The sequence below is a fragment of the Molothrus aeneus genome, chromosome 16, assembly GCF_037042795.1.
Source record: "Molothrus aeneus isolate 106 chromosome 16, BPBGC_Maene_1.0, whole genome shotgun sequence".
NCBI classification, from domain to species: domain Eukaryota; kingdom Metazoa; phylum Chordata; class Aves; order Passeriformes; family Icteridae; genus Molothrus; species Molothrus aeneus.
Window position 1 is genome coordinate 15,710,582 of NC_089661.1, and position 246,919 is coordinate 15,957,500.

Genomic DNA, 246,919 nt, shown 5'->3' on the forward strand with positions numbered 1-246,919 from the left:
TTTAATTAGAGCCGGACTTTTCCTCCACCTGTTTCCTGCGGCGGATTTGGGTCCCGAAGAAAAAAGAGATTAAAAAAAAAAAAAAAAAGAGAGGAATCTGTTCTCCAGCTTTTTGAACCCTCCAGAGGAGGCCGGTGCGGGCAGCAGGGCAGCAGCATCCCCCCATCAGCGCGGGCTGGAGGCTGCAGCGCCCGCAGGAGGGGACCGGGACTGCGGCTCCCGCACAGCCAGGGGCTCCTGCACAGCCAGGGGCTCCCTCCTGCACGTGTGCGGCAGAGCTTTCCCAGGAAATGGGGAAATTCCGCTTGGCTTTGGGGTTGTGTCCCTTTGCTGGCCCTTGGCGCTGTGTCCCTTTGCTGGCCCTTGGGGCTGGCTGTGGCTTTGGGATTGTCTCCCTTTGCTGGCCCTTGGGGCTGTGTCCCTTTGCTGGCCCTTGGGGTTTGTGTCCCTTTGCTGGCCCTTGGGGCTGGCTCTGGCGGGGCTGAGGCCGGGGGCTGGCGCTGTCCAGCACAGCCCATCCCCATCCCTTGCAGTCACCCGAGCCCCCGGGCCCCGTTGTTGGGGCTGCGGGATTGCCTGGCGCGGTTCGAGTCCCGGCCCCTGCCCCGACCCCGCAGCTCACGCCGGGCTCGCCGCTGCCACATTTCCCCGTGGCTGCTCCAGCTGCCCCTTGCCAGGGCAGCTCCTCGGCTGCCTGCGGGGAGGATGAGGAGGGGGAGGATGAGGTCCCTTCCTGAGGATGTGAATCACGCTCCAGGGGAGGCTGCCCTGCTCCCGCTGCCTCCTGTGCCCCGGCAGCCGGGGAGGGAGCCGAGCTCGGCTGTGGCAGCTCCATGGCGTGGCAGGCACTGAGACTCCTCTTCCCACTGCGCTGGGGCTTCGGTGCCTGCTCTGCAGCAGGAGCTGGTGGAGGGGAAAGCAGCGTTAGAACAGAGGCTTTCATGGGAACAGGAGAGAACTGGGCTGGTTTCCCCTCTGCTCCACCGCTGTGCTCCCCCGAGAGCGGCTGCTCGGGGTTGTTTGTGTGAGAGTCCCTCTGCACACCTGGGGACTGCCCTCGCTTTGATAAATAGAACAGCTTCCTCAGAGGAAGGAGCTGCTGGGATGTTCATCCCCACAGCATCAGAGTGCTGGGGGGATCTGGCCCTCAGCTTTTGTGAAAATTAGCATGGCCATGAAGATCCTGCCTTTAACGTGACGTGACTCAGAGCGCACTAAATAATGAAAAAAGTAAAATTAAGTAGAATTACGTAAACTAAGGAAAGAAGAAAGCAATCCCCTGAGAGCAAGAACTGTACCTGGCTTTTGTGCTTTTGTACCGCGGCCCAGCAGTGACAAAAGTTTGAGCATGATTATCATGATTATCAACACTTGTAGGGGGAAATGAAAGCCATATTCTCTGCATTCCACACGCAGCAGTTCTGGGGGCTGTCCTTGGAAATGGGAACATACAGTAAAAAACAACAAGGCAGAAGCAGGCAGAGCCCAGAGTTTACAGTTAAAACGAGCAGAACGCAGCCCGGAGTGGCTCCACGTGCAGCGCAGCAGCGCTGAGGGGAACACCCCTCTCCCCTCAAACAGTGCGGGGGGAAGGAGCCAAACCGCCCTGTAATTATTGCCATTATTGCTGGGTTCCTTCCCGTGCAGGAGGAGCTATTCCTGCTCCACAGCTCCCTGGGTGAGCCCGCAGCCAGCGGGGCTCCGGGGCAGGGGTCCCCTGGCGTGGCCGGCGCTGCTGGGCACACACAGCCCCACGTGTGGCCCCCACACACCCCGGGGACCTTCCCTCAGCCCTCCCAGCATGGCACAGCACCAGCAGGGACAGCTGCAATTCATTTCTCCTTCTTAGCAGGAAAATCAGGCGGTGCTGAGAGATGGAACCAGCCTGCTGCTCCTGCGAGGGTGACATCAGCAGGACAGGTCAGCCCCGTTTTATTACTGCAGCGAACCTTTTAAAGCAGCTGCATAATAACAGCCCTGGGCCTATTTCGGGAAAGCCTCCTGGGTGTTTAATTCCATGGAGTGAGTGGGGCTTTCTTCACAGAAAGAGCATGTAGGATGGAGGGCTGGATCACAGCGGAGCAGGGATGGTCCTGGACCTCAAAAGGGGAAGGATCACGTGGATGCAGATCCAGAATTAAATCCCAGAAATGAGAATTTGGAAAGACTTGTTTGTGGAAATATGGTTACGTTTCACTTGGAGTTGTCTCATGTTTTGATTCGAATTCTCATCTCCTCAGCACCCAGAGCAGGACAATGCAGCACCAGGCGGGCCCAGGGAGACCTGGATGTCAGAGGAGGAGGCTGATGGATCCAATTTTCCATGTCTGTGGGTGCTGTCAGGGAGTGAGAGAGATGAATGGTGGATGTGGTTGGAAAACTCCTCTGTGCCAGCCAGCTGAGATGCTTGCAGTGGGTTGGTAAAAGAAGATCATTATTCCAACTGCAAATTCAAATTCAAAACATCATTCCCAGAAGCCCACTGAGCTGGTGGTTTGTGCCCAGTGTCTGTGTGAGCCCTGTGTCAGTGTGAGCCCTGTGTGTGTGTGTGTGTGTGAGCCCTGTGTGTGTGTGTGTGATCCCCATGTCAGTGTGAGCCCTGTGTCAGTGTGAGCCCTGTGTGTGTGTGTGTGAGCCCTGTGTGTGTGTGTGTGAGCCCTGTGTCAGTGTGTGTGATCCCCGTGTCTGTGTGATCCCCATGTCAGAGTGAGCCCCATGTCTGTGTGATCCTGGTGTCTGTGTGATCCTGGTGTCTGTGTGATCCCCATGTCAGAGTGAGCCCCGTGTCTGTGTGATCCTGGTGTCTGTGTGAGCCCCGTGTCTGTGTGATCCTGGTGTCTGTGTGAGCCCCATGTCTGTGTGATCCCCATGTCAGTGTGAGCCCCGTGTCTGTGTGAGCCCAGTGCCCAGCCTGGCTCAGCTGCTGTGCCAGAGCTCCTGCCTGGATCCCCTCTGGACTTGACTCATGTTCTGCAGAAAAAAGCCATTCAACAGTGGGAAGTCTGGGACTCAGGAGGAGCCAGCAGTGTCACTGCCAGTCCTGCAGAGGGCATGGGGCAGTGCAGGTGTCCCCATGGCCGGCACGAAGACATCCACATCCACATCTACCTCCCACTGAGTCCTGCTCGTTCCCCACCTGCCGGCTGGGGCAGTGGGACAGGACAATGTCCCTGCCTTGGTGACCCTGCCCAGAGCCTCACGTGGGCTGATGGCCAGGGTCTGTCCCTGCCCGTGCTCCGTGTCCATCCCTGCCCCTGCTCAGTGTCCATCCCTGTCCGTTCCCAGTGTCCATCCCTGCTCATTGCCAGTGTCCATCCCTGTCCATTCCCGCTGTCCATCCCTGTCCATTCCCAGTGTCCATCCCTGCCCGTTCCCGCTGTCCATCCCTGTCCATTCCCGCTGTCCATCCCTGTCCATTCCCGCTGTCCATCCCTGTCCATTCCCGCTGTCCATCCCTGCCCATTCCCAGTGTCCATCCCTGTCCATTCCCAGCGTCCATCCCTGCCCATTCCCAGTGTCCATCCCTGTCCATTCCCACTGTCCATCCCTGTTTGCTCCCAGTGTCCATCCCTGTCCATTCCCAGTGTCCATCCCTGTCCATTCCCGCTGTCCATCCCTGCCCATTCCCAGCGTCCATCCCTGCCCATTCCCAGTGTCCATCCCTGTCCATTCCCACTGTCCATCCCTGTCTGCTCCCACTGTCCATCCCTGTCTGCTCCCAGTGTCCATCCCTGTCCATTCCCAGTGTCCATCCCTGTCCATTCCCGCTGTCCATCCCTGTCCATTCCCGCTGTCCATCCCTGCCCATTCCCAGTGTCCATCCCTGCCCATTCCCAGTGTCCATCCCTGCCCATTCCCGCTGTCCATCCCTGCCCATTCCCACTGTCCATCCCTGTCAGTGCCCGCTTCTCCCCGCGCATCCCCGCGGGATGCAGACGCTCTATGCAAATGAAGGGCGGGCCCGGGCCCCATGCAAATCAACATGCAAATCGAGCGGGGCGTGGCCGTGCGAGACGCTCGGCGGGCGGGGCTTGCGGTGCCGCGAGGTGCCGGGGGCGGGGCCGGCGATGCAGATGAGGGCGGGGCCGTGCCGTATGTAAATGAGGGGGCGTGGCGCGGCGGGCGGTGTCGGAGCCTCCCGCCAGCTGCGGGCAGCGGCCCCGAGCGCGGCCCCGGCAGCGCCGGCGGAGCAGCGGCAGCGGCGGCGGAGCAGCGGCAGCGGAGCGGGCCGGGCCGGGCCCGCAGCCCCCGCGCAGCATGGCCGAGCCGCCCGCGGCAGCGCCGGGCCCCGAGGGCGAGGAGGGCCCGGTGCGCTTCGCCCGCAAGGGCGCCCTGCGGCAGAAGAACGTGCACGAGGTGAAGAACCACAAGTTCACGGCGCGCTTCTTCAAGCAGCCCACCTTCTGCAGCCACTGCACCGACTTCATCTGGTGAGCCTTGCCCGCACCGCCGCGGCCGCTCCGGGACACCGGCTCGGCGGGACGCCCCTCCTCGGGCTCACCCTCGCCATCCTCCGGGCCCCCTCCGCTCCCGTCCCCGCTCCCCCCATCCCTCCCATCCCATCCCATCCCATCCCATCCCATCCCGGTGCCCCCGGTGCCCGTTCCCCCCCGGCCGGCGTCTCCGGCAGGGTCGCTGCGCCGCGGGGCCGGGGCCGGTGTCTCACTCCGCCTCTCTCTCCGCAGGGGCTTCGGCAAGCAGGGCTTCCAGTGTCAAGGTGAGTGTGGCGCTGCCGGGGGGCTGAGGGAGCCCGTGCTCCGCGTCCGTCCCCTGCGGGCGCCATCCCCGCGTCCCCGGCCCGAGCATCCCCGCGTCCCCTGCGCGCTCCATCCCCGCGGCCCCGCGAAGCAGCTTAGTCATTTTTTAATCAACCCAGCAACTAGTCGGTGCCTTTAAGCCGGTCGGGTCTCGTTAGCAGAGATAAGCTCCCGGGACTGGAGCTAAATCCCCCGAAAAAGGGCGAGGGGAGTTTGTTTTTAATGTACTTAACACCAAAACATGTGCTGGGTGGCGAACGGGCTGGGCGAGGGCTGCTCCGGCTGGAACTGCGCAGCCGGCGAGGGCTTGAACGGCTTGGTTGTGTTGCTGGGGAAAAAAATGAGGCTTTATAACCAAATATGTTGCAGTAGCCGGGTTACTATGACCGTAATTCTTTGTTCTGATGATGCCGGGATTCTGGAGAGGCTCTTCAGGGAAATTCGGGATGTCCCCCCGGGAAATTCGGCTGAATTACCCAGGCGTTCTCAGGTTGCTGCTGTAGCCAGCCCAGCTGGGGGCTGCTCCTGCTCGGGCTCCCCTGGCCCCTGGGTCCCACCTGCCTGGGGTTCAATCGGGGCTGCTCTCGCAGCTGCTGGCAGTGAAATTTTGCTTTTGTGAATATTTGGGACAGAGTTTTATTTTGGTGGGTGGCTGATTCCCAAGTTGAGGTATTTGGCATGAAAACGAACATGCTTTAGAGCTCTGAAAGGCTCCTCTTCGCAGCTGTCCTTGGGGTTTTGGAGTGGCACACGGTGTGAGGAGCTGGGCTGGGTCTGAAGCATCCCTGCAGCTGCCTGCACGAGCAGTGTGAGGCTAATCCAATTTAAATGATGCTGCTCCTCATCCGTAACACTTGCCACACGCATATAACCTTAAAATACCAAAGCCATCTCCCTGCCACCTCCCAAAGCCCAGCCTGAAGGCCTGGGCAGGTGTTGGCAGGCAGAGGAGAGTGGATATGAAGATTAAAATGTATCCTAGGGCTGCTTCTCAAGGTCACAGCTTCCCCTGGTACCTGAGATTTCACACATGGGCAGCTCAGTCACGTTACTGAGAGGAATTCTGTGCACCTCGGATCTCTGGTTTGGTGTTCCCAGGCTTTCCTGGCTGTGAATGAATTCCCTGACTTCCCTTACAGCGAGGTGTATTTGTGCAAACACCATGTCTGTGAAATGCAGAGCGTGTTGTGGAGAGGTGGGGACCACCCCAGCCCGGCAGGGTTTGCCTGCGTTATTTCCAGAGCCTGCTCAGTTCTACCTGAGCATCCAGGGTCGGGTACCTGGCGCCTTTCCAAGTCTCCTGCAGCTGTCAGGAGCTGTTATCCAGACCTGTAACGGTGCTCTTGCTCCAAGGTTTGCCCTCGGATGCTTTTGGGCAGTGTTGAAGCAGCCCTGGCCGCGAGGGCAGCAGGTGGAGCTGGGCTGGGGGTGGCCGAGCAGCGCAGCCCCGGCTCGGGGGCCAGGAGCCCTCGTGAGCTGCAGTGGCAGCAGCAGCACTGCCAGGGGGTCAGTGCCAGCCCCAGGGGTGTGGGACAGGTCTGTGACATCCCCCTCTGCCTTGAGACCCCCCTTGGCAGGTGACTCTGGCGTTACAGACGTGTGTGTGTGTGTGTCACAGGGAATACCGACTGTGCAGCAGGGAATCCTGCAGCTCCAGCTCTGCACACCAGCCCAGTCTCTGCTCTCCTGAAATCACCGATCTGTGGCCTTCCCCAGAGCCCAGCTGGGCCGTGCTGGGGTGCCCAGGGGAAGGTGCTCCCGTGGGGGAGGCAGCTGTGGGGTGATGCCCATCATGGTGAGGGTACCCCAGCAGTGCCCCGGGGTGCAGGACACGGTGTGTGTCTGTCTGCAGGGCACAGTGAGGGTGCAGGACACGGTGTGTGTCTGTCTGCAGGGCACAGTGAGGGTGCAGGGCACGCTGTTTGTCTGTCTGCAGGGCACAGTGAGGGTACCCCAGCAGTGCCCCGGGGTGCAGACACTGCTCTGTGTCCCTGCAGGGCACTCCCAGCTGGGGTGAGGACACCCCGTGTCTCCCTGCAGGGCATTTCCAGCTCGGGAACTCAACCCAGAGGTCTCTGCCCTGCTCACGGCTGCCCGGGGCTTGTCCTGCTGGGAGGCAGAGCTGGAGGTGCCAGGGCTGGCACTGCCCTGTCCAGCCGTGCCAGAGGAGCTGTGCCCATGCTGGACTGTGCAAGGACCACCAGCTCTGGGTCTGTGCCCCACAGGTTGTGCCACAGCTGCTGTTGAGCTTGGCAAATGTTGACACGGAGGCAGAAAATGCCAGGGCTGGCTCGTGTGTAGGGGTTCCTCAGCCCCACAGGGCTCCGGGGTGAGGGCTGCTCTCCCTTTGCTGAGCACAGCTTTAATTTAACTTTAACAACTTCCCCGAGTGTCTGATCCCGTTGTGCTGCGGGATGGCTGGGATGCAGCTGGGGCACGTGCCTGTCTGCTCTCAGCTCTTCCCGCTGCTGTGCCCGCTTTAAGTAGGTTTTCACCTGCGCCCTGATTTCTTTCTAGGGCATTTGCAATAATTAGATTGTTAATTAGCTCATTACTTGTGACTTTTGGCAGGAAGTTAGCAGAAACTGACTCTTTGTAGCTTGAAATACTAATGGGTACCACAAAATGCCACTTAATAGCCTGCTAATCTGCTGCTTATCCTCGCACACCATCTCCTCCTTATCCTTGTGCTCATCTGAACACTTCCTGGGCCAACGTCTCTCTGGTGAGCCAGAAAGTGTCTGGGTGTGGGCAGGGGAGGCTGAGCACAGCCCTCCAGGAGCAGGGCTGCTCCTGGCGGCTGAACAAGAAGAAATCAATACCTTGTGGGTGTTGGAGGCTGAGGGATGCGCCTGGAGCTGCCAGGAAGATGTGAACTCCTCCCGAGGGAGGCTCGCTGCCCCCTGGCTGCCTCTCAGCCCGTGGTACAGAGGGGTTCTCCCCTCTGGAAGGTGCAGAAGCTTGTCAGGAATAGAGAAAAGGAGAGTGTGTGCGTTCTGCCCTTCCCCAGCTGGGGTCCAGCCGGGCAGTGCCAGCGCCAAGGGTGCTTTGGGAGGGAGCAGCCCCTGGTGTCTGCAGCGTGGGGAAGCCAAGCTTTGGCTCTCCTCAAGTGCTGTAGGATGCTAAAGCAAAGGGAACTGCTCTGAAAGCTTCTGGGAGTGGAGTTCTGCTCTCCTCCTGGGGATGTGCTGCTCTGGGAGCTGTCAGCTTTCTCCTTCCTCCCTGCTGGTGTTTCCCCCGCCTTGGCACCCTCGGGGCTGTTTCTCCTGCTGTCCAGGCAGCTCCTGGCCCCTGTGGGGTCAGGGAGGGCATCCTGTGAGGGGCACGTGTCCCCTGGAGCTGGGTTTGCTCAGCCTGCAGTCGCTGTGGCTGGGCAGAGGTGAGGAGCAGGGGAACATGATTCACACTTGGGAGCAAAAAATAACCTGCATCTGTCGCTGCTTTCGTGTGTACCATGTAGAGAAGCTCTTGGAAAGGAGAATCTTGATTCTTCCTGAAGAGAAAGGGGGGAGAAAAAAGCATCATTTGGTAATGTGTGCTTGGATGTCATGCAGTAACTTTTCTTGGGAGAATGTTTACTTCTTGTCCCTGCTTGTGACTCAGTAAGCAAAGACACTCTTCAGATTAGATCTCCTTCCAAGGCTTGCACCACACAGGATTCCTCCCTGCAGGTTTGCCTCTCCCCGTCCTCCAAGGCCAGCGCTCCCGTTCTGTTTTGTGTTTCCACGAGTCAACATCTGAGACCAGAACATCTGAGAGCAGCTGGGAAATGTCACCCCGGCCTCCCCTCTCAAGCAAGTATTTCTCTCTTGCTCAGAGCCCTCTCAAGGCTCCCTTCCTCCCCCCAGAAGGAAGTGAAACCCATCACACTTTGCTCTCCCCTGCAGCCGCTCTGCGGGCTGCCTGCCGGCTCCCATTGCCTGCGCTGAACAAGTCAGAAACAAAAGCAAAACAAACCCCAATCATCCCGAGTCGCCTCAAACCCAGCAATTTCGTGTCAACATATTATGCACACTGGAGAAATGTTAGTGTTCAAATAGACTAATTAAAAATGTTACTGCAATTACTTTTTTGCAACACAAACGATGCTAATTATATAATGCTGCAGAAATTGGAAACGTGATTTCGGAGGGGTTTCGGTGCGGTGGCAACGCAGCTCTGGGTGCTGGAACTGTGTCTGTCCCCAGGCCAGAGGGGTGTGTGTCTGTCCCCAGTCTGTCCCCAGGCCAGAGGGGTGTGTGTCTGTCCCCAGTCTGTCCCCAGGCCAGAGGGGTGTGTGTCTCCAGGCTGGCAGGGTGTGTGTCTGTCCCCAGTCTGTCCCAGCCAGCAGTGTGTGTGTCCCCAGGCCAGTGGGGTGTGTGTCTGTCCCCAGTCTGTCCCAGCCAGCAGTGTGTGTGTCCCCAGGCCAGTGGGGTGTGTGTGTGTCCCCACAGGGGCTGGGGCAGCAGGGCAGCGCTGCAGAGCAGGGACAGCAGAAAAGGGAAGTGGGGCTGGCCCCGCTGGCTGCACGGATGGGCTGTGGTGCTGCACAGCCCGGTGCACACAGAGCTGACAGAGATGGGAGCCTGTGTCCCCAGCAGGGTCCCTGCCAGGCTGGCCCTGGAGCTGGGGACACTCACCTGGGCTGGCAGGGAGCTCTTTTGTCACGGGCTGGTTTGGGGTGGGTTTTGGCGCTGTGGGGCAGGGACAGATCTGTTTCTCTGCTGTCCTGTGCAGCACACAGGGGCTCGCCCATCTCTCTCTCTCTCTCGCAGTGGAAGTGGTTTCTCCTTCCCTCCCCCCGCAGCTGCAGGGTGGGTTTCTCTTTCTTATCTCTGGAGATAGCTGGCATCCTAAAACCATCTCGGGCCGGCTGATGAGGGGGCCTGGCTCCCTGCCGGGGTATCCCTTGCTGGCTGGTGCCAGCCCCAGGACGCTGCCTGCGGGCTCTGGAGCTGGGCACTGGGGTGCCTGGCAGGAGGGTGTGCAGCACCCTGTGCCTGTTGCCTCTGACACCGCTGCAGAGTTTGAACCACCCCGGTCCCGAGCCTCTGCCTTGATTATTCCCCAGCCATTGAGACTTCCTGGGGAATTCAATGCCTGGGCTGTCTCTAAGGAGACTCCTCAGCAAACAGTGCTGGCATTTCTGCACGCCTGCTCGCTCACACTCGTGTGATCCTGCAGATTCCTGCAGCCCTGGCAGGTGTGTGGGGCATCCTCCCCTGGCAGCGAGCTGGGGGTGGGCACCCGCTGCCTGAGCTGTGAAACAGAGCAAGACCTTGAGGGTTTGGTGTCTGCTGAGGAGCAGGAGGAGGGGCTGAACCGGCTCTCAGCACTTGCTGTGGATCCTGTTATCTGCTGGGCTCTCTGCAGGAGCTGCAGGGAGGGCACTTGTGCAAGCCCTTGCTGTGGGCTGCTGCCCTTCCTCCTTCCAGCCAGCACAGCTCCTCCTCCTCCTCCTCCTCCTCCTGCAGCTCCCCAGGCAAAGACCCGAGAACACCAGAGAGGCTCCTCAGTGGCCCTTTGGGTCTGCTGGCAGGATCCCAGTGCCTGGGGAATGGAATTGGCTCGGGGCTGTGCCTGTGATCAGCCAGGGCAGGAGTGCCCGAATCACCCGGTCACAGGCTGTGCTCAGAAGGGCCAGGTGGAGGTGCTTTCCCCCGAGCTGCAGGTGTGTGCTCACAGAGGGGGTGTCTGCAGTGCTGCCTGGCGTGGGATCGTGCCCAGGGAAGGGTCTGGGGGCTTTTCCTGCAGCAGCCCAGCTGTGGGAGGATTGGCTGCCCAGGGACACAGCTGGCAGCCCCCACCCTGGGCTGGTGGCCTCCGTGTGCCTGTGCTGCAGCTCAGCCCCAGGGGCAGCACAGAGTGTGCTGGTGGGGTGAATGCCACCAGTGAGGCTCTGTGAGTCACTGCTCTGCCAGCCCATCCACCAGAGCCACTCAGCATGGGTGAGTAAGGAGCAGCCCCAGGTGCTGGGCAGCGTGTTCCTGAGCTCTTGGAGGATGCAGGTTGTCAAAAAGGAGCTCTTTGGGAAAGGCAGCAGCACAAAACCAGGGGTCCTGGTGTGGGGGTCCTGCCTGCAGGCCTGGGTTGGCAGCCCCGTGCTCTGTGTGCTGCCCCACAGCCCTGGGTGAGGGAGGGGACACCGGGCACAGGGAGCTCCAGAGCCCCTCCAGCCCTGCCAGGTGCTGCTGCTGCAGGAAATGAAGCCTGGCCAAGGCCTTTTCCATTCCCTGCAGTGCCTCAGTCCTGTACTCTGGGGTTTAGCAGAACCCACAGGTGCTGGGCCCCTTGGATGGGACCCTGCAGGGGCTCCCTGGGTGACACAGTGCCCTCACCCCTGGTACCTGAACGGAGATCTGGGGCTCAGGGTGGCAGAGACCAGGGCTGTCCCTCAGGGAAAGGGCAGCTCTGAGCCCCTCCATCCACGCACCCAGCACTGGTCTGGGCTGCTGCTGGTGGCCTCTGTGCCATGGCCAGGAGTCCCTGGAGGCAGAAAGGTGCTGTGAACACCAGAGATGGGAAATGACACAGAAACTGCCTCGGTTTTGCCCCGATAGAGGAAGGTGCAAATCTCTCTGGGGCTCTTCAGCCCCAGCAGAGGTCAGGGGTGTCAGGGGCTGCTGCCCAGCAGGGAGGGACAGCCTGGCCCTGTCCTGCAGGCCCCTGCACCAGGCACTCAGCGTTTCCACAAGAGCCGCAGAGGGCACGGGGGAGACAGGAAGAAAGCTCTGGTGGTGGTTGGTGGCAGCTGAATTCTGTGTTAAGCAGAAGCAACTCCCAGAAGTGTCAGTGCTGGCTGTAGCTGTTCCTGGGAAGGGAAGGCACAGCTCCAAACCACAGAGCCCTGCAGGGACAGGCTGCCCTCACCCGGGAGCACAGGATCCCCATGGGACCCACGGAGGCTCTGGGGTCTCTCTGCTCCCTCCTCTGCCCCATCCCAAGGAGGGCTGTGGCAAGGAAGTTGCCCTGGCTGTGGGGAGGGGCTGCAGGGACAGAGCTGTGTGCTGGGAGCTGCTTCTCTCAGCACCCCAGAGGTGTCTCCCCTTTGGAGAGGGTGGCCAAGGCTGGGCTGGCCCAGCTGAGGGGATGGCTCTGGCCAAAGGGCTGCTCCTGTGTGCAGGTGGTTTGTGTGGCTTTGCTGTGCTCCCCTGGGCCCTAGGGATTGAGGGATTGACCCATCCTGGTTTGGACTGGCCTCTGTAGGGGAAATGAAACCAATGGAAATGTTGTGCTGTGAGAAGCACCTGAGCTCTGTCACTCAGAACCTGCCAGCAGCACTGGCTTTCCCCTGCTGAGGATGACTCCTGCTCATGGTGGGAGCTGGCTGAGCCCTCCCAGGGCCCCTCTGGAGCCCTGGCCGTGGCTCCTGACAGCCGAGGCTGCTCCCTGTGACGGGCAGTGCCTTTCATGAGAGGCGACAGCTCTGCTCCTGCAGCATCGTGGGGCAGATGGGGCCCTGCTCTGCTCTGCTGCTCCTCCCTGGCAGCTGCTGGGCCCTGCTGGCCCCTGGCCATGCCCTGGCCATGCCCTGGCCCATCCTGCCCCTGCAGCCACGTGTCCCACACGGGGACAGGGCTCTGGGTCACCTCTGCCAGCCAGGCCGTCCCTCCTGTGCCTCTGCTCAAGCTCTTTGCTTTTCAGGGGTTTTGGGCTGACTCCCTCTGCTGTTTATCGCCCTCTGCTCTTCCCATCGTGTGCAAAAACAAAATAAATCCCCGTGCAGCCTGGTACTGGGATTAGTGAGTGTTTGGGGTGGGTAACCTCGTGTGGCCCTTGCCTGAGAGCTGAACTCCCGTGGCCCAGAGCAGGAGCCTCCCTGCCCCAGCTGATGGGCACTGACTGTGAGTGCTTAGTGCTTGTGAGCTACATCTTGTCAATTTAAATAATTTGCTTCCATATTTGGTCTTGCTTTTGTGCCAGATTTATACATCTTGTTTAAATCTGACAAGCAGGATATACTTGCTGCTAATCCGAGCTGGACAAGGCAGTGCCTGCCAAAAAATCCAATATTAATAAGCTCCAGTACATGGAAGTTACTGGATTTGCAAACTTGAGGCTTGTTATGGCACAGCTCCCTGAAAACTGGCGTTTTTGCATCTACTTAAATCTGGGTTTTTCCAAGGAGCCAGTCTGTGAGCTTCCCTCTTTGGGTGGGAAGCTCAGTCTTTGGAACAAGGGAAGCTTTCCAGCTCTAAGCAGGAGATGAGTTGTGTATTTTTGGGGTGTGGTTGGGAAAATGGGGGATAGCTGCTGTCTGTGCAGGGGTGTCTGCAGCAGGAGCTGTGAGCTGTGGCTCTGCCTGTGCTGCCACTCAGGGCTTGTGCCTGGGGACCTGGGGCTGCTGGAGCCAGTCCAGAGGAATCCAGGGCTGGAGCCAGGCTGGCAGAGCTGGGGGTGCTCACCTGGAGAGGAGAAGGATCCATGGAGAGCTCAGAGCCCCTGCAGGGCCTGAAGGGGCTCCAGGAGAGCTGCAGAGGGACTGGGGACAAGGATGGAGGGACAGGAGCCAGGGAATGGCTCCCACTGCCAGAGGGCAGGGATGGATGGGATATTGGGAATTGGGAATCGTTCCCTGGCAGGGTGGGCAGCCCTGGCACAGGTGCCCAGAGCAGCTGGGGCTGCCCCTGGGTCCTGGCAGTGCCCAAGGCCAGGCTGGGCACTGGGGCTGGAGCCACCTGGGACAGTGGGAGGTGTCCCTGCCATGGCAAGGGTTGGAACAAGATGAGCCTTAAGGTCCCTTCCAACCCAAACCATTCCAGGGTTCTCTGATTCTATGTTTAAAATCTCCAGTCTCTTGTGGTTCTGCTCTCGTCTTCCTACATTTGATATTTAGTCAGCAGCAGGGAAGCTAAAAAAGATTCAGATGTCTAAATCCCAGCCTTCAGCTGTTCTTCCTCTTCCTCGTGCTGTGCTGCCAGCGTGCTCCAGCTGATCCTGCTGGTGGATTCCTCCCTGTCTTTTGTTGCCATGTGAAAGGATGCAACAGGAATAGCTTCACCTTTGGGGGGAGCGGTTAAATACCTTTATTCTGCTGGTCTGCACGGAGAGCACAAGCTCATTGAATAGCTGACACTCGGAGCACATGAACAAATGCATTTTCATGATTTCCAATTATAGCAGAAGAATGAGAGAGTGAGGTGGTGAAGAGGAGTGAAAGTCGTCCTGGCTCCCCTGAAGGCTTCCTGCAGCCGCGGTGACATCGCGATGAAGTCAGGATTGTTTTATAATATCATGAGGAGCCGGAGTGAGGGGGAAGTGGCCCATGAATTTCATTTGCATCACTGAGTGGATTAGCTCCTGACGCAGTGCAAAGTCATTATTTACTGTGGCTCCGGCTCCGGAGCCCTCCCAGCGCAGCGGCGCTGCTGGGGAGAGGCGCACCCAGAGGGGGAGCAGCTCCCGAGGGGGAGCAGCCCTGGCTGCAGGGACGGGGATGGAGCCTGTGCCATGAGGATGGAACCTGTGCCATGGGGATGATGGAGCCTGGCAGGGGACGGGGATGGAGCCTGTGCCATGGGGATGGAACCTGTGCCATGGGGATGATGGAGCCTGGCAGGGGACGGGGATGGAGCCTGTGCCATGGGGATGGAACCTGTGCCATGGGGATGATGGAGCCTGGCAGGGCTCTGGGATGATGGAGCCTGGCAGGGCTCTGGGGGCTGTGCCTGAGGACCAGGCTTTGGTTCTGCCCTTCCCTGGCATTCACTGCACTTCAGTGCTGAACTTGAGCTTGGCTTAGAGAAATCCCTGGCCATGCTCCAGACCTGGCCTTAACTGAGAGTGGCCAAGAGGGAGAGGCTGCCTAAAGGACAGAAGTGGTGCCTGGGGCAGATGCACTGTCCCTGTCATGCAGGAGCCGTGCCATGCCGTGCTGTGCCGTGCCAGCCCGTGCCAGGCTGTGCCAGGCTGGCAGGGACAGCTCTGGAGCCCCTCTGTTATCACTCAGGATAAGTCACTGCCCCCAGGAGATTCCTGCACAGCTGGAAATAATCCCCCAAGTGATTATTTCTAATTTCCATGCCTCAGCACCGTTTTTGCTGCGGAGGTGCCTTTGCTGGCACTGATGATGGAGATGGGCTTTGCTGGTGTGGCCTGCCCCAGGTTTTGTATGGGCTCCTTGGGCAAGCAGCCCTGGTGGGAGAGGGATCAACAGCTCCATGTTCTCTTGGTTTCTGGAGAGCTGGATGGAATAATTTGCTTTTGGGGGTCTGATCGGAGCCAAGTGCCCTTCCATGCAGCGCCTGTAATTGCCAGGGAGGATGGCAGAGCTGCCAAGAGGGCCATCCCTGTGTGCAAGGGCCACAAAGGCTGAGCAGGACCTGGGTGTGCCCCTCCTGCCCAGCCTGTCAGGGCAGATTTCTGCCCCAGGAATGGCTCTAAAACTGGACTAATTCACTGCTGTGTGATGGTGTGTCCGAGGACCATCTCCAATAGCTCAGTCCATTCGTTTCCAAATCCATCTTGCTCGCCTGTATGGATGCAGAGGAGCCTCAGGGCCTTGTCCAAAGGAGGGCTGTGGGTTGGCACCGGGGTAGCTCTGAACCATCCCTGTGAGGAGCAGCAGGGGAGGAGCAGGACCAGCCCCTGGTGCCCCTGCCTTGGCAGCAGGGCACGGCCACAGGGGCACAAGGGCACAGCTGCCGACCCAGTGTCTCCCAGGGCTCCTGAGGTGGAACCAGTCTCACTTACTGGGTCATTTAGAGACTGAATCTGGGCTTTTGGCAGGAGGAAAGGCTTTAATTAGCTGCTGCTCAGTGGGGCTGCTATTAGATCTTCAGAGCAAGATGCTGCCGGACTGGAAAAAATGCAGCAATAGCTCATTTGCTCAGGAAGCCATGATGGTGATTTGCATTTCGGTCGGGTGCTGAACCCTCGTAGAGAATTCTTCTAAAATAACTTCAAACTGCAGCCCAGACTCCTTCCCCCTCTGCAACTGGGTGGATGTTGTTCCCAAGCAGCTGGGGTGTGAATTCCTTTGTTTGCAGCGCTCAGCTCTGCGGGCAGGGAGGCAGGGCTGGGCTGTGGACATGTCCTGTCAGCAAATGCTGCAAATGGCTTTTGTCTCTCCACCTTGGAGCAGAATCCAATTCTACCTTATTATGTACCTAAAAGGAATTTTCTGCTCTGCCAGCAGCCCCTCTGCTGACCTGAATACCCAGGAGATGTGTAGCAGGGGAGGAAGCTTTGCAGTGCATCTCCTGAGCCTCAGCTCTGCTGCTGCTGGAGCACAAGGTGCTTTGAGATGTGTTCTCAACACTTTGAAATGTGTTTTGGACATTTTTTTTTGTTTCTCCTGTGCTGTCGGCCTGCTCAAGTGCAAAATGGGAGCAAACCCCACAACCTGGGGCTGGCTCCTGCTCCAGGCTCCGTCTCAGAGCTGCCCTGAGTGTCCCAGGCTGGGTGTTGGGGCTGCTGGCTCTGTCACCAGGGTCTGTGTTGGCCATGTCCCAGTGCTGGGCCATGGCAGGGCTGTCCTGGCCCTGCCTGGCTCCTGCTCCTCGTGGTGGGAGCGTTGCTGTGCTCTCACCTTTGGTTTGCTGGGAGTGTGGCTGTGCCCTCACCTTTGGTCTGATGGGAATGTGGCTGTGCCCTCACCTTTGGTGTGATGGGAATGTGGCTGTGCTCTCACCTTTGGTTTGATGGGAGTGTGGCTGTGCCCTCACCTTTGGTCTGATGGGAATGTGGCTGTGCCCTCACCTTTGGTCTGATGGGAATGTGGCTGTGCCCTCACCTTTGGTCTGATGGGAATGTGGCTGTGCTCTCACCTTTGGTTTGCTGGGAGTGTGGCTGTGCCCTCACCTTTGGTTTGCTGGGAATGTGGCTGTTCCTCTCCCAGCTGAGAGCTGGGAATTCCCAGCTGTCCTGGCCTCTGTGCCAGCCTTTGGAAGGTGCAGGCCCTCTGCTGTCACCTGGCTGCAGTTTTCCCAGCAGGTTACAAGGAAAGAGCTTGGTTTGTCTTTGAGGTCATGTTAGCCATTTCCCCAGCGTGGTGTGGGTGACAAAACACAGCACGTCCTGCCCTGGGGACAGGCCCTGCAGAGCAGGAAGGGTCTCTGCAGCCCGTGCTGCCTGCTGGGGTGGGGACAGGAGCCACAGCAGCAGATCCAGCGGTCCCTGCTGCTGGGGAGTTCCCTCCAAAACCACCTCCCCTCTTCTGGGCTCTGTACATTTGGAATAAACTTAATTCCTCTGCTGTTACTATTAACTGAGTCCGAGAGGATGGAAATAAATGCCTGTTGGGAAGGGCAGGCTGACTCACTTTCTCGTTCTCCTGTAAATTTCCATTTAAGTTTTAGTTTAAGCTCAGGTATGAGGGGAGTGAAAGCCGGTAATTTGTGACAAAAACTTCTATTTTAACTCGCAGTAGAAGAACTCCCTTTTTAATTGCAGAAATTATAAGGCTGGATTGCTGGGAGGGAATGCTGGCTGCAGTGGGTGCCTGCTGGCTGCTGTGGGGGCTTCACCCCACGTCTCCCTGTGGCTGCACCCCCACCAGGGCAGGGGGAGGCTCCCCTGGCCCACGCTCGGGTTTGCTCTCCCTTTCCTGATGGGGCTTGCTGGGGTTGGAGCAGCACCATTGTGGGATGGGCCTCGGTGCAGCCAGCCCTCCCTCCAGCCAGGAATCTGTGGCTTCACGGTGTCCCCATCATCTGTGGCTTCATAGTGTCCCCTTCATCTGTGGCTTCACGGTGTCCCCATCATCTGTGGCTTCACGGTGTCCCCATCATCTGTGGCTTCATAGTGTCCCCATCATCTGTGGCTTCATAGTGTCCCCTTCATCTGTGGCTTCACGGTGTCCCCATCATCTGTGGCTTCACGGTGTCCCCATCATCTGTGGCTTCACGGTGTCCCCATCATCTGTGGCTTCACGGTGTCCCCATCATCTGTGGCTTCACGGTGTCCCCTTCATCTGTGGCTTCATAGTGTCCCCATCATCTATGGCTTCACGGTGTCCCCTTCATCTGTGGCTTCACGGTGTCCCCCATCATCTGTGGCTTCATGGTGTCCCCTTCATCTGTGGCTTCACGGTGTCCCCCATCATCTGTGGCTTCACAGTGTCCCCCATCATCTGTGGCTTCACGGTGTCCCCTTCATCTGTGGCTTCACGGTGTCCCCTTCATCTGTGGCTTCATGGTGTCCCCATCATCTATGGCTTCACAGTGTCCCCATCATCTATGGCTTCATGGTGTCCCCATCATCTATGGCTTCACAGTGTCCCCCATCATCTGTGGCTTCATGGTGTCCCCATCATCTGTGGCTTCACAGTGTCCCCATCATCTGTGGCTTCATGGTGTCCCCCATCATCTGTGGCTTCATGGTGTCCCCATCATCTGTCCCACCCCAGGCTGGGCTTTGCAGCCTTCTCCACTCTCCACACAGAACCAACTCCCTATTTTGGTCCCCTTGCCCTCGGCTGGACCTCTTCCTGCTCTCTGGGGTTTGGGGGCAGCAAACCCTTCCTGCTGTGGGTGGAGGGGCTGCCCTGCACGCCCCAGGCCAGGGGGCCCCTTCCTTGCTGAGGGGCCTGGTCACTTATCTCACTCCTGGATGGGGTGCCTCGGGCTCTGCAGCCACTTCTTCCCTTATCACTCCTGCCTGGCTGGAAATTCACTTCCACTGTGTCAGAGCGAAACAAGGAAACTTCTTTAAAAAGCAAGAGGAAAGTCATGTGAGGGAGCAGTGTTGTGTCAGCACTCACAGAGGGTTCAGAATAACGTGGCCCATCTGCTGCCTGCCGAAAGGGGAAGCAAAGGGCTCCCAGCCACGGCTGGGGCAGCCAGGGGAGCTCTGTGGGACCAGCTCTGGGACCTCAGAGCCCACCCAGTGCCACCCCTGCCATGGCAGGGACACCTCCCGCTGTCCCAGGCACTCCAAGCCCTGTCCAGCCTGGCCTGGGATGCTCCCAGGGGCAGCCCCCTGGGATGCTCCCCTCTTGGGATGCTCCCCTCTTGGGATGCTCCCCTCTTGGGATGCTCCCCTCTTGGGATCCTCCCCTCTTGGGATGCTCCCCTCTTGGAACCCCTTTAGGGACGGGAAGGTGCTCCCAGTCCAACACCCCCGGGGGTGGAAGCAGCGTCCCCTCCCTGGCAGCCTGTGCCCTAAATTAGAGCAGCAAGATGCTGCAATGGGTCCATATGGAGACTCCTAAAATAATAGCTGCCAGCTCCCTGCTGACTTGCACGGGGTGCTAAAGCTTTTGGCTTTGGGAATGGGGATTTGGGGAACAGAAATGGGGGTGGGCTGGAGCCAGACCGGAGGTGCTGCTGGCCTGGCCCCACCTGGGTTGGGATGGGCACGCTCAGGACCTCATCTGCTGCTGATGGAGCACCCCAGAGGCTCTGGGCAGCTGCCACCACCCGTCCGTTCAGCACAGGGCCGGCAGGGGGGAGCACTTTGTGTCGGGCATGGAACCCGGGGCAGGTGTGAGTGTGGTGCGTGGCAGTGCTGGAGCCCTGGATCCCTGCTGCTCTGGCAGCACAGGATGGGCTCTGTGGATGCTGCTGCTCCCGTTCCAGTCCCGCCCTGCTGCCCTTTGGCTTTGATGTCCCTCCCTGTGAGGAGCTGGGCCGGTGCGTGTCTGATAACGAGCTCCTGTCTCATCCCCTGCGCTCCTCGGGGCCTGTTGGGCTCCTCTAATTGCTCTGCAGCGGCCGTGGGAGGCGGCTCCTGTCAGGACAGCTGTTCCTTTGATCGGCCTGTTGCACATTCAGCTCTTGTCCTGCTCGGGTTTGATTTGCTGTCCGGGCCCTGCCAGGCCATTACACTGAAACAGCGCCTTAATTGCGAGGGCTCAGCATCACCTTGGGGCTCAGCAGCCCCTGCTGGGAGCACTGGGGGAGCTGGGCTGGGAGCACTGGGGGAGCTGTGCTGGGAGCACTGGGGGAGCTGTGCTGGGAGCTGTACTGGGAGCACTGGGAGCTGTGCTGGGAGCTGTACTGGGAGCACTGGGAGCTGTACTGGGAGCACTGGGAGCTGTGCTGGGAGCACTGGGGGAGCTGGGCTGGGAGCACTGGGGGAGCTGTGCTGGGAGCACTGGGGGAGCTGGGCTGGGAGCACTGGGGGAGCTGTGCTGGGAGCACTGGGGGAGCTGTGCTGGGAGCACTGGGGGAGCTGGGCTGGGAGCACTGGGGGAGCTGTGCTGGGAGCTGTACTGGGAGCTGTGCTGGGAGCACTGGGAGCACTGGGAGCTGTACTGGGAGCACTGGGAGCTGTGCTGGGAGCACTGGGAGCTGTGCTGGGAGCACTGGGAGCTGTACTGGGAGCACTGGGGGAGCTGGGCTGGGAGCACTGGGAGCTGTACTGGGAGCACTGGGGGAGCTGGGCTGGGAGCACTGGGAGCTGTACTGGGAGCACTGGGAGCTGTGCTGGGAGTACTGGGAGCTGTGCTGGGAGTACTGGGAGCTGTACTGGGAGCACTGGGGGAGCTGTGCTGGGAGCACTGGGGGAGCTGTGCTGGGAGCACTGGGAGCTGTACTGGGAGCACTGGGAGCTGTGCTGGCACAGCCAGCTGGCAGTGCTGCTGTTGCTGCTCCAGGAGCATCACTGGTACCCCGGGGCACCGAGCAAGCCTGTGCTGGAACAGCTCTGAAAAGCGCTGGTTTGTCATGTCCTGTACAAAAATCTGAATTTGCTGCTGAAGCTGTTGGGTGGGAGTGAGCAGCCCCTGCCCCTGGCAGCGTGGGGAAGGGGCTGCTGCTGCTGCAGATGAGCTGCAGGGGGACTGAGCAGGGCAGCCCCTGGGGACAGGATGCAGCGGTGGATCTGAGGGAATGGGACACAGAAATCACGTTTGTACTCGGTGATGGCGAGCTGTGGCAGGAGCCTTTGGCCTCTGCATGGCCCAGCTGGAGCTGCCTGGCAGTGCCAGGGGCTGTGCCCTGCTGTGTGCCCTCCCAGCTGTGCTCTCAGGTAAGAGCCCAGCAGTGCCTGGGGGCTGTTCTGGGCCAGGACAATTGCCCTGCTGCTCCTCTCTGCACAGCCCCTGGCCCTGTGCTGCTGCCTTTGGGCACTGTCTGTCCTTGGCACCCAGCTCTGGTGTCCCCCAGCCCCGGGGAGCTGGGCAGGAGGAGGCAGCTCCTGGCAGGACAATCCTGGTGGCCTCGGTGCCTTCCTGGGGCGCGTTGTGGGGCTTTCTGTGCAAGAGCCAGGTTTTGTAAGCAGAGCTGTGCTGGAGTAACACAGAAACCATGCAGGAACTTCCTGTGAGTGACTCTCAGGGGCAGAGGAATGAAAATCACACAGCCTTTGAAAAGGCTCAGCTGGAGAATCTAAGGGTGCATTTCTGTGTGTAATGTGTGAGGAAAGGTCACTTTCTAAAGTTTATTTGCATCCACGGGGCAGGTGGGGGAGCCTGCTCTGCCAGGGCTTGGGGGAACTCAGCTGAGAGTCTGGGGGAGGTGTCACCACCTCCCCAGTGCCACCCGGCCTCCCCGGTGCCACCCAGCCTCCCCGGTGCCACCCAGCCTCCTTTGTGCCACCCAGCCTTCCCAGTGCCACCCGCCTCCTCAGTGCCACCCGGCCTCCTCGGTGTCACCCAGCCTCCTCAGTGTCACCCAGCCTCCTCAGTGCCAGCCGGCCTCCTCAGTGTCACCCAGCCTCCCCGGTGCCACCCAGCCTCCCCGGTGCCACCCAGCCTCCCCGGTGCCACCCAGCCTCCCCGGTGCCACCCGGCCTCCTTTGTGCCACCCAGCCTTCCCGGTGCCACCCAGCCTCCTCAGTGCCACCCAGCCTCCTCGGTGCCACCCAGCCTCCCCGGTGCCACCCAGCCTTCTTGGTGCCACTCAGCCTCCCCGGTGCCACCCGGCCTCCTTGGTGCCACTCAGCCTCCCCGGTGCCACCCGGCCTCCTCAGTGCCACCCGGCCTCCCCGGTGCCACCCAGCCTCCTTTGTGCCACCCAGCCTCCCCGGTGCCACCCGGCCTCCTTTGTGCCACCCAGCCTCCTCGGTGTCACCCGGCCTCCCCGGTGCCACCCAGCCTCCCCGGTGCCACCCACCTCCTTTGTGCCACCCAGCCTCCTCAGTGTCACCCAGCCTCCCCAGTGCCACCCAGCCTCCCCAGTGTCACCCTGCCTCCCCAGTGCCACCCAGCCTCCCCAGTGCCACCCAGCCTCCCCAGTGTCACCCTGCCTCCCCAGTGCCACCCAGCCTCCCCAGTGCCACCCAGCCTCCCCAGTGTCACCCTGCCTCCCCAGTGCCACCCGGCCTCCTTTGTGCCACCCAGCCTCCCCAGTGCCACCCGCCTCCCCGGTGCCACCCAGCCTCCTCAGTGCCACCCGGCCTCCCCGGTGCCACCCACCTCCTCAGTGTCACCCGGCCTCCCCGGTGCCACCCGGCCTCCTTGGTGCCACCCTACCCTGACAGGAACCTCTCCTGCGTGGTGCAGCTCGCTGTCCTGGGCTGCCCTGCCTTGCCCCAGCAGTGCTGCTGTGCCACCGGGTGTGAGCCTCAGCTGCCCGCACGTGGCACTGCAAGGTTCCTTCTGGCAGGGCCCAAGGCCAGGCTGGATGGAGCTCTGGGCAGCCTGGGGGACTGGAAGGTGTCCCTGCCCATGGCAGGGGGTGGCATGGGATGGTCTTACAGGCCCTTTCCAGCCCAAAGCCCTGTGTGATTGCTCGGGCTCAGCCCTCTCCTGTTGCCAGGGGCTGGAAGGGAGGTGTGGTGTGGCTGTGTGCAGGCTTTGGGGTGAGCCTGGGCCCCGTGGGGTTACAGCACCTGGGACAGGAGAGCCCAGGCACAGGATCCCCCTGGTGCTCAGCAGCTCTTTGGTGTGAGACAGGGCTCTGGAAAGGGGCTGGGAGCCAGCAAAGCCCAGGGATGTGGGGGAGGCAGAGGGGGGGTCCTGGAAGGCCCACGGGGTGCAGGCAGAGCCCCCCTCCCCTGCACAGGCAGCCTGTGTGTGCTGCACAGCAGTGCCATGCCCTGCAGATCATGGGGAACACCAGCCAGGGACCTTGGGGGGCTGCACAGCCCGGATTTCCTGCCAGAGCCCCCTGTGAGCAGGGGGAGCTGCCCCTGCGGTGTCACTGTGCCACCCCAGCTGCTGTGCAATGTCCCTGTCACTGTCCCACCCCAGCTGCCCCTGCGGTGTCACTGTGCCACCCCAGCTGCTGTGCAGTGTCCCTGTCACTGTGCCACCCCAGCTGCCCACGCAGTGTCCCCATGCAGTGTCCCTGTCACTGTCCCACCCCAGCTGCCCCTGTGGTGTCCCTGTCACTGTGCCACCCCAGCTGCCCACGCAGTGTCCCCATGCAGTGTCCCTGTCACTGTCCCACCCCAGCTGCCCCTGTGGTGTCCCTGTCACTGTGCCACCCCAGCTGCCCGTGCAGTGTCCCCATGCAGTGTCCCTGTCACTGTGCCACCCCAGCTGCCCCTGCAGTGTCCCTGTCACTGTGCCACCCCAGCTGCCCATGCAGTGTCCCTGTCACTGTGCCACCCCAGCTGCCCCTGTGGTGTCCCTGTCACTGTGCCACCCCAGCTGCTGTGCAGTGTCCCTGTCACTGTGCCACCCCAGCTGCCCACGCAGTGTCCCTGTCACTGTGCCACCCCAGCTGCCCCTGTGGTGTCCCCATGCAGTGTCCCTGTCACTGTCCCACCCCAGCTGCCCCTGTGGTGTCCCCATGCAGTGTCCCTGTCACTGTGCCACCCCAGCTGCCCCTGCGCTGTCACTGTGCCACCCCAGCTGCCCGTGCAGTGTCCCCATGCAGTGTCCCTGTCACTGTGCCACCCCAGCTGCCCATGCAGTGTCCCTGTCACTGTGCCAGCCCAGCTGCCCCTGTGGTGTCCCTGTCACTGTGCCACCCCAGCTGCCCACGCAGTGTCCCCATGCAGTGTCCCTGTCACTGTGCCACCCCAGCTGCCCCTGCGGTGTCACTGTCCCACCCCAGCTGCCCCTGCAGTGTCCCTGTCACTGTGCCACCCCAGCTGCCCATGCAGTGTCCCCATGCAGTGTCCCTGTCACTGTGCCACCCCAGCTCGCAGCCTTCCCCCACTGTGCCGTGTTTGCCATCAGCATCTGCCTCTGCTCTGCCTGACACCCGGTGATTTTTCTCTCTGTGAAGGTTTCTGAGCAGTCTAAATTGAGGAAGGGGAGGATCGCTTACAGACACAGCGCTGGCTTGGCTCTATTTTGGGGGAGTATTTTGAGGTTTGACTCAACTGTAGCAGCTCCTCTGCAGGGAGGGCTGGATTGATAGTCAGGAGTGCTAGCAGGTCAGGTGGGCTATTTTTGGCAGGGCTGTTTAATTGTCTGGTGTGATTCTTGCAGGGCTGGTGGCTGGATGGTTACTTATCTCCTGTCAGGGTTTGTTAGCATGAGGCAGCTCTGGTTACACGCAGATATTAAATCAGAAACCCACGAGAGGGGCTGGCATCTGCTCTGTCTCACTTGCTTGGGAGGGTGGCAGGGGATAAGGCACTCAGCATCTCAGTGCTTTAATGCCAGAGGCTGCTCCACAATTGCTGTCAGTCTGTCTTCTCCCCACCACAGTGGGGCTGCCCCTCCAGGGGCATCCCTGCCCACCTGGGACCTGCCCAGCCCGGCTCTGCTGCCCTCCCTGCCCACTGCACCCACTGGGTTTGGTTTCAGGCCCATTTTCCATCTCAGCTGCATGCAGGACACGCTCTCAGCAGCAGACAGGGTTTAACCAAGCGCTGTTGGCCGTGTGAGCCAGTGTTCAAGTGCTGCTGCTCTGCCTCCAGAGCAGGTTTGGGCTCTGAGGTGGGCCCAGAGGGCTTTTGCAGCCCCAGGGATTCTGTGTGCCTGGGCAGGGCTCTCCCTGCTGGATTTGCTGCTGGAGGGGGCCAAGCCGTGCTCCAGCTGTGCCCATGGATGCCCACAAACCCTGGCACCAGCCTCTCTCCTCCCGCTGCTCTCCAGGCCATCCCTGGGGGTGCCACCCTGCAAATGTGTCCCAGGATCTCCTGGTGGAGCATTTCCATAACTCCAGCAACAGCAGGCAGTGCCAGGGAAAGGTTTAGGTCCTGCCCAGCCCCTGGGAGTTGCTCAGGCCTGGTTAAGCATGGTGTTCCTGTTGCTTTTGGATCTGTGGAACACTGAGGGCTCAGAACCCTCTTTGACCTTGGGGTGTTTCAGTCTCGGTCAGGAAATCCCACTGTGACCCCTGGCAAAGAAAAGGGGAGGATGAGTACAGGATGAGGGCAGGGAGGGTTTGCCTGAGCTGCTCCTCCTGCGTGTCCTGGCTGTCCCAGCTCGTTTCTGGCCCTGGTTTCCCTGGCTTCCTCCAGCCACCACCGTGTCCAGCCTCCCCTCATGGGCTGCTGTGGCTTCAGCTGCTCCCCAGCTGCAGTGTGACCTCTGCAGGATGAAGAAAAGCTCCTCAAAGCCCCCTGTGCCTGGCGAGGAGCACAGCCCCTGCCTTCAGTGTGATGGAGGGACTCATTCCCTGAGCCATCTGCTGCAGGAGGTGGGAGCCAGGCCCTGGGATGGTGTTCCTGGTGTGGTGTTCCTGGCATGGTGTTCCTGGTGTGCTGTCCTGGGGTGCTGTCCTGGGACTGTGTCCTGCATCCCACCGATGCCCTGCCTCTGCCCGGGGTCCTGCCTGGGGGAACTCGTGGCCTGGGATGTGTTTTGACCAGTTTCATTCTTAGGCTGTCCTTGCTGTGCTGACTCACTCCCAGCTCCCTGGGAACCTCAGCACGGGGCTGATGTGGGGGCAGAGGGACAGAGCCCAGAGCAGAGCTGGCACTGCTGGGGCGTGGGGCTGTGCTGGTGCCGTGGGTTGGGGCAGCCAAAGGAAGTCTGAGGTCAGGCTGCGCTCAGAGCACCCCCAGGGGCCGGCTGGGTGCAGGAGGTGCAGCAGCATCACCCTCAGCAGGGTTTCTCCAGGTTTTCCTGCTGCACAGCTGCTCTGGGGGCTCTCTGCCAGTCCCGTGGGAGAGCAGGAAGGGGCAGCAGCAGGGCAGTGCCAGAGCTGTGCCCCAGAAGTCCCCGTGTGTGCCCCAGAGTGGTGTCTGTGGTATCACTTCCCCAGAGCTATTTCTGACACCGGCAGGTTCTCACTGCTTGGCCTGAGCTTGTCTTGTTTCGTGTCTGGGGAGCCTGAGCCCCAGTTCCTGCTGGGCAGGGCCCTGGTGAGCAGGGAGGGCCCTGGTGAGCAGGGTCTGGCTGCTCCTGGCTCTGGGCAGGTGTGGGACAGGAGCTGTGCCTGCTCTGGGGTCACACACTCGGTGCCCCCTGCACCCTCAGGAACCTTGGGCTGTCACCTCACCATGCCCAAAGGTCCAGGCCCTGCCAGGGGGGGCTGCCTGCAGGCTCTGGCAGTTTTGGGGGCTGGCTGCAGTTTTGGGAGGCTGGCTGCAGGCTCTGCTCTGGCAGTTTTGGGGGGCTGGCTGCAGGCTCTGCCCATGCTGGCAGGTTTGGGGGGCTGGCTGCAGGCTCTGCCCATGCTGGCAGGTTTGGGGGTCTGGCTGCAGGCTCAGCTCTGGCAGTTTTGGGGTCTGGCTGCAGGCTCTGCTCTGGCAGGTTTGGGGTCTGGCTGCAGGCTCTGCCCATGCTGGCAGGTTTGGGGGTCTGGCTGCAGGCTCAGCTCTGGCAGTTTTGGGGTCTGGCTGCAGGCTCTGCCCATGCTGGCAGGTTTGGGGGCTGGCTGCAGTTTTGGGGGGCTGGCTGCAGGCTCAGCTCTGGCAGTTTTGGGGGTCTGGCTGCAGGCTCTGCTCTGGCAGTTTTGGGGGTCTGGCTGCAGGCTCTGCTCTGGCAGTTTTGGGGGTCTGGCTGCAGGCTCTGCTCTGGCAGTTTTGGGATCTGGCTGCAGGCTCTGCTCTGGCAGGTTTGGGATCTGGCTGCAGGCTCGGCTCTGGCAGTTTTGGGATCTGGCTGCAGGCTCTGCTCTGGCAGGTTTGGGGTCTGGCTGCAGGCTCGGCTCTGGCAGTTTTGGGGGTTTGGCTGCAGGCTCTGCTCTGGCAGTTTTGGGGTCTGGCTGCAGGCTCTGCTCTGGCAGTTTTGGGATCTGGCTGCAGGCTCTGCTCTGGCAGGTTTGGGGGGCTGTCCCCAGCACTGCAGCACCGTGCAGGGGTGTGAGTGGGAAGGCTGGGAGGGGGAGCAGCTCCTTGCTGTTCCTCCTAATTGCTCTCCCACTTTGTGCTCGAGTGAGCAGGGAGCTGTCTTGAGCTGGGTCCCTGGGGACGCTGCCTGGTTCTGTCATCCCAGCGTGCACCGTCCCTGCAGAGGGCCCTTTCAAAGGAATCCTCCTCTGTTTTGACTCGGTCCATCTTCCCCCTGACGTGGGAATGATCCACCTGCCTCCTGCTGTGCTGCAGGATGCCAGGGCTGTGCTGGAGGCTCCTGAGTGGGGGCGAGAGCTCCTGGGATGGCTCCCATGGGCCTGCAGGAAGCTGTGGGAGCAGGGCTCCATCCCCAGCCTTTGCCTCCAGAATTCCTCGCTCCAGACTTGTTACTAGAAGCTGATAATAAAATTTGTAGGAGGTTTTTTTCTGATGGAAAGCGTGGGGGAGTGCAGGAGGAGCTCCCCTGGTGTGCTCAGCGTGGTCTGGGATTGTGTTTGGCACCAGCCCCGAGGCCGGCCAGGCTTTTTGGGGTGGGTGCCTGGATTTTGGGGAGATGGGGGTTCAGGGGTTCCTGCAGTGTGTGAGCCCAGGCAGGACCCCAGAGATGGCCCAGGTGAGGCAGGGCTGGCCCTCAGCTGCCCCAGGAGCTGCTCTGGGGCTGTGCCAAATTGCTGTGATGTCCCTGCAGGGCGGGTCAGTGCCTCCCAAAGCAGCAGCACCGACCTGCCTGGGGCTGGGAGTTGTGCTGCTCCTCCCCTGCTCCTGTCTGGGAGCCTGGGATGTGCCGAGGCTGCTCCTCACAGGCAGCTCCCAGTGCCCTGTGCCAGCTGCAGGTGGCTGCTGAGGTGTTGCTCTGCCCAGGCGCCTGGCAGAGCTCAGAGCTGTGTTCCTGTCTCTCTGGGCACAGTCACATGTGCCCAATGACAAAAACTTTGGATCTTTCTCAAGGAAAGAATGAAATTGCATCCATGACTGTGTGGAAAGTGTTCGCAGGGAGCAGGAGTGCTCGGGGGAGGAAAGCTGCCAGCTCATGGCATGGCTTGGGTTGGAAGGACCTTAAATCCCACCCAGTGCCACCCCTGCCATGGCAGGGACACCTCCCACTGCCCCAGGCTGCTCCAACCCTGTCCAGCCTGGCCTGGGGCACTGCCAGGGCTCCAGGGGCAGCCCCAGCTGCTCTGGGCACCCTGTGCCAGGGCTGCCCACCCTCCCAGGGAATAAATGAAAAGGAGCTTTTTCTGCTCCAGAATTACTCAGCAAATTTCTCCTGGAAGTTGACTTCAGGCTGATTCTGCTGAACATTGATTGTTGGGGATTTTTTGGTGGTTTTTTTCTGGTTGTTGTATTTGTAGAAATAATGATGTCTAAGCACTGTCTTACCAGCTGGTCAGGAATTCTCTGGGGAGTTGATAATTTCCAAAGGAAACATTCCTGCAGCAGTAACTCCCAATTCGAGTGTGCCCACCTGGAGGCTTTTTCCCTGGAGGCAATTTCTGTTCCAGTGGTGGTTAAACACCTTCTCCTCCCTGCAGCTGCCACTGGCCCTTCTGTTCTGAGCCATCAGAGCCCATCTTCACAAACCTGCTGCTTTGGGATTCCTGGGATGTGCTTTACGTGGGAGACTTCGGCATGGACACACAGCGTGGAGCAAGGGGGAGCAGCTTCATTCTGAGAGGGGAGGCTGAGGTTGGATGTTGGGAAGGAATCCTTCCTTGTGAGGGTGCCCAGAGCAGCTGGGGCTGCCCTGGATCCCTGGCAGGGCCCAGGCCAGGCTGGACGGGGCTTGGGGCACCTGGCACAGTGGGAGGTGTCCCTGCCATGGCAGGGGTGGCGCTGGGTGGGCTCTGGGGTCTCTCCCAGGCCAAGCCTGCTGTGATTTGGTGGTTCCTGTGCACCCCAGGTGCCATCCCAGCCCCATCCCACAGTTCCCAGCCAGCTCAGGGCTGCTGTTGCCACGGGAACGGGCGTTCTGGAGTGGGAAACCTCATTTGATTCCCTCTCCCTGCTAGTCGAGGCACTCAGATGGATTTGAAGTCACAAATACAATAGTTTTTGGGGCGGTGCAGGGAGTTCAAGGATCTTTCCCTGCTGAAGGAGCTGCCTGAACTCTCTCGGGGTTGAATGAGATTTTCCCCTCAATACCCACTCAAAGCCCACTTTGCCAGCTCCGTGTGTGTGGGGCTGCTCCCTCTGCCACCTGCGGGGATAATTAAGACCTTTCAGGTTGCCATAGAGAGTATTTTGCCTCCTAATATTGCATCAATTTATATTTGGGATATTTTTCTATGAAATTGCCAGTGCAGAGGCTGCTCTTTGTCAGGTGCACCACTGGCAGGTACAGAAGGGGAGGCCTTAACCAGCCTGTAACTGGCAGGACTGGGGAGATGCTCAGCGCTCCTGGTATTGCTTTACATTTGGTGTTTCTAACAAACAGCATCCAGAACGTTCCTTCCTCGCTGCTGGAGGAGTGATGGGATCTCATGTAGGCCAAGCCCTGGCCGTGGAGCAAGCAGCTCCAGAGGAATTGCTGTGCAGTCACATCAGCCCGGCTGAAATTCATCTTGGTGAACTTGGCCCTCTTGAACGGGCACTGTGGAGTCAGAACAGCACCCCCAGAAGCTGGGTCTGCAGCTCCAGCCCTTCCTGAGACCCCTGTGCTCCCCAGCACTCACCCCTGCTCCTCTGGGAAGCTGCAGCACTGGAAGGAGCAGCACAAAGGTTTGTGTGGGGTTAGAGCTTCATAGCACAGAGCTGCTCTGAAGGGAGATGTGAGTATTGCCCTTGGACCCCAGCATGGAAGCTGGGTCGGGAGCAGGAGCTGGGGCTGGCAGGGAGGAGAGGCTGTGGGTCTGCAAACACTCTGAGAAACACCCTTTTCAGAGAGAAAAGGGCTGTGGGGAACACAAACACTCACCCCAGAGAGAACAGGGCTGGGGCAGCACAAACACTCACCCCAGAGAGAACAGGGCTGGGGCAGCACAAACACTCACCCCAGAGAGAAAAGGGCTGGGGCAGCAGCCAAGCCCTGCCTGGTCACCCCCTGACCCCTCTGGCCATTCCTGGGTGTGGGGTGAGCCTGCAGCTCCCCACAGCTGCTGCCTGCATGCCAGGGACCTGCAGGGATGCTCTGGAGGGATCCTGGCATGGCAGGGCTTGCAGGGCAGGGTGAGAGCCCAGGGTGAGCTGGGCACGGGGGCAAGAGCTGCTCCTGAGCCAAGGCAAAGCCCTGGAGCCCGGGGCTGCTGTCCCTGCAGCTCCCAGAGAGGGGACAGGGACAGGAACAGGGCAGCTCCAGCATCCGGGGCTGCAGCTCTCACTCTCTCTCTCTCACTCTCGCTCGCTTCCTGCCCAGAAGGAGCTGTAATTCCATTAACGATCCGAATATGCTGGGGTCAGCCTTTGCCATCCCGAATAAGGCGGTAATGAAAGGGAATTAGGAGGTAATTGTTATGAATGGCCCCCAGCTGGCAGAGAGCTGACGCAGGTGGGTGGGTGCCGCACGGGGCCCGGCAGCGAGGCAGGTGAGGATGGGAGGGGAGGAAGGTCCTGGAGGGTGATGTAAGGCAGGAGAAAGTGCAGTCCAGGAGGAGGTTCGCCGTGTGAATGTGGTTTATTTGAGAAGCAGTTTGCTGTGAATTAGCATCCTGGCAGGGTGCGAAGCGTGAATTTTTGGGGAGGCACCTTTTGGAGGGTGTTTGATGTTCCAGAGGCCGAAGGGCAGAGAGGAGCTTCCCTCGGGGTGGCTGGCGGTGAGCTGGGGTCCTGGGCTGAACCTGCTTCCCCTCCTTCGGCTCCAGCCTCCATCACTCTCGGGACAGGCTCTCTGTGGTGCAGGCACTGATTTCCAGAGGGACCCGGCTGGTTCCAGCTCGGAGCTGCGGGGCCTCGGGAGCCTTTGGCAGCTTTGCCGGGCCGCTGGTGCTGGGGATGGCAGCACCGGGAGCCGCAGCGGGAAGGGAGGGTGAGCCCGAGGTTTTCCTGCTCCATGACAAGGGGAGGGCTGGCAGCGGCTGCCCAGGCACGGTGTGGGGCGTCCCTGCTTGGAGACACTCAAAAGGCAGCGGGGCATGGTCCGGGCAGGCTGCCCTGGGTGGGCACAGGGCTGGGACACGGTGACCTCCAGAAACCCCTCCAGCCTCAGCCGTTCTGTGGTTTTGTGCAAAGGGAGCTGGGAGAGCGGATGGAGCTGCGCTCCTGCAAAGCTTTGGGGGCCGGGAGGAGCGAGCCGGGAGCTCCCGGTGCGGTGCCGGGTGGGCGGGAGGGGACAGAGAGGGGAGAGCGGGGACAGAGCAGAGACAGTGGGGACAGAGAGGGGACAGAGCAGAGACAGTGGGGACAGAGAGGGGACAGAGCGGGGCCAGCGGGGAGAGAGGGGACAGCGGGGACAGAGCAGGGACAGCGGGGCCGGAGCAGCGCTCGGCAGCCGGAGCCGGCTCTTTCCCCAGCTCGGCGATGTGTTGTGACTGTTTATGTAAAAATAACAGATCTTTCCAAATATTTATCGCTGGATCATGTGCTGAGGAGCGGGTGCCGTGCGCTCGGAGATGGAAAGCCGCCCCCGAGCAGCTGCCAATCCGGGCTGGGGCTGGCGCGGCGGGCGGCTCCGGGGAAGGGCAGCAGCTGGGGACGGTCACTGGGGATGGGTGTGAGGGACAGCGCTGCCAACCGCGCTGACATCGCACCTGCTCGAACGGGCGCCTCTCCTGGGCTCTCTCACCCCAGACCCTTCCAGGTTTGTGTTGGCGAGAGCTTCAGAGTGGCTTTGGGGCAGCGTGGAGGGGGAGCCTCCCCCCGAGGAGTTGGGCACGTGTCTCCTTGTGCAAGCCCAGCAGCTCAGCTTAAGGTAAAGCAGCTGAAGGTTAAGGCAGCCTTGAACCTCCCAGGAGCGCTGCTCCTCCTGCAGGGCCCTGCAGGAGCAGGGCTGGGGCCCTCCCTCCATCATCCATCCCTCCCTCCCTCCCTCCATCCCTCCCTCCCTCCATCATCCATTCATCATCCCTCCCTCCCTCCATCATTCATCCCTCCCTCCCTCCCTCCCTCCCTCCCTCCATCATCCATTCATCATCCATCCCTCCCTCCATTCATCCATCCATCCCTCCCTCCATCATCCATCCATCCCTCCCTCCATCATCCATCCATCCCTCTATCATCCATCCATCCATCCCTCTATCATCCATCCATCCATCCCTCTATCATCCATCCCTCCATCATCCATCCATCCCTCCCTCCATCATCCATCCATCCCTCTATCATCCATCCATCCATCCCTCTATCATCCATCCATCCATCCATCCATCCATCCATCCATCCCTCCATCATCCATCCATCCATCCCTCTATCATCCATCCATCCATCCCTCCTTCCCTCCATCATCCCTCCCTCCATCCCTCCACTCATCATCCCTCCATCCTGCAGCGTCCCCTGCGCTCTGCAGCTGCTGCCAGGCACCAGGCTGGTGCTCTGGGGATGCTGCCCTTCCTTTTGGAAGGGGAAGCTCCAGGTGGGAAGGTTGCTGGGAGCTGGGCTGGGATTCTGGATGCAGTTGCTGCAGCTGGGGTGCTGGCCCTGTAGTGTGTCCCAGGGAAAGGGTGAGTGTCCCTTCTGCTCAAGATCAGGGTTTTATTCCAAAAACCAAACCGGTGGCATGGAAAAGGTGGGCACACAGCTGGGGGCTGCTGCCCATGCGGGAGCTGGAGCTGCAGCCTCCAAGGGGTTACCAGGAGCTTCTGCTCCTTCTCATCCTGGCTGTGCTGGCAGCTGCTCAGGGTCAGCAGAGAGGCTCCTCTGCTCATCTGCTCAGCGCATGGGAAGAGGCCAGTGAGAGCTGCAGACATGGCTGGGCACACACAGCTCAGTATTTCTGAAATCTGCCCTATTTTGTGTCTCTCAAGTGCTGCAGAACAGCTGGGAGACATTTTGGGCGAGCTCACAGATTTTTATTGTCCCACTTAGTCTGTTATGTATGGAGCTCTCCCCTTTACTGCCTTATTCAAACAGACTGGATGTAAAGCTGCCTCTGGGCACGATGGCTGGGGCAGGGTGGGTGCTGTGCCAGCACAGGATTGGGATGGGATGTCCCCTCTTGGCACCAGGGCTGGCAGGAGCTCTGGGGCTGCATCCCTGTGCTTTGGGTGAGGGCCCTGGAGCCTGGCGAGCTGGGGATCTGCTAAATTGCTTATCCAAATGTCATTAACAATGCAAATGGGTTCTTTCAGCGGGACAGAGCTGCATCAAGAAGTAGGGCATGTTGTAAGCATTAATAAAGTCCCACTGGCCAGCAGGGACGTGGACGGGCACAGTGAGCCAGGAAAGCCCTTTGCAGGGCTCCATGAAATAAAAGAGCTCCTCTCCTCTCCCCTGCCCTCCTCCCCTCGAGCTGCCAGCCCAGATAACGTTCTCATGGAGCCAGTGGTGTGTAATTGCACAGGACTGTTCCCCACAAACAGCAAACTCAGTCCCTGGGCTGATGGAGGTTTTAGGACAGCAGAAGGCAAAGGCTTCAACCACTTCGTTACAACAAAATTCACCTAAAGGATCATTTCTTTTAAAATAAGGTAAACCATGGAGCAGGTTTGATTTCCTCCTCCCCAGCAATGTGTTTTAAAACCCTTCCCTTAATGTGATCCTGCAGGTAGTGTCTGATTTCACCTTCCCTGCTGACCTTGGCCGAGGGCTGGTGCTCCTGTGTCCCATTCTCCATCAAGGCCATCACCTTGAGCAGGTTCCTGAGCTCATCCCACGCGCTGCTGCATCCCAGAGCATCGCTGGGGACAGCTGGGGACGGGGAGGGACAGATCCCGGGGACAGGGACAGACGAATCCCTGGGACAGAGCTGCCCACTCCTCCCACAGCAAGGTGACTCCTCCAGCTCTGTGCTGCCTGTCTGGCAGCATCAATAAAACCCTGCTCTGAACAGCTCTGGCTGGAGCAGGGGGGAGCAGGCACAGTAAATCTGCATGCTGGAAATGTTATTTTAATATCTTGTCCGTGGAGCATCGAGCACGGTGCCGAGCGCGGGCGCTCGGTGCCAGCTGCAGCCCTTGCAGTGCCTTGGAGCAGAGGTGGTGCTGTGCAGCCTGGCAGCAGACAGGGCCCCTTCTCCGGGCAGGAGAGCCAAGAGATGCCCTCCCCTGCCTGTGGCCCAGGGGCTGCAGCTGCCAGGGCAGTGCTGAGGGCTCTGCTGCTGCTGGCAAAGCTCGCAGGGAAGTGAGCATCCCCTCCTGGCTGGGGCCCAGCAGAGCAGCGAGCATCCTCCCTCCTTGCCTCCCTCCCTGCCTTCTCCGTGTCCTGCCAGGTGCCACAGCCCCCCCAGTGCAGCCAGGCTGGGCTGGCAGTCAGGGTGAGCCCTGTGCCAGGGCTTGGCCAGGGGCTCCTCAGTGGGAGGATGGATGAGCACCAGGGAAAGCCAAACCCTGAGCAGGAGCCGGGGCTGAGCATCCTCAGGGTGGCCCAAGGCTGAGCTGAGCTGGGCTGTGCTGGACTGAGCTGTGCTGTGCTCTGCTGCACCCCTCCCTGCCTGCAGCTGCTGCTTCCTGCACAGGAAGTGGCAGCGTTTCTTATCTTGGCAGCTCCCTCCCTCCCTCGGGTTTAGGACTGAGCAGGGCTGAGAGCAGCTGGAAGGCAGGTTGTGGGTGCCCCAGCCATGAGAGCAGCTGGAAGGCAGGTTGTGGGTGCCCCAGCCATGAGAGCAGCTGGAAGGCAGGTTGTGGGTGCCCCAGCCATGAGAGCAGCTGGAAGGCAGGTTCTGGGTGCCCCAGCCATGACTGGAGTGCTCCATCACCCAGCCCCTGTGCAGGGCTGTATTTTGGGGAGGTCTGACTGCAGGGAGGGGCTGGGTTGTTGCTGGAACAAAACTGGGGGGGATTGCAGCTCTGTCCATGCCTGATGTATGCCTGCCATCCCTCCATCCATCCATCCATCCATCCATCCATCCCTCCCTCCCTTCTCTTTGGCTTTGGCCCTGCCCTTTCTCCCCAGCTCTGCTGTTTGTTCTTGTGCTAAAAGGCCCGTGCTTGACAAATGTTTTTTTTTCCCTGGCCTGGAAGTTTTCCAGACCACTGAGATTTTTCTGTGCTGTGTTTGCCTGCCCTGCTCTCTCCCTGTCTCTGGTGGGAGGCAGCGCTGCAGGGATCGGCTGTCCCAGGACAAATCCCGTGGGAGTTTCCTCACAGCACAGACTGGGCCTGGAGCTGCAGGAGGGAGCACTGGGGAGAGGCTGTGGCTTCAGCAGGGCTTGGCACGGTCTCCTTTCCCATTTCTGTGGGGATTAGGAGAGTGTGTGCTGCAGCATTTCCAGTGTGGGGCTTCTGGGAGGATTTCACCGGAGGGTGAGCAGCTGGCTGGAGGCTGGCAGGCAAGGGGTCTTGGGGGTCCCTGGTAATACCTGGGATCCCCCCAGCTCCTTTTCCTGACACTTTGGCACAAGTGCTGGAGAGTCAGCCCTGGGTGAAGGGGTTAACAGAGCAGCTGGCACAGGAAAAGTGTTTCCAAAATAGCAACGTTTTCCTGAAAACAGTACCAGGGCTGCTGCTCAGGGACCCCAGGATGCTGCTGGGAGCTGGATCCAGGGAATGCTGCCCAGGGATCCTGGGATGTGCTCAGGGATCCTGGGATGTGCTCAGGGATCCTGGGATGTACTCAGGGACCCAGGGATGTACTCAGGGTCTGGATCCAGGGAATGCTGCTCAGGGATCCTGGGATGTACTCAGGGGCTGGATCCAGGGAATGCTGCCCAGGGATCCTGGGATGTGCTCAGGGATCCAGAGATGCTGCCCAGGGGCTGGACCCATCCCTTTGCCCCGGGCTGCTGCTGCTTCCCTGGGCACCACCTGGCTCTGGTGCTGCCTGATGGGTGTTTTTCTTTGGACACCCTCTGCTGGGGGCTGAGAGCTGCTGGTGGCTTTTTGGGGAGGCCCTTTGGTGAGAGCTGCTGGTGGAGAACATCCCTGCCCTGCCTGCAGCAGCCTGGGGTGTTTGATCCCCCCGCTGTGGCAGCAGGGAGCTCTTTAGAGCACAGACAACAAGGGCCAAATACTGCTTGGGTTTATTTCTCCTCTATTTTACAGCAGCCCCAATGCCCATGGGGCAGCTCCTGGCTGAGTCTGTGGCCCACGAGGTGGCTCTGGGTGCTGTGGGAGGGTGGGGGGCTGAGAGTCAGCACTGCCCGAGCAGATGGAGCTGCTGTGATAACCCTGCTGGGGCTGGCAGCACAGATGGGGTGCAGGGGGTGCAGTGCCCAGCCCTGTGGCCCCCAGAAACCCCCTCAGCTGCAGAGCCCTGGGCACAAGCTGCTCTCACAGGGGATTGTCCCGGGCCAAGGGAGCCCTGCCCTGTGTCAGAGCCCTGGGCTGAGGCTGTGCCATGCAGCAGCAGGAAGGGGCTGCAATAACACATCCCACAGCAGCACAGAGAGCCCAGAGAGGGACAGAGCAGCATCCTGAGATGGTCTGAGGGCCCTTTGCTCAGTGTGGGCACAGGAGGCGTGTCATGGCAGGAGCTGCTTGTGCCCACAGTGCTGCCAGGGCACGTTTGGACTGGCAGGGATCTTTGAAACCCCAAGTTCATGCCAGGGGTTGCTGTGCTGTGCTGGTGGCACAGGGGGCACGGTCAGTGCTCGGTGTTGGGAAGCCAGGGCTGTGCACAGCCACACAACTGCAACAGCAAATAAAAACCCTCTGGAGGCAGCTTCACCTTAGCAGGGCCCTGGCTAATTGAGGCTTTCCCTTGTAGTTGGATCGAGCTGCTCACGTTCCTGGGTGTTCAAGAAACCCATCAAACATTGTTTGGTGTGTGGAGAACGGGCCCTCCTAAGATGCTGCCAGCTGAAAATAAGCCTGAGGCAGCAGCAGGGAAGTCATTACTCTTCATATCGGACACAAAAAAATATGTTTCTGTTGTGTTCATGATTATTTTTGTTTTCTGCACTTCCTGGAAAGCAAAGGGACCATGCAGTGTAGTGGTTGTTTTTAGAAATGCAGAGGGGAGCAGGATTACAGCCCGTGCTCTTTAGCAGTGTATAAACTGCTCCCAGCCCTTGCTGTGCACTGACTCTGCGCTGATGCTCTGCTCCTGATGGGGTTTTGTTCAAAGAGCTGAAATTGTTCACATTTGGGGGCTGGTGTTGGACCCCAGCTCTTGGTTCACTGGTCACCCTCTGGAGGGAAGGTGAGGCTCTGGCAGAGCCCCTTTGGAAGGGCTCCCCAATCCTCTCACCTTGCAGGGTGTCCCTGTCCCAGGCTGGAGCCACCTCTGTGGTTGTGCACGCTGGCTCTGACCAGTGGCACCAGTGACACCAGTGCTGGGACAGCTGGAACTGGGACCCTTTGAGTGCTCAAAGACTTCACCAGCCTGATGTCCCTGCCCCTCCTGGCCTGTTTGGAGGTGCAGGCAGTGCTCCTGGGCAGTGCCACTCGGGCTCTGCTTTTGGAAATTAGACCGTGCTCAGAATAGCCAAAATTAAGGGGGATGAAGGAGGGGATGCAAGGAAGAAGATGTGAGTGAAGTTCCCCTCTCTGTCTTGGAGATAAGCTACAAAATCCAGCTTTAACTGAGTTGCATTATTAGCACTTTGGGGACTGGGTTTTTATCTGCCTGGAACAGGATTAAGACGCTGTGACAGAAAGGAATGGCTTCAAAGCAAGGATCTGCTGGGGCTGGGAGCTGTGGGAGGCAGCTGGGGGTTATCTGTGCTGGGGCTGCCCTCTCCTAATGCCTGCCCTCTCCTCTGGGCAGCACCGATCCTGCCGGGATCCCTTCCCGTCCTTCTCCCTCCTCTCAGGAGCCTGACCCGCAGTTTCAATTACAATATTAAATTACCAGGTCACCAGAGTCAAAGTAGGCTGCCAAGTTTTTAATGATCTTCTCTTTCTTCTCGTGTGGAGGTTTGTTTTTTTTTTTTTTCCGAGCCTCCTTTCCATCTCTGCACTTTTAATTGAGACCATCTGTAATTTAACACATCGCCACAGTTGTGTAACTGGTGCAGGGTTTTAGGAGGACTTGGTGCTCATCCTCAGGGACTGCAGCAGCTTTCCACTGGCTTCCAGTGCCTTCCTAAGAAACCCAGAACTAATTGCCAGGACCGTTTAATCTGCTCCCTCGGGGCTTTGATTAATCACTCAGTGCTTATTTTTCACCTCTGCCTGCTGCAGGAGCTGAGGCTGGTGTGGTGGGCTGGGGCTGGTCCCGGGCTGGTGTGTGGCTGTGGGTGAGTGCAGCTGCCTGCAGGCGCCAGGGGTGTCCTCAGGGATGTCCCCAGGGACAGAGCCCAGCTCCTTGGGGTCAGGGCTGGCCTCAGAGGGCGTCCTTGCTGCCTGTCCCCACTTGTCTGAGGTACAAACCCACTCTGTCCATCCGTTCTGCATCTCAGGGGCTTCTCCTCTGCCTGACCTTGGCCAGCCCCTGGCTGTTCCTCAGCCCCTGGCTGCTCCTCCTCCCACATCACCAGTGTCCCTGCTTGCCCTGGCCACGGTGGCCCCAGGTGTGGGGCTGTCCCCTCCAGCCCAGCGTGTCCCTCTCACGCGCCAACCCCCTCGGATCACAGGGCTCGTAACCCAGGCCTTTAGGAACGAGCTAGGAGGGATTGTTAGCATGGAAAGAACCAAATTCCAGCTCAAAAACCTTCCTGATGCTGCAGCTGCTGCAGTGTGAGCTGGCTGTGATGAGGGCCTGGGGGAAGCTCCTTCCCCTCTGGCTCCTGTCGAGGCGGGAGCTGCCCTGGCCAGGGCAGGGACCGAGGAGCCTGCAGGGGAACAGGGCCTGCTCCGGGCCTGGAGCTCCCCTCCAGCCCTGCCTCTGTGTTTGGGGAGTGGTGCCTGCATCCCCTGGGGCCACCCCACGCTGCACAGCCCCTCTGAGGCTCCTCTCCATGGCTTCTGTTGTGGTGGGAGTGGGCCAGGCACCTGCAGGGTCTGGGGACATGTGGAGGGATGGAATGTAAGGAAATGGTGTAGAGGGTTTCACACTTGAGGAGCTGCAGTTGTACCAATTACTAAAGATTAGGAACAGGCTTGTTTTTAACTTGTTTTTAACAAGTTACAGCTGTGCTTAATAATGATGAGTGCTACAGAAGAGTGGGTTAGCGGGGTGAGGAGATGAGTTGGGGTTTGTTGGCTGTGCTGTGAAGAAGGAGTCAGTGCTGTGAGGAGATGCCCATGAGAAATCACTGAGAAGGTATGGGACTTTTGCAATAAGATAACAACAGGGACAGGCACAGGGCAAGAGCTGTTTCCCCAGGCTGTCTGTGGATGTTGGCATGCTCTGCCTGCTGCAGACAATTTGGAGAGGAAGCAGGAGCTGCACTTGTGGCATGCCCTGGGTGGAGGAGCCGCATCCAAATGTGCCACAGGTTCCTGTGCCAGCAAGAGCCACAGAAGCTGGGCCAGCCTCTGTGCCCTGCAGCCTGTCCCTGTCCCTGCAGTGGCTCTGGGTGCTGCACAGTGAGGGTCTCTCTCTCTCTCTCTCTGTGCACAGTGAGGGTCTCTCTCTCTCTCTCTCTCTCTCTCTCTGTGCACAGTGAGGGTCTCTCTCTCTCTCTCTCTGTGTGCACAGTGAGGGTCTCTCTCTCTGTGCACAGTGAGGGTCTCTCTCTCTCTCTCTCTGTGCACAGTGAGGGTCTCTCTCTCTCTCTCTCTGTGCACAGTGAGGGTCTCTCTCTCTCTCTCTCTCTCTGTGCACAGTGAGGGTCTCTCTCTCTCTCTCTCTGTGCACAGTGAGGGTCTCTCTCTCTCTCTCTCTCTGTGTGCACAGTGAGGGTCTCTCTCTCTCTCTCTGTGCACAGTGAGGGTCTCTCTCTGTGTGCACAGTGAGGGTCTCTCTCTCTCTCTGTGCACAGTGAGGGTCTCTCTCTGTGTGCACAGTGAGGGTCTCTCTCTCTCTCTGTGCACAGTGAGGGTCTCTCTCTCTCTCTCTCTGTGCACAGTGAGGGTCTCTCTCTCTCTGTGCACAGTGAGGGTCTCTCTCTCTCTGTGCACAGTGAGGGTCTCTCTCTCTCTCTCTCTCTCTGTGCACAGTGAGGGTCTCTCTCTCTCTCTCTCTGTGACAGTGAGGGTCTCTCTCTCTCTGTGACAGTGAGGATGTCTCTGCACAGTGAGGATCTCTCTCTCTCTCTGCACAGTGAGGATCTCTCTCTCTCTCTGCACAGTGAGGATCTCTCTCTCTCTCTGCACAGTGAGGGTCTCTCTCTCTCTCTCTCTCTCTCTCTGTGACAGTGAGGATCTCTCTCTCTCTCTGCACAGTGAGGGTCTCTCTCTCTCTCTCTCTGTGACAGTGAGGATGTCTCTGCACAGTGAGGATCTCTCTCTCTCTGTGCACAGTGAGGGTCTCTCTCTCTCTCTCTCTCTCTCTCTCTGTGACAGTGAGGGTCTCTCTCTCTCTCTCTGTGACAGTGAGGATGTCTCTGCACAGTGAGGATCTCTCCCCATCCCAGCTCTGCTGCTGCCATGGTCCCGTCCCCACCCACTCCCCTTCCCCTGCTGGGGATGATTGATGCTGCTCATCCCGCTGGCTCCAGCTTGTTCATTGTCATGCAGAGGATGTTGTCACTTCATTCTGGTATTTCATGGAAAACTGCAGGCGGCTCGGGGTGTTTTGTTCATGAAGTCCTTCTACAAGCACGTGGCTGGGCCCAAAATACTCAGCCCCTTTCGGTGAAAAAAGAGGGGTGGTAAAGAGTTCCCTTTGAGAACAGAGGCACAGCAGCCTCCCTGCCCCTCCTGCCCAGTGCTGGGCTGCTGTTAGCCCTGAGAACGCTGGATTCACAGGAGTTGTGCTGGCCAGGGCTCACCCCAGAAGCTGCAGGTGCCACTTGTACCCAGCTGTGAGAGCAGAGTGCTGCTGCAGCTTGGCATTGATGGTGACATCCCCGGGCCCCTGGTGACATCCCTGCCTCTGTCCCCCAGCCCAGGAGCGCCCAGCACACCATCCTGGACCTGCCCCCTGTCACCCCCCATCCCTGGAGCTGTTCCTGGTGCTGCCCAGAAATCCCTGAGGATCACAGCTGGGATTTCACTCTGTCTCCCTGGAGCTGACAGTGGGAAAACAGCTCAAGTCTGAGGAGCTGACGATGGCTGTGCTGTAAGAACCCCAGAAAGCTTTTAACCAAAGATGGGGATTAAATCCAAAGAGCACAAATTTTAGCTCAGCTTCTCTCTCTGTGTGCTCTAAGTGATTAAAAGCTGTAAAGCGCTGTCAGAAATTCAGGACTTCCCCTCCTGGAGCCCTTCTTTCCCCTTATTTTATGATTACCATGCTTCACTGCCTCTGTTTGATGTCATGAGTGTGATTTTTTAGCATGGAAAGGAAAGCCGTGGGCAGCTCTGCCTGGGGCACATTTTGGTGCCTCACCGGGGCCGGGGGGTGCCTCTGACCCCGGGGGTTTGCCCAGCGTGGGTGGAGCAGCACAAAGCTCCCTTAAAAAGTCATTTTCTCTTTATTTCTTGGTGTTATTTTGTTTCCTTCAGTTTTGCTAATCTGAATTCCAAGCTGTTTCCTAAAGCTGTTGTTCCTTGGGAAGTGGAGACGTTTTCCAAATGAGAATATCCACAGGTTGGAAGGGAGCAGCCACACACTGAGATATGCTCGAAATAATCTTTGAGCTTCCCTGATATTGGAGCCATCTGCCAAAGCTCAGCTCCGGCAGCTCCCTGGGGATGCTTGAACTCCTCCCTGGCTTTGATTTTTAGATGAATCTTGCTTGAACCTTCTTCTGTCTCTGTTAACTCTCCATCTGTCTCCCTCACTTGACATGCTGTATCCAAGGCTGTTCCCGGTGCTTCCAGAGCTCTCCCTGGCCTGAGGAGAGGAACAAAGGCTTCCCTTGGTGGGGATGTGTGTTCTGGGAAGGGCTGGGCTCAGGAGCCACGGCCCTGAATTATTCATTCGGCAAAGGACCGGGGGAAATGGCTGATTCCCTTCTCCAGAACATGGGGAATGGATGATTCCCTTCTCCAGAACATGGGAAATGGCTGATTCCCTTCTCCAGAACATGGGGAATGGCTGATTCCCTTCTCCAGAACATGGGGAATGGCTGATTCCCTTCTCCAGAACATGGGGAATGGCTGATTCCCTTCTCCAGAACATGGGGAATGGATGATTCCCTTCTCCAGAACATTGGGGAATGGCTGATTCCCTTCTCCAGAACGTTGGGAAATGGCTGATTCCCTTCTCCAGAACATGGGGAATGGCTGATTCCCTTCTCCAGAACGTTGGGAAATGGATGATTCCCTTCTCCAGAACATTGGGGAATGGCTGATTCCCTTCTCCAGAACGTTGGGAAATGGCTGATTCCCTTCTCCAGAACATGGGGAATGGCTGATTCCCTTCTCCAGAACGTTGGGAAATGGCTGATTCCCTTCTCCAGAACATGGGGAATGGCTGATTCCCTTCTCCAGAACATGGGGAATGGATGATTCCCTTCTCCAGAACGTTGGGAAATGGCTGATTCCCTTCTCCAGAACATGGGGAATGGATGATTCCCTTCTCCAGAACGTTGGGAAATGGATGATTCCCTTCTCCAGAACATGGGGAATGGCTGATTCCCTTCTCCAGAACATGGGGAATGGATGATTCCCTTCTCCAGAACACTGGGACAAGGCGCTCGTGCGGTGCAATTAGAGCACCAAACGGAGCTCAGGGAAGGCAGGGCTCGCCCCTGCAGGGAGCTGCTTGGCAGGGCTGGGTGCCCTCCTGCAGATGAGGGAGATGGGGCCAGCCCCACCTCCTGTGCCAGCTGGGAGCCAGCAGGGCACCCGGGCATTTGTCACCCTGCTCCTGCCCTGGGAGCCAGGGCTGCCCTTCAGGGTGGGCTCAGGGGTTTGCCAGGGAAGCGCTGCCTTGAGCCTTTCCCATTGCTGGAATGCCTGTGCTGGGCTGGGCTGGCTCCCAGGGCAGCCTGGTGCTGGTATAAGCAGCTTGAAGCTCAGACAAAGGGCTCTGAGGGCATTTCCTGGGCACAAACCCCAGCCTAGGAGGGGTTTTGTATTCTGAGGGCGAATCTTTGGGCACCTTTGGGCAAAGTGTGAGGGGAGAGGAAGCGTGTGAGGTGAGGGATGGCAGGGAACGCTCCTGAGCCTGCTCACAGGGTGGAAAGAGCAGAGGAGGGAACATCCTGCAGGACCAGGGGATGTGTGCAGCCTGGGCTGGCAGGGCTGCTCCTGCAGCTGCAGCTGCTGCAGGAATTGGCAGCAGGGCTCCAAGGCATGCAGTGGCTGCTGCCCAGCCCCTGCACAGCCCTGCACAACCCTGCACAGCCCAGCCCTGCATCCCTGCCCAGCCTGGCCACAGCATCCCTGCACAGCCTGGCCCCTGCAGCCCAGGGACACCCAGCCCTGCTGGAGCTGCAGCCCAATGTGTGTTCTGCAGCCTTCAAATGCCTGGAACACGTTTTGATGTGGTTCCTCTGATTGGCAGCTCTGGAATCAGTGGGGAATCGGCAGGGAAACTGCTTGATGGTTTTTCTGGAGGGTTTTTGAGCAGTGGTTTAAGCCAAGATGCCTTTCTCTGTGTGTCTGTGTGTGTATATATATATATGTATATATATTGAAGCAATACTGTGTTAGCATTTTCTAGCATTTTCTCTCGTTTCATCCTCCACAACAAGAGGTTTCCTAGGGTTTGAGAATGCCCTGCTGCTGTTGTGGTTTCCTGGCTCTCAAACCCACCCTTCCAGGAGATCTTTCCTCCCAGGCCTGTGTCAGGATCCCAGGGAATGGAGGTGTGTGATCTTGCCCTGATGTTTTGGTGCAAACATTTTCAGATCTGAGACACTGTGCTGGGGCTGCTGTGAAAAATGTGCATCCCAGCAAATGTCCTGGGGCTGTGGAGCGTTGCTGGGCTCAGGGCTTGTGTCCTTCCCTCCTCCCAGGACAGGTCTCCCCAGAGCCCTGCAGTGGATCTGGCCCTAAAGGAGAGTTTAGGGCCAGGAAACCCTCCTGCACTGTGCACTAAGGAATGGGAAAGGTTCATCTTCCATTCTTGTTGTGTACAAATGGCTTGGGATGTTTGTAGCCAGGCAGTGGGATTTGATAACTTTATTACCCAAATAATAAGATTTACAAATTAACTGTCTAATTAGCGACCTGGGAAAGCTGCTGCTCGTGCTGGGCTTTCTAAGCTGACAAAGACATGGGCTGAAGCTGCTGAAGTGTGATGGCAGTGGGGAGATCTCTCAGCCTCCTCACATCCACTGGGCAGGTCATGGGAGCTGAGACAGGATTGCTGCCCTGAGATGCTGCTCCTGATTCCCCCTGTTTGCCTTGTGCATGGCTGCAGCACTCACCTGAGCACTGGGAAGGGTTCCAGGGGATCCTGCCAAGGCCTGTGGAGCTCCCTCGGAGGCAGAGGGGCAGAGCCCCCAGCGCTGCTGGGGCACAGAGCTCTGCTCTGCCTTGCACGTGCAGGGAGGTTCTGCTTGCCCAGCTTCCAGAGGATTATCCTTGCACAGGTTAGAACCACAGAGTCCTGGAATGGTTTGGTTTGGAGGGACCCTAAAGCCCTCCCAGGGCCACCCCTGCCATGGCAGGGCCACCTCCCTCTGCCCCAGGCTGCTCCAAGCCCCAGTGTCCAGCCCGGCCTGGGCACTGCCAGGGATGGCCTTTAAGGTCCCTTCCCAGCCAAACCATTCCATGGCAAGTTGAGCCTGATGGCCTCTGGTTCCCCTGCAGAGCTGGGAATGGTTCCATGGGCAGCTCCCACCAGAGCCCAGCCCTGGCAGCAGAGCCCATGCCTGGGGTGTCATGGAGCTCTCTGGGTTTGTGCACACACTTCAGGAGAAATCCCTGCTAATAGAGTTTAATTCCTTCTTTCCTGCTTCCCAGATGCCTCTGTCTCCATATACAAATGACAGAAATGGTGAGCAATGCTTTCAAGAAAATGTTTGTTTGTTTGACTCAGAAAAGCAAGTGAGAGGTCCTGCGAGGAGAGAGCTCTTGGCAGCTGTTCTGCCTCTAAAACCTTCTGGGTTTGTTTTTGTTCACAATGGAAAATGTGAAAAGGAAAATGAATTTACAGCTGGATGTGGCAGGGCACAAAGAGAGGATTGTGAGGTTCATGGCTGATGTCATTTGCCTTTTCCTTGTTCCTTAGGAAAAATCCCATGTTGCTGCAACTGGAACCTGCTCCACTCCTGCACGGCTCAGTTTGGTTCCTGTGCTGTCTCCAAACCTCAGTCCCTGCTCCTCATCTTGCAGAGGCTTTAATTCAGTGTAACTGCAGCTCTTGGGAAAGGATGTGGCAGATGGGAGAGCCCTGGGGCAGGCAGAGCGTGGTACCTGGGCTGGTTCCCTGGGCTCCCTTTGGGCCCTGCAGCAGAGATCTCAGCTATGGGTCAGGCATGGCAGGGATGCTCCCTTCTGAACCAGGGCTGGTTCCCTGGGCTCCCTTTGGCTCCTGGAGCTGAGGTCTCACCCTGTGGGACAGGCAAGGGATGGGTGCTCAGGGCTGAGCACCCCTGGGGCTGCATGCAGGGTGTGGGTGGCCAGGCCGGCCCTGGCAGCCAGGAGGTGACAGAGGTGCCATGGCTGTGAGCTGCTGCCTCTGCTCCCCAGCCCAGCAGTGCTGCCACCTCCAGCTGCAGGGCCAGAGGGGCTGAGACCCTTAAGGAGGGTCTGGGCCACCAGCTGAGGTTACCTACAGTGGCAAATGATTCTTTAGGGTCTGTCACCCATGGTGAGGTGCTTGTTTGGCATTTGGGGAAAACAACCAGCCTTGAAATACAGAGTTTGGCTGCACAAACTGCAGAAACAGCGCTGGGAACTTCAGGGGGTCACGTGCTGAAAGGGTTTGGTGGTTGTGGGGCTGGGGGCTTAGCTCTGGATTCTTCTCTTGGGAGCCCGGGCAGTGGCAGTGGGGATTGGTTTCCCTCTCCCAGAAGGGCAAGGCTGGCATTGACGTGTGTGAGGGGAGGAGGACGTGCGCGTCTTCTGGTCTGGCAAACGGAGGCTGGGGAGATGCTGGGGAAAAGCAGAGCTGTGGGAGGAATTGCCCACCTGTTCCCTTCGGTACAATCTTCCATTTTTGGCCACATGCACTTTTCAGCTCAGATCCCGCCAGCGCCAGATTCTCCTCTTTTCATTCCCAGCAGTGACCTCAGAGCGTGTGCCACGAGTGACAATGAGCTCAGGGAACAGAATTGTTCCCAGCCCTCCTCTGACGTGCGCCCGACACTTTGTTCTGTTGAGTTCTACCAAAATGCCTGGGGATATTCCAGAAGGTTTCAAAACCTGCCAGGGGTTTGCTTAAAAACCCTCCTGGCACTGCTCAGAAATCCACATGGCTGTGGTTTGTTTTGTTACCTCTTGGCTCTCACATGGCTGTGATTTGTTTGGTTGCCTCTTGGCCCTCGTGGTGCCATGCCCTGACCCTGTCCCTGTGTTCTCTTTGCAGTTTGCTGCTTCGTGGTGCACAAGAGGTGCCATGAATTCGTCACCTTCTCCTGCCCTGGTGCTGACAAGGGCCCTGCCTCGGATGTAAGTACAGGTCCTGTGCTGGGCTGGGCTGGCAGCACCTGCAGGAGATGCTGCTCCATTCCCTGGGCTGAGGGCACCTGCAGGAGATGCTGCTCCATTCCCTGGGCTGCACCTGCAGGAGATGCTGCTCCATTCCCTGGGCTGCACCTGCAGGAGATGCTGCTCCATTCCCTGCACAGCACCTGCAGGAGATGCTGCTCCATTCCCTGCACAGCACCTGCAGGAGATGCTGCTCCATTCCCTGGGCTGCACCTGCAGGAGATGCTGCTCCATTCCCTGCACAGCACCTGCAGGAGATGCTGCTCCATTCCCTGGGCTGCACAGCACCTGCAGGAGATGCTGCTCCATTCCCTGGGCTGAGGGCACCTGCAGGAGATGCTGCTCCATTCCCTGGGCTGCACCTGCAGGAGATGCTGCTCCATTCCCTGGGCTGCACAGCACCTGCAGGAGATGCTGCTCCATTCCCTGTGCTAGGGGCACCCCAGGGTTGCTGTTTCACAGTTTATGGGATGGTCTAGGTTGGAAAAGCCTCTAGGAATCCTCAAGTCCAACCATTCCCCAGCCCTCCCAAGGCCACCACTGCCCCACCTCCCCCCCTGCCACATCCCCCTGGCTTTTAAAGCCCTTCAGGGATTGGGATTCTGTAGTTGTGGGGACTCTCAGGGGTTTCTGGGATACTTAAAGCACTCAAACCATGCAGTGACTTGTGCTCAGCAGAGCAGAGGGAACATGGGGAGGCAGAGGTTTCCCTTTGGGGCTGAGCCTGCAGCCCTGCCCCAGTGTCCTTCTCTCCCTGTAATCACAAAAGCCCCAGCCCTGCCAGCTGAGTCCCAGCCTTGTTTCCCCAGGATTTCTCTCCCTGTGGATCCCCTGGCTTGGGGGCAGCGGAGCTGGGAGCCCACTCTGCCAGCAGCACTCGGGTCTGTCTGGCAGGCTCTGGCTTTTTCCGTGGAAACTGGCTAATTTGGGGAACTGCTGGGAGAGAGGAGCTCGAATTGGGGAAACGACAGAGCACCACAGCTCTCACCCTTAAAAATAGAAGTGGTGGGAGCAGGCGGCGTAGCAGGCTGCGGGAGGTGGAGGCTAAACACGCCTGGTGTCCCAAAATGGGGCTGTGCCCTGGCAGGGACACAGCACAGGGCCTGGGGGATGAGGCTCTGGGGGCAGCAGCAGTTGGAGAGGTTTGTTCTGGTGGCTGTGCCCCCTCCTGAGCCCTGCTGTCTGTGCAGCCTCCCCAGGGCAGCTGTGGCACCCAGGGCCCTCCCTGCGCCAGGCCACCAGCCCAGGAGGGGGTGCAGGTGGCACTGCTGTCACCCAGGCAGGGGACAGGAGCCCCTGAGGGCTCCCTGTGCCAGGGACAGGCAGGGAGTGCAGGTGGGGACATGGGCAGGAGCTGCCAGGGCCTGGAGCGAGGGGTGAGGCTGGGCTGGGGTCCCAGAGCATCCCTGCTCCCTGTGCATGGCACTGCCAGGGTGTGTGCCAGGGGCATCCCTGCTCCTCTGCATGGCACTGCCAGGGTGTGTGCCAAGGACATCCCTGCTCCCTGTGCATGGCACTGCCAGGGTGTGTGCCAAGGACATCCCTGCTCCCTGTGCATGGCACTGCCAGGGTGTGTGCCAGGGGCATCCCTGCTCCCTGTGCATGGCACTGCCAGGGTGTGTGCCAAGGACATCCCTGCTCCCTGTGCATGGCACTGCCAGGGTGTGTGCCAAGGACATCCCTGCTCCCTGTGCATGGCACTGCCAGGGTGTGTGCCAGGGGCATCCCTGCTCCCTGTGCATGGCACTGCCAGGGCCAGGGGCATCCCTGCTCCCTGTGCATGGCACTGCCAGGGTGTGTGCCAGGGGCATCCCTGCTCCCTGTGCATGGCACTGCCAGGGTGTGTGCCAGGGGCATCCCTGCTCCCTGTGCATGGCACTGCCAGGGTCTGTGCCAGGGGCATCCCTGCTCCCTGTGCATGGCACTGCCAGGGCCTGGGCCAGGTCACCTGGGGTACCAGAGCATCTCTGTTCCCTCTGCATGGCACTGCCAGGGTCTGTGCCAGGAGCAGGGGTCCCAGAGCATCCCTGCTCCTCTGCATGGCACTGCCAGGACACTGCCGGGGCACCTGGGCACTGCCAGGACACCAGGGCACTGCCCGGGCACACTCTCCTGTCCCCTGTGAGGCTGCAGTGCACATTTTGCCTGCCCTGGCAGCAGCCCTGGCCGGGCAGTGGCACACAGGGGCAGGCAGGTCCCAGCTGCTCTGTGCAGCAGCTCTGGGTGGCTCTGGGCAGGCTCTGCCAGGCCAGGGAAGGGTCTGAATGAAACTGTCCCAACTTGAACAGACCCCACTCCGTAGCAGGGCTGCTGCAAAGGCCCTGGGTCACATCCCTGTCCCTGGGGCAGCAGTGGCACCATGGCACGGGCAGCAGGCAGGTAACAGCTGCCCAGCACTGCTTGTTAACCTTTTAATGCATAACTTCTGAAAATGAAGATGGAATGCAGTTCTTGGGACTAAGGCAGGGAGAAAATGGCCCTTTTATTGCTTTTTTTGTCCTCTTTTCTTTTCTTTTTTTTTTTCCTTTTTCTCTCTTCAGCAAAGGCCACCAGAGCCCCTTGGGTCTGTCCCTGCCCCTCTGCCAGGGGCTGTCACTGGGGGATGCAGGCAGGGCAAGCTTCCTTCCTCCTGCACTGCCAGCCTTGCTCTTCCAGCAGCAGAATTATATCCATAATATATCTCATTTATAATTATATAATCATATAATCCTGAAGGAGCTTTGAACCAGGAGAGGAAGAGCTGCTTCAGCACCCAGCAATGCCTTGGTGGCCCCAGCCCTGAGCCAGGGCCAAGGGCTGTGCTGGGAATGATGAAAGCTGGAGGAGTTTCCCAAAGCTGGAGTTTCCCTCTGCTCTGTGCTGCTGATACCCACGGTGAGGATCCAGAACCACCTGCACTGGGGGCTGACCCGGTGCCACCGGGCTCTGCTGCTCACAGGGGTGGTTTTTGGCAAATCTTTATGAACATGAACCCCACAGAAGGGAGATGGTTTTATTGCAGTGCCAAGCCTTGCAGTGGGCCGCTGGTTCTGCTGAGCTGCAGAGGGAGGCAGCAGGGCAGGGATGCTGCAGCCTGCCTGGGGCTCTGCTGCCAGCCCAGAGCTGCTCTCCCTGGGGCCTAGACCTGGAGCCAAGGAGAAAAAATGTGTGGAAAGCAAAATATCTCCTAACTTTGCTCCTTGAACTCTGTGTCTTCATAGTGCCGGAGAATTGAGGAGAAAACCATTTTGTACCTGCGCAGTGCTTGTGCTCTACACGACAGTTTGCAGTTTGGCAGCTGGGAAATCCTAATTACTGGACTGGAGCTGTGCACTGGGAGCTCAGGGGGTGCTGGAGGCTGCTGTGTGCACAGAGAGCCTGGGGGGAGCAGGGCAGAGCCCCTGTCTGTGCTCCCAGCCCGGGCTGTTTCTGTTTGATCTGGCTGTGTTTGAGCCTCCTTGAGCAGAGTGGGAGTGTGGCTGTGTGTTTAACCTTGGCAAGGAGCAGGAGCTTCCATCTGGGAGAGAGGACTAATTACACATGATAGTGTCTCCAAGCAGGAAAAAATGAAAGATTAATTGCTTCTTGCAGCAGGGAATGGAGCAGGGGCTGGAACCAGGGGTGCTGCAGACTCGGGGCCGTGTTTGTGCTGCACAGCTCTGCAGGCAGGGCAGGACCTGGGCTCCTCACTGATGTCCTGTGGGCCTGGGGTCCCTCCTGAAGAAGGCAGAGCTGCTGAGGAGGGGCTGAGAGCCCCCAGCCCCCCCCATGTGTGACTGACCCACAGCGAGGGCTCCAGGACCCAGAGTCAGCCTGGGTAATGTATTCCACTTGGCAAACCTAATTATAGCTGGAGCTATTAGCAGAATGCATAATTATTTTAATTGTCGAGAAAATAATCATTAAAATGACCTTCTTTGCATGATCCTGCTAAAGGTCATCTAATCAGGATGTGTTAATAAATATCAGAGTAGCTCTGGGAAGGTAAGGGGCCAGTGTAGCCACATTTCAATTTTGTGTGTAAATTGTCCCTGTCGGTGGCTTGGGGAGAGAACCTCAGGAAGGATTCCAGGAAGGATTTCTCCATGGAAAGGGCTCCCCCATGCTGTGCCCCAGGCCCCCTCTCACCCTGGTGCTGTCCCTGAGCACAGGACCCTGCTCCCTGCTCCCAGCTCCTGTCCTTTGGATCCCTGCTCCCAGCTCCTGTCCTTTGGATCCCAGCTCCTGTCCTTTGGATCCCAGCTCCTGTCCTTTGGATCCCAGCTCCTGTCCTTTGGATCCCAGCTCCTGTCCTTTGGATCCCAGCTCCTGTCCTTTGGATCCCAGCTCCTGTCCTTTGGATCCCAGCTCCCGTCCTTTGGATCCCAGCTCCTGTCCTTTGGAACCCTGCTCCCAGCTCCTGTCCTTTGGAACCCTGCTCCCAGCTCCTGTCCTTTGGATCCCAGCTCCTTTCCTTTGGATCCCTGCTCCCAGCTCCTTTCCTCCTGGGCTGCCCTGGCCAGCATTTTGGCAAATCCTCACAGCCTTCCTGCGGCTTGCTGCTTTCTGTTGTCCTGCTAATTAACTCCTCCAGCCCTCTGCTGTGCCATCTGCCCCCGGAGCAGGCACCTGCTGCTGCTGACAGTTCCTGTGGGATGAAGATGTCTCTGCCTTCCTCCCTCCCAGCGCCTTCTGCTGCCTGCCCAGCCCCACAGCGCCTCTGTTCCTCCTGCCAGGCTGCCATGGCTCCAGCCCAGCGCCTGGGCAGCCCTTCCCTGCCTGGCTCAGGGCTCAGGGCTCAGGGCTGGGCAGGCTCTGTGAGCCCAGCTCAGAGGGGCTGCAGGGATGGTGGGGCCCGTGCCCTTCCCTGCCCCAGCCTCTCCCATCCGTGCTTGCCCTGCAAGGCAACCCCGACCTCTTCTGTCTGCTGGGAGCTGTTCCCTGCACACCCAGGGGATTTTCCACACGGGAAATGTGGGGATCAAATGCGAGGGTTTGGGTTTATGTCCCTGCCAGGGTTTGTTGAGTGCAGGCAGTAAGCTGTGGCTGTGTTGTATTTGCTGTTATGCTGTTTAAATCACTATGAAATTCCCTTTAAAATGGTCTCTTCCCATGAACTGTGCTAATTCTTCTTCAGCAGAGATAATTTAAAGCTTTCTTTGCAACGAGATGGGGAGAGCAGCAGCCCCTAATCCTGAAGGCAAGGCTCTGTGTTCTGTCAAACGCAGCAAATGTGAGTGCAGGGGTTTCAAACACCCCTGGCTGTCGATGTGGGTCCAGCTGCCCCTTCCTGAGGCTTTGCTGCAGGAGCTGTGGAGCTCCAGGGCTCTGGGAGACCAGTGGCACTGTCACCTTCCAGTGTCACCTTCCAGTGCCCCCGGCCCCATCCAGCCTGGCCTGGGACACTCCAGGGATCCAGGGGCAGCCACAGCTGTACCAGGGCCTGCCCACCCTCACAGGGAGGGATTGTATTCTTATTTAGACAAGGAAACAGGAGAAACTTCAGATGCAATCAGTCAGGGCTGGGATATTGCAGGGGGTGCTGGATCTGCAGCAGCACTGATGGGAAGGGAAGGGAAGGGAAGGGAAGGGAAGGGAAGGGAAGGGAAGGTTTGGGCCTCTGGCTCTGCTCATGGCAATTTCCAGCTCTGCTCCACAGAAATCTGTTCCTGCCCCGTTCCTCAGGCTGGCTCAGCGCTGGTGGGGGAGGAGTGCAGCCTTTTTCTTTTCTTGGCAAACTTCTTTTTAACCATTCTTGTTTTAAGTCTCAGCATCTGCATACGCAGTGTTCTCGTCAGTCCTGTCTCCGTGGTACAAAAATAGTCTCAGTACAGCCACTTCAGCCCTGCTCAGAAATGAGCCCCACAATTGCCACTTTCTGGCACTTTCTGAGGCGCTGGCCAAGGTGACACGAGCCCCTCTCAGCCAGAGCCCTGCAGCTCTTGCTCTGCAGGCCTGGCTGCTCCATCACAGCTTTGCCTGTGCCCCTGTGCCTGGGGTGTCTGAGAACAGGGATGGGAGCAGGAGGGGAAGCCCTGCTTGGGGCAGGGGGGCTGCTCTGGGGCAGGAGCCCGGCCCTGCTCTGGGGGATCTGGGGGAGCCCAGCCCTGCTCTGACTCTTTGCTTTTCCAGCTCTGGCTTCTCGAACTCTGGGTCCCAGTGGGAATTCAGCATCCTTCTCATGGAGTGGGAATTGCCTCCTCCTGCACAGAGCTGGTGTTTTTTATGAATGACTGAGGCTCTGGCTTGCCTGAGCAGCAGTTTCTGTTCCTGGAAGGGAGTGCAGCAGCTCGGGGATGATGCCTCAGGTGGCACAGGCTGGCACACGGCTGCTGCCCTCTGTGCCCTGCCCCACTCTGTGCCCGGTGCAGGGGTGCTGTGCTGTGCCTGGGGGCTCTGCAGGATGCAGGGCTGGGCAGCCAGAGAGCTCCTCTCTCCCAGGACACTGCTGGACAACCAGGATCACGGCATGGGTTGGGATGGAACTTTCCAGACCATCTCAAGGTCGAGTCCTGGCTGCCTGCCCTGAGTTTCATGGGGGAAACTCCCCCCACCTCCTGTTCTAGCCTAAAATCCAGGCTGAAATTCTCTGCTCTCCTATAAATGTCTGAGGAATGCAAAGGCTCTCAGACCTGCAGAGGCACTGGCAGGACTGGCTGTTTGGGGTGTCCAGAGGACGGGTTTGTGACCTGACAGAGCACAGGTTCATTGTGATCCCTCAGCCTCCCCTGCCAGCTGCAGCCCTGCTGGGAGCTGTGTCTGCCAGCACTTTCCTCGGGCTGAAATGGGAGATATTTCCAGTTTCAGTGCCCTGGCTGAAGCCCGTGCCTGATCCCTGGCACGGCACAGCCCAGGTTAAAGGAAGCTCTGGTGGTTTCCCCCTCCTGGGTGCCGTTGGGGTTTTCTGTGGTGCTGAGCACTAGAGCAGAATGTTGGTGATTAATGCAGCTGGAGGCTCCAATGCAACAGTGCTGGGAAATGAATTTCAGGGGGATGGAATGTATTGGAGGTGATGTTATAGCTCGCTTCTGATTCCGCTCTTTATTTATTTACTCTGCTCACAGTGTCCTGAAAAGGTGTCTCTGCTAATGCCTGGGCAGCTTTCCAGGCCATTAAAAAGCTGCTCAGCTCGAATGACAGAGCTGGGAGCTGAGCCTCATCCCTAACCCTTAAACAATTAACGTGAGCTGAAACGAAGCTGCTCCTGCTGGAGCCTTCCCCTGGCCTGTGCTGCTCCCCCTGCCAGCCCCTGCTCCAGGCTCTGCTGAGCCCCCAGCATTGTGTCTCATGTCCTCTCTTGCATGAACATGCCAAGAAAGCCCAAACCCCTGCTCTGCCTCGGTGCTTTGTCCCAGTGCTGGGCTCTGGCTCCCTGTGGAGAAGCTGTTTCTTCTGGAAGTTTTCTCTGGCACAGGTGCCCAGAGCAGCTGGGGCTGCCCCTGGATCCCTGGCAGTGCCCAAGGCCAGGCTGGACAGGGCTGGAGCAGCCTGGGACAGTGGGAGGTGTCCCTGCCATGGCAGGGGAGGCACTGGGTGGGATTTAAGTTCCCTCCCAACCCATTGTGATTCCAGATTTGGGTTTGTTTGGCTCCAGCTCCTGCTGACCCTTGCTGGAGCCCAGGAGTTTGCCCAGTGCCTGCACAAGGGATAAACTGAGCTCTGCTGGGTCTGCACCCTCTGCTGCTGGGCAAAAATCTGCCCTTGCTTGTAAGAGAGCTTAAAAAAGAAAAGTATCCCCAAAGCAGCTGGAATGCCTGGAGTGTGAGGGCAGGGCTGGCAGCAGAGCACAGGAGATGTTTCCTGGGCAGGTTTAATTTAGGTGGAATCACGGGTGGCTTTTCCTGCTCTGCGTGGAAGCCAGGCAGTGTCCAGCCCTTCTGTTGGTCCGTACCCACCACCTTCACCTGGTGTTTTACATGCTAAGACTGAGTTATTGGAAACCAGTGAATCCCCAGGCAAGCCAGTGCATTGCTTTTTCATTGTTATGGCAACACAGATGAAGAGGAATAAAGCTGGATGCTGGTGGCTGCTGGAAAGGGTCCCCACGAGTCGGTGGCAGTTGACTGAAGTCCATTAGCAGCACCTCCAGAGCCAGCTGGCATTGGAATGGGCAGAGCAGGGCTGCCTTGCCAGCACTGGATGCAAGTTCATAATCCTTGTCCTTTGTTTTCCTCCCAGGACCCCCGGAGCAAGCACAAATTCAAAATCCACACGTACTCCAGCCCCACCTTCTGTGACCACTGCGGGTCCTTGCTCTACGGGCTCATTCACCAGGGGATGAAATGTGACAGTAAGTGATGATGGCAGGGGGCTCGGGCACCCTCTGGGGGGCTCAGGAACCCCGTGGGGGGCTCAGGAACCCCAGGGGCCAGGGCTGCAGCCAAGAGCCCGTGCCCTGTGCCAGCGGTGTGGAGCTGCAGGGCTCTGAGCGCCCGAGGGACACCAGTGGGCACCTCCTCACCCAGCGTGGGCAGTGCCCGGGGCTGCTGCAGGGAGAGGGGAGGGAAAGGCACTGGCTGGGGGGAACCTCCCTGCATCCCTCTGCAGCAGCATCCCCCCGTGCATCCCCCCGTGCATCCCCCCGTGCATCCCCCCGTGCATCCCCCTGTGCATCCCCCCCACATCCCCCTGTGCAGCACCCCCACATCCCCCTGTGCATCCCCCTGTGCATCCCCCTGTGCATCCCCCTGTGCATCCCCCCCACATCCCCCTGTGCAGCACCCCCACATCCCCCTGTGCAGCATCCCCCTGTGCATCCCCCTGTGCATCCCCCTGTGCATCCCCCTGTGCATCCCCCTGTGCATCCCCCTGTGCATCCCCCCCACATCCCCCTGTGCATCACCCCCTGTGCATCACCCCCTGTGCATCACCCCCTGTGCATCCCCCTGTGCATCACCCCCACATCCCCCTGTGCAGCATCCCCCTGTGCATCACCCCCACATCCCCCTGTGCATCCCCCCCACATCCCCCTGTGCAGCACCCCCACATCCCCCTGTGCATCCCCCCCACATCCCCCTGTGCATCCCCCCCACATCCCCCTGTGCAGCACCCCCACATCCCCCTCTGCGGCAGCATCCCCCAGACTCCTCTCCAGAAGCACCCCCAGAGCAGCATCCCCTGCACATCCTGCCCACCCCGGCCTCCCCTGCATCCCCCACAGCACCCTGCCCACCCCTGCATCCCCTGGAGCATCCTGTCCTCCCCTGCATCCCCCACAGCACCCTGCCCTCCCCTGCATCCCCTGGAGCATCCTGCCCTCCCTGCATCCCCCGCAGCCTGGCCGAGCCCGCAGCCTCGCCGCTCTCCATGGCTGGCTCCGAGTGACACCCTGTGGCTGTGGCCGGGCGCTGCCGCCTCTCCCGGCGCTGCAGCGGGGGAATCGCTGCGCAGGGAGCAGAACACGGGGGCTGGCGGCACAGGGAAGGGATGGATCGGTAATTTTCCGAGTTAATCCTGTGTGTTCCTATTTAAGGGGACTGGGACATGCAGCATGTGCGAGCTCGGCTGCTCCCTGCTCAGGGATGGGGAAGTTTGGCTGTCTGGGAACAGCTTATTCCTTAGAACCTTGGGAATCCTGCCAAGGGGAAGTGAGCTGCTGGAAAATGTAAATACTGATATGGGGATCTCTATAGATAGATAGCTCTCCGTGCCTCTCCCTGTGTGTACAGATACTCGGGTAGGTTTTAATGCCCCCTTTTGGCTCCTGCTGGATCCAGCTGAGCACCCTGGGGGTGATGGGGGAGAATTTTAATGAGTCAGCAGAACTGAAGCAGCTGAGTGAGGGCCCAAAGCCCTCTGGGGTCTGTCAGGCAGGGCCCAGAGCTGCTGGCACTGGGTTCATGCGGGTGATTCCTGAGCCCAGGCTCTGCAGAGCCTCCAGCTGCCCCCATTTGCTCTGTGTTCACCCCTCGCCTCAGCCCAGTTTGGGGGGAGGGCAGGCTGTCCCCTGCCCTGCCCAGGGTGCTGAGCGTGCCCTGTGTCCCCCAGCCTGCATGATGAACGTGCACAAGCGCTGTGTGATGAACGTGCCCAGCCTGTGCGGGACCGACCACACGGAGCGCCGGGGCCGCATCTACATCCGCGCCGACATCGACAAGGACGTGCTCACCGTCGTAGGTACGTGCTGCCAGGGGGTGCCAGGGCTGCCAGGGACTGCCAGGGCTGCCAGGGCTGCCAGGGCTGCCAGGAGCATCAGGGGGTAGCACAGTGGGGGTGGACGGAGACGAGAGATCTCTGCAGCCAGGTGGTGGAATTTGGGGTTTATTGCAAAGGGCCTGGGGGCAGGGGCCTTTTGGAATTTGGGGTTTATTGCAAAGGGCCTGGGGGCAGGGGCCTTTTGGGATTTGGGGTTTATTGCAAAGGGCCTGGGGGCAGGGGCCTTTTGGGATTTGGGGTTTATTGCAAAGGGCCTGGGGGCAGGGGCCTTTTGGGATTTGGGGTTTATTGCAAAGGGCCTAGGGGCAGGGCCCTGCTGGGAGCTGCAGCCACAGCTCAGAGCAGGCCCAAGAGGATGAGAGGGTAAGAGAGTAAGGGAGTAAAAAAGGTAAGAGAGTGAGGTTCCCATTACAATACAATAAATCTTCTTCTGTGTTGAATATTCTAATTCTCACTAACCAATCTAGTACAATATACAAATCCTATAGCATTTACATACGGCCTATAAGAATCATTACATTACCACACTGTGCTACATTTTAAACCCTAAAAACTCCTCTTTGGGCCCCTTCTGCCAAGCTGTAGGGTCTGCTCTGACCCTTGGGCCTGTCTGCAAGCAGAGGGTGTTGTTCCATCAAAAGGGGATCACCTTCAGTCCAACCACACCATTGTTTTCCAGTTGTTCAGTAACTGAGGGATCTCAAAGCTTGCTTTCATTTCAATCTCGCTGATAGTTTCCATATTCTCAGAATCTTTTGCCAGACAATCCTATATTTATAAGGCTTTCCTGCTTCATCCTCCCCAGCAGGCCGGGCGAGGCCTCCTGCCCACACGGACCAGGCCGAGCTGTCTCGGTTATTCCCGGCTGAGCCAAAGCCAGGGCTGTGAAGTGCCCTGGGTGGGTGGGACCCCAGCTGGGACACCCTGGCAGCCCCAGATCCTTCTCCATCCCCCTGCCCTCTGCTGGCTCTCCCTCAGCCTGGCTCCCACGTCCTGTCCCAGTTGGAGGAGCTGTGACATCCCGGGGCTGTGTGTGTGGGACGGGGTTGGCTCCGTGGGGGCCCCTGCTGCTCCTCGCTGCTCTGGTGGGTGCTTGTCCCCCCGAGAGCCACCAGGAGTGTTCTCAGGAAAAACAGCAAGTTGTTGAAAATGTTAATGAGAGACTGGAAAAAGTTGTGAAGGGCTTTATAATTTATTTTTTGTTGGATTTGCCCTTAAAGGAGAGCCTCAGTGAAGCAGGCAGAACTATGTTTGCAGAAGTCCTGCTTCCCAGGCACCTTCCTGAAGGTTGGACATGGTGATCTTGGAGATCTCGGTGATCTTGGAGGTCTTTTCCAGCCCTCGTGATCCTGTGGTTCCCTCCAGCCTCCATCAGATGCCAGCGGGGTGCAGATCCCACCCTGCTGTTCCCACTGCTCCAGGGGCAGGGAGGAGCTCCCAGCCCCGTTCTGTGCAGCTGGATTTCCATCTCTTCAGCTGGCTTTCAAAGGCTGGTTTATTTCTGGCCCGCTCTGGAGGTGTTGGTGCAAACGTGTCAGCTGTTGGCTTTTCCAGAAAGGAAGGGAAGCGTGCTGAGCTCTCCAGAGCCGAGTGGGAGTGCTTTGGGAGAGGAGAGCTGGGCACTGGGGAGCCCAGATGGCCCCCAGAGCACAGGTGGGCACCCAGCCCTTGGGAGATGGAGGCACCCAGTGCTGTGCTGGCACTGCTGAGGAACCTCCTGGAGCCCTGGGGCAGCTCTGGGCACTCACAACAGGGACACCCAGGGGCTGGAGCGTGGCCAGGGAAGGGAACGGAGCTGGGCAGGGGCTGCAGAGTCCCTGAGGGAGCTGGGCAGGGGCTGCAGAGTCCCTGAGGGAGCCAGGCAGGGGCTGCAGAATCCCTGAGGGAGCTGGGCAGGGGCTGCAGAATCCCTGAGGAGCTGGGCAGGGGCTGCAGAATCCCTGAGGGAGCTGGGCAGGGGCTCAGCCTGGAGCAAAGGAGGCTCAGGGGGCCCTTGTGGCTCTGCACAGCTCCTGCCAGGAGGGCACAGCCGGGGGGGTCGGGCTCTGCTCCAGGGAACAGGGACAGGAGCAGAGGGAACGGCCTCAGGCTGGGCCAGGGCAGCTCAGGGTGGATATTTGGGAGAATTTCCTCCTGGAGGGAGTTAAAAGCCTCGTGGATGTGGCACTTGGGGCCATGGGACAGTGGTGGCCTGGGCAGTGACGGAGCAACAGCTGGATTGGATTGGATTTAGAGGAATTTCCTGGCCTGAACAATCCCCACAGGACCTGCCCTGGGTGGGGGCACAAGGGGCATGCTGGGGAGTGGGCAGAGCCAGGCTGCTCCGGGCAGATTGCAGGCGGGAAATGCCCTTTGCAGGCTCCCTGCAGGAATCCCAGCGAGGGGCGGGTTTCTGTGGGGAATGGAGGCATGGAGGGGGATGAGAGGGGATGCAGGGGGATGGATCCAGGGGGCTGGATGCAGGGGGCTGGAGAAGGATGCAGGGGGATGGAGAGGATGCAGGGGGCTGGAGAAGGATGCAGGGGGATGGAGAGGATGCAGGGGGCTGGAGAAGGATGCAGGGGGATGGATGCAGGGGGATGAGGGGGCTGGAGAGGGATGCAGGGGGATGGAGAAGGATGCAGGGGGATGGAGAAGGATGCAGGGGGATGGAGAAGGATGCAGGGGGCTGGAGAGGGTGCAGGGGGCTGGAGAGGATGCAGGGGGCTGGAGAGGATGCAGGGGGATGGATGCAGGGGGATGAGGGGGCTGGAGAGGATGCAGGGGGATGGAGAAGGACGCAGGGGGATGGATGCAGGGGGATGAGGGGGCTGGAGAGGATGCAGGGGGATGGATGCAGGGGGATGAGGGGGCTGGAGAGGATGCAGGGGGATGGATGCAGGGGGATGAGGGGGCTGGAGCAGCCCCTGAGCCCGGCGGGGTGCGAGGCAGCGCCGTGAGCCCATCCTGCTCCTGCCGCTCGGGCAAACGGGGCTGCAGCTGCTGCAGCTGCTGCTGGGCCCTGTTCCCTTCTGCCCCGGGAATTCGGGAGCCGGGCCGGGCCGGAGCAGCCGCTGTGCTGTGGGAAGGTGCCCGGTGCCTGCAGGCGGCAGCACGGGCACGGCCAAGCGCGGCTCTGCTGTCGAGCTGACAGATCCGCAGGGTGTGCAGAATGCTCCTCAGCTCTGCGCCTTCCTCCTCTCTTACTCGGGGTTTCCCCTTCTCTTTGTAAAGCTGGTCTTTCCCTCCCGGTGGGAAACACAGATTTTCACAGAATCATTGAGTGCTGGAAAGGTTTGGATTGGAAGGGACCTTAAAATTCATCTCCAAAGCTCATGGGCAGGGAGAGCTTTGACTGAACCAGGCTGCTCCCAGCCCTGTCCAGCCTGGCCTTGGGCACTGCCAGGGATCCAGGGGCAGCCCCAGCTGCTCTGGGCACCTGTGCCAGGGCCTGCCCACCCTGCCAGGGAACGATTCCCCCCAATATTTAGGATGTGGGATGTGTCTCTGGCCCTGGTGCAGGACACAGACACCCAGAGCATTGCCTGGCTGCTGTGGGACAGGAGCAAATGTACCTTCACATCCCTGTGCTGCTCTGGGCTTTGATCAAGTGCCTTATTAGTGGGAAAAGGCTGTGGAATAGGGAAGGGAATCCAGGAAATGAAGATGGCACGGAGGCATTGCACAGTTCTGTAATGGCAGAGTTGCAGTGCAGATTGTGTTGAGCCTGTCCTACAAAGGGCTCTGGGTATCTGAGCCTGGGAAATGCAGGGCTGGGAGGGCTGGGGTGCATTAAACCCACAGCTGCTCCAGGCTGGGAGCTGTGTGCAGGGCCCTGTGCACAGCTCTGAACCAGAACCAGCTGTTCCCACCTCAGCTGGGCTGTCCTGTGCCACATCATCCCTCTGCACCTGCATCTCAGGGAGCTGGGCTAAGGGGAGAGGGCCAGGGAGGTGCAGAGATTAATGATGAGGAGGCAGAGCTGCAGGGTCTGTGCTGTGGGCACTGGGGAGGCTCCAGCTTGGCCTTTGCCCTGTCTGTGGGGCAGAGAATACCCTGTGTGTGTGTGTGTGTCTGTCTGTCTGTCTGTGGGGCAGAGGGTGCCCTGTCTGTGTGTGTGTGTGTGTGTGTGGAGCAGAGGGTGTGTCTGTCTGTCTGTGTGTCTGTGGGGCAGAGGGTGCCCTGTCTGTGTGTGTGTGTGTGTGTGTGTGTGTGTGGAGCAGAGGGTGCCCTGTGTGTGCGTGTGTGTCTGTCTGTCTGTCTGTCTGTGTGGAGCAGAGGGTGCCCTGTGTGTGTGTGTGTCTGTCTGTCTGTCTGTGTGGAGCAGAGGGTGCCCTGTGTGTGTGTGTGTCTGTCTGTCTGTCTGTCTGTGTGGAGCAGAGGGTGCCCTGTGTGTGTGTGTGTGTCTGTCTGTCTGTCTGTGTGGAGCAGAGGGTGCCCTGTGTGTGTGTCTGTCTGTCTGTCTGTCTGTGTGGAGCAGAGGGTGCCCTGTGTGTGTGTGTGTCTGTCTGTCTGTGTGTGTGTGTGGAGCAGAGGGTGCCCTGTGTGTGTCTGTCTGTGTGTGTGGAGCAGAGGGTGCCCTGTGTGTGTGTGTGTCTGTCTGTCTGTCTGTCTGTGTGTGTGGAGCAGAGGGTGCCCTGTGTGTGTGTCTGTCTGTCTGTGTGGAGCAGAGGGTGCCCTGTGTGTGTGTCTGTCTGTCTGTCTGTCTGTCTGTGTGGAGCAGAGGGTGCCCTGTTCCCCTCCCCATCCCTCGGGGATGTCCCTGTGCCCATGTTCCCGATGTTCCCAGCAGTTCCTGCCCAGCTGAGCCCCCCTGGCAGCCCTGAGCCTCCCTCTTTACCCACCTGATGAGGGAAAACAGTGACCAAAACTGAAACCGATGATGCTGATTAGATAAACGAGCTGGAAGTGCGTTAATTAACAATCACCGGCCGGGGCAGATGCAGCTGTAATGAGCGCTGTGCCTTTCCCATTGTAGGAGCATGTGCAAGTGCATTCTCAGCAGAGCATTAATTAATTGGCTGTTGTAATTCACAGGGTGTTAATGGGAGGGCTGCTCCTGCCCTGGGTGTTGGTGCTGCTGCAGGTCAGCCCGAGGGCCCTCCCCTCCCCAAAATCCCATCAAGAGCTGTGGCATCGAGGCCCAGAGAGGTGATGGGCTGGGATGAGCGCCTGGAGCTCTGACCTTGCAGGCACCCAGGCTTTGGGAGGGTTTTAGCAGATCCATAGAATCCATGGAATGGTTTTTCAAAGACCATCCAGCTCCAAGCCCTTGCCATGGGCAGGAGCAGCTTCCCTTAGGCTGCTCCAGGTCCTCGAAGCCTCCCAGGGCTGGGCCAGCCAGAGTTTCCCTGTGCCAGGGCCTTTTCCTTTGGAGGGCAGTGGGAAGCAGAACCTCCTGCTCTGAGAACAGCTCAGAGAGGAGGGGGCAGCCCATGGGAGCTGCCTGGAGACTGGGGCAGGACTGGGTTTGTTGTGGGCCCTCTTTTCATTTCACATCAAAGGCAACCCCACGTGGCAGATCCAGGAAATCACTTGCTGGGGTTTGTTCATCCAGTGCATTAATCTTGCCTTTCCTTGACAGCCTGGGAGCTGGGGAAAGGGCCTTGCCCTGGTGCCAGAGCCACAGAGAGCCCCTGGCCTGCCCCCCGTGCTCTGGGAGCCTGGCAGACTGATCTGCTCCCACCTTTCCAGGGACACGTGGGTGCCTCTTCCCAAGCTCTGCAGTTACAGCTGCCAGAGCCATTCAGAGATTTTGTCTGAACTGTTATTGAGAAGCTGCTGCAAACTTTGCAGAGTAAATTCAGGTATCATTCACCCAGCTCTGCCTGCCCTGGCACAGAGGTGACAGTGGCAGTGCAGCAGTGTCCCCATGCTGTGTGCAGAGCAGGGCACTGCCCCCCTGAACCCCCCACCCCAGACATGCCCAGGGCTTGCCAGCATCTCCCCCTGCCCATGCCTGAGCCCACAGTGGCATCTCCTTGGCCGCACGTGGAACCCAGAGTGATTTAGGACTCGCTTTAAATGCGATCATAACATTCTTACTCATCACTGTTAATAATGATGTTACTGCTTCTTAATGATGCACAAAACTGTCAGGATATGAGAGATGTAAAACTGTTTTACATCAGATTTAGCTGTCAAATAAATGCCATAAGAGCTGGCGAGGAGCACTCCTCCCCTGCCATGAGGGATCGCTGCTGTGCCGCTCCACGTTTCTGCTTCTCCTTCACTTCATTCTTGGTTTCTGCTTGAAAAGACAGGAAGTTTCTTAAGGTCAAGCAGAAGCATTTCAGTTTTTTTAAATGAATAGATAAAATTATTCCCATTAATGAAATTCTGAGCTCTGCACGCTGAGATAATAACATGAGGTAATCAAATCTCATGCTTCAGGGCATAAACTGATTAACTGCAGGGCCAGGACGGCTTCTCCTGCTCCTCACAGAGGAGAAGGGCGGCCAGACAAACAGCAGAGGGCTGTTCATTGCTCTCCAGAGGCTGTGCTGCCTTCGGGACAGTGGCACACGGAGCAGAGAGGCGCTGGTTCTGTGTGACATCATTCTGTGTCCCCTCCCAGTGAGGGGACCCCAGGCTGTGACAGCCCAGAGCCTCTGCCAGCCCTGGGCTGCTCCTGCTGCTCCCATGGGGGCTCCTGGGCTGTTTCTGCTGACCCTGGGCAGCAGGAGGGTGAGGACCACCCCAGTCCCCTGCCCTGGTGCTGCCATCGGTGCCCTGGCACTGCCCAGGGGCTGTCCCTGAGGCTCCCGGTGCTGCAGGGGCACTGGGAACACATTTTCGTGATGGTTTTACAGCCAGGGCGGTGACAGGAGGCAGGGGCAGCTCGGCGTGGGGGCTGTGGGGAGCCCAGGCTCAGCAGGGCACTGGGAGCATCGCTCCCCATGCCCTGCCAGTGCCAGGGGGCACAGGAGCCCCAGAGGGTGGCACTGGGTGGGCTTTAGGGTCCCTTCTGAGCCAAACCGCCCCAGGAGCCGGTGATTCTGTGCCAGGGTCCCCGCCTGGTGCCACTCTCGGGGCAGGAGGGGCCGGGGCTGCTGCAGGGCCCCCTCGACGTGGATGGATGGAGGGGCAGCCCCACTTCCCACACCTCTCCTGCCCACAGGCTGCTCTCAGGGCTGTCACCCTTGATAAATGAGCTCGTTTATAAATGCAGAGTTGAATTTTGGCCACGAGTTCGATTCCATGGAGCTGGAAATTGGGCAGTGCTTCGGAAGGACAGCAGTAGATGGCAGATTTGGGGGCATTAATTTGCTTTTTAAAGCTCCCTGGTCCCCAGCCTCATCAGAAATTCCTTTCTGGTGAGTTGGGACCTGGGCAATTGGTTTTACTCTTCTGACCCTGAAAGTACCTTGGGCCATCCTGTGGTGCTGCACACGCAGCTGGAGTTCCCTCCTCCTCTTCCTCCTCCTCCTCCTCCTCCTCATGGGGTTGGGGGTGCACTGAGCCCCTGTGAGCCTCACAGCAGAGCTGCTGGTGGCACCTGCTGGGATTCCAGGCTGTTCCCAACAGGGCAGGACCCTCTGTGCCTGATCCCTGCCCTGGCCTTCCTTGCAAACAGCTTTTCCCCAGGTTACGGCTCGGCTCCCTCCTGACCCATCACATTTCCCATCTCTGCTATCTGTGCTCAGCCTGGGGGGAGATAAGATCCTTCTCCTGGCAGCCAGACCTTTTTGGACTTAATCTGGGCGAAGAGACTCCGCGCAGGCTGGCTGTATTTAATTTGGCCAAGCTGCAATCCAATTAGAAGCAGCTGAGTCACCTCAGGTTTGCTCTTCCCGCTCTGCTCCTGCTTCCCGGAGCAGCTGCTGGCCCCAGAGCTGGGCTGTGCTGCCCAGCGGGCGAAGGATGGTGCCCCTGGCATCCCCAGGGCCAGGGGGGCTCCAGGGGGAGCTGGGTGCTGGATGTGGCTGTTCCTGTGGTGCCTTTGGGTCCCTGCTCCCACCTCCCTCCCATCGCTGCTCCCACTCCTCGAGGGGAGCTCCAGCCCCCGGCCCCCACAACTCACTGCAGTTCTGCTTCCCAGGGGGCAGGAGGAAACAAATCAGCTTTAAACTGCTTAAAGCCGAGAGCAAACAACAAATCAGCCTGTAAGAAAGTAAAAATAATCTCCTGAGCCGACCCTGCAGCCTCCCCCGTGCACGAGAGCTGCGTGTGCTCGGCGCTGACGATGCCATTCCTCATGCAATGCCCATGTCTGCACAGATCCAGCCTAATTCTGCTTTTAATCACTATTTTCACACTTACTCTTGGCACGCAGGGAAGTTGTCAGTTGTTGGGTATTTTTATAGCTGGAATACTGAATTTAATCCTTTTTCTCTTCCCCAGTAAGAGATGCTAAAAACCTAGTTCCCATGGACCCTAATGGCTTGTCAGATCCCTACGTGAAGCTTAAACTAATCCCTGACCCCAAAAACGAAAGCAAACAGAAGACCAAAACTATCAAGTGCTCCCTGAATCCTGAGTGGAACGAGACATTTAAATTGTAAGTACAAGGAAAACGTTTAAATTTGTAAAGTGAATTTTCTCACCGCCAAGAGTTAATGTGGCTTTATTTGCTCTGATTTAATTATTCAGAGGCACTGAGCTGATTCAAGAGAGAAATTATTCCTTTTGTTCTGTAAGGGACACGGAAGCACCCAAAGCTCTGCCCTGACCTTGCTCAGAGCAGAGTGTGTGCAGGCAGGAGCTCTGTGCTCTCTGTGTGGGTCAGATGTGCTTTGGAAATCAGATGTGCCCTGAAATCAGATGTGCTTTGGAAATCAGATGTGCCCTGAAATCAGATGTGCCCTGAAATCAGATGTGCTTTGGAAATCAGATGTGTCCTGAAATCAGATGTGCTTTGGAAATCAGATGTGTCCTGAAATCAGATGTGCTTTGGAAATCAGATGTGCTTTGGAAATCAGATGTGCTTTGGAAATCAGATGTGCCCTGAAATCAGATGTGCCCTGAAATCAGATGTTGGACACCCCAGCAGGCCCTGGGGACCATCCCTTCCCTTGCACCCTGTCCCTGTGGAGTGTGGGGGGCACGGGGTGAGGGAGCAGCTCAGGGTGGGACAGTCCCTTTGCCGCCCCTTTGCCACCCCTTTGCCACCCCTTTCCCTTCCTTTCTTGCAGCCAGCTGAAGGAGGCAGACAAGGACAGGAGGTTGTCTGTGGAGATCTGGGACTGGGATCTGACCAGCAGGAACGACTTCATGGGCTCGCTGTCCTTCGGGATCTCGGAGCTGCAGAAGTCAGGAGTGGATGGATGGTGAGATGTGACTGTTCTGTCACCACCAGGGGTGTTTGTACCTGGCAGTGGGGCAGCCCCTCAGACCTCAGCAGCTTCCCTCTGCTCCAGGCACCCTTCCCAGCTCCCTGAAGGGGCTGCTCCAGCTCTGGGGCTGCTGAGGGTCACTGCAGCCATGGGGTGGCTGTGTGGCACCAGGGCATGGACTGCCTTTGTGTGACCTCCTCCATGGCCTGGGGAATGCAGAGGAGGAATTGGGTGGGCTGGGTGCCCACAGTGCCACTCCTGGGCAGAGCTGTGGGTGCTCCCACTGCTCTCCAGCCCCGTCCTGTCCCCTCCCAGCTGGGCACAGGGTCTGGCACAGTGCTGTGGTATTTTTAGGGTCCCCCATGGCAGGAAGGGAATGATGAATCTGACTCCATGTCCTTAGAAGGCTAATTTATTATTTTATGATCTATATTATATTAAAGAATATACTATACTTTACTGAAATAGTATTATATTGAATACAATAATATACTGGAACTATACTAAAGAATAGAGAAAGGGTACAGACAGAAGGCTAAAGATTATAATGAAAACTCATGACTCTTTCCAGAGCCCTGACACAGCTGGACCATGATTGGTCATTATGTCAAAACAATTCACATGAAACCAATAAAACAGTGACCAGCTGGCAAACAATGTCCAAACCACATTCCAAAGCAGCCAAAACACAGGAGAAGCTGTGAATTGATAATGATTGTTTTCATTTTTCTCTGAGGTTTCTCAGCTTCCCAGGGGCAGGATTCCTGGGAAGGGATTTTTCAGAAAATCCGGCAGTGACACAGTGGCATTGTGCTGGTCACCTGCAGGCCCTGATGGGGCAGGGCTCCTCCTCTGGAGGCCAGCAGGGAGCTGCTGTCCCCTGCCAGTTCCCAGTCCCCTGTCAGGGTGTGTGTGTGCCACGCTCTGCCAGCTCCTGACACAGCCCAAAGCCCCTCCCCGCCTGTTAAAAAGCTTGGAAGTGCAGATCTAAGTGGTTTTCCTTGTCACAGTGCTGCCTGGAGTGTCCTGCAGCACAAGGAGCTCTGATCCATATTTCATACCCAAACAGCTGCAGTCAATGGAGGAGCCAGCTCGGAGGCAGAGCCTGGGCAGGCAGGGCTCTGTCCTGGAGCAGCCCCTGGCATCACACCCAGTTCACCTGGGCTGGACACACCTGGGCTGTGCCCCAGCAGGGCCAAGCTCCTGCCAGCTGAGCGATGTCTGACCATTGCTGCTGAAGCTTTTCTCCTCCTTTGGGGGAGCATCCTGTCTGTGTGCCGGGGTGGCAGTGCCAGCCTGGCACGTGCCATGGGCTGTCCTCGTGGGGCAGCTGCTGGGAGGGGTTTGCCCACGCCTGTGCCCATGGCTGTCACCAGAAACACGAGTCTGTGTGTGGGTTGGGGTCAGGAGTGCTTTGGCAGGGACACCAGTGCTCTGTGTGCCCACCACAGCAGGCAGGGGCTGCAGTGTGACCGTGTCACAGGGGTCTGAGCATGAGGGAAGAGACGAGGATCTGACTCCATGGTTCAGAAGGCTGATTTATTATTTTATGATCTATATTACATTAAAACTATACTAAAAGAATAGAAGAAAAGGTTTCCTCTGAAGGCTGGCTAAGAATAGAATAGAAAAGGATGATAACAAAGGTTTGTGGCTTGGGCCCTGTGTCCAAGCCAGCTGGGCTGTGATTGGCCATGAATTAGAAACAACCACATGAGCCCAATCCCAGATGCACCTGTTGCATTCCACAGCAGCAGATAACCATTGGTTACATTTTGTTCCTGAGGCCTCTCAGCTTCTCAGGAGGAACAATCCTAAGGAAAGGATTTTCCATAAAAGATGTCTGTGACATGCACCCCCTGGGCTGGGGGGTCCCCAGGACACAGAGGGACCCAGAACCATCCCTCCAGCCACTGAGGGTCTGGGGCTTGCCCCGGGGAGGGTCTGGGGGCTCTGCTGGCCTGGGAGGGTCCCCTGGGTGCTGTACAGGGAGGCAGAGCTGTGCTGGGGCAGGGGGGCCCTGCCTGCCCAGCCCTGAGCCTGCCCAGCCCTGAGCTGTGCCCTCTCTGTCCCTCCAGGTTCAAGCTGCTCAGCCAGGAGGAGGGCGAGTATTTCAACGTCCCCGTGCCTCCCGAGGGAGAGGAAGGAAACGAGGAGCTGCGGCAGAAATTTGAGGTGAATTGATTTTCCTTGGACTCAGGGGTGCTCCTCGCTGCCTGCTGTGCCCCAGGCAGGGACTCTCCTGCCAGCTCTTCCCCTGGCAGGGCAGGGCACGTGGAGCAGGCTCCAGCTGCCCAGAGAGGCTCCAAGGAGAAATGTCTGTTTGCTACTTAATAAGCCATGGAAGTTCTTGCTGAATGATGGATCCAGACCTTGCTGAGGGAGCAGAAATTGGCCATTTTTCAGTGTAGCTGGAGTCCCCACAGAACCCCAGGAATGAGCGTGGTGCATCTGGAGACCCACACGCAATGAGCCATACAGAAATGAGAGAGCTGCCCTTATGGTTCCCAGCGTGAGCTCTGTGATTGTGGCACAGACTGGAGAGTTAGCTCCTGCTCTCCTTTCTTTTCATCTTATTTATACACAACTTTCCTGAACATCCAAGGAAAGACAGTTCTAATACAACAGCCGGCTACAGCCAATGGCTTCTGGCAGTACAAAGAACTAACAGCTGGCTTTTATTGTATTTCATGGTGTTCCAGTGGTGTTAGAATGGTCTGGGCAGTCAGGTCAGGAAACACCTTGTGCAGAGGTGCCAGAGCACACCTGTGCTCACCTTGCTGTGTGCCAGAGCACACCCATCCTCACCTTGCTGTGTGCTTCCCATTCCTGTCCTCACTTTGCTGTGTGCTCCCCATTCCTGTGCTCACCTTGCTGTGTGCCAGAGCACACCTGTGCTCACTTTGCTCTGTGCTCCCCATTCCTGTCCTCACCTTGCTGTGTGCCAGAGCACACCCATCCTCACCTTGCTGTGTGCTCCCACACCTGTGCTCACCTTGCTGTGTGCTCCCCATTCCTGTCCTCACCTTGCTGTGTGCTCCCACACCTGTGCTCACCTTGCTGTGTGCTCCCCACTCCTGTCCTCACCTTGCTGTGTGCTCCCCACACCCATCCTCACCTTGCTGTGTGCTCCCCACTCCTGTCCTCACCTTGCTGTGTGCTCCCCATTCCTGTCCTCACCTTGCTGTGTGCTCCCCACACCCATCCTCACCTTGCTGTGTGCTCCCCACTCCTGTCCTCACCTTGCTGTGTGCTCCCCATTCCTGTCCTCACCTTGCTGTGTGCCAGAGCACACCTGTGCTCACCTTGCTGTGTACTCCCCACTCCTGTCCTCACCTTGCTGTGTGCTCCCCACACCCATCCTCACCTTGCTGTGTGCCAGAGCACACCCATCCTCACCTTGCTGTGTGCTCCCCACTCCTCCCCTGCAGGGACTCAGTGTCAGGGCAGGGAATCCCCCTCCAGCTGGGCCATGGCTGGTGTGGGAGTGAGGATGAGGATGAGGAGTGTGCTGGGGCCTGGGACGTGCCGGGGTCCCCCCAATGGGTGTGGAAACCCCAGAGCCCATTGCTCAGGCTGGCAGTGCAGGAGCTGTTCCGTGCCCTGAGGGGCTGCAGGTGACCTTGGGTGGGGAGTTCTGCAGCCTGGAGGAGCCTGTGAGAAGCAATCAGCAGCAGCAGAGGCCTGAGGCTCCCGGGAGGTGCTGTCTGCAGGGGCTGCCAGCAGCAGCCAAATGGAGCCACCGGGATCGGGTTAATGGAATTTCATGCTAGGCTGAGCTCAGCACAGCCTCACAGTGCTGGGAGTGAAGGGGATAAATCCTGAGAGAGCCTTTGTGGGAGCGGGATCAGCACAGCCCTGGCCTGGGCAGGGGGCACCGGCCACTGCTGGGCTCTGGGGTTTAAAAATGGGGCTTTGTGAGGGTCCTCAGGGGCAGCTGCGATGGCCAGGGGGGCAGGAGGGGCTGTGTGTCTGTTTGTCTGTCTGTCTGTTCAGGAGGCTTTCTGTTCTGGACTGTTCCAAATGAGTTTTGTGGCTTCCTCTGTGATCCCCTCGAGTTTCAGATACAATCACAGAACATCTCAAATGGGAGGGACAGTAATGACGTGGAGCTGGATAAAAAGTCCCATGTTTTACCTCAATGTATTTATAGCCACCCCTCTTTTTCTGGTGAGGAAGAGCCAGAGGCAGTTGTTGCCCCAAAGGAGCTTCCTCAGGGTTGTTTGCCATGCTCTGGATGACTGGACACGGGGCAGGGTGGCAGGGCAGGTGCTGTGTCCCACTGGCACAGGGGTGACCAGGGCCAGAGGTGATTCCCAGTTCTCTGGCAGAGGATAACTGGGAAGCAGCAGAGCAGTGCCACGTGCCAGGGCTGGTGGCTCCTGCAGTGCCTTTCTTGGTGCTCATCACGCCCATGGAAAAGGCTCCCAAAGCTCAGGGTGGCTTCTGAGCTGGGGAGGAGCTGCTGAGGTGGGATTTGGGGAGCACCCCCTGGGTTTACAATGCCCGCTGTCCCTGCTGGCCCCAGTGATGTTCCCCTCCCTGCCCCATCCCCACCTTTGCAGAGAGCCAAGATTGGCACGGGCTCCAAGGCTGCGGATGAGAAGACACGAAATGCCATTTCCAAACTGGACAACAACGGCAGCCGGGACCGCATGAAGCTCTCGGACTTCAACTTCCTGATGGTGCTGGGCAAAGGGAGCTTTGGGAAGGTGAGCTGCCCTTTTTCTGTGTGCTCTGAACACCCCCAGGGGCACTGGGAGCACTGGTGTCATGGTGCTGGGAGCCCAGCAGGGGACCCCAGAGGTGTCTGATGAGAGCACCACAAAATCCATCCTTCTGGGAAGATGAGCTGTGTCTTTAAAGCTCTTTATTATTTGGTTGGGGTTTTCTTTTCTCTAACAATTACAAGTATATGGGAACATTTTAATTAACTTGCCAGACCGGTTGTGAGCAGTAACAGAATTTCATTCTCCTGGGGGTTATGTGACTTGGAGCCTTCATTTTTCCTGGGGTGTTGCCAACTCTCTCGATTTCCACTCGGGGTCCCAGTGCTCCAGGGGACGCTGGGGCCCTGCAGGAGGTGGGGGCAGTGTTTTCTGGTGTGAGGGCTGGCCCAGCCCCACTCTCATCAGTGAATTGCCTTAATTGCAGGCAATATTGCTGAGCCTGCAGGCTCATTCCTCGGGCAGGTAGTGGAGATGAGGAGGGTGTGCAGGGATGCTCCCCTGAGCACAGGGGTGCAGCAGGAGCATCCCTCCCTTCCCAGCACTGGAGCTTTGGGAGGTCCCAGCTCCTCCGTGGGCGTTTTCTCCCTCTGCAGAGGTGGAGAGCTCAGAGCCCCATGGGAGCACCTGTGACAGACAGGGATGGGGAGGTCCTGGTGGTCCCCAGAGCCTCAGCCCTGAGCTCACTGTGGTACCCCCGTGTGACCGTGTTCACAGGGGTCTGAGGAGGGAAGAGATGAGGATCTGACTCCATGGTTCAGAAGGCTGATATATTATTTTATTACATATATTATATTAAAACTATACTAAAAGAATAGAAGAAAGGACTTCATCAGAAGGCCAGCTAAGAATAGAAAAAGAAAGAATGAATAACAAAGGCTTGTGGCTTAGACAGTCTGAGCCAGCTGGGCTGTGATTGGCCATGAATTAGAAACAACCACATGAGCCCAATCCCAGATGCACCTGTTGCATTCCACAGCAGCAGATAACCACTGGTTATATTTTGTTCCTGAGGCCTCTCAGCTTCTCAGGAGGAACAATCCTAAGGAAAGGATTTTCCATAAAGGATGTCAGTGACACCCCCGTGCTGTGGGTTGGCATCCCGGGGTGCAGGACAGCCCTGTGCCTCCTGCCCTGCTGCTCTCTCACAGAAATGTCCCCTGTGCCCCCTCCCAGAGCCAGTGCTGGCCTCTGGAGCTCTGTGCCTGCGCCGTGTCCCCCGCCGCCTTCTCCCCTTGAATTTGAGCAGCATTAGCAAACTCCTCAGCCAGCTCTGCCTTATATAAGGGAAAGTGTGACAGAAACTGTTCCCTGGAACAGCATGTTATAATTATGCTAATTAGCGCTAATTAAAACAGCACGTTGGTTCCTCCGGGTGGATGCAGCCTCGCCCTCACGTGTGCCTGCACCTCCCCAGGCATCCCTGGGCATCCCGGCACGGGGACACCCAGGTGCCACCGCCCTGTCCCCGCCTCCTGCGCCGCCAGAGGTGCCAGATGTTGGGGAGGAGCCAGGCAGAGGTGCCTGGAGCAGGGAGAGCAGCCCGGCTCCCCAGCCCCTGGTGTGCCCAGCAGCTGGCTGTGTCCATGGCACTGCCATCCCTCTCCAGGCTGGCACCGTGTCCTTCCCTGTCCAGGCTGGCACCTGCTCCTGTGCCTGCTGCCAGCCTCCCTGCTGCCAGTCCCTGCTGCCTGGGAGAGCTCTTGGGCCGCAGTCACACTGTTTGAGTGAGCTCTGTCTGTCTCTGTTAACCCTTTGGCACCCCAGATGTCCTGCTCAGCATTTTGCTCTCTGCAGGGTCAGCAATGCCGACGCGCTGCCCTCGGTGGGGTTTGACAAACTCGCTCTCTCCTGTGTTCAGAATATCTCCAGTCCTTATGCTGGAGCGTTCCCAAACAAACACTCTATATTGCAGGAATAAATCAAGTTAAATATCAGCTTTTTTCTGCAGCAATAAAAAGCTGAACAGGAATGCAATCTGCTTCCCAGCGAGCGCGCTGGCAGATGGAGATCCCCCGAGCCAGGCCTGGCGGGTGGAGAATGGCTGTGCCTTGGAAAAGAGGGGCGTGGGGCTGTGTGCTCTGGCCTGGCGTGCTCAGCCCCGGGACACAGATGTCCCTGCTGCTCTGGGGTCCCCGTGCGCTGCCCAGGACTGGGGCTGGCGGCAGCTCCACGGGGCTGGCACCGGCAGGGAGACGCTCCCACGGAGAGAGGCAGCGCTTGGCACAGCCAGCCTGGGTTTGCTTTGCTGTATTATAAATAGAGGAGAGTGAAATTAGGTGGCTTGCTCATATTTTTGCAGCTGATCAATCTGTGGTGCTCTGGAGCTGTCAGGCTTTTTGGGGTTTGTGTTGTTTGCTGAGCAGGGTGGAGCCTTTGGGCCCCAGTGCAGGGAGAGTTCTCTGGGCTGGGGTGACCTTCAGGCTCTGCTCTGGGTGTGGAACCTGGCAGGAGGGCAGGACATGGGCGAGGCTGGTGCCTGCTACCCCTGTCACCCATCCCTGTCCCTGTGCTGGGCTCTGGGCTGTGCCAGGGGCACTGGGCTGTTTGGATCTTTGGTGTTTGAGCACCTTCAGACACCAGCAGCAATTTCTTCATGGAAAGGGCGGTCAGGCACTTGAAAGGGCTGCCCAGGGAGGTTTGGAGTGCCCTTCCTTGGAGGGGATTTAATTTTAATTTTCCCTCAAAATACATTCCTGGAGTGGTTACTACTTCTTTGCCACCATTTTTGAGCAACCAAAGCAGTTCTGCTTTTGTCACCTAAAAATTAGCTCTGGTTTTAGCACCTGTGTGTGGTGCCTTGTAAAGCTCAGCTGGTGTAAAATGGTGATAAATGGAGGCAATGAACCAAACCAGTTCCATTTGAGCAGAACCACAGGGGACGCCAGAGGTGCAGGCGCTGTGTGAGGCGGCTGTGTGTGCTGCCCTGGCACAGGAACAGGCACTGCCTGGGGCTGGAAGAGACCCTGGAGATCACCCAGTGCCACCCTGCCATGGCAGGGACACCTCCCACTGCCCCAGGCTGCTCCAAGGCCTGTCCAGCCTGGCCTGGGGCACTGCCAGGGGTCCAGGGGCAGCCCCAGCAGGTCCCAGGGCCTGAGCCTTGCTGGTTCCATCTCACATCACAAGGAGCTGCTCTGGGTACCCAGGGCTCTTCAAGGATGAGCAGGTGAATAAATCCCATCCCAAAGTCCCTGACACACCCGTGTCTCAGCCCTGCTGTGGGATGAGCTGGCTGCAGCCCTGCCCCAGCAATGGCAATGGCAATGGCAATGTCAGAGCCTTCTCCAGAGCACTTGGCACTGAGGAGCCCCAGGGCCAGTCCCAGCTGATCCTGACAAGCTCAGCCATGTCAAGGACAGCCAGGCTCCCCTAGGAGCTGGGAATGCACCAGAGCTGCTCACAAAGGGCTGTGCCCTGTGCCCTATTCCCTGCTCCTTGTGCCCTGTTCCCTATTCCCTGTGCCCTGTCCCCTGTTCCCTGCACCCAAACAAGTGGGTGGCACCAAAGGCCTCACTCCTCAGGCTGTGTCCCCTGCCTGATCATCCCTGAGCCCAGGCTGTGTCCAGAATGGAATCACAGAGTCACTTGGAAAAGCCCTCTGACACCACTGAGTCCAACCCCAGCGCTGCCACCCCTGTCCCCAAGTGCCACATGTAGATACCTGTGAAATCCCTCAGGGTGGGGCTGCCCCCTGCCCGGGCAGCCTGTGGAGCAGCAGAGGGCTGGCACGTGAGAGGGTTAATTCTGTTAATTCTGCTGGCCCTGGTGTCTCTAAAGTCACCCTGAGAGCTGCTCATGTGTCCTCTGCCCGTCTGGCCCAGCCTGAAGCACATTTCAGTTCCACCCTATCGATGTTGACTTCACATAATTTATTCCCCAAAGCCCCAAGCTGCTGTTCCTGATCCACTGCAGGATCTCTGCCAGCTCCTTCAAATGAAGAGCAATTCATTTCCACCCAGCACTCCAGTCTGAGGCCATGGGAGAGGGAGGGAGGGAAAACAGGAACCAAAGCAGGTTTCAGAGAGGGTTTATTTGCTGGCAGCCCAAGGAGCAGCTTAGGCTGGTGGAGCCTGTGCTGGGTCAGGCAGGGCACCCTGGCTGGGCTGATGGGATTGGCACCAGCAGAAGCAGTGAATCCCATTTACTGCAGGGAATAAACCTGCACGTGGGTGGGGCTGGGTGGAACTGGGAGCTTGGGTGGATTCTGCTGGCTGAGAGGGGCCTTGGCTGGGTGATGAACCAGCTCGTGATGGGGTCTGCTCACTGCTGTGGAGGGGGCACTGAGGCAGAGAAAACCATGGGGGTTTTTTATTACTATTCACTAGAGACTAACTCTTTTCCACCTCAAATGTTTACCACCTTGGAATCTGATGGGCTCTGTGCTCAGCCTCTTGACCCCATCCCCAGTGCTGGTGTCACTCTGAGGGTACCAAACCCCTGAGGAGAGCTGGGCTCAGGTACCAGCAAACCCCTTGGGCTGGGCTCCTGGAGGCAGTGAGGGGGTGAGGGAGGGATTGCTACTCCTTAGATCCCTGAGTGCTTCTGGGAGCAGCCCTGGCAGCTGTGGGTGGTTTGGCACCTCCTCAGGGCCGCGAGGGCAGCCCCAGGGTGACGAGCCAGCAGCTGGGGCTGCTTCAGCTGGAGCTGCCCTGGTGCCACCGTGTGCTGTGCCCTGTGCAGGTGATGCTGGCAGAGAGGAAGGGCACGGATGAGCTCTATGCTGTGAAGATCCTGAAGAAGGACGTGGTGATCCAGGACGATGACGTGGAGTGCACCATGGTGGAGAAGCGCGTGCTGGCGCTCTCGGGGAAGCCTCCCTTCCTCACCCAGCTCCACTCCTGCTTCCAGACCATGGTAAGGGCTGCTGCCACTGCTGGGCACACCCAGGGCAGGGTGGGCTGGCACCCTGAGCACGGGGAGCCTGACACTTTGGGAAATGGATTGGAATGGTGCCCAAGGCCAGCCTGGACAGCCTGGAGCAACCTGGGACAGTGGGAGGTGTCCCTGCCCATGGCAGGGGTGGCACTGGATGGGATTTAAGGTCCCTTCCACCCCAAACCATTCCAGGATTTTATGTTCTCTGTACGTCACTGCACTTGCCAAAGTAATTGTGTGTTCTCTGCCCTGGCAGCCTCACACCTTCTCCAGTTCACTGGCAAAAGTGCCTCCAGGACCAAAATGTGTGTGTGTGTGACATGAAAGTGTCATGTACAACAGCTGGGCCCTGAGCTGTGTTCAGCAGGGAGTGCTGGTGACATCAGAGGTGATCTCCCAGCCCCTCAGGTCCCCAGCCCACAGCATCCCTTATGGCTCAGTAGCAAAGTGCTGCATTTTTCCCCAGGACTCCTTCCTCTGATCAAAGCCCTGAGCAGAGGGAGAAGCCTAATCCAAGCTGCAGGAAATCCACTTTTCCATGGGTGTGTGATTGGGTTTGTGCGAGTCAGGAGAGGACAGGGGGACAGGGGACCCTTAATGCAATCCCTGCCCGGCCCTCGAGTAGTGAATGAGAATGTCCAGGTGCACATCAGTGGGAGCCAGCAGAGGGAATCAGCAGAGCCCTTTAGAACGATGACAATGCTTTCCAGGAGGATTACATTTTAATATTGTCCCAGAAATTTCATTTCCCCAACACGCTGGGTGTATTTAAAGCCTGCAGCCCGGCTTTGCAGCGCAGCAATCAGACTGTGGCAGGAGCAGCTATTTCACACAGCATCTCCTGGCATCTGAAGTGAGTCAGCACGGGATTATTCCTGGCAGACCTATAGTAGCCTAATAGTAATCGTATTTGTAATGTAATCAAAATGTATAGCAGGGTGTATTATCAAAGGCTGGCACAAAGCACTTTGATTTCTGGGAGCACAGGCCAGAGCACAATTCTCCACCAGGGCTGTTGGTTCAGCGGCTCCAGGAGAGAGAAAAGCCCTAAATCTGCCTCCTAAAGAACAAGGGATGATGAGCAAGGAGAGAGCTCCTGCCTGGGGCTGGGGGGAGAGGTGCCTGTGCTGGGGGACCTGAAAGGCCCCGGGTCAGAGCCTGGGCTCGGGGAGGGGGTGAGGGGGTCCCTGGGTGTCCCCAGGTGAGCTGGGCCCTTGCTGTGACCCCTGGGGCACGCACAGCAGCCGCAGCCACACTGAGATGATAAATCACACAGTCCTGCAATGGTTTGGCTTGGAAGGGACCTTGAACACCATCCGTGGGCAGGGACACCTGCCACTGTCCCAGGGTGAGGCTCTGAGCCTCATCCAGCCTGGCCTGGGACACTGCCAGGGCTGCAGCTGCTCTGGGCACCTGTGCCAGGGCCTGCCCACCCTCCCAGGGAGGAATTTCAGCCTAATGTCTGGTAAGGGGTGGATGGGGCGAGCATGGCTGTTGTCCTGGCTCTGCCCCTTGTTCCCAGCGTGCAGCCAGGCAGGGGATGGAGCAGTCCATTAGAAGGGCACTGGAAGGAACCCTGGCAGTGCCAGCCTGGCTGCCCAGGGACAGGGCAGTGTCACCAGCTCCGTGCCAGGCTCTGCAGCGCATTTCCATCTGTGTCTGTGTGCTGCCCAGCGGGTGTGGATGCTCCCGTCCTGGCCAGAGCTGTCCTTGGTGGCAGGGGCAGGGCAGCTCGGTGCCCATTCCCCCTGCAGCCCGTGGGCAGCCGTGCCCTCTGCCTGCCTGAGTCACAGCACGGCTCTGCTGGGCACGCTGCTCCCTTCCCCACCCAGAGGAGGGCTCAGCTCCTGCTTTTAGAGCTCAGCTGCCTGCCTCAAGAGCCAGTGTTTTTAATATTCTTCCTCCTTGAAGCAGATCGATATATTTAGGAGGCAGCTGCAGCCCAGCCCAGCGCTGCTCCCTCTGCCGTGCTGCCTGCTCAAGGTGACATTGCCACACGTGGGCTGGCCAGGGCTGCCCTGCGCTCAGGGGTGCTCCCAAAGGCAGCTGAAAAGCTGAATTCCCTGCTCTATGCCCTCAGTGCCACGTGTTCTACACAGCCCCTGTGCCCCCGTGCTGCTGTGCTCCATCCCCTGGGGCTGCCCCACTGCCGGGGGCTGTGCTGGGGCAGCACTGCTGAGCCAAGACCCTCTGGGTGGGCACTGCCAGCCTGGGGAGTGCCCCATGGTGCTGAGCCCAGCTCCTCTGGGTGGGCACTGCCAGGCTGGGGAGTGCCCCATGGTGCTGAGCCCAGCTCCTCTGGGTGGGCACTGCCAGGCTGGGGAGTGCCCCATGGTGCTGAGCCCAGCTCCTCTGGGTGGGCACTGCCAGGCTGGGCAGTGCCCCATGGTGCTGAGCCCAGCTCCTCTGGGTGGGCACTGCCAGGCTGGGGAGTGCCCCATGGTGCTGAGCCCAGCTCCTCTGGGTGGGCACTGCCAGGCTGGGCAGTGCCCCATGGTGCTGAGCCCCATTCCTCTGGGTGGGCATTGCCAGGCTGGGGAATGCCCTGTGGATGCTGAGCCCAGCTCCTCTGGGTGGGCACTGCCAGGCTGGGGAATGCCCTGTGGATGCTGAGCCCAGCTCCTCTGGGTGGGCACTGCCAGGCTGGGCAGCGCCCCATGGGTGCTGCCCCCCAGTTTCTCCTCAGCCCTGGTTATGGCAGTGCTCCAGCTGCATCTCCCATGGGCTCCCTGTCCTTCCTGTCTGCAAAGCAGGGCAAGGCTCATTTAGGGAGGAAATGAGCAAAGGGGAATTTTTTTGATTATGTAATGCTGCCAACCTGCAGCTCCTGCAGTGCTCCAGCCTCTGTGTCCTTCCCTCTCTGGGTGGCACAGGGCAGCCTGGGGCTGGCACTGGGCTCGTGCATGGAGGGCCCATGGCACTGCAGGCCCTTGTCCCCAGCCCCTCTCCAGCTCTCCTGGAGCCCCTTTATGCCCTGCAAGGGGCTCTGAGGTCCCCTGGAGCCTCCTCTTGTCCAGGTGAGCACCCCCAGCTCTCCCAGGCTGGCTCCAGCCCTGGAGCAGCTCCATGTCCTCCCTCTGGAGCCCCTTAACCCCATGGGCATGGCCAGAGGGAGCCCTCAGAGCAGGCTGGGAGGGGAGGGGAGAGGGGAGCAGCCCCCTCCCGCCTGCCCTGCAGACCCTGCACCCCCAGCACCGCCGTCCTGGCAGAGGGCTGGGGGTGTCACAGCCCCCTCCTGGGCCTGGCCCAGTCCTGCTGGCCCTGGATGGAGCTTGGTCCCCTTGCAAGCTGCTCATGTCTCCGTGCATGCCCTTCCTGGAGCCAGGGGGTGCCTGGGGAAATGCCAGCAGGGGCCTGCAGGACAGCACTCTGGAAATGGCTCCTGTCAGGAAAAGCAAATGTATTCCTGGAAGTGAAAAACCTCTGGTTTAGGGATGGCTCCCCTTGCCTTCTCCAGGGGCTCTGTCTGCACTGGGGCAGGGCTCCGGTGCTGAGCCTTGCCAAGGGGTCAGTGCCTGTGGGCTCTGCAGGGCCAGCAGCCCATGGGGAGCACAGGGATGGTGCCTGTGCTTCCCTGGCATGACAGACTGCAGATCCCGTTTCTGATCAGATTCCCTGCTCTGATCACCCTGCTGCTAACTGCTCCCTGTGTTCCTCCAGGATCGCTTGTACTTTGTGATGGAATACGTGAATGGTGGGGACCTGATGTACCAGATCCAGCAGGTCGGGAGGTTCAAGGAGCCCCACGCTGTGTGAGTGCAGTGCTTTGGCACCTGGGGTAGGTGTGGGGTGTACCTGTGCCACAAACAGAGCCCAGGGCTTTGCAGTGCAGCTCCTGGCAGGAGCCACGGATGGGAAGATGCAGCAGAACTCTTTGTCTGGTGCTGCTGCCTCCACCTCACCCTTGGGGTGCATTGTATTGTAAGTAATTGAGTGAAATAGGTAAATGTAGGTACAGAAAGGCACAAGGCAGGGGGTGTGGGGGCTTCCTGGGGGACACCAGGCCTCTGCTCTGCCTGGTCCTTCCTCAGGGCAGGGTTTGGCTCCTCTGCCAGGGTGCCCAAGGCAGGTGTTCACTGGGGGCTCTTGGCTCCTGTTCCTTGGGAGCTGGGCAGAGCAGGATGTGTTCCTGGGAGCCCCCAGATGCTCACCCAAACCCCCCAAATGCTGAGCACAGCCTGGTGGGCTGAATGGTGCCTGAGAGCCCCAGGGCAGCGTGGCAGTACCTGCTGGCTCTGGGAGCAGGGATGGCTTTCAGGACTCCACCCGTGCTCCCAGCCTGTCGTGAGGAGCAGCCGTGGGTCCAGCTCTTGCTTCATTTGTGCCACCAGAAGTGACAGCCCCCAGCAGCACCACTGCCAGCTCAGGCTGGCTTGGATCATCTCCCTGCGATCCTCCTCTGGAATTTCCCTGCCTTTCCTTTGCTCTCACCTGCCTGATGCCTTTCCTTCCTTCGCTGCCACCGCATTGGGAAGGTTTCATTCCTCTCCTGTAATTATCGGTTTTAAACCTCCTCTTTCAGATTCTATGCAGCAGAAATCGCCATCGGGCTGTTCTTCCTGCAGAGCAAAGGCATCATTTATCGGTACGTGAGCTCCTCCCTCCCTCCCTCCCTCCTTCCCCAGGCTCCACCCAGAGCCGGAGCCTGGGCAGAGAGATGCTCCCGGGTCTGCCCCAGCCCGTGCCAGGGATGGGGGCTGCCAGCTGCCCACAGGTGGAACAGCAGCATCCTTAGGGTTGGAAAAGACCCGTGGGGTCACTGAGTCCAGCCATGGACGCGTGGTGTGTCCCAAAAGGGAGCTGTGGGTGCCCCTGCTCTGGGGGAGGTTCCTGCTGTACCCCAGCTCATGGGAAGGCAGCTCTGGCTCTCTCCTGCCCCTGTTCCATGTGCTGCTCTCCACACAACACAAAAGCTCCAAGCCCCGAGTTTGGCTGCAGGGCACTGCTCTCTTACATTGCCACTGGAGCCAGCGTGTGCCAGTGGCTTCTTCTGAGCTCTGCAGTGCCACCCTGTCACTTCTGCTTCACCACCGAGGCTTCTTTGCCATCCCCAATGTGCTTCCAGCACCCAGGGGTAGCTGCCATGTGCAGGACCAGCCTCACAGGCTGCTGGTTGAGCTCTGAGAGCAGCACTCACTGCTCCTCCCTGCTTGGGAGAGCTCCCAGAGCCCAGGGTGGAGCAGAGCATCCTAATGAGTGTCAGATAGCATTAAGTGCTGTGTAAAGGGAGATGCCAACAGTGCTGCTGGAGTCAGGAGATGCTAAAGATGAAAGAAGTGGAACAAACTTGACGTGAGGGCTGTTCCTTGCCATCAGCTGCTGTGGAGAGATTCTAGGTCTGTTGGTCCCCAGTGGCTCTGCTTCCTTCCTTCCTCAGAATCTGAATCCCAGCTCGTGTCTGTCAGCTTTTGGCCCGTCAGGGTTCTGAGCACTGACAGGATAATTAGAAAATACAGCCTTGAACCCAGCCAGAATGTATAAACTGCACCAAAATACCCAGTGTTTGCTACAGAGGTGTCCTTGAGGCTGCAGCTTCCACCTCCGGAGTGGTGGCTCGAGGCTGGGATCCAGATCCAGGGATCTGTGGCTGGATCCACCTCTCCAGCTGGTGCAGAGGAGCAGAGCTCCCGGGGTCTGGGTACCTCAAACGGGTACTCTGGGGCTGAGCAGCACAGGGAAACAGCTGGCTTGTATTTCAGGGAGCAGAGCACAGCTGAGGCAGGGCCTTGTGCTGAGTAGGTGCTTCTCCATCGTGAGAGCTCCAAGTGCACTTTGATTTTCACAGGAGTGAAAGAAAAAACTCAGTTAAATGGGTCTCCTGCCAGATGAGCGCTTTGCATGGCACACTTCAAAGCACTGTACCCAGCACCACATTCCTGTGGGTTAAAAGTAAAATCAACACTCCATCCTGACAATCTCTGACTTATTTTCACTCGTTTCCCCAGACATTTTCCTACAAAGGGTTCGGGTGTGAGCCGTGGGCAGGGCTCAGCCGCAGCAGAGCTCACACTGTGCCCTGTGTCTGCTCTCCCCCTGCAGAGACCTGAAGCTGGACAATGTGATGCTGGACAGCGAGGGGCACATCAAGATCGCCGACTTTGGCATGTGCAAGGAGAACATCTGGGATGGGGTCACCACCAAGACCTTCTGTGGCACCCCGGACTACATCGCGCCCGAGGTGGGGACAGAGCTGATCCCTGTGATCCCCCGTGGGGTGACCTGGCTTTGGGCAGCTCTGCAGCTGACACAGGGATTCAGGAATCCCCCATCCCTGTGATCCCCCATGGGGTGACCTGGCTTTGGGCAGCTCTGCAGCTGACACAGGGATTCAGGAATCCCCCATCCCTGTGCTCCCCCGTGGGGTGACCTGGCTTTGGGCAGCTCTGCAGCCGAAGCAGGGATTCAGGAATTCACCATCAGCCTGCACAGTTCCTGCCCCAGCACTGTGCATCCCCAGATCCCCCTAAGGGAGCAGGGATGCTGGATCTGCCTGCCTGTGGTGCTGTGTCTCAAAGAGCAGCACATCCTCATGCTGCTCTCCCTGCAGTGTGGTTTCCTCACCGGGGTTTCCCTGTGTCCATCCTGCTGCCTGTTCTGTCCTTGGTATGCTCAGACCCACTGCAGGTTGCTCCTCACTCACTCCTGGAAATGACAAACCCCGGGGCTCAGGTCTGCCCCTCACTGTGTGTGACAGAAGCTTCCAGCACAGCATGACCAGTGAGAAACAGGGAATTACCAGTGGATCCTATTTCCATGTGGAGTGGGGATCCTTGGATCTCTCCAGCTCACTGTGTGCAGTGAGGGGCTCTGTGTCTGATGGGGAGAGGCTCCCCATCCATGGCTCTAGATCCCCACAAAATGAATTTGCATTTGGTTACTGGTGCTGTGATAGTCACACATGACACTTCCATGAAATGCTGTATGGGCACAGCTTAATGCAGACTCGTGAATCTCAGGTGAGTAATTATTCTCAAATGTCTGTTCCATTCACTTCAAAGTATCCCTCTAAACTCATGTCACTCTGCTGAATTTGCAATGATGGGGTTAATATTGATTCACTGAAATGTTTCAGAGAGAGAGGTTCTCTTTGCTAGGACATCAGTGCTCTTGTGTGCTGACCCACATTGTGTTTGCTGCTCCCAGTGAGGTTTCCCATTCTTGGATCCAGCATGTGTTCCATCCCTCATCCCACCAAGATTAATTCTGGTGCTGCTGGTGCAGAGTAGTGACTGTGAGTGATTAATGCTCCTTCAAAGCAGGACAAATGACCAGTTCTCCCTGTGTTTGCCCAAGTGTTTTCACTTTAACTCTTATTTTCTTCTCCTTGCTCTAATTTGTCTTTTTCCAAAAGCAGAACAGCAAATGGGAAATTGGGATGCAAATCACTTTGGCACCCAGGAAAGGCATTAGAGGCTGCTGCCCGTGGGTCCCAGAGGAGGATCCCACTGCATTTGGGAGCTGCAATAAGGCTGTGGCCATGCTCCAGCCTGGCCCCTTCTGCTGCCCTGTGCCTCCTCCTTCACGAGCTGCCGTGTGCTTGGGCCAGTGTGGCTGCAGGGGACAACTGTGCTGCCTTTTGCCTGACCCATTTCTGGGCCTTCTTCTGTTCCAAGCAGGGCTCTGTGTGCCCAGGTGACAGGGACAGCCTGCACAGGGCCCGTGTGTGATTCCCTCTGAACAAAGCTGTGTGTCACCTGCAGGGCCGTGTCACCTGCAGGGCCATGTAACTGTCACCTGCAGGGCCGTGTCACCTGCAGGGCTGTGTCACTGTCACCTGCAGGGCCATGTAACTGTCACCTGCAGGGCCATGTAACTGTCACCTGCAGGGCCGTGTCACCTGCAGGGCTGTGTCACTGTCACCTGCAGGGCCATGTCACCTGCAGGGCTGTGTCACCTGCAGTGCCGTGTAACTGTCACCTGCAGGGCCGTGTCACTGTCACCTGCAGGGCTGTGTCACCTGCAGGGCTGTGTCACCTGCAGTGCCGTGTCACTGTCACCTGCAGGGCTGTGTCACTGTCACCTGCAGGGCTGTGTCACCTGCAGTGCCGTGTCACTGTCACCTGCAGGGCCGTGTCACTGTCACCTGCAGGGCTGTGTCACCTGCAGGGCTGTGTCACCTGCAGTGCCGTGTCACTGTCACCTGCAGGGCTGTGTCACTGTCACCTGCAGGGCTGTGTCACCTGCAGTGCCGTGTCACTGTCACCTGCAGGGCCGTGTCACTGTCACCTGCAGGGCTGTGTCACCTGCAGGGCTGTGTCACCTGCAGTGCCGTGTCACTGTCACCTGCAGGGCTGTGTCACTGTCACCTGCAGGGCCGTGTCACCTGCAGGGCCATGTCACTGTCACCTGCAGGGCCGTGTCACTGTCACCTGCAGGGCTGTGTCACCTGCAGGGCCATGTCACCTGCAGGGCTGTGACCTTCCCAAACCAGCAGTGGGGGACAGCACAGGACAGGAGATTTCTTTTAAGTGCTCTTTCCTTTTAAAGGCCTTTAAGGTGTGAACTGCTCCCAGCTGAATTTCCCAGGGTGCTGTAGAGAGCAAGGTTTGGGTCTGGGGGTCCCTCAGGAGGGGGTTCCAGTGCTGAAATGTGTCCCAGGGAATAACCCTGTCCCTGTGGCCCACTGCAGCTTGGGGTGGCTTTGCCCTGTGTCAGAGCTGGGGTGTAACACTGCTGTTGCTGCTGTTATACTGATATTACACTGATATTGTCCTGTAATTTTGTGCTGCTGCTGTTTGCAGATCATTGCCTACCAGCCCTACGGGAAGTCAGTGGATTGGTGGGCGTTTGGAGTCCTGCTCTATGAGATGCTGGCTGGCCAGGTGACTGAGTTTGAGTTGATTCCTCTGGGCTGGGTGCATTGTGAGCACAGGACCAGCTGCTGCGGCATTGCCACGCCTGGCACGTGGGTGGGCACCCCCTGAGCTGGGGGTGACGCTGGTCTGGGGACTGCAGTGACGGGACACAGCACTGTCACTGTGTGCACGCCTGGGGCCGGCTCCAGGCCAAGGAGCAGAGCAGCCCCAGAGCTCTGGGGTCCAGGAAGGCCCCTGAAGCTGTGTCTGCTTGGCTGCAGGCCCCCTTTGAGGGAGAAGATGAAGATGAGCTCTTCCAGTCCATCATGGAGCACAACGTCGCCTACCCCAAGTCCATGTCCAAGGAGGCCGTGGCCATCTGCAAAGGGGTAAGGGCTGGCCTGGGGGTGTGGGGAGGGACAGCCTGCGCCCCTGGCTCCCAGCCCACCCACTGCTCCCACCATGGCCAGCCTCTGACTCAGTGGGTTCTGCTGCCTGGGCCCGCCAGGGCTAAAGCCACAGCTTGTGCCCCTGTGTGTGTGTGTGTCCTAAAGCCAGGTTAAAATAACAGCTGCATCCTCCCCGTGCCCCTACACTGAGCAGAAATACAGCTGGGACTGGGGGCAGGAGAGAGCTGGGGTGCTGGCTCCAGGGTGGGAAGGGAGGGCTCCTGCCCTCACACCCTGTGCCCCACCAGTGAGGACAGGGCAGCTCTGAGAACCTTTGCCTGAAGTGAAAACTGGTGCTCAGGGAAAATGGATGTGATTCCCAAACAGTTTTCCCAAGATCAGAGACAAAACCTTCATCCTTCCACTTAGCTGTGATCAGTTGCCCTTCAGGACAACCTGAAGCTCTGCTGGTGTCTCCATGAGGTCAGGGCAGCATTTTCATTATCCTGTCTCTTAATTTGCAGTGCAGCTCTGCCTTGCCCAGCATAACAAGCTGGGCTCTCCACGGACTGGGCCTAGGCCTGACTTAATTGCAGCCTGAGTTAATTTGGGATGTGATGGATAAAGGCTGGCGGGGTCCTGATGTTGTTCTGTGTGCCTGGGACTGAGCCTCATCTCACCCCCCAGTGCCACACTGCTATAAATAAGTGTTTGTGTAGGAATTTAAGAAATGTTTGCTTATAATAGTTAATATTGAAAATATCTGAATGTTCTGTATCTCAAAATAGTGTTTCTATCTACAAATGACACATCCTGCGCTTCTCGCTCCCACTGCGGCATTTCAGAGCCTCTTCCTGGCGTTGCCAGGATTCTGAGCTGCTGTTAAAGAGGAACATTCACTGGTCCCGTGGGGAAAAGCTGCTGCAGGAGCTCCCACCTGGGATGGGGCACGGGGAGGGGGTGCTGCCCTGCCACAGTCAGCAGGAAAATCAAATCCTTAATTCAGAAACCACTGGGTGGCTGGAGGGGCATTCTCACAGGGGCTGTCACCAGCTCCCATCCTCTTGCTGGTGTTGTTTGGGATGAAAAAGGGAAAATCCAGAGTGTTCCTGGTCAGGCAGGGGCTGGGGGACACTCGGTGCTGCTGAGCAGCCCTGGGCTGGAGCAGGGCCAGGCTCAGGGCTGGCTGTGTTTGCTGCTGCACCAGGCATAGGTGGGTGCTGTAAATCACCGAGCAGGGACTGCCCAGCCTGGAGAGGCTGCCAGGCCCTGGCTGCTTGTGCAAGGGCTTTCCAGGGAGATGCTGCCTCATGAAGCTGCATCTCCATCACTCCTCCAGCTGCAGATGCTGTCCCAGCTGGAGCCAGGGATGTGGAGCTGTTTGCTCACAGAGCAGTTCGTGGCTCTGCTCTCACCTTGTATTTGTTGGAGTTTTGGCCTTTTCAGGGTTTTAGGTTTGGGGTTTTTTTCCCAGGGTTTCCCTTGCTTTCAGAGCCCTGTTGCAGTTAAAGATGGGCTTTCCTGAGCAAGTTTGTTTTGTGCCCTGGGGTGGCAGGGCTGACCTGTCTCCAGTGGTGAGAGGTGTCTCAGCTCCCCAGCTGGAGCACTGGCCCCTCCTGTCCCCCATGGGGTCTCACAGACCCCAGCCCTGGGCCACAGAGCCAGGCTTGCCGCAGCCCTGGCATCAGGATGGACTGCCCTGATTTAATAAAGCAGTGCTTTTGTTGTGAGTACAAAGCTCATGTTCTCCATCTTTATCAACGTCTTGTGAATCTCTGGAATCTCCATCTGATCTCTGAGCAGGGCTCAGACCCTGCCCCAGGATATTAATGTGGTGCAGCTGCCCGTAGTTCCTGGGGCCCCTTTCCCTTATTGGGCCAGCAAAGAGGAGCAGTTTAGATGATAAACAGCATTAATGGACTGTTTGTGCTATTTTCCCTCCAAATTGAGTCTCTCATTAGAAATCCACCTCGTGTCTGCTCCGGGGGTGAGGGGGTTCTGCTCCCAGGGCTGATGGAAGTTTTGAAGGGCGGATTGTCCATGTCAGAGGGGCAGTGGGGTTTGCAGTGAACTCTGCAGATGCTGAGCAGTTTGTGCCAAGCAAAGGGACTGCTGGGCAGCTCCCCTGCTGCAGCCAGGTGCTGAGGGAGCCCTGCCAGCCCCCGGGGATGTTCCTTGGCAAACCAGTTCCATTCCCAGACGGGAAGGGGACGTGCCCATCCTGCCAGTGCTCATGTACCTGCCATCTGCACAGTCTGCTCTCATAAAGCACTGTCAGCCTTCCCTGCCCCTGAGTCACTCCAGCTCCTTCCTCGGTGTCCTCCTCTCCTTGGAGCCCCAGAGGAGGAGGTGGGACCCTGATGAGGGGTGTCCAGCTGGCACTCCCAGAGGGGGCATTCTGGGGGGCAGTGGGACAGGCTGTGACTGTTTGCTGCCTCCTGTCCCCAGCTGATGACCAAGCACCCTGCCAAGCGCCTGGGCTGCGGCCCCGAGGGGGAGCGGGACATCAAGGAGCACGCCTTCTTCCGCTACATCGACTGGGACAAGCTGGAGCGCAAGGAGATCCAGCCCCCCTTCAAGCCAAAGGCTGTAAGTGTGCAGGGCCACCCCTGGGCCACCCCTGGGCCACTGCTCTGTTCCCTCACTGTCCCACCCCTGGGCCACTGCTGGGCCACCCCTGTCCCACTGCTGTGTCCCCTCACTGTCCCACTGCTGGGCCACCCCTGTCCCACTGCTGTGTCCCCCCACTGTCCCACTGCCGGGGAGCCTCCAGGGCCTCTCCCACCCTCACTGTGTCCTGGAGGTCCCTGTCCCTTGCAAGGTGTGTTCCCTGGCACCTGGCATGTGCCACAGCCCTACTGGGGCAGGAGCAGTCCCTGATGCCTGGGCCCAGCTCTGGCTTGCAGAGGTGGGAGCTCCACATGTGCAGTTCTTGGAGCCCTTGGTGTTGCAGCCTGTCTGTTTTGTTATCCCAGGGCTGTTGGGTTTTTCCTCCCATTTTCTCAGGTCTTTCTTTTCTTTAACCCCAACTTCATTTCAACACCCAGCTGAGCTCAGTGTGCCTGGCTGGGCAGTGGAGCTGGATTTCACCAGAGCTTCTCTCCAGGGTGGAAGGAGGCTGGAGCCTGGCTCTGCAGGGGGATCCTGGCTGCTCCTCCTCAGCCCTGCCTGGCTCTGCTGAGAGATGAGCTGGGAGTGCAGCCTGGGGGAATGGGCAAACCAAGGGGCAGGAGGCAGCAACTGGAAACTGTTTGTCCAAAAAGACAGGAATGCCTGAGTGCTCCTGGTCCAGCTGTGTCTGCAGTGACACCTGTCCCTGTGCCAGCAGTGCAGGGGTGCCAGCAGTGCAGGGGTGCCAGCAGTGCAGGGGTGCAGCCTGAGCCCCAGTGTGGGTGTCCCTGCCCATGGTGCTGCTCTGTGTCCCCAAACTCTGCATGGAGCTGTTGCTGCAGTGCCCCAGCTGGGCCCTGCTGCTTCACAGAGAGCTGAATCCCCACTGGATCTGCTCTCATGGTTTGTATTTGTGGTCAGTGTGGGGACATTAATCCCTAATCCATTCTCCCAGGCCAGCTCAGAGTCCAGGAATGCTCTGTGTGCTCACCTGCAGCCTCCTGTCCCTCTGCCCATAACAGCCCTCTGCACCTCTGCTTTTCCTCTGCTTTACAGATGCCCTGTCCATTTGAGGGCCCCTTTTGGTGCTTGGAAAAACTCTGCTTTCAGGGACAACGTGGAGTGGGAGCTCCTTTGGTGGAGGGTGCTGGGTGCCTTTAGCTCTGCTCTCTCGCTGTGTCTCTCTGCTCCAGCAGGTTTTTCCCTCCCACAGCTCCTCTCCTGATCCAGCTGGGAAGGAGCACCCCTGTGGTGGCTGGGCAGAGCCCCACAGCCCCAGGGATGGGCCAGGGGTGCTGGCCTGGAGAGCTGCCCCTCTCCCCGCCCTGCCTGTGTTTGGGGCTGATGTTTGCATTTCAGGCAGGAGTTTTTTGGCAGGTTCAGTGCTGGCAGCGGTGCCTCTGCAGGGAGCTCACGGGTGCTGCCCTTGGCTGGGAGCTGCACTCACAGCCTGAGCTGGGCCCCCTCAGAGGGCAATGTGCTGCTCTCCCTCCTGCCTGGGGATGGGGAGGGGCAGATGGGCAGCACAGGAGTCTGGGTGCTGCCTGCTGCCTTTCCCCGAGGGGAGGGAACCCCCAGGGCATGGGCCCTGCAGGAGCACGGTCACTGGGAGAGCTCTACCTTTGACATCAAGGCACCAGCACTGTGGAAGTGCTTTGGGATGCTTGTGCCCCCATCATTTGCTGTCTCTGGGGCTGGGGTCTGACCCTTGTGCCAGGGATGCTGAGGTACAAGGGGGGATCCCTGAGCTCCAGCTGTGGAGGGATCCCAGTCCACACCTGGATTCACTGGAGGGGCACCATGGGGTCACTCTGCACAAGTGCCTGTCTCCTGAAGCCATAGCTGCTGCCATCTCCCACCTCTGTGTCCATCTCCCAGTGAAGCTGCTGCTGCTGCTGTGTCCCCTCCTCCCATCTCTGTCCTCCTGAGCAGGGCCCCAGTGTCACTGCCTGCCCTGGGCAGGGGCACAGCATTGGTGTTTGGTGCTTTACAGAGAAAAACAACTGAATTCCATCAAAAGCACTTTCTTACTGCTCTGCTGCTTTAAACTGTGCAAATTTTGTCCTGTTTTAAATGTCTCCTTCCTCCAGAAATCCCTGTGACACCAGCCCTGCTGTAAGCTGCTGGCTGTCACTTCCCCCAGCAGCTGGCACCCGGAAAATTCCCTGTTTGATAGGACAGGGAGATTAACAGCAGCTGATTTGGGATTTAGGGAGGATTAAGACAACTCAGGTGCCTGCTGATAGCTGATATTTCTCCAGCAGTGCTGGAAAAAGCTGTTTCTGTGGTGTCAGCACAGGGCAGAGCAGCAGGGATGGCAGCGGGGCTTGGACACTGCACAGAGGGTCTGGGGGTGACAGGGGACATGTGGCCCAGTGTTTGTGACTGTCATTGCCCTGGTGGCCACACCACAGCCAATGCTGCTGCACACAGGGCTGGCGCTGGCCTGGCTTCTCCTTGGCTTGAGTCCATTTTGTTTTCCTTTTATTTTTTCATAGTTAGCGTCTGTAAAGGTCAGGCTGCAGTAATTGTCTGTATCCAGAGCTTCAAAATAAGAATAAGATGCAAATGAGGGCTGGGAGTCAGCCCCCACCTGTCCCCAGCCTTGCCCTCCTGCAGTGCATGCTCAGCCCTGGGGACACAGCCAAGGGGAGCAGAGCCCCATCCAGATTGTGTCCAGCTTTGTTTTGCTGCTCAGAGGTACCGTGAGTCCATGTCTGATGGGAGCTGGGGGCTCAGCTCCCCCAGTTTGTGTCCAGCTTTGTTTTGCTGCTCAGAGGCACCGTGAGTCCATGTACAATGGGAGCTGGGGGCTCAGCTCCCCAGATTGTGTCCAGCTTTGTTTTGCTGCTCAGAGGTACCGTGAGTCCATGTCTGATGGGAGCTGGGGGCTCAGCTCCCCCAGTTTGTGTCCAGGCTCATTTTGCTGCTCAGGGGCACCGTGAGTCCATGTCTGATGGGAGCTGGGGGCTCAGCTCCCCCAGTTTGTGTCCAGGCTCATTTTGCTGCTCAGGGGCACCGTGAGTCCATGTTCAATGGGAGCTGGGGGCTCAGCTCCCCAGCCCCTCCTGCTCCCACAGAGCCCCTGTGCTCTGCAGCAGCAGCCACAGACCCTCTGGCCACGTCCCTGTGCTCCTGGGCCCCCTCTGCAGTTTGGGGTGGGGGCACAGGGGGTCCTGGGGGGCTCTCAGTGCCAGCCCAGTGCTGCTGCTGGGGGAGGGATCCACAGCCCTCCCCAAAGCTCCATCATTTCCCACTGACAGCAGTGGATGGAGGCTCCTGGCCGGAGCTCAGAGCCAATTCCTCAATTCCCAGGAGCTCCTGTGTTGCTTTGTGCTTGATTAACCTTTATCACAGAGTCAGGAACAAGACAGATCAGGGGCTGGCTTGTCTTTGGTGGTTCTGACGTGGGGCTCTGCTTGGCTGCTCCCTGCTCTGGCTGGTGCATAACAATTCCTTTCCTGGGTCTGCAGCTACCCTGGGAGTGTGTTTACACTTCCCTGCTCTCCCTGTCTCTCGTTGAGATAATTATTGTTTTTGGTATCTAATTACTCCTTTACTTTACATAAAGCCTAGTGATTTGAAAAGTCTCATTTTGAAAGCACTGAAATCACACAGCAGAGCCCAGGATTATTCACAACAGCATGGGGGGTTAAAAAAAATGGCTTTTAATCTAATAATTTTTAATTGCATAAATTAATTCCCCCCTAACTGCTCGGAGTTAATTAATATTGAAAGGCCACTTACAGACTGGATGTGTAAAAACACCAGCTCTATGCACAGGGGTTTGTAGCCTTAGTTCAGCCTGTACAGGGTGATGTTTGCATAAGTGATTTCCTAATTAGATGGGATTTAAGGATTGGGGGCTGGCATTGGGCAGGTGGATGTGCTGAGGTTAAACACCTCTGGTAATCCTGGCAGGATTTGCTCTGGGAGACCCAGGGCCCTTGAAGATTTTGGGATTTCCCAGACTCTTCAGCCTCTGTTTTCAGTGTATGAGGCAGAAATTGGGCTTTTCCCTAGCAGAGGGATGGTCCCACACCAGGAGCCTGTCAGAGGATGCTCCCTTTGGGAGCAGCAGGGATAAAGGGATGAGCTGCAGCATCCCAGACCAGAGCCAGACACAGTGAAAGGCACCCCTGTCCCCCTGACCAGCACAGGGACCCCCAGTGTGGCCCCAGGGTTGTGCTGTGACCCAAATTCCCCTAAATGGGACAGCCAGGAGAGCCCTGATCGTGCCCAGGGTGCAGCAGGGAGCCAGAGCAGCCCCAGGAAGGTCAGGCTTGCCCAGGAGGTGCCTGCAAGGCCACTGGGGTTGTGGCTGTGCCAGTGTGGGACCAAACCCTGGGAAATCCAGGGTGTCCAGCACCTCCCCTTGGCACGGAGTGAGGGTGGGAGGCAGCAGCATCCTCAGCTCCTTGTGGTCCTTGACTGCATCCCAGGGATCAGTGGCAGATATTTCATTGTGCCTTTTGTCTCTATTTGGAATCAAGCAGGGAGGTGATTAAACACAAGGCCATCTCTGGAGCTGACAGGTTTATTTCTGCAGCTCAGGAGGAAAAGCCATTCTGTGCTGGCTATAAATACTGGGCAGGACACACCGGGATTTATGTCAGATACATTCCCACCCTCCCCCTTTCTCCTGGCAGGGTGGAGTGATGCCTGGACGTTAATACCAGACTAAAATGAGGACAATTTTTCACTAGATGGCTTTAGATAAATGTCAAATTTCATATGGCATCTGTGTCCACTGAGCAGGAGCTCAGTTTGGGACGCTGTAGAGAAGGTGCCCGTGCAGACAGGGACCTTTCCTGCCTGGAGCAGCAGGAGTGAGCAGCAGGATCCTCCCTGCTTCCCTCAGCCAGGGCTGGCCCAAACCTGGAGCCTGGCACTCATCTCCTCCAGGCCTTGGATGTGCCCTCTAGAAACTCAAAGACAGTTTTCAACTTGAAAGTATTGAATTTAGCCATCCATTTTATCTGCATCCAAACAGAAAGCCCATAAATTCCACACAGCAGGGCAGGAAATACCATGGGTAGATGCAACTTTTCAAATTTTCCATCCACATATTCTTACCTCATTGCATGATAGTGAGAAATCCTTGCTTGCCAATATGCATATTAAAATATATTTGTGCTTCCTATTCCAATAACTGGCAGCCTCTCATCAGGATTAATTTTCCAATCCTTCTGAGGGGGTTGCTGGTTTGGTTTTTTCATTTTTATTTTTTTTTCCTAAGGCAGCAGATTTCTCTGTAGCCACAAGGCAGGCAGGGCTGTCAGACACGGCACTGCCCATCTGCTGCCCTGCCCGTCTGCCCTGGGCTCTGCTGGGGCTGCCAGGGGGCTCTGGGGGGCTCTGGGGGGCTAAAAGGACATTCAGGAGCTGCCAGAGGAGCAGCCCATCAGAGGCTGATGGATATTCATGTTGTCTTCCCTGAAAGCTCTGAGCAGAGGAAGGAATTGGGAAACATTGACTTCTGCATGTATTTGTCATTAATATTTTATTACATTTAGTCTGATGTTTATTAAAAATGCAAATCTGTTTACTTAACAAATGAAAGTTAAATGCCCAGGAAAAATTGTGGCAGTGCTTGGAGCGTGGGTTCTCCCTGGGGCAGGGGGAGAGAGGCCTGGGGCACTGGGAGCTGCTGCCCAAGGGATTGGGAGCTGCTGCCCAGGGCATTGGGAGCTGCTGCCCAAGGGCATTGGGAGCTGCTGCCCAAGGGATTGGGAGCTGCTGCCCAAGGGATTGGGAGGTGCTGCCCAAGGGCATTGGGAGCTGCTGCCCAAGGGGATTGGGAGCTGCTGCCCAGGGCATTGGGAGCTGCTGCCCAAGGGATTGGGAGCTGCTGCCCAAGGGATTGGGAGCTGCTGCCCAAGGGCATTGGGAGCTGCTGCCCAAGGGATTGGGAGCTGCTGCCCAAGGGATTGGGAGCTGCTGCCCAGGGCATTGGGAGCTGCTGCCCAAGGGATTGGGAGCTGCTGCCTGAGCAGCTCCTGAGGAACCAGAGCCTGCAGAGCACTGGCTGTGTGTGTGACAGGAGGGACAGTGGCCAGCCCTTGGAGCAGAGTGCCCCATGCCAGCTGTGGGGATGTGACACGGGGGTGACAGGCGGGGATGGAGCCTGCTCTGTGGCTGTGCAGTGACCTGGCCTCCACCTGATCCCAGCTGCTGCTGCTGTTGTTATCCCTTTAAACCAGGGTTTGCCGCCTGGGAAACTACAGCACCCTTGTTTTGATTGCTAAGGTAATTAAATCAGGTTTGGCAGCACTGGGGACCATGAGGCTGTGGCCCATTGTGGTCTGACTGGGCTGTAGGGAAGGGACAGCTCTGGAGTCAGAACCATGGAATCCCAGACTGCTTTGGGTTGGAAGGGACCTTAAATCCCCTCCAGTGCCACCCTGCCATGGCAGGGACACCGTCCCCTGCCCCAGGCTGCTCCAAGCCCTGTCCAGCCTGGCCTGGGATGGGTCTTGTCCTCTCCTCGAGCAGGAGGAAACCTCTGAGCAGTGCAGCCACGATGGGAGCCTCCTGCTCCTGGAAACCCCCTGGGAAGGGGAGATGCCCCTGGGCAGGTGCCAGGTGTGTGTGGGCAGGAGCACCCCTGTGAGCCATCACAGCCCCTCTCATTCCTGCGGCGTTCCGTGGCACAGCCGGGTTTGCCGGCCCTGGCCGTGCCGTGCCGTGCTGTGCCATGCCATGCTGTGCCATGCCATGCCGTGCCATGCCATGCTGTGCCATGCCGTGCCATGCCATGCTGTGCCATGCCATGGTGTGCCATGCCATGCTGTGCCATGCCATGCTGTGCCATGCCATGCCGTGCCATGCTGTGCCATGCCATGCCGTGCCATGCTGTGCCATGCCATGCTGTGCCATGCCATGCTGTGCCATGCCGTGCCATGCCGTGCTGTGCCATGCCGTGCCATGCCATGCCATGCCCCGTGACTAACCAGGTGTGCTCTGCCCCTTTTCCCGCGGTGCAGCCCGTGCCACCTTCCCGCCCCACCCACCTCCGTTCTTTTCTCCTCCCATAGTGCGGACGCAATGCTGAAAACTTCGACCGGTTTTTCACCCGGCACCCGCCCGTGCTAACTCCTCCCGACCAGGAAGTCGTCGGGAACATTGACCAGTCAGAATTCGAAGGATTTTCCTTTGTTAACTCAGAGTTTTTTAAGCCTCAAGCCAAGAGCTAAGCTGCTGTGCAGATCTCATCCCTGCGCCTGTCATCAGGTCCCAGCTGCTGTTGTGGTGACACATTCCATTGCAGAACTCGCATCCATGGGCTTGCTTTAGTTCCTTACTAGAGTGACCATATCTCAAGTGTCTTCCTGTTACTTGGGGTGTCGCTGGAGGGGAGCGATGTGCAAGAAATGCTGCAAATGGGCTTTTGCAACATTTTGTTTGGAAAAATGGGAACGGCTCAGTGGGTGACAGAAAACGGAGACACGGTGACAACTGGGAAAAATCCCTTCATCATGTGCTTTAATTCCTGCTCTTTCCTTTTTCTAGTGTTTGAAATAACCATGAAAATTTAATATTTAGCCTTCTTAGCCTTAGTGGCAAGTAAGTGTTTTTAATGAAACCGTTCCCCAGAGTGTCTCTCCTCCCAAAAGCTCAGGAGAGCCAAGGTGCTGGTTCTGGCTCTATTGTGGCCATGTCCTGCTGTGTGTCCAGCCCCACCACAGCTCCCCTTCCCTGCACAGATGCTTTGGGCTGGCTGGGTCCCCAGCAGTGGGATAAGTTATTGGGGAAGGCAGAGCTGCCATTGGCAAAGATTTCTCCTGATTGTGCAGTTTCTAAGTAGCATTTTTTAAAATCAAAGCAAACATCCCATGGTAAATGGGAAATTTGGAAGAGCTGCCTTTGAATCCTTGGTCACCCTAGTAAACACCACCAACATCCGTTCCATAGCAAAGCTTTTTCTTCTTCTCAGATGCCAAAGCCATTGATGGAGTTTGTTACCTGTGCTTTAAATGTGTCAAAAATGGTATTGACCCAAAGGGGAGGTACTTAACTCTGACCAGTATTGTGAATTCTGATATGAAGGGTGTAAAAAAACCCTTCTGATGAAGGGTGTAAAAAAAACTATGAAGGGTGTAAAAAAGCTTGTTTCAACGGGTACTTCTATCCTTAAAAATGGCCCGAGTTTTGTTTCTGGCATCAAAGGAAACATTTCAGGAAGGGTAAGTTTCTCTTGAAAGGACAACAATCACGCTGCTTCCTTTTATACCCTTGCAGATGTTCGTGGGCTGTCACTGTATCAATCTGCTTGATTTGTAATGTGCCAAATTTATTTTTTTCTGATACCGATGATAAAATAAAAAGTAAGAAAACCCCCCCCAGAAACCTGCCTGTGTTTGGCAATAATGAGTTTCTGCAGTTCAGGGAGCTGATTCCTGCCGACAGCCGGGGCTGGAAGCCGCCCTGGCTGCTGGGGGATGCTGGCTCAGTGGCAGCGGTGGAGCCGCCCCTCGTTCTCCCTCGGTTTGTCCCAAAAATCCGAGCTGGGATGTACTGGAAGCATCATCCAGCAAGGAGCAACTGCCCGCAGCCTCCTGCAGCAGCGCCCACTGCTCTGGGCTCCACACGGCCGGGGAAGGAGCTGGTGTGAGTGGGTGAGGCCAGGAAGGACAGACCAGGATAAGGACACGGCAGGAAGGATGGTCCAGGATGAGGACACGGCAGGAAGGATGGTCCAGGCTGAGGACACAGCACTAAGGACGGTCCAGGATGAGGACATGGCAGGAAGGATGGTCAGAGGTGAGGACACGGCAGGAAGGACGGTCCAGGCTGAGGACACAGCAGGAAGGATGGTCCAGGATGAGGACACAGCAGGAAGGACAGTCCGGGAGGAGGACATGGCAGGAAGGACGGTCAGAGGTGAGGACACAGCACTGAGGATGGTCCAGGATAAGGACACGGCAGGAAGGACAGTCTGGGCTGAGGACACGGCACTAAGGACGGTCCAGGGCCAGCACAGCGCATCCCTGGCAGCGCCCTGAGCTGCGGCATCGCCTCGCATTCCCCGAGCTGCAGAGCCCGGCGTGACCCATCCATCCATCCATCCTGCATCCATCCATCCATCATCCATCCATCCATCCATCATCCATCCATCCATCCATGCATCCATCCATCCATCATCCATCCATCCATCCATCCATCCTGCATCCATCCATCCATCATCCATCCATCCATCATCCATCCATCCATCCATGCATGCATCCATCCATCCATCCATGCATCCATCCATCCATCATCCATCCATCCATCCATCCATCCTGCATCCATCCATCCATCATCCATCCATCCATCATCCATCCATCCATCCATGCATGCATCCATCCATCCATCCATGCATGCATCCATCCATCCATCCATCCATCCATCCATCCATCCATCCATCCATCCATCCATCCATCCCTCCATCCATCCATCATCCATCCATCCTGCATCCATCCATCCATCATCCATCCATCCATCCATCCATCCATCCATCCATCCATCCATCCATCCATCCCTCCATCCATCCATCATCCATCCATCCTGCATCCATCCATCCATCATCCATCCATCCATCCATCCATCCATCCATCCATCCATCCATCCATCCATCCATCCCTCCATCCATCCATCCATCCATCATCCATCCATCCTGCATCCATCCATCCATCCATCCATCCATCCTGCATCCATCCATCCATCCATCCATCCATCCATCCATCCATCCATCCCTCCATCCCTCCATCATCCATCCATCCATCCATCCATCCATCCATCCATCCATCCATCCATCCATCCATCCATCCATCCATCCCTCCATCCCCGCTCTCCCAGGAGCACTTGGTGGAAGCCATTGGCACTTGCAGCTCAAGAGGGACTACAGGCTGCTGTTAACATCCCTGCTGCTCTGGGAATCGGCCGCTGCCAAGTTCAGCCACTGCGAGGTTGTTCCGAGAGGAGCTGGAGCTCTGCCGCGGCGAGGGGGCTCTGTGGGAGGATCCCCAGCCCTGGGCCAGGCAGAAATGCTGCTCCAGGCCAGCCGTGCCTGGGCACTGCCACACCGTTCCACCGCCACAGCACAGCGTGCCCCTCCCTGTGCTCCTGCTGTGCTCCTCGCCACCTCCCAGAGCCATTTCGCCCATCGCTGGAGGCACTGTCAGCCCTGATTGTCCCCCGGCTCCCCTGTCTCCATGAGACCCACACAGCCGTTCCCTGCCTGCTCCCAGGAGATTGTTCATCATCTTGACAGAGGCCAAATTGCCACCAGTTCAGGCAGAATTCAAGGTAAGGCTCCAGCAACCCACACCTTGCTGTGCTCAGCCTCCAGCCAAGGCCCCAAGGAGTGGGGGCAGCTGGAGAGGGCAGTTCAGGGGAGGGGGCTGCCCTGAGCCCCCTCCCAGGCACATTGCAGCCTCTCCCAGAGCTTTCTGCTGCCCAAAGCAGCAGCAGGAGGTTTTTCCCACTCCAGGGCTCCCAGGCTGAGCACTCCCGAGGGCTGGGGACCACGGTGGCAACCTGCACCAGTCACATGTGGATGTGTCATTCCCTTTGCAGCATCCCAAAGCTTTCCTGCTCAGGAGAAGCTCCTGGCTTGGTAGGACAGTGCTGCCCTGGCCCACGTTGCTTTGGATGGATGTGGCCTTCAGGAACCACGTGGTCATCTCAGAACTCTCCAGGAGCCTTGGGCAAGTTTCCACAGAGAGACCCCGAGCGCAGCCACAGCCATGGCCGGGGAGCACCCTGGGGCACCCTGCTGCCATCGAGGTGGGCTTGTCCTCACATTCCCACTGCTTCACCCTTTGCCTGCAGAACTCTGCACCTGAAGTTGACCCTGTCACCCTGTCTGCTCCCTGCTCCTGCTCTGTGCCCCCAAATCCACATCTCCTTCCTTCTCTGTGGTGGAAAGAGGAGCCCTGGAGGGACGCTGGTACCCAGGGCCCAGCTGGGAGCTGCAGACACCGGTGCCCTGGGGAACATCTCCCTGTGCTCACAGCCTGACAGCACAGCCACAGCCTGCCTCTCCTCCTGCCTCTTCCGCTTCTCCTCTCTCGGCTCCTTGAGCTCCATCCAGACCTGTTTTCTTCCCACCTCGTCTCTGCTCCATCGTCCTTGGCTTTTCCTGATCTTCCTCCCCAAGGCTGAAGCTGTCCTGATGGGATGTCTGCTGGGGCAAGTGGAATCTGCAAGTGTCCCCAGAGGTCCTGATGCACTGCTGGCTCTTCTCCCAGGGCTCAATCCAGCTGCAGTGTGGTGCCCCTGGCCTGTCCAGGCTGGCAGGAAAACCTGGCTCTGTGTCCTTGTGCTCCTGCTCGAGGCATGAAGGTGCCCCAGTGTCCCAGTGGGCCGGGGGGGCTGCAGGGAGGACACAGCATCTCTCCTGCAGGTCCTTCCCCAGAACAGCAGCGGGAGCTCAGCCATGGGGGTGGGATGGGGTGCAGGACCTGCAGGCCCCCCACAGTTACTTTCCTCAATTCAAGCTGGCAGATTAATCCAGGGTTGGAAATCCTGGTGCAGCAGAGCTCAGCAAGGGCCTGGCATGGTGGGGCCACACTTCAAAGGCAAAGTCTGGGAAAAACAGAAAACAAATACAGTTTCTGCAAGGCTGACAGGGTCCTACCTGTGTTACAGCAGGGGAAGGCCACCTCCAGCAGGGAGTTGGGGTCTCTCCTGTATGGGGACATGGAAGAAGGGCTGGAGAAGCCTTTTGTCCCCGGTGGCTTCAGTAACGAGGCAGAGCAGAGCCAGTTCCTGGCTGCAGGGTCCCTCCACCACTGGTCACTGTGGGTGAAGGATCTGGGGTGCTTGTGCTGTACCTTCAGTGCTCAGTCACCCTCCAGCCACGGCTGTGTCACCTCCCACAGCAGGACAGCCCCGAGGCAGGCGCTCTGTGATCTGCAGGGTTTAGAGGAGCAGCCCACGCGCTCCCGGCGCTGGCTCCGCAGTGCTGATAGCAGGTTCCCAGTGCTAATCCTGACACTAACGTCCTTTTTTTCCCTTTTTTGGCTTGGGTGTAGCTGCAAAGTTGTTCTCCTTAAGAAATTGCAAGGAGAAAATGTTGCATATGTGGAATTTTCCTTCTCAGAGGTTTTGAAGTGCTGTGTGTTTTCTCTCTGTACAGCCCTGGAGCAAATCACATCCTCCATCAATGAACCAGTGTTGCTTAACACCATATCACGGCATCATTCAAAAATCAAGCTTAAAGCAGAAAGAGCTCTTACAGCTGATTATTTTGTGCAAATTTTGACATGGTAGTGACTGTTGCTGCCATTTCGAGGCATGTTACTTCCTCCAGGCTCCTTCCTCCTGTGCAGTGCCGAGCTCTGGTTGCAGTGGGGATTCTGCATGCTGAGAACTGCTCTGTGCTCTCTCTCTCCCGCAGCAAACAGGACAGGAGGGATGCTCCCTTCCCAACACAGCTCTCACCTCTCCCTCTGTGTCCTGCTCGTGTGTTTCAGGCATGTTAAACTGGTGTTCTCCTCTTCCTGCTGGTGCTGTGGGGCTGCTTCTGTTCTACAGGGCTGTGAGTTCCTGCTCGGGGGCAGCTTGAGAAAGTGGCGTGGAGTGCTGGGACAGCGCAGCTCCCTTGGGGACAGCACGGCTCCCTGGGGACAGTGTAACTCCCTGGGGACAGCTCCCCAAGGACAGCGCGGCTCCCCCCAGCTGCACCCTTGGGTGCTGTCACCTCTGGTGGTGCTGTCACCTCTGATGGTGCTGTCGCCTCTGGTGGTGCTGTCGCCTCTGGTGGTGCTGTCGCCTCTGGTGCCTGGCTCCTTCCCCAGATTAACTCTGTGCTTTCCGTTTAACAGAAGGACAAACGCGACACTTCCAACTTCGACAAAGAGTTCACCCGGCAGCCGGTGGAGCTGACGCCCACGGACAAACTCTTCATCATGAACTTGGACCAGAACGAGTTTGCTGGCTTCTCCTACACCAACCCCGAGTTTGTCATTAACGTGTAGTCGCGGCGCAGCCCTGTCCTCGCTGTCCCACGCCAGGTGGCCCTGTACATAGGACACTAGTCTTCCGGGATTAGCAGTGCAGACACACGTCCCCTCCCGCCAAACTCGCCGGCTGCTTCTCCCCGGAGCCTCTCCGTGTCCGTGCCACTCGCTAGCTTGGCTTCCCTAGCCGGAGGTGTCCGGGGTGCCAGTTACCGGTCAGTGATACTTCTAGGAACTATAGTTGGTGGTGACTAATAGAGTTTTTAAACAGAAATATTCCAAACCGCTACGGTCTCTGTAATTTTCGCAGCGGGACGCTGAGATCCCGGCGGCCCAGCTAGTCCCAAAGCGTTGCTGTGGAATGCTAAGCATGGTTGATCGCTTAAAGCGTTGTGCTGAAGCTTGCGATGAGTGTGAGCTTGTCTTAGAGGAGCCTTTTGTTCAAGACATGGATATATTTGATCAGTGTGGAAAAATCTGCTTCTAGACCTCTATTTCCCAATGCATTGTCCATAGGGTCAGCCCAGCTCCCACCATCTGCCTTCCCTGCCTCGAGCATCGCAACTCCCAACCGCTCCCATGCCAGTTCTTGTAAATCAGAGCAAACCTTTTTCTAAGTGAAAGGTGGGGGGTTTTTGTAACATCTGGAACAGTTTGCAGTTTTGATACGCTCTGTCAGCACTCGCATAAATCTTTCAGAGACACTGTTGAGATGTAACAGCTCTGTAAAGGATATTAATATTCTGCCAAAACAAAACACATTTATATTCTTGGTTTACAATTTACCAACTGAAAACACGCCCAGGACCAAAGGGCTGCACTGAGGGCTATTTATAATGGAAACTTTTCTACTTTCCACCCTCTGCTATTCTCTTCCAGGCTCCAAACCCATGGATTCCACAGACATCTTGATTCCCCTGATTCCCACCAAATTCCTGGGGGTTTTAGTCAGTAATAATTTTTTAAAAATTCTGAGTGAGAAGAGACAATTCCAGCAGCTGCTTGTGAGGCAGAGCCATGGCCTGTGGGAGGGCAGGGGCAGGCAGGAGCAGGAAGGAGGGAGCAAGCACAGGAGGGAGAAGGCAGGGGTGGGCAGGTGAGGGCAGGAGAGGACAGCAGGGAGGAGGGGCAGGAGAGATGGGGCAGGAGCAGGCAGAGGAGGGCAGGAACAGGCAGGAACAGGCAGGGGCGGGGAGATAAGGGCAGGAGCAGGGAGATAAGGGCAGGAGCAAGCAGGAACAGGCAGAGAAGGGCAGAAGCAGAAAGGAACAGGGAGGAGCAGGCAGAAGAGGGCAGGAACGGGCAGGAACAGGGAGAGGAGGGCAGGAGAAGGAAGAGGAGGGCAGGAACAGGCAGGAGCAGGCAGAGGAGGGCAGGAACAGGCAGAGGAGGTCAGGAACAGGGAGGGGAGGGCAGGAACAGGCAGAGGAGGGCAGGAGGAGACAGGAACAGGCAGAGGAGGGCAGGAGCAGGGAGAGGAGGGCAGGAGCAGGGAGAGGAGGGCAGGAACAGGGAGGAACAGGGAGAAGAGGGCAGGAGCAGGCAGAGGAGGGCAGGAACAGGGAGGGGAGGGCAGGAACAGGCAGAGGAGGGCAGGAGGAGACAGGAACAGGCAGAGGAGGGCAGGAGCAGGCAGAGGAGGGCAGGAGCAGGGAGAGGAGGACAGGAACAGGCAGAGGAGGGCAGGAGCAGGGAGGAGCAGGCAGGAGCAGGGAGAAGAGGGCAGGAGCAGGCAGAGGAGGGCAGGAGCAGACAGGCACTGCCCATCAGTGGCCAGCCAGTGGGTGACCCTGGCTGACTGTTGGGTTGGCAGAGGCTGAGCCCCAGGTGAGCATCCCCCAGGCCCTGTCACCCCGCTCCCACAGTGCTTTGCAGAACCCCAGGTGTGTTTTCTGAGCCAGCCCTGGTTCTGCTGGATGCAGCCATTCCTCCAGGCCCCAGGGAAATGGGGGGGATTTTATCAATCATGAGGAATTCTATAGAGGAAATTCTAGTTTGTAGATCTTTTATAAACATGAAACTCAAGCTTTGGAAATTATTTTTTTCTTTTAATGATTCCTTGAGAACTAGAGGCTGCCAGCAGCTGAGGCGCTGTCAGGGGATGAGTGTCCCCTCCCTGTCACCCAGCCACGGGCACTGTCCTGTGCCTGCTGGGGGTGAGGGCTGAGCCTGTGGCCTCGGCTCCTGCCCTGGGCTGGAGGAACCCAAACCAAACCCAGAAAAACTGCAAATTGTGCCAGATCGAGGAGGGGGCTCACGAGGGGCTCTGCAGCAGGCGAGGCCCAGGGGTCAGGGGCTGGTGGGGGCTCCCTGAGCCTGGCACACCCTGAGGACGTGGGCCATCCTCTGCAGACCACAGCTGCATCAGAGCATGTGTGTTCCTGTGACTTCAAACCTGCTGCTGCTGCTGCTGCAGAAGCTGTATCACTTCAGTGGTGAATGTTTTTCATTTCCGTACCTTTGGCTCTGAGGGTGCTCCTGGGTCTGTCCAGGATGTGCTGGAAGGCCTCAGGGCTGAGGGGCACAATGCAGGAGCAGCTGTGGGACAGTCACAGCTTTGTGTTTGGAGCTGCTGTGTCTTGCTGGGGTGACCCTGGTGCATGGAGCAGGCGCTGCTGGACGCTGAGCAAAGCGGGTGGCTCGGAGGGGCCCTGCAGGGAAGCTGGGATGTGGCACCAGGGATGTGGCACCAGGGATGTGGCACCAGGCAGCTTTGGAGGCACTTTGGGATTGAGATCCACGCTCCAGGGCGAGCTTGGCCAGTGCCAGGTCCCCTTCTCAGGACTCAAACCTTGAGTATTCCTGCCACTGTCCATTCTGCTGCTTGCCACAGTTATTCCAGGACTTACTTCCAGATGTCCTGTGTCTTCTGTGGAGGGATTACAGTGGGATGTGCTGGCTCTGCACAGACACTCAGATCTGTGTGGATTCCTCCAAAGAAGGGCAGAGTGACAGGGGTTGAGTCACTGTTAGTGTCATTTGATGATTTAATCTTCACTGTTGGATGGGGAAAGCAGAGCTTTGGGAGGATGCTCAGAGCCTTGGGAGAGCCCAGGTGCCCAGGCCCCAGGTGCTCCTCAGGTGTGTGGAGACAGCCCAAGAAATCCCTGCCTGGAGCTGCTGGGGATGCAGGGGAGGGGCCCCTGTGGCAGAGGGGGACCCAGAGCCCCGGGGGAGGGCAGAGGAGGGGCTGGCTTGGCAGGACATGCACAGGATGGCACATGCTGCCTTTGTCCCACGTGGATTACACCCCAGTGCTGCAGGTAAGTGGGCTCAGGCTCTCTCTGGTTGCCCCTGGACAGGGTGGATCAGACAGGTCCTCCTGGGCTGTGCTGAGCCCTTGGGGCAGCTCCAGCCCCTGTTCCTGGTACAGCTCCACTGGTTCTGGCTGGGAGCTGCTGCTGCTGTGCCTGTGTGCCCTGGGCAGGGCTCTGAGCACCCTGCTCGTCATGAGAGCATCACCAAAGGAGCTATTGATTGATCGAATCCATTTAATGAATAAATGAATGGGAGTTTGTGCATGGCCAGCCCAGGCAGGCAGAGGGGAGGTGAGAGCAGGGCAGTGCTGTGCTCCGAAGGTTGTGAGTCCCAGAGCTGTGACCGGGGAGGAGCCGAGGGGGTTGGAGCGCAGGACACGGGACAGGCTGTGCCAGAGGCTGGGATCGCACCTGGAGGGCGCCCAGAGCTGCTCCCACTGCCCCGCGGCAGGAGCAGCTGTGTGAGCACAGCCTCTGGCTCCATGCATGGGGGTGTCACCTGAGCTCTTTATTTCTGATCACATTCAAAGTGGCAATTCAAACAAGGAGGGAAAAAAAGAAAAAAGAAAAAAAAAAAAAGAAAAAATGTTTATTGTTGATGAGTTTGTGTTTGTGAATTTGATTTCACCTGCAAGTATTTGATGACTTTTCTACATCCTAGACTACCTGCTGTGTGTTGTCAAACGGTTCTCATGAAGACCTCCTTTTAGATGGGCATATACTCTTGATTCAATTTGCTGCATGTATGAAAAAATAAAATATTTAATTTTAAAGAAACCCTGAGAGCTTGGCTTCCTTTGCCCTTGGCTTCCTTTGCCCACGAGTCTGTGGGGTGGGGGTGTCCTGGGGCCGGGGTGCCCCGCAGGGGCCGCACCGAGTTCTGGCACAGCAGGAAATGCCGGGCAGTTTCAGGGTTTCGGTCAAAACCGTGCGCAGCTGTGCGGCCGGAGCTGGCCCAGAGCAGCGCCCAGGGAGGAGGCAGCGCTGAAAGGGGCACGGAGGGGAGGGGAGAGGGTTAATTGTCAGTTAATTGCTGCTTAACGAGTTACTGAGGCCGCCGGAGAGGCGCCCAGAGCAGCAGCTGCAGCCCCTGGCGCCGGGCAGGGCTGGGGGCACCGGGCTGGGACACTGGGCAGGGCTGGGGACACTGGGCAGGGGCACCGGGCAGGGCTGGGGGCACCGGGCGGCTGCAGAGGTGGGCGCTGGGCAGGGGGGTCGGGACCCTCCGGGATCCCCCGGCACCCGCAGGGGCTCCGGGGGCTGGGGGGGCTCCTGGCCCGGTGCACCCCCTGTCCCTGCCCGAATCTATCGAGGAAATCTGGTTGTGTCCGTGTGGAACCGGGTGAGTGCGTCGGGAGGGGCTCCTCCCCCTGTCTTTGGGGACGTTAGCCAAGCTTTCAGCAAAATCTCCTCGTCTCTGCCACCCCGTGGGGCTGATGGTCACCAGGGACACCCCAGTTCGCCTGAGGGTGGGAAAATGCCCGGCTCAGCCAGCCCTGGCACTGCGGGCACCCCCTGGCACTGCGGGCACCCCCTGGCATCTGCTCCAGGCTGGGCAGCCCTGGGGGTGCCCCCGAGCCCCAGCCCCTGCTCTCCCCTCACCCCCAGGACAGGGGTTTGGGGGTGCCCAGGACGGGGGTTTGGGGGTGCCCAGGACGGGGGTTTGGGGGTGCCCAGGACAGGGGTTTGGGGGTGCCCAGGACAGGGGTCTGGGGGTGCCCAGGACGGGGGTTTGGGGGTGCCCAGGGCAGGGGTTTGGGGGTGCCCAGGACGGGGGTTTGGGGGTGCCCAGGGCAGGGGTTTGGGGGTGCCCAGGACAGGGGTTTGGGGGTGCCCAGGACGGGGGTTTGGGGGTGCCCAGGGCAGGGGTTTGGGGGTGCCCAGGACAGGGGTTTGGGGGTGCCCAGGACAGGGGTTTGGGGGTGCCCAGGGCAGGGATTTGGGGTGCCTGGCTGAGCCCCTCCCCGGACGCCCTACTGTTGGAGCGCTCCTGCGCTTTGCCTCTCCTGGCTTGTGTAAGTGAAACATTTGGTTTTGTGACACTTTCCTTAATTATGGGAGCTAATGACAAAACCATTGTGACAAATGACTCAGCTTTTGATAGTGAAGTTAATTAATTCTGAAGTTAGCGCCTCCATTGGAGTATCTGGAGGAGCCCGATTAGGAGGTGCGCTCACCCAGCGTGACACGGGCAGCAGGAACGCGGCTCCCTGGCAGCCAGGTAAACCCTCCCCGCGGATCATTGCCCGGAGCGAGGGGATTGAAGGCCGGGCATCCTGGCGCTTGCGTCCCGATCCATCCCTCCATCCATCAAAGCACCCAGGGAACACAGCCTCGTTAGTGCTGGACCGAGTGACCAGCAGCAGCTCTGCACTGGGCGCTGACCTTCAAGAGCGTCTCCCTGAAGCCATCTTTCATCTCTTTCATTTGCATTACAATCCTGTTTGCCTCATTATTCCTTATCCACTCCTTCTTCAAAGGATTTAAATCAAATCAATTAAATTGTGGCAGGCTGGAGCAGCAGTGAACCTTTCCTTGTGGCTCAGCGTGGTCCGGCTGGACCTGACTGCAGAATGGGTTTAATCTTCTGCTATTTGTTCTCTTATTGCCTCTGGGCTACCACTGCCCACAGATGCCTTTGTTCCCCGTCCATCCCTCCACCCATCCCAGGCACGCTCCACGTGCAGGCTGCTCTTTGTCTGACCTTGGGGAAGGGATTCTCTTCGGGAAGATGGGGACCTGCTGGCCATGGGGCAGCTGTGGGAGCCCTGGGGCACTGCCACAATGCTTGCTGTCCTGTGCCATCCCTTTCCATCTGCTCTGCTTGTTCTGTCTGCCCAGGGAATAAAAGGATCATGGACACACTCAGCTTGGAAACGCTCTCCAAGCCCATCGTGTTCAACTGCTCCTGCAGCACTGCCCCATGATCCCTGTGCCACATCTGCACGGCTTTTAAACCCCTCCAGCTGCGGGGACTCTGCCACTTGGCAACCCTTTCACTGAAGAAATTTCCCCAAATATCCAATTTAAACCTTCTGGTGCAAATCACGGCTGTTTCCCCTTGCCCTGTGCCTTGTTCCCTGGGAGAAGGTACTGAGCCCCACCTGGCTGCCCCTCCTGTCAGGGAGTCAGTGCCAGCATGGAGGGGGAAAAGGCTGGAGGAACTTCCCAAGTGTGGGCAAACACCCGGATCCGGGCAGCAGCTGCTGCCAGAGTGGCTGCCCAGGCCCGGAAGGTGCGTGGGGCTGGCCCACACACGGCCACCCCTGCTCCCCCAGCATCTCTCAGAATAAAGAGGCTTAATCAGAATGGATTTCTGTTCCTGCCCTGCTATTTTTACTGCTACTCGGCTGTCGGAAATCCAGCAGGGAGAGCAGAGCTGGTAGGGAGTTTCACCGAGCCAGCCAGCTCATGCCACGGGCCCTGTGGTGTGGCACGAGTGGCATCGCTGGCACCCCCGGCAGCTCCTCACACAGGGACAGCCCAGCCTCACCACTGGAGCCCTGCTGGAGCCAGGGGATTGCAGCCAGCGCTTCCAAAGCGGTGCAGATATAAATAATCCCCTCGTAGGAGTGGGGAAGGATGAACACATGTGCCCAAGGCTCTGGAGTCCTCATCCCCTGGCAGCCCCCGGGAGCAGGAGAGTGCAGTGAAGGCTGGGCAGGGCTGCAGCACCTCCCTGCATCGCTAATGACCCAAACTCGCCTTGTCTCAGCCTCTCTTCCTTCAAGGAAAAACCTAATCCAGCTAGGGATTATTTCTGACTACTTACTTCCTGTCACTTTGCCAATTTAAATGCAGCAGAGCTTTCATCGCTGGGTTTGGGAGGACAAAGCCCAACAGATCCCAGGTTAGGACATTTTTGCCTGCAAGGACAGCTTTTTTCTTGCAAGAGTTGTACAATGTTTGCAGCGTGGGCTGGGTTTTTTATGTGTTTCTACTTTGCCCAGTGCAGGAGGGTCCAGGAGCAGGAGGATGATGATGGACAGAGCAGGGAACAGGAAGAGGAGATGGAGATGGAGCTGGAGAGCTCGGGCTGCCCCGGTCAGGGTGCCAGGCTGTGACCCTGCAGTGTGAGTTGCAGAGCAGGATTCCAAGGTCACCAAATTCTCATTGGTCCCAAACCTTAGTGAACCCCTGGGGAGGCCAGAGCCCCGAGCTCGCTCCTGGAACTGACACCCCATTCATGGAGCAGGGAGAGGCTGCAGGGGTGTCCCCACCTCCAGCCCCACAGGGGCCAACACGATCTGACATGGACTTTGCTTCTGTTGGAGCTCGCTTTGTTCAAAGCCTAGGAAACGGTACATGTGCACTCTGCTCACACCTACACACGCTGTGTTAAAATAACACAATTAAGGCTGCAAAATCCCCCACTCACAACGCAATTTGCAGCCCCTCAGCTGTGGGTGGGAGATATCTTTGCTGCCTCTGCGCAGGCCGGGGGCTGGGCAGGGCACTGGCGTCAGGCGCTGCTGACGGGACGGGCAGGGCTGGCAGCATCAGGGGTGCTGAGAGGCAGGTGTCCCACAGAACTTGGCCTTTCCCTGTGCCCTGAGCCACCTGCATGGTGCCCACGGGACTGCTCAGGACCGGGGGCCTGGGAAAACCATGAGGAGCAACTTTTTACACAGGCAGGTAGTGACAGGACAAGAGGGAATGGCTGTAAATTTAAAGAGGAGAGATTTATGTTGGATATCGGGAGGAAGTTCTTCCCTGTGAGGGTGGCACAGGTGCCCTGAGCAGCTGTGGCTGCCCCTGGATCCCTGGCAGTGCCCAAGGCCAGGTTGGACAGGGCTTAGAGCAGCCTGGGGCAGTGGAAGGTGTCCCTGCCATGGCAGGGGTGGCACTGGATGGGCTTTAGGATTCCTTCCAGCCCAGACCACTCTGGGTTCTGTGATTCTCTGCCCGGTGTCCCAGTGCAGCCATGCCCAGGGCTCATCCCAGTGTCCAGTCTGTGACACCACAGGGTGACCTGGGAGCCATCGTGTGCCTCTGCCAGTGCCACTCCCCAAAACTGAGAAGCGACAACCCCTCCTCAAAGATGCCCAAAGACCCCCTGTGATGCAGGGTGGGTGGTGGGCGCTGCCGACCCCAGGCCCTGTGTCCCCACGCTCCTCAGAGGGCTGGGTCCCCTCCCAGCTCCCAGCTCTGCCTCTCCAGATGGAAGCAGGAGCTGGAGCCGTGTGCCCAGAGCCTGGGCAGAGCTGCACCGCCTCCAGCCTGAGCTGGGAAGCAGGCACGGGGCCCGTGGGGAAGCAGGGAATGAAGCAGGGTGATCCGCAGCCAGGAGCCCGCGGGGAGCTGGGGCGGGAGGCGGCGGGGCAGCAACCAGCGCGCCCTGCCTGGGGAGCGGCACCAGCCCTGATTGCAGGGTGAGGAGCTGCTTCATTTCCGCGTTCTTAATTTCTCAGTACCTTCATAATTCTCTGTTTGCCTTTTTGGAGTAAATAACTAGTATTTCCATGTGAGTGCATGCAGATGAGGGCTGGGGAAGCTCACGGCACCGTGTAAAGCAGCCGCTTCCCCGTCTCACCGTGGCCCTTACAGGAGCCTGAGTTCCAGAGGTAAGTGTGTTCTAGGGCTTGTTGGAAAGGTCGCATGAGTCATGGGCTCATCCAACCGGCTGAGGGATGTCTCAGGGAGCTGAGGAGACAGCGGAGAGGGCGAGGGCAGGGGGGCTAAGTGCTGGGAATGGTGCGGGAGTGGCTTGTGGGTACGAGGGATGTTCAGGCAGAACGAGCTCCTGCGCAGGGGATGAACGCCGGGCTGCCGGGGCAGGGGCAGCTCCGTGCCAGCGTGCCCAGGTGCTGTGCCCTCCCTGGGGGCCGCTGTGCGCGTGTGTGCCCCCAGCCCCTTGTCCCGGTGCCACCGGTGCCCGGTACCGGTGCAGCAGCTCAGGCACCGAGCAGACTGAGCCGGGGGGACTCAGGGAACCGAGCGGCGCCGTGCCGGGGGCTGGTGCGGGTGGGTTACTGTCCCTGGGGCGGCACTGCCACTTCGGGGGGATTTCCACCCGGTCCGTGTCCCGGGACAGTCCCGGGCCGGTCCCAGAACCCCGGTGGTCCCCGGGGCGGTCTCGGTCCCCCGGTCCCCGCTCAGTCCCGGCACCCAGTGGTGGGATCCCCCCGCCCAGTCCGGGCTTTCTTGTCGGGTCCCTCTCGCCTTCCCCCGGGGCAGTCCCGGCCCCAGCACCCCGGGGTGGGGTTCCCGGGGCAGTCACGGTCACGGTCCCCGCCCAGTCCCGGCACCCCGGGGTGGGTTTCCCGTCCGGTCCCCGTCCCCCGGTGCGGGTGGCAGCGGGCGGGGGGCGGTGTCCCGGCGGCGCAGCCCCCCGCGGGTCCCGCCCCCGCCGCCCCCCGCCGCTGCCTTGGCCGGGCGGCGCGGGGGAGGCGCCGGGAGAGGCGGCGGGAGCGGAGCGCACGGCGGAGCCGCTCCGCCGGGCTGGGCTGCTGCGCTGCGCTCCGCGGGCTGCGCTCGGGCCATGCGTGCCGGGCTCCCCGGGGCCGGGCCGCCCCGCTCCGCGCCGCCGCGGGGGCCCGGCTCTCCGCCGCCCGCGGGGGCATGAGGCGGCGGGCGGCGGGCGGCGGCGCCGGCCCTTCCCCTGCGAGCCGCCGCCGGAGGATGAAGCAGCATGAGGATGTGTGACAGAGGCGTCCAGATGCTCGTCACCACGGTGGGAGCCTTCGCAGCCTTCAGCCTGATGACCATCGCCGTGGGCACCGACTACTGGCTCTACTCGCGCGGCGTGTGCAGGACTAAGTCCATGAGCGACAACGACACGAGCCGCAAGAACGAGGAGGTGATGACCCACTCGGGGCTCTGGAGGACGTGCTGCCTGGAAGGTACCGACCCCCGCGGCCCCAAAACTTCGGGGGAAGGGTTGCACCGCGGGACCCCCCTCCCCTGATCCGGGCCCCCGGCGAGCGGCGCATCCCCCGGCCCTCCGAGCGTCCCCCGGCCCGGCGGCCCCGCCGCTCCCCGCCGCTCCCCGCTGCCGCCTTCCGCACTCCTCCCCGGGCACTGGCACCGAGGTGGAAGCTCAGGGGGCCGCTCCTGGCGGGGCGCGGGGGCCGGGGACGCGGGTCTGCGGCTCCCCCCGTGCCGGGCACCGGCGGCGGCAGACGCGCTGTGTCCTCCCGGCGAGCTCCGGGCTGAGGGGCCACAGGTCCCTCTCCTGATCAGGAATGCGGGAGCGAGAGGCCCGCGGCTGCTGCCCCTCTCCGAGGCTCGGCCGTCCCTGTCACGGGGGGACCGCACCGCGCCCGGCGCTTCCATCACCGAGCCCCGGCTCCAGCGCCAGCCCTTTCCCTGTGAGCAGCACCGCCGGGCAGGCTGGGCTGCTGCTGCTGCTGCTGCTGCTGCTGCCCCAGCGCCGCTCGTCCCCGCGGCCGGGCAGTCCCACGGCGGGGCTGCCCCAGCACGGCTGCCCCACGGCCGAGCTCTGCCCGCCCGGCCTCGCCACTTCGCCCCGCTGCTCCCCTCCCGCAGCAGCGCCTGCCTGGCCAGGCCCCAGCAGCTGCCCCCCTCCTGCAGCACAGGCCACAGTTTGGGGCAGTTTTGCCCCAGAGCTGCTGCTCGAGGTGTCTCTGAGCACCCACAGGCTGCGGTTAAAGATGAGCTCTAACAGAGCCAGGTGCTGGTACCTGCGCAGCGATGGTACGTGGTAAATGGCCGGTGGCATCACCCTGGGCCCTGACTTTGACAGTGAGTGCAGCAGCGAGTGTCCTGTGTGCTCAGGAGAACCTGCCCCGCTGCCCTGAGGGTGTCAGAGCGCCCCGGGCCCGGAGCGACCCCTCCAGCGCCGGGGGCAGGCGCTGAGCTGCTCCTCCACGTTGGAAAGTTCTCGGTGAGTCACGGATGCAGAAATATCCTGTCTGTTCCTGGTGCTCGGTCCTAAACCCGGTGAAGTCAGTCAGAGCTTTCTTATTGATTCAAGGAGGGTTTGGATCATGCTCTAATTCCATAATAAATAATTTGAGATAATCTGTCTCCCCTCTTGGGCTGAGGGAGCCAAGGAGGCAGGAGCCAGGGATGTGAAAGATGGGATCACTGGAGGCATGAGTAATATCCAAAATTCTTTGGTTTGCTACATGTATTTTTTTTTCCAGCCAATGTTTTATGTTTCCCTCACTGTGATCAATCACTGCTTTGGAAGGAGCCAGAGAGGCCCCACTGCCCTGGGCACAGCTCACTCGGGAAAGGGCTTGGCAGTGCCACGGCAGAGCTCAGAGCTGGATCCCAGCCCTGCACCCTGAGCCTGGGCACGGGGCTGGGAGCAGCAGGGCAGGGGCTCGCCGTGGGCTCAGCACTCCCTGTTCCACATCCTGCCCCGCGCCGGTGCTCTGAGAGCTGCGGGAGCGGGAGAGGAGCGGGAGTGGGAGCGGAGCCGTGCGGGGCACGGGCGGCAGCGGGGCTGCGGTGCCAGGGACAGGGGGGTCCCGGCCTGTGCTGGGGGACGTGCTGGGGCTGGGATGGTGCTGGGGGACGTGCTGGGGCTGCCTGTCACCTCCCTGAATCCTGCAGGGGAAGGCGCCTCGCAGGCCGTTAACCAGCACGGGGCTGGCACGGGAAAACTTCCCCGAGCGAGCTGCGCAGGGCTCAGGAGCCGCTGCGGGGGAAGGAGCGTGCTGGGGCGGGGGCTGAGCGGCCCCGCAGCCGGGGGAGCGCCGGGGGCAGAGCCCCGGAGCCGTTCCGTGCGGTGCCATTCCCGCTGCAGGGCCTCGCTGCCCGCTGCTTTCTGTGCGCTCGCTGTGTCGGGCTCGGAGCAGGGACAGCGGCTCCATCCCCGTGCCCGGCGCGGCTCTGTCGCAGGGGCCGCTTCTCCCGCGGTGCACAAATGCTTTTAGAACCGAGCAGAGCTCCCTGCCCCTCGGGAGCCGCCTCAGCCCCGAACTTGCCGCCGCCGGCCGGGGCAGGAACCGCGCAGGAGCCGCCGCGGCTCGGCCCGACGGGAGCGGCCGCTCCGAGCATCCCCGGCGGCCCCGGCGCAGCGCCTGCGTGGGAGCCCCCACCACGTGAGCGTCACAAGCCCTTCGGCGAGAGCGGATAAATCCTGAATGGAGCCGCCGCAGACCCATGGAGAGCCACCCACACTGGGAAACACAAATTAGCGCTTGACTCAATCGCTGGAGCCAGGCAGGTGTTCCCAGCCCGCTGGCCCGTGACGGTCTGCTTGGAATGGCAGCCTTTGGATCCTGGATTTTGCTTTTACGACGGGTGAACGCTCGGCAGGTGTCCCCTGGTGTGTCCAGCTCAGGTGTGACCGGGCCGGTCGGTGTGTGTCCCCCGTGGCTGTCCCAGTGTCACTTGTTGTCCTGTGTGCCCGCTGTGTCGGTTCAGAAGGGAGGGAGCACACGGCGCTTTGGGCAGAGAGCTGAAGTTGAGAAATAGCTGCTCGGGCTAGTGGTGTTTTCAAGAAAGTAACAGAACTTTGGTTTTCATCAAACTTAATTAAATTCAGCATCATTAAATGCAGCATCATTAAATGCAGGGAGGCTCCGTGTCCTCCCTGCTGCGTGGTGTAGGTTGGGACTGGCTCCATGGCATCATGCGGATCTGAAACAGGCAGAAGGAGCAGGAGGATTTGGCCAAGGCTGCTCAAAATACCATATTTTAAGGCGATGTGGTACTTTTCCTTTCCTCCTTCATTTCCCTCATCAGAATAAAGTGCTCTGTCATTTCTGGGGGAGGCCAAGCGTTGCTCTGCCTGCCTCCCTCACAGAGGATGCTCAGCATCCTGCATTCCTCTGGGGTGGTTTGTGGGGTGTTCTGCAGGGGACACAGACATCTCATGTCCCAGAGCTGTCCTTCAGCTGGGCTGTCCCCCTTGGGCCCACCCTGGCCCCTCAGTTTCCCCCAGAGCAGCTCCAGCACAGCCTTTGGCAGCCAGCAGTTCCTCCCTGCAGAGCCTGGGGAGCTTTCAGGGCTGGTCTTTTGGGACGATCCTGTCTGGATTTACACACAACACTGCAGGCACCACCAGCTGACCCCACAGCCCTCAGGACCCTGCCCAGTCCCTCCTGCACCTGACCTGCAGCTCAGTGCTGGGTGGATGATGCTCCTGGAGGCTGCACCCCAGGGTCATCAGCCGTGTCCCTGGGCCAGGGGTTCCACTGGAGAGCCCAGGGGCTCCTCCAACTCCCCCTGAACACAAGAAATAATCTCTGGTGCCCGGGTCTCCCGTGGCCACGTGGGCTGTCTGTCCATGTTCTGCCTGCACGCTGAGGTCACTGAGCCCCTCACGGGGAGTCCCCAGAGGGGTGGGACCCCCAGCCCATCCGGTGGGACCGGGCAGCATCTCCAGCCCCAGACTGGCACTGGCTCTCCTGGTTCCTCACTCCCAGTCCTTGGAGCTGGCTGTATAGACATGGCCATGGCTGAATGAGCCCAAGGCACTGAGCTGCCCAAACCTGCCTGGCCCACCTCCCTCATCCGTCAATATTCCCATCACTCTCTTCTCTGCCATTTCCCTGGTTTACTCCCAATTACTTCATGTTTTATTCAATGCTCTCAATGAAGATGTTTCCATAGCTCAGCTCTGTCCTTGTAACAGGCAATCCTGTGCAGGAACATCCCTTGGATGGAGGGACTGTCTCTGGGAGCTCCCAGCCCAGGTAATAAAGCACTGTTGATTCTGCATAATGCAGGTCTTTAACTTTTTCAGGAGAGCTAAATCAAATACCCTGTGGAACTCTTAAATGTATTATGTTACTGACTTCCTTTATCAACTGAATTTATAACTATATCAGGAAAAATGTATGAAGTTTGATAAATCTGTTTTCCATGAGGCTGTTTGACATTTGCCTCCTCCTCTGCAAAGCCATGGGCAGTGCTGGGGACACAGCTCCTGCCACTGCCCATCGCATCCCTCCTGGCATTCAACCAGCTTCTCCCTTCTTCTAGAAATTCAACAGAATGCCAAGGTTTATTAAAATCCATCTTAGATCTTCAGAAGCCTTCTCTGAATGCTCCTGGGAGGGAGTTCTCTGGTCCTCCCCATTCCATGTTTACACTTTGCAGTCGCTGCTCAGCATCCCCCAGCTCCTGCCAGAACCCGGGAGCCTGTTTGTCTCCAAGCAGAGAACAGAAGTATCTGATGAATAAATAAGCATGTGTCACTTCTGCTCCATGACTGACAGTTACACTGTCATGATCCAGTCGTGGTTTACACGTCAGGAAAGCTCCTTCCAACACAATGACAGAACTCCTCCTTGTTTTGCCTTGACCTTTCAGCTGCAGATTTGTTTTAACTGATCCCATCAGCTCCTCCCATCAGCCACTTGTGTGTGGCCCGCTACTTCCCATATCAAAGTCCCCAGTTTTTAATTTTTTAATTCAATTCCCCCTTTCAGCAGGGGTGTGAGGTGCAGGAAAGCTCCTACCCTTGCTCCTCAGTTTCCATTTTCCCTGTTGGTTCTGTCCTGGCTGGTTTTGGCCCCAGTGAGCTGAGCTGGGTCACAGTGAAGGCATTAAACTGGGCTGGAAGCCCTGCCCTGGCTGGGCACCAGCTCTTCCCCCGCCTCCAGCTCCTCTCAGCCCTCTGAGTGAGGCCAAGCAGAGAATTTCCCCAAGGTGACAGCAAGATTGTTTCTGTTAGAAAGTTATTATCTTTAATTTTTAAAAGCGCCAAGCAAATGTCCCTGAGATTGCAATCACCCATGATGGAGCACTTTTTCTCACTACTCATTATGGGCAGGTATTTAAGGAGCTGCTCATCCTGTTCCTCTGTCTGGTCAGTGTCTGGGATAGATTCTCATCTCCACCCCAATGTGCCACTTCTCAGCATGCCCGGTGCAGCTCGGTGCCAGTGCTGCTGGTGGTGATGAGGGACTGCCAGGCCACGCTGACCACACTGACCACGCTGACCACACTGACCATGCTGACCATGCTGACCACGCTGACCACACTGACCACGCTGACCACACTGACCACACTGACCACACTGACCACGCTGACCACACTGACCATGCTGACCATGCTGACCACACTGACCACGCTGACCATGCTGACCACACTGACCACACTGACCACGCTGACCATGCTGACCATGCTGACCACACTGACCATGCTGACCATGCTGACCACACTGACCACACTGACCACGCTGACCATGCTGACCATGCTGACCACACTGACCACGCTGACCATGCTGACCACACTGACCACGCTGACCACGCTGATCACACTGACCACGCTGACCACACTGACCACACTGACCACACTGACCACGCTGACCACACTGACCACACTGACCACACTGACCACACTGACCACACTGACCACACTGACCATGCTGACCACACTGACCATGCTGACCACACTGATCACACTGACCACACTGACCACACTGATCACACTGACCACACTGACCACACTGACCATGCTGACCACACTGACCATGCTGACCACACTGATCACACTGACCACACTGACCACACTGATCACACTGACCACACTGACCACACTGACCACGCTGATCACACTGACCACGCTGACCACACTGATCACGCTGACCACACTGACCATGCTGACCACGTTGACCATGCTGATCACACTGACCACGCTGACCACGTTGACCATGCTGATCACACTGACCACGCTGCCCAGCACCCCTGGCATTGCTCCCCACAGTGTCCCCAGCCACGGCTCTGCTCAGGGATGGCAGCTGTGGGGCAGGTGAGCACAGGTGGGGACTGTCAGAGAGGGCTGGAGGGGATGGAAGGGCCAGGGCTGCTCTGTGCAGCCAGGCAGGTTTGGGGGTGCTGGGAAGGGCTGTTTGCTCATTTTGCTCGTTTTTTCCTGGGGGCTGGGATGTGTTGAGTTTTCCTGTGTGATGGAAATACAAGATGTGATGGAGGCACCTAAGGAGAGGTGAGGGATGGAGGTGGAGAGGGACAGTTACCTGAGACCACCTGGTGGGATTTCCAGGCTGCAGAATTTTCATCAGGACCGGCTGGAGCAGGGACAGCCCAGCCCTGGCACTGCTGTCACACAGCACCAAGCACGTGCCCTGGGCACGGGGCTCTGCGAGGGGTCACAAAGAGCACCCAGGCACAGCCCTGGGCTTAGGGAATCCCTGAGCCTCGCCCTGGTGGAGGATGTATGGGATAAAAGTGAATTACTGTCCTCTAATGGAGATGGAAATGAGGCTGGCCGGACCCTCAGGCTGCTCCAGCCCCATGTTCTTGTGGCGCACGGCCAGATGCCACGAGTCATAAGAATCCTTCTTCTGGGCACAGAGGGTCTCTGCCAGCTGGCACCGTGGCTCCAGGGCTGCTTGGAGAGTGTCCGGGGAGGAGCCGTGCCTCAGCCAGCTGCCACCAGCTCTGCTTCGAGCAGAGGGTGCAAAATTCACCCTCGTGGGAGGCTGCGGTGTTTTCCGGGCAGAAATCCTGACTTGTGGGGCGGGTTAAAGAGCCGGCTCCCTCACTGCCTGCGAGCAGCACGTGATGAGTAAAACGCTGTGAACAGCTCAGAAACAGGCATTTTACTGCTGCATAGGCGTGGTGCAGAGCCTGTCATCTCCGGAGCTGTTCCCGTGTAATAGAGGTGGAAGGCTGAATTTGAATGAGGCTCAAGAGGTTTTTTTCCCATGCAAGGTCACTGGCTCCACGCCGGCTGTAAATAATTAGGGCTGGCTGCCGAGGAGCTGCGAGCCCGGCGCTGGGGGCTGCGGGCAGCGGTGCCGTGCCGTGCCGTGGGGAGGGTGCCCCAGGGATGGGTGCTGGATCCCCGGGCTCCCAGCGAGGTGGGCACTGGCCAGGAGGTGCCAGCCACGACGTTTGCTGGAGCAGCCAGGGAGCGATGCCCGCCTCTGCTGCCAGGAGCTGCGTGGCCTTTGGTGAATCCCTTCTCTCAGCATGAGTTTTGCCTTTTGGACAGTGAAGCCAGGTGGATTCAGCAGTGCTCGACTCCCGCGGCTCCGGGGAAGTCCCCCCGCCGGCCTGCAGGGTGATGGCATCCTGGGCCCCTGGCACAGCCCCGGGCACTGCTCAGGGGACAGGCCAGGTGTGCAGAGCTGCCATGCTCTGCTCTGTGACATGGACAGGTGTGCAGAGCTGCCATGCTCTGCCCTGTGACATGGACAGGTGTGCAGAGCTGCCATGCTCTGCCCTGTGACATGGACAGGTGTGCAGAGCTGCCATGCTCTGCTCTGTGACATGGACAGGCCGGGTGTGCAGAGCTGCCATGCTCTGCCCTGTGACATGGACAGGTGTGCAGAGCTGCCATGCTCTGCTCTCTGGGATGGACTGAGGTGAGGCAGCTGAGCATTAATCTTGCTCAGTGCTCCTTGCCTCTCCTGCTTCCTGTTCACATGGGTTTCACCATGGATTTTTAATGAACCCAGTGTGCACTTCATAACTACAGTAACCTCCTTTTTCAGGAAAATCCAGAACGGCCTTCGATTTATAGAAATGCACTAATCCGTAGGTGCGGGGGGTTGCTGCCCGAGGGCCCCACTTGGCAGGGGGCTCCCCCTACCCCACCTGCTGCCAGGTGAGGACGCAGCTGCCAGGCATCCGCTGCCACTGACAGCAGCGCCGGCGGTGAGGGGCGGGGGCAGCTCAAGGGAAAGGCACCACCCGTGTCCTGCTGCCCGCGGGGAGATGGGGAGGGCGCGGGGAGGGTCCTGCCCGCTCCCTTCCCTTCCCTTCCCAGGAGGGTGCCAGCTTTCCCGCTGGGCTCCAGCGCCTCCGAGCCGCTTCAGCCTTTGGAGTGGCCCTGGGAAGGATCTCCCCCGAAGCTGCTGGATGCGTTTCGGGTCAGTGCTCGGTGTGGAGAGGTGGGGGTCTCTCCGGAGGGCTCCCGGCTGGCTTTGCTTTGGTGATGGGCTCCGCTCCCGAGGTTTTGGGAAGCTTTCCTCGGGGTGAGGAGCCGGGAGCTGCTCACCCACTGCTCTGCTCAGTCCCACGGGGGCTGTGAGGAGCCGCGGCTCGCTGGGGGAGCGCAGCAGCTCCAGATAAGGGCTCTGATTAAGAAGACGCGGCGGTGATAAGGAACGACAGCGCCAGGGTGACAGCGGGTGGCCGTCCCTCGGGTGTGCTGACAGCCCCGCGGCGGGAGCGGCTGTGCGGGGAGGGCCAGGGGCTGCATCCCGCCCCGGGAGCTCTAACGCAGCCTGGGAACACCCCGGGGCTGCGGCAGAGTGTTCTCATTGCGCACTGCTGCCATTTCCCAGCCCTCTCCTGCAACAGGTATGGAAGTGGCTTCGGGATGAGCAGTCCAGGCCAGGGGATGCTGCGGGCTTGGAGCTGTCCTGTGTCTTTTGGTCCCTTCCAAACAATTCGGGGGTTCCGAGATGCTGTGGTCACTTGCCCAGAGGAGAAGTGGAGGCTCCTCTTGCAGCAGGCTCTCGGTCCCTTTTGGATGTGCCAGGACCCCTGGGCTTCACTCAGCCCCCAAACATGGCAGGAATCCCTCGCTCCCTGGTGAGTGCTGAGCACACCAGGCTTTGGCAGGAGGAGGGATCGTGCCTGCTGAGCAGGGTGTGATGATTTTCTCAGATGTTGCCTGTTTCTCATCTCCTGACACCACAATGTAAAGACAAATCTCGTGCCGCTGGGCAGCAGAGGGAGGCTGAGCTGCTCCTGTGCCAGGTCCCTGGGAATGGTGCTCTTTAATCACACGGTCCTGTGGCAATGCCAGGCTGGCAGGAAGGGCAGTGGGCAGGTTTGGGAGCAGGTCAGTCCCTGGTGCCATCCTGTCACCGTCCCCAGGGCTCTGTGTTCGCTGTTTTCTGTGTTTGGGGTGTGCTGAAGGAGGAGAATTGAGGTGGACAGAAGCCCCAGGGTGGGGACAGGGACAAGGGGGGACGTGTGACCTCCCAGCCTTTCTGGGGACACTGGGCGCTCATGGGGATGTTGGCACTGGTCATACATCCTGTGGGACTGGAGTGAGCAGTGACAAAGGTGGTGTTCCAGGGTGACATTTGTGTTCATGCCTCTCGAATGGGCACATCTCTAATTTCACTGGTCTTTTGGTAATTGTTCCCTTTAATCTCAGTTTGTGCCTGGAGTCACAAAGGGAGGGGAGAGCACCCCAAAAAGGCCACCAACAAGCAATGGTCCTTTTGAGGCGTGCCTGATGTAACTAACGAAAATCAGCCTTGGTTTGTGCTGTTGGCACTGTCATCAAGCAGCTGGTGTCCTGAACTTCCCTGGTGCCAGAGACGGCACCTCCATCCCCCTGGAGAGGCCGGGCTCCCTCCTGGCATGGAACAGGAACCCTGCAGGCCAGGCGGGTGATGCTCAGCCGGGTGTTAAACACGGCTCCCTGCAGCTGTGTGTGTGTGACACCTCAGCATCCCCGAGCGCCTCGCACGGCGCCATCGCCGAGCTCTGCCGGGCCGCGCCTTCCCCGGGCCGCTGCCTGGCTGGCAAAGGTCGCTGTCACTGCCGAGGCACGCTGTGACCGCTGCCAGCCCGGCTGTGTGTCCGGCCAGCTGGGACAGTCATTCCTGCCGGGATGCTCGGCCCCCGTGCCGAGGCCTCCATTTGCCTGAGCAGCCTGGCTCAGCCCCATCGCGGTGCAGCAGCTGTGCCACCGGGCCGGGCCGGGCCGGGCTGGCACCGCTCCAGATGGGCACGGGCTGCTCGCCCTGCCCGCCGCTCTGCTCCGGGGGCTGCGAGCCTCCCTCTGAGCCCCGGGGCTCCTTGGCTCCGTGCTGGGAGAATCTCCCGTCTACCCCGCAGCGCTCCAGCCAAGGATGAACGTGTTCTCTTGTGCATCAGTCTCTGGCCTCCTCTCCAGCGTGAGAGGATCAGAGCGATCGCGCCTTGCATGGGAAGCAGCAGAGCTGCGGCGGGATGTGAGAGCTGAGCCGGGGCTGCCGCTTGTGTCCCCGGCTGCGGGAGAGGGGCAGCGGGGCTGGGGGAGGCGGCGTGCGCGTTGGAAACAGCTGCGTCTGATGGCATTGAAGATACCCTGCCTATTGCCCCGGGCTGCCCCAGTTAATTCCCGCTGCTGCCGCCCCCCGTGAGCCTGCAGCAGCTCCGGGAGCCCAGCCCGTGCCCGCAGGGCCGGTGCCCGCAGGGCCGGTGCCGCCGGCGGAGCTGCGGTGTCTGCCCGCAGCCGGGGCCGTGCGGCTGCTGCCAGCCCCGCTCAGCGCGGCCGAGGTGCGAGACAGCCGCGCCTCCTCCTCCTCCTCCTCCTCCTCCTCCTCCCCCGAGCCCCGGCTGCCGGCACCGCGCTCGGCCGGGCCCTGGGGACCCGGCCTGGGGACTGCGGGGACGGGATGGCCCCTGTGTCCCCTGCAGGGTGCGGGAGCTGCCGTCCCTCGGCTGTGCGGGAGCTGCCGCCCGTCCCGCACTGGGCCCTGTGCGCCATGGGCTCTCCGGGAGCTGCCGCCCGTCCCGCACCGCTGCCCTGTGTGTCCCATGGGCTGTGTGGGAGCTGCCGCCCGTCCCGCACCGCTGCCCTGTGTGTGCCATGGGCTGTGTGGGAGCTGCCGCCCATCCCGCACCGCTGCCCTGTGTGTGCCATGGGCTGTGTGGGAGCTGCCGCCCATCCCGCACCGCTGCCCTGTGTGTGCCATGGGCTGTGTGGGAGCTGCCGCCCATCCCGCACCGCTGCCCTGTGTGTGCCATGGGCTGTGTGGGAGCTGCCGCCCATCCCGCACCGGCGCCGTGTGTCCCATGGGCTGTGTGGGAGCTGCCGCCCGTCCCGCACCGCTGCCCTGTGTGTCCCATGGGCTGTGTGGGAGCTGCCGCCCGTCCCGCACCGCTGCCCTGTGTGTCCCATGGGCTGTGTGGGAGCTGCCGCCCATCCCGCACCGGCGCCGTGTGTCCCATGGGCTGTGTGGGAGCTGCCGCCCATCCCGCACCGCTGCCCTGTGTGTCCCATGGGCTGTGCGGGAGCTGCCGCCCATCCCGCACCGCTACCCTGTGTGACACCGTCCGTGCCGCTCACTGAGGGGCTCAGGGACAGCTCTGGGCCTCAGGCAGGGGCTGTTCTGGGCACAGGAGTTCAGACACTCTCTAGAAATCTCTGCGACGTCACTTTGAGCAGATCGCCCCTTGGGGATGAGGGGAAGTGTCCCGCAAAGCAAAGCAGAGAAGCAGAACGCCCCAGGCAGGCAGGAGCGGCTCGGGGGGGCTCAGCCCCGCAGGCGGGCGGGCCGGGCTGTGACAGCAGCGTCACCTCCCGCGCAGAGCCTGTGCCAGGGCTGTGAAATCCCCGGCTCCAGCTGAGCACCCAAAGCGAGCAGATGCTCGTGATCTGCATCTCTGCAGTGCTGCCCTACCCGTCTGGAAATTGGGGAGAGTGGAATCATGGCACTGTGGAATGGTTTGGGTTGGAAGGGACTTTCAAGACACCTGCCCCTGTCCCAGGCTGCTCCAAGCCCCGTCCAGCCTGGCCTGGGACACCGCCAGGGATCCAGGGGCAGCCACAGCTGCTCTGGGCACCTGTGCCAGGGCCTGCCCACCCTCCCAGGGGAGGATTCCTTCCATATATCCGATCTAAGCCTCCCCTCTGTCATTCCCCCTTGTCCTGTCATTGTCTGCCCTTGTCCACAGTCCCTCTCCATCCACCCACCCATTGTCCTTCCAGCTCGTAGCCCCAGCAGCTGGAGCATCACCCCGAGAGCAGGTGGGTGCCCTCAGTGGTAACCAGAGCTGCTGGGCTGCACCTGGGACGGAGCCATCAAAGGCTGCTGCAGGCACAGCCCTCCCTGCAGGGATGTGGGCTGAGGGCAACGCCACGGACCCTGGGCACGATCCAGAGCCGAAAACAGGGCAGTAAAGCCGCAGGGGCAGCCCCAGGTAAGTGGCAGGAGCCCGGTGGAACTCCCTGTGTCCTTGATGGCAGAGCAGCACCTGGCTGCAGCAGCGGCGGGATGGGCTCTCGGTGATTCAGTGCAGAAGAGGAGGATGGAAAGCGTGGCGGAGTGCTGAAGCTCTCTGCTGCCACCCGTCTCGGGGCTTTCGCGTCTTTCCCCTCCTCCCCTCAGAGCTCTCGCTGGCTCCTGAAGGGCAGAGCCTCGGGGAGCTGGGCTTGTTTGGCGTTTGCAATGGCAGGGCCAGGCGGACTTGGGGTTGTTTAAAAGCTCAGATGTTTTCTAGCAACGGATTTTGTGCTTTGAGGTTTGGGAAGCTGGGGAAGGTGAGGCTGTTTAATGGCCAAGTTGAGGGTGTGAGTGGCTCAGGGGCCAGGAGCAGCTTGCCCAGCTCTGACCCGAGTGGAGCAGCTCTGTAGCCAGGAGAGGGGTCCTGCTCCCTGGGCCAGAGGTGCAGCGTGGACAGGGACATCACAGCCTCAGACAGAGGAGTCCCTGAGGCAGGCCAGTGCTGCAGGGGCCCGGAGTGTATCATGCAGTGTTCCAGGGGCCTGGAGCAGCTGGCTGCTGTGTGCTGGGGGATTTTGGCGCTGTGAGATCCCAAAGTGCTGTGTGAGGGACGAGAGGCACCCTCCCTAGCCAGGCAGGAAGCCTCTGCCAGTGCAGTAGTGCCAAGGCGTTCCCAAGCAGGGCAGGGGGAGCATGGAATGCCCTGGGAGTGGCTCTGGGTCTCTGGGCAGCTCAGAGGGGCAGCTTTTCTTTCTGGGATGGGGAAGACGAGGTTGGCATCGCTCACTGGTTCACCAGCAAAGTTCTCTCCTGATGCTCCGTCTGCAGGAGAGTTCCTCCTTGTTCTCCAAAAAAAGCCAGGAGTGAAACTATGGTGCTACTCCTGAATATGGCTTTCCCCATCTGGGCCGTTGGAGCCGCTCCCCGGGGCTGCTTCCCTCCCGCAGATGGTGAGGAGGCGGCGCTGCCTCCGGCAGGCAGGAGCTAAATCCGGCCGGGCTGGCGGCGCTCGGAGCCGGCGGGGCCGGGCCGGACCCGCAGCCGCGGCCGGGGGAGCGGAGGAGAGCGCGGAGCTGGGGCTGCGGGCGCCAGCGCCTCCCTCCCGCACGGCACAGCGCCCACCGCAGGCCCCGGAATGAACGGGCTGTGATGGACCGAGGCCCTTTTAACGCGTCCGCTGAAAACTTCAAATATTTATACCGGGAAGATGTGACTGAAGTATAGATATATTTTAAAAAAGGCAGGTGCTGGAGTGGCAGTCGTGTATTTGAACTTCAAATGCTTGCCTTCAAATCTATGCTGTAAAAGAGGAAGAACGTGATAAATTTAATATCACTTTTTCAGGGAAAACAACCTGCCGAGCCTCCTCCCAGGCTAAATGTGCTTTAAAGATTGACTGTGCAGCTGTAATAACTATTGATGAACTGTAAACATGAAAAGATCTCCCTGCTCCCGGCCTGTCAGGAGCATTAGGGTGGAAATGCTCTGTGCTCCGCTCTGGCATGACTCACCGAGGCCTCGGCAAATGTGTTTATTTGTAAAGATCCTTATTTCAGAAATAGTGACCTTTTTAATGCCTCGTGCAGCGAGCTCAGAAATTCGAAATTGCCTTTTGGCGACTGCCTCATCTTGCTGCAACTCTGACAGTGCTTTTCATGGCCATTTACATATTTTTAGCCTGGATATTCTGCACTGTGGGGCTCCTTTGCAGAATGATTTGCTTTTTGCAGCCCTGGGCCTGCAGTGCTGTGCTGAGGGCATGGAGGGGCTCGGTGCCCACCGGGCTCCTCTGGCACCTCCTGAGCTCTGCCCGGAGCCCTCTCCTTATGGGATGGGGTTAGTAACAGCCTCCTTCAAACACGGATCGTGGTTGGTGATCACAAATTTAGGCAGCTGTTTAACCTTGAAATAGGGAATATTCAGGGTGGGCCGGCCCTGGCACAGGTGCCCAGAGCAGCTGTGGCTGCCCCTGGATCCCTGGCAGTGCCCCAGGCCAGGCTGGACACTGGGGCTTGGAGCAGCCTGGGACAGTGGAAGGTGTCCCTGCCATGGCAGGGTGGCACTGGATGGGCTTTAGGGTCCCTTCTAGCCCAGGCCACTGTGGAATCCTGTGATGATTCCATGGATAAATCCTGTGATGATTCCATTACTAAATCTGTTTTTCCAGGCCGATGCACACCAGGATGTCCCTGCTGGCCCCCACATTGTCACAATCACCTGCCGGGCTCTGTGTCACTGTCACTGCCCCTGCCGTTGCCTGCACCAAAGCCAGTGTGACCAGTGGCCGTGTCACCCTGTGCCAGGGGCTGTCCCCTGGCCCCCCGTCCCTGCTTGTGCCAGGTGCCAGCCCTGGAGCAGCAGCGGGGCTGCAGGGTGGGCAGAGCAGCCTCTCAGCCCTTCCCCTCCCAGAGCAGCGTTCCCCAGGGCTGGCATTGCATCCTCCTGGCCCCGGGGTGCGGGTGTGCTGTGTGAGAAGTGCCATGATCAGTTATTTAACATTGCTGGGGCCTGTGACTAAGGCTGCTGCTGCGTTGTTTGGTGGCGGGCGGTGGCACTGCTCCTTTCTGCGCTGCTGCTCATCCAATGCGCTGGGGAAGGACGTTCTGGTGCTTTTCCGCTGCTTCTTCCAGCCTTTATCGGCGCTCTACAATTCCAAGTTGCTGATTTATATTCAGAGTTATGAATATCTCCTTTCTTCTCTTTGTTGGGCCTGTTTTTATTTTTATAGCTGTTTGCTTATTAGCCAGGCAGTTTCTAAACCAATGCAAGCTCCCGTCATGGTGATGAGTTTTGGGCAAAACGCTCTTAAATCATTCTCTGTACACAGTTGTGCTTTTATGCTTAAATCCATTCTCCTAAGTGATTTGGCTTATAATTGTTTTCTGCTCTGTGAGTTGACCTCTCAAAGCACCAGGAGTCTGTGCTGGTGCCTTGGACTTGCCTCTGTGTGCCCATAAGGAGCATAATCAAGCCATGATTGCTTGGACTTGAGCAGCAACTAGTTTTTAATTCTGTGATCCATTCCCCTTCAGCTGTCAACACGGAGTCGAAAATAGCACTCCCCTGTGCTGGATGCCACGCTTCACAGCTATGAAATTGTCATTTATAGGTTTTTAGAAATTCAGAGGACATTTTAATACCGGTGAAGTGAAACCTCCAGCTCCCCATCTTAATGCAGCTTCTCTCCTCCCTGGTATAAATAGGTGCTTAAGCAGCCTCGGGATGATCTGGCCTGTGCTCGGGGTGGGAGCAGACACCCGAGCACCCACAGCCACAGATTCTCTTTGTCTGGATTCTGGCAGCTTGTTTCACCAGAGGATCCCAGCTTTTACACTCTTGACTCTCGGTTTTCCCCCGGTCCCATCTGGGCAGGTCTTGTCCCCAGTGTTCTGGACATGAAACTCGTGGGTCAAACTCACTCCTACAAATGAGAGTGTCTGGATCTGTCTGTTAATTACCCAGCTGGATAATGGGATCATGGAATGGTTTGGGTTGGAAGAGACCCTAAAGACCTGGCACTCATGCCAGGATTGGGCTGGGAGCTTCTTCCAGCTCTGGCCAGCTCTTGGAGTGGTGGAAAGGGGAGGAGGGGGATGAGCCCAAGCCCCCTTTGCCAAACGGGCACAGAGCTCCCACCCTGCAGGACAGACCCCCTTCCCCACACCCTGCTGGACAAGGACATGGGACCCAGGAATCTCCCAGAGCTGAGCTGGCCACCCCTGTTACCTTCAGCCAGAGAGGAGGCTGGAAGGCAAACCCTTCCCAGAGGCTCATCAGTTAAGCCAAGTGAATCTAAAATGTTCATTAAACAGGGAGAGCAGGGTCCTGGAGGGTCAGGGGAGGTCCTGGTGCCCCAGGCTCTGGGCTCAGCTGGGCCAGGCCTCCTGCCCTGCCCCATCTCCTACCACCCATGTCTCCAAGCAGGCAAACAAACCAAAGATCTTTTTTATATATATATAATTGCCAGAATTGTATTAATTTAAACAGATAAACTCAATCAGTGAAGCTCATTAATTTCTAGCACACGGCTTATTTACGCCAATTCCGGCTGCTCCAGCACTCATTGCGCTCTCATAGGAATGTCAATTACCTTTTAAAATAAAAATCAATGTTTATCCACTGTTAAAGATAAAACATGAAATAATTTCCTTAGACATGCTGATGAGTGCTCTCCTCCCCAGCATGGTCCGAGTGCTCCCGGCGTTGGCAGCTGCTGCCCATTGCCACATGCCACAGGGGACAGCAGAGAAGGGGCACCCAGAGTGGCCCCTGCACCTTCCTACCCCATCCCAGCATCTCCCCAGGAGCCTGGTGTTCTCCTGCCATGAGCTCCAGCAATGTGGAAGGACAGAGGGAGGAAGGTTGGGAGGATGCAGGGAGGAAGGAAGCTCAGGAGAGCGTGGGGGGAGCCCCTGGAAGCAGCTCCAGTGTTACCTGATTACTTTTCTAATGAGGAAAAATGAGAAAACCCTCAGAGCAAAGGGCTGGAAATTACCCATCAGCTGCAAACTTTTTTTTCCTCCTCTATTATTCAGAATTGTTTTGCTTTTCTGAACTGCCTTGTGTAGGTTGCACCAACCCCACAGATTCCAGAATGGGAGATGATGAGTCACTGTCAAAATGTAGATTTTTTTCCCCCTTTTTTTCCCGTTTAACGCCGCTGAGGGAGTGAAGTCCCTGTGCCACGCGCCGATCGCTGGCACCTCGCGGGCTGGCGCTGGCAGGAGCTCCCAGCCCACCCGAGCCGCGAGTGCCAGGCTGTGCCCGCCGTGTCCCCCGTGGGGATGCCCATCCCGGGCATCTCCTGCTATCCACAGCCCGCCAGCCCTGGGCTGCTCGGGCTCTGTCCCCTCTGTCCCCTCTGTCCCCAGGTGTGCTCAGGTGTGTGCTCACGCCGGGCTCCGCTCGGCAGCCACAGCCACAGCCCAGCCACCTCTGCTGCCTCCTGCTCCTGCTCTCCTTTCAGCTGACTTGGGTTTTTTCCACTGGTGGGGGTTTTTTTAATATATAAAGCCAGGAAAAACTGTCCTTCGGAACAGGCGTGTGTGTGTAGGTGCCTCTGCTCAGGCACAAGCCACCACCGCAGAGAGGGGGAGAGGGTGTGAAAGGCAGACGGAGCCGCCGGGGGAGCTGCTGTGGGGCTGCTGGCCGATGGGATGTGCTGCGGGACAGCTCAGCCCTGCCGAGGAGGAGGAGGAGGATTCCTCCCACTGCCAGGTGTTGAGGGGCCCAGCACCCATCTCAGCACCAGCAGGGCTGGGGGCTCCTGGGTTCTGCCTTCATTCGGCCGCTCTCCTGGGCTTGGGGCCAGCAGGTGCAGGAACGGTCTGAGGAGTCACAGAGCTGGTGGGATGGCAGGGACAGGGCCCCTGGCTCCCCAAGGCTTCCCTGGCCTGGTGGAGAAGAGCCCTTGTCCTCAGCTCCAGCAGCAGTTCCAGGGAATTGGCTCGGTGCTGCGGATCAGGGGCTGTAGCCACCCCACCAACCTTCTCTGCTGCTCTTCTAAGCTGCTGTGTGTCTTTGAGCTCAGGCTGCGTTGGAAATTTGGTGATGCAGGAGGCAAGCAATGTCCTGGGGGGTGGCTGAGCCCCCCCACAGCCGTCCCCAGGGCCACAGGAGCTGCTCAGTGCCACCCATTGAGCCCTATGGAGCGGCCACTGGCTGCTGGCCGTGGCTAGCACAGACCCAAAACCCCAGAGCTCTGCAATGTCACACCAGGGACCTTGTGCAAAGAGCCCCAGGATGCCTTGCAGAGCCTGGAGCTGGGGAAGGGAAGGAATATGGATGAATTTCTCTCCATCTCTCCAAGCATCTGGGAGGTGGGTGGGAGGTAAAAAAAGATGAGCCCTGAAGTTTTAATTCCTCGGAGATATTTAGGTATCTTGCTCTTGTTACTCAGGGAGCGCGGAGCCTGAGTATCTCTGGGATTGTGCGGCAGGCTCCTTCCTACCCCAGCACTCCCCAGCTCAGCTCTGACCTCTGGTTCTCCAAAATATTAATTTTCAGAGAACTTAGACCATAATGGCCTGCCACTTCCCTCAGATGGATTCAGTGTAACACGGTGCCTTTAGAAGGCCATTACTGGAAACCACAACTTGGGAGATAACTCACTTGGATTTATCAGGAGGAGCAGAGAGCTGAGGGCTGGAATGTGACCTTGACTCCTGGCTGAGCCACTACGAGGGGAGCGAGGAATTTTGTTCTCATTTGAGAGTGGTCTCAGCTCATCCTCCTCAGCCTGAGTCTTCCTTTGCACACACCAGTAGCACCCAGAATGGTCCCTGGAAAAATGGTTCCACCAGATGAAAAGTAATGAGATTTTAACACCATAACTGGAGCTCTTTAGTCTCCCTGCTCGTCGGGCTGGGATCGATATTCTTGGCTGTATTTCCACCACTGCAACCGTATTTCCACCACTGCAACCGTATTTCCCCCACAGCCCCTCCCCGTCCCCCCAGCCCTCCCTGGGGAAAGGAGCTCTGAGAGGAAAAACAACCTGAGATCAAATCAATTAATTGCCTCTGCATGTGCCGATAAGGGCGGGGCGGGAGCTCGGCGGTACCGCGTACCGCGGAGCGGGGGGGGGGGGGGGGGACACAGACCCTACCCGGGGCTGGGGGAGAGGGCACAGACCCTGCCCGGGGGGCACAGACCCTGCCCGGGGCCGGGAGAGGGCACAGACCCTGCCCGGGGCCGGGAGAGGGCACAGACCCTGCCCGGGGCTGGGGGAGAGGGCACAGACCCTGCCCAGGGGGCACAGACCCTGCCCGGGGCCGGGAGAGAGCACAGACCCTGCCCGGGGCCGGGAGAGGGCACAGACCCTGCCCAGGGGGCACAGACCCTGCCCGGGGCTGGGGGAGAGAGCACAGACCCTGCCCGGGGCTGGGGGAGAGGGCACAGACCCTGCCAAGGGCCGGGAGAGGGCACAGACCCTGCCCGGGGCCGGGAGAGGGCACAGACCCTGCCCGGGGCTGGGGGAGAGAGCACAGACCCTGCCCGGGGCCGGGGGAGAGGGCACAGACCCTGCCCAGGGGGCACAGACCCTACCCGGGGCTGGGGGAGAGAGCACAGACCCTGCCCAGGGGGCACAGACCCTGCCAGGGGCTGGGGGAGAGGGCACAGACCCTGCCCGGGGCTGGGGGAGAGGGCACAGACCCTGCCCGGGGGAGCGCATGGGGCCGGGGCCGGGGAAGGGGAAGGGAAGGGAAGGGAAGGGGAAGGGAAGGGAAGGGAAGGGAAGGGAAGGGAAGGGAAGGGTGCCCGCACAAACTGCGGCCGCTGACCGTGCCGTGCGAGTTCATCGCTGCCAAAGGAAAGCCCGTGTCAGCCACCCCAGGGCAGGCTCGCTGCGGAGCCTGGGCCGCCGGACAGGGACAGGGACAGCCTGCAGGCACCCCACGATCCTATTGCTGGTAGACACAAAAAGCCCTGGGAGGTTTCCCAGCTGGAGGGGATTCCCTGGATTGAGGCGGGACCATCACACGGAGAGTTTGAGCTGCAGTTGGGTGAGGCTGGGCAGCCGCAGCTCCCAGGGGCAGGATTCCCTCCCTGGGGAGCACCTTGGAGGCCAGAGGAGGCTTTTTGGGATTGCAGCCTTGTTGTGCTGTGTGCTTGGAGGCTGGAGTTGCGTGTCAGGTGGCTCGGCATTGCCATGACGACGAGCATCAGTTGGTGAACAGAGGGAGTAAAGGAGACAAAATAAATGTCAGAGTGGATGCTGTGGGGCCGGGGCTGCCCCGGGCCGCCGGGCGCGCTGCTCTGCCCGTGCCTGCTCCATGCATGCACCCCTCGCTGCAGCCCCGCTCTGGCGCTGCCTGGTGGCTGCAGAGCAGAGGGACCCGTGGGGCAGCTCTGGGGAGCGCGGGGCAGAGCCCGCTGGCTCTGGGTACTGGGCAAGGTGGGTGGAACCCAGAGCTGCCAGGAGGAGGAGGAGGCTGGGGGCTGTGCTGTGGAGCTGGTGTCCTCACCGTGCCCAGTGCATCCCCTTCTCCCACAGTTCCCAAAGCAACGGGAGCAGACGATTCTCCCTCCTTTGCTGTGTCTCCCTCTGATCACAGCCTGCCTCCTCCAGAGCTTCATCTCCAGCCTCTGACTGATGCCTGTCGTGCTGCTCGGCTCCCCTGAGCACAGCCTGGGAGCGTGCAGGGCCCCCTGAGGGTTGGCTCGTGCTGCCTGGCGCCCTGGTCCCTGGTGCCATGGCAGAGGGGACAGAGCCAGCGTGACCTGAGCATGAGCACGTGTCCAGAGCCAGGATGCTGGGGGGGCTGCCCATCCTCTGAGGAGATGCTGCAGTTCCTGCCACCCCTCGCTGCCCCTTGCTGCTCCAGGGCAGTCCCACACTGGGCCTCAGGGTCCATTTAGAACGTGAAGGCCCCTGGGCTGCTGCCCATCCTGGCCAGCAGGATCTGAGCATTTCCTGCCTTGTGTCCCCCCAGGAACCTTCCGAGGAGTGTGCAAGAAAATCGACCACTTCCCTGAGGATGCAGACTACGAGCAAGACACGGCCGAGTACCTGCTCCGTGAGTGCCCCCCTGTGCACGCGTCCCCTGGGCACCGCAGGGCACCCCCTCCCTGTGCCCTGGTGTCACCCAGCAGCGGCTGAGGGGTCACAGCCCCCAGGCTCCCCGAGCCTGGCAGTGCCACCTGCTCGTGGCACGCTGGGCTGGCACTCGCTGTCCCCACGGCCGGTCCCTGCAGTGTCCTGAGTGTCCTGGTGTCCCCACGGGGACTGGGAGCCTGCAGTCCGAGGTGCAGCACCACAGGGACCCCTCTCCCTGTCCCTGCTGGTGTCCCTGCCCCCCGAGCCTCCAGCCAGGCTGGGCTTGCTGGGACAGCACGAGGAGCGGGTCCGGGGGCTCTGCACTGGCAGCCAAGCACAGGGACACAGAGGGAACTGAACTGGCACATTCCCTGGGAAAAGTGGCTCCTCCTGTCCCAGGGGCCAGCCAAGCTCCAGGGCAGAAGCACAGACCTTCCCACAGCATCCCAGAATGGCCCAGGTTGGAAGGGACCTTAAAGCCCAGCCCAATCCACTTTCCTACATGGATCAGCTTCCAGAATGACAGTAGAGAGTAATGAATGCAGCAGATCACTACCTGCTGCACCAAAAATACACTGTGCCTTGGCTTGGGCTCTCATCCCTCCAACAGGGCCATTATTAAAGCAGAGAAATACAGAGAAGCTCCATTAAAATTCCACTCCTGGGGGCTTTAAAATAGACTTTTTACTTTAAATGTGAGAGGGGGTGGGAGAACTTCAGCACTAATCTACTAAAACTGCAAAGCCATTTCATTAAACTCACTCTCCTCTCCACTGGGTAAGCAAAGATGTGGAAATTTGGGAGTCCAGAGCAACAACTGGATGAGCAGCAGCTGGGTCAGCCAGGGGGCTGAGCACCAGGCCATGGGCACAGGGCCCTTCTCCCAGGACTCCTTCCAGCCCCAGCAGCTCAGGGAGTGCCCAGGGCTGCTGCACCCCCCTGCTGCCTCTGTTCTGTTTGGAAATGCAGAGCTTGGGGTGAGCCCTCAGCAGTCTGGCACACGCGTGTGGCTCTGCATGTCAGGGTGTCATTTGTGTCACAGTGCCTGGTAGCTGCTCACTCTGAGGGGACGGTGTCCCTTGGCTGCTGGGCCACCCTCACCCAGCCTTGGGACTGCCCATGCTCTCTGCTGAAAGAGGGGAAGTCCAGGTGAGCTATGCAGAAGGAATCCTCCCCTGGCAGGGTGGGCAGGCCCTGGCACAGGTGCCCAGAGCAGCTGCGGCTGCCCCTGCATCCCTGGCAGGGTCCAAGGCCAGGCTGGACGGGTCTTGGATCAAGCAGGGCTGGTGGAAGGTGTCCCTGCAATGGCAGGAGGTGGGACTGGATGGTGTGAGGATCCTTTCCAAGCCAAACCATTGCAGAGGTCCATGACAAGCAGAGGCTGCCTGCTGGGGACCAGGGCTGTGTCTCCCCATCCATGCTGGCAGCACAAGGGGTGCCCTTGCACAGACCCTTCCCTGGGGCAGGTGCAGGGGGTGCTGGGGGCTGATGCTGCCCCTGTCCCTGTCCCACAGGTGCAGTGAGAGCATCCAGCATCTTCCCCATCCTCAGCGTGGGGCTGCTGTTCTTCGGGGGCCTGTGCGTGGCCGCCAGCGAGTTCTACAAGAGCAAACACAACGTCATCCTCAGCGCTGGCATCTTCTTCGTCTCTGCAGGTAGGAGCTGCCCAGGGGCCCCTCCAGCCTGGGGGACACGGGGAGGACACAGGGGGGGACACATGGGCGGGGGGTGGGTCCTCCCAGGCTGTCAGCACAGTGAGATTCTGGGGTTTGAGAGCTACTCCAGCCCTGGGGGGAAATCCCCACAGAAGAGAAAGGCTCTCAGGGGTCTCTGGCCATGGTCTCTGTGCCAGACAGGGCTTCAGGTGCCCCCCTGCCCCGCCTTGAGCAGAGCCCATGCGGGGGCACAGCCCAGAGGGGCTCCCCAAGGGCAGCCATCCCCCTGGGGTCACCAGACCGCGGGACAGGGACTGGGGGCGCTGCCCTCCATCCTGGGCAGTCAGTGGGCACTGTGCCAGCAGCACCACCAGGCGGAGGGGCTGCCACATGGAAACCACTCTCTGGAGAGGCTGCTCCTGCTGGATTACTCATTTTTCTGTGCTGTTCCCCACCGCTTCCCCTGATTATCGCGTGACTGTGTCTTTGTCTCAAGGAACCACTCTATTTTGTGTTTTTCTTCTCCCCACAAAAAGACAAATGACTCTTCCTCCTTGGCTGGCAGGAGCTGCTGATGCAGATGAGAAAACAGCAGAGAGAACATAATTGATTCATTAAGTAAATCTGGGAATGCACCAGCCTCTCCCCAGGCTGCAGCACAGCCCTGCTGGCTGCCGGTGGGGCACAGGCTGCCCCTGCCCCAGACAAAGCCTCAGGACTCCACCAGAAACGGAAAGAGACAGAGCCATTCCAGCTTCCCTGTGCTCCCGGGCCATTGTGACCTGACTTCATGCTGGGGGGATCCCCATGTACCCCTCAGGCTGGCTCTGCTGCTGCATGACACCAGCCAGGCTCCTGCATTCCCTGCTCTGCAAAGCAGAGCACAGCCAGCTCCTGAGATGTCCCTTTTCTAGAGAAAACAGTGGCTATTCCTCCTTCCCTTCTGTTGTCTGGGAATATACAGGAGTAAGGGGATGTGTAAGGGAGCATAAAGGTGTCCTGGGAGACCAGCAGAGGTCTGCAAGGGGGTTTGGTCCAAGTGTGCCGGCAGAGGGGGTGATGCCCCACGGGGACACGTCCCCCCCCATCCACTCCTGCCACTCAGGTGAGCGCCTGCCCCGCTTGTCCCCGCTGCAGGTCTCAGCAACATCATCGGGATCATAGTGTACATCTCTGCCAACGCGGGGGACCCGGGGCAGAGCGACTCCAAGAAGAGCTACTCCTACGGCTGGTCCTTCTACTTCGGGGCGCTGTCCTTCATCATCGCCGAGATGGTGGGGGTGATCGCCGTGCACATGTACATCGAGAAGCACCGCCAGATCCGCGCCAGGTCCCACTCGGAGCTGCTCAAGAGGTCGGCCTTCACCCGCCTGCCCCCCTACAGGTACCGCTTCCGCCGGCGGTCCAGCTCCCGCTCCACCGAGCCCCGCTCCCGGGACATGTCGCCCATCAGCAAAGGGTTCAGCACCATCCCCTCCACCGACATCTCCATGTTCACCCTCTCCAGGGATCCCTCCAAGGTTACCATGGGGACGCTGCTCAACTCGGAGCGGGACCACGGTTTTTTACAGGTCCATAACTCCATCCCCAAAGAGTTCAAGGAGTCTTTGCACAACAACCCGGCCAACAGACGAACCACGCCGGTCTGAGGCGGGCTGGGCCGTGGGCAGGCTGCATGGCATCACCCTCGTGACGGTGTAACCTGTGAAACCCCGTTTTTAAGGACAAACCCGGAGGCTCCCCGTGCCCCTGCCCGTGGGGCTGGTTCTTCACTCTCGAAATGCCTCTGGCCGGGCCGGGCCGCGGCGCCCGCGGCGGGAGCGGGACCCCGAGGGGCGGGGACGGGGCCGCGCTGGGACCCCGGCGCCCCGCGGACTGAGCGGGCTCCAGCCCCCGGGACAGCGGCTTCCCGAGGTCTCCATCGTTCGTGTGATCATAACTGCAGTGTTCCCATAGCTGTGTGTCCATGGAAATGCTGGCGATAGCCCTGTCCGTGAGAACCCTTACCCGGTAGTTACCTTTCGGTGGAATCGCCTGGAATGCCGGAGCTGGAAGCACTGAGCTAGTGCCGGAGCGATGCTTGTGTTCCGAACCCCTTTCCCTGTCGTGCTGGATGGAGTGCTCGGGCTGGGTTCCTCTTTGGCGTTTCGTGCATGCATTAAATAGCTTGGAATTCAATTTTGTCATGTCGGGTTGGAAGAAACATCCTTTTGCAATTTTCTGTGGTCTCGAAAGGGCTTATTTCCTTTCCTTCCTTTCCTTCCTTTCCTTCCTTTCCTTCCTTTCCTTCCCTCCCTTCCCTCCCTTCCCTCCCTTCCCTCCCTTCCCTCCCTTCCCTCCCTTCCTTTCCTTCCTTTCCTTCCTTTCCTTCTCTCCCTTCCTTCCCTTCTCTCCCTTCCTTCCCTTCCCTCCCATGAAAGGACTCAGGAGCAGAATTACTCCAGTGACTGGTAGCAAGTATCCAGCGTTTAATTCACCTCTAATGTTGCAAGAAAACGAATTACTTCCCTGCAGTTGGTACACACGCAGTCAGAGATGACTGTCTGGGCACAGCCGAGGGGCAACGCGCGACCGTGGTGCTGCGGGAGCGGCTGCAGCCGCGCTCGGATGGGGTGTGATTCCCTAATGGCTGGGAGATCCATGAGAAAAACAATAAAATTGTCCAGTTTGGCAAGTTCCTTGGCTGAGTAGGTCACAGTGCCCCTGCAGCGGCACCGAGAGCGGCGCAGCGTGGCCGGCAGCGAGGAGGGCGGCCAGGCTGGGCTGCAGGGAGCGCGTGAGCAGACGGAGGCTCGGCTCTGGACTCTCCCGCTGGAGCAGAGCTCGTCTGAGCGGAGGCAGTGCGGGAGCAGTCGGTCCGCGGTGATGTGTCGCCTAATTGAAATCTTATTTAACCTTCTGACAGAGGTGGCAGATTCCCACAGGGTCCCCGGGGCTGCCCTGGGGCCGGCGGGGCTCTCATTCACTCCTCTCGCAGAAGGGGAGCATCTGGTGTGCGGTGCGTGAGCCTGAACAGCCTCGGCCTGGGTCTGCACATCCCAATCCTTCCTGGGAATAACGGACAGGCGCTGGGAAACCCAGCACAGGAGCTCTGCTGGAGTCAAATCCTCCTGGGAGTCCCACAAGCAGCCTCAGCCAGGGCTGCACTTCCTTCACAGAACCGCAGAATGCTTTGGGATGGACTCGACCTTAACGCTTAAACCATCCCATGGGCAGGGGCAGCTTCCACCATCCCAGCCTGGCCTGGGACACTTCCAGCGATCCAGGGGCAGCCACAGCTTCTCTGGGCACCTGTGCCAGGGCCTCTCCACCCTCACAGGGAGAATTTCAGCTCCTTCACCCTTATTTGCTACTGTTGCAAAGGCTGATTCAGATGCTAATTAAGCCTCTTAATTGCTGTAGTTGCTGATTGCATGTGTTAAAAACAGTCAAAGGAGAGTTGCACCCCCATCTTAGGGCAATATTTAAAAGCAAAGCAGTGAAAGGGCTGGCAGCGCTAAACACGGAGTAGAATGGAGTGGAATAGCGAAGTTGGAAGGGATCTACAGTGACCATCTCCAACTTCCCGACCAACTGCTTTTGATCTTGGCTGACCAAAAGCTAAACCAGGGCCTTAAGGGCATAGCCCAAATCCCTTTTCAGCCCGAGCAGCCTGGGGGCGCAGAAAGGCTGCGGCGCAGCGCCGGAGCCACGGTGCCGGGCCGGCTGTTTGTGTTGATGCAGGCAGAGCGGGCAGTGATTGAAGGTGTTTACTGCCACGTGTGATATCTTCCCTTTGTGCCGATGTCTTTCCCCTGGAAGAGAAAATCAATACCCAGGCTAAATCTGGAGGCTTCAATATTTCTCAGAGAAGTGCAAATCAATATGGATTTCTTAACAAGTTTAATTTCAATACCTGAAAGTGCACATTCTGCCCATTTCCTGACCTTTCCAATCCCCGGGAGAGGAGGATTAAAAAGGTTTGTTCAAATTCAAGGAATTGAATCAGCAAATGCCCCATTAGCTTGTTTTCTTTCCGCCAGACCCCGATAAACAGTATGATAGCCCATCGTCTACGCGCGGCTGCCAGCGCCGCTCCGACGGGCACGGCAGCGCCCTGGTCACCTCCACCGCGGGCAGGACAGCCCAGGGTGGCGACAGCGGGGCCGGGTGGCACTCGGAGAGGCACCCGCTCCCCCTCCCCGAGTGCCAGCGGACCCACGTCCCCCGTGAGCCCGATCCTGCCGCGCCGCCGAGCCCGCTGATTTATGGTGCTGCAGTGCTCTATATTTATCTGTAATGGCTTTGTGCAGCGTTAGATCATCGTGGGAGCCCGGTAAACACCGCGGAGCGAGCGGGGCGTGCGGGCTGGGCCGGCGGAGCGCTCGGGGAGGTTCGGTCCTTGCCCTTGGAAGGATCCCGGGGGCAGGGGAGCCGGAGCGCGCATCCCGCAGGAGCCTCGGGGAGCCGCGGTGGCGGGGCAGCCCCAGCCGGGGCTGGCTGTGGCTCGGGGTCACGCACGGCTCCCCGCAGCCGAGGCGGGGCCGGTGCAGCCCCGCGGGGCTCCAGCCCCGGCTGCGGCGTTGCTGCGCCGGGCCCGGGGCTGCCGCTCCCGTTTGCCTCCCAAGGGAGGGCTTTAATTGCTGTGTTGGTGCTGCGATGACAAAGCCGGCGGCGGAGCTGTCAGCCTGCGGGAGCCGCTGCTGGCACGGAGCCCGCCGGGGGGAAATGGGGAAATGGCAGCTGGGTCCTGGCTGCAGCGCTGAGCTCTGCCTTTCACCCTCTTTCCCCAGTTCCACACCGACATCGCGACAAACGCGCTGCCCTCTCCGCTGTCTGCTGCCAGGGAAGCTCTCCAGTCCCTACTCCTGCAGACTGCTCCTTCTTCAAAAGCCTCTTTTGTCCTTTCTGGGTTTGACTTTTTGGGGATTTGCCATAGCTCATGAGAGTCTGGGTAAGGCCAAACCGTTGATATCGTTTACTTGATGGACAGTAATGGTTTCTGTGGTGCCATTACTACCTGTCATCTAAATCCAAACGCTGAGGTGCTGTAAAGGGCAGCCTTTCACTGGGGGCTGGAATAGCTTCTCCAGCATCGTTATCCTGCACATCCGTAAATCCCCGGCCGACCACAGCCACTAAACACAGCCCTCAAAAGTTCCCCGGAAAATTTTCAACAAGACTTTCACCTGCTCTTCAGTAATAAACTCCTGTCCCTCTGCCATTATCCTCCCTCCAGCCCCTAGAGGAGAAAATCCTCCTTCAGCACCCGAGCTGGTGTTGGAGAAGGTCAGCAGGAGCTGGGGGTGTTTGGGGATGGGAGCTCTGTGCCTGTGGCTGCAGCTCTGGGGCTGCTCCACGTTGGGGAGCCCTGACAGGTGCCCTGGGAACACCATGGGAAACAGTGATGCAGGTAAATGCAATTAGGAATTAATTACCACAGCTTCTCATTGCCTGCTCCTGGTGCTCCAGTGCTCGAAGGGAGCCTACAGGAAAGATGGAGGAGACTATTCCAGAGCACGTCGTGACAGGGCAGGGAGGAATGGCAGGGAGTAGGCTGGGATTAGATATTGGGGTAAAGCCCTTCCTTGGGGTGCTGAGGCCCTGGCACAGGTTGCCCAGAGAAGCTGTGGCTGCCACATCCTTGGCAGTGTCCAAGGCCAGGCTGGAGCAGCCTGGGATAGTGGAAGGTGTCCCTGCCCCTGGCAGGGAGTTGGATGAGGTGCTGCTCTCACTTTGCTGAATTAAAGTTTCAGCTTCTTTAATAACCTGCAGGTCCGCTGGAAAATTGTCACGAGTGGCATCAAGAAGCAACTCGGTAAGTTTATTTTGATGAAATACAATAATTATCATGCTTAGCAGCTGTTGCTATTTAAAATAAGAAAAAACGGGCCTTGCATTGAAAATGTTTTGTAAACCATGTGCACCAACAATCTGTTCCAATGAAACCAGCCATTATGGAAACGGTATAATAGCAGGAGCTCATTATGGAAAGTTAAATTGCAAATCATATTTTGTTTCAAATGAGCTGGATGAATGCATAATTTGCCTCAAAGAAATAGTTTTGTAGTTCTGATCCTCCTGCCAAGAGCTGAAGCTCTCGGGCTGCAGCTGCCGGGGCGGCCTGATTGTCCATTTCAAACTGCAGGAAGTTTGGGTTTCAAAGGAAGATTTGAAGAGAGAAAAAGGGGGAAAAAAAGTGAAGGAATAAAAGGCAGAGCAGTGGGAGCTCTCAGTTGGTTCCCAATGTGAGATTCTGGTGGTGCAGCGTGGGTTTCAAGCACACCAAGGGCCTGTGTGGGGCTGATCACAGTCCCTGTGATCTGGCTGGAGCCAGATGCCACAGCCTGGGCAGAGCTGGTCCCCAGGAGCTGCAGTGACAGCCGAGGTGACAGCCATGGTGACAGCCGTGGTGACAGCCATGCCTGGGAAGGGCAGCACGTGTGGTGCCACTCAGGCTGGGGGGTGGCAGCTGAACACACGTGCCAGAGCATTGTCCTGGGGCCACCCCGAGCCCCCCGTGGCACAGCACCTGTGCAGGTGCTCCCTGAGCTCTGCCAGCTCTGGCCTCAGCCAGGGTGTCACTGGAGAAGCCACAGGGCCACGGCCCAGGTGACAAAGCCCCCAGCGCCACGGGAGCTGCTGGCACTGCTCTGGTGGCTCAGCGCTGCAGGGCTAACACGGGGTGCCCAGAGACCTGACCGACAGGTGGTGGCACGTGAGATGCCACATGAACAGCTAATGGCATTGTGAGATGCCACACGAACAGCTAATGAATGGCATTTCCTCGTCCCAGGGTGGCTCTGGGGACAGGCAGCGGTGGCACAGGGGACATGGGGCTCGTGGCTGTGCCACCACAATGCGGCTGATGGGAAGCAATGGGCAGGTGGCCACAGCAGGACCCTCTGCCATGGGGGCCAAGCCCAGAAAGTGCCCGGAGCCTCCCTGCGCCCTCCCTGCTGGGTGGGTACACTGAGCACAGGTGACTCTGTCCCTTTGGGCAGGGCACATATCACAGCTGCTGTGCTCCAAGCACAAGGTCCTGGGGCCAGGGTCACCCCCAGCTGTGCTGGCTTTGCAGGACCAAGGAGCTGCCCCTCTCCTGCACCCCAGGCTGTCCCTGTGCCTCACTCCAGGCACTCTCAGGGTGCTCCAGTGTCCCCCAGCCCCGCTGCTGCATCCAGCCCAGCCCAGAGGCAGCTTCATTAAATATTAAATCCAGCAGCTGCTGGCAGTGCTGGGGGGTGGGTAAAGACAGCAGAAGCAATTTGCAATTAAAATGTTTTTATCTTGGGAAAGAAGTCCCGGAAACTTGTAATTAAAATGTTTATACCAAGGGCAGGATTTCATAGCCTGAACCTTCAGAAATCGTAGTGAAGCAGCAGTGGCACAGGTGAGGCTGGCACAGGACAGATGGGAGCTGAGCTCCAGGGATGGTGGGGGAATGGTGGGGAACCATGTCCAGCACGCCTGGAGCAGCCCCACGAGCTTTGCAGAACAAAAGCCCCCACACAGGCACTGTGCCCAGGGGATGCAGGAGAGCAGCAGCAGCAGTGCCTGCAGGAGGGCAGCAGGGGATGCAGGAAAGCAGCAGGAGATGCAGGAAAGCAGCAGGGGATGCAGGAGGGCAGCAGCAGCAGGGGATGCAGGAGGGCAGCAGGGGATGCAGGAGGGCAGCAGGGGATGCAGGAGGGCAGCAGCAGGGGATGCAGGAGGGCAGCAGGGGATGCAGGAAAGCAGCAGGGGATGCAGGAGGGCAGCAGCAGCAGGGGATGCAGGAGGGCAGCAGCAGCAGGGGATGCAGGAGGGCAGCAGGGGATGCAGGAGGGCAGCAGGGGATGCAGGAGGGCAGCAGCAGGGGATGCAGGAGGGCAGCAGCAGGGGATGCAGGAGGGCAGCAGCAGGGGATGCAGGAGGGCAGCAGCAGGGGATGCAGGAGGGCAGCAGGGGATGCAGGAAAGCAGCAGGGGATGCAGGAGGGCAGCAGCAGGGGATGCAGGAGGGCAGCAGGGGATGCAGGAGGGCAGCAGCAGCAGGGGATGCAGGAAAGCAGCAGGGGATGCAGGAGGGCAGCAGGGGATGCAGGAAAGCAGCAGGGGATGCAGGAGGGCAGCAGCAGGGGATGCAGGAAAGCAGCAGGGGATGCAGGAGGGCAGCAGCAGGGGATGCAGGAGGGCGGCAGCAGCAGGGGATGCAGGAGGGCAGCAGCAGCAGGGGATGCAGGAGGGCAGCAGCAGGGGATGCAGGAGGGCAGCAGCAGCAGGGGATGCAGGAGGGCAGCAGCAGGGGATGCAGGAGGGCAGCAGCAGGGGATGCAGGAGGGCAGCAGCAGGGGATGCAGGAGGGCAGCAGCAGGGGATGCAGGAGGGCAGCAGCAGGGGATGCAGGAAAGCAGCAGGGGATGCAGCTCCTCCCCATGAGATGCTTGGCCACATCACTGCCAGGCACAACCAGGGTGGCTCCTGGCAAATACCTGTTGGGCTGCTGCCTTCCTCAGCACCCCCCAGTCCTCTGGGGGAGTTTTTGTGCATTTCCAAGCTTCTTTTTCCTCCAGTTACAGCAGGTAGGAACTTCCTATGCAGAGCAGGTGTTATAAAAACATCTCCTGATTTGGGAGTTGTACAATCACAACCCCAGGCTCCCCCTTTGTTGGTCCTGCAGCAGCAAGGTCTGGGTTGAGAGACTGAATTTAGAACCTCTTCATATTTATTTCACAGTGATAAGAAGAAAAATAAATAGAAGTAGAAGAAGGGCATGGAGCTGGCTCTGTGTGAGTGGAGAAGCCATAAATCACTCTCAGAGTGTGTCCCAGAGGCTCTCACCTTGGTTAATAGGTGCCTTTTAAAAGTGCCTTTTAACCTCCCAGATCATGCAGCCCTGCAGCTGCTGCTGCTGGGCTCCAGAAGAAGCCTTTGGGTCAGTTTTTCTCAGCACAGCTAGAGTGGGTGCCCTGCACAGCTGCCCCTCTCCCAGCCAGCCCCTTCAGCAGCCTCAGCTGCAGCCTCTCCTGGCTCTTCTCCCATTCCTCCCTGCTGATCCAGCTGGCAGGGAACTCTCCGGAGTGCTGGAGCTGCCCCTGCCCTGGGTTAACTGAGACTGCCAGGATGGCAGGGCATAAAACCCAGAACAGAGAAAATTATATTAAACAACTGTGAAAGAAATCATTTATTTCCATATTGTCTGTGTTTTGGACTGAAGGAAAAAGCCCACGACTTTTCCTGCCAAGCCACGAAGCGGCGGGCGGTTCATCAGCTCGGATCATCGCTGCTCAGAATGTAATCATCTTTAAAAGGAGCAAAACTGTAAACCCCACTGATCAGAGACTGCTGAGGGCTCTGCACATTCAGCAACTCCTCTCCAGCACCCTGGGGGTGTTCAGTGATCCCTGGTGTGCCCAGCCTGGGGCATTGTGGGGTAAGCGTCCCCGCCTGGGTGCTGGGGAATCACTGAGCAGACCTGTCCTGGTGTCCCGACCTGTCCTGGTGTCCCAACCTGTCCCCCGCCTTCTCCTGCCCTCTCCAGAGCAGCAGCTGGGAACCTGGGGCCTTCCTTGCAGCACTGCAAGGAGCACAGGATTGCACTGGGAGCTGAAGGAGTAGATGCTGCCAGGTTTTTGCAGGGTCTTCAGAGAAAGAATCAGAGAATCCCAAACGGGTTTGGATTGCAGAGGACTTTAAAGACCCTCTCATCCCACCCCCTGCCATATTTAGGGACACCTGCCACTGCCCCAGGCTGCTCCAAGCCCTGTCCAGCCTGGCCTGGGGCACTGCCAGGGATCCAGAGGCAGCCACAGCTGTTCCGGGCACCCTGTGCCAGTGAAGTGTTGGTCAAGAGTGTGGGTGAGTGCCAAAGGGTGAGGGCCATGGGGTGAGCCGGGTGCTGGACCCTCCTGCTCTCAACAATGGTGTGAGCCCATGGTGGAGCCCACAGGCTGGGCTGAGGATGCCAGCAGAGGCTGTGCTCATGGCATGGGAAGGTCTGGATGGGGAGGAGAGCTCAGCACAGCACCCACAGAGCTGCCAGTCCAGCACTGCTCTGCACCCACTCCGAGCTCCTCAGTGGAGCCCAGGAGCTCTGGGGCTCGAAGCAGGAGGGAGAGGAGTGAAATCAAGGAGTGTGAGATCTGCCTGCAGGGCTGGCCAGAGCTGCTGGGCACGGGCACTGGGACGGGCCTCGGAGGGGGCTCTGGCAGGAGCGCCAGGCTCTGCCAGGGCTCTGTTGAATATTCATCTGTAGGAAATGGTTATTCATGAGCACAGGAAGATGATCGTTCTGCATTCCGAACTACTCAGCCCAGCTCCCGTTTGATGTGGTGAGGCTCTCTGCATTTGCATTAGAGAAAGCATTACTACTTCTGATGAGGAGAAGGATTACAGGAGAAATCTGCATAAATTTATTGGTAAATGTCATTTAGCATGTGTCCAAGTGTAATTCATCACAGGGCTGTAGTGCAGCCCGGTGACTCATACAGGGCTGGGGTTTTTCAATAGACAGATAAATAACCCTTGGGACAGAATTACCTCATTGATATTAAATCACCGTAGTCGCAGGTGAGCAGAGCCTGCCCGGGACAAGCTCCTCGGGGAATGCCAGGCCCAGGAGGATGAGTGATGGGAAATGCCCATCTGAGGGATGCTCGCTGCTCTTCCCGTGCCTGCTGAGCCTCACCCAGCTCTGCCTGTGTGCCACCAGCCTGCCCAGCTCTCCATCTGCCTCCAGCCTCCCTCCTCCCTCCCAGCACAGAACCTGCTGAGGGCTTGTCCCAGCTGCCACGGCCTTCCCTGCCCTCCTGGCTTCCCTCCTGGCAGCCCCACAAGCCCAGCCACTGCCAGGGGCACTGGGAGACCGGCAGCAACCTCCTCGGGAGGGGCTTCCTCGCAAGTCACCAGCTCGGTGCCACTCCCGGCTCTGTCGGGGTCCCTCCCACAGCTGCAGGGGTTGTTGTGTCCTTGATTAGCTCTCCCAGGGGAAGTGCTCATCCACAGCCTGCTTTGATCTCCTCGGATTTCCCGTGTGATGTAAGGATGTTGTAGGTGTTGGCTCTGGCAGGGTGAGGACTCCTCACAGCCAGCGCCTGCCACGGTGACGAGCTCAGAGCAGGTCCTGCCAAAGCACAGCGTCAATCCCGGGGCTCAGCTGCAGCTGGATGTCCTTGTCCATCCCCACAGACAGCAGTGCCCATCTCCACAGCCCCGGTGTGGTTTAGCTGTGATTCCAGCCTGGCAGAGCTGAAGGTCACTGTGGAAACTTCATGGAATGGGATAAACATGACGGCATTGGGGCTCCTACCCCTTCTTACCACCTCCCCCTCTCCAGAAGAGGAACATCCCAGGGGTATTGGGAGAGCAGCCCCAGGCAGGGATTAGGGAGCTGTCTCTCGAGAACCAACCAGTCATTGGCTTTTTAAATTGAATTTTCCACAAATGCGACAAGGTGCACCCAAACTCCCTGAGCTGGGGAGGAGGGAGCAGGCACATCTGCATCACACCTGCCCTGTGGTTCAGGTGCCCTCTGGCCCTTCCTGAGGAGACCAAGCTGAGCACTGGCAGTTCCAGCCTGCTCTGAGCTCCAGCCCTGGCAAGGCTGAAGCCTGAATCCAAACCTCGGTGCCCCCAGCCCAGGAACCTCTCCCTGCTGTGGGATATCCATGTCTGCAGCAATTTCTGCTTTCACACATCTCTCAGAGCAAGCAAACTCCCGCTCCATCCTCACTGCCTGATATGCCTTATCGTCGTGTTAGCAATTAATATTAGCATGGTAGAAATTGTGATATACAATAATTAGAATTCAATTTAATTGCTCTCAAACTCTGCATACAAATGTGGCTTCCACTCCCTGGGTTGGGGAGAACAACAGAGGAGGAGAACATCATCCCTGGCGACACGGGCGAGGCCAGCACAGCAGGGTGCCCCACCTGAGGGTGGGTGGAGAAGCTGGAAAAGCAGAGCAGCGCTGCTGGGGCTGAGCTCACTGCCAGGGTGGGTTCTGGGGAAGTGTAGGTGGGCTCCATCAGGGCAGGCAGCGCCCAGTGCTCACCTGTGCCTCATTGCAGGAGAGGATGGGCCTTTCCTCCTGCTCCTGGGGCTTAGGTGAGCTTGGGAACAGGGATGCTGCTTCTGGAAACAGCACAGGCTTCATGAATCACGGCAGGTACAAAAAGGAAATAAAAAAGCAGGAATCAAAGAGGGTTTCCCAGGGGTTGATGCCCCTCAGACCCATGCTGGGCCTGCCTTGCAGGCTGAGATGGCAGCGGGTGCAGCAGAGGGTGAGGGCATGGCCAGGAGAGAGCAGGGGCAAGGGGGGCACATCCCAGAGATGGGGAACACTGGACAGGCTCGAGGGATGGGGTGGGTACCAGCACACAGCAGCCCAGTGCAGTGATGTGGGTCATCCCTGGGTATCCACAGGGAAATGCCAAAGCAATTCTTTGAGGGGAAGTTTTCCCTGCACAGCACCAGCCAGCCCAGTAACATCCTGGGGGCAGTGCTGGTGTCTCTGCTCCCAGCAAGGCTGAGAAGCTGCAGAGTCCTGGCAGGAGCTCTGAGAGCTGCTTGAGGGCTGGAAATCTGCCATGGGTTGAAAGATTAAAGAGGTGAGTCGAGGGGGTTAAAGATCACTCAATTGCGGTCTCCAGTTGCCATGTGGGAAGTTGCTGATGGATGGCAGAAGCAGCTGTGTAACTGAGAGAGATTTAAGCTGGGATAAAACACCTTTTAACAAAGGGAGAAATTAAAGTAGGAACAATGTACCAACAGACACATGGAAGGTGTTAGAATGAAGGGCACACACGAGCTGGATTTCAGCTCACCCTTGCTGGGACAGTGTACCAGGCACAGGGGGTCCTGCTGGTCCTGCTGCCAGGGATGCAGGGCTGTGCTGGGGAAGGGAGGAGATCCCAGGGCCTTGGAGGAACAGGCGGTGTAGTGAACGGTTCTGGGAAGACAGGAGCCCCCGGGGCTGCTGAGCAGGAGTGGCTGAGAGCCCTGGCTCTGGGGAGGCCGGCTCCCAAGGTGGCACGGAGATGGCACACCCCACAGGTGTGTCCTGGAGTGCTCCCACCACAACCTCAGCTCACACGGATTTATTCCTGGTTTGAAGAGCAGGCAGAGGCAGCAGTACCTGCGTGGAGAGAGCTGGATGAGGCCCTTATCTCCAAGGGATTAACGGCTGTGTGACTCACAACCAGGATGACTCAAAGACAGACAGGATCCAGGGATAAAGTCAAGCATGGTCCCATCACCAGCCAATTCCACAAAGTCAGCAGCGTCTGCTGAGCGATTAGTGCAGCCACGCAGGGAGCTGCAGAGGAGCAGCGCTCGGGCTTGGCCCTCCCTCTGCTGATCCTCGGCATCTGCAGCCGGCGATAGCTGCTGTGTGCAGCCAGCCTGGCTGGGAGGGGAGGGCTCCAGGGCACAGCGAGGAGGGCTCTTTGATCCCTCTAATTAATTCTGGTTTGAAACCTATTGAGGAGTTGAGAATGAGGAAGGAAGCTGGGGCTGCTTTGATGTGTGTGAGTGGATGGATGCAGTAGGTAGAGAGGCTGCACAGAGGGCAGCGATTCCAGAAGCAAGAAAGGTTGGAGGTGAGGAGCTTGGGCAGAAGGGGTGAGAGTGCTGACAGGGATGGGCACACTGGTGCTGCCACGGGGGCTGCTGGCACTGGCAGCAGAGCAGGAGCTGCCCGGTGCCCGGGCAGTGGTGCCCAGAGGTGCCCAGAGGTGTTTGCTCTGTGCAGAGGGCTCGGACACACAGCACAGCCCCGGCTGCTCCGTGCCCGTGGGAGCCTCTGGGGCTGCTTGAGCCAGGGCACTGGGAGTAGCCACGGGGCTGTGCTGGGCATGAGCCATTGCTGATTTTCTACGGGACATGGCTGAGCTGGATGTCCATGACTGGACATTTCCTGCCCTTCTGAACAGAAACAACCACCCAGAACAGGCATCAGAGCCTTTTTCAGCTGTAAGGTTGTTCAGCCTCTGAGGAGGCCTCAGAGCCCCTTTCTGTGCCTAAAGGGACACCAAGAGAGCTGAAAAGGACTTTTTACATGACAAGGGGGAATGGCTCCAAACTCTTAGATTAGATATTAGGAAAAAACTCCCCCCTGGGAGGGTGGGGAAGCCTGGCACAGGTGCCCAGAGAAGCTGTGGCTGCCCCTGGATCCCTGGCAGTGTCCCAGGCCAGGTTGGACGGGGCTTGGAGCAGCCTGGGGCAGTGGGAGGTGTCCCTGCCCAGGGCAGGAGCCGCCGCGGGTCCCTCTCCCGGTGCTCAAATGACCTCTAGTGGCAGGCGGGGACGGGGGCGGAGGGTTCGCTCTCCTTGGTTAAAAAAACCTAAGCTAAAATAAAAAGCAAATTGCGTCGGGCTTCTCCTCTCCCGAGGTAGCAATGGTCAGTTAATTTCCTCTTCTCTTTCGCCGAGCAGTTTAATCAGTGACTCGAAATTCATCAAGCAAGGTGCTGCCACACCGAGGGGGATCAGGCTGGGAGGTGTCGCCGGGCAGTGCCGGTGATGGTGGGATAACGAGCTGGCTCTTCCCAGAGCCTCTGGATTGCCGGCAGGAAGGCGAGGTGTGCCCGCCAGCAGCGCAATCCCCTCTGTGCCCACAGTCGGGCACAAGGAGCGCCAGGACAGGCGGTGCTGCGGGCTCTGCTCCCTGCCCTCCCTGCCAGGGCACAGGGCTCCGTGGGCAGTGCCAGCCAGGCTGAGCCATCTCCGGGCATCCTTCGGGGGTGGCACCACAGGAACGCCCCCTGCAGAGGAGATCTTGCTCTGATTTGGGGTCACCACCCAGGGACAGCCCCGAGAGGATGTGTTCACTGTGGGGTGTGGAGCCAGGATCCTCAGGTGGGAGCAGCCCTGCTCTGGGACAGGCTCCTTGGGGACGCTGCTGGAGCTCTCTCAATGGCCTTTAGGGCTTCCCGAGTAAATGAGCTCTGATTATCATAGAAGAGCTCCTTTTACTCTGATAGTAACTCTTATGCTGCTCACACAGGGAGGGGTTTATACCTCTCCTGATTCATTCTGTGACGAGGAACGAGCTCTCATCTTCTTTCTGACTCATTGATAGGGTAAATCTTCTCCTTAGTCCAGAGGGTATTAAACTCAGGCTGCAGTGGGGGGGTTGGGACCCTCTGAAAATGGGGTCAGCACCTTCCAGCAGCCCACAAGGGTGAGCAGGGCCAGTGTTGTGCTGGAGGGTGTAAGCAAAGCCAAGGAGGAGCAGCTCCCTGGACTCTGGGTAATTACAGGCTGGGTTTGCTTGTTTGCTTCCTTGTTTGTTCCTTACCTATGACCTAAAAGCAGCTTTCTGGATTTGTTTCAGTGTTCCAGCACAACCCTTTCAGTTTCCCTCAATTCTGAGTCCCTTGAGCCTCAGGGAGCTGGCAAACATTCGTGGATTGATTGCAGGCTGGTAGGAATTCTGGGAAGCCATCAGTCACTCTTAAGTAAAGCTTAGCTTTAGCCAGTGCCTGCCCCCAGCACTGGGCTGGGGCTGAGGGAGCAGCCTGGGTGTTCCAGCAGAACTGGTCCTGTGGGCTCAGCCTCGGCCCTCCTGAGCTGGGCTGGGACCTTGGGTCACCCAAGCCCCGAGAGCTCAGGGCAAGGTGAGTTCCTCTCCTCTTGCAGAGCTCGCAGCTGAAGTCACAGGATGAAAACAAGGGGAGTCATTGCTGCTGACAGAACAGACTGGAGAAGGAAATACAATTCCACACCCTGCCACCTTGTCAGCCTGCTCATCCCGGAGACCTGCCTGTGTGGCTGGGAAGGTGCCAGACCTGATTTGTCCTGCTCGGCTTTGAAGTTTTGTTTGTTCCTCTTTGTACACTCCAGTTGTACAACAGGGACGATTCTGTGGGAGCCTCAATCCAAGGCTTGGGAACAAATGTCATAGCCTTAGATGGCCAGAGGGCAGGATTAGATGGGATTTGGGGAAGGAATCGTACCCTAACAATTGGGAGGGTGGGCAGGCCCTGGCACAGGTGCCCAGAGCAGCTGGGGCTGCCCCTGGATCCCTGGAGATGTCCAAGGCCGGGCTGGATGGGGCTTGCAGCAGCCTGGGACAGTGGAAGGTGTCCCTGCCATGGCAGGGGTGGGAAAGGATCAGTTTTAAGGTCCTTTCCCAACCAAACTGTACTATTATTCTATGATTCTAGAAGTCAAGCACGTGTGTATTTGAGAATTAAAGCAGCAAAGACCAAAGCTCAGCTGAAGGTGCTCTGAGCAGCAGAACTGCGCTCAGATAAAACTGCTTAGAAATCAGCAAAGTACTAAGTGAGATGAAGCTCCCACACAGCTCCCAATAATCCATCATGGTAAACACTGAAACTCCATGTTACAGCAAATAGTTTCTGTTTATTGCTCTTTTTTTAAACTGATGTCTGAGCATGACCTAAAAAGTGCCAACACATTTTTGTTGTTTTGCAGAACTTAGAGAACAGCAGCTATAACAGTTTATTTATTTAACAGCTGAATGTATTTGAAGTGAAAGAGTTCAAAGTTTCAGAACTAATTTAAAGCTGCAAGAGCAGCCCTGGTGCCCACAGGTGTGCAGAGACCACCAAGCCTCAATGCTGCTTTAGTGTTTTCTGGCTTTCAGAGTAACCCAGCCCTGCCGATAGCCACAGGGTATTGCTTTGCCTCATCAGGAAGTTCATGTTTTGTTTTTTAAAGCTGTGAATGTGGGTGGCTGAGGACACTTGATGTGACATGAGCATTTCTGTCGCATGCAGGAAACAGCCTGGAACAGGCACATCAGGCCTTTCCTTTGGCTCTGACAGGTTTGTCCAGGGCATGGCAGCATTCCCTGAACCAGGAGCTGGTGACACATCCTGGAGTCATGGAAGATGACAGGTCCTGGAGATGGTTTGGGTGGGAAGGGACCTTAAAGGACATCCATCCCCTGCCACGGGCAGGGACACCTTCCACTGTCCCAGAATGCTCCAAACCCCATCCAGCCTGTCCAGTTGTGTCCCCAGTCCCTGTCTGTCCATGTCCCCAGCCGTAGCCCACAGCCCAGGCTGAGATCAGCCCAGGTCAGTTCCTTTATGCTGAAGTGTCCCGGGGAGCAGCCAGGCAGGTTCTGTGGAGCCCAATTCCCCACAGCAATCAGGGATCACAAGCTTAGACTAAAACCTTGCATGAGAAGAGTTTATTCCAAGGCTTCACTATTTTTATTTGAAAACTAACTCGTCTTTGGATAGATTTCCTTGAGGCAGCCATGCGGCAGCTGGTGGGCAAAAGGTTTCCTGTGTAGAAATTTGTGAACTAGAAAGTAAATATTTTTAAAGTGCAAGACTGTTGTTAGTAAGTTTCAATAGACGGCTTGAACACGACAGCAGTGCCTACATTGCAAGGAGCAGGATTGAAGCAGGGCACGATGGCGATTGGAAGCCCAGAGCCAGCCAGTGACTCTTTTGGGCTGTACAGTCAATATTCACCTCAGTCCCGGCCTTGACTCTTTTGGGCTATACGGTCGATATTCACCTCAGTCCCGGCCTTGACTCTTTTGGGCTATACAGTCGATATTCACCTCAGTCCCGGCCCGTGACTCTTTTGGGCTGTACAGTCAATATTCACCTCAGTCCCGGCCCGTGACTCTTTTGGGCTGTACAGTCAATATTCACCTCAGTCCCGGCCCGTGACTCTTTTGGGCTATACGGTCGATATTCACCTCAGTCCTGGTCCGTGACTCTTTTGGGCTGTACAGTCGATATTCACCTCAGTCCCGGTCGGTGACTCTTTTGGGCTGTACAGTCGATATTCACCTCAGTCCCGGTCGGTGACTCTTTTGGGCTATAAAGTCAATATTCACCTCAGTCCTGGTCCGTGACTCTTTTGGGCTGTACAGTCGATATTCACCTCAGTCCCGGCCTTGACTCTTTTGGGCTATACAGTCGATATTCACCTCAGTCCCGGCCCGTGACTCTTTTGGGCTGTACAGTCGATATTCACCTCAGTCCCGGTCGGTGACTCTTTTGGGCTATACAGTCGATATTCATCTCAGTCCTGGTCCGTGACTCTTTTGGGATATTCAGTCGATATTCATCTCAGTCCCGGCCTTGACTCTTTTGGGCTATACGGTCGATATTCACCTCAGTCCCGGCCCGTGACTCTTTTGGGCTATACGGTCGATATTCACCTCAGTCCTGGTCCGTGACTCTTTTGGGCTATACAGTCGATATTCACCTCAGTCCCGGTCGGTGACTCTTTTGGGCTGTACAGTCGATATTCACCTCAGTCCCGGTCGGTGACTCTTTTGGGCTATACGGTCGATATTCACCTCAGTCCTGGTCCGTGACTCTTTTGGGCTATACAGTCGATATTCACCTCAGTCCCGGTCGGTGACTCTTTTGGGCTATACAGTCGATATTCACCTCAGTCCCGGTCGGTGACTCTTTTGGGCTATACGGTCGATATTCACCTCAGTCCTGGTCCGTGACTCTTTTGGGCTGTACAGTCGATATTCACCTCAGTCCCGGTCGGTGACTCTTTTGGGCTATACAGTCGATATTCACCTCAGTCCTGGTCCGTGACTCTTTTGGGCTATACGGTCGATATTCACCTCAGTCCTGGTCCGTGACTCTTTTGGGCTGTACAGTCGATATTCACCTCAGTCCCGGTCGGTGACTCTTTTGGGCTATACAGTCGATATTCATCTCAGTCCTATCCCCTCCCTTCCCTCCATGAGGGGAGCAGGCCCCGCGCTCCGCTAGGGGGCGCTCGCGGAAGGGGGCGGGGCCGCCGCGCCCACGTGATCGCGTGTCACGCGCGGCGCCGGGTCACGTGCGGCGTGGTTGACGCGCTCCGTCTGCGCATGCTCGCGCGGCCCGTGCGGTGTCGGCCGGGAAACCCCTCGGCGCAGCGCTGAGGGCAGGGGCGGCCGCGGGAGCCGCCATCGCGGCCGAACTGGGCCGAGGGGGCCCGAGCCGGACCGGGCGGGACCGGGCGCGGCCGATCCTGAAGCGAGCGGGGCGGCGCCGGGCCGAGCGGGCCCGAGCCCGAACCCGAACCCGAACCGAGCGGGGCCGGGCAGAGCCGAGCGGGGCCGAGTCCTAGTCGAGCCCGAACCAAGCGAGGCCGAGCCCGAGCCGAGCCCGAACCGAGCAAGGCCCGGCCCGGGTCGAGCGGGGCCGAGAGCAGGAGCCGGGCGGGCGCGCCGCGCTCGCCGAGGGCCGCGGTCGTTGCGGGGCGGGGGCCGCGGGCTCGCCACGATGGAGAGCTGAGGCCTGCCCAGCCCCGAGCCCTGAGGCCGCGGCCCGGCCATGGCGCAGCGCCGCGGGCTCTGAGCGCCGCTCGCCGCCCCAGCGCCGCCGCCCCGGCCCTCGCGGGCCCTGCCCGACCCCCGCGGCCCCGCCGCGCCAGAGCGGGCGCCGCCCGCGCCCCGCCATGTCGTGCGTGCACTACAAGTTCTCCTCCAAGCTCAACTATGACACGGTCACCTTCGACGGGCTGCACATCTCCCTGAGCGACCTCAAGCGCCAGATCATGGGCCGGGAGAAGCTGAAGGCGGCCGACTGCGACCTGCAGATCACCAACGCGCAGACCAAAGAAGGTGCGTGGGGTTCGGGGGCAGCGGTGATGGAGCAGTGGCTGCTGTGGGCTCGGAGCTGTTCCTTTGTAGCTGCTGCTCTCACAGCACCCTCCGAGCAGTTCTGCGTGCGGAGGTGCTGCAAAAGTTTGGGTTTCTTGGAGTTGTAGGTAAAATGGGGGAGGTGGGGGGCAGGATGTGTGACCATAACAAACCTGCCAGCTTTCTTTGAAATCTGGCAGAGAAATGTGAAGGTTATCGCAAGGAGTATAGCGCATGGCTAATTCGAATGAGGGAAGAAAAGTGTGTTTGATGACTGAACTTTGTCGTCAATTTCTCTTTGCCCCCCTTCATTGGAAGGTGCTTTGCTGCCTTTTTTACCCGCCTTTCATTGAAAGCAAGTGCCCCTTGCAGTAAGTGCTTGGAAGCAACAATTTGTATCGAGTGTATCACTGAGTTACAATTTCTGCAGACCCTTAAAGCCTCGCACAATCAGCGTTCTGTGTAGTAAAATTACTCTGGGGAATTCCTGTTAATGTAAGTTTTCCAAACAAAAGACACCGTAGTTTGGATACTGCTGAGCATCATTTCATCATTCTTGTTTAATGTTGTTTTGTTTGTTTTTTTTTTTTCTTCCTGGCACTTAGTGCTTGCTGTATCAGGGCAGTCTTGAAGTTTTATGGCAGAACATTTACAGTGAATATATGTAAGAAATACATGTTTACAGTGAATATATGATCTTTGGGGAGTCATAAATTCTCTTAAATCTAATAAATAGTGCTTGATTCTGTGATGTGAGTATGGGCTTGTGTTACTATGATGCTTCAGTTTGGTAATCTGCCATCCTGATAAGTTTGAATGTGATTAAAGACTTCGGAGTGTGACTTTTCAGAAATAAAAAGAATTGTATTTTCATTCCTGCAACGTTAAACCTTTTTCTTTCCCCACCCTGTGGTTCTGTGTCTCAGTAGTTTTTTCCTTTAAAAGTTGTAAGAGAAGAAAGATGCTTGTAAATGTCCCATCGTAAAGTATTACTGCAGCATCCATGGTACCAGATCTACCAGGGTGTTACTTTGTTTTCACATGTAACCAGAGTCCAGGGAAGGAAAGGGCTTTGCCTCACTAGAAGCTGATGCTGCCTCAAGGTGAAGTTAAAAAAGGATGGTCCTGGGTCTGCTAGGCAGGTTGTGTTGCACTTTAACCTCTAAAAAATGAGTATCAAATTATAAATATGTAACTATGTAAAATACATAATTTTAAATTCTATATTACTGATACAGATGCTTATTGAAGCTTTCCTAAGGGTGTTTTCCATGTGAAAGGGCAAAAATCCCTCTGTGGTTTGCAGAGCATAGCTAGAAAATGTATTTCCAAAATCTGTATCTGTCAAATCTTTGGTTCACATGCATAAATGTGAATCTCAGTTTTTATTAATCAGATGTAAATGCTTAAATTAACCTGCAGAAATTAAAATAACAACTAAACTGGGATATTCTACCTAAGTGGGATGTTAGGAATTCTTATGTGTGCACATAAGTGTTGGGTTTTTTTAACTTTGTGTATTCAGGAGTCCTGAGTAAATGTTAAAATGATCTTTGGAAAGAACAAAGTGAGCCATGATTGGTCCAAGATCCTGGAAGCTTTTACAGTTCTGGATCTGTTACTTTTCCTAATGGAAAGCTAGTAATAGGAGAACTGCTAATATAGGCCAAAAGTACACAGGATTTTAAATATGGGTGGGAAGAAGGGATCTGATGGACTGTGTAAGATTCTGGGAATGCAAAATGAGTGGGCAGGACCTGTTTTATGTATGGGGCTCCTATTCCATACCTGCTATCAAGGCATGTTCTCTGAAGAGATTGGTGCTGGAGATTGGTGCTTTTAAACTCGCCTCCGTTTCATTGGATCTGGATTATTTTACTTGTCTTCTGTAACAGGTGTTCCTAGAATATTGTCGAAGAGCTGCAAGCTCCACAGCTGGGGTTTCTTGAGTGCTCTTTCCTGTGCTGTGCCATTCTGAAACAGAACACTTGGGAAATGTGCAAAATACAGGGCAAAATACAAAGAAAATAAACCCCAAAGTTTGCTGTGAACTGGTGTGGGCTGGCTGAATGGTTTTGAGGCAGAATAGTGCCCCACCAGTTCAGCCCCAGCTGACAGCGCAGCAGAGCCCAGAGGGCCGTACAGCAGGGGCAGGCGCTGTAATGCGATTAATGATTGGGAGCTGGTGGATTTGATGGACTCATCCCTTCAGAGCAGGGCAGGGGCTCTCGTGGGGCACAGTGCTGTGGAAACAGTGCCCTGGAGATTCCCTGGGCTCTGTGACCTCCTGAGCCGGCTCGTTCCCGATCAGGGATTCCTGCTCTGAGGGAAGCAGAAAATCCAACGCGAGTGGCGCCGTCTGTTACTCTGCAAGTTTCAAGGCTGCTTTCGCAGCCAGCTACAGCAGTGGCCTGTCCCAAAGTGAGCCAGTGGTGGTGATAAGAGCAGAGTTAAATCCTGTCTAGGGAGAAAACGTGTTCCAGGGAATTCCCTGTGTTCTGGCATGTTGGCAGCCATTGCAGCTCTTACCCGCACATCCTACCCCAGCAGCTGCTTAGCAAGGCTTTTTCCTGCCCTAGCACACCTTGGCTTGCATTCCCAGGACTCCTGGTGAGTTCTGTACTCCACCTGAGTGAAAAACCTCTCAGAGTGCTCAGAGCTGTTTGGGCAATGCTGGCAGATAAAACCATGAATGAAAGCAGGCCAGAAAATAACGTGGGAACTTTTGTCAGTAACTTGTTTATAGCATACATAAACACAAATTATTAAGACTAGCAGAAATTCTTATAATAGATAAATTAAAAAGTGGGGGTTTTAAATTGCTCATTCAGTATGAAGCAGCATAAACTTGCCAGCAAATCTGAGCTCTTTGCACCTAGCTGTAAGAAGGTTGTGGACACTAATGCAGTAGTTGATGTCAGATTTCTGTGTCAGTGTGAGGCAGCAGTCAGCTGACTAACTAGTCTGCCTCCATTCATGCCTTGAAATACTTCATTATCTGGACTCTTTCAAGCTACTTCTTGTAGGATAAACAGCAAGTTTTAGACTGTTGTGTCTCTTCTGCTCTAAGCTTTAATATCCAGGTCTTTCTTTGTTTTTACAGTCATTTTGTGTTAGTTGGGTGCTTTTAATCACAGCTTGGATTGAGAAATTGCAGTAGCCATTCCCGGCATCACTGGTGGTAAAACAAGTTTGAGCTATATGGGAGTGGGAATGAACAACACTGCTGCCTGCAGCTTGGAGCGTTTCTGTTGGAGCTCTGCTTGGACACGTGTGAGCAGTAGCTCTGTGGAGTTGGCCTCACTCCTCACCTTGAGGTGGGGAGCCATGGAGAGACAGGGACAGGCACAAGGAGAAACAGCTGCTCTGGGCTTCTAGAAGTGCAGCTGGCACCATCTTCCAGGTGTTTGTCTCAGCCTCAGCACTGCGTGAGCTCCTTCTCCATCAGAAAGTCCCGATGTGGCTTCTTTGGCAGGTGGCTGTGTGAGGAGCAGAGCTCCAGGGCTTGTGTCAGGATGTGGCTTCTGTAAGAGCTGCTGTTTCTGGCACTGCTAGTCCTTTCACCCACACTTTTAAAGTGCTCTGCAGTCCAGAGGAGTCTCACTGTTTGGTTCCCTGGGGGAACGATCAGGAATTAGTTTCAGCTAAATGATTTCTCAGTTTTCTGAAGAAATGTTCTGTTAGCTGGAAATAGAAGTAAAACTTTAATTTCATGGTTGAAGTGATGTCTTCTGCTAGGTGTGTTTTGGTCTAAGGGAGGTTCTTGCCTGTAGGAATAATATACTGAAAAATTGAGCATAAATTGTGAGATACTCGTATTTTGTGTGTGATCACTAAGCAAACTCATCCTGACAAAGCTTGACTAGATACATAACAGTACTAGGTTTCAGACCAGTGCTTTAATTCAGTCTGCAGAGGTAAGGGATTGGAATAAGTAACACTGCAGGCACATCACAGGGAAGGACTTCTCGTGGTGCTTTACAATATTTAGTCATATACAGCCTGTGTAAGTTCCATATAAAAACCATTCTTATGAAGAGGGCTTTGCATTTTAAGTTTATTCAAACTGTCTGAGAATTGGGTTTTTGTTTGGGCCTTATGTAAAAGGTCAGGGGGCTTTTCTTCTTTTTAGACAAATAGCACAGTACAGGCCCAGGCAGAGCAGGGATGGCTCCAGGCACATGCTGTTTTCCAAAGGCTTTTCAAGACTTCAGAAGTCATTTTGTTTGAGTCTGTCTTCTCTACAGAGAGTGAGTGGAAAGAACTTGTATTCCTTTGGTTAATTGAGACTGGATCGTGAGCTTAAGGGAGGAGGTAGCACTTTAGTTTGAGCCCCTTCTGCCTGTGAAAGCAGGCTCAGAACCCCCAGGTGTTTGTGCTCCAAACTCCAGTGCTGCCACTTTCAGTTGCGTTTCTCTGTCAGGCCCTGAGCAGCTGCCCAGCCTGGTTGGCGATGGTGCAGCTCCAAGTACAGAGCCGGTGCCTCTGCTGTTCTGTCAGGCCTGAGCAGGGCAGCAGAGGGGAGTCAGGTGTACTTAACAAGCTGAAAGCATGTCAAGAGTGCTGCAGAGTTTCCCTGCTTTAGCTGGTGCCTGGTTTGTTCAGGACAAGTGCTCACAGACTTTACAATCTGTTTTATGCAGGTGAGGCTCAGCTTTGGTTTGTTTTTCTCCAGAGATCTCTTGGTTTCGTAGCTAGACAGAAGCAAAACCAGCTTAAAACAGATCAGGGAAAAACCTCATGCATTATCAGACTCTGCTTTAGTGTAATTTGAAACCATTTTGCTCCTGGCATTCAAACTAACTTTAAAAACTGAAAATTATTTTGCTGCTTGTGCTTGATAATCAAACTTGAAGATTCCTTGAACGGGTGCTGCTGGTGTGTTAGAGGATGAAAGCTTGATGTTATGTATAAAATGTTGCTTTTAGATCTGTAAAGGGGTTCTCGAAAGTGCTCTGTAATTACATATTAGTCAATTTGTAAGAATGTATTTAATGTCTTTTCTGTATTGATGTTGTTTCCAGAATACACCGATGATAGTGCTCTGATTCCCAAGAACTCGTCGGTGATTGTGAGGAGAATCCCCATTGGAGGAGTTAAAGCTACCAGCAAAACATACGTTATGTAAGTCCAGCAAACATTCTCTTCTTTGGGAGGGGTCGGTGTGCCCACCTTGTCCCTGGCAGCATTGCAGAGGCACTGGGGCTGTAACTCGCTTCTTAAAACTGCTGCTGGTGTTTGTAGTCATGGGGTAGCTTTCAGTGGGACTTAGGTTTTGGTGTTCATACACCAGCAGTGGTAACTTTGGAGATGATTCTGTTGAGCTTGGTTTGGAGTTTATTTTTCTGCGATTCAAATTTTCTGAGATTCCTTTTCCTCTTCATGGGGAGATTCCTTATGTGTCTGCCTTTTTAACAGACAGGTAGACATTTATGAACTTAGCATTTGTTCACATCTCAAAGAGTTTGATTCTGGGTGTCAGACTGTCACCTGCATTTGGGGGAGGTGGGGCAGGACATGACAGGTATTTTTCTGCCTCAGATGTGGGGGTGTTATGTAGTAGTCAGAGAGGAAAGACCAAGGGTTGCCAGCTGGTGAGCCATGCAAACAAGGAGTCCCATTCCTAAGTGATTCCTGTGTGTTTCCTAAACACACACTATCTGTTTGAGGCAAGAGAAAAAGAACTATACCCTAAAGGGTACTGGCTTTTGTGCAAGTACCATGAGTAAACAGTTAATCCTGTCCAAAGTCAAATCTCAGAGGTAGTTTAGCATATTACCAAATGTCCTGGTTACCTTTCTGAGTCTGTCTGTACCCGAGCTGGGATCTGTGCTCCATATTTTAGTTCTGTATTTCTGAGGTTTACACCTGATTCTCTTTCCTCGGTATTGATTAAAATCAGAGAGACTCAAATGCAATCCTGACTCCAGGATTATGGCTGCATTGATCTTTTCATACAGTCCAGATCTATAATAGCCACATCAGCTCTGTTGGAATGGGCATGTTTTTCAACCTTAAAGCCATGCCTCTTCACCACCAGCAGGAGATATTATTAGCTTGTGGTTTTGCCATGTCTTTCTAATGTTGGTTCTCAGGAAAGTACCCTGAGGAGTTACAGTGTGTCTTGAACAAACAATACAGCAGCATCCTGGTACCCATGAACCATTTGCAAGCCAAAAACCCTGAATGGATGTGGCTCTGCACGTGACCTTGGGGCATGTTACTGCAGGAGTTGGTGCAGTGCTTCCCAGCTCTCCCTCCTCCCAGGCACAAAGCCCCCACAGCTTTGTGCCTGTAAACACAGCCGTGCTTTGGGGCTCCTTTCAGCTGAGTGCTGTCCTGCCAGTGCACCTCGCCTGGTGCTGTAGAGCCTTCCAGAGAATCAAAGCTGGCAGCAAGGATTCTGTCACTACTGCTGTAAAGAACAGCACTGCTGTGGTAGAGCTGAAAATTAACCAGGCAGATGAGCCTTCTGTTCCCCACTGGAAACACTGCAGAAAGCACTGGCAGGGTGGTTAACGTTTGAGGATGGGGAATGTCTGCTGGAATGGTGAGAGGCCTTCAGGAAGGCATTACTCACCTTGCAGTGAATGGCTGGAGCAACTCTTGTGTGGTAATCCAAAGTTATTTCCGTGTACCTCCTCACCTTCAGGAGGTATAATTGGGAACCTGGGGGTGTTCAGCAGTGGCAGGAAGCTGAGCCTCTCCATTGGCATGTGAATTCCCCAGCAGCCTTTGCATTGCTTCTGCTCATGGGACTCTTTGGATGATGCGTGGATTGTTTGTTAGCTCTCTCAGTGGCTGCATGTGTGGTTCATGATGAGGAGCATGCAGGTCCAGACCACCGAGTATGTGGAATCTCAGCAAGTTTTCAAATGTAATACATATTTCCTAAAATATTGTAACGTATTCAAGATTATCTTATAGCAAATTCTGGTAATTAAGACCTTTTCTTTTGTCACAGGACTCCTAAATCGCACAAAATCCTAGAAACTACTTTCAGGTGACATTTCTACTACTACTTTTAGTCAATATAGCATATGTAACATGTTTAATATTTTGGCACTTTGATGGCTGAATATAGTAGATCTCTGAACACAGTGCTTGGGCTTCCACAAAGAAACACTGTTGTAGCACTGTTCAGTGCTGCTGACACTGTTATGTTGCCCCTTTGTCATGTGACTGTGTTTTTCACTTGAGCAAACTTGCACTTGTAGATTATCACTGTTCTTCACAGAAACTGAAGCCCTGTACCTGGTACCTGTGTGCCTTTCCAGGGATGTACATGTTGGCCAAAGCTGCCCCATGCCTTGGTGATTGATTATTTGAGAACACAGAATTCTAGTACAGACTTCATGGATTTGATACTTAAAGAGCAGAGACAAAATGTCTCATGACTTCCTCTTGCACTGTTGTGTTCTAGATCTGTAAGTCTTGAGTAATTTGTGACAATGTAGAAATGTGATTTGGGGGAGTTTTTTAGTTGCACCAAATGTACCAAGGGAGAACAGTTTATGTTACAAATAAATGTCTATGTTCGCTAGAGTATTGGAGCATAATGTGATGTTCAGGTTCTGCAATCTTGTGTCGGGTACAAGTGATTTGTTTTGCATTCTGATCACCTTTATTTCTTCTTCTAGAAGTCGAAGTGAGCCAGTGAGTGGAACATCAAAAGCAGTATGTAAAAACACAATCTCACACTTTTTTTCCTACACACTGCACTTAGTTCTAAACAATGCAGCCTTTTATTAATTTGCCAAACGCTAACTTAATATATTTTCCAGTAAAACCTAGTGTATGTTGTAAATACATTGTATTTGATTCAGCATAGTAAAAACTGGGTAATGCCATCATTTGCAGAGTTCTAATGTGAATATTGGTATTTGTGCCTAGTAATGCATTGTATTTCATATTGAATATGCCAGAATCTCTCCTGTATGACTCTGTGTTGTACAGATAATGTATGATCGTTTCCAGATCCTGTAGGCTCGAGGTTTGCACACTGAACATGGTGCCATGTTCTACATCTGTCTGTCTATAGCTAGTGATATGTATGTTTGTATAGGTTGTTGTGTGCTTTTTGTTTCTTGCAATAAAAACTGTTTGGAGTGTATTTTTTGCCATTTTCACATTGTATCACTTAGCTTTTGTTTTTAAATACCTTTTTTTTGCCTAATGGTTTTTGAAAATGTTATCAAAAACCACTGAGAAATCATTATTGTGAAACTTGGTGCTGTTCCTTACTTTTGACTTGGGGGTTCAAACAAATACCAAACCCAGAATATCCCAGATGTTTTCAGGACAGTTCTGTGCAGCTAAATGAGTCCTTCTTATGTCCTTAAATATTTGGGTATTTGTTCCTGAAACTGTGTAATTGAAGTGATATTGTTTGGGCCCTCCTGAGTACAGAAATGTCTTTGATAGCCTGACGTGAATTTCAATATCGCTGCTACCCAGAGTGGTATTCTAAAGTTCTGCATTTGATTCTTTCCCCTTTATCCGGTAAAGCAGTTTAGTTCAACAGTTTGTCTGCAAATGACAATATGTATCACAAATTTTGGCACCAAGTTAGAGCCTGGGGCATTTGGGAGTGAAATCCCTGTCACTTTTCTTAACTTCTGCCTGCAGCACATTTTTGGGTCTGGGTGACTCCAGGGCTGGCTGCTGCTGTAATTCCCAAAGGTTAAGCCTTTCTTTAGTATACCACCACTTGGAATTCACATTTGAAAAAGGGGCAGCATTTTCCTTCAGCTTTGCAAACACTTGTACTGCTGCTAACATATAATCCCACACGGAAATCCGTGCCTGGCGATGGGCTAGACCTTGGTGTGCCACTTGGGTCAGTACTGTGTGCAACTGTGCTTTTCCAATAGTCCTTAGAGTATCAAAGTACTATTTGGTGGGGTTTATTTTTTATCTTTATTTTAAGTATAACTGCTTCTCCTTCACTAGACTGGTGTGAGGCATTACACTAACCCTGGATCATTGGTTCTGATCACTTGATCAGCTGCTAGGATAACTTAATCTAGAAATTCCTGAACTCTGGGGCTGCGTTCTGGGAAGAATGCAGCCTCTGGTTCCCATGGAAACAATCAACTTCAAATTGCAAACTTACTGTGTGTAGGTCTAAAACCACGAAATGTAACATCCATAATTCTGTTGCTGATTGATTGCAATTCCTTTCGGAGATGAATGCCTCTCATTGTGAGTTGGAGTTAGTTGCACTGGCCCAGTGACCCTAGCAGTTAATGTAATGCATTTATGTAAACCACGTTTATAGTATTTGATCTAATTCAGATGGGTTTTTATTTCTTGAAAACAGTTCTTTTTCTTTTTGTTTACTAGCATGTGTATAAACACAAACCACATGTTCATAAATAAAGTTAACATTCTTTTAGCCTCGTGTGTTCCCTGGCATGTCTGTATTACATTGCTCAGTAGCATCTTACCATAAGCTAACGTAGATGTGTCGAAAAGAAAAAAGGAGAAATCCCAGAGTGGGAGGGAAAACAGTGTGAGTGAGAACTAAGTGCAGGAAAGGAAAAGCAAAGCCATTGCCTGGTGTGCTCTGTCCCTGGTCTGGGAGGGTGGAAGCCTTGTATCCCTCTGTACAGGCCCTCTCTCACTGGAAAAGCCCTGCAGCCTCAGCAGCTTCTGGGGCTAGGAACACAAAGAGTTTATTCTTAAAGCTAATTCAGGTCTTGGTGTGGGGGGATTGTTTGCTTCTTTTTTTTTTTAAACACAAATATTTCTGCATGTATTTCAGAGCAGAAGCTGGGGCTTGTGCAGTTGGAGTAAATCATTAGGAATCTTGTCAGTTATTGATGGAGAGTAAAGCTGCAGAGTTAAAATCAGTTTTCTTTTTTTAATGGATGCACAAAAGCTTCTTCTTTTTAGTACTTTTTCACTGTCATACTGTTGTGGCAGCTGCCATGCCAGCCAAAGCAGGGCAGGAAGCTTTCTGCTGTAGGGTCGGTGTCTCGGTGCCGGGGAGAGGCTGTGGAAGGGCTGAGCTGTGCTCGTGGGGTCAGCACCAGGGACACAGCTGCAGCCTCCCTGGCTGACCTTGTGTGCAGCCAAGCTTGCCTTTGGGGAAAGCCCTGTCATCTCAGTGTGGCACTCCAGCACTGACATCAGCCTTTTCCTCCTCTTTTCTGTCCTCTTGCCCACTTGGCTTCCTCTTAGTTCCTGTTCAGTCTGCTGCACGACATGGGAGTTAAAACATCGGCCGTCGAGTTTAGGGTTTGGGGGTTACTTTTTCTGGTTGCGTTTTGGTTTTTTTAGCAATACTTCTGCAGTGTTATCCTAGGGTTGCCTGCAAATTCACAAAGATGTTGTTTCTACTTGACCATTTTGAGGGACTGCCAGGAAATACTTCAGTAGAAATCTAAAAGGAAAAAAATTGGAAAAAACTATAGGATGGTTGAAGGATGGCCATGGGCAAATGCACTGATGAGTACATTAACTCTCTGTTTGCTGCTTCTGGTAACTGTTCAGTATCACCTCCTTTAAGAAATTAGACTGTTGCCTGCAGGCTGTATAATAGCAGCTTCCTGAAAAAACAGAAGAATTAATAATTTATTGACTGTGTTTCAGTTCCTGGTCAGTACTAGAAAGCTTTAATGCTAAAGCTTTCCTAATTTCTTGTTTGTTTCTGAAAAAACACAAAATTACAGCTGTGCTTGCCCTGAGAAAACACTGGTCTGCTTTTTCATGTGTAAAGGAGTGGCATATGGAGCATGAAGCTTCAAAATGCTTGTGCAGACCTCCTTTTGAACTGAACTAGGTACAAAGCATTCTGGAAGGAGGAGAGGTGAATCTTGTGGTACAGCTTGCAGTGGAATGAAGGTCTTTTTGTCTAGATCTCTGTGTTCCTCTGCAAAGGAAGAGGACTTTAGTCTCAAAGCATCAAGAGCTCTGTAGTCAGTAATGCAGGGGTACTGTGTGTGCTTTCCTGAAAACAGAACAGGAACAGCTTAGTGGCATGAGGAATCATCTCGTGCATGGAAATGCTTTTCTGCAGCCTGCTAAACTGTTCCCTCAAATTCTCTGCTACATTTGGTAGTAAAGGACAAGACCTTTTTTAAGGAAAGGTTTTAATCTCTTTGCTGACCTGTTTAGTGACTTCTTGGAGAGCTGTTCAGTTCACATTGTGAAATTTTATTCTGGTTCTGAGCAAGTTAGATGTAGTAAGCAGTGATTCAGGTATCTTTGTGGTACTGTTGTGCTAGCTCAAGTGCTGCTCATGGCATGATAAAATTCAATATACTGCAGAAGGAAGTAGATCGAGTTAACCTTTTTACTTGTGGCAAAACTGCTTTTCAGCACTAGCTCTCTGGCTCCTAGCTTGAGGATGTCATTCCTGAGAGCTGCTCCATAGGCAGCTGGGAGGAGAAAAATGGAGACAAAAATTCCAGGCTTGTGCTCTGAATCCATGTTTTTATCATCAGGAATATGCTTTGCAATTTCCTTTGTTCATTTAGCACTGGGCTGCTATTAAAGATCAGGTTTGGTCTGATTGCAAGGAACCATCTAAAATTCTCACTGATTTGGGTGCTAGGGCCTATGGTCTAGTAACATACAAGAAATCAGTTTTTCAATTTTTATAGTCTACTCTGTCATTACAAACAACTTTATTTAAATTATTTAAGCAGTTGGTTTTTCTCCAGAAGAAGTGACAGGTTGTGGCTGCTGTTCTAGATTGGCGTTCATTTGGGTTTCTTTGGGTTTATTTGGGTACCGACAGGAGGGGCAGTGTGTGTTTTGGGACTGCTGGGGATGGCCTTCATTATGACAGGCAGCTCTGGGTTCACAGAATCATCACTGTGTGCATATAGAAATGATGAGAGACATTCACTGATTCATTTGCAAACTACACTAATACTATGTTACCTGGAGTGATCCTTCTTCCTCAATTAAACTTAAATATTTTTTAAAATTATTTTTAGCTGAAAATTGACAACTTCCCATTACTGTTTTGAAAGAGGTCCCTCTCTGAGATATTCTAAACAATAAGTAGATCTCCAGTGGGGTTGGTTATTTTAATTTCTTCTCATAAGCACGTAGATACTCTTAAGCCATCATAGATTTGGACTTTTTTTGAATAAATGCAAATTATCCTGGGTTGGGATTTCCTTTGGGTGACACTTAGGGGGATGTAGTGCAGGCATTCAGGCTATAGTAGAGGTTAACTGTTGTTGTGTTTTGACTGTAGAACTTGAATATGTGTTTAATTTTTTGTGAACAGATTGATGACTCTTCTGCATCTATTTCTCTGGCCCAGCTTACTAAGGTATATATATATATATTCTTGTCAAATACTTAAAAAGTGTTTGCTTCCTATTTTTAAATTCATACTGTGACCTATAGGTGAATAATTGTTGTAATTGAAAGCACCCTTTAATTTTTATTAACTTAAAGTATTTCTTTTAACTTTAAAATGTGTGTATATTTTGATACTATCCTGTAAAGAGTAGTTCCCAGTTTGGGAAGATAGAAGGGGAGTACCTTATCAGCCTCAGCATAATGTTGCAGTATTACTCATCCTCAAGACACAAAGAAGAAGCTCTTCAGAAGCTGTTTTACCGTTTTTCATACGTTTCATTAATTTTGCGTTGGAAACTAACCCAGTTTGTACAGAAGAATTTAATTGGCTGTAAGTTACGGACATTCCAGGGGGGTGTGACCAGCCACAAGAGAAGCGGTTCTGTACCATGGACAATTGCATGGCTATTTTTGAACCCCTAGTCATAGTTACAGACCCATTCTCTGAATGCTGCACAATTCCATAAATTGTGGGATCTATACAGTGGACAACCCGATCTAATTTGTTTGAACGCAGACTGTGTAAATTGTGTAAATGTACCTCATTGTTTATAGGAATATACCAATGTGTATGTGTGGCATCTGAGCAGCTGTGACCTTTTGAAACTGTTGTAATGCCATGTTTTGCTCGGGAACTGCTTGCATTTTTGCTCACCAATGTGTAATTTGTCTGGGAAAGCACTAGTGACTGCACTGTGTGGACAGCCGAGTGCTCAAGCACCAGTCCCTAAAGCTACAGCCAGTAGAGTAGGCAGGGCCTGAGGCAGAGCAGCTAGTTCTTTGTCAGCAAGATAAAGGCTGGAGTTCATTTCTAATAAAAAGAAATCTCTTCCCACTGGTAACTTTTCCCCTCTTCGCTACAGAAATTAAATTGTATACATTTGGCCAAAAAAAACCCCCATTATGTATAAATATCTCTAGTTTGGAAGGTAGCCACCCAAAGAATTGGTCCCCATTAGTGCTGTCCCTAAATGTGTCCTCGGGTCTGTAACCTCATGTGAAGTTTTACTCTAAAGTGTGCAAAGCTGTCCAAGGGGTGGGGGTACACATATTTAAGCTTTCAAGGATATTTAAGTAGTTCAGAAGTGGCAGGCAGATGACACCAAGTGGCTCAGCACCGTTACTCCCTCTAATGGCTCTAGTGCAGCCCGGCTCAGCACGGAGGCAATGTGTTAACAGTTCTCTGGTGATTATTACTATGTATGAAATGCCATATTGGAATTTTGGTCTATTCCTACTAATGTTTTGTGGCTTTTGGATGTGTTTTGTAAACCGTTTGGGTTCAAACAAATTAGTCAAGTATTATCTGTAAAGCTTTCTGTAACTGTTAATGGAAATGATTTCAGAGTTGGCGATCCGGATTCTGTTACTGTGGAGAAACTGTGTATATGAAACAACCATTTAATAAAATGTTGAAACTAGTTGGTTGCTTTTGTGAATGAATGCATACAAAACCAAACCATGAGTGCTTGAGCTGAGTGATAGGTGCTTGAAGGCCCAAGTCATTTACAGTCACTCCCTTAGACCCTGCTTGTATCTGGACTAGTGTGTAATAAAAACATTTGAACAAATATGACTTAAAAATCAGCTGACTTCAGTAATTTGAAGGTCTAGTTGTGCAGAAGGTTTATATTACAATTTGTGTGTTAAAAGGACATAGTCAACTGGAAAAAAAACTAAGATAGTCTTCACTGTAGTGAAATCACTTCACAGGAAGAAGTTAGGAGGGGGAACATGCAGTTTGCACTGCCTGCAGCTCCTGCTGGGCAAATCTCTGCTGAACAGAGTTTTGCCTTGCTCAGGGTTTGTAAAATCCTTTAGTCCTTTCAATACTTGTGTGTCTGAAGCTGAGTTTCAGCAAACAAACCTAACTTCCCCACCTCTGCAGTTCTGTGTCCTTTTAATACTACAAAATGTAAATAATGCTGCTTGTATCCATCTTAATTCCTTGTCCAGTGGAGCGCTTCTCCTGAATATAGTCTGGAGCTTAAAAATCAGCATAAAAATACTGGATATTGTTGTTTATCTACACATAGCTTCAGTCATCTGAAGGAAATTGGATTGGTTACACAAGTCTTGCTGTAAGGTACAAACAGAGCCTAAGGTTTGAGTGCCCAAGAGTGCTCTTTTCTAGTAGGTTCTCAGGCACATAAACATCATGTCATGGCATAAGGACTCCCCAGACCATCTTCAGCACAAATCTGTTTGGTATAAGCAGCTGCTCTCATGCAAGCTCAGTTAGCGTAGTGCTGCTCTTTACAGGATTGGATGAGTGGTGTTGTCTTGGGCTGCGTGGGCTTAAATGTGTTTCTAATGTGTGTGTCAAATAATTACCTGTTGCACAGACTGCCAATCTGGCTGAAGCCAATGCTTCCGAGGAGGATAAAATAAAAGCTATGATGACACAGTCTGGCCATGAATATGATCCAGTCAAGTAAGTGTTGCTAACATGAAACTTGTTCTTTGAAGTTGATGTAAAAATTGTAGAGATGGTTTGTTTTAAACAAGAGAGACACATGAATCTCTTTCCCTTTTTTCCCCCAAAAACTTGCAGTTACATGAAGAAACCTGTGGGGCCACCTCCACCCTCCTACACCTGTTTTCGCTGTGGCAAACCTGGGCACTACATAAAGAACTGTCCAACAAATGGGGTAAGACTTGGGGGACTTGGGAAGTGCTCAGTTTTTAATTTTTATCTGGAGAGTTAGAATTGTGTCTTTTGGTGAGAAATACAGAGGTTACATGGCAGTGTTGCAAAACCCTTTGGATTTAAGAAAAACCTGGAATTGTAAAATTTTCTTTTTGCTGGGTCAGAGGCACTAAATATTCCCATAGATCTTTTCTGTGAACCCCTGTGCTTGATATATCTCAAAACAAGTTTCTCCAAGCCCTGAGTCCAGCTCCCTCTGAATTGCCCTTTGGAGGAGGAGCTGGTTTGGGGGATTTCACCCTTAAGGAAGCTGTAGTTAAGCCAAAGAATGTCAGTGAGTTCAAAAATATTGTTCCAGCCTCTGGAACACCCTGGCTGCATTCATTTGGGGAAAAGAGTATTTTAATCCAACAACCCTTACACTAGGTAAGAGGAGAGGGTTGTTAAAGGTTTTTGTGCTTAAAATAGTCACTGAAATCTCATTTTCAGGGTGGTTCTTGAGATACGTCTGTCTTTCTTAATAGGACAAAAATTTCGAGTCTGTTCCCAGAATTAAAAAAAGCACAGGAATTCCAAGAAGTTTTATGATGGAGGTGAAGGACCCCAACACAAAGGGTGCCATGCTGACCAACACTGGGAAATATGCAATTCCAACCATAGATGCGTAAGTATGGGATTGGTTGGACTGATCCCAAAAGGGAGTGAGAGGAACCAGGCAGAGATGCACGAGTGGCGGTGCAGCCGCGTTGGCCAGCACCTGGAGATGTGGGGAGGAAGCATTGGCACTGAGTCTCAGCTTTAAAGTCCATGCTGCTGCCTAACATTAAAGTGGGGGTCCTGCTGCTCACACCCCTGGGAGCTGGTTAAACAGGGGGTATGCTGAGGCTATTTCTGCAGAACATTCCAGCAGCATTTGTAATTGGAGTTGTTCTCTCTGGGAGCTCCTTTTGATTCTAGTTTGTCTTTCAAAGATTTAATGTAAAATGTAATAAAGCAGCTGTTGGACTGAAACTCCCTCCCTCAGATGTGAAGCAGGCTTAAGTTTTCCTGTTACTGTAAACTAGAAAAACATTTGTGTGTGCTGAGCACAGTGGCTGTTCTAAAATACTCTTGGTAGCCCTTCTGGTTTTCTCAACTGGATGTCCTTTTTTGGAAGCTGTAACACAGACTTCTTTCACTTAGAAAATGTCATTACTGGGATACCAGCTTTATCCTGAGCCTCCAATTTACATTTAGCCTCTGGCAAAGGAGATTCATGTCACCTGATATAAGCTGTCAAATGTTTTTCTAGTCTGAACTGATTTCTTAGTTGATCCAATGAACTGGATAGTTCTGCAGGAGAATTCCTCCCTCCCTCTTCTTGTGTTAGGGCTATAGAAAAGTAGCTCAAACAGAATAGCTGTGTTTAGGAAGGCCAGTGAAGAGGGAGAAGAATACCACATATTAGCTTTTTTTATAAAATTCGAAGCTTGGAAGAGTTTTCTCTTTAACGTCTTTCTTTTGCTTTCCCCACTCTACTTCCAGGGAAGCTTATGCTATAGGAAAGAAGGAGAAGCCTCCCTTCCTACCTGAGGAGCCATCCTCCTCTTCAGAAGAAGATGACCCTATTCCAGATGAGCTGCTGTGTCTCATTTGTAAGGATATAATGACGGATGCGGTTGTTATTCCCTGCTGTGGAAACAGTTACTGTGATGAATGTAAGTGTTACTGCCAAATTTGTTAATTCCAGACATCAAATTTGATCTTCTGAGAGCAGAAATAGGAGATAAGGAAATTGCTGTGTTAGTTCTGTTGAATACTTCAGCATGTCATGAGCAGGGAAAGACTCTTCTTGTGCAGACGGTGAAAACAAGGCAGAAAGCTTTTTTCTCTCCTTAAGTTTCTAGTTCAATCCTCTTTACCTGCAGAGGGAAGAGGAGGAGGGGAGTGCATATTAGTGCAGGTGGTTACAGTATTAGATATAGAATGCATTTATTTTGTCCACAGCCCTTTCCCTCACACAGAATTATGTCTCCAACTTTGGGGACTTAGTGCAGACTACAAAGAACTGATACTGAGGCATTTGATCATGTTCTTCCCTAGAGCCGGTTAAAACCTTCAGAAATCAAACCTCATGGTTTTTTGAAATGTGTTTTATTCATTAATATGGAATGACTTTTTGCTGTACTAGAATGGAAAAAAGACCAGTTGAGCTGTCACATGCCAGTCTGCTCTGCATCTTTACATATTACCACAATAAAACATTGACCCTCTGCTGTATGCTAGAAATTGTTGTAGAATTTCAGAGTGGTTTGAGTGGTTTCACTAGCCCAGCTTGCTCCAAGCCCCATCGAAACTGGTCTTGAACACTTCCAGGGATGCTACAGCTTCTCTGGGCAACCTGTTCCTCTGCCAGTTTTTCCCACTATAGAACATGAACAGCTTCATGCTTTCAAGACCATATTTCACCATTAATCATATGTTTGTTTTTGTAATTAATGAAAACCAAAAAAGTTTACTTAGTTTGGCTATAAACTACTTAAATATTCTAATTATTCCCAGGTATTAGAACAGCACTGCTGGAGTCCGAGGAACACACATGCCCTACCTGCCATCAGACAGATGTTTCTCCTGATGCTTTAATCGCCAACAAGTTTCTGCGCCAGGTAATGTGACTTTAGCCTGAAGTCTTTGTTAGAAAAATCTGTTTATAAAGAGCTGAAAGGGATGAAAATATTAATTTAGATCTCCTTAAGCAAAGCTGAACTCAACAAAGCTAAGTTTACTTTTCAAATACATGATCTGTTTTTACAGAAGCCTACTGCTCATTAGAGACCATCTGGCAAATTCAGGACACACTTGTGTTTAATGGGATGTCCTCACTTTCAAATGGGGTGTTAACAGCAAAGTACTTTTAATGCAGAGACTCTGAGGTACCAGTCATTGATACCAGAGTTCCATGGGATATGTTCGTAGCTGCGTGTTAATTGGTTTAGGATTAATAGCACTTACAGGAACACACGGTGATTTTCCTGTAGAAATGCTTTTGTTCATATTTCTACTGAAGTTTATTATCTCCTTCTCAAACATGTTTCCCTACCTCTAGGCTGTCAACAACTTCAAGAATGAAACCGGTTACACAAAAAGGCTCCGTAAGATTCAGCAGCAGCAGCAGCAGCAGCAGCAGCTGCCGCCGCCACCGCCGCCGCCGCCGCCGCCCCTGATGCGGCAGACGATCACGCGCACCCTGCAGCCGCTGATGCGGCCGGCCATGGCCCGGCAGCAGGACCCGCTGATGATCCCGCTGGCCTCGCTGGCCTCCCGCTCCGCCCTCTCCTCCCTGGGCCCCGGGCCATCCATGGCAGCTGGGCTGCCAGTCAATCCGTCTTCTGTGGTTGTCTCCGATCTCCCTCCGGCAGTGTCCCTCTCTCTCCGTGGGGAAAAGCCAGATGGACCTTTTCGGTAAGGAGATCTGGAGATCAACAGCAGTATAAAAGAAGTCAAAATGCTCAGGTTAGATCTTTCTTGAGCTTTGCAGCTAGCGCCCTGTGTATCATTAGTGACAGCTGCAGGTCACTGTGGAAGTTGTGGTTCTGTTTTTACTTGGAATGAGGACACTTAGTAAGTAGAACATGTACCTCATGCAAGAATTTTCTTGGCAGGATTTCTGTTTGGTTCCCCTACCAGTCATTCAGCACAGGTTTGCCCTGAAGGAGGGCCTGGTTTTGATTTGAAGTGGCCAGCCATTCATAGAGTAGCCATTTATTTCCATTAGACCTTAGTGTCTCATTATTTTCTCTTTATTACTGAGGAAATATTATTTTCGTGTAAAAATCTGTTACGAGTGTTTAGGGTTCCATCCTTTAATCCTGCTGCCTTGGATGCACAGAACCAGTGTGTCCAGAGGGCTGCCAGGCTCAGCTGTGCCATCAGTACAAGGATCACGATTCAAAGGAGCACGGAAACATTTTCTAATGGAATTTCAGTTCTTGCATCTTCCAAAGCTGAGGTTCAGTGCACGGGTTATATGGATTCTCATCCTTTCAAGTGCTGCTTAATCAAATATTTTTCCAGAGAGCTTCCCCACTAAATGCCAGCATCCAAACAGACTCCTCAGCAGTGCTTCCTCTGGAGCCTGCCAACTTCACAGGTGTAAATCTGGTGAAGATTATTTTAAAATATTTTTTTTATTTAGTGAAATCAGCCTTTTCTCACCTTGGACTTTATATTTAAAAATATGTATTATATTTCACTTCAAAGCAGTGTTTCAATAATAAAAATGTGTTGTTTTTGTAGTGATGCCGATGCTGTTTTGCCTCCTGCTCTGATGACTGCTGCTGAGCTTTCCAAATCTTCCCCTTTGTCAATCAGCAGTTTGTTGGAAGAGAAGGTAGATTTTATTTCATCACATACAATGATTCTTATGTTCTAGTAGAGCTTGTTTTGTGACTGTTTGCATTTATTCCCAAGGGCTATCAGGTTCCTGTACTGAGACAGCCAGCGATACCAAGTCTACTGGGCCCTCAAGGACAATCAATACCTACAACTGGTAAGAAACTAGAACTTTAGAATTTCATCGAAAAAGTTGTCTTCAGATAAACTTACTGGGGTTTTTTTTCCTGTCCCTGCTGCAAAAGGTCATCCAATGAGAGCTGGTGCACTTCGCAGGCCAGGCTGGGAGCTGTAAGTATTCAACAGAAATTGAATGTATTACTAGTTGTAACCGGTTGTAAATTAATCTGTAACACATCGCTTAGACAACAGCTGATTTATAATGAAATAATAGTTGTGGAGAATTCAAGTGGTAATTAATTTTCAAGTGGCTTCATTTAAATTAACTTTAACAAAGGGGACCTGTACTTACAGTAAGATTATTGAAAAATAAAACTCCACTACATAATTGAAAAGAAGATTCTGACTAATGAACACTTTTTGGGAAGCCTAAATTACATACAAAAATTAAATGTAATTAAAAGATCAAATGGAAAAGCACCCTTTTGATTGCTGACTGAATAAGGCTGAAGAAATTGATTTCCCAGTAGAAATCACCCTCCAACATTCTTTCTTTAACAACTTAGTTGATACTGATTGAGCAAATTATTGAAAAATTAGAGGCTGTTATTTTTATGACAGTTTTGTATTTCTGCAGTTTAGTCATCTCAAGGTACCAAGCTGCTTTTTCTCATTAGAGAGAGGAGCCTGTTTATGTGTTATCGCAGCGTCAAATTAATCCTTCATTTGTTAGAGATTTGTTACAGCCAGGCTGTAAGGGTCATTGTTTTTATAAAGTCTGAAAGATAAATCAAAACAAAATCCAGCATCCGTCCCCCAGATTATCTAAAATCTCAAATCCAGTAAACAAGAAAAAAAAACAATTCAGGGACAAGAACAGGCCAATGCATCGTGAGGCAGGAGCTCGGGAAGCAAACGTAGGAGAGGTTAGGAGAGTTGTGAGAGGTGAGTTAATTCCTGCGCAGTGCTCGGAAGCCCGGGAGTGCAGAGCTCAAGGCGTGTCCAGGAGGGGCAGAGGAGCAGTGGGTGCTTGGCTCGTGGGAGATGGGGGTCTCGTGGCAGCCTCGCCCGCAGTCCTGAAGCTGAGTGTAAGGAGAGAAGGCTGAGGGAGCTGCTGGGGCGAGGATGTGCAAGGCAAGTACGAGGCTCCAGGACTGAGTGTAGTCTCGAGTGAACAGAAAGCCGGAGACCAGTGAGAACCAGGAGTGCTCCCGCCGTGCTGCCGCTTCGCTTTCCTCTGTACGCTCAGGGCAGGCTGTGACAAACAGTGACACGTGTTTTTGGGTTTCTTTAAAGTTCAAATCGAGGACGCCCGCACAGTGACCGTGCCCAAAGGACTCAGGCCCCATCACTGCCAGCATCAGCACCAGTCTTTGTGCCTGTGCCTCCACCTCCCTTGTATCCTCCACCACCCCATGCTCTTCCTCTTCCTCCGGGGGTACCACCACCACAGTTTCCTCCTCAGTTTCCACCTGGGCAGCCTCCATCCGCTGGGTACACTGTCCCCCCTCCCGGATATCCCCCAGCTCCTGCAAACATGTCATCAGCTTGGGTCCCAACAGCAGTGCCAGCGGCTCATTCAAACACCATCCCAACGACACAAGCACCTCCTCTCTCTAGGGAGGAGTTTTACAGAGAGCAACGGAGGCTTAAAGAGGAGTAAGTATTTGGCTCGCTAACGCTGCTTTGTTTTCATGTCTGTATCGGGGGAGCGTATTGGACTGCGGTTACGCTAAAGTGCATCTGACCTAGCAAAAGTGACTTAGTGTTTCTTCCAATATACTTTTTCATCGCAGATGGTAAATATGCAAAGCTAAACCAAGACAAATGTAATTCTAGAACTTTTCCTAAAACTTGTAGGAACTGTTTTTGCTTAAATAGGATGTTCACCTTTTGCATTGCATGCAGTAAACATTTTCTCATATTGGCCATGTTTTGTTTCTTGATGTCTTTTGTAATAAAGGTCAAACTATAATTGTAATAAAGGTCAAACTTATTTTAACAGGGAAAAGAAAAAGTCCAAACTTGATGAGTTTACAAATGATTTTGCTAAGGAATTGATGGAATATAAAAAGATTCAAAAGGAGCGTAGGCGTTCGTTTTCCAGGTAACTGCTTTACATGTCCGTAATGGAGAAGCAGATTGTCTAGAGGAATCAGGAGGAGTTCCACTCCACCTCCCTGTCGTTAGATGGATTGGATGATTGAGGGATGAGCAGTGACAGGAGTCATATGCAAGTTATTGGCTCCAGTGTGGCAGAGATTGCAGGTGACTGAATTAGCATTGGGCAGCAGGCACTAAGGAGCGCTAAGCATCTGTCTTGCTAAGGTATCTCTGCAGTAGCATCCTTCACTGCCTGACAGCCCTGAGGAGGTCAGGAACAGAATAGCTGTAAGGGCTGGATTTTCAGCATCTTGCTATTCTGATTGCAACCGAGCAGTCCAAGCAGTTTGGAGGAGATAGGTGAGAGAAATCGTCCTCATTTCTGCTTTTGTCCATCTCATGTGGATACATGAGATGCTTGAACCTGGACTGCAGACTGGGGGCTTTCACTTGTTGGGTGACATTGTTAGATTTTTCGTGGGAATTAAAAGCTCAGACTTATTTGTAAGGAAATCTGAAATTAGTGAGGGACTTGGAGAGAAGGAATGATGCTAATGAACATATGAATCATGTGAAATGATTCATTAAAAAACAGTAGAAAGAACCCGAGGGTAGCTGCTGTTTTTTCTGTCCCCAAAAATCCCTTGGGCAGGAGTAGTTGTTAGCAGTGCTGTCAGGAGCTTTCCCAGAGTCATGGCACTGGGGCCTGTGACTAGAGACTGAGGGTAGAAGCTTTTAGATGGGATTTTTCTTGCAATGCAGTCACTTGCCTTGGTTAGAGCTGGAGGGATGTGCAGGATGTTTTTGGGACACCTGCCTGGTAGTGTGGATTCCACAGGCCTGTCTGTAGGTCCTTTGCAGTATTGGGATTGTGCATCCTGGCCAAATTCCCAAAAAAGGGTGCGGTTAATAGACCGAGCTGGTGTTTTAACATTTGGCTTTGCTGTCCTCAGGCTACGTGGTGTTTTCTCGGTGTGATTCTGCCCTGTAGCCATTCAGATTTGCTCTTTTTTCATCTTACTGCAACAAAAATGATTTGCACTGCATGTGGTTGCCGAGTAGTGACAAATGTGCGTGTTCCCGTACCAGTAGAGGCCAGTGTAACCACCTGAAATCTGTCCGTAGCTCTGGTAGATCATGTGATAGAGTGAGTGAAGTAGACTGACCCTTCTGTGTGTTCTGACACTAACAAAGCAGCAGCTGTTCTGTCTTGTGAGCAGAAACTTTTATGTGTTATCAAGTTCTTCGATTCGCAGTAGCTTTATGTCAGCAGCTGAAAGAAGCTTTGACATAAGCATGTGGAGAGGAAAGAAAAAATAAATGTGGGAGGAAAAGATTTGAGGAGAAAGACTGTTTGGAATTAACTTCATCTGGTTTTTTTTGTTGTGTTTTTTTAAGGTCCAAGTCTCCCTATAGCGCTTCATCTTACTCTAGAAGCTCGTACACCTACTCCAAGTCACGCTCAGGTTCATCGCGCTCCCGCTCCTACTCGCGCTCCTTCAGCCGCTCCCATTCCCGCTCCTACTCGCGGTCGCCGCCCTATCAGAGACGAGGCAAAGGGAAGAGTCGGAACTACCGCTCCCGCTCCCGCTCGCACGGCTACCACCGCTCCCGCTCCCGCTCGCCCCCGTACAGGCGCTACCACTCCCGCTCCAGGTCTCCGGTGTTCCGGGGCCAGTCCCCCACCAAACGGACGGTCCCGCAGGGCGAGGCCGAGCGCGAGTACTTCAACCGCTACCGAGAGGTGCCCCCGTACGACATGAAGGCCTACTACGGCCGCTCGGTGGACTTCAGAGACCCCTTTGAGAAGGAGAGGTACAGAGAATGGGAGAGGAACTACAGAGAGTGGTACGAGAAGTTTTACAAGGGCTATGCCGTGGGTGCTCAGCCACGGCCTCCGGTGAGCAGAGAGAACTTCTCTCCAGAACGGTTTGGCCCACCTGGGACCAGACGAGAGAATTCACCATATGCTCGGGGACGGAGGGAGGAGTATCCTGCTGGGCAGAGCCACAGGAATCGTAATGTAGCTGGAAACTACCCTGAAAAGCCTGGGAGAGAGAGCCATGGCATCAAAGATCCTACAAAATCAAAAGAGAAGGAGGTGGAAAATCCACTGGGAGATGGCAAGGGCAATAAACATAAAAAACACCGGAAGAGAAGAAAAGGGGATGAGAATGAAGGATTTCCCAACGTTGAGCTGTTAGAAGGGGCAAGAAAACCAAGAGAGCCAGTTCCAACAGAAGATGCTAAAACAGACTCTCTATTCATGCTGCCAAGCAGGGATGATGCCACCCCTGTAAGGGATGAGCCCATGGAAGCAGATTCCATTGCTTTCAAACCAGTGTCTGAAAAGGAGAAAAAAGAAAAGGATAAGCCAAAAGCAAAGGTTGAGAAAACAAAGCGGAAAGTAGAAGTGGCAGCTGCTCCAAAGAAAGACAGCGTAGCAAAGCCAGCTAAAGCTTCCCAGGAAAAGGTGGACCCCGATCGCGAAAAATCTCCTCGAACGGAGCCTCCTGTGAAAAAAGTCAAGGAAGAGCTGCCAAAGACAGACAGTGTTAAAACTTCTTCCTCTCAGAAGGATGAGAAGGCTCTTGGTACACCACGGAAGGCTCATGCCAAAGTGACAAAGGACCACCCAGAAACCAGACCAGCCAAGGAGGACAAGGCAAAGAAAGAACATCCTAAAGAAGCCAAGGCAGAGAAGCCCTCCAGCAAGGAGGAGAAGTCAAAGAAACCTGCTGAGAAAAGCAAACTTTCTGATGCCAAACTCGAGAAAAGGAAAAGAAAAGCAGAGGAAAAGGCTGATAAAGAACATGAGGCCACTTCTGCAAAGGCCTATAAACCTGAAAATGCAGAATTGAAAACATCACCCAAGGGGAAGGCAGAGCCTGAGGGGGAGAAAGGAGAGCGGACCCCGGAAAAGGATAAAGCTGCTTTTCTTAACAACCCATCCAAAAAGATTAAACTTAACCGAGAAACTGGAAAAAAGATTGTGAGTGGAGAAAACGTGCCACCTGGAAAAGAAGCTGTGGAGAAACCTGAGCCCAGCAGCAGCAAAGTTAAAGCAGAAAAGACAAAGGGAAAAGCAAGGAGGAAAGTGACGGCAGCTGATGGCGCGAGCTCGACTCTTGTGGATTACACCAGGTACCTCAGGCAGTTCTTTTCCTTTTCTTTCTTTCCTCCTCCTCTCCTCCAGTTGTTTATGGTGCTTAAGGAAAGGAACAGCTAAATTTGTGCTAAACAAGGGAATAATCCATGATCTTCCTTATGAGACTATACATGGGTCAAACTCAGCTGTTGTCAAGGAAAACGAGCAGTTTGTACTGCACAGGAAGCTAGCAGTGTTCATTTGCTGGTGATGCAAACTCAAAACATTTATGACATTGGTTGAAGACTTAAGATAGTGTCTTGGTAATCTAAAGAGCTTTTTAAATGTCCATTTTTCTAAGGAAGAACTGGGGCATAAGGATAAAACTTTGCCTGTCTATACCTCTCCATATTTGCTTGCTTTCATGTTGAAAGAAGAATGGATATCGAATTTATCTGCCATTGGGAGAAATAGGACATGAAGGAATTACCAGATCAGACAGTCCCCAATCTGATAATCTTGTGTCTTTCTTAATTAAATGTATAGTAGCAAGATACTAAATTAATTGATTGCTCATAATCTCAGCTAGCAGACTCAGCCTTTCTCTTGTCTGTTCCCTTAATTGAACATCCTTGAGGAAAATGCTGAGAATTTAGAATTGAAACACAAGCCCGTTTATAAAATGTTCCCAGAGCTGGCTGTGTGTGCATCCCATTACTAATGTCCATGTTTTTCCTCCCAGCACGAGTTCTACTGGGGGAAGCCCTGTCCGGAAGCCTGAGGAGAAGCCAGACACCAAACGAACTGTCATTAAGACCCTGGAGGAGTATAACAACGACATAACAGCCCCTGCTGAGGATGTCATTATCATGATCCAGGTCCCTCAGTCCAAGTGGGATAAAGATGACTTTGAGTCTGAAGAGGAAGACATCAAATCCACCACCCAGGTGCCCCCAACTGTAGGAAAACCCACCAGTGTTATCAAACCTGTGAGTGCAAAGGCACCAAACCCCCTCAAACACACTGAAAAGGAGACAGAGCCTCTGGAGAAAATACAGAAGGCTGCAAAAGAGACAAGTTATGAAAGCACCCAACACGATGCCAAGAGTTCAAAAAGTTCCGTGTCAAGTGAAAAAGGTAAAACCAAAGACCGGGATCATTCTTTGTCAGACAAGGACAGTTCTGAGAAGAGGAAGAGCAGTGTTCAGCCAGAAAAAGAGCACTCAGAGCGCACAGCTGAGCAAGGAAATGGAAAAACTGGATCTCAGTCTTCGAAAGATGGCAGATCTTCAGAGAAGCATGACAGTGGCCGTGGCTCTGCTGCGAAGGACTTCACCCCCAACCGAGACAAGAAGTCTGACCACGATGGCAGCAGGGAGCATTCGAGTTCCAAGCGCAGAGATGAGAAGAGTGAATCAGCACGGAGGAAAGACTCCCCATCCCGGATCAGAGACTCCACAGCAGTGCAGAAGAGCAAACCAAGAGAGGAGCGTGCGGAGCCAGCCAAGAAGGGCCCTGCGGAGGCCAAGCGGAGCAGCTACAGCCCCCCGCGGGAGCGCAAGCCCGCCGAGCACAAAGCTGTGCACGAGCCCAAGCGCCCCGCTGAGGAACACAAACCCCCGGATAAAAACCCGGGCAAGGAGAAGGAGAAAGAGAAGGAGAAGGAGAAGGAGAAGGAGAAGCATGTCCCAGAAGTCAAGAGCAATAAGGAGAAAGAGCCAGGTGGGAATAAGCCACCGGTGAAACAGGACTCGCCAGAAGTTAAAGTGGAGAAGGAGAACGTGGCGGCTCAGAGCGATAAAGGCGCGGCGAAGCCCAAGCCGCCGGTGAGCAGCGCCGCGCGCCTCTCGTCCGACCTCACCCGCGAGACCGACGAGGCCGCCTTCGTGCCAGACTACAACGAGAGTGACAGCGAGAGCAACGTGTCTGCAAAGGACGAGGAGGCTGCAGGGAAAACGCCCAGAGAGGCGAAGGAAAAGGCGGTGGATAAGGCGAAAGAGGAGGCGGCCGCCCCGGTTCCCGCCGAGCAGCCAGAGGTGGGCAGGAGCCAGAGCCAGAGCAGCCCCAGCGTCAGCCGCAGCCGCAGCCACAGCCCCTCCGAGAGCCAGACACGGAGCCACAGCAGCAGTGCCAGCTCAGGGGAGAGTCAGGACAGCAAGAAAAAGAAAAAGAAGAAAGAGAAGAAGAAGCACAAGAAGCACAAGAAACATAAGAAGCATAAGAAACACATGGGAAATGAAACAGAATTGGAAAAGAGCCAAAAACACAAACACAAGAAGAAAAAATCGAAGAAGAGCAAAGATAAAGAGAAAGACGACCAAAAAGTGAAATCTGTCACGACATAAACCGACAGATAGTGAAAAAATGACTTAATTACTAAGTCATCTGTATGATCTTTGTTAAAATGTAAACGACTTCAAGCGTTGTAAATAATGACATGAAAGACCCTGTGCTGCACTTAAAATATTGCTGCTTGATTATTTGATTTTTACATCAGAGCTTTATAAAAGTGAACATTTTGTACAGAATTGTGAGTTGTGACCATGTAACATGAAAGGTTTTGCTGGGGCATCTTCTTTTTAACCACCGTTAATTATTTTGGGTGGAGTTTACTGTACTGTGAAGATTTTCACATTCGGGTTTTTTTTAATTGCCTGGCAGAAGCAGCTGGTACCAGTTACCAAATACCAGCGGATGAAATGCAGAATACATTACAGCCCTGTTATGTCACTTTTTGATTACAATAAAAAAAGTTTTCAATAAATGACCCAATGTGAGATTTCCAGTGGGAGTTGCACATGAGCAGGGGGCATCCCAAGCCTTCCCATTCCTGGAACTGTCCAAGGCCAGGTTGGTCAGGGCTTGGAGCAGCCTGGTGTAGTGGAAGAGAGGTGGGACTGGGTGAGCTTTATGGTCCTTCAACCCAAACCATTCCAGGATTCTAACAGTAGTGCCAGAGAAAAAGTTTTCTGGGAACTATTGTGTGGGATAAATAACTTGCAGAGGAGTTTAATTTTGGGAAAACTGGCAGGACCTGCCCTGGTGGAGGGTGAGGAGGTGCTGGGGATGGCGTGTGCTGCTCTGTGTGCCAAGGAGTAGGGTTTGTAGGGTAGAATGTGGGGTGTCCCCCAAAGCTGCAGCCCCTCTGGGCGCTGGCACTGCTGCTTCAGGTAAGGTCACACACGAAGCTGCCACTCGGCTGCTTTGCCCTGGTTTACTTGGAAAGCTGTTGTCCATTGGGGTTAGAGCTCCGTGGTCATTGAGGTCCCTTCCAGCCAAAACCAGTCCGGGATCTGGCGGCACACGTTTGCACACAGGGTTAAACTCCCTGTCATTTGCATTTTCTCTCCCAGTGCTGCTCGCCGGGTGTTGATGTTTTGAACAGAGCTGTTAGGTCGGTGTTGGACATGGCAGTGACACCTGACAGCCCTGAGCGCTCTGTGATGTGTGGGGCTCAGAAGGGCAGGGTCCTGCTCTGGGCAGCGCGGGTGCCGAGGGAACGCGGTGTCCCTGGGGACAGCCCCGGGCCCGTGGAGAGAGAGCGGCGGCACCTTGGCAGCCCCGGCCCGGCTGTGGCGGTGCTCACGGCAACGGAGCAGCGCCCGCTGGGCCCTGCCGGGCTCCTCTGGGCGGCGGCGGGAGGGCTCCGGAGGAGGAGGAGGAGGAGGATGGTGATGGTGATGGGGAGGAAGGAGCCGTGCGGAGCCCGGGCCCCGCCGGCCGGGGCTGCCCCGCTGCCGGGCTGACGTCAGGCGGGCACGAGGGGACAGCGCCGCTGCCGAGCCTGACCCGCTCTCCCTTCCCCAGCGAGGCTTCGCTCGCCCCTTGCCGGCTCTGATCCAGCGCCGCTCCGCGCCAGGCTGTGCCACAGACCCGCTCTCCTCCTCCTCCTCCTCCTCGTCCTCCGTGGAAATGCCCCCGCGAGCTCTGCCAACGCCCGTGCCTTTGAGAGGTAAATGAGAGTTCCGTAATCAGCGATGGGGCATTGAGGGGCGAAATTCCTCGGGTTTCTTTTCCATAGCTCCGCTATGGCTGTCGCGCGTCCCGGGCTGGGGACGTGGCTGGGGCAGCTCGGGCCGGGCACCCTCCGCCCCATCACCCTCCGAGGGGCCGGGACAGGACGAGGCTTCGCCGGCGTTTGTCCATCCAGTCCGTGTGTTTGTGTGTGCGTGTGCACACGCCGGGGCTGCTGTCACCCTTTTGTGAGCGAAATGGCTGTTTGGTAGCAGCGAGCGAGGGCTCCTTGCCAAGCTGCCTAATTAAGACTAAGCATATGCAGATTCTCCTTGTTTTCAGCTAATGACAGCTGCAAACAGTTATTTGTCGGGCTCGCTGGCGCTGGGTTGGTGACACGAGGCCAGCGACGCCCCAGTGATGTGGCCGTGCCCCAGCAGCAGCACCACGGGCCAGGGTGTGAGGGGCGCCGGCCTCCCGCGCGCTGCTGGGGCCAGCCGCGCCCTCGGTGCCCCCCGAGGGACCACGCGGGTCAGCCCTGCCTCGGCAGCCTTGGCATCGCCCCCAGCTCCTTGAGTTGGGAGCTGCCAGAGAGGGGATGTTTTGCTTCGCTTTGTTTTGCTTTGTTTTGCTTTGTTTGGTTTTGAGCATTGCCAGCAGCACAGACATATAATGATGTGCCGCAGGAAAACATAAATATGTGTGCAAACGTGGGTGACATTTGTGGTTCCCCAGCCAGCGGCCTTCAGCAATGCTCTGCCAGCTGAGAAGCGAAGCAGAGACCGAGGTGGGAACTCCCTCCCCGCAGCCCTGCCCCGAGGGCAGCTGGCAGCCCTCCAGAATCCCGGGCTTCCTGAGCGTGCTCTCAGAAAGAACGTGTTTTCTTTGGGTTTGTCACTGTTGTGATGGTGCTGATGGAAGGAGAGAGCCTTGCCCAGCACGGGAGGCCCGAGCTCATGGAACACTCCACACTGTTCTAAGGATGCAGGGAAATGAGGACATGGGGGACAAGTCACCCTGGAGGTGTAATTAAGTCCTGTGTGACACACATCCTGCTGGTGAGCTGTGCCTTGGGGCTGGGGTGCTCTCTGTGTCCCCTGTCCCCACAGCCCGCCGGGAGAGGATGTGCTCGGCTCTGGAATGGAGGATTTGGGGATCCCAGTCCTGTACATCTATTCCAGCTGTTTCTAATGCAGGGCACAGGGCAGGGGTGGGGGCAAGGGCAGCTCTGCTCTGCCCCATGGGCATGGGGTAGCCCAAAAGCTGGGAGCCAGGGCTGGGCTCTGGCCCTGGCCCTGTGTGTCTGCTGTTATGTGTCCTTGACCCTGAGGACCAGGAGCAAACTGCGCTGGGAATCTGAGCTGGGCTGACACCAGCAGCCCAAGGTGGGGAGGATGCAGAGGCACCCCCATCCCATCCCATCCCATCCCATCCCACCAGAGACAGTTTGGGAGAGCTGGGGGTGTTCAGCCTGTGGCACTGTGTTAGGTGATGGAATGTCATCACAGGCCCCCAGCCAGGTAATAATTAGCATTGACTCCATGATTCTCAGAAGGCTGATCCATCACTTTATTATACTATACTTATTAAAACCCCATTGCTTTTATAGATAGTTGTGATGCAGGTGGACCCAATTGGTCCTCCAATCCAAACACCATCACCATTGGCTAATTAAGAAACCACCCTTTGATAAACAAATCTCCATAACACATTCCACATGTTCACAATAACAGGTGCAGCAAGTGAAGAATTGTTTCTCATGCTTTTCTCTGCTCTTCTCACAGCCCTCCCCAGGACAATGCCCGGGGAAGTTGTGTGCTTTCTCTGTGGGCAGAGAGCTGCTGCCACAGTGGAACAGCCTTTCCTGGGAAGAAGGGGCCCAGGACGGGCTCAGGGCTCTCCCCCTGCCCCGCAGGGTCTGAGGGTCCCACCAGGACAGAGGCGCCCTTGGGGCGCGCTGCCCTTCCAGCATGTGGGGGTGGTCTCTGCACCAGCAGCAACTTTTCCATCGCTTGGTTTCCTTATTTGGTGTTTCTTTAATAATTAGTGGCAGATTTTGTACTTGTGTTTGCAATTATCTGGATGCCTCTGGGACATGTTCTGCTGGATAATTGAATCTCCTGGTCTGTGACTGCAAGGGTGGCTGGGGAGAGAAGGCTGGAGCCCAGGAATGCTGTGATGCCTGTTGGTGTGATGTTAAGACAAATTGAGCTTTTTAATTTTAAAAAAATTACTGGAAACAAAACATTTTGCTTTGCTGTCCTCAGCACAAGCTTTGCTGGAGCCTGGACTAGAGAGAAAGATGCATTATCAGTAATTAACAGGATAAATGCTTTAATTAGATGCAGTGGGTCTCCATGTGCCCCGCTCCAGTGACTGACACTGGGGAGAGTGGGGCAGTGGGGATGGGGGTCCTGGACAGACAGATGGATGCTGTGGGCAGGAGAGGGGCTGTGCCCAGCACCCTGTGCTGGTGCCAGGACCTGGCTCTGTGCAGGGCGTGTCCCTGTCCCCCAGAGGGACCTCAGTGTGTCACTTCTGTCATGGCACGTGACATTGGTGTGTAGAGTGCCAAGAGAGGGAAAAGGAACCTCCATGTCAGAGCTGCTCTCAAGGGTAAGTGCAAAACTGCTTGGCTTCTAACCCTTTCTAATTTAGGGAGATTCAGTGAAATCCATTCCAATTAGCACTGCTAATTCTTGTAGGGCCTGGCAGGGGATCAGAGAATCACAAATTGGTTGGGGTTGGAAGAAACCTTACAGACCACCCAGCTCCACTCCCCTGCCATGGGCAGGGACACCTTCCACTAGAGCAGGGTGCTCCAAGCCTCATCCAGCCTGGCCTTGGACACCAGGGGCAAGGGGGTCCATGTGTCTGAGCCCAGGGGCAGCCACTGGGGCTGGGGGCTCTGCTCCCCCAGGAGCCCCTCCAGCTCTGCAGGCTGCAGAGCAAGGAGAGACCCTCCAAGTGCACCTGTGCTGTGTTTGCCTGTAGGTAATGGGAGAATTGGCAAATCGTGCCCAGGGATCTTGGGAGCAGAGAGGAATAGGTAAGAGGTGCTTGAAGTCTGATTTTAAAGGTGCTCTTGGTCCCACACCAAGGCAGCCAGGCTGGGTGTTTGGCACAAGAAATGGAACAATTTCAGTTTCAGATCCAGGTCTGTCATGAATTCAGGGGTTTGGATCACTCCCATGGGCACCCCCATGCTGATTTGGGGGCCCCGAGGTGACCCGGGCTGGGGGCAGCAGCTGTGACCCCCCATCCTCGGGGCCGGGCACTTGGCCAGGCTGGCACTGCAGAGCCGGCCCATGGGCACCCAGAGCTGCAGGCTGCCTGAACCCAGTATTTTCCTCCCCTTCTGGCTCTCCAGAGCAGGACGCTGCTGGCATTGGCCGCTCCTCCGCCGGCGATGCTGCGGGAGCCGCGAGCGCTCTCCAGCAGCAGCTCCCGAACCAGCGCAGGGCCCCACCGCGGGCTGAGGCACCAGCCCCGGCACCCCGTGCCCAGCGAGGCGCTGGCACGGCCGCCCCAGCCACCCCTGTGCCAGTGCTGCGGTGCCAGGAGCTGCCCAGCGGTGACCCCGGGCAGCGCCGCTGAGCCCGGGCTGCAGATGGAACGCGAGGTGGGGATTGCCCCGGTGGGTCCGTGGCTCTCTGTGCCCTGTGCCCGGCCCGGTGTTTGCTCCTCCCCGCGGCTCCGGGAGCTGCAGGCGGCTCCGTGTGCCGGGAATGCCGATGAGGCCCCAGCCCGCAGCGAGCAGCGCCGGGAATGCAGAGCAGCCGGGGAGCTGGGCTGGAGCTGCTGCCCAATTAGCGAAACTAATTGTGAGTGAGGAGGGAGGGCTGGCATTACCCCCGAGCCTCTCTCTCCACAGAGCGGGGGCTCTGATCCTGCTGTGCTGCTGGGTTTCCAGAGGGAAGAGGTTCCTCTGTGTTTCCCTGATCTGTCCATCAGCGTCAGGCGGAGCTGAGGCGGAATTACAGCCGGTGGATGCCCGGTGGGGCCGTGGCAGGTTCGTAACCCTGTCCTTGTGCCGAGTCTCACATCCCTGTGCCCTGCCTGCCCCGGGGCTTTGTGACAGCCCTGCTGCTGCCGGTCCCAGCCAGGGAAGATCGGTCAGGAGGGGAGGGGGGAGATCCTTTTTTGTGGAATTGCAGAACTGCACGTGCCTCGCTGTTTTCTGCTTGAAATTAAGAAATAATGCAAAATTCTGCTCCTGATACGGCAGGAACGAGCCTTTGGAAGTATCCTCAGCTGTTTCTGGCTGGGAAAAGAAGACATACATAGACATTTTTAAATATAAGTGTGTGAATATAGATGTACCAGGGTTCTATAGGGGCGGCAGGGTGGGCCCCTGCCCGGTGCCTTGTCCAGCCGTGGGATGGGCGGGTGCTCTCTGAGTCCCTCCCGACCTGCTGTGACAGATTCCAGCTTGATTGAGGCACAAACACCACCCCACAAGAGCGGTGTGGATTTGGTTATTAACAAAGGACGGATTCAGACGGTGCTGGCGCCGCTCCAAGCGCGGGAGCTGCTGAGGAGCGTGGAGGGTGCATTAAATATTCATCAAAATCTTGGCACTTCATTCCTGTCTCTTGCTCTCCTGCCCCTTCCCCTCGAAATTATTTGGTCTTAAATGTTAGAAGCCTGATTCGAAAATTAATCATTTCATTAACCCCTTTATAAATTACGTTTTTACAACTAAGTTTTTAGGGCCGTCGCAAAATGGGTCGCGGTGTCACTTCATCAGGTTTGCTCCTCACGTGAGCCCTGACCCCAGCACGTGATGGTGCCACCGGTGCTGGCGGCAGCGTGTGACCCCAAACGCTCCGTGAGCACAAAAAGGAAATTAAACACCAAACTCTCGGCAGGTTTGTCTCCTGCCTTCGCCAAGCCCTGCCCTCCGCCGGCAGCACGGCTCCCATTCGGTGAGTGAGCCAGCAGATCCTTCCAGCAATTAATCGCCGCTGCCGCCTGCTTCATTAGCATCTCATTAGCATGCGGGGCACGCGCGGGCTCCTCGTGGGCCCGGCCGGGCAGGGTCAGGCGTGAAGGCGGGGCGGCTTCTCCGGCCGATGTCCGAGGGTCCGTCCGCAGCGTCCCGGCGCTCCGAAGGGCCCTCGGGGCGGGGGTCGGGGCGCTCCGCCGGCTCTGCTGCCCCGGGCCGGGGCTCAAACCGCGGCCTGTCCTGCCCGGGGGGTTTGGGGGCTCCTCCTCTCCGCCTCCGAGGGCGCTCGGTGCGGGCGCTCAGCGATGATGCCGGGCTGCCATTGAAGCGGCAGCTCTCAGACAATGCAGGTTTTGTTTCAGCGCTCACCCGGTGCCCTGCCGCTCCCCAGTGATGTCCCCAGCGCTGCCCCGCTGATCCCCCGCCGGAGTGGGGCCGCCCGCTCTCCCGACTGTGGGAGTGGGGCTGAATCCGCGGCGCCGGGGCCGGAGGGAGCCGCTGCGGGCGCTGCCCATCATTAGGATGCAGGTCCATCGCCATCTCCCTGGAGACCGTGGGAACAGCGGCCGGCTGAGCCGCGGCTGGCAGAGGGGGATGAATTACTGCCCTGTGCCGCCTTTGTCGCCGCTGTCAGCAGGGACGGGAGCGGGGCAGAGCGCCCGGGGCACGGCGGGCACTGGCCGGCCCCGCGCACCGCCCGCACCCGCCGCACGCTCAGCCGGTAGCGATTTCGTGTTTTCTGTCCTTGAACTAATTATTCACAAAAGCTCTTTGGGGCTGACACCGATAGGAGCTGCCGATGCCGTGCGGGGCTGTCGCGGCTGTGGTCCCGTATTTAACACTCGGAGCGTTCCTGGGCCGCTGCGAGCCCTTTGCGCCGCCGAAGGGAGCCATGTGTTGCAGAGGCATCTCTGAGGATCCCGCTGGAGCAGCAGACAGAGGCATTTCTGGTGCTGCTGAACGCGGCTGCCAACCCCGGGGCCCGGCCGGACGCCTGGGACGCGCGGCGGCGGCTCCGGCAGACGCGGGCTCGTGTTTGGAGCCGGGATTTGCCACCTGGGGGAATGAGGCTTTTCATTGACACCCACATTGACATTCATCCACAGGCTTTTCATTGGCACCAGCGTCCGCCCTGCCCTGCTCTCGCATTCGCTGCCGCTCCCAAATCCGCTCCCGTTCCATTCCATCGGAGGCACGGCGGTGGCGCTGCTGGAGGATGATTTTCCCTGCTGCTCGCACAGATTGTCCCTGCCCGGCTGGCGGCTGTCCCTGAGCTCACCGGCCAGCCCCCAGCCCCCGCTCGCTCTCCCGCAGCACTTTGCTCGCATTCTGGATTTTTATTGGGTTAAATTGGCTCTGTAATAGTTTCATGGCAGGAATTCTGCTCCCGTCAAATCAAAACCTGCTCCTGTGAATACTCCCCTGTGGTAGGAGTGAGGCAGGGATGAGGGAGAGGATGTGCTGGAAACCCCGGTGCCAGCTCGGCATCCCCGCCGGCTGTGCAGCCCCGGGCACAGCTCCTGGCAGGCGCCAGCTGCGGTGAGGGACAGCCACGTCCCACTGCAGGAGATCCTCAAGCCACAAACCAGAGCCACCCCAGGCAGGGAGAGTTCCTCCTCCCTCCTCCTCCTCACTCCCTCCCTCCCAGCTCTGGGCCCGGCCCTGCCACCCTGTGCTCTGCTCCCACTGTCCTCCCTGAGGACAACGGGCTGCCCTCAGGTGCTTCTGCTCCAGCCCCTGCTGCTGCTTCCAGTGCAGTTTGTGTGCTGATCTCTCCTAAGGGACTGGGGCCCACAGAGCTGGGAAGATTCCTGATGCAAAGAGGGGGCAGCCACCCTCCAGCAGCCACCCCCAGGGACCTTCCACCAGGACCTCCCTCCAGGACCAGGGACCTTCCACCAGGACCTCCCTCCAGGACCAGGGACCTTCCACCAGGACCTCCCTCCAGCACCAGGGACCTTCCACCAGGACCTCCCTCCAGCACCAGGGACCTTCCACCAGGACCTCCCTCCAGCACCAGGAATCAGACCTTCCTCCAAATCTTCCCACAGGACCTTCCTGGCTGTCCCTCTGCAGCTCTCCCCAGTGCTCCACCCCCATGGACCTTGTGCTGTGTGGCTCCCACAGCCACTTCTGCTTCTGACTTTGCTCCAGAGCTGCACGTGCTGCCAGCATTAACCTTCAAACACGAGAGCTGAGCTCTGCAGGACACCAGGACTGCTGGCAGACCTGTCCAGGACCCTGAGTTTCACAGCCCTTGCTAAACCCAGAGTCAAGGAAGCAGAGGGGAGCCCCCATGGACAGCTCAGAGAATGCAGAACGAGCTCATCAGAGGCTGTGAACAAATGATTGGTAATTAAGACCCCCAGCAAATACCAAGTTTGCTGCATGCAGCCCAGGGAGGCTGAGGGGACGGTGCTGGGGTGGGCAGGCTGTCCCTGCCGTGTGTGGCTCTGTGCTGATGTGCAGGACACCTTGGGGCTGCTGCCAGCAGGGGAAGGAGCGCCCGGGAGGCTCAGCCTGGCTCCTGCCCCGGGAAGATGGACCAGAGGGAGTGCCAGGTTTGGCACGGCCCATTCTGCTCAAGCTGTGTCCTCCCAGGGCCCCACACCAGCGGCCTCCTGCCCCGTCCCCAGCGGGCACAGAGAGCAGCTCTTCCCTCCCCCTTTGCAGCAGCTCTCTGAGCATCACGGAGGGGGAAGCAGCTGGGTCTGGGCATGGTTCCTGCAGCCTCTGACCCGGTGTGGGACAGGGGTGGGTGGCCCCCAGCCAGAGGGGCTGGGCAAGAGGAGTGGGGTGAGCTGCAGGGTCTGCCCAGCTTTCCTTGCATTTATTCCTTCTCCTGCCTCTCTCACCCAAATGGGCAGGGCTGGGGCTCCCTCCTCACCGGCCAGGGCACAGCTGGGTCCAGACACCCTCTCCAGGCACCCCCAGCCACTCCACCGAGTCTCTGGGATCCTCAGCACACAAAGCAGAGCTCTCCCTTTTGATTTAATAAGTATCTGCAAATGTCATAAAAGACATGATAATAAAATAGCAGATGCAGGAAAATGAGTGGCCAAAGGCATTGGAAACAGGGACGAGAGTAAACGCAGCAGATTAAGACACTAATTCCCATTCCTTGTATGCTCTCCATCTTTCCTGTGTCTCGACAGACAGAAATAAATGCCCGCACCTCCCGGGAAGCACAATGTGCCTCTCCCTGCTGGATTCTCACCACGGGCTGCCCACAGCCCATTTGTCCTCCAGATTCGATGCTTTGTCACTTCCAGAGGCTGCGCTGCCTCATCCCCACTCCCACCGCCAGCACTCGCTTCAAGGGCAGCTCAGATTCCAATGGTGACGGCTACATTTGATTTTTACTGCTCTAAGGTACTTCTGGAAACTAAAGACCCAAATTGTGCCTTTGTTTGGACCATGCAACAAAGCAACAGGGGCAGAAACAGAACCAGAAGGGAAAATAGTCTCCGGGATTTTGGAGAAGCTGGCAGGTCCTGCTGTAACTCTGACACAGTGAGAGCTGGGCGTGGGGATTTTCTTCCAAATGCAGCTTTGGAGCAAATCAACTGCCAGGAAATTGCCGAGCCCAGCGCAGTGCTGTGAGGGTGGGAGCAGGATCAGCAGCAAGGTGATGGATGTGTTCATGTTTTAACAGGCCAACCAGCCCATAAATAATTTGCTGCGTTCTGGAGAAACTGACCTGGTCACAATGGCAATAAAGGGCTGTCCCCTGGGCTCTGCTCCAGAGGTCCACAATCCTCCCATGGAAAGGCTTAAGTGGCTTTTAACAATGTCTATTTTATATTGTCAGAGCCCAGGGCCACTGTCTGTGCAAACACCATCGCTTCAGCTCGGGGATACTGCAGCTAAAACGGCCAGAAATGATCAGTGAGTGTGATGGGCACCCCTGGGCTCTGTGTTCGCTCTGTGGGGAGCAGGGGCACCCCTGGGCTCTGTGGGGAGCAGGGGCACCCCTGGGCTCTGTGTTCGCTCTGTGGGGAGCAGGGGCACCCCTGGGCTCTGTGTTTGCTCTGTGGGCAGCAGGGGCACCCCTGGGCTCTGTGTTTGCTCTGTGGGCAGCAGGGGCACCCCTGAGCTCTGTGTTTGCTCTGTGGGGAGCAGGGGCACCCCCGGGCTCTGCGTTTGCTCTGTGTTTGCTCTGTGGGCAGCAGGGGCACCCCTGGGCTCTGCGTTTGCTCTGTGGGCAGCAGGGGCACCCCTGGGCTCTGTGTTTGCTCTGTGGGCAGCAGGGGCACTCCTGGGCTCTGCGTTTGCTCTGTGGGCAGCAGGGGCTGTGTGTGGAGCATCCTGCTGGGAGCTCTGCTGGGTGGGAAGCTCAGCAGTGTCTGCCCAGGGGAGGGTGACCGGCCTGGGGGCTTCACAGGAGCCCACCAGGGATGGGGCCACAGCCACCAGCAGCTCCTCTAGGCAGATGGAGCCCAGGCTGCAGCCAGGAGACTGGGCTGTCCTGGTGGGTTCATGGCTGTACTGCTATTCTGCTCAGGCTTTGGGTGCTCCTGGGGCATACTGGGTGTTCCTGTCATTTATTCCTCTCCTGTCCTGGACATTCTCACCCTGTGCTGTGTCACTCTCCAGTGCTGCTGCTGTGCTCTTTGGGTTCCTGGGCCCTGCCATTGTGTGCCAGGCTGGTCGTGGCCTCTGCAGCTCTTCCCACAGCCACTGTGGGATGCTTTTGGATTTCTCTGTGCTGCTCCTTGGTCACTTCCCAGGTTTTTCCCAGGTTGCAGCAGTGTTCAGTTCTGAGCATGTGGAGCTGGGGAATTCCCTCCTGGCAGCAGGAGAGGGGCAGAAATCCCCCCTGGGCAGTGGCCGGCACCACGTCTGCCTCTCTGTGGGCACTGCTGAGCCCGACCCGGCGCCGCTGGGGCTCCCTGCCGTGGCACAGCCCCAGCAGAGCTGCTTCCCCCCGAGCATCCCCTCTCCCCGCCGGCCCCCTGCACGCACGGCTTTGTCCCAGCCACCAGAGGCAAGTGCGGCTGCCGCGAAAAGTAAATTTTATGTCCTTGCCCCTGTTTTTGCAAATGAGTGCAACTGTCAACTGCAGAATAAATGACACCTAATTACTATTGGGGGGAGTTCAGGCATGAGGGTTTGGCTGGGAGGGGATCACAGGGAAGCTCCAGCGCTGATGGAAAATGAACAAGATGCCGGCTGTAAGGAACCATAATTACAGAGGACTGACACACTGTGAGCTGTTTATGGTAATGAAGTGGTGCATCAAATCAAATTAACCTTAGTTATTTAGCACAGAATGCACCGAGGACTTGGCTCAGTAGACGCTAAATCCAAATCCGGAGCCGTGCCCAAACCGAGGAAGCGGCTCCAGCGTCGTTTTGATTTAGGATTCGTTCGGAGAGCGGCCGCAGCGGCGGGACGGCGATGGCGAGGGCGATGTCGGGCGGCGCGGGGAGCCGGGGGCCGCCGGGGCCGAGCCCCGCAGCGTGCGGCACCACGGAGCCCCGCACGGCGCCGCCGGAGCGGAGCCGCGGCCAGGTCAGTGCCGGGCCCGGGACGGGGGAGCGGCCGGAGGGGGTCCCTCGGTGCGGCGGCTCCGGCCGGGCCCGGGCTGTCCCCGCTGCTGTCCCCGGGCTGTCCCCGGGCTGTCCCCGCTGCTGTCCCCGGGCTGTCCCCGGCTGTCCCCGCTGCCGGGCCCGGGCCGAGGTGCGGACGCGCTGCGCTCCCGCCGCTCTCATTTCTCCTCTCTCCTCCCCACCAAGGCTGCGGCGCGCAGGAGGAGCGCTCCCGCCGGGATCCCTTGGCGCTGTCGGGTGAGTAACCTTTCCAATTAACCCAAAGGCTCTGGGAAAGATTGATGAGCTTTCGGAACGAGGGTCCCTCTGTGCGCCGGGCTGCCGCCGCGTTCTGCGTGCTGGAGGGAGGGATCGCCGTGCCCCGGGATTGCCGTGCGGGCGATGCCGTACCCGGGGTTACCGTGCCCCCGGTGATGCCGTGCCCCGGGATTGCCGTGCGGGCGATGCCGTGCCCCGGGATTGCCGTGCCCCGGGATTGCCGTGCTCCCGGCGATGCCGTGCCCCGGGGTTACCGTGCCCCCGGTGATGCCGTGTTCCGGGATTGCCGTGCGGGCGATGCCGTGCCCCGGGATTGCCGTGGCCCCGGCGATGCCGTGCCCCCGGGATTGCCGTGCCCCCGGGATTGCCGTGCCCCCCGTTGCCGTACCCGGGATTGCCGTGCCCCGGCGATGCCGTGCCCCGGGATTGCCGTGCCCCGGGATTGCCGTGCCCCGGGATTGCCGTGCCCCGGGGTTACCGTGCCCCCGGTGATGCCGTGCCCCCGGCGATGCCGTGCCCCCGGTTGCCGTACCCGGGATTGCCGTGCCCCGCGATTGCCGTGCTCCGGGGATGCCGTGCGGGCGATGCCGAGGCCGCTCCGCCGGGACCGGCGGCTCCTGCCTGGCGCGCCTGGCGAGCGGCAGGAGGGCGAAGGCACCCCCGGACAGCGGTTCTGTAAATGATGCTCCTGCGCTGTTGGTGCCAGCGCGGTTTCTGTGGACGGCGGGGCAGCAGGAGGGGTGCGGCCGGCTCAGGTCAGGGGTGCCGGGCTCCGGGGTCGCTCGGGTGCGGGCAGAGCCGGGCTGGCTTGGCCAGGCAGGAATGGGTGGCGCTGGCAGCGAGCAGAGCTGGTGAGCCCGGCACGGAGCGCCGTGGGGAGCTGCCAGCTGCTGGCACGGCCCAACAGGTGGGTTTGAATTGGTTTGGATTAGGAAATGTTTATTCAGTGCCCTGCGTGCCGGCGGGGGCCTCTGGGGAGCCGAGTCGCTCCTCGGGGAGAGGATTCCCTTACAGGACTTCCCACTTGTTGGAACAACACCAACTGCATCTCCAGCCAAAGCTTCCCTCTGTGTATTTCACGGAGTTTGATGATTTTGGAGTACCTGCAGTCAGGTCTATCCTGAATTAAATTCTTTCCAGGAACCTGGTGTTCCCCTCCCAGGATGCCAGATCTTACCCAACAGCATTTACAGTGCTGAACTGCCCTGAGGCTCCTCCCAGCCTCTCATCCTCAGCCTTGAGTACAGATGAGCACCCCAGGTGTCATCCCAGCAATTCCTCCCCCAGCGCAGGCTCTGAGTCCTGCTCCATGGTGGAGGCATTGGATTTTGTGGTTAGGAGTTCATTTCCATCAATATGAAAATGCTGTGTGAGTCCAGAGAGTTAATCACTGCTGTAAGGGAATAAAGAGCAGAGATTTCCTCTAATCCCCTTTAAATGGCCTCCAAATGAGGACTCAACAAAGATGACTAATGACAGACATGATTAAATTAATTTAGTAGGTGAAGCTTCAATGGAAGCCCCTAAACCCAGGTACAGCCTTGGGGCCCAGCTCCTCGAGCTCACTCCCAGCCTCTTTGCCCTCTCAGCTGAGGAAAACAAACTCGTTAGTTTTGTTTTGTTTTGACCAGAGGATTCCCTTTCTCTATTGAAAATATTTTTGTCTCTTTCAGCAAACCTTTTCCTTGCTGCTGTCAAATACCATCTCCCTGATGGGATGCTCAATCCCGTTTCAGTTAACAGCCAGCTGCATCCTCATCCCTCACCTGATCCTGCCCCTCGAAGGGTTCCCACCGAACACACATCAGTCTCTCACCAGCTGTCAATAGTAATGAAAGTCACTGGAATTTCTCTGGAGATCTCTGGAATGTCTGGGGACCTTCGTGAAGGTGTCTGGGGACCTCTCTGAAGAAGGTCCCCTTCCAGGCCCATAACACACCAAAACCTATGCAGAGAAAAGGGCAAAACTGGGAGTCCCGTCCCCACAGCACTGAGAGTGATTAATGGGGCACCCGTGCAGTCCTTCCTGCTTTTGTTTAATTATCTTTTTGTATCTCTCATGTCTCCCCAGGCCCGAGCGGGCAGGGATGTTTTGATGGATTATTTATGACACCCAGGTCAACACATCCAAGTGTTGCTGCCTCATGATTTGCTGCTCTGCAGAGGCCAATAGAGATGCCTTATGTTATTAATTATGCCAATACATTTTCCTGAGCAGTGTGATTAATTGGGCTGTGCACGGCAGGGCTGTGGGCCTGTGCTGGGGCTGTTTGTTCTCAGGTGGAGGTGGCTGGAAGGAGGAGCAGCAGCAAAATCTGCAATTGGTCTCAGTCCTTCTCTTCAGAGCATTCAGGGGGAGGTACAATTCCTGACGTTGCATTTTGCATGCCAGGGAGCCACGGGGCTGCAGGAGCTGCCTCTGCCTGGGCAGCTGGCCCAGGGGCACGGGCAATGCCAGAGGGACCACAGGATGCCACCCAGTGTTTAGCACTGCAGGGGTGGATTCACTTCCATTGCAGAGACCCATCTGTTCTCACGGAACTTCTGAAAAGTGGATGCACAAAGTTGTTCCTGTAACTCATCCTGTTTTCTTTTGCAAGCTCAGAGTGCGGAGCCTGTGCTGAGCATGGCCCCATACAGCCGGGGTACGGGACCCACAGGGGCACAGGAGGGCTGGACCCCATCCCAGGTGGGATCCCAATACCTGCTACCAGTCTGCAGGGCGGAGGCAGAGCACAGCGTTTGCAGCTTAGCCACAGTCTGAAAACATTCATAGGAAACCTTTTTCTTGGCAGAAGCCTCCTCGGCTTGCCAGGCACATTTACCCAGTGCCAGGGCTTCAGCCTCCCTGGCAGGCTGACCTGTGTCCCCCCTGTGCTCAGCCTGCAGCAGGGCCTGGGCAGTGTGTGTGCATCCCCAGAGCCTGGCAGACGTGGTGCTGCCTGCAGAGCCCGGCTCTGCGGGGTTTCCTGTGGGGATGGTCCCGTCCTTGTCCCTGCCCCGGCGCCCCGAGCGCTGCTCCTGCCTGCAGGGGAGCTGAACCCTCTCTGTCTTTTGTCTCCATGAAGGTCAGAGAGGAGCCGTCACTCTCTAGGTGCCAAGACGAGTGTCCCACCCTCTGGTGCCACAGGACTGGGAACAGTAAGGCAGCTGCTCGCTCTTCCACATGGCTGCTCTGTGCTTGCATGTGCACTGGGTTTTCTCTGGCCGTTTGTGCCCTCCCTGTCATGAGTGTGATTTTGATGGTTTGTGTCTTCCACGCCACTTAGGCCTGGCAGTCACACAAAGCCCTGTGCTGGTGGTGGGAGCTGCCCTGTCCTCCCACTGATCTCACAGACCCTGAGCTGCAATTTCCCCAGCAGCAAGTTCTCCCTGTGGCAGGAAGAGCAGAACAAGGGGTGAGGGGCAGTCCTGCCTTCCCCAGCATCAGAACCCCCCTGAGTGCATCCAGCAGCCCTTTGGGCTGTTAGAAGCTCCAGTCACAGAAATCCTTCAGAAAAGGAGCTGCTACTGCAGAGACTCGGATTTATGTGCTCTGGGCAGCAGGAGCTCCCTGTGCCATACCTGGGGAAGCACCGTGCACACCGTGACTGCTGCCAATTTCACACCGCTGTGAGCTCACCCTTGCTGAGCTGGGGAGATGAAAAATGTCTTTATTAAGGAAAGTCCCAGGCCCCTGACTGGGAGCTAAATGTTGCTTTAATGTGTGCAGGGAGGGCAGGGAGGGAGCCACAGTGGCTGCACAGGGACCCTGGTGTGTGGTACAGGGACCCCCGTGTGTGGTACAGGGACCCCCGTGTGTGGTACAGGGACCCCCGTGTGCCCGCCCGTGTGTGGTGCAGGGACCCCCGTGTGTGGTGCAGGGACCCCCGTGTGTGGTGCAGGGACCCCCGTGTGCCCGCCTGTCTGCCCGCCCGTGTGTGGTTTGGCCGCGGGGCCGTGCGGGGCTGCGGGGCTCTGTAGGGCTGTTCGGGGCTCTGTGGGGCTCTGTGGGGCCGTGTGGGGCTCTGTGGGACTGTTCGGGGCTCTGTGGGGCTCCGCGGGGCTCTGTGGGGCCGTGTGGGGCCGTGTGGGGCTCTGTGGGGCTGTTCGGGGCTCTGTGGGGCTCTGTGGGGCCGTGTGGGGCTCTGTGGGACTGTTCGGGGCTCTGTGGGGCTCCGCGGGGCTCTGTGGGGCCGTGTGGGGCCGTGTGGGGCTCTGTGGGGCTGTGCGGGGCCGTGCGGGGCCGTGCGGGGCCCGCGCCTGCCGCGCTCCCGCTGCCCCAGTGCAGGCGGGGAATTCCCTCCCCAGGGCTTTTCCAGTCCCGCATTCCCATCCCTGCTCCAGAGCGGCCGCTCACCCCGGAGCTGAGTCAGGCCCGGAGCCTCCTCCGGCTCATGCAGCCCGCGGCTCGCCCAGGGCTCCGTCATTATCCCGCATCCCTGTAATTAGCTGCTTAGGCTGTGATTGCCCCATTGTCCGCTGGATGGGTTTAATCGTTCTTTTCTCCTACAGTGGCAATTTTGTTCCAATTAATTATTTCAGTTTGAACAGCAATAGCTGGTTGAGTTTAGAGAGAAATTAAAAGGGTAGGGAAGGATAATGAGGAGTGAGCTAACAAGGGAGAGGTTGCAGACAGGGCTGCACGGGTCCCTGCTTCCCTTCCAGCCTCTGGCTGGCTCCCCAGAGAGTTTATAGGGCCGGGAAAGGCTCATGGGAGGGAGCTCAGGGATCTCTCACCCGGCCGGGCTGACCCAAACACTGCCATAAAACACAGACACATGTCCCTCACTAACTCTGGGATCACCCAGCAGTGTAGGTGACATCCTCAAGGTGATTTTGGACAAGATTGATCTGGATTCCTAAAAATTTAAAAACAAATAAATTTAGGGTTAGCCAAGGTTTTGAAGGGAGTGAAAAAAATATTAATGCCTTTCAAGATTTACAAAAATGCTGCCTGGGAAATTCATGTATAATTCAATGAATTCCAGAGCAGTTTGAATATTTAAATTATGTACGGTCAAAGCAATAAAAAATCTGCATTTCCTCACTCTGAGCCCCCCAGACACAGCTCTCCCCAGCACCCCCTCCCCAAAGGCAGCTCCTGCCTCTGCCCTCCGGAGCTATCGAGCCTCGTGGCTCTGAGGAAATTGAGTTGGACTGGAAAAACGCGGCCGAGCGCGGCCGCTGCTCCTGCCCGGCTGCTGAGCAGCGTTGCCAGGGCGATGGGCACGGCTGGAACCGGCCCTGGGGAGGGGAGATGGGCACGGCGGGGACACCGACCCCACTGCCCGCAGAGCCCCTGCAGAGCCGGGGAGCCGAGCTGGGCAGGGAGGATGGAGGATGGAGCTGAGCAGGGAGGATGGAGGATGGAGCTGGGCAGGGAGGATGGAGGATGGAGCTGGGCAGGGAGGATGGAGGATGGAGCTGGGCAGGGAGGATGGAGGATGGAGCTGGGCAGGGAGGATGGAGGATGGAGCTGGGCAGGGAGGATGGAGGATGGAGCTGGGCAGGGAGGATGGAGGAGCCGAGCTGAGCAGGGAGGATGGAGGATGGAGCTGAGCAGGGAGGATGGAGGAGCTGAACTGTGAGCAGGGAGGATGGAGGAGCTGAGCTGGGCAGGGAGGATGGAGCTGGGCAGGGAGGATGGAGGATGGAGCTGAGCAGGGAGGATGGAGGATGGAGCTGAGCAGGGAGGATGCAGGATGGAGCTGGGCAGGGAGGATGCAGGATGGAGCTGGGCAGGGAGGATGCAGGATGGAGCTGGGCAGGGAGGATGGAGGAGCCGAGCTGGGCAGGGAGGATGGAGGAGCTGAACTGTGAGCAGGGAGGATGCAGGATGGAGCTGAGCAGGGAGGATGGAGGATGGAATTGAGCAGGGAGGATGCAGGATGGAGCTGGGCAGGGAGGATGGAGGATGGAGCTGGGCAGGGAGGATGCAGGATGGAGCTGGGCAGGAGGATGGAGGAGCCGAGCCCGCAGCCCTGACAGGGGGGATGGAGGGCTCTCATCCCCTGCCACTTCTCCTGGGGTCTCAGGGGCTGCTCTGCCCTCACTGCACCTTCCCCCACGCTCGGTGCCGTCCTTCCAAGCCCCTGGATGTGTCCGTCTCCTCTGGCTGGGCTGTGGCAGCTCCTGCCTCTGGCTGCAGCCAGGAAAAACGGGAAAACAGCGACAAACTGCTCCCCTGCCCCTCCCTCCAGCCTCCCTCCAGATGCTGTAAATTTTCATTAGTATGCTGTAATTTAATGATCGGTTCCCAAGAGAAAATTATTCTTCAATTTACCAAAACTTCCCTGTTAATTTAAGCATTATAGTGGGGAGCTGGTGCTGGAGCCCATCCTGCTGCCCCTCCCACCGGGCAGGGACAGGTGAGAGGGACAATTCTAACTAAAATCCCTCGGAAATCTCCCATCCAGGACTGCAAACGTGTTCCTGGGAGCACGGAAAGCAATTTCCTCCTGGAACAAGAGTTTATTTTGAACCTGGCAAAGCGCAGTTCACTGGAGGTTGATGCTGGCAGACTGGGAGAGGCAGAATGTGCTGGGCTGGCTGGGAATGTGCCAGATGAGCCATCGGTGCCCACCCAGGGGGCAGCTGCCACCGAACCCTCGGGCCTTTTAAACCATCAGTGGGCCCTGGAGCATCCTTGGCAGGGCTCCCCCATCCCGGGCAAGCCCCTCCCCGGGTGGGGGAGGACCAGGGCGGCTCCGCTGAGCTGCTGCCGGTCCCTCTGCGCATTCCTGCGGCTCCGGGCCCTGTGCCTGCCCCCGGCGGTCATTGGGGTGCATGGGGATGGCTCTGCTCCTTAGGAACTGTGGCAAAGAGAAGGTGCTGGGAGTCTCCGTGCAGGGAAGGTGCTGCAAGAGGAGCTCATGAACGTGAATGAAGAATTGGGTCCAGGGGCTCATTTGTCTGAGATCAGTTCACTGTTTTTCTGGTAATGTGGAAAATGAGGGAGGGGGACCTGAGCCTCTCCTCAGTGACTGGCCCTGCGATGTACCCCTGTCTCATCCACGTTCTCTCGCTCAAATTGCCCTTAATGCCATTTCTCTTCCCGGGGCCTCAAGCCCAGCCATGTGGAACGTCTGTGACCCTTCAGCCCCACGGCGCTGCTCCCGTGGGACAGAGCAGACTCTGGCACTGCAGGGCTGCTCCCAATGCCCCTGCTCACAGCCAGCTGCTCCCTGCCCTGCCAGGTGCTGCTGTGTGTCTGTTCTCAGACCCCGGTCTCTGCAGCAGCAGGTCTGTGTCCCCTGCTGTCCCCTCACTCTGGTGGCTGCTGGGCAGAGCCTGCTCCCAGGGGTCAGGAGGGGCTGATCCTGCTCTGGCACAGCCACTGACACAAGGAGGGGCCGGTGCTGCTGTGTGGAAGGCTCCAATGTCAGCTGAAGCTTTACTGGGTGATTTCCCTCGGTTTCTGAGCAGGTTTGGGGCACAGGTGGGACTGCAGCCCCACGGTCACAGCCGGGGCTGGCAGCCACCTCACCTTTGCCCGGCTCTGTTAGTGAAGGCAGAGCTGGCAAACCACAGCAAGGGCTGGAGGGGAAGCCTGGAGCCACCCCTTGGCACCGTGCTCCCCTGGGCATGGCAGGGAACGAGGCTGAGCTCTCTCCATGGCCATGGGAGGAAGAGGAGGAGGATGAAGAGAGGGGGACGTGGGAGGAGGCCACACTTGGAGCTCCCTGGAGCTGATGGAGCTGAGGGCTTGGCCATGGGGCTGCTGAGCCCCTGCCAGCCCTGCTGCAGCCACCAAAGGAGACCTCAGCACCCCTCCAAGCCCAAGGCACCTCCCGATCCCCCCAGCCCCAGACGTGGCTAAATTAGAAGGGAAATCTATTTCCTGTCAGAAAAAAACAAAAACAGGGGAGCAAAGTCGGTGTTAAATATAGAGATATGATATGTAAATGAATCTGACAACTGAGTGAATAAAAAATGAAGGTTTAAATTATTGAAGGGTGGGAGGAGATGGTGCATGCAAATAGCATTAATGTGGAAAGAGGCAGTGCTCAGAACAGGGAAAGGAGGTTTTGAAACGTAATTATTTCTTTTAAGGAAAGGGCTACACATAAAATAAAAGCCAACAGAGCTGGTGTGTGATTGTCTCAAAGCCTTTTCTCTCTTGCCTCTCCCTTTATCCCTCTGGCTTTTTTTCCCCCTGCAAAGCAAAGAGAGAAATCAAAGGCTACTGCATATTTTTGGCTTTAATTAAAATAAGAGAAATTAAGTTTTAGTTGCTCACAAGAACAAGTGAGTCCCGGGGATGGCTGATGACAAGCTGCTGCTGAGAGGGCAGGAGCAGGTGGTGGGGAATTGATTAGGTGGGGACAGGGCTCTGTGGCTGCCACAGCCACCCCCTGGAATGGGTGGGGACCTCCAGCACTCTGCAGGGGAAGCAGGGCTTAACTTCCATGGAGAAACCCCCACCTGAGGCTGCCAGCCTGCCAGGAGGGCTCCAGTACAGCTCCCCTGCGTGCACACTTTGCTGGGGTCTGTTCCTGCTCCTCCCTGTGCTGCAGAGCCCGTGGGGCTGCTTGGGGGAGCAGTCACAATTCAGTATTGAAAACAGGAAACTCTCTGGTGATTTTTATCAGTGGTGAAGCTGACAAGGAATTGTCTGGTGGTAAATCTGCAAGCACAGAAAGTGTCCCCATCACCTTCCTCACAGCTGTATTCCTGCCTCCCTGACCCTCTCCAGAGCTGATGGGGCAGGTTGTGGGTTCCCTTTCCCTAACTCACAATGTAATGGCTTGGGATGACTTGTTAAAGCTATAGATCTAAATGTCATTTATTAGAAAAGTGCCTCCCTGGGGATTCTTACCCTGCACTCATTATTTGTGTGTGCTGACGGTGAGCTCTGCTGGGTCTAATCTGTCTTTCTGGCTGTTTGCACAGCCCTCACTGTGGCAGCACCTGAGTGTCTCCCTTGGCCAAAAAAATGATGGTTTGCTTCCCGCTCCCTCTGTGCTCTGCACAGCCAATAGGGCTGTATGGAAGGATGTGGGACACCTTTTCCTGTTCCCTTCCGAGTCACCAGGGGTGGAGGGGCCTCCCCAGGGTCTGCACAGGGTGTGGTGCCATGCAGGGCTCTCCCCTGCCCAGGACGCTGCTGGCAGAGTGCCCTGGCACCAGCTCCTGCCTGAGGAGGGCCCTGGGCAGGGCTCCCTGGCTGCTGCCTCAGCTGCATCCTGGCAGGACACAGAGCCACGGGGACAGGGCAGGAGCAGCTCCTGCTCCCTGAGGGACAAACGACCCTCCAGGCACACAAATCGTGCTCACCACGACCAGCCCTCCATGCCATAACTCTGCACAGGACTGCCACATCCTCCTGCAGGTGATCTGAGATCCTGGGGATGTGTGGGATGGTTTCTCTGTCTGTGTCCTTGCCCAGGCCAGCCCAGGGTTTGTGCCCCCTGCACGAACTCATTCAAGCAATATTTCCCCCCTGCAGTTTTTGCATCAGTGAAACAAGGGGCAAAGAGAATTCCTCCATGGATTCCCCCCTCGTTTTCACTGCCCGCTTGGCAGATGCCATCCACGCCGCCTGTCAGGCCAGGTCCCAGCCTGGGCGGACACGGAGCCAGCTCCGGGTCGCTCCAGCCTCTCTGCAGGGCTCAGGGCTCTCCCTGCCGTGCCCCTCAGCTCCGGGGCTCCCGGGGCTCCCGGGGCTCCCGCTCCATCCCAGCGCGGCGCTTCCCTCCCCGCCTCGGCCGCTGTGTCTCCATGGCGACCGCAGCGCTCTCCCTGCCGCAGAGCATCCTCGGCTCGCCGCTTCCAGCGCTGCATTTGTGCTCCCAGCCTTTGTCTCCCGCCTGGCGCTGGCAGCCGGCCAGGCCAGGCATCCATTTCAAAGCAGCCTTTGTTTTATCGGTGCAGTAGCTGCTCAGAAATCCATGGGATTCAGTCCGGGTGAGAACGCTGCGTTTCCTCGCCTCCTCCTCCTCCCCCAGCCGCGCTGCCCCAGCGGGGCCGGGGTGGCCCCAGCGCCTGGCAGAGGGCAGCAGGACGGGCAGAGCGAGCGGGGGCAGGCGTTTTCCTCCTGGCACGGTCAGATGTGCCATTTTCAGCACAGCCCCGTCCTCGAGGCTCGGGGCTGCCAGACCCGCTGAACTGAGACAGGAGTCAAGAACCCAGCCCCCGGCAGAGGAAGACAGTGCTTGGAGTGAGCTGCAGCCCGAAGCTGGCATCCTGGCCAGCTTGCTGCCTGTCTCCTGTGTGACTGCCAGCCTTGCCAGAGGCAGGGCAGGGCCAGCTTGCTGGACAGTGCAATCCAGAAATTGTAATATCCATCCTTGCTGCCAGGGAGTTCAAGGGATGGTGTTACACATCTGCACAGGTGTGCAGAGATGGATGCACAGGTATGTGCATGCATCCACAGCTGTATTATTGAGGGTTTGTGGGGACTCTGGTTTGCAGGCACTCGGGTCCCTGTGGATCTTCCCCAGGGCACAGGGAGGCAGCCAGGAGGGGACACAGAAGGGGGCTGTGAAGTGTCATTGCTGAGGTCCTGGTGCTCCCCAGGGCATCCCTACAGCCCTCAGAGCATGGAGAGAGGCAGGAGGGAAATGAGAGGAAAATGGGAGTCCAGGGAATACTTTGTTAAGGGCAGAAGCAGCAGCTGTGTGCCAGCCTTGCCCAGAACAAAAAAGTCTCCAGGAGATGCTGTCCCCTGAAAGAGGCATCTGGGAGGGCAGCAGGAGCTGGGCAGCCCATCCTGGGCAGCAGCTGAGGGCCGTTTATCCAGCAGTTTGTCCTGCCCTGCTCCTCTGGCAGGGGGACTGGAACCCCTTCAGCCTTGGGCCAGATCACCCAGAGCCTGAGTGTGCCCAGCTGTGCCTGCAGCTGGGAGCACTGGGAGCGTTGGGAGCACAGAGAGTGCTGGGAGCACTGGGAGAATCGGGAGCTCAGGGTCCCACAGACAGAGCAGGGCAGGTGCCAGCTGCGGCTCAGGCACAGCAGTGGCTGGAGGAGCCACCCTGGCAGCCCTGACATGACTTTGCATGAGGACACTTCCCCACCTGGAGACAGTCCCAGGAGGTAAAAAGTGCCAGAGCTCTTGCTGTGGTCTGTGGTGCTGCTCCATAAATGTGTCCTGGCCCCATTTTATCCTCCATAATTAGGAAACTCAGCAGACTGATCGCTCTCTGAAGCCTAAACCAGAGCATATTGCTGGCACAAAAAGAGCTGGTCTGCGACAGAGCAGGGATTGTTTGTGCCATTTCAGTGAGAAGTGCACAGAAACAGGTGAAATCTGTTAATGTGGCTCTGTGCTGAGAAAGGGCAGGTGTGAGTGAGGTGATTGATGAGTATTGATCAGGAAGGGCTCGGGGCTGTCAGACCCAGTGCAGGACAGGGCACAGAGCAGGGGGTGCAGCCCGGGCCAGGTGAGCTCTGCCCAGCCCGAGCCAGGTAAGCGATGCCCAGCCATGAGCAGGGGATGCAGCCCAGGGCAGGTGGGCTCTGCCCAGCCCGGGCCAGGTGAGCGATGCCCAGCCTGGGCCAGGTGAGTGATGCCCAGCCATGAGCAGGGGGTGCAGCCCAGGGCAGGTGGGCTCTGCCCAGCCCGGGCCAGGTGAGCGATGCCCAGCCTGGGCCAGGTGAGTGATGCCCAGCCATGAGCAGGGGGTGCAGCCCGGGCCAGGTGAGCTCTGCCCAGCCCGGGCCAGGTGGGCTCTGCCCGGCCCGGGCCAGGTGGGCTCTGCCCGGCCCCAGTCCCTGCCCAGCCCTGCCGAACCAGCCCCTCCCGGGCTCCGGGCGCTCCCGCTCCGCTCCCGGGGCTCTGGCGTTTCCTCTGGAGAAGCGGCTCGGGTCTCTCTCACCAATTCACCAGCCGAGATCAGTCCTGGAGGACGGGTGAGCTCTGCCGTGGGTGTAGCTGGGCTGAAGGCAGGGGAAGCTGGTTCCTCTGTGAACAGCAGCGTTTGCACGGGGCCATCACAAACAGCTGAGACTGGGGGCACAAACGGGAGGGGAAACTCTTCTCCCTGCATGCATCATCTCTATCTTCTGGCTGGTGGCTTGTAGCTCTGTGGGCTCTACAAAAATGCCCCACTATTTTTTGAAGTTGTATTTTTGATTAGCAGAAGCCTAGAAACAAGCTAGAAAGAACCATGGCTGGGGAAGGGAATCCAGCACGTGCAGAGCCAGCAGACTTCATGTGGGCAAATTGGCAGAGCCACCCACAGGGCAGGTGATGCCCCAGGGCTGGACCCACTGCTGTGGCAGCATCTCCAGGGGAATCTTTGGGGCTGGGGACCCCCCAGCAGCCCCCACAAGGGGTTTGGACTGGGCCATACTCACTGGCACCGGAGCAGTGCAGGGCATGGGACCTGGGGAGGGCTGCAGTGAGCCCAGCACTGTGACTCCCTTTGGAAGTGCAATGCAGCCCTGGTAAATAAATAAAGATTGGATCTTGTCAGTCTCTCGTACTGCACCACTCCTGAGCAGGGGACGTGAGGCTGCTGTAATTGGCTGGATGCAGAGCGAAATCCAGGCTCAGCGATTCCATTTTGCAGTTGGCAGCCTGCCCACAGGCAGATCATGGAATGCAAGCTGGACTGGCTTTAAAACACAGGGAAATCCTTCATCTTTGATAATTTTTTTTGCTGATTTAAAGGGCAGGATTAAATCCTCATTTAATAACCCCAAGTGCCTGCTCTGCCCTGCTCTGAGTGCTGCCAGGGCGCGGGGCCCGGAGGAAAGGCAGGGAATGCTGTCCCGGGCACAGACCCCGTGGCTGTTTGCTGCTGCCGCTGCAGCCCGGGGAACAAACCCCACTGTGCAAGCCCCACCTCAGCACGGGGTGCTGTTCCTCCTTTCCAGGTCTGTTCCCAGCTGCTTTCAGGGCTGATTGGAAGGCAAGCCCAACACTTGCTGCTACCAACTTCCAGTTATGTAATTTGTGGATTTTTCTCCTAATTAAGGATCCTCAGAGCCCCAGATGTTCCTCTCTAACACACAGCCCAGCTGACTGCACTGACAGGCTCTGGGGCAGGGATTGTTTTATCAGGAAGTGCTGCCTGTTCAGTACCTTTATGTTGCCACCTCTTGCCGTCGCCTGGGCTATTTTTAAATCCTTAAATAAAGCGTCTACAATGGAAAAGAAAGGAGCCTCCTTGCAGAGGAACACAGAGCCACCACATTGACAAGGAGACTGTTTTCCCTTGTCTGTCAAATCAGCTCATTTAGATTATTTAAGTCAAGAGCAATTTTGCAAACAATCTGTTTTGTCGGTGACAGCGGCTCCGCTCGGTGTGACGATGCTGAATGGACCAAGCGGCCGCGAGTTATTATGGCAAATTCTCCACATCCCCAGGCCCGAGCTTCTCCTGAGACAGCCCCAGCTCTGTTTTCCCCAGCCATGAGGCAGAAAGTATTTTCTAACATGTCGGCTTCCTTTGCCTTGAGAGCAAACTGCAGCTGAAGGGGAAGGGTGGAGGGGATGGGAACGCTGAAATGGCGCCAGCTCCTCTTTAACTGTTTTCAGGCTGTGCATTTCTCTGCCTCCTGCAGTTCGTTCCCTTGCTCTGATGATATGAAAATCCTAATTAAAAAGTGAATGGGGATGTGCGCCAGGCTGGCAGGGTGCAGGTGGTGGCTGCTGTATCTGGGGCTCAGTGCCCAGGAGGGCATGTTTGCTGAGTGGTGAAAGTGTAACTGCACAGCCCCAGCCCTGGCCGCTGCCTGAGCGTGGGCCCGCGGTTTGCCCTTGAGGAGCTGCTTCCATGATTCCTGGTTTCTAATGCCGTGTGTGAGCAGAGTGCTGCAGAGCCATGCAGACCCACACAGGGCAGGACAGCAGTGCCAGCGTGAGGAGGGAGCATCGCGGGGCACGAGCTGGTTCCTCCCTGCACACGCTGCCCAGAGTGCCCCTTCCCAGCCAGGAGCACAGGGCGTCCTGGGGCAGGGGTCCCATAAGGAAGAGAAGCACTGACACGTCACAGATGGGGGCTGAGGATTTATCTACCCTTCAGGCTGGAAGCAGCTCCCAAGCCAGGTGGTTATGAACATCATTTTAAGCACAGAGGTGTTTTGCTGTCTCTTTGCTGGTAGAATCAGAATTTGGGTCCTTGGCAAAGAAGTCCAGAGGTCCAAGCCTCAGAGAGCACCAAGGTACAAAGAACAAACCAAAGAACTGTGGTAAGCAGGAGAGAAGGTCCTCCAGAACCCCAAATAACTCTATGCTCAGCACATATTAAGGCTAAGACCAGGAGTGGTTAACACCTGAGTGCTGCTTCCAGCCAGCACCCACTACCACTGCTTTGGATGATGGGCTTCTGCATGGGTGAAGCTCAACCTGCCGCTTCTTCTAGAAGAAAACATTCCTCCTGTTTGAAGATTCCGGAATTTCGCTAGTCCTTCTAGGAATTCACCAGTGCGAATTTCGTACGCGTCAGAACCCAGCTGAGCAAAGTGCTGCTTGTGAGGGTGAGAGGTAGGATCATGAGGTGATGCAAGGAGGAGCTGATGGGGTAGGTGGTGGAGGCTGTGCTGACAGTGCAGACCCAGCTGCAGCACTTACATGCAGACAGAAAGGCACTGCTGCAGCGGTCTAGTTGCTAGGAGCACGTGCATGAATAACACCAGAGAACAATCTAAAATAATAAAGCAAGCTGCAGACCTCGACTATGAATTTTATTGACAGTGGCACAATACAGTTAACAAACTGACATAACAGGAGTACATAATGAATTCATCAGCCTTCCCAACTGAGGACAGACTTAACAGCAGCCCTCCTACACCACGTGTAGTGCCTCCAAAGAGACATGAAACAGGGCTGCTGTGAATGGAACAGTGAGAGAGAGCTGAGTCACACTTCAGGAAATAATGGCTTTCAGTTACACACAATTACATGACAGTCCAAACTTTTTCATATGAAGAAAAATAAACAAGACCAAATTAACTTACAAGTTGTTACGAGACACTGAGGAACTGATTTCAAACTGCCGCTTTACGGCTGTGCCTGTTCAGCTCGCAGCACTGCACTCTGCATTTCTGAGCCCCTAAGGACAAAAATACACTCACTGGCTACTCTGCATTGTCATAAACCTTGCCTCTCATACTGTAGGATCTTCTTCAGCTGGAAATCACTGTACTTCACTCATGCTGGCAGAAGGACAGTGGATGCTGCAGCAGATTTCCAGGGACAACGGCTCCTGCGCCCAGGGCACCCGTTTGTCTCACAGAGGAATCAAACAGCATTTCTTTTCTCACCAGCATTGGTAAGAACGTTAAAGGCCAAGAACTGGGCTGGAAAATGCTGGTGCCAATGTGCAGCTGGGGTCAGGAGAGAGCAAGAACTTCCCCATGGCAACAAAACCTTGATGGGAGTGCTTGTCAGCTGCAGAAGCATTTACTGGGAATTCCTGTCCACTCTCGGTTTTTTGTGTTCCTGACATTACTGCTCTCTATTCCAATCCATTATCAGTCCTTTGACTGATTTGATGTTAGTAATTCCTGTGATATTGTTACTGAAGCCTAGTCCAGTAACAGAGCATGGCTCACGTACTCCTCACTCTTCATTTCCTGTATTTGAAGTATCTCTGTGTGTTTTGGATTAAGCTCCATGTTCACATATATCAATCTCTCACCAAGTTTGCCAGTGCTGGGGACTCTTCTATTTCCTCCCTCGAGCCAACAGGGTCAGTGGAAGGTTTAGAGAAACGTCTGTGTTTTGTTATTTGGACATTAACTCCTTTTATCTGCCAGTCATTGATGCCCCAAGCTCAGCATGGAGCTGGCACAGCAGCAGCAGAAGCCTGGAGGAGCTGCCCATTTCTACACGGGAAAACATGCGTGGAAATGGATGTTCTGTCCATCTGTGCCTTGTCCTGCATCACCTGGGGAATCACTGTGTTCTGCTGAGCGTGCTTGATGAGACAGTGCCTGGAATTCCTGTGTGTCACTGGGATAAATAAAGGCTTCATTGATGTGTGGGACCTCATTGCTCCCCACCCTCCCCAGCCAGGAGGGTGTAGTGAGGTGGGGTTCATCTCCTCTACCATGCTGCAGAGGGAGGACAAGAGGACACAGCCTTAAGCTGAGACACACGAGGCTCAGATTAGACATTAGAAATTGGTTTTTCACTTTTCAGGTGGTCAGGCTTTGGAAGGGGCTGCCCAGGGAGGAGGTGGAGTCCCGATCCCTGGGAGTGTTTGAGAGGTGTCTGATCTGCACTGGGTGATGTCGTTTGGGGTTTAGGGGTTATGGTGGCAGTGCTGCTGGAAGGCTGTGGTGGATGACCATAAAGGTCTCTTCCAGCCTTGATCACAGAATCTCCCGAGCAGGAAGGGACCGGCAGGGATCACGCAGTCCGACTCCAGGCTGTGCAGAGGACACCCCAACAATCCCACCCTGGGCATCCCTGGCAGCGCTGTCCAAAGGCTCCTGGAGCTCCGGCAGCCTCGGGGCCGTGCCCATCCCTGGGGAGCCTGGGCAGCGCCAGCACCCTCGGGGGGAGAACCTTTCCCTGAAATCCATCCCAAATCCATCCATCCAATCCATCCCCGGCACAGCCGAACTGATGATTCCGTGACTCCGTGACCCGGACGGGGCTCGGCCGGAGGCTCCCGTGCTCCCAGCCCCGAGGAGCGGCCCGGGATGGGCTCGGGATCCCGCTCCCGTCCCACTCCCCCGTTCCCGGCCCCGTTCCTGTCCCGTTCCCGGCCCCGTTCCCCCGCTCCCGTTCCCGGTCCTGTTCCCCCGCTCCCGGCCCCTCTCCCCCGGCCCCGTTCCCCCCGTGCCGGCCCCGCTCCCCCCGTTCCCGCTCCCCCGTTCCCGGCCCCGCTCCCCCCGTGCGGGCGCCCCGGAAGCGCGGCCGGGGCGGGTTCGCTTCCTGCGCGCGGGGCGGGCGGGCGGCGGCGGCAGGAAATGGCGGCGGAGCTGCGGCTGCAGCTGCCGGGCCCTCCCGCTCCGCAGCGCCAGGCTCAGCCCGCCTAGAGCCGGCGGCCGCGCCGGGCCCGCGCCGCAGCCTCCGGGACGGACTCCGAGCACTTTACATACATGAGGTACCGGGGCGGGCGGCGCCGGGCCGGGCGGGGAAGGGCCGGGCGGCGCGGCAGCCCCGCGGAGCCGCGGCGGACGGGATCGGGCTCCCGCGGCAGCGCCGCCGGCGGAGGGGCCGCCCGGAGGGGCCGCGGCGCCCGCCCGGAGCGGTGTGTGCCGGTCCGCCCGCCCGGGCCGAGCCGTGCCCGAGCCGTGCCCTCCCCGGCTCGGAGTTGGCTCTGCGGGGCCGGCAGCGCCCGGGGCCGCCGGTGCGGCACGGAGCGGCACGGAGCGAACCGGTGCCGCTCGGAGCGTCCCGGTGCCGCGCTCGGAGCGCGCTGGCGGCTGAAGTGATGCAGCAGAATCGTTTTCCTTAAAGTCCTTGAGACGGCGGAGCGCGGGCAGGGCGCGCGGGGATGGGTGCGGGGCGCCGGGATGCGGATGGGCTCCGGTGGCCGGTGTGGCACGGGGATGCTGCGGGGACACCGGCGCTGCACGCGCTGGCACGGGCAGGGCTCGCCCGCCCCCCTCGCCCGCCCGGGGGACGCCGCCGCCCGTCCCCGGCGATCCCTGCTCTCGCCATCCCTCCTGACCGGCCGCACCTGGAGCTCTCTGTGCATCCTGACCCGCGCCGGTTTTATTTTCCTGCTGCATTGCTGTTGACATGGAAACCAACACCACTTTCTGTTGCAGAGAATTGGAAGCTAAAGCTACCAAAGAAGTCGAAAGAAAACTAAGCAGGTAAGAGACTCATTTAAATTCCCTCCCACTATTTAGATGGAAAGGTGGCCTAGGGCTAGGAGTAGTTGTGGGCTTTATCGGGAGCTTTAATCTCTTGTTAATTGTAAGGATAAAAAAAAATCTGAATTTGAAAACGCTGTCTATTGCATGGGGAAATAGCGTTTGAAAACGCTGTCTATTGCAAGCTTAGTTAATTCTGTAAACACCTTTTTAGCTGGTTTTTTTTTTGTTTGTTTGTTTAACTACTTCAGATGTTTAGTACAGTTTATTTAATAGGGGAGGTTTTTGAAGAGAAAAATAACTTTTCTGCACTAAGTTGTAGTACCTAACAATAACTGAAAAATGAATGAAGGGTTTGGGGTTCTTTTATACACTTCAGCCAAATATTGTTTGGAGGAAAGACAGTTGTGGCAAGAACTGGAATAAACTCTATGTTGCCATATAACTACTGGCTCTGCCTCTTTTGCCATGAAGAGTTAGCTGGTGAATTTCCTGTTTACGTGTAGTTTTTAGAACGAGAGCTTAACAGAATGGGCTGGGGAGTTAACTCCTTAACTCGGGAGTTCAGGGTCACGGTGAAGGAAGAATTCTGTGCCTTAAGGTGTATCACTTTTGTGTTTAAGTAATTGTTTCTTCTGCACTGTTTGGTTTTGGTCAGGTAACTTTCTCACATGTATCCGCTCTAGGGGTTACATTCTTTGTTTTCAACTTCTGTCCTGCTTCCTTTTTGGGTTCTTTTTCAGTTAGACCTTTAAAGGCCTTTTGCTAGTGATCCGTTAAAGGGATTTCCACTGGGGCCATTTGAGATGTGCCTGAGCCCTGAGTGTAGCAGATAGAATCTCAGGTTTGGTGCCCTGCTTTTTTCCTTCTCTCCTGTGCCCGAGCAGTCTCCAGCTTCCAGGGTGAGCTGTGACTGGACTGTGAACACTGAAAACTGCTTTGCTTCCCCCTGCTCTCAGTGCGGGTCTTCCTTTTGTTTTTTAATTTTGGTGATACACTGAAGCGTGAATGATTTTCCCCACGTTGTTGTTGAAATGCAGGGAGTAGTTGGGGTGCCTGGGAGCCCCTGAGGTGCCTTTGGCACCTTGCTGTTAACCCACCAGCGTTCAGGGACTCGCTGCAGTCGCCCTGCCAGAAGTGATTTCAGAACTGTGTTATTCAGAGTGACAGAGTGCTGAGTTTAGGGCACTCCTTGGTGCCAGTCGTAGTAAGTCAGGAGATCTTCACATTTTTATGACCTTAGCAGAGATCTTGTCACACTGGCAGGCAGTGCCGAGAGTGAGAGGAAGTGAAAGAAAACTACAGCACTGCCAAAATTCGGTGCTTGGAGGGTAAATTCTGCTATGGACCGGGCCCCCGTGTCTCTCACACAGAGGAGTGCGTTTTATTCATTTAAAAGATTCAGAACTGGTTTGAAGTTCACATTAATGCCCTGGCTGGTTTATGTTTAGCCAGGGAGCTCTCGTTGTGTGAGCACACAGCTGATAAACCACAGCATGCCTGCGCTGGATAGACCTGATTCGTTGTTTTACTGGGTAGAGCTCAGCAGATAGCCCTCGTTCTTCCTCCAGTGTCATTATTTACTGGCTTATTAAATTTGCAGTGACCTAGTCGAACTGTAAAAGAGCAAATATCCTTTCCTGGCAAGGTACATAGACCTGTGCTAGAGTTTATGTTAATCTCAGATTTCACAGTGTGGATGTAGACTGTGAACTCCACGGGATGTTGGCTTTGTTTTGTGTTCTGAAGTCACTTCTGGAGTTTATGCTTATAAATTAATGGGTAGCAAGTACACTTTTTAATCTTGCTGGGAATATTGGCCCAGACTGTGGGTTTGTGATAGGAAAAGTGTTACAGCCTTCAGTGCAGCTTGCTTATCCCGTTGGAGTGATTCCTGTTTCACACTCGGGATTAGCATTTGGCTTGTCTGGCCTTTTGGAAAAGAATCCTCACTTGGTCTGTGTTCTCTCTGAAATTCATGCCTAGTGCTGTGCAGATACTCCTGGTCTCAAAAATGGGCTTAGTGCCTGACTCGTGACAGTGATTGAAATAAATCCATCCACACGCTGTTGTGGCATCATGTTACAAATTAAATGTCACCTGATCAGCCACAGCAAGAGCTGTCTGCTCTGTTAACTGGGGAAATCTAAGAGTTAAATTTGCTTAAAATCAGGACTGCTACAAATCACCATTTAGTTCTTCTGATTTAAGGAATAACTTTTCAATTCTGTTTGGTAAACAGGGATTTCCTGCCTCATTTATGTGGAACTGAGAGAAGGTAAATATCTGAAATACATTGACAATCATGTTCCCAAACCCAGGGCTTTGACTGTTGCTCCACAAGCATGCAAACCATAGGGAAGAGTCTCCATTGCTTCCATTCACCTGTGATTCTGCCCACCTTGGTTGCAGACTGGCCATGTGTTGGGAGAGCAAGCTTCTCACCTCTAGCTTCCATCCATGTGCGCTGTGAAGTTATTACTGTACAACTGATTTTTATGCTTTTATGTAATAATAACTGCCCTATTTCTGTGATATTTTTCTTATCTGCTGCAGGGAAAACATAGAGACATAGAAACCAGGGAGAAATGTAGTTGTTTCTGTTGATGTGTAAGCATTTGATTTTCTGTTGGGTTTCTGGGGGTGGGTCCTTTTTCCTGATAAACTTCATATGGAGAGATATCTGCTGTGCAATGGGAAGAGTTCATTGCAGAGAAAACATTTCTGCTCATGCTTTCAGGATCTTTACAGACACTTGGGTAAATGACACATCCCTTTCTGTCCCACAGACGCCTTTGAGGCTGTGCAGGGCTGCCACGTGTCCCTGTGGGGTCCTTTTGGTGTTCCAGGGTTGCAGCAGCCCCTGTGCAGGCAGTGCTGCCTCTGCAGCAGCAGCAGCAGCATTGCAGCAGCCTGGAGAGGGGCAGGTTGGTGCTGGGCTCGAGCAGCTGATTGTGGAGGAACACTTTAATCTGCCTTCCTGGTTCCTCATTTGTTACAGGAAGATAGGGATTGTTTATGGCTGCTGCTGGAGTCCTGTGTAGCCGCATGATAAACTTCTTGGGAAAGAGATCTGTCTTCTGTCTGCTTGTGTAGCAGCAAACATCTTGGGTGAAACTCAAGGGCAAAACCAACACCAATATTGCAGAATTTTGGTCCATTTGTAGTCGCTGTATTTGGGAGCATCATTCTGATGAGGCAGTTTCTGTGTGAGGGAAATGGGAAAGCTGAGTGCATGCCAGGTGACTGGCATGGCAGACGTGGTAGGGAGGTAGGATTCTGTCGCTTCACTTTTAGGGTGGAAATTTAAAGACCTGAGGTATCTAAAAAGCAAAAAAGAAAGTAGCTGATACGCATTTTCTAATTAATTATTCATTGAAGTATTTTTTTCCAGTTTTTAGCTTGGCAGCACCTCTCTTCTCTGTTAATAGCTGGAACACACACACACACACACACACACACACACACACACACACACACACACAGACGTCTGGAAATGAGTGGGTTTGTTTTGTTCTCACTGCCTGAGGCTCTCAGTGCTCCCAGGAACACGCTGGGTGGCTTCAGGTGCCAGAGCTTTTCCATGGCAGGCGCTGGCAGGGTTTGTTGGGATTATTTTGTTGACTTCAAAGCACTCGTGTCTATTGCATAAAGTCCAAGTGCTCCTTTGGTGTACTGTGCTGTTTTGTGGATGGCATTGATAAAGGATTGTAGGATCCCATTTTAATCAAAATACACATTTTATAGTTGATTTTTGTAGAATGCTGATGAGTAGGAGAGCTAGCTGTTGGTTTTTACAGAACCTGAGAAATCACGTTCATTGGCAGTTTTAGGTAATTGTGTCTTTTCAAAAAATGGAGACACGAGGGAACTTGTAGGTCAGAGTACGGAAGATTGATCAGTCTCAGGAGCATTTGAAAGTCTGTGTAGAAGATCAGCTGTAGGTTGCACACATGGTGCTGTCTTTGCAGAGCTGTTAAAGGTCTTTCAATCCCTGATGCTTACCTGTAGCTACCTGGCAGTGCTCCACCTGTAGCACTGCAAGTTAATTTATAACTAGAAGAAGAGAAAATGGTAGAAAGGATTTTTTTTTTTAATTAATATGCACATCAGTGGAAATTTTACACTGGTTTCAGAAGCTGCTGTGTATAATCACTTCTAATCATTACTTGTGTGTTTGCTCCATACCTCTGTTCATCCCTCCAGTGATGGGAGCTCACAGTTCTTGCAACCATCATTTCCTCTGTGTGGGGATAGTATTTTGATTTTATTGTGGCACTTTGATAAATTGTAACAGCAAAGATAGCAGAGCTGCACAAACATTAATTACTTCATCCTCCACCTGTCTGCCAGGGGAAATATGGGTGGACTTGATTTTGCTCTTCTGCAACACAAGAATAAAGGTTAACCATGTCTGTTTCAGCCCAGGTATTTTTACAATGCTAAGCTGGAGCCTTAGAAATTAAAGATTAATAGTTGTCTTTTTTCAAGAAGTAAAGTAATAAGTGAAGCACGTTTTGATACAAATATTACCTGAAATGTTTGCAGTTAGAGCATGACAGCTTTTTCCACTTCAGAAGCCAAATAACAAATCAAGCCATACAAAAATAAAATGCCTTGTGCTGTCTTGATAACCTGTCTTAGAAGACTAAAAAGTTGGTTTTGTTTCTTCTGGGTTTTTTAATAGCTTAATTGAGGAAAGCATTTTTGTAGTTTGTTGGGTTTTTTTCCCCTGTATACAAAGAGGAATTGTGCTGGGGTACACAATTGGAACAAAAATTTTCTGTTAAATAAATAACGGTAAATATTTATCTGACCCTCGCTCTTCTTAAATTTATGCAGATAACAGCAGCTTCTCTTTGCCCATCTTCAGAGCCATTAAATGTGCAGTCTCTCCTGAGATCAAGATCCATTTTCATTTTGCCTCACTTGAAAATAAAGCACCTTTCAAGTTAAGCTGTTGAAACCGGAGGCCTTTGTTCTGTCTCCAATGTGGATTTCCTATTGCCGGGGTGTTTTATTTTCACTTGATCTAAATTGAAAAATATGGTTTGCATTTCTGCTAAGGCCGTTTAACCTTGAGCGAGCTAATCCCGTTACCCAGGAGGAGAAGGACGTTGCCTGTGCGTGTGCTCTGGTGGAGGCTGGATGTGGGATGGGGAATCACAGAGCTGTTTATAAATTCACCTTATCCATTGGAATGCTCTGTCCCTGCTTTTCCTGGGCCAGCTGACGAGCAGCGTGCTGCTGCAAGCACTTTGGCCACACAAGGTCCATGGATGAAAGCTGCCAGGTGCGGGGGAAAGCCCAGCAAAGGAACCTGTTCATTTTCTGGCTCTGTGTGGTTTCCACAAGCCCAGATTGCTGTGGTGGTTCCCGTGGAGCTGCTGCTGGTGTGTCTGCAGGAGCAGGGAGCTGCGAGTCCAGGGGATAAATGGGAAATGCCACGTTCCACTTCTGCTCCTCAAGGAGCAGTGTCAGGATGGAGCTTGTTATGTGTTCCAGCAGAGGCTGTGCCAGAGGCATCAATGCCATCCCTTGCTGGCTGGTGAGAGGGCCCTGCATTTGTGTGCTGGGAAGAATGAAGGAGGCTCATGCTTCCAGCTCCAGAAATGGAAGTTCTGGTGTCCTGCGTGAGACTCTGATGACTTAGGAGGCAAATGTGAATTTTTGTCTCAGGTTTAAGTTTGTGTATGAGGATGGTGAATAGGCCTGTCTTACTTGAAGGGTTAAGTTTTCAGGTAAGGGCAGGGACAGGAAAGGCTTTGCTGTTGCTGCTTGGTTGTACCAGTTGGGTTAGTTTTGCTCTGAGATTTGATGTTATAGTGGTAATTAATACTCTTAAAAACTCATAATGAATTATAGGTGGATGGTTTTTGTCTAGGGAATGCCTAGAGTTCTGATCCTAATCGTAGGAGGGGTTTATGTCTCCTAAGTCTGCTTTGTAATCTAAAATCTGTTTGTCTTGAAAAGATAAAAATTGAATTAACAGTGTCAGAATTTAGGAGTTCTGTTGTTCCTATGTGACAAAAACCCAGTGATGCTGTGGTAGAATATTCCAGAGATATTGGTATGTTAGTTGTTAGCATCTGTATTCCCAAAGTGAAATGTAATTGTGTTGATTTAACTGTAGCAGGATTGATGAGGGGTTTTTTTCCCTGTGAAAATACTACTTTGCATTCTGCTTGCTGTTGAATGTGCTACAGCTTTCTTCTAAAAGCAGAATGATTTTTCAGTTAATGCAGTTTTGGCATGTGACAGACTGAAATTTGTTACACAAAACAAGTGCTGGTGGCTGCTCAGGTTGTTAGAGATGCTGTAACTCAGCAGGCCCAGCCCAGCACTGGGTTCCCAGTGTTCTGCTCTGGGTGGATGGAAGGGGCTGTGCCGGAGCTGGGATCTCTAGGATCTCTTTCCTCCGCGCTGGATCCACGCCTGGTGCTGTTCTCCAGTTCAAATTGCCTGTTAAGATTTGGACAGTCCCAAATCACCCCAGCTGAGGGTCAGTATCACCAGCATCCCTGTGCTTCCAAATGCTCAGGGTGTGACGGAGGGGCAGAGCTGACTGAAGTGTCACCTTTGTAATGCACGGATGTCACTGCGGGTTAATCATTGCCTCAGATTTGCGCAGGGACGAGGGATTGCTCTAAATGGAACTGGCCAGCTGGAATTGTTTCTGCAGTTAGGTGTCTGACCTCTTAGTTGTCCATGAAATCATTTTTGAGACCTAATTGTAAATGCAAGATTGCTTTTGCAGTGAGACATCCTGGATCTTGCAGCCAGCTGATGGAGCTGTGATAAAATGCAAAATAGCCACCTTGTGTTTGAGGGGTTGTGATTCCTCTGGCAGTGCGCAGGGGCTCTCAGAAATAACACTCCTGGCTAATTATTTTGCATACCTTAGGCATCAGAAGCCCTTCTTTCTTAAAAGAAGTAACTGCTGCTTGCTTTCTGTTATTAGAAAATCTAAAAAGCCAGGATTTGGTCAGTGGAAGCTGATGCCTGCACTTGATTTGAAAGGGGCTTGAGCTGAGTTAAAAGTAGAATTAACTGGTTGTTTATCTATATAGAAAAGTAATGAAAGTTTTAGTACCTGTGGACTGTCTTGTGGTTTAATACATTCAGTTTGCATTGCTTCTGACAGACTATCAAACTATCTGATTTAAAAGTGGAGGTTTATGGGAGCTTTGGGGTTAAAACAGAGCCAGCTCAGTGTTTCCAGGCAGATACACACCATGCAGTCACTGCCCCATAGTGACATTGTTAGTTCTTTTTCTCCAAAACCCCGTGGAAGTCTGTTTCTAAGCAGCATGAGCTGGGCAGTGCTGTTGCTGCTTAGCTTTGAGCAGAAATGCTGTGGTAATTAACGAGTGCCGTTAATTACCGTTCCGAGTTTCGGTTTCACTTTTGCCCAGTTCCGGTTTTGTTTCTTGTGAGGGAGCTCTGCAACGGCCCAGCTGTGCCAGCTGTGCCCTGTCCCTGCCCGCTGCGGGTGCTTCCTGCAGAGGGGCTGTGGGATGGGGCCGATGCACGGGGGCTGTGGCTCAGGCTGCCTGTGCACAGCTCAGTCACTCCAGGGCAGGGCAGGGCAGGGCAGATCAGACAGCATTGAATTTACTGGCTTTTCAGCCAGATTCAAGTCCAAGTCTTCATTGTGAGCTTTGGAAGAAAGAGCTCCTTACGTGTAGCTTGACACCACATCTGCACTGCAAGTCCTGTCGCTGGTGGCTTGCCCTGACAGTGACAGTCCCTGCAGAAATAGGATCCAATTAGAGGCAAAATTCCCCAGTTCCTTTATGTCACTGTGAAATAATTGTTCTAAAATGAATCTAAGTGTGTACAGATTGTATTTTGGGAGAGTTAATTACAAACTGTGTGGTTCAGGGATTTAGTGCAAGAAGAGGAAGAACAGTTGATGGAAGAAAGGAAAAAGAGAAAAGAAGACAAGAAGAAGAAGGAAGCTGCTCAAAAAAAGGTATGTGGAGCACTGAGAATAAACCCCTGTGCTTGGAGGTGGCAGTTTCATCACTTGTAAAAACAAGTGTTTTCTTATTAATTTAATGTTTGAACTTTAGCTGTGCAGTCAGTTATTTAGAGGTAACTGACACATTGAACATTGTAATTGGCTCTGTGTAGTTTCTTACAAAACTAACTTTTCATCTGGGGTGACCCTTCTATTTCCTGATGGTCAGTTGAGGCAGTCTCAGGCCTGAAGCACCTCAGTGTTAGTGTATTTACCAGGAGAATAAAAGTGCCATTTTAAGGCAGTGGCTTTCAGCTGCATCCTTATTTTAATACATCTTATTCTTCAGTATGGAAACATCCCAGGAGAGAATTTGTAGTAGGGAATAACAATTTCATAAAAAAGAAAATATTGACAGCAAAGATGTTTGGGAATGGAAACGTCACAGAAATGCTTGTAAATACTTCAGAATCCCTGTTTACTGACAAGATCCTCATCATGGCCATTGATTCTAAATATTGACCCTGAGCTCAGAGGAGCTGGTAAAGGCAGCTTTTAAGCATGTCCATTTTGGAGGAGCAGAGTGAACCTGCTCAGCAGTTCTGGTCCCAGTGCCTGATGCTGGCTGTGGCTCCAGGGCCAGGCTGGTTTGTTTTACAGCCACAGCCTTGCCAGCAAACCCTCCCAGGCCCTGATGGAGTCTGCAGGAGCCCAGCCCAGTTCCCTGTGCTCTCCTGGGCGCCTGCACCTTGGCACAGAGGGCAGCCAGGAGCCCTGGCTGTGCCCTTGCTCTCCAGGATCTCTGCAGGTGCTGTGGGTCATCAGAAACAGCAAAAAATGTTCTGAGAAGTTCTGAGTTCTCATTCTCTGTCCATGGGCCAGTGCCAGGCTGAGGAGCTGCGTCACAGCTGGGCAGGGGCAGAGTACAAACTCTCCAGAGGAAGCCCTGAGTGTGCACAGACAAGGCATTTTATCCTGTGATAAACTTTTATTCAAATGGATCTCTCATCTTGGCCACAGTACAGGTGTAACCCATTGAATCTTGCAAATGAAAGGCTCGAAGCTTTGGCATTTGCTCTCTTATTCTTTTCCATTTCCAGGTCACTCCCCCTTCCCTGCCCTGTTCTGCAATAAAACTGGCAGCAGCTCTTTGCTTCCAGGCACAGTTTTTAACTAATTTAAAACATCTTAATTTGCAAGTTTAATTTGGTCTGTTTCATGTAGTTATCTTTCAAATTAATTTTGTCTTCTATAACATTTAAACAGCTTTTTAAACATAAGGAATAATAGGCCTGGGTTGGTTAGAGAGAGGCTTCTGAAGTAGATAATTAAATAACTTGAAACCATTCAAAAAGAGGAAAGTCAAAAGCTAATGTTGCTTTATGAAGTGGTGTGTGTATATGTGGTTTCTCTTATCTGCAAAAATCACTGACACTTCTTTTTTCTTGTTCTAGGCCATTGAACAAAAAATCAAAGGTAAGTTACTTTACAGTTAGTTCTACTCTGTGTATTATTTCTGGGGTTTTAAATACATGGAATCAAATGTTTCACCTGAAATCTCCTCCCATAAGTGACAGATGGGACCCTTGAGACTTCAGCTGCACTTTTTCAAAGTGACCATAAAAGTCTAGAAGAGTAACAGCAAAGGGTTTATTCAGGGATTGGAGTTGCTGATCTTCCTGTTTTCCATTCTTATTCACTTACAGAGCACCAGGCATAGACATAACACCTGAAGCTCCTTCCCTTGCTTGCTTTTTTCCTTCCCTTTTTGCTTCATTTGGAAAGCACACCAACACTTCAGAATAACTGTGTGTAGGATGGATCTGTTGGAAACTTAATGTACAAATATTCTAAGTAAGTGCAGCTGGGATTGGGAGCATGTGATGGACACGTAATTCATGTGTCCAGTAATTAATATGTCCAGTTTTACTCCTGCCTATGGAGGGCTCACCCTGCAGAATGATCAGGATGCCAGTACCCAATAGCTGTAATTTCAATATTCATGGCAAGTGGGAGCACTGTGGTTTTCTGGGTGTTTGTGGGGTTTGTAGGCCTCTGCATCCCAACCAGCTTCTACAAAGGGGAAAAAAGCCTCTTTTCACTTTCTCTTGAGTTGGTGCTCCTCACCTGTTTTTGGGAAGTGCACAGTAACTGCTGAGGTGGCCATGTGCAGTGCTTGCTGAGTTTTCTGGGAACTCTGGTTTCATTTAACACTTATGGGGCAGTGGCAGATGCTGCAGTCCTGCTTAGCAGAGATGGAATTCCTGCAGGGAAATCAAAAAGTGCTGGAAGCGATGGGGCTGGGAGGCAGGGGCTGGCAGAGGGCACACTGTGCTGAGAGCAGGAGGGACACAAGTGCCCGTTCCAGGGTGGGCGATGAGGGATGTGCCAGCTGGGATGTGCTGGGAGAGGCAGGCTGTGCCCTGGGGCTGTGCCCTGGGCTCTGCAGCACCACTCCCGGCTCTCAGGACACAGCCAGGGCTGGTCTGGCATTTCTGAGGGCAGCGTGTACCCGGGTGGGTGTGCTTCAATGGGAAGAGTCCCTGGGCTGAGGAGGAGCCGAGGGTTTCTGGTGTGGGAGGCTGAGGGGAGGCAGCTCCTGAGGGCAGCTGTGCTGCTGGGACTGGGCCCTTTGCTGCCTGCTGGTGGGGAGGCTGAGGGGCTGCTCTGGAAACGGCATTGCTGGAGGCACAGGGAGCTGCAGGAGGCCGTGCAGCATTCCTGGAGCTGCTGGCAGCCATGGACGCTGCTCTGGGGGTGTGTGTGTGTCCCTCCATCCTCTGAGCTGCAGCTGGTGACCAGGGGTCCCACTGAAACCCATTGGGAGTTCCAGGTTTGTCTTTGGGCACAGGACAGCAATTTAAAATAAAACAAATTAAATAAAATTGCTGGAAGACTATTCTAATTAATAAACACTCTTCATTTGGTTTTTAGCATGCCCGTTTTGAAGCAGTGCATGGAATTGTGTTTGAATACCGGCTAAGCCTGGTTTTGCTCTGTACACTCCTGATCATAGAGCAGATTTACAGAATTATGAAAATGTCTGGGTTTGTTCTGAAGTGATAGAACATGTCTGACCAGACAGTGAGGAAGGAGAGGGGTAGAACGCTTTGCTGTATAATAAGGAGCACTTGGTGTGCCCATTTGACCCGTGTGCTTGGGCTGCACTGGCATCACAAGCAAAGGGCTAAAAATAGCATGGACCAGGAGGGCAGGAATTCTGCTTGGGAGGCTCCCCAGTGGGAATCTTCATGTGGAATGGAAATGTCTTTCTTCTGAAGGACAGAGTAATTAAACATTTTTTTTATTATTATTATTTTTTCTGCTTTGAGGGAAACTTAACGATGTTGGAATTATTTAAAGGGTATTTTATAAAGTTCAGCAGGAATTTAGAGTTGTCAGAGAAACAGAAACTGGCAGTGCTGTGGAAGAAAAGATATCATGAGATGCAGATACACAACTTTTTGCTACAGTTTCTATAGGAACAAAATCCAAAGCTTGTGTTGCACATGGCTCTTGCCTTGTTTCACCAGTTTTGCCTCCTTGTGTTCAGGATGCAAATTAATGTTTCATTAGTTTCCAAGTTTCCATCACGTTAATGTCTTAAATAATTTATCCTGTGCATGAGCTGAAGATAAAATACAAGAGTATAGGATCTCTAAATAATTCAGAATTATGTGCCTCTTTCAGAAAAGAAGCTGGTTAAGTGCTGGGGGTGGGAAGGGAGGGTATTTCTTGGTTTTCAGTGGAGTTTGGACAGCTCCAAACTACTGTTTTGTCTAAGGAAGAAATTGCTGTTGTAGCAGCTGAAGAAGCTCCCAGCCTTCCTGTAAAATGACAGGAACCTTCCAAGGAAGTTCGTGGAGCTGGGGCTTTTCCTGTTCAGGACTGGGAATTAAAGTAATGAGAAAGCTGCTAACAACAACGTTTCTGGTACCAGCAGCAATTTAATACCATGGTATTGCAGTCAAAAATGCACGTGTGGCATTCCTGCAGATTTCAGGGATTCTGACCCGCCTGCTTTGATCCAGCTGCTGTCATTAAGAGGAGGTTGGGACACTTCGAGGCCAGTCTATTAGTCAGTTGCTAAGTGGAAAGTTTATCTGTTTGTGCAGCAGCTGCACATCATGTGCCTTCCCAGTTCTTTTGTATCAGGTACTCTAGGAAAAATAAATATAATTCGAGTTCCTATTTGTTGAAAATACATTGCCGAATTGTCAGTTGTGGTGTTCCTCCTCGCATGGCAGAATATGTCCTTGTGCTGTGTTTGAAGTCAGAGCTGTTGGAGACAGACAAGTCAGTCCATTATCCCAAATTTCCCAGCCCAGACCTGCAGGCAGCCCAGCGCCCTGGGCAGTACTGCTGAGCCCTGCTCTGAAGGAAAGGCTGTTCCAGGAGCAGCTTTGAGCTGGGCTCTGTGTGTGCTGCAGGGTGGGAGCCCAGAGGGGCTGGAATGCCCCTGCACACGTGGGTGTATGGATGGGGACTGTGGGAGCCCAGAGGGGCTGCAATGCCCCTGCACACATGGATGTATGGATGGGTGGGAGCCCATAGGGGCTGCAATGCCCTTGCACACATGGGTGTATGGATGGGGACTGTGTGTGCTGCAGGGTGGGAGCCCAGAGGGGCTGCAATGCCCCTGCACACGTGGGTGCATGGATGGGTGGGAGCCCAGAGGGGCTGGAATGCCCTTGCACACATGGATGTATGGATGGTGGGAGCCCAGAGGGGCTGAAATGCCCTTGCACACATGGGTGTATGGATGGGGACTGTGTGTGCTGCAGGGTGGGAGCCCAGAGGGGCTGCAATGCCCCTGCACACGTGGGTGCGTGGATGGGTGGGAGCTCAGAGGAGCTGCAATGCCCCTGCACACATGGATGTATGGATGGTGGGAGCCCAGAGGGGCTGCAATGCCCCTGCACACATGGGTGTATGGATGAGGACTGTGGGAATTCAGAGGCGCTGGAATGCCCCTGCACACGTGGGTGTATGGATGGTGGGAGCCCAGAGGGGCTGAAATGCCCTTGCACACATGGATGTATGGATGAGGACTGTGGGAATTCAGAGGGGCTGGAATGCCCTTGCACACATGGGTGTATGGATGGTGGGAGCCCAGAGGGGCTGAAATGCCCCTGCACACGTGGGTGTATGGATGGTGGGAGCTCAGAGGGGCTGAAATGCCCTTGCACACATGGATGTATGGATGGGGACTGTGGGAATTCAGAGGGGCTGGAATGCCCCTGCACACATGGATGTATGGATGGGGACTGTGGGAATTCAGAGGGGCTGGAATGCCCCTGCACACATGGGTGTATGGATGGTGGGAGCTCAGAGGGGCTGGAATGCCCTTGTACACATGGATGTATGGATGAGGACTGTGGGAGCCCGGAGGGGCTGGAATGCCCTTGCACACATGGGTGCATGGATGGGGACTGTGGGAGCCCAGAGGGGCTGGAATGCCCCTGCACACGTGGGTGCATGGATGGGCAGGAACTGACGGGCAGTGCCCAGCACTGGGCTGGCTCTGGCTGTGGGGCTCAGGGAGCAGCACGGGCTGGAGCTGCAGCCCAGAAGGTGCCACTTTCATTGCAGAACGCAGTCAACTGAATTGCCCACTGAAATGGAAAGTGCTCTAAAAATAGCTGGGTGTGGAATTGAAATCTTTGACTCATATTTCCCACCTTGGAAACTTCTTATGCTTGTTCTTCTCCGCGAAGCGGAATGGCCCGAGTGCGCAGACCCTGCTGGGTTTTGTCGGGGTTTTTCCCTGCCTTACTCTGCTTTTCCTGATTGGAAAACCTCTCCTGCTAGCTGCTAAATCCGGGGGGTGACTGGAGGAATGCAGGGGACGGGCCTGTGGCCGCGGGAAGGGCGCGCTCACCTCCGTGCGGATCTGCAGGGGTTAAAGCCTTGGCAAACACGGAGATATTTTCCAGAGCAGCTCCGAGCTCACAGCTGCGGCCATTTTTCCAGCAGGAAAATTCTAGCACTAGATCTTACGTGTGTGTCAGCCCAGGAGGCAGCCTGGCTGCGCTCGCCCTGGCGCTGGCAGCCCTGCCACGCCGGGACATGTGGCGCAGGGCGGGTTTTGGGGGGCAGCTCCAGCTCCAGCTCCAGCAGCAGCTCCCGGGGGAGGCAGCGGGTCCCTGGCAGCCGGGCGCTGCTCTTTGTGCGGGGCAGCAAAGCATCTGAGCTCCCTGCGCCGCTCGCTCGCGCGCCGGCCAGGAGCCGCTCTCCATCCGCATTAAAGTTCCTCAAGCAGCTGCCATTTTTTTATTGGAGGGGGAGTGCGAGTCCCTGGGCCCCTGCTCCAGGAGGAGTTGGCAGGCAGCTCCTGGAGCAGTAAAATGACACCATGCTTCTCCTCCATTTTCTAATGAAATCTGCAGAGTGGGAAAGCAACACAAGTTGGAAGCGTCTTTCTTTGGAATCTCTCTGTAAACTGTAACTCCACCATCCCCTGCTCTGAGGGTTTGCAGCAGGTTTGTTCTTTATGAAAATCTGTCATTTTTAATGCTAGTTTCTGTAAACTTGCTGTTGCTAGTCAATTAACTGTGATAAACTGTAAGTCTGTTAATACTATCTTTCTGCCTTAATACAATTCAAAATAAAATGCTGGTGTGTAGAACAAACTTTTATTAACAAGCGACTAGTCTAGAGCAAATTAAAATATTAAGATAATGATTTAGGGGGGCTGGAATTCATAGTAGCCATATTGGAATATTAATGTGTAATTTAGCCTTCTGAGAAGTTGTGGAGCAGAAAATGTTGGACGGGGAGAATTTAATAGCTTAGAACTTACTCTGTGGTTCTCAGGGAAGCAAAGGCAAGGGAATTCTGTTGCACTTCGGATAATTTCAGTTGAAAATTAACATATAATTGTGGACTCTGTATATTCTGTAGCCTAGCCCTGGGACCTGGCAAGCGTGTTATACAATTTGCTGCTATCATAGCAGATAGAATTGCCATGTTTGCTAAGGAAACAAATGCTTAGAATATATGTGAAATATAATATTCATGAGCTGTTAGAGAAGTGCTGTTGGTGCTGTGCCTTAGGGCTGGCTGGGCAGCGAGTACCTTGTTTGTTTGTCGCACTCCTTGATAGTCAAAAGTGATTTGAGTTCCTGCAGGTCCCTTGGGGTCCATTCTAACACACTTGGTCTTAAAGCAGCTTTAATTAGGAAAGCAAAGTGTTAGGGGTGCCCTGGGCGTGCTGCTGGCAGCTCTGCCTGGTGTCCAGGGGATGTCAGATGGAAATGGTTTCACCGTACCCCGAGCAGCAGTGGTGCAGGAGTGGCAGGGAAGGAGAAGTGGCTCAGTGTTACAGGGTGCTGGATGTTGTATTCAAATCTCCTCAAGCGAGGGTGTTTGTGTTTTCTGCTTCAGGTGGCAGTGGGAGGAGAAGGACTGGAGCAGTGTGTGCCAGAGGCTGGAGTGTGTGTGTCCTGCGTGGGGCTGTGGCCCCAGGGCTGCTCTGAGGCTGCAGAAGGGTTTTCCTGTGTGTCACTGTCAGCTCAGCTCAGCTGGATGTGCTCCAGGCTCTAAAGGGTCATCCTTGCAGTCAGCTGGGGCAGGGGGCGCAGGGAGAGCACCACAAGTAATGGTTTGGGCACTGGTTACACGGCTTGTGGAGTGTGAGCAAACGTGGTTTCATTTCAGAGCCTCTTGCAGTACCTGGACACAGAAAAGTGCAAAGTCCTTCTGCATGCAACTGTCAACAAATTCTCAGCAATTTGCTTAAATAGCACCTCTCCCCCCCTTCGGGGCTTAGTCACTCCCAGTTACTTTATTTATAATGTAAGAAATTTTAGAAGCACCAAATGAAATAGATTTGTTTAATATTATTTCCTACTTGTGAAGTTCAGTTTTGAACCAGAAGTCAGAATCACAGTTTGTTGTCTCATTATGTTCATCAAAATATTTTGCAAGGAACCAGTTGCCTTCCCGTAATATAGGGAACAGCTTAAATTGAGGAAATCTGAAGTGGTGGTTGTGATCTTTATCAACTTTCCAGTTGATTAATAGCCTTTCAATACCTTCTATTCCCTGTGCTCTGTACAATAAATTGAGGCGTGTCCTGTCCTTAACTCTGTCCCTCTGCAGCCAGCTGTGCACTGGGAGAGCTGTGTCCCTGCTGGGGACACAGGGAGCTGGGGGCCCTGGAGGGGCAGCTGAAGTTGGGTGTCCTCACCCCGAGGCTTCTGCCCCCCCATTTGTCAAACAAGGTCTCCAGAGTTTTTCTTTTCTCCTTCCCTTAAGCAGCTAAAATGCAATATTCCATTAAAACACAACTCAGATGCTGATTCTTTAGTGGCTGTTTATTCTAAAGGCTTCTATTTTGTGTTTTTCAGAATATGTAAAGTAGAAATAAACAGAGATTATATCATAAGTAGCACTGACAACATTCAAATTGATTCCTTAAACAAAAGCTCGAGTTTGTTTTTGTTTTTTGTTGTATTCCCATGACTCGGTTCCTGAAAGTGAATGATAAAATGGTCCTTAAACATATTTAAAAGGTTTTAAAAGCCCCTGAAAACTACACTCTCAGTCGTGCAGTAACGTTTTTCCTGGTGCTGAGGGAGGTCATGGTCGAGTATTGAGGTATCTTAGGAAGTTGCACAATAAATATTGGCACTTAACGCATATCTCATCCAAGGAATTTGCAAAGCACATTATTAACATATCGATGCAGCGAGGGGGGGCAGAGCTGACCTGCAGCTGGAGGCTGGCAGCAGCAGCAGTCCCACAGCAGGAGCTCAGAGCCCTTCCTGCCTGCTGGGCTGGGCTGTGGGGCTGGGGATGTCTGGGCTTGCTGTGCTCCCTCTGCCCATGCTTTGACCTTGCCCTCGCCCTGCTGGGGCCGTGCTGCTGGCACTGAGGTCACTTGGAGCTGCAGTTGCACGTTTGGCATTTTCCCAGTGCCAGTGCTGTCCTGCGTGCAGCAGTCCCTGTGCTGGCAGCAGGCACCTGAGGCCATGAATAACCAGCTGTCCCTTTGCACGTTGGGCTCCCTAAAGCAGCATGTCCTGTAGGTCCTGTTTGCCCCTTGTTCTTTTTGGGCCAGGCCAGAGCAGTTCTCTATAGGTAATACTTAAATGGGAAACGTAATTTTTTAATACTTGAACGTTTTCTAAATGAAGGTTCAGTGCTGAAATAAACTGCATAGCGCTGTTTTGTAGAAAGCTGGTTCGTATTATCCTGTAACTGAGAGAACTTGGTTAGGAGTGATAGCAAGGCATATTCCTGCTTCCAGATCTGTACCACTAAAGCGTCTCATTGAGGGATAACAGAGCTTTTCCTCGGGGATGAGTTGCAACTTGAATCAGAAGAAATGCTGCCATTACCTCATAAATAAACACCTCTACTAATATTGACTTAGCCTTCAATTTTTTCAGTTGCTTTTCACATGAATAACTTTGTCCCACTTTCTTTTTCCTGGGGGTGGGGGCAGTGCCAGAACAAACCAAGACCAGTGTAAGCCAGCCCCAGCCCGTCACCTCCAACGGCACTTCCCCAGGAACCAGCACTCCCAATAATGCCAAGCGGGCCCCAGCCAGCAGCCAGCAGCAGCCCTTGCCTCGGTACCCTCCTCGGGAAGTACCGCCGCGATTCCGACACCAGGAACAGAAGCAGCTTCTGAAACGGGGGCAGCAGTTACCAGGGATAGCTGCGAACCTGGGATCCACCCCCAAGGTGTTCAACGGCCAGCCAGGAGGCAGCACTGGCACCAATAACCAGCCCGTGACCAACGGAGAAGTGCCCAACAGCAGCAAAAAACAGCCAGGTGAGGGCAGTGCCTTGTTTTCCTTCAGCTAAAATCGAGTCGCTTAAATTCATTATCAGGGGGATATTTCAGCCAACGGTATTTGAACTTGCACTGTAAGCTGGAGCACGAGGAGATCCTTTCCTGTGTCAGGGCTTGACAGTGGGTGTTGCAGGGTGGTTTGGCCTCTCAGGGCAGGTTGCACGCTGAAGCTCAGCCCCTGTCTCAGGCTCTTGGCAGCAGTGAGTGCAGACATGGCAGGAGCAGGTGGTGGTTCCAGTGTGGCCTCTGCTGTGCCGCACATTCCCTGATTTGTGTTCAGCACTAGCCCAGCATGGCTGTGGTACAAAGCACCTCTGCTGCATCCAGTTTTGGTGGGCACACCCCAGAAAGAAGGATCTTTAGGAGCCCTCCAGAGATGGGCTGATCCCACAGCCTGGGCAGCAGGGCAGGGGAATTGTGCCCACTCAGGTGAGACCCCAGCTGCAGAGCTGCCCCAGCCCTGGGGCCAGCACAGGCAGGGCATGGAGCTGCTCTGCTGGGAGGAAAGGCTGGGAGAGCCCACAGGAAGGATGGAGAGAAACTGTTTACAAGGCATGGAGTGACAGGGCACAGGGCATGGCTGCCACTGCCAGAGGGCAGGGATGGATGGGAGATTGGGAAGGAATTCCTGGCTGGGAAGGTGGGCAGGCCCTGGCACAGGTGCCCAGAGCAGCTGGGGCTGCCCCTGCATCCCTGGAATGTCCCAGGCCAGCCTGGACAGGGCTGGGAGCAGCCTGGGATGGTGGAAGGTGTCCCTGCCATGGCAGTGGAACTGAGTGGTCTTCAAAGCTCCTTCCAGCACATTTCTTTATGTGATTGAACAGCACCTTGAGATTTGGCTTTCATTTTTAACTTCATACCTGGAGATCCAGCCAGGGTACAGCTTGTTCAGGATATCAGAATTGTCTTTTATTGTCAGGTCAGAGTTTTTCTCAAGTTTTTCTCCTGAAGCTTTGTTGTATTACAACAAAGAATGGATCCATACCTTTACTGCTATTTAAATTCAATCATCTTTTGTTATTTTGGTTTGTTATGCATTCCTTCAAACAGCCTTTTAAGTCAGGTGAACTTGCCTGTTACATGTGTAGGATGTGCTGTTCAGTGACTGCACTAACAGGCAGCTCAGTTAATTTTACAGGACATTAATGTAGTTTATTTTTGTCTGGAAAAAAGTAACTTTCTGTGAGGGATCTAGCTTTTCAAAGGGATTTGGTATTAATGCATGCCAGTGCTTAATACTTTCTTATTTTTATACTTGTATTTACATTTTGATGTGCACGTAGCAGTGATGATGTAACTTTTTCCCACAAATAGTTTCTTCTGTGACTTTACTGAATTCTCAATGTTTCTCAAAACTAGTGTTTTATAGACTACAAAGGATGTGACTCTCAGCCCTTTTAGCAAAAAAAAAGAAAGAAAGAATAGTAAAACACTGAAAATAGCCTTGGTATTTCAAGTTTGAGTTAAATTTTGAGCTGTTCTGATTACTGCATCTTGAAGAATCAGGATTTAAAATGCAAGTAAACAAAGCACTGGAAGCAGTATATCCATGAGTCCTTGAGGAATGTTTCCCATATTATTTTTCATACTTTCCAATGTTATTTCTGTAACATACTGATAGAACTCTTTGCCATTGCAACAGGTAATTTTTAAGTAGCTTCTTCTCCTTGCTTCGCCTGTATGATGTTGTTCCTGTCCCTAGTGGTGTTTAAAGTTACCTTTCATTAAGGTGAGGCTTTTCCTGCAGTGTGTATACTCTAGTGGTCAAGGTGTGTAGCAAGGTGATTTAAATAAGAGTGGTGATTTAAATAAAAATTCACACGTAAACGAAATTAAGAAGTATTACTGCTTATACAACCTATTAAGTCTCCCAGTTGTATCCAGAGGATTTGTGTGCTGTTCTCCATTGTACTTCTGTGAGCACCAGCCCAGCATTTAATTAGCTGGATTCCCTTTGTGTGCTGCATTTGCCCAGGTTTGCTCAGTGCTGTGTGGGTTTGTGCTGCTGTGGGCAGTGCCAGCAGGTGCCAGGGCTGTCCTGGGGCTGTCCTGGCCTGGGGCAGGGTGTGCTCTGGGCAGTGCCCTGGTGCTTTGGGTGCTGTGTCCAGCGAGGTTCAGGGTCCTGCAGGGAGGCAGGGGTGGCCAGATCCCTTTGTCACCTCAGCACAGTGTCTGTGTTGGCTGTAGCTCCTGCCAGAGCTCTGTCCCTGATGTTCTGTGTGTGTCCCAGGAGAGCTCAGAGCTGCCATCTGAGGCTGGGCACTCAGCTCTGCTTTCTTGGTGCCGTGTCTGTGCCTGGAATGTCTCCTTCCCTGGAATAACCAGGAATCACAGCTGCTTTAGAGCTGTTGTCATGATCCTTCCTAAACACAGACAAGATGATAATGGAAAGGCAGATGCTGTTTCTGTGCTGGGTTTCTGTTTCAAGCTCTGGTCTGGTGCTGGTGAGGTGGGGGAGGCCCCGTCCAGCAGGGCTGATGTCTTCTGCCACCTTTGTGTCTGAAAGGAAATGCAGTTGTCATTTGCCTGTCTCAGTTTCACTCACTCTCCCTACTTCCTCTTTCAGCCCCACCAGCAGCTCCAGGTACTCTCTGTGTTACCTCTGGAGTCCAAAATCTCATGACATTTGACTGTAGGTCGCTTGCATAGACAGGACATCCATGGATAAACCAACGGCTGCTGGGACTGATCAGTACTTTAGGGCTAAAAGAAGAACTGGGGTTTCAAGTGTTGAAGTCAGAATTGCTGGAGTTGGGAATGGCTGTGGTTTTGCCTGTAATTCCTGAAAGGATCTCCCCCCAGTTCAGCTGTGTGGAATGGTTTGGTAGGTGCTTTGTAAAAGCCAGGTAATGCAGGCAGATACTGCTGAATTTAAAGTCTTTAATTGCCCTGGGCACACTAAGATTTTAAGTCGTTGGTATTGGAGAATTTTTTAACTGTATCAGTGATCTAAACCCCATTTCTTTACTTGTATTTTGTGTGAACAGTTGTCTCCTGTTTGGAAAATCAACAGGCTTTGTCTAGAAGTAAAGCTGAAGAAGGGATTGGCCTGTGGGCTGGGTTTTTCCTGCTGTTTTTAGGACATTTGGCATGTTGTTTTAGTAGAGACACATAAATGAAGCTCATGGCTTGTAGTGCTTCTGAAACAGATCCAGGCCAGTGCCAAGATGGTTATTTTTAGAACTCTCCCTAAGCAGCTCTTTATCAGGACACTTTCATTCCCAGTTTAGTTGTTGTCTTCACTGATGTGCCCCATGTGCAAACTTGGCATGAAGGGCAGGGTTGATTGCTGCCCTGATGTTTGCTCACCTCTGCTCTGGAGCACCTTGGGATCACCAGGTGGCTGTTCCACAATGAAATGATTTATTATTATAAACTGAAGTATTTCCAGCAGTAACTGCTTTGGCTGTGGCCAGAGCTGAACAGGAGAGCAGGACTGGGCTCCAGGCAGGGCTCCAGTTTGGATTCCTCCCATCCGCCTTTGTCCTGGTGCATCTCACAGCAGAGCCACAAAGTTGTGTCCCAGCCAGAGCCCTTGGGAGCAAAAGGTGCCTCCAATAACCTGGGGTGGTTCTCAGCTGTTGGGGGACTCAGGGAGGGAGGGAGCAGTTGGGATTTGCAGTTGGTAGTGATGAGGGTTGCATTCATCTGGGGAACGTTGCCTTCAGTGCAACAGTTATGGTCTCCAGCTGCAGAATTTGTGGGTTTGAAAGGTGAAGTTTGATTCTCACGGTGCCTGTGTGGCACAGGGGAGGAGCAGGACGCGAAGGGGCAGGTGATGATGGATTGTTGTGCACGTGCTTAGGTTCAGTCAGAGCTGGGCCATGCTCAGATGCTGCAGAGTCCTGACTGGGAGGTGGAGCAGATGTGCTGTTCAGAGAGGGGAGAGGAACTTGCTGAAGTTTCAGGCCTGGCTGCTCAACTTCTTAGTCAGTACAGTCCAAAATGAACTGGTTGTGGTTTCCCTGACTATATCCTCTTTTTTTGTATAAATCAAACTTTTAAGGACACATTAAATTGGTTCATTAAATGCCAAATGTGTAACAAGTAGGTTGTAATTGAAATGTGTCATAAAAGCAGCAGAATTGCTAATTCTCACGTCCCCAGGCTGAGTTTGTTGGCATGGCCCTGCTCCCTGTGTGGGGAACGTGATTCAGAGCAGACAGTGAGACTGAGCTGGCTCTGAGAGAAACCTGTCCTGAAAAAGGGGTCTAAGGACTGGGTTTGCAGCACTGAGTGCTTTGGGGACTGTTCTCTCATTTGCTGAAGTAACACTTCTGTGATTTTCTTGCTTTTTTTTTTGTAGGCATGCCTCCCATTCGGGACTTGGTGAGCCACTCCCCTAACCAGTCAGGTTAGCTACTTCCATCTCACCTGCTTTTGCACTACGTGTTTGTGGTGGTTACATGTTTCACACAATTTTGTCTGATTTTTTAATTTTTATTTTTGTTCTTTGGCTTATGCTTTTCATTGGCATGGGTGTGTGAATGATTGCAGTATACTTTCTCTGTGCCATTGCATACTAATTTGATTTAACATTTTTAATTTTCTAATTAAGTCAGAATTCAAACTAAGAGTTTTTGTCACCTTAGTGTTAAGGTACTGGGTTTTTTTTTTTTACGTTTATGCTTCCATGCTGACCTGCCTCTTATGGTATTGAATAATCTATGCAAGCTTTTGCTTCCTATCAGAGACGTGTCACACTGGAGGAAATCATGTCTTGATTGTTTGCTGAAAGCTCAGGACTGTATTTACTAAAATGCATTTGTTCATAAGGCCCAAAGGTGCAGTGATTGGCAAGGTATGGTATTGACAGCCTGGGGTGCCAGGTGTGCTGGAGCAGGAAAAGGAGGCAGAGGGTGCAAGGTTCAGGTATTTCTTAATTTACACTTCTCAATCCGGTTTATTTTAGCCCATGTGATGACAAACTGCTTTTTAAAATACGTACAGTTTTTTGCAAATGTTTCCTGCAGGATAAATCATAGCTGGAAAGCATTAAATTAAAAATTACTGAAAGCAATCTTAGCAGATCACAGAATTTTAAGAAACTCGGGTTTGTGTAAATGGTTTTTTGTCAAGGATTTAAGCAGCAAAAGTTCAGTTGCAACTTTAAATAGTTTTGGGAAGAAAAGCAAGAGTGGGCTGTTCTGGCTCCCAGTGCTGTGCACCAAATGCAGGGTGTTGTCACATGTCATTTTTCAGTTTTGAGGGTGTTCTGTGGTCTCTGCCAGATACAGAAAGTCAGAGCTGGTATCTGCTTGCTCAGTGTTTGTATCCTTGGTCTCTGAAGTGCACGAGCTGGGGAGGCTCAGGTAGGAATGTTCCAGAGCAGTGGCTCATACTAGACATCACACACACGTTTATGTGCAGGAGAAGGACTGTTGGTCTAAGTAGTTTTGTGTGTAATGGGAGGAATTCAGCTGAGTGGAAGTTAATCACTGCGTGCTGCTTGTGGATCAGCTCTGCACAAACTGCAGCTAAATTCGGGTAACAGAGTTGGAATAAATGCAAGCTTTCTTCATGTGTTCTGCTGCTGTGCAAATTAGGGTTTGTTTTACCATTTCCCTCAGACTTGTAGTCCTAACCTGTATGTCTCATTGCTGAATTCAGGCTGTTTGCCATCTGTGTGCCTTTGTGTTGCTTTTAAAAGGGACGCTGTTCCTGGGATGGTGTTTGTGTGATCAGGATCTTGTTCTGTGCCGTAGGTTCTCTCACTCCCAAGAGTGCACACAGCTCTTTGACCAGTCCCTTAGTGCAGGTTGAATGTCCTTTTTTAAAATACTGGGGTGAGAGCTGAAACCTTGAAGTTTGTTGGGCGGTTGTTCAGCCCTGGCAGTGTTCTTGTGGCGCCACCCGAATGGGCAGGCTCTGGGTTAGGCTCAGCCAAATCCAGGCTCTCCCAAGGGTGGTGGTGGCTCTCCAGCTGCCACACATCATCACAGCACTCTGCCTGGCTGCCAAGGGCTCTGCCACTCCTCCTGGTGCAAACTGCTGGGCCACCATCCTTGTTCCTCACCTCGATGTGCCAGGGGAAGCTCAGCTGAGTGCCAGGGCTGAGGAGCAGTGGGTGCTCCCTGCTCTGAGCTGCTCCACCTCTGGGAGCCAGGGTCTTACACTCAGTTCTGTTTCACTGTAGGATGAGCAATACTGATATTGATTAAAAATTAATTAAAAATAGGCTTGTGCATCAGTGCATTCTGAAAGCAGAACTTCAGATGGGTGTTGTGCATTTTGTGCCAAGCTGGTGTTGTATTAAAGAAAATACCTTGAATAACTTGTACTGAAGGCTCCTGTACAACATCTGTAACAGGGGTGGGAAGGTGTGTGTTCTCTGTCACACAGCAGTTAGTACTGCTGGGCCAGGGCCATGTCCTCTTGGAATTTCTGCCTTTTGGTGTGTTTTCAGGCTTTATTTACTATTGTGTTTTTAATACCTATATGTGTTTTAGAAAATAGTTTGTATGTGGTGATACAGGGTATCCTTTTAAAAAATGTTTCTCTGGAAGAAAAAGACCCTTAGGAGTCTAAAGTTTTCTGAGGTTTTTGTGAGAGCAGCTCTGCATGCTGGGAGGTGTTCTGGGCTGTGCGTGGCAGCCTCTGGGCAGCTGTACTTAGAGCTTTCTCTGTCACTTTCCATGACTGTAGTTTTAACAGAAGCAAAATAATAAGCAAAATAATTCCTGGCTTAATATCTTTATACTTTTTTTCCCCCTCTTCTGCTTAATGAAGTAACAATGCTAAACTCATAATAATGCTCTTGGGCTTTCCTTCTTCGTTCTAGATCTGAACCACAGTGGTCTAGGATCCCATTATGAAAATTCTCACTGGGGACCAGTCTCTTCAAATAGTGACTCCAGCACAAACTGGGATAAAGTTATCGTAGACGGCTCTGACAAAGAAGCATGGCCATCAATCACTGGCAGTGACCCAGAGCTGACTTCAGAATGTATGGACACTGACTCTGCCTCCAGCTCTGGGTCGGAGCGGAACCTCGTGATCATGGCTTCAGGGAGCACGGCAGGAGAGGGCGACGGCATTCGCAACGGCCTCGGCCACGGGGCTCAGAATAAGTTTGTGGTTGGTAGCAACAGCAATAATGTGGGCAATGGAAGTATTAATGGGCCCTGGGGGTTATCCCATGGGTCCATAATAAGCACATGTCAAGTTTCTGTGGATGCTCCTGACAGCAAATCTGAAAGTAGCAACAATAGAATGAATGCTTGGGGCACCATAAGCTCTTCATCAAATGGAGGGTTAAATCCAAGCACTTTGAATTCAAATGGCAACCATGGTGCCTGGTCCGTGTTGGAGAACAGTGGACATGCCCTGAAAGGGTCCGTGGGGAGTGGGAGTCCTGGCACAAGCATTCAGTGCAGTACCATAGGTCAGATGGCCAACAGCCAGAGTATTAACTCGAAAGTGGGTGGCTCAGCCCACGGTTCCTGGGGAAGCCTTCAGGAAAGTTGTGATTCTGAAGTGAATGGTACAAGGAATGTTTCATTCAGTGGGCAACCTCAAAACCTTAACACTGAAATGAATGGACCAAATAACACTACTAACTTTATGACCTCTAGTTTACCAAACTCTGCTGGTTCGGTGCAGATGAACGAGCTGCCCAGCACTGCAGGGCCCGGGGCCTGGCGTGTGAGCACAATGAATCATTCTCAGATTCAGGCCTCTCCAGTGGCAAACGGCACTTCCATCTCTCACCTGAGCAACGGTGAGGCCAAAACTGGCGGCTCTTACGGTACTACCTGGGGTGCCTATGGTTCTAGTTACTCTGGAGACAAATGTCCAGGCCCAAACAGCCAAGCTAATGGTGACACTGTGAATGCAACTCTAATGCAGCCGGGCGGCAGCGGGCCCAGCAGCACTAACTTTCAAATCAACGGGAATAAAGGCGGAGGGGTGTGGGAGGCAGGGGCAGTCGGCTCCCAGAACATGCCGTGGGGAAACGGGAGCGGTGCGAGCGCTGGCGGGAGCAGAAGAGGATGGGGCAGCCCTGCACAGAACACTGGCACCAACATTTCCAACGGGGAATGGAGCAAACTGCCCGGCAATCAGCATTCCAACGAGGGCGTCAGTGGAAACAGCAGGAAGTTTACAAATGGATGGAAGTCTACTGAGGAGGAGGAGCTCAGCAGCCAGAGTTCTGCTGCCTCCCAGATGGCTGAGCAGAGCAGCTCGTGGGCCAAAACAGGTACGGGGGACAGCGAGGGCAGCTCGGAGAGCGCCGGGTGCCACGAGGACAGAGCGGCTACCGAGGGCCAGAACCGAGAGAGGAGGAAAGTTGACCAGCACACGTTACTCCAAAGCATAGTGAACAGAACTGACCTAGATCCGCGTGTCCTTTCCAACTCCGGGTGGGGACAGACTCCAATCAAACAGAACACTGCCTGGGATACCGAAACGTCACCGAGGGGTGAAAGAAAAACTGACAATGGGACAGAGGCCTGGGGGGGCTCTGTGACACAGACTTCCAGCTCAGGGGGGTGTGTGGATAGACCTAGCCCTAATAATAACGATACCTCATCTGTATCGGGGTGGGGAGATCCAAAGTCTGCTACAAGGTGGGGAGACTCCAAAGGGTCAAACAGCCAAGGGGGGTGGGAAGAAGATTCTGCTGCTACAGTAATGGTCAAGAGCAATCAATCGTGGGGAAGTGGCAAAGAAGAAAAGTCATCCTGGAATGACACACCGAAGATGAAGCAGGGATGGGGAGATGGACAGAAGGCCAGCCAGGGTTGGGCGGTGTCTGCTGGTGATAGCTGGGGTGAAAACTCCAGAAGTAACCACTGGGGTGAGGCAAAGAAATCCAGTTCTGGAGGCAGCAACAGCGACAGGTCGGTGTCTGGTTGGAATGAGCCAGGTAAATCAAATTCTGTTACTTGGGGAGGCAGCAATGCAACCCCAAACAACTCTTCAGGATGGGATGAGCCTGCAAAGTCTAATCAGAGCCAGGGCTGGGGAGATCCTCCCAAATCCAATCAGCCTCAAGTCTGGGGGGACTCATCAAAGCCAATCACCTCTCCTGAGTGGAACAAACAAGATGTTGGCTCTTGGGGAGCCCCGTCTGCCACAAACAAGCCCCCGGGGTCCGGCTGGCTGGGGGGGCCGATGCCAGCCCCAGCAAAGGAGGAGGAGCCCACGGGCTGGGAGGAGCCGTCCCCCGAATCCATTCGCCGCAAGATGGAGATTGATGATGGAACTTCTGCTTGGGGTGATCCGAGCAAATACAACTACAAAAATGTGAATATGTGGAATAAAAATGTCCCTAACAGTAGCAGCAGTTCAGACCAGCAAGCACAGGTACACCCGCAGCTACTGTCTTCAAGTGCCATGTCTAGCAAGGAGAGCAGCTCGGGTTCTGGTAAGCCTGGCTTTTACCCAAATTTGTGTTTTCTATTGACTGTAAAGCTCTTTTTTAGTCTTGCTTCTTAGAACAATATTTTAGTTTCAGAGTGGAAAGGGCAAAGTGGCAATGAAGTACAGTTTCTGTTTGTTAAAGAAATGAACAGCATTGTCACAGAGCATTGATGTGTTTGTACAGATTGGGAGCTCCAGTTTTAAATAACTGCAGTAATAAGGGCTAAACAGCTCTGCTTGAGTTCTGGGGAGTGGGAACACAGAGAAAATACTTAAAATAGTGTCTGAGGATTGAAATACTTTCCTAAATGATTCTAAACCAGATAAAATTTAATTTTGCCAATGAGGCTTCAAAAAAAAAGAAGCACATTGAGCTTCTGCAGGACAGAATGAGGGGTGATGGGTTTTTAAGGATTTGGTGGCAGACTTTCTGGTCTTGTAGCTTCATGAGCAGTAAATAATGATTTTGGAGAGGAACTTAACAGGATATAGGAAGTATTTTGTGCTGTGTCTCTTTTTAAGTGCCAGATGGAGTCAGTTACTTGTAACAAGCAGCTCTTAGCTTAATATCTTGGAAATTTGAATTATCAGAATGTAATACTGTAAATACAAAATCTGTATTTTTGTGATTACTTTTATTAATGGAACAGCTTGCAGTTGTAGCAATGACCCTCCCACAAAACAAGAATATGTGCTCACATGCTTTTTACTGTATGTTAAGCATATAGAAAAGGCAAAACACTTGGGTCTCTTTAGGTAGCTTTAAAATCTTGTTCAGAACGATGCCAATAACTCCCCCTGCTTTGCAAAGGTTGGGGAGAGCCTCCTGCTCCAGCCACCACTGTGGATAACGGGACAGCGGCGTGGGGCAAGCCCATGGACACTGGTACGAGCTGGGGAGAGCCTGTCAGCGATGCAGGAGGCACCTCTGGCTGGGGAACCACTTCTCTGGGGCAGCAGCCTCCAAACAAGCCTGGTGAGTGCTCTCAGTGTGCTTGAGAAGGCTGAAATCCCTCTCTGGAAGCTCCGTGGTTTCCTTGCAGGGAAGGTTTTTACCTTGCAGTAGGCATCGAGCTGTTCGGTGGAGCTGCTTCTGCAATGTTCACTGCTGGGTTCTTTCACCACCAGGGCCTAAATCTATGCAAGATAGTTGGTGTGGAGATGATATGCCATTGAGTGGCAGTCGTCAGACCAGCTGGGAGGAAGAGGAGGATGTGGAGATTGGAATGTGGAACAGCAGTTCCTCACAAGAAGCTAACCCCTCGTTAAACTGGCCACCCTACATGAAGAAAATGCCCACAAAGGTGAGGAGCAGCTCGGGGCAAGGCCTGCAGTCATTTCTGAAAGCTGAGTCAGAATGGATTACTGCACTTGCACATTACACTTTCATTTTCATTCTTAACACGTGTTGATGTAATTAAAGTCGGATCTGAGTATCACAGGAATTCCTTTTTGTTTTAAAGGGAATAATGAAAGGTGGAAATAAGCAAGATGAAACATGGATCAATCCATTCATTAAGCAATTCACAAATCTCAGTTTTTCAGTAAGTATTTGTCTCTGTCTGCCTTTGCTGCCTTTCCACAGGGCTTGTTACAATGTGCAGACATTGAAATGCTCAATTGCCAAGTGTTCATTTTCATCGTGGTTTTCTCTTTACTTGTGCTTGTCTGCCCTGTCATCCATCCCTTTTCTGTGCATTCTCATTGCAAAAAGATCTCTTTATTGATGAAAAGTGGTTTTGTAACCACTACCCAGGTATTCATCCTATAGTCTGATGCTTTACTGCATTTACTAGGAGTTCTGGTGAGGGAACCTATTATTCACTGGATAGCAACTGAAGGGAGGAAATGCGTTAAAGTAGCATCTGATTGTCTTGATTTTTCTTTCTTGCAGTTTTGAATTGCAATAGTGTGCAGGAATCTCTTTGTTTTATCTTAAAAATGAAATAACAGTGATTTATTTTATTACTTCAGAGAGAATCACCAGAAGAACCCATACAGAGCAATAAGATGGACATGTCTGGAGGTAAGAACAGTAGAACCGAGCTGGACTTCATTGCTTTTTCTTCTATAGTCTCTACTACCTTATATCCTTTTGTAAATTACATTTTTGAAATGATATGTAGTGTATATGTAGTTAAGTGTATATTTCCCTGAAGAAAAGGAATGTCCTTGTAGAGAAGAGTATTTGTGTGTGTGAGTAATGCTGCACACAGAATCACCTGGTTGCTATAGGAATATTGGCCACGTATCAAGCTAAGTTTATCCATATTTATGTATGTTAAACTGGCATGAGAGGATGTTTCCAGGGTGGGGTGGGGTTGTTCCTTGTACTATAAATATCTTGATTGCCCTCCAGGCACCTCCACTGAGTATAAACAGAAACATACCAAATCCCACATGGGCTCATTGGGTTCATTCTTGGAAACACGTGGTCAGTTCTAAGAACTGAATTAAGACTGAACAGTTATTTTAGAAATGCTTAAACCTGAGTGTAAAATTACTTGGGAGCAGTTACAGTTTATTTGATTCCATTTACTGTTAGGATTTCTTTAGCAAATGAAAAATAATTCTTAATACATTAATTACAGTATACTGTGATGATAGAATGTTTAACTAAAACTAATTGCAGCATTGTAGTTTTTAGTGTAGTTACTCTCTCCTTATTCCACTTTAAAATTGGGTATTTTCACTTTGGGGCTCATTGTCTTTTGGGTTTTAGATTTCAGTATTAATGGCAGGCCTGCTATTTAAATTATTGCAAGTTTGAACAATTATACATGCTTGATTTTAAGAGCAAGCTGACAGATATTACTGTGTGAAGCCTTGCAAAGTGTGTTGGTGGTGATTCCATGCCTCAGATGTGTGCAGGCATTGGTACAGGGGGTGTCCTCTCAAAGCTGGGGTGCTGTGTGTCCAGAGCTGTACAAAGCTGGGGTGCTGTGTGTCAGGGCTGTGCACAGCTGGATGCTGTGTGTCAGGGCTGTGCACAGCTGGATGCTGTGTGTCCAGGGCTGTACAAAGCTGGGGTGCTGTGTGTCCAGGGCTGTACAAAGCTGGGGTGCTGTGTGTCAGGGCTGTGCACAGCTGGGGTGCTGTGTGTCAGGGCTGTACAAAGCTGGGGTGCTGTGTGTCCAGGGCTGTGCACAGCTGGATGCTGTGTGTTCAGGGCTGTGCACAGCTGGGGTGCTGTGTGTCCAGGGCTGTACAAAGCTGGGGTGCTGTGTGTCCAGGGCTGTACAAAGCTGGGGTGCTGTGTGTCAGGGCTGTGCACAGCTGGGGTGCTGTGTGTCCAGGGCTGTACAAAGCTGGGGTGCTGTGTGTCCAGGGCTGTACAAAGCTGGGGTGCTGTGTGTCAGGGCTGTGCACAGCTGGGGTGCTGTGTGTCAGGGCTGTACAAACCTGGGGTGCTGTGTGTCAGGGCTGTACAAAGCTGGGGTGCTGTGTGTCAGGGCTGTGCACAGCTGGATGCTGTGTGTCAGGGCTGTGCACAGCTGGATGCTGTGTGTCAGGGCTGTACAAACCTGGGGTGCTGTGTGTCAGGGCTGTACAAAGCTGGGGTGCTGTGTGTCCAGGGCTGTGCACAGCTGGATGCTGTGTGTCAGGGCTGTACAAAGCTGGGGTGCTGTGTGTCAGGGCTGTGCACAGCTGGATGCTGTGTGTCAGGGCTGTGCACAGCTGGATGCTGTGTGTCAGGGCTGTACAAACCTGGGGTGCTGTGTGTCAGGGCTGTGCACAGCTGGATGCTGTGTGTCAGGGCTGTACAAAGCTGGGGTGCTGTGTGTCAGGGCTGTGCACAGCTGGATGCTGTGTGTCCAGGGCTGTGCACAGCTGGATGCTGTGTGTCCAGGGCTGTGCACAGCTGGATGCTGTGTGTCCACGGCTGTCCTGCCCCAGGGCAGGCTCAGCTCAGCACCCCAGCACAAGGTCTGTGTTGGTGTGGCTGGGGCTGGAGCCCGCAGGGTGTGCAGCCAGCTCTCTGTGCCCAGGGTTACTGCAGGACAAGAGGATGGAGATGGACAAGCACGGCCTGGGCGTGGGAGATTACAATCGTGTGGTTGGAAAAGGCCCCGGTTCTCGTCCCCAAATTCCCAAAGAGTCTTCCATGGATCGCGGTCCTTACTTCGATAAGGTCAGTGGGGTCTCTCTGGGGACACTGCTGAGCTCCCTCACTGTGTCCTGAGCAGGGAGCTGTGTGCTCCTGAGCCTGCTGCAGGGGGGCTGAGGGCTGGCTGGTTAATCCATGACACAGGTCTGTTCTTGTTAACTCACTGATGCACAGTACTAAGCACTCTCTGTTGCCCTTGGCAGTACCGATGACTAACCTGATCTCTTTTGTTTTCTGCCTATTTCCTGCTGGTGCTGGACTGTCCTGTGACTCTTCCCTTCTGCTCCTGCAATGGTTTCTCCCTTCTGCTTGCTTGCTGGCTGGTTGTTGCGCCTCGGTTTGTCTGTCCCATCAGGATGGCATTGTAGCAGACGAGTCCCAAAACATGCAGTTTATGTCCAATCAAAACATGAAGCTTCCCCCTTCAAATAATGCACTACCTAACCAAGCCCTGGGCTCCCTAGCAGGGCTGGGTATGCAAAGCTTGAATTCTGTTAGACAGGTAAGGCTGTGTGCATATCCTTGGTGTGTTACTTACTGCATTTAATGCCTTTTGATATAATGTTGTAGCTGCTTGTGTAATTGATACCTGTTTAACTTGTGATTGAAATGTGTGGGGTGGGAGAAGCAGCAGAAGAGGTTTTCTGTCACTGACTGCCCATCCTTTCCCCAGAATGGCAATCCCAGTGTGTTTGGTGTTGGGAATATAGCAGCACAGCCCAGGAGCATGCAGCAGCCTCCAGCACAACCTCTTAATTCATCTCAGCCTAATCCACGTGCTCAAGTGCCTCCTCCATTACTATCCCCTCAGGTAAGTGATACAGAAAACACTCTGTGTATGAATTAGCCAAATGCCGCTTCAGAAAATTGTTCCTTGTTTGTTGGTGTTGCTGATAGTTATTCTGCAAATATTTGGGAGCGTATTTGGCTTGATGAAGCCAGGCACGTGTTGACCAGGGTTTATAGTATTCTGCATACTCTGGCCCGGGTAGAGCTGTTACAGTTGCCTTTGGCCCTGGCGTGTGTTGCAGGTTCCAGTATCATTACTGAAGTATGCACCAAACAGCGGTGGCCTGAGCCCACTCTTTGGCCCACAACAGGTAGCCATGTTGAATCAACTGTCCCAGTTAAACCAGCTTTCTCAGATCTCCCAGTTACAGGTGAGCTGGTGCTGGCTGTGGGTGTGGGGGCCGGGGCCGGTGTCTGTCCTGCTCTAACCCTGGGCTGTCTCGCAGCGGCTGCTGGCTCAGCAGCAGAAGGCACAGCCCCAGAGGAGTGTGCCTTCAGGGGGTCGGCAGCAGCAGGAGCAGCAGGTAAGGAAACCTCCTCACTCTCCCCTCGCAGCCTCTCCTGAGAGCTGCTTTTCATCCTGAGCTGCATTTCCTGCTGTGACTCGCACTGAAGTGTGCTGGGGTTTGGCTGTGCAGGATGCACAGGGCACAAAGGTGCATTTCTCTTTCTCGGAACATGGAAAAGCTTTTGCTCATGGTGTTGTAACTGCTCTGTTGTTTTTTTTAAGGGTCGATCTCTTAGTATGCAGCAACAGATGATGCAACAGTCCCGTCAGCTTGATCCAAACCTGTTAATGAAGCAGCAAACTCCACCCTCTCAACAGCAGTCACTCCATCAGCCCTCCATGAAATCCTTCCTCGAGAATGTCATGCCCCACACTACTCCTGAGCTGCAGAAAGGGCCCTCACCAATCAATGCATTCAGCAGCTTCCCTATAGGTGGGTGCCCTGCAGTCAATCAGTGTTTGTGTGACACACAGCCCCACTTTTCCCCTTGCTTCCTCCTGGAAAATGACTGTAACCCTGTCAGTACTTCCCTTTTTAGTGGAACTAGTAGTTCTGTGTGGGGTTACCCTTGCTCACCAAATAACTTTTCCCCAAGTACACTCATTCCCAGTGAGTGTCCCTGTCTCAGGGCACAATACTTCACAGTCCTGAGGAATGACAGGCTCCTTCTAGTGCTCCTTTTGTCCCCTGGATCCCCAGGGTGATACAGAGTCCTGATTCCTGGAGCTGAAGGACTTTAAGCAGAATCCATGCAAAGAATCCATTGGTGTAGACACATTTCTTGGGATTTCAAAAATGCTTTCAATGTCTCTAGAACTGCAAAGGTAGAACAGTCACTTTGCCTGTTAGTGGTTTTGTCCAGGAAAGAAAGCTTTTGGCTTTGCATTTTTAAAGAATTGTTGTCTCATTAGGCAAAATGTCTGAACGTTTATAAATACAAACTTCTCCTGTTTCTTTCTCCCTACATTTTCAGGCTTCTGTCCAATTTCTACTTCAGAAATTCCAGGCTTGTATATTTTCTTCTTACTTTAGGTCCCTTTTTAATGCTATCTTACTACAGCTGTTTACCATTTACCTCTGTTCCTTACCCCCGTTTCTTTCCTCCCCTTCATTTTTGCTTTTCTTCTCTTTTATTCTGATTGGGTCCTTTCTGTTGGGCTGATTGCATTCTCATTGGCCTCTGCAGGGAAGTTTGTTCCTGGACATGCAGCTGAGGTCCTGTGCTTGCAGGCAGAGTGGCACTGGCCAGGACAGTGCCACACTGGGGGTGGCCTGGGGCCAGTCCAGGCTGCTGCTCCAGAGCTGCTGGTGATGGTTGGCGTCAGTGTCCAGCTCTGCTTTCATTCAAAGGGCAAGGCATACAAAGGAAGTCTTTGAGCTGTTGGACACATTGTGTTAGCCCTGAGGAAAGGCACATTTCACTTTCTCACCAAACTCTGCTGAGGGATTGCATCCTGCCCAGGTCAGGCTCCTTTGTGTTTGATTCCTTGAGCTGGAATTGTTGTACACTGCCCCACAGCTGCTCTCTCACATGGGTCATGGCCACGGCTCAGGAGCCTGCAGTGTGTGTCAGGTTGCTTTGAGATCCCTCAGGGGTCTGGGATTGGTTGGGGTCCCTCTGCTCAGCACACAGAGCCACCCTCATCCTCACATAAAGGCTGAAGGGCAGGAGGAGCACGTTGCTGGAATTTCTCCCCCCTAGTGAAGAATTGAGTGCAGAGGAAAGCTGGTGTCACCTCCCAGTGCAGCGTGGTGGTGTAGCTGTGTTAGAGGGAGCTCACCTTGCCCAGCTGTCTCCTGGAAAACCCTGTGGGTTTGTTGTTTTCTCTGTGTTCCCATAACAGTGTCAGGAGAGCAAGGAGAGCTGTTTCCATTTCAGGGAAAGGATTTGTCAGGATTCACTAGATACTCACCCAGAGCATCCTTTTCTCTCCCTCACCAGTTCTGCAGTCACATCCCAGTTCATTATAGAATTAAGTATTTCTGTTAATAAAAACAACCTTTCTAGTGAGTGTAACTGATATAAATAATAACTAGTACTGAGTATACTATAACTAATAGTATAACTATATAACTAATATAAGGTCTTCCACAGTAGGATATGAAGAATTACTTCTGGGAAGTGTTTAAATGATGGATTATGTCCAGGGACTGGTATCCATCACTCAGCCCACACATGTCCCACAGAGAGCTGTGCCTGCTGGGGGCTGGCATTGGCCTGTCACAGCTGTGCCCCTCTGCCAGCCTGGGGTCTTTCTAACCCTTCTCTTGGAGGTCTGGTCTCTGCAGCTTCTCCAAAGGTGGAAGGAAGGTTACTGTGGTGCAGAGTTACTGCTCTGACAACAGCAGAATGCCAGAGGGAGGTGTCAGAAACAGGATCAGCTGGACATTCCCTTTTTTTCTGTTTGACCTATTGATAGTTGTTATAGTTCTTAAAACTCCATCCTGTTCCAAGCTCTTTTCATGAGGCATTTCAAGGGGAGGCTTTTCTGGCACCAACTCTTGCTCATGCCTTTAAGAAAAACAAACAAAACCCCCTCAAAAAGTAAATCAGTTTCTTTATGGCTGTGAACGTGCACTTAGGAGCAAGAGGAAGCCCTTGTTCCCAGTGCTGAAGGAAGGTGTTTCCAGGAGACATTTGAGAAGTTCCCTGTATGTCTCTGTTCTCAAGCTAAATTCTTGTAGTGGTTTCTTTTCAGAAAAGAAGTAAACAGGTCTGAAGGGCTGGGAAGGCACCAGGTAGAGCTGTGAGTTCAGCATTCTTACAGACTTGGAAAGGAGCAGGCATGCCAAGGGCAAACATGTGGGCACGTTGTCCAAGGCCAGAAGAGCCTGGTTTTCCAGGTATTTGAGTTGATTTGGGTTGGCATTGTCTTGATTCTCTGGCAGAGAAACATCTGAGATACAGAGCACAGCTACAGCAGGTCAAGAGCAGTTCTGTTTGCCCCATATTTTAGGTATTTACATTTTGGTTTCTCTTAACTTCCTAATGTCTTCTTCCACTGACATTTTTGCATGAGGACATGAGCTGAGAACTTGGGAGTGCTTTGCATTGCTCAGCTTAGCTTCTGTGTGCAGAGTTCCCTGGTTTCAGTGCTAGAACGTTCCTCAGAAGCAGAGACTTGAAGCATGACATAACCATGGCAACGTGCTCTTCAGTGCTTTCTGGGGCAGCAGTGGCGAGGAGCAGCAGGAGAGGCTTGCTCTGTGTCTCATGAGCTGTGTGTGCTTTCAGGAATGAACTCAAACTTGAATGTAAACCTGGATATGAGCAGTATTAAAGAGCCACAGTCTCGGCTGAGGAAATGGACTACAGTCGACAGCATTTCTATGAACACATCCTTAGATCAGAACTCCAGCAAACATGGTAGGTGCAGCACTCCTTGGGCAGCACGTGGGCTCAAGGAGTGACCCCAGGCCAGCCCCTGGCGTTCTGGGGTCACTGCAGCTCTGCAGTGGTTCTTGGGCTGTGTTATCACTCCTGTGTTATATACAGCAGTTCCTGTTGTGCTGTCTGTGCCAGCTTGCTTTGTCTACCACAGCAGCCACAGCTTTGCTGACTGTGCTCACAGAATGATCTTGTGATGAGATTACTAGAAACATTCTACAGAACTCATTTTTAACCAGACTTTTCTGTAGCTGTGACTATTGCTACTAGCTTTACCTTAATCTCCAGTGGAATGCTTCATATATTTTTGAGCCAAAAGCTCAGTTTTCAAGTTTTCTCTCCCACCACCCTTCTGTCCTAAGGTGATTTTGGGGGATTTACCACATTCTGGGCATGGCTGACATTTTTACTGGCAGGTTTTGGTTATGAATGTCTGTGTTTGCATTCTAAAATAGGGAAGAGCTTAGAAGGGCTAGACTTGGTACCATTGCTGTCCTTAGTTTTAGAGGAGCTGAACTTCCTTGCTTCGTGTTTCATTCCAATAATCAAGATTCATATGACATTTCAGCTGTTTCAGTTGCTTGAAATCATCCAGTTAAAATTCGAGTCTATAGCCCAAGAATCTGTGTCTAAAGATAGTTATAAATGTCCCCAGTCTCCTGTTACTGTTCAGGCTCAGATTGTCGGGGTATTTTTAGGTGCATCAGCTGCTTTGCTGCTCTGAGCTGCCTCTGGTAGTGGCCATTCCCTGCAGCTGCCCTGCTGAACCCCTCCCACTGTTGCCACAGGCAGTGGTGGTGTTGCTTTACCTGTAGGTGATGTTTTCTGACCAGAGCCAGGAATTTCTGTATCTCATGCAGTCCCTGCTTCCCTCAGAACTGCAGCAGAACTGGCTTTGCTGTCTGGTAACTTTTAAACCATTCCTTTCTCTGTCTCCAGAGATTTTTAAATTAATTTTTTTGCCTCCCAAGAACAGGAACAGAATCCACAGAGCTTTGCAGTAGCTAAAGATCCCTCACAGGTTGTAGCTGTTTCTTTCATGAGCTCTCCCACCACAGAGCCCTGTTAGTCAAGTGGGGTCCCCCAGAATGCTCTTACCTCTGGAATTAATACTTTACTTGAGTTGGACACGTTTCTTTGAATAAAATGTACTGTTTTAGTGAAGGGGTTTCATGGGGTATTATTGTTATAGTTTTCTCCTGCATTACTCAGACATATTTCATTTTGATTCATACACTCCTGTATGATCTCCAGTATAACTTGGCATCACAAGAGGACAGTGTGCTGCTATATATTTCATGAATGATTTACAAGGGCACGATTTTATATGTATTTATATAGGGATATAAAAACCAGCCGTGAAAAATATTTGACTGCTTTATTTTTATTTTTTTTTCTTTTTTTCCATCAGGTGCTATTTCAAGTGGTTTTAGGCTGGAAGATTCTCCGTTTGTTCCTTACGACTTCCTGAACAGCAGTAACTCCCCAGCCAGTCCTCCCGGCTCCATTGGGGACGGCTGGCCCCGTGCCAAATCGCCTAATGGCTCTAGCAGTGTTAATTGGCCCCCAGGTACAGCCCTGCCCTCCCTCCCCGCCTGGGCCCCTGCTCCTGGGGCAGCAGCCGGTGCAGGAGGGCACCAGGGGTGCTCTCAGCAGATGGAAATGGAGAATGGCAGCTTTACTGTACAGAGAGAACTGTGTCTGCCAGAGAAATCAAATTAATACAGTGATGGCTAAATCAAGTAAATTAAATGCTTAAAGGGTTTTGGATTTTCAGTCATTAGGAGATGTATTGTTTAGACAGCTGTTTCCTTTTTAAAAATACGGGGAAAATAAGCTTCTTTCCTTCATCTGTATTCCTAGAGTTTCGCCCTGGTGAGCCATGGAAAGGTTATCCAAACATCGACCCCGAGACTGACCCTTACGTCACTCCTGGCAGTGTCATAAACAATCTCTCAATTAATACTGTGCGGGAAGTTGACCACCTCAGGGACAGGAACAGTGGTATGCTCAGCCTGCTGGGGCATCGTGTGGAACCTTCCCCCTGCTGTCGTGCAGATGTTTGCTGTTGCTCCCCTCCTGCTTTATCCCTTGTGTTTCCTCCTTGCTCCCCTCCTGGTTTGTCCCTTGTGTTTCCTCCTTGCTCCTCTCCTGGTTTGTCCCTTGTGT

General features: G+C 55.3%; 4 protein-coding genes across 9 annotated transcripts in view; all 4 read left to right on the forward strand.

Moving 5' to 3' along the window:
* The first annotated feature begins 4,237 nt into the window (after window positions 1-4,237).
* Window positions 4,238-104,005, forward strand: PRKCB (protein kinase C beta). Of its 3 annotated transcripts, XR_010784625.1 has the most exons (18): window positions 4,238-4,430; window positions 4,686-4,717; window positions 46,140-46,222; window positions 54,398-54,509; window positions 56,207-56,335; window positions 64,697-64,853; window positions 65,488-65,622; window positions 67,707-67,803; window positions 70,194-70,340; window positions 75,039-75,212; window positions 78,894-78,985; window positions 79,756-79,818; window positions 81,273-81,411; window positions 83,975-84,055; window positions 84,310-84,417; window positions 86,866-87,006; window positions 99,837-101,393; window positions 101,424-104,005. XR_010784625.1 is itself a non-coding variant. In XM_066560860.1 (17 exons), exons 1-17 carry the CDS (start codon window positions 4,258-4,260, stop codon window positions 99,987-99,989), a joined length of 2,016 nt encoding a protein of 671 aa, XP_066416957.1. In that variant the 5' UTR covers window positions 4,238-4,257; the 3' UTR covers window positions 99,990-104,005. The 3 variants fall into 3 exon arrangements, 2 of the variants coding, with proteins under 2 accessions (XP_066416957.1, XP_066416956.1); XM_066560860.1 differs by having other exon boundaries at window positions 99,837-104,005; XM_066560859.1 differs by lacking the exons at window positions 99,837-101,393; window positions 101,424-104,005 and adding an exon at window positions 94,065-95,367.
* A 5,763-nt stretch (window positions 104,006-109,768) lies between these two features.
* On the forward strand, window positions 109,769-134,884 carry CACNG3 (calcium voltage-gated channel auxiliary subunit gamma 3). The gene is made up of 4 exons (XM_066561102.1): window positions 109,769-110,070; window positions 130,448-130,531; window positions 132,066-132,206; window positions 133,344-134,884. The coding sequence occupies exons 1-4, from the start codon at window positions 109,860-109,862 to the stop codon at window positions 133,853-133,855; spliced, it is 948 nt and encodes a 315-aa protein (XP_066417199.1). The 5' UTR covers window positions 109,769-109,859; the 3' UTR covers window positions 133,856-134,884.
* Window positions 134,885-151,507: 16,623 nt separating this feature from the next.
* Window positions 151,508-179,174, forward strand: RBBP6 (RB binding protein 6, ubiquitin ligase). The gene is made up of 18 exons (XM_066560995.1): window positions 151,508-151,733; window positions 156,776-156,875; window positions 158,716-158,754; window positions 159,392-159,428; window positions 163,999-164,043; window positions 166,421-166,509; window positions 166,630-166,726; window positions 167,250-167,389; window positions 168,250-168,422; window positions 169,267-169,370; window positions 169,811-170,166; window positions 171,001-171,094; window positions 171,175-171,253; window positions 171,342-171,387; window positions 172,513-172,875; window positions 173,222-173,323; window positions 174,718-176,463; window positions 177,150-179,174. The coding sequence occupies exons 1-18, from the start codon at window positions 151,568-151,570 to the stop codon at window positions 178,750-178,752; spliced, it is 5,379 nt and encodes a 1,792-aa protein (XP_066417092.1). The 5' UTR covers window positions 151,508-151,567; the 3' UTR covers window positions 178,753-179,174.
* Window positions 179,175-207,983: 28,809 nt separating this feature from the next.
* TNRC6A (trinucleotide repeat containing adaptor 6A) overlaps window positions 207,984-246,919 on the forward strand; it is a 43,742-nt gene continuing 4,806 nt past the window's right edge. Inside the window, exons 1-21 of one of the 4 annotated variants that reach the window (XM_066561085.1) lie at window positions 207,984-208,104; window positions 208,775-208,822; window positions 211,065-211,100; window positions 216,707-216,797; window positions 218,240-218,261; window positions 226,237-226,569; window positions 230,897-230,944; window positions 233,372-235,960; window positions 236,768-236,932; window positions 237,085-237,260; window positions 237,420-237,500; window positions 237,931-237,982; window positions 239,946-240,088; window positions 240,420-240,566; window positions 240,738-240,875; window positions 241,096-241,224; window positions 241,300-241,377; window positions 241,584-241,794; window positions 244,598-244,729; window positions 246,162-246,320; window positions 246,614-246,754. In XM_066561085.1, the coding sequence (XP_066417182.1) occupies window positions 208,100-208,104; window positions 208,775-208,822; window positions 211,065-211,100; window positions 216,707-216,797; window positions 218,240-218,261; window positions 226,237-226,569; window positions 230,897-230,944; window positions 233,372-235,960; window positions 236,768-236,932; window positions 237,085-237,260; window positions 237,420-237,500; window positions 237,931-237,982; window positions 239,946-240,088; window positions 240,420-240,566; window positions 240,738-240,875; window positions 241,096-241,224; window positions 241,300-241,377; window positions 241,584-241,794; window positions 244,598-244,729; window positions 246,162-246,320; window positions 246,614-246,754 (4,924 nt within the window). In that variant the 5' untranslated portion in view covers window positions 207,984-208,099. Of the gene's footprint in view, window positions 208,105-208,745; window positions 208,823-211,064; window positions 211,101-216,706; window positions 216,798-218,239; window positions 218,262-226,236; window positions 226,570-230,896; window positions 230,945-233,371; window positions 235,961-236,767; window positions 236,933-237,084; window positions 237,261-237,419; window positions 237,501-237,930; window positions 237,983-239,945; window positions 240,089-240,419; window positions 240,567-240,737; window positions 240,876-241,095; window positions 241,225-241,299; window positions 241,378-241,583; window positions 241,795-244,597; window positions 244,730-246,161; window positions 246,321-246,613; window positions 246,755-246,919 lie in introns of those variants that run through there. The other 3 variants (XM_066561087.1, XM_066561086.1, XM_066561084.1) reach the window with 3 other exon arrangements.

What these genes read in the sequence shown, in the direction of transcription:
- PRKCB (XM_066560859.1), top strand. Translation starts at nt 4,258, where the DNA reads ATGGCCGAGCCGCCCGCGGCAGCGCCGGGCCCCGAGGGCGAGGAGGGC. An exon ending in TTCAAGGAGCCCCACGCTGT is followed by an intron (nt 78,986 to 79,755) that starts GTGAGTGCAGTG and finishes CTCCTCTTTCAG; the next exon opens with ATTCTATGCAGCAGAAATCG. An exon ending in CGGACTACATCGCGCCCGAG is followed by an intron (nt 81,412 to 83,974) that starts GTGGGGACAGAG and finishes TGCTGTTTGCAG; the next exon opens with ATCATTGCCTACCAGCCCTA.
- CACNG3 (XM_066561102.1), top strand. Translation starts at nt 109,860, where the DNA reads ATGAGGATGTGTGACAGAGGCGTCCAGATGCTCGTCACCACGGTGGGA. An exon ending in GAGGACGTGCTGCCTGGAAG is followed by an intron (nt 110,071 to 130,447) that starts GTACCGACCCCC and finishes GTGTCCCCCCAG; the next exon opens with GAACCTTCCGAGGAGTGTGC. An exon ending in CACGGCCGAGTACCTGCTCC is followed by an intron (nt 130,532 to 132,065) that starts GTGAGTGCCCCC and finishes CCTGTCCCACAG; the next exon opens with GTGCAGTGAGAGCATCCAGC.
- RBBP6 (XM_066560995.1), top strand. Translation starts at nt 151,568, where the DNA reads ATGTCGTGCGTGCACTACAAGTTCTCCTCCAAGCTCAACTATGACACG. An exon ending in AAACAGTTACTGTGATGAAT is followed by an intron (nt 168,423 to 169,266) that starts GTAAGTGTTACT and finishes AATTATTCCCAG; the next exon opens with GTATTAGAACAGCACTGCTG. An exon ending in ACTCTTGTGGATTACACCAG is followed by an intron (nt 176,464 to 177,149) that starts GTACCTCAGGCA and finishes TTTTCCTCCCAG; the next exon opens with CACGAGTTCTACTGGGGGAA.